Source organism: Trifolium pratense, linkage group LG7 (genome assembly GCF_020283565.1).
Source record: "Trifolium pratense cultivar HEN17-A07 linkage group LG7, ARS_RC_1.1, whole genome shotgun sequence".
Classification (NCBI taxonomy): Eukaryota; Viridiplantae; Streptophyta; class Magnoliopsida; order Fabales; family Fabaceae; genus Trifolium; species Trifolium pratense.
This window is the reverse complement of record NC_060065.1, coordinates 45,096,841-45,385,198: the sequence shown is the minus strand read 5'-3', so window position 1 is coordinate 45,385,198 and position 288,358 is coordinate 45,096,841. Positions and strand designations below refer to the sequence as shown.

Genomic DNA, 288,358 nt, shown 5'->3' with positions numbered 1-288,358 from the left:
ATTATAAAAATGCTTGTGTTTTTTACTGAAGAAAATTTATGCCGTTTCATTCATAACAATAGTAGCAATACAATGAGAGATTATATTAAAAATATTGTGAGAAGCATGAGATAAAGCTGCTCGTGCGAGTGCATGAGCGCTACCGTTTGTTTGACTCCTATTAAAAAAGTGTGCTTGTTATTAATAGATATTTTGTATTATTAAGCGTTTAATGAAACCAGAGTGCATATTAGAATATATAAAAGTATTTGATTTCTTTTTTATGTAATTTGAACAGTTAAATTATTAAGCGCTACCAACACCAAATAATAGTTTTTTAAAGAGGTTAAATTAGTCCACCAACACCAAATAATAGTAATATGAAAAATACTAAACAGTGTTCCGTGTCAAATAATTAAGCATATTCAACAAAAAAAAAAATTGTCCCAAAATTTATACATTTAATATCTTAAAAGTGTAAAAACATATCGTTTAGCATATGCTTTCCTACTTAATAACAAGAGAGCAAGTCTCACATACAAATGTGTATCTATTATATAATTAGATAGTTGACTCATATAACAAATATTCTATTATATCATGTTTATTTTTAGAGAAAAGAATTGGTTATTTCTGATACGATGTAAGATAATGGAATGCTTAGGTTTGAGAAATTATTATAACAAATATTTTATTCTATCATTTGTCTAATATAAAAGAGTGGTGCGTACATAAGTGGTGCACAATATACTAATCATGAATAATATTATAACGAATACAAATCTATTGAGAATATAAGCTTTTAGAGGATCACTTCATGTTGGGGTTGATTACCAGCGACACCTAACTTGTGAAATGGATGCATAAGAATATTATGCTCAACCTGAAATACAATCATAAAGTTGAAAGTATCGGAGATTCCTAGAGGCATACCATCTGAAAAGCTTCCCTGACCAGTTGGGTTCCACATTGTTAATGAAGGAAGAAAGATCAAAAAAATTATATTAGAGAAGTTTCACATTGTTTAGAGAAGTGAATGGCGGGGGAGCTCAATGATACACACACACACACACACAATTAGCTAGTAAGCACTTTAAGCTTATATATGACCGTTTTGTTTTTCTTTTGTACTATTTTATATTAGAGTGTTATGAGATGTAGTTAGATATTTACTTTGGAGAGTGCGAGTGTACTGAGGCCCGTGGAAAGGTTGAGGGTAGTATATATGTTGTAACAATTTTCACATAGTGATATTCTTTAGTTGTCGGTTTTGACAACGGCCGTGATTTTTTCTCCAATTTTAAAATTTCCACATTATATTTGTGTGTTATGATTGTGTTTTTTTATTTTTTTTCTATACCTATTATTTTCCCAACACTTGATTCAAAGGATTGTTCTTGTCTTATTTTGAACTTTTAATTTCTCTAATTATATGTTGCAAACTTGAGCAAGGACGGACTTGGACGGGGGCAAGCAGTGGCCAAGGCCCCCCCCCCCCCCCCCCCCCCCCTCCCTCTTAATTACATACATACATATACATAATATATCATATTCAATTAGTATATTATAATTTGTAATTATATCTATTATTTATCATTTAGATTATATAAATAAGAATTTAATTGATATGTATTTATGGTGTAAAAATATTTTTATTGTCGAACAATTATAGGTGTTAAATTATTAAAAATATAGCATTTTAATTATAAAAAAAAATAGTTGTTTCAATTGGTAAGAGTTTTGGGTCTCTTAAATAAGTTATCAAAAGATTGATATTTGGCTCTTGCACATGAACGAAATTAGATTGAGAGGGAATAACTCATTTTTTGTGCCACACATATTTCCCGGAGACGTTTAGTCACCAATCACTATTAAACAAGAACTTCGTAAAAATAATACTATAACATAAAAAAAAAATTACATAGACAGTGTAACAAAAAACCTACATTAATTTTGATTATTTTACTATCGATCCCCGATGTACTAAGCTTCTAGATCCGTCCCTGCACTTGAGTACGTAATTATTAGACAAAATGTTACGATTTTGCTTTGATATTGCAATTTTATCATCATAACATTCGCTGAGAGGTATTATGATTGAACTCATTTGGTCCATACAAAGTTTACGTATTATTTGTGGAAATAAATAGCTGAAGAAGGTAAAAGATTTGCGGTCGGAAGCGGGAAGGATAAGCAAACGATAATTTTATAACAAGAACACAGGTTTGTAAGCAACAAACCTGTATGATAAAGTTTTGAAATCCACAATTTGGAATCCACCAAACCCTATCCATTAGAAAGAGAAAATCTCTATAATTTTATTCAATGAAAAAAATATCACTCAAGGCTACAATAATTTAGCTTAAATAATTTTAAAAAAAATAACAAATCTAGCTAAAATGTAAAAATAACAAATCAAGCTAAACGATAATAAAAAAAATAACAAATCTAGTTAAAATATAGTAAAGTCCACGCGATTAGCCTGTCACATTGATTAGGCCATTCTACTAGCATTTTCCTATAAACACCAAAGGTGTACACACAATCAATCAAGCTATATATTTACACAATTTTATCGCTTTATTTACCATTATTTTTATGCATTTCTTTGGTAGGTAGTACGAGAAATATTATCTCACACCAAAAAAATCACTAAAAAGAAGTTTCAGTGTTTTTTTATTCTATCTTTGTTAAAAAAACACTAAAAAAAATCCAATTCAAAGTGACTAGGTCCATTAATGTTTTAGCAAAATAGATAAAGCGAACAAAATAATTATGAGAATTATGCTCTCTAAATATTTTGCATTTTTTATTATGCGGTCCATTTTTAATAGTTGGGGTCAGACCTCCAAATAGTCGAGATTGAGCCTGACACCATACTTAACGATCTTTGAAAGTAGTTAAAGCACCCGCAAGTGAGGAACATAATTCCTCCCAACTTAATCGCTTGAAGAAAATTCAATCAATATCGAGAGCTTATGAGAGCTATTAGTGGATTCCACAACTAAATTTTTAAGTTCAACAATAATTGATAAAAAGACACTAATTTTGAAACTGAAAGGGTAAAGTTTAGAATGATTTTTTCTTTCGGAGCCAAGGTCAAGCAAGTCAAGGCAGTTGTTCGAGCTCTGGCCAAAATTTTTAGAATTTTTAAGGGTTGAATTGGTTTAGGAATTTTTAAGGGTTATAATTTTTTGTTAGACCGCTTTTATATTATGTCACGTATAAAATTTTGCTCATACTCTATAATTTTTCTGGCTCCGCCACTGAAACATTATGTGAAAGTCTATCGTACTTATGTGTATATATACACGCTCTCTCTTATATCTTCTTCCAAAAGGACAGTCCCTAAGCCACCATTAATCCCTCACAAATGGATCTCCATGAACCACCATTTTTAGAGGGCTACAAAACCCTTTTACAAGGCACAAATCTTAATGACATAAGTAACTACAAATCCTCTATGGTTGACAAGTGTGAGATACCATTAATTGATCTTAGCCGTTTAAACTTTGGCCACCTTGAGAGAAAGGAATGCATGAAAGAAATCATTGAAGCATCAAGAAAATGGGGGTTTTTCCAAGTTGTGAATCATGGAGTTTCAGAAGAGGTGTTAAAGAGCATGAAGTTTGAACAAATGAAAGTGTTTCGTATGCCTTTTGGAATTAAATCACAAGAGAATTTCTTGAACTTGCCTTCTAGAAGTTATAGGTGGGGTAATCCTTCTGCCACAAATCCTAAGCAACTCATGTGGTCAGAAGCTTTACACATGTTTCTTCCTGATATAGCAAAGATGGACCAACACAAAAGTTTGAGGTATTATCTTAATATAATGCATTGTTATCATCATGTGTGATTTTATGATCAAAATATGCAGCTAAATTTGCAAAACATGTAAGCACTTATTAGTAAAATAGGATTTAGTTTGGAGTTTTGAAGCCTTTTATTTCATCAATTATTCTAGCTCAAAGTGAAAACATGATTAGCTAGGAGTTTTGTTTGTTTTGGTTTCCACAACATTTCTCTACATTCCTCTACAAAATCTCACTCATAATAATCATCTCTTCATTTTCCCTCATATTCTATCTCCTTTCAATCTCATCTTGAGGTACATGAGTCTCTTACCACTCATACCAACCTCACATTGGTATTCAACTAGCCATTTGACTGACACTTAGAGTATGATTGGTGGTCATAATATGAGGCATAATATATGAGGCATAATAGAATAATTGTAACAAATTAAATATGATTTTCTTGTAAATATATTTTTATTATTTATATATAATATTTATCAATATTAGTATATATATATATATATCTTTATTTAAGCATTATTTGAAAATAAAATGTAAATTATTTACTTATTTAGTATTGTCAATGAATTTTCTTAAAAAATTATATAAAATAATTTAATTACGTATTTGGGTTTTAGTATTCTTTGCTAATTTATAAAACTTAAAACTATTAAAAATTAATTTCAAAAAGATATATGTAATTATTTCACAAAGGTAATCTCTTTATTCAATATGACACTTATTATTCATAGTTAAAAACAAAAATATTACATATTTAAAATTTAAATAATAGAAAGAAAAAAACGAAAATCATTTTATTATGTTTCATATCATATGTATACCAAACACATGATAGGAAAACTCATATCACTATCCTATCATATTCTTATTCAGCTTTTTATTATATCATATTTTATCTTATTTTGTGCATTAAACGAACCATAATTGATTATTATAATTTAGAATTGAATTCAAAGTATGAGAGGAATGAATACACAATGATTGCATGTATAGCATCTATTTTTTAATTTCTAATAATTTTAAATTTAGGTCAAGTGTTGAAGACTTTGTAAAAGCAGTTACCCCTCTAGCAGAGAGCTTGGTGCAAATTCTAGCTGAAGAAGTGAACATCAAATTCAGTTATTTCCAACATAATTGTTCAGCAAATACTTGTTATCTTAGGTTGAATAGATATCCAACATGTCCATTCCCTTCAAAGGTGGTTGGTCTTTTACCTCATGAAGATTCTAGTTTCCTTACTATACTTCATCAAGATAATATTGGGGGATTGCAATTGATGAAAGATGGAAATTGGATTAGTGTTAAACCTAATTCTCAAGCTCTCATTGTTAATATTGGTGATTTATTCCGGGTAATGATCTCACCAATTTTGCACTTTTGATATTTTTTCAAAATATGCATGATTTTAAGGTAGACATTTAATATTTTTAGTAAAAAATAAATATTATGATAAGAAAACATGAAAAACAATCTTCCGTACATTTTTAAGTGTTGTTTTAGAAGAATTTTTATGTTTTTATTTGAGTGTCGTTTTGATAGTTTAAGGTACAGTTTGTCAATTATACCCTTACTTCATTAACTCCAATTCACATTTTCCATAAAATTTAATGGAGAGGGGAATAATGAATATGTTAAATTTATTTGGAAAGAGAAAGTAAAAGGTAGATTTAATGAAGGTACGTAGAATTGGAAAAAGAATACAATAATCTATTACGCTGGTTGAAGAGAATAACATATATAGAAAAATGTTAAATAGTGTACTGTGACACTAGTTATCATAAAACAATATCTTAAAGTTTGTGGAATACTTTAAAAATATAAAGAGTCATTTTTTCAACATTAATTTTGTATTTATCCGAAAATGCCATTTAATATGACCCTAATATATTATTAAAATTTACTGAAAATAGGAAAAAGGTCCACCTTTAAACCGAGTTCATATTACTTAGACACTGCTTGTTCTTTGGACAATGAAATGCATTTTTTCAAAACTGATTCGAATTGAAGTTGTCTTCATCGTATTAACACTGAATGAAAGTCAAAGAAATGAGGTCTTAATGTCACCCCTGTTCCAGCAAATCAATCATTCCCCGAAAGGATTCTCTCTTTATTATGTTATTTTTCGCATTACTTATTTTTTTTCTTTTTCTTTTTATTCTAGATTGGTGATTGGAATGAACTATTTCTAAATTTAGATGATAAATTACGACTAAAGTTAGATTATGACGCCTCAAGATGACTAATTAGCAATAAGCAATTATGTTCATAGAATTAATTTACGACTAATGATGGTAATTAATTATTAGAGCTTGGAAGTTAACAACATTTTCCAATAAGGAAAATTCTTGAATATCTTAGAGTTTGGTTGGATACATCGATCACAAAATTTTATTTAAAATTTAAATTTATTTTAAACTAAATTAATATAAAAATACAAGAGTTTTTTTTTTTTTACGAAAAAAATAAAGGAGTTGTCATCATTGAATAATAACATTTTTTAGATAAGTGATTAATTGGCTACCAATTTACATGGGCGGATCTATAGTTCGGCCATTCCAAGCATTTGCTTAGGTTCTAGTGAAAATTTTGGCATTTTAATGATTAGTTTAGGACGAAACTGATTTTTTTTTTGTTTAAAATTGAATTTTTCAATATAAAACTAAATTTTTTGTTTATAGCTGATATTTTATCCAGACTTTATAAATTTTCTATTTTCGTCACGGCCAATTTATGCCGCAGGCACTAAGCAATGGAGTGTACACAAGTGTCAAACATCGAGTGGTTGCTGCTGAGAAAGTAGAAAGATTTTCTGTGGCATTTTTCTATGGTCCTTCCATTGATGCAGTGATAGAGAGCAATGCCACGCCACCACTTTACAGAAAATTTACCTTTGGAGAGTACCAAGAGCAAACTTTGAAAGATCTTAAGGAAGGTGGTGATAAAGTGGGGCTTTCTAGGTTTCTCTTATAGAAATAGAAACAAACATTGATTGGTAGATGTAAGAAAAAAATGGAGCCATTGTAATAAATGAAAGTGACATTTGATTATAAGTACTACTAGATTCACAATTAAGGGCCACATTAAGTTGGTATCTTCCAATCACATTTCGACAAGTATTTTTCCTCATCTTAAGGTTCAATGTAAGTTTAAAGTTGTTCTTGTTTAATGTTAGGTCAAGTTAAGGTTTCTGCGTGATTAGTGAGTGTTTGATTTGATTATGTATACTATTTGAGTTTATTATAATATAAAATATGTACTTTATATGTTTGTTCCAATAAATATATTACTTATTTATTTTTTGTTCCATAATATTTTACTTTTTGCTTTTAATCTTTATAAAAATTTGTTTGTTTTTAGACATTACAAATATAAAAATTATTTTATTTTTATGAAACAAATATAACACTTTTTTTTACTAATGTAACACTTATTACTTTTTTTTTTACACTTAATAATTAGTTGTGGGATTTGTTTTTCGTTTTAATCAGTAATTAACATGGGTATGAAGTGTGTAAACCAAAAAAAAACAAGGGTAAGAAGTGTAACTTTATTCTATCTAGAAGCTTAGAAATAAATGTATTTTCTTAAGAATTTAATTGAGTTGTACCGAATGTGTAAACTAACTTTACATGATTACTTATTAAAAAATCGTTAATTTGTCATGTCATATCAAGAAAATTGAGTTATGTGGCGGAAAACATGTTTGCTATTGGTTAACCATGCAAAATCATTTTACACTATTAGTGCATATTCCATTTTCGCTTTTCTAAGATAAATCTCTAGATGGTCTATTGATTACATATGAGGCAAATTTAAGTTAAGTCTTGGAAGTGGTTTTTCAACATGAATATAAGCAAGATTGTAATAATCGAATTTTTACTTTGATTTGTTTTGTCTAGAAAAAATCAAAACGTAAAATCGTTTATTTTACCTCATATTAAAATAACATTAAATTTATATACACTATATAATATATGAGGAGGGTTATATTGACTCCAAGAGTAACTTTAAAAAGTTACTCCACATCCCCACCCTTGATTTTGTTTAGATCTAATAGACTAAATTTAATTCTCCATAATAATCATAGACCTCATCTTCCCTAATTATTCTTCACAACATTATGATTCCCTCTTTTCAAAATTAATATTTTCCTTTTCTTTTATTCTATCAATTAAGGAACAACATAGGTCCCTAGATCAAAATCGTCAGGAAGAAGAAGATAAAGGTTCTTGACATATTCTTCTTTAGGGTTAGGTTTAACATATATAAGATTACAATTAATCTTAAGGAATGACACTCTAGCCTTCATGTTGGAAGCAAAACCCTAAAAATCACATTTTTCTCCCCTCTTTCCGCTGTTGTAAAAACAGATATACAATTATATAGCAGGATGAACAATGTCACGCCCCCAACGTGAACAGTGTCACGCCCCACGTGGTCACCAGCAGAAAATCAATTTCCTGCTGCTACAACAATCACACCCCGCGTGATCCAACCCACGCCCTGCGTGGTACTCTGTTCCTGCATCAATTTTCTATTCAATTTGAAGGCAAATCTCAACACATAGAGTGCAGTTTAGTTTGCTCAAGGTGTAAAGGTAATTTTTTTTTTGTTTTCTTTTTGTTGTATTTAACTTGTATCTCTTGTGCTTTCTTTTCTAATACAATCCTCCTTAGTTTTGCTCAAAACAAATAGAAAAATAAATAAATAAATTATAAAATAAATAAAATTAAATAAGATTAAATTGTACTTTGGTCTCTAAATTTTATAATCTAACAATTTTGGTTTTTTAAGTTTGAAAATAGCATTTTTGAACTTTTAACTTCATCCTCAATTGTAAAAAAGATGGCCCTTGATTTTAACTGAATCACCGCTTATGTGGGCATGTCTTTTTAAACATAAGATACAAGCTTTTTTTTTATAAGCAAAAAATTGGATTATAATTAAGGAGTATAAGGGTACTCATCCCTTACGATTCAAAGAAAATCACCTTAGATGCATTGGAAGCAAACTAAAGGATTGTTACGCCAGTCAGAAAATGCTAAATTAGCATTACTCTCTAATCGGCCTAAAAATCAAAACCAAAAAATGTAAATAATTTGGTTCACTAAAGAAGATACATTAACACAATCTCCTCTAAGATACAAGCTATGATTTTTACCTTGCGAAAACCCTAGCAGCAAGTGAGTAATTAATATTTACAAGGACAAAAATCGTCAAATTTTCAAACTAGGAGGGCATAAATTGTTTTGAAACATGGGGCAAAATTGTAATTTAACCTTGAAATAATTGATTTATTTGTACAACTCATAGTTATTGTACATCTTGCCACTTTTCAACTTTAACTTGTGGTGTTCAAGATAATGTAGGGTGGGGGTGTGTGTATATATATATATATTTATATTACTTCTCTTATCCAGAGAGATGAATCCAAAACTGTAGGAGCATTTGAAAGAATTGGTAATGTAATCAAACTCCGAGACTGAAACTTAGTACAATTCCAACCTCTAATTGTCTCTTAGATATCTATTTTTCTACCTATAAGGAGACATATTCTATCTTGTACGATAATGTGGGATCCTTCAATTGACAAACTAAGGACTAATTTCAGCAATTTGTTAACGTTTTAGTATTGGACTCATTTACATTTTCAAAAGACAAAAAGGTATTGGAATTTGGATGGATTCATTTATCTTGTGCTTCTACCTAACCAAAACCTTGCAAAACTTATTCTCATCACATAAGAAAATTGCTTTTTAGGTCCCGTAGTGCTCCCAAGCTATGATTATTATGTAAAAATTTGAAAAATGTCACTTAGGAATGTACGTTCTAAAATTAATTAATTTCGGATCCTATAATTTAAAATTAGTTAATTTCGAATTATAACTTCTGAAATATTAAAAGAAATTGAAAATAAATTACTTCAGAACGTATGTTCCAAAATTAGGGATATTTTGGTCAGAAGAATAGAGGGGGGCAGAAGAACAATTTTCATCACATAATTGCATGGCAATGGAATCTTTTTTATAACTATTGGAATGGATAGAATACAAACCACATGGAAACATAGACTTCATGATAGGATGAATCTTTTCTTATGTATTGTTTGCTTGAGTAAATTGTGTGTATTATTGTCCTTGCAGTTTTAGTTGTTGTCAATTCAAACCACTGTTATGAATGCAACAAAATAAAGTGGAACAAATAAGGGGTTCGAATAGGAAAATATAGTGTACCCTTCTGCTAGTAGAAAAATCATTGAACATGGAGGATTTATTAAAAATCATTCTAGAAATGTATATTTTGGCAAAATATACATTTCTAGAATATGTAGCTATAAAATATACCATATGTATTGAGAATTGTATTTGAATTGGATGTTGAAAAGCAAGAAAAACAGGTTTTGGGGTTGGCTAGGGCGCATCCCCCTCTGCGCAGGGCGCAATGAACGGCTGATATGGTGCCTCTGCACCTGAAGCCTGCGCTAGGCGCAGCCAGGTTGGCGCTGGGTGCAGCCTTGCTGGTATAAATATGTTGTTGCTGCGTTTTCAGATCTGGGGGAGACGAAAGTGAAAGAAAAGGAAGGGTTTTGCAAAGAGTTTTGTACCAACATCAAGCTAAGGTCTAGGAGAGTTTATCTTGGGTATTCCTTAGGGTTGGTAACTCATTTCTTTCATCTTATAATGTTTATTAATTGAATCTCTTGGTCACGAGGAGAGATTCGGGAAAATGGTAGAAATAGGAAAAAATCTATTTCTTGCAACTCTTTTGTATTGATTCTTTTGTAATCAAGTTTTCTATTGATAGTGGAACGGAGAATGGCTCCTCCCCCAGAGTAGGTTGGTTTTAACCGAACTGGGTAAACAAATTTATCGTGTTCTTTATCGCTTTCATAGTTTTAGCTTTTGTGTTTAATTGCTTATTCATTCATTTTGTTTTAGTTGCTTATTCGTTTGCTCCACACACTAAAGGATTATTTGTTGATTAATTATTTAATTAATCAATTATGGATTAACAATAATCAATTATTAGAAATTATTATTAATATAAACTATGATTCATTATATTAAGCACTTAATTATTGATGAATTATTTGATTGGGCTCTTGTTTCTGAATGGACCGTGATGGGTTGGACCATTCAGCCTGTTGGGGAAACCAGACTAAATAGTCTCTTTAAAATGCGGAATTAACTCTCCCAACCACCTGTGCAATTAAATGGACAACCAGAAAATTCCAATAGCAGAGCAAAATAATAACGACGATAAAATAAATATCAGACACCAGAATTTTACGTGGAAAATCCTCTCAATGTGAGAGAATAAAAACCACGGGCCTAGCCAGATAAATCTTCCACTATAAATCAATAATGGGTACACAATAGTCTTCTAGTAAATACTAGGAATACCAATAATCATCACCTAAAGGTGGAATCAAACAACAACTCAACTTCCACACAAGTGGGTAAACTAACACAACCTAGAGAGAGATTTAAACAACCAATAAAAATTATCTAAGTGATAGAAAACACATACTCAAATTGTTACTTAAACCAAGCAACACTTTATCACTTGAATCACAAATCTCTTCTTCTCCAAGTCTGCCGTAGCACGCTGTGTTGCTGTTGTTGTTCTTCACTTCTTTTTTCTACCGTGTTGTATACCACACATACATATATATGGTTCTCAAATTAGGGATTAAAGAATCCTTTTTTCTTCTCACGTGACAATGTCACATGGCACACCATGGGCCAAGCCCATTAGCTTTTAACACCTCCCCTTTTATTCTTTCTTTTCTTTTTATTTAGTTTTCTTATAATTGGTGTGGGCCCCACTTGGGGAGTGAACCCACCCAACAAAGCCAAGCTCAATTAGAGGTCTCTGCCCTCAGCCGTTCAGTTATATAAACGTTATCCCTCTCCGCAATCCTAAAGGTACGCCTGCGTTATTCCCAACTCACAATATGTTATAATCTTGTATCTATTGATCTATGACTGTTCATTTAAAATCCTTCATTATTGGTATCAGGGACGGACTCAAGGGGGGGCAAGCAGAGGCTCCAACCCCCCCTCCCCCATGCATATATGTTTAATATGTATAACTTTTAATGTATATGAGTTGTTAATGACACATCTTAATTTTCCCACTCTTATTTTAGGTGCTTCTAAATAAATTATTGTGATTTTATCTTATAATTTTGAGTTAAATATATTTTTTGTCTTTATAAAATTAAGAGTTTTTAAGTTTTGTCCTTCAAAAAATTTACTTTTAGTCCATATTTGTATTTTATAGCAATTATTTTGAGGACTAAAAGTATCAATTTTTTGTAAAGATATTTGAAAATAGGGACTATTCTTACCAAACTACAAGATTTTAGAGGATATTTTCACTTAAAATTTAATAAGACTAAACATAAAAACTCGTTATTTTATAAGGACAAAAAATATATTTAACTCTATTATTTATTATTATAAAAAGAAATTTGGCCCCCCGTGTGATTGATTTCTGGATCCGTCCCTGATTGATATGGTTATCTTCGGATTCACAACAATATGTATGAAAAATTAAACAAATTAAATAAAATTGGGTAGCAAAGGCTATCCCAAAGCTCAACTGAGCTTCACCTCTGTACATAAATATGATATAAATATGATATGATGTTATAGAGATCAATTGATAATAGTGTTTGAAACTCAAAATCAGTTCTTTAAAAAATGACTATTGGTGATGTTGTATCTTGTAGATGATTTCTAATTTCTAATTGAAAATGAATAAAGAGCCCCTTCTGAATCTATAGAACAATAATAGTTGAATATATATATATATATATATATATATATATATATATATATATATATATATATATATATATATATATCAAAATTACATAAATATTTATAAATATCTGTTATTTGTCAACAAAAAAAAAATCATTTGTCTTTTGTTAGTTAATTAACCTCCAATTGTTATTTCATTAGTTAGTTTGATATATGAAATTACTAACAAAAAATACTGTATTTATAATTTCGATACATGTCTAACTTGATTTTTCGATTTTCTTTTCTAAGTCAACTAAGGATTTGATTTGATGGGCTTAGGTAATTAAAGGCCCAAATGTCAGTAAATTTGGTGAGATGGGCTCTCTATGTATTATGAGATATTTTCTCTTTAGGCCCCATGGTTCTTTTTCACCCTCTGGATTTTACTTTTTTGCCCTTCAATAAAAACTTCGGTTTCTACGAATCGAATTTTTTTTGCCTTGAAAACAAAATTCGGTTTCTGTTAACCGAAATTTTCCTGAATTTGAACTAGAAAAAACTTCGGTTTCTACGAACCGAAGTTTTTATCAATGGCAAAATTGGAATATTGGGGTATAAAAGATACATGGGGCCCGGAGAGAAAATATCGTATTATGAACAGAAAATTGGGCCCAAATTTCAAACGCTTGAGACTCGTTCTCTTGGGGCCAAGAACACAACTGAATACATATTTGATGTTGATAGATAATAGATGTAAGATGGGGACCACACGCCATATGTACTCGTATGTATGTTTGCATAACTTAACTCTGATTTGACAGCACAAATAAATATCTAGACAAAGATTCTAGTATTCATCAAAGAATTTTCTTTTTGTGATAAGCAAGCCAAAAGAAAAGAAAAACAAAAGAAAAAACTATTATTCATGAAGATAGGTTTCCGTTGCATCGTTTTTAAGAAAATCACGAGCATATTTTGGTGGAGAAACATGAGTTAAGAAGTCAGCATCTGGAGGCTCTAAGTTTAATGATAAAATCCGCACATTGATTTTTTTCTATAGATGTGTGAAGAGAAACATTAATTGTATTATAGGCACCTTGATTCCCTTTTTTGAAGAGTACTCCTTCCATGCTAAAATAAGTGTTGATTTAAAGTTGTTTCACATAGATTAAAATTAAGGCAAATGCTAAATTATTTCTAATATGTACCAATTTTACAAGACCCTCTATATTATTAACTGTCTTGAAAACATAGTAAGATTTAATTGACTAAAAGTAAAATTAGAATACATTATTACTAATATTACATTTTTTTTAAGAAGAATTATTAATATTATATTGAAAAGATCCCGATAAACATAACTCAGTTGATAATGACATGAACATTCAAACTTCTTCATTTTTTTTAGTCAAATGGTTTAATGGCTACAAGTTCTACCGTTAACGTAGAGAGTAAGTGAGATGACCTTCCGATCCCTCCATATATAATAATACAATTGTATTTATCGATTGAGTTAAGCTCACGAGAAGTCTACTTATTTAGTTCATACATTTCTTTTGAGACATAATATAATCCTATAATAGTATAATGTACTTCATGAACATTGAACCCACTTATGAAGTGGTCGGTGGTATTATAAAATGAAAAAAAAATAAAATGCAATTTCATGTAAATAACCAATAAAATACATGGAAACTTCTTAGTAGTTCACATCACAGAAAATCATAAATAAAAACCAACCAACCAACCATTTATATCACTTCAATAATAGAAACTGAACCAAACAAAACAAACACAAAAAACCCACTTACACTTTCTCAATTTCCCAATCTCCGACCACCATAAATGGCGGCGAAACCCAACGGTTGTTGTTCATGTTGTTCAGGTTTTATATTAACCATGGGATTAACATCCTTATTCATATGGTTAAGCATAAAAGTAGACGAACCACATCTCTTCATAGATCGAATTTACATTCCTACCCTCAACAAAACCCTTAATTCCAAATCAAACACTTCTTTAATCTTCACCTTAAAACTCGTTAATCCAAACAAAGACAAAGGACTTCAATACGACGCCGTTCATCTTAATTTCAGCGTTTTCACCAATCAAAACACGACACGTGGAATTGGTAATGGTACAGTTGAGAGATTTTATCAAGGTCATGACAAAAAAGCGAAGAAGATTGTAACGGTAAACGGTGTTGGGAATTTAACGGAGAGAGTTAACGGGAAGGTTTATTTGAGAGTGGATTATGTAACGGCGGTTAAGTATAAGATTTTGGTTTGGTATAGTAAAAGGGATCATTTGTGGGGAGGGGCAAATGTGGAAATTGATGATAATTTGGGTTTGAAAGTTGGGAAGAAAGGTGTTAGGCTTGGTGGAAATGAACCGGTGAAGATTGTTTCCGGTGGTGTTAAACTGTGTGGAGGCTATCGTGCGCTTGTTGTGTTTTTTGTTGTGTTTGTTGCTCTTGGGTTTACTTGACTTTGACTCAGTTTATTTATCAAGTAGTTTAGCGGTTAGATTCAGTGTGAAAAATTTAAAGTTCAAATTTCGGTCTCTTTAATAATTTTTGGAGCTATCAATTGAGCTATTTTTGCGGGACTGATGGATTTTATTTTTGTGTTTATTATTTAATTTGATTTGATGTGGGTGTTGTGTTTTCCTTTGTTTTTTGTTTGAAGTATTCATGTTGTTGTATATATATATGTTGTATTAACATCTAAATATGATTTATGATTAGTGTATTGGTTGGTTCCATTTAAATATGGGTTGGAGAAGAAAGGAAAAAGGAAAATCAATAATCTAGGAAAGAAAGGAAAGGGGACTTGTTGATAAGAAATGAATGGTGTCAAGCCATTTGTCAAATATGTTCGGGTCAACTTTGAGAGTGACTATTAAATATTGGTTACAATTTAGCTTTTATTATAAGGCAGATTAATAAAGTCGCTCATAATCTAGCTAAAGTATCTATATTCAATCTAACCTCAATATCTTTTATTATATCCTTCTCGTTATATTGATGATGATATGATATAATAAAATAAATTGATTTACCTTTACCCAGAAAATATATGACACATTTTTTTTTTACAAAATGTATGACACATTTGACAGACCAAGACATAAAAAAGGTAGTAAAAAAGACTAGACATTGGAGAGCAATAATAATTGGACTATATATTTTAAGAGCAATAATAATTTGAAAAGAAAAAAGCTATCCAATGTTTCCATCATTGGTTGAATAATGAAGACTATATCCAAACTTGAATCTCCAATAGGAAGGAGAACATCAATCTAATTGAAGTCTAAACAAATTAAGAAAACAATTTGTACCCTATAAGTCAAATAAATTAGAATCTTTTTAGACATTGAAATTAGTAACAAATAAATAAAAATGTCAAAAAGATAAAGCAACATACATCCCACAAGCAAAGAAATCGGGGAGCAAAAGCGGCAAGATATTCATGGACGACAGCGAGATAAATGAGAGCAGCTTTGCTCCTTTTCCTAAGACTCTTTTTTCTCCTTTTCTTTTCATAGATTGAAGACATGTGGCAATAATAAATCTGATGGTTGGAAATTAAAGACTACATTAAATAATTAAAAATTAAAAACAACACAAATTAAAGAAGGAAAGCGCGCAATCAATGTGTCTGTCCATCTTCTTCATTCATCATCCCGCTAACCTCCGCTGCAGCCACCGCCGGCAACGCCCCTTTCCGGCCGTCACAAGGCGGCGGTTTTCCTCACTTTTCATCTTCCCGATAATTCAACAATAGCAACAAAAATGGTAAAACAATAATTAACCCAGAAAATCAACCTTCATCCTCATCGTTTAACACCTTTAATATTAATCTCATAGGTAGAATAATTGTTCATCAAGCCCAGAAAACTAACGAAACATAAAGAGAGGATGTGAAGGAATTGAAGGAAGAACTATACAAACCATATCTAGAAATCTAACAACTCAAATTCTAACAACATATATCTAGAAAATAAAACAGTGGGGATAAGTTTGAGGAAAGAGATTGATTTTGGAATCGAAGAAAGCTTATTTTTTTGAGGAAATCAAACATCTCATGAGTTGATTCTGGAATTGAAGGTGAAGGTGAATATGTTGGTGGTGTATTGATGGGGTGGAAGGGAGATGGGTGGAGTTTGAAATTTGTGTGATTTTTTTGTTTGATTCGTGAAAGGCTCTAGAAGCTTCTCAACAGGATAGTCGCCGCCTGTTTGCCGGAAAGGGGAATCGCCGGCGGTGGCTGATGCGGAGGTTAGCAGGATAATGAATGAAGAAGATGGAGAGACAATACAGTGAGATTGCAGCTTTCATTCTTTAATTTGTGTTTTTAATTTTCAACCATCAGATTTATTATTGCCACATGTCTTCAATCTAAGAAAAGAAAAGGAAAAAAAGGAGCCTTAGGAAAAGGAGCAAAGCTGCTCTCGAGATAAATGGGGAGGACCGGTGCCACACATACAATCATATGATATAATAGGTATACTTACTTCATCAAGATGAAATTCAACATAATAAGTTTGATACTTGATCCGACAATAATTAACGTATTTCTCCAAGTCAGTTATTGGATTTGGATCCAATAGTGCTATGTGTTTAATAACAACAAAAAAATCATTAATAAATATAAAACAGGGCGAGAATGATTAGTTAGAACATATAAAAGAGAGATGAAAGCAATAAAAAAACATTTTAAACAACGTAGCGCAAGTTGAATTTCCCTATTTTGATAATCCATATTGACAATGAAAACATAAAACAAGTGAAACTTTATCTATATATTGATGTGTTTTTAATCAATGTTTTATTTTAAAAAATATGAATATGTATAAAACGGAAAAATAATTAAATAGTTTCACGATCCCGACCAGCTACTTGTTGGGAGTAGGGGCATCCAAGCTTGCCCAACCTAGACATTGTAACTGAAAGTCCTGTCTACTTGTAGGCTTAGGGTAGTCCTCGAAAACCTTCTTCTTTTACTGGCTTGGGAAAGACCCGTAGGCTATGGATCCCACTGATGGAATGGGACTATAACCATACTATAACACCGTACCATCTAAGTAGTTTCGCCGTAGGAGTCAACCTCGCTTGAGTTGAGTTGAGAGCAATTTCTTTCTAGTTTTGAAAATTTAATTTTTTATTTTACTGATTGCTCACAAAAACAAAACAGAAGGCTCATAATCTATCTTTCCACGACTCATTGATAGCTTAAACTAATTGCAGTGATTCTCATAATCACAATCATAATTTACTATATATTCAAATTCAAATTCAAATGCGTTACTTCTACATTATTAGAAATCTATGCACTGCCTTACGTTCACATTCATCCACCAAATTCAACCCTCATTCTTCTTCTTTTTCATCTTCTTCTTCGACTCATTCCAAATTCGATGTTGATTCTATCCTCTCAACTCTCAAACTTCTACGAAACTCTGATTCAGGTACGTAATTACGTTAATGGGAATTTTTTGTTTTGGGGAAACAAATTATGGGGGAGTATAAAAATCTCATTTTTATTTTTCTGTTGTTGCAGATGAATTGCCTAATGCGCTTTTTCAGCAGATTTCGTCTATTTTCTACTGTAAGTGTTTGTTAAAATTACTGTGAGAATATATGTTGTCTATATTTTGTTTAGGATATGGACGAAAACTCAAACAAGGTCTTAGTTCTGTGGTTTAACTCATAATTTCAACTTTTTATAGATTATGTTTAGTTGTTTATCTTGTTTTATCCTTGTTTAAATTTAAAATGTATTTTTTTAATCGCGAGTTTTAGCTGTTAGTTTGTGTTAGGTTAGTAGTTAGGGATTGAATTGAACTTTAGACCTGCTTCCCTAACTACTTAAAGTGACTCGGACAATGTTGTCAAATAGCGACTATAGCGGCATTATAACATGGCTGAATTTGAACAAACCGCTTTTGTTCTGTGATACGCTATTTAGTACAAAGTGTTGTCACATGGTGGCTATGGCGACGTTATAGCAATGCAGCGTAGCGAAATTTGAACATACTGCTATTTTCCGTGATTGCTGGACCCAGCTTAACTACTTGAGATACTACTGGTGTATTGTTACTTATTTCAGGTGGTGAGTCAGTCAAGAAACCTGCTTTCAAGGAAATTGATGCTGCAACTGAGTTTGAAAGAATACTGAATATATCGCAGTTGCCAAACATACCTCAAAGCAATATATCACTGCAAAGGAAACAGGCTTCTCGCGAAAAGAAAAGAAAATGCACGTTCAACATTACTCAAGAACACCGTTTCGGCCACTTGATTGAAAGCTGTGGAAAGATACTAGGAGCTGAGGCTACCCTTGAGCTGTTTGATAAAGTGGGACGAAAACCAGGCGTGAAAGGATACAATTCATTGGTAGAACTATGCATAGGTAAAGCCAGGGTAGCTGAGAATAAAGACATTGCAATTGAAGAAATGGGGAAGGTTTTTCACCTTTTTGAATTAATGAGGAAACAAGGTTTAGAGCTTGAAGAGCAGACATATCGCCCACTTCTTATGTATACAATTGACATGAGTATGGTTGAAGAGTTTCATTGTTTCTGTCACGCTATCAAAGAAGAGGTTCCCAGTTCAACTGCAAGATTGGGTTACTATGAAATGATGTTGTGGTTAAAAGTTAATGACGAAGAAAAGATTCGGGGTCTTTGTAATTTTATTGCAGAGAATGATGGCGAGGATACTTCAGATTTACGAGGTAGGTGAATTTATTTTTTTCACAAGTATTTTTTTGGTCATACTTTGTTTCTCTGAAGCTATTTTCAAACTTCTATCTTTGGATTTTGACGGTAAAATATGTTGAGAAGTTCATCTGTCTTTTTCACATTACAGACATAATTGACGTCTTTTAATTTTTTGATCATTTGATCTGTTTGGTCCATGTTTTATGTGGCTAATTGCCTTCGATTATTCTGATATATGCATGTTTATGCCATTATATTTGTATGGAAATTAACATATCTATATGAATGCATATATGTGCTCAATCTAAAACATGTTGAGACAACATAAATTAAACTAAATTGTATTCAACTACATTTCTGTTATTCAGCTCATTACTAAAAGTGTTCATGCCAAACATGCATGTGTCAAAATCAAAACCAGTGCATCCACCATTTGGTGAAGAGACAGCTATTAACATGATGCTTTTTTTCTCCACATTTTTGTCCTACTATAACAGATATTTTGTTTCATATAGTGATTTAGAAATTTACTTTATTCGACTTATGTTGCAGAAAACTATTTATTGGCTCTGTGTGAGAGTGAACGGAAGGAGAATATTTTGGAGGTGCTGGAAATCATGGACATAAAAAAGCTTTCATCTGTTGATTCTGTAGCAAAGATATTTCAGACCTTGGGAAGACTACTATCGGAACCTGTTGCAGAGAAGATCCTTTTGGACTTCAGAGCAAGTGGTATGATGGTGATTTTTATCTTTTAATCACCTTTTTGGATAATGTCAGACATGGCACTTAGTTTGGTTTGGAAAAGAAGAATACATTTACCCTTGTAGATATTTTACTGAGATTTTCTTACATTTTGCAGATCATGAAGAAGATAATCTTACAAACTTCATTTCTAGTTTTGTAGTCAGCATTCCAGATTTGTCGGTAAGAACATTCTCATCTGTGGTATATTTTCCATAAGGGTATGATTCTATTTAGTACTTTGCTTTACGCAGTTTGCTTCATCCTATAGAACTATATCACCAGTTTCACTTTTAGTGTTATTTCGGACTTAGTCATGATAAACCCAGTTTGCTACTTTCTATCAACATACATTAGTGATAATTTATAGATAACTGATTTTGTAATCTAAATAAAGGTTGAACAAAACAGAGGCATTTTTTGTAGGTTATCATGTATGGTGTACTGAGATAAATTTTCAGGGACTGTGTGGTTCAGATCGATCTTAAAATAATGTTTGAATGTCACATTTCTGTAGTGGTAAGAAGACATAATATTTAATAAATCAGTAATTGTTGCTCATAAGTCATCATGTGCTGCTTTTGTTGCTAACCCTTGTGATTCCCCATAATCTTGCTTAGATCCTTTGGACCTGCTATAATACTAATCCCCGAGTCTGCAGCAGAACATTTGATTTTTTACACACCAGATTAGGCTGCCTTCCTAATGGGTGACTTGAGCTGAACTCAGGTTCTTCTGAGGGAGAGTCATGCTACCAACTCTTCCAACACCATGTTGGTAGTCATCATTTGTTAGAGACTTGGGTATTATGGGGTGACAAGTCCTGTATCAAGTAGTATGATGTGCACGGTGGAGTATTTAAGTGGCTTGATTCTTCCCTCTTAATAGCTAGCTTTTAAGGGAGAGTTTCCTAAGTGCTATGATACTTATCAACTGGTACCAGAGTCTAGTTTGCAGTGCCTCAGAAAGGGCTACCTACAGAGAGATGACTGTAAGGCTGAGTAAAGTGCTGTGGACTGTAGTCACTGGGATGTCGGCTCTCAAGGGGTGGTGCTATGATAGAAACATAGATATTATGAGGTGCTTAAGTCTCACACGTGAATAATTTTAAGTGGTTTGGTTCGTCTCCCTTGATAGCTAGATTTTAAGGGACGGTTCCCTAATTGCTTGGATACTTATCATCATTGTCTTTGATAGACACAATTCTTCGTTCTTGTTATTCTTTTGATTTTGTTCTAAGTAACCTAGAGCAGATTTGGTGGATAGCTTAAGGTTATTTAAAATGGCTTATGTTGTAGATTTATGCAGGAAGCATTCAAAGATGAATAGTTTTTGCTGATTTATTTTGATCAGAAACTACATAATACTTAACTGCATTAAGGTATTACTACATTGGGGTTGCACGCTAAAAAGTGCATAGTTCCACGTGAACATTTGTCCACATGCTCACAATCATGATCTGTTGATAGGTTTTTTGATTCATACATGTTCTTAGGCATAATAGCTGTCTGCAGTACTTGTGTGTTTGGACAAAATATTGTGCTTAATTTATTATATGTGTTCTTGAAGGTTGAGGAAAGCATAAAAAAATTCAAGGATTTTCACGAAAGAGTAGATGTTTTACCTTCCTCCTCATCATATGAGAAGCTCATTTTACACAGCTGTGCACTGCTCAAGGTACAATATTTTTTGTTTTTTTTGTTTTCATGATTACTAAGTTACTTCCAGAACCTTGTCTATAAGAAGAAAGGAAATCTAGTACCCGGAGGAAAATGAAAAATAAGAAAACTGTTCCGTCCCGAAACATGAGTATGACGATACATAGAAACTGCACCTATCACTGCTCTGTTTACTCAATTATTTACAAATCTGAATCTGAATACTTTCATCTCCCCTTGCATAGGAGCACACTTGTTCCAATGGAGAGTTGGATCAATTGCATCTGCTACTCGAGGAACTAAATGATACATCATATTGGAATGATGCTTGCTGCAGAATCATCTTGTGCTGTATTTGGAATAAGTGTTTAAGGTTTGTTTTTATTATTTTTTCACTTTCATCGATTTATTAGCCGAAACAGTCTATTCTTATTAAGTTACTTATGTTCATTTTGTTTTCGGTCAGTTCTGCTATTGACTTGTGTAAGCTCCTCAAGGATAAGTTGCAAATTGATGAACTGGTTATGAAAGTTCTCTTTGATAAGGTTAGCTGTCTTCTCCTTTTTTATGCAAATTGTATAAACTTGCAATTCAACATTGATAACAAGCATGGCTATTGTTGAGATCATACATCAATAGTAAATATGACCAAAGTAGTTTTCTTAAGGCTTAGAAAGTCCCCGCCTCTTGATCTACCGGGTTTGAGTTAGTCTCTGACCCAAATTCCAAGAGTTATGTTTATTATTGTAGTTTTTGTGCAAATCTAAAACTCTTTCAAATGGGCGGCTATAGCGGTGCTATAGCACTATAACATAGCAGAATTTGTGTTGTTCAAAGATACAACACTGTTTAGTACAAAGTGTTGTCAAATAGCAGTTATAACGGAGCTAGCATAGCTGAATTTAAACAAATTGCTCTTTTTTCGTGTTCCTCAATTGACAACACCGGATCATAAAATATTGTTAAATTGTTAAATGAGTCATCAGAAAACATTCAGAGGTTTCCATCTTCATTGTGATGTTTGTTCCATTAGCCTATACAAGTTGACTTATTTTGACGACAAATTTTATCCTGCATGATTATAGGTATTTTCTCAAATTGAAGTCTCAGAGTCCAATCATTTGCAAACCTGCATGGAGTTGCTTTCAGAAATGAAGGATAAGCTTGGCCTTTTGCCTTCACAAAAATGTTATGATTCTCTATTGGCTGCTGCATGTGCAGACACCAATGATAATTCACAAAATGCTGAATGAGGCTGCTTAGTAAGAGGGGTGTATATGTAATAGTGCCCTTCATAACTTTGCTATTAACAACAATAGGTGCTTATATGTACATACAAATTGGTTCCACAATCAAATTTCTATAAATTCTGCTATATAAAATTCACTTCACACAAATAAATAAGAAAATAATATTGCATACAAAAATTGAAGTTGTAATAAGCACAAAGTTGATCATGAGAAAATTAAACTATGTATATTAAAATGATACTCTACATGTACCAAGTGACTTAAAATCATCAATAATTGATTTTGAACTAATACTTGCACAAAGTTAAAAATTATTTATGTTTACTACTTTACGTGAAAATGAGTTAAACAATAAAATTTAACGGTAAGAATCGTGTTTAGAGTTAAAATTTACAAATTCTAACTTCAAGTTAGAATAATTCTATAGACAAACTCAATTATAAAACGAGAACCTCCAAACATACTAAAAGTAATTTGAAGTCTTCATAATCATTTTTAGTTCTCTCAAAAGTGAATGAGAAACATACATTTGTTTGGAATCACAATGAGTTTGACAAAATCACACTGTCATCATAATTATTTTTTTAAGCGCTATAATGTACTTTTTGTCAAAAATTACATTGACACTGATTCTGCAAATCTCACCGTCAATCCGAACATGCTTGTATTAAAACATTATATTTTGAATGTCAAATTACATTCCCATGAAGAATTCTAAATTCAAAAGGAATAAGCAACAAGTATAGCTTGCCTGCACCTAGCCTTAGCTTGATCAAGCCTCTCATTCAAAGTATCTTCCTTAACAGCAGCTTTCACCATAGCCAAATCCATTTCCATCAACTTCAAAACTCTAAAAAGTTCAACAACCATTCTCTCCTCAACTTTTCCTTCATCTCTCAAAATCTCAGCCTCTTCTCTTGCTCTTTCAGCAACAATTTCACCAACTTTTGCCAACAGTTCTGTTGAACCAAATTCCTTCTTCATAAGTTCTTCTAACTTCTCCAAAAAATCAGCTACCACAAACCCAATTGGTTTCTCATTGTTAATCTCTTTTGTCCTTTTCCAACCGATTTCGAAGTTTGGTGGCTCGGCGTTTATGAGGTCGGTTTTCGGCCTTCTTTGTCTTATTATTTCTGATCTTCTTCTTTTCTCTATTGGAAATGTTTCTGGACTATTCATTGTAGTGTTTGTAGGGTCTGGTGTAGGAAATTCTGGCTCATTAGGAGTTGAGTTTAATGAAGTTGTGCATTTTATGGAGAAGTGCTTATTGGTTTTATTGTTGATGTTGTGAGTTGAAAGTTTTGAAGATGTTTTGGTTTGAAAGAGATTTTGTAGATGATGAGGAGATGAATATGAGAGGAATGTTGAAGCCATGACGCTTGTTTGGAAGCATTTAGCAAAGTGAAAGAAGGATAAGGCTCTTGCATTTTATGGTTGATTTTTGGTATATGCAAAGTTCTCTCACTTTTTAGATAATTCAGTTTAATAACAGTCCAAATTCAATAAGCAAATACTCCCTTGGTCCCAATGATAAGAAAAACAAAAAAGCATTAAAACCAATAAAATTATTTATCATTATAAGTTTTTACTTCCAATACATCTTGTAAAAAATTGTGAAATATTAAATATTATTATTATTAAAAAACTTCAAAAAAAAAAAAAAAACTTATAAAGTTCAACTTTTTCTAATATAGATGTGAGTCATTTTTTTAGGACGGCTTTTACTTTGTTGATAAAAGAAACTTAGATTGGGGGAGACACACTCTCATGTAAGGTGAGGAAGAATCGTCACTCATTAATTTTAAATTAGAAATCAAGTCACAACAAGTGTGAGCGGAAAATTTAACCATTTGTGCCAACAACAATTGGTGATAGGTGTAAGTCTTTTGATACATATTTGCAATTTAAATTTATATAAACTATTATATGTACAATGATATTTTATTGAGTAAATTGCATTTTTCACCATAAGATACTTAAATTATACTACCCTTCTCTCTTATGCAAAATATATATTATAAAAGTTCACATCCTCCTCTCCTAAAAGATGGTTGAATTACATTTATCTCTCTAGTTGAACACTTTATTCCATTTTAATATAAACAAACTTCTAATGCATATTGGTTAAAAAAAAAAAAATCTAATGCATTTTTTTTCTCTATTTTTTATTCACAATATTGTTATCCCTACAATATAAACTATGAATCATTGCAAGATAAACTAAAAGCTTTTCTACAAAATATTAAAGCTGATGAAAAAGGTTAACTAAAATTAAATTTTATATTCTAAAATCATAAAAAATAATAAGAAAATCTGCAAACTTAATTATCACTGACATTTGAAGTTATATAGAAAATAAAATTGATTTCTTAAATAGTGGCTTGAAGTTTTTTACAGAAAATGATGGCTTTGGATTTAGAATTTAATTAGTTTATGATAAAAATATTTATTTATGTTAAAATTAATTAAAGTGTAATACATACTAACAAGGTGTAACTCAAACATTTCATATGAATGATGACTGTAATTCAAACATTTCATATGGAGAGTATAACTTTTCTATATTCACTTCTCTAATTTAATACAAGAGAGGAGAGTGTATATTTTAATATACGAGAGAATGAGAGAAATTTTTTTCAAACTTCTCTTGGGGGGAATGGAGTGTAAAAAGATACATTATGTTAATTTGAAAATTTTCATTTAAATTTACTTTTTATAGTTTCATGTTAACTAATTATTCGATATATTATATAACAGCGTATATTTCATCATTTTTTGTTTAATAACAATGAATGAATCAATCTATTATAAAAAAAAAAATGAATGAATCGATCTTTCTACCAGTACCTTTTTCATAAGGAAACAAAATTTTCTGTTACAATGAGGAGCCACGGCGTCTGCCGTGTCGGTAAAACAAAACACTGAACGAGGACTTGTATCCTATATACACAATATTTGTATATAACCTATGTGATTGAAAATCAATTGATATATATTTATACAACAAAAATGGCAGAAGAACCTTAAAGTTGATTCCGCAATTGCATCAATAAGCCCTGCATACTTTCGATCTTTTGACTCAGTTTGACGATGGTAAGGTGTTGAGAGGAAGAAGACTCTGAAGTACCAACATCACTGATTAAATCATTGATTTTAGCCTGTGAATCCATAACTGCTTCCTCAAGCAAAGTTAATGTCTGTTCAGGAGTTTTGCTTGGTTCTTCGCTTATCAGGTTTGGTAATGGAGAAAGTCCTCGACTACCAATACTACCATCTCTACTAAACTTTTCACCAGAGAATATCTTGTCAATGCCTTCGCTTCCTGCAAGTCGTCGTGCCATTATTAGATGATGATGACAGTTGACAAAAGGAATAAACAAGAGTAAATCAGCATGCAAACTCCTATATACAATAATAGTCTATCTATGTATTGGTATTTACCTATACTTTTTTTGAAAAGGCGGTATTTACCTATACTACTGCAAGGTGCTTGTCTATCTATGAATTGAAAATTAGTAGAGTTAGAGTGAATTCAGCATTTAACCAAACTTGAGTTCAAGTGCCACAATTGATATAAATTTAGAGTTAGTTCTCTTTAAGACTTTTCGTTTTTATCCATTTGCTCATTACCATTAGTTCTCATCTTTCAGGGTTTATGCTGCTTATTTGAAGTATTATTAAATGGCATCCAGCTGGGTTAGTTATCAATTTAGCAGCCACTTGAATCCTATGCCCCTTGTTTTAAAGCATTTTCCATTTCCTGATTTCCCTATAAATTGTTATTGAAAAGAGGAAAAAGCACTAATAAAATCTTTGCGGCTAGTTATTAGTCTTGTTCACTGCCTCTCTTTCATCTATATGCTACCACCAGTCAAGAATGCCAAGACCTCTCAAGTATAAAATCCCTCTTGAACCCTGTGATCTAAAGATAAAAAAGTCCCATCACTTCCTAACTTTAAGGTAAGGCTAAAGGTTCTACCGATTTTATGAGTAAGAAATAATTCGATGAATAAGAAACTTTGGAAACATACCTAGGTTGCCTAGTTGATCTATTACAGACTGACCAACAGAGCTTTCTAACTTTAGCAACCGTATAATTCCAGCAGTTATCCGGCCAATTGAATCAATTTCAGATTTGCACAAAAAAGTAAGGTGCTGAAGCTCATCCTTCGTTACAACTGCCTCAACCTGCATGGAAAAATCAACATTACACACAACCATCTAATGAAAGAGGGACAATGACTCATAATTTAATCTATAATTCTCATTACCGGCTGTTTTACAGAGAATTTTAGATTTTCCACTTCCCAATTAGCTGTTTCATCATCAACATTCTCCTCGCTTAATATCAATCGAACTTCAAGACCAACTCCTCCAACTGTGTCAATAAATTCCTTAACCCCATTGCCAATTACCACTGATGAAGGAATGTTTTTTTGGATATGAGGCTTCAGGATTTGCAGCCCTTGAACTCCAACCTGGAATGTTCAGGGTCAGTATGTAAGATTGTATGATAGATTGATAGGTGTGGGACATATAATATAAAAGACAGACAACAGATATAAATCAGATATAACCCATAATATATGACATTCAGCATTTCCAGAGTAAGTATATGTCAAATGTATTTTGATCTTTATGCACAAAGTCGTTATAGCATAATCATCATAATTCATTAAAAATGCGACTATAAAAGTGGTATCAACATACTTGAGAGTTGGGGCTGAATATATTAGTCGAATAACATAATGATTAACTCGAGTTGAACAACATAATGATTTACTAAACTTGTATGTAGTTGAATAACATAATGATTAGCTTGTATTTAGTTTCCCAACTAACCTTCTGTATCTGCCTGCAGAAGATGTTATTCCACTAAATACAAGTTAATCACTGTGTTATTCAACTATATTGTACAAATACACACACGCGCGCACACACACACACACACGAGTCGCATAATCAATCCTAAGAATTAGGGAAAAAGACAACTAAGAAAGGAGAGCTAAATAATTATGATAAAGGCAATAATACAATATCCTAACAGATACTAATCATATCTACAATATCTCAACATACTTCAAGCATGAGATGTAAGCTTTAAATGGTATTCTAGTAAATCTAAGAGACTGTATATGCTTAAGCAGAAGTCGGTTATTTTTTCAGTTTTCCATTTTCATAAATGAATTGTTTCTCTATAAAAAACCATTAGTTAGTGGTCAACAGAAGAATAGCAGGTTAAAATCACACGATCCACTTAGGCTTCCCCGTCCCTCAAAAAATAAACGGATATTTTTCAGCCTAATTCTAGTAGTATGTATGGTTTTCATGCAAATGATGGAGAAATAACATCATGTATGCGGAATTATGAATTTGGCATTTTGTATTTTGCTATTCCTGCCGATACGATGCCTGATGTCGGGCTTTTTCTTCTGGAAGAGTTAATCATGTTTTCGCTCTATTATCTATAGTGTCAAATAACATAACTTCAATCTTGAAAACAGACAATAAATCTTTGATTCTGCAGTAGTTTGGAACATAAATTTATAAACCAAACATTAAATCTTGAAAAATCAGAAAGAAGCATTAATTTACCGTAACAAGTTCTACTGGATGATGCTGTATTTTATGTATTTTTCCTTTTCCACCGGAAACATTCTTCGGGCTACTTTTTGCATTTAGTTGTAAACTATGGAAAGATGTGTGCCAACACCTCTCTTCTCTTCCTTCATCTTCGTGACTGGAGAACCACCACTTTTCAGCCATATCCTCTGCACCTTCGAGAGCAAATAACCAGTCTCTCAATTCTATAGTTACATCCACATCGTCTGGCTTCTTCAAGTGGGGAAAACCTGTTTCTTTCCCTTCCCCCGTGTTTTCAACTGGTAAAAAGTTATTAACTAAGAAAACTAAATTTAAACTAAACATATGAACATTAAGGAATATGAGCTTAGAAAAAATATATTATGTATTAATCAAATTAACCAACTAGAGAAAATCAGATAACATTTTTCATACCATCTTTTGAATTATCAACGATCAGAGGATTTGAATTAAAAAGTTTTGACAATGGTCCCTTTTGTAAGTTTTCCAAACCTTTACATAGACCCTTCCCAGGAGCTCCGTCAGGCTCAAGTATTCCAAATCTATGTAGTACGGCTTCAGTATAGTTCATTCCCCCACCAAGACGAACACCGGATACAAAAGCCGATACATTTAAACTATGAGACTCCAAGTCTTGTTCGTGTAATGGTATGACATGAACTGTTCTTATGTCCAGAAAAGGGAAAGAACGAGCATTTCCATCCATTAAATGTCTCTCGTTCTTATGCACCCAGAATACAGCTCTTAGTTGTGGATATCCATTATCACTCGGTGAAGGAGCATTTATGCTAGAACTCAAGGATTCACATGCCAATTTCCCCTCAGCATCCACACAACTTATCTCAACACTCTCCCAACGTAGAGAAGATGAAACAACAATAGCCCCACCAAGGGTTCTATGAGTAGCACTTGTAAACAGATTATCCCCAACAAATTGCACTAATGGCAGTCCCTCCACATTCATTGATGAAGACTCTAAGAATCGAAGTTGGAGATCTTTCACTGTGAAACTCGCAGCAGTGTCGCTAGGAACCTTGTCCAAAAGCTTTCCGCTGAAAGATTTGTCCCCAACGTCCTCCAGTTGTTTGCTTTTTCCAGCTGTTGCCATCATTTCACTAACTTTTACAAAATAACCGTAAAGATCTAGGACGAAAAATAATTGCTCAACAGAAGTGTTGGACAAATACTGTTCGCAAGCAACTCCAACCCTGACGATACCCCCTGGAGGAGGAATGTTTAACAACGGGCTTCCATCAACTGTTGCCATGGCTACTTCAATGCAAGCCTCTGTCAGATCAACACATCTCCACAATCCTGCAGTCTGGCGTCCATTTGTACCCGTGCATGCTTCCAGAGACAAAGTAAGCTGGGATGCTTTGGCTGTCCACTTCTTCTGGGTAGCATCAATTGGTTGACCTTCCCAAAGACAAAAGCAAGCAGGATCCTTCTCAAGGTTCAGCATTCTTAGTATCAATGAAGGTGAATCTAAAAATAAAAGGCTTTCAATATGAAGCCTTGCTCCAGTAAAGGAGGTATGGATTGTACTGTCCATGTCACTTCTAGAAATATCCAATTTGTCCTTGTCAAAAGGAACTGTAAGATCCAATCCCTTGAGAGTAAAAATAAAAGATTTCACTGAGAAATCTGGTAAAATGTCACCAGGACTGACAACAATACCATCAGCTATAAAAGAGGATATCCTCAAGCATGATTCTTCTTGGAGATGAATCTGAAAGAAGAAAAAAAACTTCAAATAATATGATTTGACAACAATAAATAAATAAATAAAAACGGTGCTTTATAAGTCCATAAAAGAGCATATATTGTAAAAACCTGCACATACCATAAGTGGCTGACAGTCAATAACAGTTTGAGAAGCAAAGGATGGTGGAAGTGGAGAAGGTATGATCTGGAGAGCATGGAGGCATATTAGAGGGGTACCCTCGGCACACTGCCATTGTTGTTCTCCTAGAGGATATATCGGAGGGCAAAAGCTTCTAGCTGACAAAAGCATTGAAACAAAATATTAGCAAACGGTACATCTGGTAAAAAAAACAATACATTAAAATTGCTCAAGTGCGTTAGTAACTTAATACCAAATTCAGGCACATGAAAAGCATCTCCCGTGACAGCTAGCATTGATGGTTGCACTAAAGTACATGGAGGACTAGAAAAGGTGTCCCTGCATTCCAATAAACACAAACTATAATTTAGTTTCATTGAAGTGCTGGATGAGGAAGAAGAATGTGTCATTTCAATTATCAAGAGCCACCCAAAGGATTACTCATGCAAGGATATTGCTACTCCTTAAGAATATAAGCAAATCATGTTCTTTTCCTTTTCCCCTTTTCAATTGCATTAGTTTCCCCCATTCCAGTCCAGAATATGTAACCAAATAAACAACAGTGGCCCATAACCTATTACCAATATATTCAGATTAGTTGGCTCCTGGTTTCCATTCAAATCCTATGAGCACGGAGTACATAGACATAAACTTGGCTACTGGTTTCCATATATAATAACAAACATCCGCAACCATGCATACACACACAGCTCACTTAATTGTTTTGATAGTTGTTCAAACAGAGCTGAAAGACACAAACCTCAAAAATAATCCACCAATTGTAATCTTGGTCAAGTTCTTGTCGTTATCTACTTCAGAAAGACTCGCCTACAAGGATAGTCAATCAAACAGTATGAGTCTACTGCCACTAAAAGCCTGATTATTAAAAGAAGAAAACTTATCATGCCAAAATCGCATATATCGCATAAATGTAATGTTTATATTTTTATTCACTTTTTTTTTCCTGAATCATTCATATTGATTATACGCTAGCAACGTGTGCACAATGGTATGAGAGTTGGCTTAAAATAAACTCGGTTCTATAAGGCTAAGGTAGTGTCACCAACGACAGTATTGAGATTAGTATGGACAAGTACCCAAGAAAGAGTGAGTAGAAGAATTTATGATGTCGGCAAAGAAAATATCAAAAAACTTACCCTAGAGAAGAAGAGGGACTGCATCAAAAACTCCAGCCGGAATTCTGCAAGTTAATACCAATTGTTGGATCATTTTGCAGTTGACATTATACATAGATCAACATAAAAAGAATTATGCACAGGCCAGAGACAAACCAGCATCTTTAATGCAAAGAAATATATGATCTACAACAATTGATACAAGAGAACACCCAGCTGCTTCAGTGGATCGCTGTCACAATTCAATTACAGATAGACTCAGAGAAATCCATAATGAAAAAAGATTTTATGCAAAAAAGAAAGAAACTACTGAGACTTGGTGTGCTCAATGGAAATAAAAAGTTAAGACAGTAAGAAACCTGTTGAGCCTTCAAATCAACATCACCCCTGTTTAGACAGACATATACTCCTGTCATGAAGCGAAGAAGTGCACGCAGTCCTGCTCACATATGCTATATTAACCTCATGCTATATCCATTGTATTCAATTCAATATCGATGGATACAATAAAAACAAAGTGAGCCCTTTTACTTACCTGGTTCACTTAACGCAGGGCAAACAGCTTCATTGATGTGCAATTGAACCTCAAGTCCAAGAGGACTGTTCAATTCAGTTCTCTTAATTGTGATCTGGTAATCATACACCCAACCTATATTTCATGACTCATGACATTCTACAATAAAACAGAATATTTATAAAATAGCTTGGAGGTACTGCAATTATTACATATGCTTCTCCTGATATTCCTTCTATAAAACGCTCTCCTCCAAAGAAAACTCTTTTTGCGCCATCATCATCCCTCAAGTTTGATCCCTCTTCAACATCTAAGAACATGTCTGGATGCGGCAAAAGATCAATAGACAAAGATTGCCATTCCAGTTTCTGGGCAGGACAAAAAAGTGAGAATTAATAGGTGGTAATGCACAAAGAAGCAACATTATCTTCATCACAGAGAACAGAAAATAATTATTTATTAAAGAAACTTATAAGAAAAGGAGAGTAGTAATGCGGAAGAGCAATTTAGACACACATATTAAAACTAGTGAAGGTGGATATATTACTTTGAAGACATATATGAACTTTTTTTTACTGGAGAACTCCCGAGCTTCCTTAAGATTTACAACCTGATAAAAGAATCTTCAATAAAATGCTACACTGGAAAAGATTCAGAAATTATAGAACCCCGAGTTTCAAAGTAATTGCCTGCCAGTTTTCATTTGTGGTATACATCATAAGGTTGCGTATGGTCATAGATGCCATAGGTGGTGCCCTGCAGCCAGAGACAATGAATGGAGATGCTTATATATAAGGTTTGAGATAAAACTTGTAGCATATCTTTGAGCTAAAACCAAAGTAAAATGCATCACTCCTCACATTTATGATTAAAGTCACCCCACAGAATTACCTACTACTCCCTCCGGCCTTATTTATAAGCAAAAGTTACTTTTTAGATTCATTGAACAACTGATGTATCTAGCTTAGATTTAGGCTAAATACATTAGTTATCCAATGAATCTAAAAAGTAACTTTTGCTCATAAATAAGGCCGGAGGGAGTATATTTTAACTCCATTGCGAGTTGCAGTTAGATCTCAAGCAGAGAACAATGTACTAAAATCAGTTTCAATATGTGGAGGTTTATAATACTTGGCAGTGTTAGTAGAGCATTAAAAGAATTTGAAGAAATCAATTTAGTGCACCGGTGATAGATGTAGAAAAATTGCGAGAATTGCATAAAATCCGTAATTCTGTAATTCATTTTATTTATAGGCTTAAATATTTTTTAGTCCCTCGAATAGGGTAGTTATTGTTTTTGGTCCCTTTAAAAAAAATGTCACCTTTGGGTCTCTCTTTTCTGAAAATGATCACAATTTATCCCTTTCGGCCAAAAAAGAGGGACCAAAAGCTGACCAACAGAGTACGGAGAAGAGGAACCAATTGTAATCATTTCCAGAAAAGAGTTGCCAAAAGCTGGCATTTTAGGGGACAAAAGCAATAATTTATTTTATTTTGGGGGACTAAAAGCATATTTAAATCGTCATAATAAACAATAGAATAGTACAGAATTTATAGAATACAGAGAAGAGGAACAGTTATCATCTACTTACAAACAGCTCTAACAGAATGCATACAGCTGTCACAACTATCTAGTTAGTTGTGCTATCACAACTAACTAGAAAACTAATCCTGTGCTATTGCAGATACATTATACAAAAAACCATACAAAGTGCTCTATCAGCTGGTAACATGAACTTACCATGTTGCTCCCTCTTGGCGACCAGAACTTCCGCGAGTTTCAAGTAATAAATTAACTGTGTGAATTTGTATAGTCATGCCATCTGCAATCTAATAATTGCCCACAATCAGTATGATCAAATAATATCCAAATAAGATATTTGTGTCTGTGGACAAGTGATTGGCATTTGCTAGGAACAACCAAATCTAAATGAAATGAATGAGTTAGGCTAAAACTGAAAGGCATCAAAACAAACCATCTTTCCAATAGGAATGAAATAACCGTTACCCTGTTTGCCCCTTTCCCTTATTAAATATATCAGCATTCTCTATCTTAATCATTGATTTGAGTGAGGTTTTATCTTTTAATTGGAAGGACAAGAAAAGAGGCGTGCAAAGGAGACATGTGATTTGTTTTCCCTATTGAGATTTGTAAAAACAACTGATTAACTGAATGATTTGATATACAAAAGTGTATATTACATCCTATATACAAAGCAGCATAGGATAGAAACTTAACTACATGTAACAATGTTTATAACAGGGTGTTCGTCAGTTTAACTAACTGACCAATTTACCAACTAACAGAGGTTATTATGAACTATCATACAATTCCAGTTTACTAAATCCTTATCATCCTGCTCCATCGATGTTTGCCAAAGATCCAATAAACTCTCCATATAGTTAACAAAACTATCTTTGCCTACATCATTATCTATGTCACTTAGAATACAACCGTTCAAATTTAAATCCCCGAGCCATGTCCCCATTTCCCATAATGTTTAACAAACTACGAAAACAGTCAAGGTACGGTGTTGGTAGAATATCACACTTCATCATCATTCAACATGCACATAAACTCTGCCTTAGAAAATATCAGATTAAAACTCAAACCTTATCAGCAAAACCATAACCGCTACCCTTGGCAGGCGGAGCTGAAGGCGCAGAACTGCCCATAAACATACAAAATAACCAAGAAAAAGAAAAAAAAATTAATAAACCAACAGCAAAAGAAAAATAATTTACTTGTTTGAGCTGACTTATTTGAGCTTATATACTAGCATAAGCACTTATGAGACTGTTTAAGACAGCTTTCAAAAACAAGTCATGACATGTTCATAAGCTGCTTTCAGAATACTTTTATAAGCTCTCCAAGATAGCTTATGAAAACAGCTTATGTGAAAATAGTTTGGCCTTATTTTATCTTTTGTCATAGCAATAGCTTATACATAAGTGACATTTTTGCAAAATAACTGATCTTTACAATTTTCAATACAACATTACTTACTTTTTTCCAATTCTAACCTTTAATTAAAACTACTTACATCAATTCAACATCTATACTTTTGCATTTATGGTAATTGTAAATATATCAATACTTATTAAAGTTACTTTAGTAAAAATATTACTTTCTCTTCTTTTTTCGGTAATTAGCCTAGAATTTCATCTTTTAAGGTGAATAAGTGAATGCAATGTCATGCAATGTCTCTACCAACTAAACTAAGATCACAGGACGGAGTAAATATATAATAAGCGATTATACTATAAGCACTTAATTAAATGTTAAGCAAGCCTAAATGTCATTTCAAGAAAAGTTTCATTTCATGTTTACCTATTTGGTTTTGAAGATGCATCAAACTCAGAATTCTCCTCAAGAACAAGATCAAGTTTATCAATTTGAATCACAATTGGTTCCGTTTGCACATTACTCACCGACGGAAGCTACACAAAAACAAAAATCACAATCAATCAACAACAACACATGAATCAAAAATCACAATCAATCAATTAACAACAAGTAACTCGAATTCAACCGTTATTTCAAGTTTCCCAACTTTAGCAGATGCAACATTCAACGCCGCGGGTAATCCAACACTAGAATGCAAAGCATCACCGTCGATATCTGAAATCAAGATTCACATCAATTTGAAGCTGAATTTCGATATGAACTTGAATTTCGAATTGGATTTGGAATTAAAGAAATACCTAAATTGGAAAGACGAACAGTGTGGCCTTGCAATTTGAATTGATCTCTGGTGAATGATTTGAGCCAATACTTGAGAGTGTATTCGAGAGCCCGACCGAGTATGGATTCCATTGGCTGAGATTTGGTTTGGATCGATGAATTCGGGTCGGGTTTTGCGGTGAAGTGAGAAAAGTGTGTGCTGAACGGAAACGGAAGCTTTATTGCTTTCTTTCTTTTTCTTTGTTGTGTCTGTCAGTGATGATGGATGAGTGAGAGAGGGAAATGGAATCTCGATTGCGGCGAGGGAACTTTTGGCACGTGCGAGGGAAACAGCATCGGGATGGGTCTATCTGTCATTTTCTTAGATGTAGTAGGATTTTCCCTTGGTTTAAATTACGCCGCTGAAGTCACAAAATCATAACTCAATTTGTAAAAATATCGAAATTGATAATTAACGTTATGAATCTTATGATTGGGATTCGAATTTGGTCCCTCTATTTTGTCTGGTTGAGTTTTCAATAACTTTATCATTTCGTCTATTTATCAACAAAGAAAAAATTTACACTATTGAAAATGTCGATTTTTTATTTGTCAAATAGTTTACCGAGGAATTTAGGATTTGAACTCTAATCTAACCGGAGCGAGTGAGCTAACACCCCAGCCCTGATGGGTTCCTAAATGTGTTATATTTAGGGGCATGACAAGGGTCTTATCGAAAGAAGAGGTATAGTGAAGAACAACCGAGAGGTCTCCGACTATTAGAGATCCCATTTTTTGACTTTTCGTACTAACTCAAGGTATGTTTATTGGACTTTACTTATTAACTTCCACCAATAATGTCTCATATAGCTAGCTACCATTTGAGTTATACTTTCAGGTGAAAAATCGATATTTATTGTTGTCGTAAAACTCACAATAATATTTTAATTTTTTATTTGTTTTATAATTAAATTTTGTTTTCTATCAGTTTAATTGAAAATATAAATTTAACATTATGGAATCCAAAGGGATAAGAAATAAGACTCCACAAAATGAAAAACTGAAATGAAAAATATTTTGAATGGCGGAGAAAGGAGTGAGATCCGAAATCTTGTTTCCTCTCCAAAGGGGTGTGTTTCTTTTTAATTGATGTTTGAAGGTTATTTAGTCCATGAGATCTTTCAAATACTCTCAAATAAAATTATATATTATTTATTAGTGTCACTTTAATTAATTATAAGTTTTTATTCCTTTTTATAAAAAATTTAAAGTTACTTAAGCTCACTAAGAAAAAAAAGTAAATTTTGTTATTTTAATAGAATTGTTTACTTTTTTTTAATAACATGTTTAGTTCTTTATTATCTTATTACATATATATTTTTCTTTCGTAATAAATAATTAAACATATTATTAAAGAAAATTACAAATAAATAGGAATCAAAGTTATATTAAAGTGACACTAAAATATTCAAATTTTGAACTCATATTCGTGCCGTAGACTTGAGATCTTAGAATGTGTTTTTTTATAGGTTTAGATTCAAATACTTAGAGTGCTAATTTCTATGATGGATTTGTTAATATAAAATTTTGTAAAAATTGCTCTTCAGTCTTCAGGTTTTCCAAAAAATAAAAAAATATCCATAATTTTGGACCCCGTTTGGTTGAGATTGTACAATACTAGTATGAAATTGGACATCCGTCCCGAGGGTAATTTTGGAACTTCAAGGGGCTTGAGAGCAATTAAGTGAGTCAGAAAAGCAATTTTCAAACTTTGTTCTCCTTCAATTGGACATCTCGCAAATAGTGATTAGTGAGATTGGTCCCATATATTAGTCGTGATTGAGACCGAGTTTAAAAATAAAGTAAAATAAAGATTTGGGTTTTAAGTTTTGGAAAATTACTATGTTAGCCCGGCTTCTATAACAGAAATTCATTAGGACTCGCTCATAGTCATACCCAACCAGATTTCGCGCCTTGTTTCTTTTTTCTCTATCTCTCCCATTCCCGTCACCGGAGCACTTCCTCCAGGGGATTTCCACCGCCGTTCCGCCTGATGGTTACTTTTGGACCCTCGCTAGTGCAACCTTTAGTATTGCATCATCGATAATTTTAACGATTTGTAAGTTTTTCTTTTTTCATGGAATAAATAATCAAAAGTCGATTAATTTTTATAGATTATTTGATTTTGTTTGTTTGTAAGTGATTATGAATCAATTTGTTTACGTAATAATAGTGTGAGACTTTGAATTATAAATTATAGAATGAATGGATTAGGTACATTAATTGGTTTCTTTATTTGGTTATGCAATTTGGGAAGATTTGCATTAGTTTTTGTGATGTTCTAATTGTTAAGACAATACAGAGATTTATTCTCTGTTGTGTGGTATTAGTGCTAGTATTAATTTGTTTTGTGAATTTTTCTGAATCTTTTTTATTAAGTGTGAGTCAATTTTTTGTTGTTTTCAGGAAAATAAAATTTACACTGTTTAGTTGCTCTGAGTATGGCTCATAGTCACAGAAGGTGGGCAAGGGGCGGTGGGGGAGCCGAGCGTAGTGAGTGAGTTGACCTTCGTTAAGCCCAACTGTTTTACTGTGGGGGGCGATAACCCGTTTGGTATGGTTCAGGAGTATTCTTGTAATCTGAACCGTAGTTTTATACATATGGTTTGTAATACTGAAAATCCTAATTCATTCAAGTAATAATTTCGAACTGAAGCCACTATGTAGTCGTTGACATAGGCACACTTTGCAGAACTGCGGAACCAAATGATTGTGTTCATTGTTTGCGATTTGTGTTTCCTATTTCTCTTCTGTTACTAGTAGATGTTCTAACAAGTTGGATTTAAATGATATGCACTGTTAGTCGATCCACTATTTTGCCACACCGCTCCACTTTTGTAAGGGTATTTTGATTTGAAATTAGTAGTATAACGAGGAAAAATGGTGATCTCTCATTGGATGACAGTGTGAAATTGTTTTACACCGGCAATGTATGTCCATTAAACTCTTTAATTTTTATTATATATTGGTTCATGCGTTTCAAACTGTGGCACACCGGGGCAATAAGTTACTCATTGGGTTGATCGGTGACGATATATTGACCGAGTTGATGATTAATTTGAGTCTGATGAAGTTGGTTTTGATTTTGTTTCAGTTTCTGCCTCCTTTCGCTACCACCTCAAAATGACCTTCAAGTTCTGTGCTTTACTCTCATCACCATCATTCTTCATCAGTTGGTGGCTGTAGTTTACCATCACTCAATCTACTGTTGTTGGACAGTCCGTGATGCAATCATAAAGATCGACAGCCCCTGCTCCTCAAAACCCGAATTGATAAAAACTCAATTACTTTGTTTTACATTTCAGTAGAAATTGTTACGAAAAAACACGATTTTTAGACTTTGTAGATATGATACTACTTCATCTTCTGAGCAGTGCAAACATTCAAAGTTTTTCTCTTGCATTGTCAAGGGCATGTGATTATTCTCATATTAACAAGTGGATATTTGTGGTTTTAACTTTTAGAATATAAAAGCTTTGTGTCAATTTGAAAAAGAACACACAATTTTCTCTAATGCCTTTTTCCAATGCAAGTCCTTAGAGGAATTGGTGCTAAATAGGTGTGCCATCACATTTTCTACCTTTGTTTCGCTATCATCCCTGACAGTCCTGAAGTTGTGTAGCCTCACAATTACTTGTGACTCTTCTAATGAATCCGAAACGTTGGCACTTAATTTCCAGGCTCTTAGAAAGTATGAGACATGTAATTGCATTTGGTCAGGTGTGAAGATTGTCACTTCACTTTACAAGCGCCTCTACTTGAAGTGGTTTCGATAAAGTACACTCCTAGATCTCCTGATCAGTCTCATGATAGAAGTTTTATGCTTCGCGCCTGACAAAATTTTATTATCGTGGTTTTATATCTATATCGGATATCAGATAACATTTTGTTAGATGCACAAAGTTTAGCATATGCTGACATTACTCTGGATAATAACTATAATAATAAAGAGAAGATTTGGCAAGAAGTTGAGATTTTTGTTTGTAAACTTCTCAGTATTAATCCAAAAAGTCCAAAGCTGTGTGTTTGCATTAGGCAGGTATGTTTTCTACTCTTGCTGCAATTTTTATTTTTTCTATTAATATTGATATTAGGGTCCAGAACACACATTACAGTAGAAAGATGGAGAGAAAAGATGTGAGACTCTTGAAGCAAACCATTATGATGGAGAGAAGATGACATGCTAGTTAAAGATCTAAAACAGCTTATGCAAATAAATAAGTTATTATGTATCATTATAATTTTGTCAAGGTAGTTTATGAATAAATAACTTATAAAATATAGTTTTTGTTAGTGCAAACTTATAAATTAACATAAAAACTTATTTATTTGCATAAGCTCAAAAATAAGCTATTCCAAACGGACCCTAAGGGTGTGTTTGATTTGTTAAAGGGTAAGTACTGGACAGAACAGTACAAGACAGAACAGCACAACACATGACAGAACAGCACAAAACAAACTTTTGGGATATTGAACATTTTTTTGTCTTATACGATATTTTGTTAATAAAATGGTATTTTGGCATTTTAGACAACTTGTACTGCGGACAAAAAGTTGTGTTGTGGTTTAGTGAGGTACAAAAAATTCTGTTTTTGTCCTGTCCATTGCTTCCCAGTTTGTCTAGTTCCTGAAACAGTTTTACAATCAAACACGGTACAACTACAGTTGTCATGTCCAGTCCCTTATTTTTAACGAATCAAACGGACCCTAAGTCTTATTTGAACATTGTCAAACAATAAAAAAAAAACTTTTCTTTTTCTGATCTCCAGGTAATATATTATGATGGAATGTTGTTGAATTCTGCATCTGTGCCTCATTGTTTGCTAACTATTCTTAAAGTGGTGAAGTTTGCAAAATTTGTTGGTCATGATCATGGATTAAGTATTGCCAAATTTATTATAGAAAATGGTCACGAATCGGAGAGGATTAGTTTTTCCATATGTGCATTGAAATTTCAAAAGAAGATACTTTCATTTAAGAAAAACTGAGCTGTAAAAAACATTTTTCATCTGAGGAAGGTTTTTTAAGATTGTAAAAAAGAGGAATGCAATCTTATGCAATGTTTATTTTTTGACAACAAAATAAAGTAAAACAAGTGCTATAATTTTTATTTTTTTGTATGCTTAATAAGTGCTATGAAAACACACTTTAGCATGACGCTATTTTATTTTGACCAGCTTAAGATTCAAAAGAAAGTAAAACACACAAGTGACTAGCACATTAATGGTGTCGACTTGTAATGCTCCACAACTATTCTTTGATTGATTAAATTAAATTTATTTAAAAGACCAACTGAAAGTCTTTCTTTTTTTACTCATTTTCAGATGAGGCATAAGTTACTTCTTGAAAAATTATAGATAATTTATTAAAAGTCTTTCTTTTCTTTTTTTTACTCAAACAACTGAAAGTCAATGAAGTACAACACAATCCTTTTTCTAAATTATTATTAGACCACCCACAATGGGTGTTGAATGGGTGTGTTGAATGAAGAATTCAACTGTTGAAACCATTGGGAGGGTGTGTTTAATGTGATGTGGATGAGAGAGGTGATGAATGAATTAAACACAGTTGAATGCTGCCATCGGGGATACGTGGCACGTTTTGTTTGGTTGCAAGCTGGCGCGTGCAATACACGCGCGTATTGGGCGAGTGGGAGAAGGGAAACGCGGAGAGAGAAGAAGCTGAGGGACACATGTAGGCCTGTGATTGGCTGTCCGGATTTTTATCCCATTTTATCTTTAAACTCAATTATTTCACTGCAAATTATTTTTTTATTTTTTTATTTTTATACCAAAATTCACGATTTTTTTTCTCTATAAATAGAGACTTGGTTTATTTGATTTGGACACAGAAAAAAACCAAGTTTTTCACTCCATTAATCTTATTATTATCTTTCAATTAGTGTTTATTTTGAAATTTTAGTTTTTTTAGTGAAATGAATCTTAATAATCATTTCAACAACACCCAAAATTGTTCGTACTATACGTTATTTGTGTGATATATTGCATTTTAAATTAAGAAAATAAAAAATTATTTAAATAAATTTTGTTAAGTGTTAATTATTTTAATTTAATTTTAATCGATAATTATAATTTTATTTAATCATAAAAACAAAAATTTAAATTTAAATAAGAATATGAAATAAAAAGTGGTGTGGTAGAGAAGGTGGTGGGGTAGAGTGTTGAATGAAAAAACTATTGGAGAGGGTAAAAGTTGAATGTGTGTTGAATGATTAGGTGGAAGAAAGAGAAAATGATGTGGAGTGAAAAAGTGGGTGTTGAAGGTGTTTTGGTGTTGAAACCATTGTAACTAGTCTTAGGTGGGGCATACATTATTTCTTGAATAATTTTTTTTACAAGATATCTTGAATATTAGGAGTAATTTATTCAATACTAATGAGAATTAGTCATATGAATACGGGAGCAGGTTCTCTCAGTGTAATGTGTCCTTCAGTTAAATCTCAACCACATGATTTTTTTTTTTTGTAAAGTGGCTATGCTATCAAAAAAGTATTGAAGGGTCTGGATGAAAAACCACACGGGAGAGGATCTGTTTCATATGAATACATTTATAAGTGGTACTGACAAATTAACTTCTACTACACTTGTAAATTAAGTGGAGTGTTCGAGGTTCAAATTCTAGCTCCTGCATAATATATGTGATGTCTCTGCTAACTGAGTTAAACTCACATGACTCTTGTAAATTTTATTTATGTGACTAATTTGTATTGATTTTGGATAAACTATTCACATTTTTTGTTGGTACATAAACAAAATGTCAAACCATTGGAAACTCATACACACAAAGTGGAGGGACGGTTGTTCGAACTCCGATCATGACGTCTGACCTAACAATTTTTATATTTATGCTAGTTGAACTAGAAAAAAAAAAGAAAAAAAGAGAAGTGTACAAAGTTTACAAACTTACCAAAATTTGTGGAATGATTTGTGGCTGAGAAGAGTAAGAGTACAGTCAACATTTTTGTTTGCGTCTCATTCATAACTATTGTGAATCTTGGGGAAATTAAAAAACAATGACAAAATTGCCAACTATTCCTTTCTTGTACTCCAAGCCAGCATCATCCCTCTTCATCCCATCTTTCCTTTGTCTTGAATAAAGATGAGAATTAATGTTTGACATATTGAACAAGTGTACACAAAAGCACTTTGATTCTTAATATAGATTACTCAAAATGTGGCATTGTGGTATAATTTGATTGGATCAATATGTAAAAGAAAATTACATTGTTATGGTTGGTTAGTGTATAGAAATTAATTTATTTTTTCAACAATTAATCAGTCAAACATAACTCAAAATTAACAGTTAAATAAATCTATATCTCACATAAAAATATCAGAGATTGAATTAAATTAAATTTTTAAATAAGAGATTGAATTGAGCTGCAAACAATTATAAGGTGAAAATTATTCTAATAGTTTTTTATTACCCCTTTATGAAGGGAGGTTTAGGCTATGTTTGGCAAAAATAGTTTTTGGCTGATAAGTTAGCTGATAACTTATCGCTGATGACTGATGGTTGATGGTTAATAGCTTCTAGCTGATAAGCTGATTGAAGTGTTTGGTAAAATTAGCGGTTCAACTGACTGATAAATGTAAAATGACATAAAAGGACATCTTTAATTCAATAAGTTTTTTTTATTATATTAGAATTTAATATTTTAAGTTTATTTTATTCTTTTGGTACAATATTTTAAGTTTATTAATTCAATAAATATATCTTTCAAATATTATTATTAAGCTAATTTTTATATGCTGAATCTTTTTAAAAAATATTATTTTCATTTCAGTTGATATGCTTTATGAAAAAATAACAACAAAATATATTCACAATATAGTATAATGGTAATTATAGTAAGGTACGTTGTTTCGAAAAAATTATAGTAATGTAAGTACCTATGAATTGATAAAATAAATAATATGCTTTAGCCTTCATATTTGATAATAGATAATAAGGCAACATTAAAACATACTATATACATGTGATTTTAAAAGAAGCAACGTTAAAACATATATTTACTTATTTTATTTTAAATTCTAATGATAACAAATTATAAAGGGTAAATGTGAATTTTAGTTAAAATAACAAGGGTAAAAGAGGAAAAAAATGAAAAGCTTGAAGCTATAAGCTCAGAAGTTACTTGAAATAACTTCTGAAAAAGAAGCTAAAAGTCAATAAAATAAGCTAAAAGTCATTTCTGAAAAAACTGTTACCAAACAAGTCTTTTATCTTATAAGTCATAAGACAAAAGCTAAAAGCTAATTTTTTTTACTTGCCAGACAGACTTTTATACCTATTTTGTTAGTTTATAAAAAATACGGCAAACTGTTGCCAAGAAAGCTGGACTCTTAAATGTATTGGTCCATTTTGGACTCATCAATTTTTACCCTTGATTTTGTAGGATATACAGATTTTGTAGTGCATCCACACACAATCACTCTCTCTTCTTCCATTTCACTCTCATCTCTATGCTATCTCTCCATTAAAAAAATAACTTTTTTCTTGCTCCATGAAACCCATTTCATAGTCATATTCCACACACTTCATATGGGAAAACCAAACCTCTTTCACAAATTTATGTTAACGTAAATTGGAGATTTTCTTCTTAAATTACAACTAAATCGACACTTCATTTTGTCTATGAACACTTCATTTCTCACAAAATTGATATTAGGAGGGACAGTGGGTGAGTGGAGGAGTGGATTTCGGTCTTCCATGTTTTTGTCCAGGCTAAATGTCACCCTCAAGAATATACTCTCTTCGTACCACTATGTCGTTTTGACACTTTTACGCATATTAAGAAATGTAATGATTGTTTTATGAAAAAGATAAATTATGAGTTAGTTTACAAAATTACCCTTCATTAATTGTATGAGAACGATAAATTGAAGAATTGAAAGAAGAGAGAGTAATAAATAATTAAGGGTATAAGAGGAAAAATAACATTAAATGTTTCATTGGTAATGTAAAGTGACATATATTGTGGTACAAATTTTTTCTCCAAAGTGACATATATTGTGGTACGGAGGGAGTACCTTTCAAGTTGTTTGAACCTTTTAAGGCCCACAATTTTATATAGAGTATATTTATTTAAGATTAAATTTAACTAAATACCATATTTTCAACCAACAATGAATTGGTTCAAGTGGTATAAGAGTTTTGGTCCTCTTAATCATATAGTCAAGGGTTCGATTCCTAGTTCATACATACCGAGAAAATTTGGTTGGGAGGAGAGAACTCAACTTGTATGCCCAACAGGTTCGCCGACATATGTCCATATTTTCAATATCATGGTAACCCAAAATTTTTTCCATATTTTCATACTATGTAATATTTACTCTCTTCGTCCCAAAATATCATCTATAAATTTTTTCAAATTATAAAAGAAAAAATAAATATTTTTTTACTTATTCTTATGAAATTAAATGCAAACTACATAAATTTGGCCTAATAAAAAAATTACATCTTCTCATGCAACTTATTTCAAGAGAAGAAAAATACTTCAAATTATTATGTTTTTGATTTTTTTCTTTATAATTTGGAGCATACTTTAACATGATTAATGTATTATTTTTTTAGAAATTTTGAGAGGTCATGTTTTTGTTTAGAGCTCTGCATTTGCATCACATACACAAGGGTAGATTTCTCCAATAATTTACGTGTTATGTCCTATTCCCCTAATTGGGTGGCCTAAATTATTTGGTCCCCCACCTTTCTTGTGTAGGAGGTAAATGAAACTTCTAACAATTAATTACGCAAGGAATTACATATTTATTAAGAAATAATAACTAGGTTTAGATAATCCATTTTGAGAAAAACATGCTTTATAATGCTGCTTTATTTTATTTTTTGCTTTCACCACCAGTTGAATCTGGTTTTGGGGTCAGTTCTGGCATAAAGTAGTTTCAGCCCCATCCCAATCGCAGTTGCAAGGGATCAAACCGCGGTCCTCCCTACCAAGTTCAGCGTCAATCACCACTGAACCAACTAACGATTGGTTATAATGCTGCTTTATTAATAATAAAAAAAACACATATTGGAGATATTTTACTCTACTATTTTTGGTAATAATAACTTAATTCCTTTCTCATCCATTCATATCCATAGTCCATAGCTTAATATAGGAAGAAATTAAAAGGGCATAAAGAAGAACCTCGGGTATTGAAAATTTGTTGCTTTGTAAATTAGCTATGCAAAGTCATACACAACTAATATATGGTTGATCCGTGTCACACAAATCACGAATTTCATTTAATTTTAATGACTTTTTTTTTTTTTAGTTTCTTAATTTTAATGACTTTATAATGACAACCAAGCATGTTTGCCTAATTTCAACTATTGCGTCCATTTCTTATATTTTTTAAGGCAATATCCATTGGGTCAAATGTTTTTTGTTTTTCATTTAATTATAGGATCAAGCCAAAGTAAACAAACTTGATTAATCAATATCTTCAAACTTTTTATATTTATTTCAAGGTTTTGCTAACTAATCTAAGAAGTTCCATTAGAGAAATTAAGGGTAGCATTACATTGCTACCATAGCAAAATGAGTTGCATATATCATATTAAATTAGTCTAGTTAGGACAAGCTAGGCCGGATCGCACAAGTCTAAGTAATTCTTTTTAGGCCTTAAAAAAGGAAAAGGTTAATGAAAATAAATTAAAAATACATATAATTAACTTATTAAAATATATATGTATAATTAAATGAAATTTTTCGAGGTTTCTTATTTGGTAAAAAAATTTAAGTTAAAAGTTCTTGTTATGGTTACTTGACTTGTGGGTGGGTCGACTCCAAACTAAGATATGTGATCTTACCTGATCAAAGAAGACGACCGTGTCTGGCATTGCTCCGCTCCGAACCCCGGTGGAATGAGAGAGGTTGTGTACCTGCAGTTGCTCCGACGCTCAAGTCAGTGATTTGGGTGAAGCAATGGTTTTCATAGTGAGAATAATGTACCTGACAAATGCATGAAGAGGTTGTTTATATAGCCCCCAGCGCTAGGCCAAGACCCTTGATGACATTAATGGCCATCAAGTGGCTGCCGAAAAACGGCTAGAAAAGTCATGTTGAGCAGTTATTGCTCATCATTCCGGTGACCGATCGTCACAACGCGTCGAGCGTTGTGACCGTTTGATTCGTAGGGATTGCTTCTTGGACTGCTCTCCGTTGGGCCTTGCTCGACGGCCCATTTCACAATTCCTCGGCAACTGTGCTTCTAGGCCCAGTCCAGAACAATATGGTAAATGAGTGTTTGTTTTATCGGTGAAAATAAAGTAGACACGCGCATTGCAATGAAGCTACAAATAGTAGCTTCTCCATTTACACCGTAAAACACTATCAAATATACTGTGGCCGTGGAAAAATGCAAAACCAAACATACCATAAGTAGTAGTAATAATAATAATAATAAAGTTGGATAAGTATAGATTTTTTATACCTCCGAATAAAAAGTTTTCTCCTGATGTAGTTAAAAATAACAAGTTATTGAAATAAAAATAAATCCAATTTTTATGATTATTTTTTGGTAGATAGATGAAATGACATGTTATTGAAAATTCACACACACAAAATAAAATGATTGAAATAATTATAATATTTGACTCCGTAAATTTTGGTTGAGCTATAATTTGTAAACCAATTTTTACATTATTGTTTTTTTTAGATTTTTTTTTTATGATTGTTGAATAAAGTACATAAAGGTTAAAGTGATTCTCATATGTCATCATTATTGTACCATAACTAGTTAGTTCGCAAGTTGTGAACCACGATGGTAACTGGGACCAGTAAACCCCTCATTTTATCAAACAACATCAAATACACATTCATTTATTCACATTAATTATTCATACTAATAATTTACAGTATTTATTTATTGTACAACGTGCTATTAGCATTTATAAAGTAACAAAAAATGGACCAATCAACAAAAAAATAAATAAAAAAAAGTAACAAAAAATGACCAACATTGAGTTGATCAAAGTGGTAACGGTCATTTTAAACATGTTAGCAGATGTTCGATTCCTAGCTTATGAGTAAAGTAACAAAAAATGCTAACATTAAATTGATCCAAGTCATAATAATTCTCTTAAGCATGTGATGTGATCAGAGTTCGATTTGTGACTTATATGTATAAAGAGATTTTGGTTGGGTGGGAAAAATCCACCTTACAAGTTTTCCGACGAGATTAATCATCGCTAATGCGATGGAAACTTCTTACCGATAATATAGTAAAAAAATTAATTAAAAAAAAAGAAAAATAAACTGTTTGACATTGTACAAAACGTGTCATACTGTCATATGTCAGAGAAAAACAGAACAGGTTAGTTTTTTAGATTGAGTTGAACAGAAAAGAAAGATAAAAACATCTTCAAATTTTATTCCAACACAAACACCCAACAACACGATAACACCAACACAACATAACAAGTTAACAACATAATCTCAAACCAAAAAAACCTAAAAACATAAACTAAAAGTCTAAAACAAAAAAAACATTAATTTTTCCAAAATATTAAAAAACAGATTTTTATTTTCTAGAGAGAGAAAGAATAGTAGAGACGTAAACAAAGACTCTTTTAATTTTCTCAAATTCATTTTCATTTCTTCTTTATCCATTTACCAATTCTAATCTCTTTTTTCTTTCTCTCTCTAACTTATTTTCTCTCTCCTCAGATCTTCTTCACCCGTTACTCCGGCGATTCCTCTGCAAATTTTGGGTTCAACCCACTTCCCTAATCGTCTTTCTTGTTCCATATCTTCATCGTACATAACATGTTTAACGTTTTCATATCATAAAGTTTCATTCTTTTGTTTTTTTAAGGTTTTTGATTTTTTGTGATTAGTTTAATCATTGTTATTTAATTTGTGATTATTAGTAGTATCAATATCAAAATCATTGTTTATATTTTAGAGAAAACGAGAAGAAAAAAAAAGGGTTGTTGATTGATTGAAGAAAAAGAAAATTGTGAAAACAAAATTCCCCTTTTTTTGTCGTTTGGTGGTTTTTTGTTTTTTAGTGCCTCCAAACAAAAAATTGGGAAAAAAAATGAACAAATTTGATCTGGGGTTGTTGTGAATTTTGTGGCTGTGATTGAAATTTGGAAACTTTAGGCTTTGAAAAAGAAAAGTTTGAAACTTTAGGGTGTGGAGAAAGAATTGAAGATACACGTGTGAACGTGGTTGTTGTCGTTGTTGTTGGTGGTGGATTGAAAGGGAAGAGAATTTGGGGGTGTTATGATTGAAGGTGAATTTGAAGAATCATTGATAATTGGGTTGTGGATTAGTGGTAATTTGGTTTCTTTGATTTATGGGGATGAGGAATGATGGACACAAACAACAGCTTCTTCATCACCCAGGTGGTGTTGGAGTTGGAGTTGGTGGTGGTGGTGGAAGAACCAATGGTTTCATACCTAGCTCGTTTCGCGCTATTTCAAGCTACTTGAGGATTGTTTCCTCGGGTGCTTCCACGGTTGCACGCTCTGCTGCATCGGTTGCTTCATCGATTGTTGATAGGGAAGATGTTGCTGATCATGATCAGGTGTGTGTGAGAGTAATTTTTATATAATTTAAGGAGATAATAGCTTTGCTTGGTTATCATGGTAAATTTGTGGTGTGTAAATGTTTAGGTTTTGATGTTTTTTAATTTTCTACATTTATAGGATGTTTATTTTTGGTTAAATATAATTAAATGTTTGCTTATATGGTAGAGATAAAATCTGATTACATATTTCATTGCTCAGATTAGGTTTCTTTTAATTGTAGAGGATAGGTGGCACAAGGCAAAATATATATGAGGCATGGTTAATGTTTTTGGTTTTCAGTTCTTATAGTAATTAGTAATCTTATTGTAATTTCTTTGCTTGAATTTTTTGCTTGCAAGTTTTAAATTAAAAAAAAAGAAGTGTGGTGCATTTCCTTTTAGTGAAGTCAGGTATATTATGTGCAATTTCTTTCGGGCGAGATTAGGCTTATGGAATGCACTTGCTGGTGTAGTCTATAGCGACTTCAAATCAGAAAATTTGGTGGTTGTGTTACATTTTTGGTTTCTAATATGTAATTTTACTAATATCTTTGCCGCTTGTCGATTAAGATTGTTGTTCATATTGGATAGATACGTCAGCATGTATATGTTTGAGCATCTTTTGTTTTGAGGAAAAAGAAATGTTTGTTCAATTCAAGTAGGGAAATATCACACGGCCTAATGTTATGGGTTAAATATTATCGTGGTTTTTGTCCCTTGAGCCATTTGCAACGGTAATGATGTACTAAGCTCTATATGTTTCGTTGCATATATATATTCGTGTGTTTTTAAGTATTTGAAACAAATGCTTTTCCATGTTTTGGCGACAAACATCTCATGTGTTGAATAATATTCATGTACATAAACTTATTAGAATCCATATGAACATTGAGGCATAAAGGAAATTGCATGTGTGATTTTGATTTTCACATTTTAGGGATGATTCATTTCAATACTAAACTTGTATAGGTTATTTGGGCTGGTTTTGATAAGTTGGAGGGTGAGGGCGATACCGTTCAACAAGTACTTCTTCTAGGCTATCGGTCTGGCTTCCAAGTTTGGCATGTTGATGAATCAAATAATGTCCGGGACATGGTTTCCAAACACGACGGTCCCGTTTCTTTTATGCAAATGGTTCCAAATCCAATTGCATCAAAAAAATCAGAAGACAAATTTGCAAGCAGCCGCCCGTTGTTGGTCGTTTGTGCTGCCGATGGACTCTTCGGAGGAGGAAGCAATACTAAGGATGGATTGACTGGTCCTCTCAATGGAACTTCAAACTCTCATGATCAAATGAATGGCAACTATATGCCAACTAGTGTTCAGTTTTATTCTATGAAATCCCATTCATATGTTCATGTAATGAAGTTTAGATCCGTTGTTTATTCCGTAAGGTGCAGTTCTCGAATAGTTGCCGTTTCTCAATCCACTCAGGTATATTGTCTAATATCTTCGCCCGTCATTTTAAGTAGGGATAAACTTCCTTTTTCGAAATTTTAAATGGAGTTGTTATTTTGCAGATACATTGTTTCAATGCTACCACATTAGAAAGGGAATATACTTTACTTACTAATCCAATAGTGATGACTTGTCCTGGTTCCGGAGGCATAGGATACGGACCGCTTGCGGTGGGTCCAAGATGGCTGGCTTATAGTGGAAGTCCAGTTGCAATCTCCACTTCCAGCCATGTCAGCCCGCAGCACTTGACACCTTCTGCAAGCTTTCCTGGTTTTTCTTCAAATGGAAGCATGATTGCGCACTATGCCAAAGAATCAAGCAAGCATCTTGCTACTGGGATTGTTACCCTTGGAGATATGGGATATAAAAAACTTTCTAGATACTGTTCTGAAAACAATGGTTCACTACAATCTGTAAATTCTGGATCAAAGGTCAATGGAAACATTAACGGCCATTCGGCTGATTTAGATAACATTGGAATGGTAACTACTATTCTTTTTTTATTTTATTTTGTGTAATTTACAAATGGAATTTTATATATATCATTTGAATATTATTTTGGCGCTAGAAATACATAGGATAACCTTGCTATTGTTATATTTCAGGTCATTGTTAAAGATATTGTCACTAAAAACGTTGTTGCCCAATTCCGAGCACAGAAAAGTCCAATTTCAGCTTTATGCTTTGATCCTAGTGGCACCTTATTAGTGACCGCTTCTGTTCAGGGTCATAACATAAATGTTTTTAAGATAATGCCTATGCGTGAGAATTCGTTAGCATCTGATGCCGGTCCTTCCCACGTTCATTTATACAGGCTGCAACGCGGTTTTACAAATGCGGTGAGTCAAATTCATTCTCACTTGTCCTTTGAATTAATGCATAATGGTTTTCTTTTCGCAATGTATCCACTAGTAGCTGAGACCTTTATCAATCTTTATTCAACTTTCTCAGGTTATACAAGATATTAGTTTTAGTGCTGACAGCAAGTGGATTATGATTAGTTCCTCGAGGGGCACTAGTCATCTATTTGCAATAAATCCTCAAGGAGGATATGTAAATATTCAGTCGAATGATGATACAAAAAATAGTGGATTAAGCACTACGACTAATCAAGTAGTTCGCCGGGATCCTATGGCAGCTGTACAAATGCCTAAACAGCAGAGCCTGTATGTAGCCGGCCCTCCAATTACACTTTCTGTAGTAAGCAGAATTAGGAATGGAACTAACGGTTGGAGAGGTACGGTAAGTGGTGCTGCTGCAGCTGCAGCCGGTAGGAAGAGTTCCCTTTCTGGGGCTATTGCTTCGTCTTTCCGTAATTGTAAAGGAAATGGATTGCTATATCGTGAAGGGAACAATTCCAAGGCAAATCATCACTTGTTAGTCTTTTCACCTAGTGGATCGATGATTCAATACGCTCTTCGGACAATAAATGGTCAAGATTCGGCTGTTGTTTCTGGATTATCTCCTGCTTATGAATCCAATCCACAGGCCGATGCAAGATTAGTAGTTGAGGCCATGCATAAATGGAATATATGTCATAGTCATAGTCGCAGAGAGCGAGAAGATAATGTTGACATATATGGCGAAAATGGAATTTCAGACAGCAGCAAAATATATCCGGAGGAAGTAGAGGAGAACATCATTAATCCTAAAATAAACAATGGTGTAATAAAAGCGAATCCCTCTCTCAAGGAACAGCATCATTTGTATATTTCAGAAGCTGAACTACAAATGCATCAAACTCAGATTCCATTGTGGGCAAAGCCAGAGGTATATTCTCTTAGAATTGAAAATTGTGCTTTTAGTTCTCAAACTTGTAAAAGTCGTTCCATTTAGTCCCTCAAATTTATGAAATAGCTTAGTCCCTTAAATTAAAGAACGCCAGTCAATTTAGTCTTTTTATTTTTTTTTTAATCAAAATATCTCTTTGGTAAACATGATGCATCAAGACCGACATACAACCTTTAAACTCGTAGTGCTAAATTACTATTATGTAAATTTGAGGTACTAAATCGACCAACTTATACAATTTGAAGGACTTAAATAAAAGGCCGATTTAAGTCATGCCCTTTAGTTTGACATTCAAATACATAATTCAATTTCCAAACAGATATATTTTAATTCAATGTTGAAAGAGTCGACCATAATGGATGAAGAAGATGCTTCAGGAGAATTTGAGATTGAAAGAATTCCCACTAGCATGATTGAAGCTAGACCAAAAGACTTGGTTCCAATTTTCAATTATATGCAGACTCCAAAATTTCAACAAACAAGGTGGGATGATATTGCTTTCTCACACACACACATACATATATACGTACATATGTGCACACATGCGTGTGCATTGATATTGCTTGCTTATTATATATGCAACTAAAAACCATCGCTGTTTTACAGGGCTCCTGCTATGGATAAAAAGATAAATGGACAAGTGTTGCACCACGGTTCTGAGCCGTATGGAAATGGAAGGATATCACCTAGGAGTATTTCGGGATCTCTCGAGGGCATGAATAATTCTGATGGTGAAGTTAATGAACATAAAAGTCAAATAGAAGGAACTGAATGGGATAATCATGTGATGCCATCAGAAACTATTGGCTTTGTAAATAACAATGACACCCTTAAACCAAATACTCAGCAGCATGAGATTGTAAATAATAGAAGAGAGCACTTAAGCATGGGGGCTCGTCTCATGCATGTAAATAGCGACAAAAGGCCTGAAGATGAGCATCATTTTGAAGAAGAAAATGAAGATGAATCTGATTGAAGGTAATCTATCCATTAACATTTTGAAGAAAATGAAGATGTATCTGATTGAAGGTAATCTATCCATTTCTGATTTACAAATTGTCATGAGTTGGGATCTGTTGACATCAAGTAAAATACTTGAGTCTGAAGTTAACCTATTTAGGCCTTGTTTGGATAAAGAATTTAACAAAGCATTTATGAAGTTAAATACTTAAGTATGAAGTTAACCTATTTAGTCCTTGTTTGGTTAAAGAATTTAAAGTGCTTTTATGAAGTAAAATACTTGACTTTATTTAGGACCTGTTAGGTTAACTTCTTTATCCAAACAAGGCCTAAAGTCAAACTGCTTTTTCATAAGCTACTAGAGAGAGCTTACCTCACGTCATAAGTTGTTTTCATAAGCTATTTCAAACGGTCTCATGAGTGTTTATGCCAATACAATAGATAAGCTCAATAGACAAGTCCTAAATTGTTGAACAATTTTTTCTTCATTAAGTAGATCAAATGAACAAAATTTCATACAATTCAAAAACTATTTAATAATTAACCGCACCACTTTATTTTCATGTATAAAATATGTTATCTAAAATATAAGTAAACATATACTATTATATCATACACATGATCATCAAGATAACATAATATGATTCAACTTGTTGGATTGGTTAGATTCTGATTCTATATGTACACGAGTTTGACACCTGCTGTCAACGGATTGGATCAATATTCTTGTTGCTTGGAGATTTTTAGTTACTAGTGTTTTTTTTTTTTTTTTTTTTTTTTTAACGGCAAATATATTATTATTAATAATCAGATTTCTGCACAAGACAAACAAAGACCGGTAAAAGAGGATTTAGTTACTTGTGTTTGATTTTTTGGGGTCCTTTTTGATTCAGGCATGGAAATATTCTTTGATTTGGCATTGGAGGCTTAATTAACAATGTTTATATAATGGTGGAAGAGGTAGAGAAGCTTGAGGAGTAGTGGATATTGACTACTATGGAAAGTTGTGGATACTGCTTTCAGTTTCTTTTTCTGTGTGACATTGTAAATGACAGACAGAATTTGTATATCAATAATTAGTTTTCAATTTGTAAATAATAGAATCATTACTTTGTCTCTTTTTTTCTTTTTTTATTTCTTTCTTTCTTTTATTAATTAATTAAATTGATTTCCATATCATTATCATTGGGTTGATTTATAGGAACACAAAAAAGATGTATTAAAAGAATTAAGTCATGTGATTTGTAAACTTAATAACAAACTCATCTCAAATGTATAATGCATGCAACTTGTGCAAAATTAGTACGTGTTTACGAGTAGAGTCTGCATAGATGTTGCGCGTTCAGAGCATGTGCAAGTATATATAGTAAAACTATGGATCCGGATCCTCTCCTAATCTATTTGTCTCCTTCTCCAAATTTTTACCACTAGATCAATCTTATGGTAAAAAAATTTAAAATAGAATAAAAGTTAAAAAACAATTATATTTAAATTTTTTTGACCGAATCTGAAATATGAATCGTTGCAGAGCCCCAGCGGCTGGAGATGCAGAGGTGCGGCGGATGATGAAGCAGAAACGACATGACACAGTCACACAGTGCTCGGCATCAAGATGACAGGTGATGCGGTTGTTGGCAACCCAGAGAAAATCTAACTTCACGTGAATGATGAAAACAACTTGAATTGAATGTAATCTTTTAATATTTTTGGTTTATAATCTCAATTCTGGATGGACCAATCTGTTTGTTGATTTCAGTTATATGACAGTTGTTTGTTCTTTTTGCTTGCTTAGTTAGTTATTTACAGTACATGGTATTTTTAGAACTTCTTATTGTAGTAGTTATACAAAAAAGTTATGAAACACGACTCTGACACGGACACTGACATGTCGACACTGTTAAATGTTAATCTTAAAGCATAAGACACCAACTTATTATTATAGTAGCTATACAAAAGAGCAAAGATTTGCCTAAATCACATTAAAGAAGACTGCAGTGGCTCCCAATTGTTACAAGTAGAAACCTTAGAGATACAATATATTAAACAAAATTAAAAGTCTAGTTTTTACAGTATCACGATAGCTCAATGATAACATCGAGATTTTGTTCAAACTTAAAACTGTGGTATTTACCACATCACAATCTCAATTGCAAGTGTTTTTGTCAAAGAAAATTTGCAAGTGGACTTACCAAACAGTGTCTATGTTCTCAACTGTCGGATTTAAATCAATAACTGAAATCGTTTAATTGTGATTTCAAATTCACAATCATAATTAATTACAGCGTAAAACTACATGTATTTTGTACATAAGCAAATCACGGTCGATGTAAAGCCACTAGGTTTGGTCTAGTGGTGAGGGGTTTGAGTAGTATGCTATAGGTTCTGGGTTCGATCCCCAGCTCATTGTAAACCAAAAAAAAAAAAAAAAAAAATCACGGTCGATGTATGTGCAGGAGCTAGGGTTCGAACTCTGGACACTCCACTTATTCACCTTTAAGGTGGATTTTCTAGCCACTAGACTACTTAAAAAAAAAAATTCAGGTCGGTGTATATGACCGACTTCCTTCCAAATATAAAGACAAATAAAATTTTGTCATAAGTATATTCCTATGGTGAAAATTCCCAAGTTCCAACTATCATAAAATATAAATTGTAAATTCCAATTTTTGTTAGCTAGTGACTTTGAGATTGAATAAATTATTATCTCAAGAACCTAGAACTTGATTCCCAATATGGTATTGCTAAGTTATGGAATAGCAATCATTTTTCTCTAGAAAGCATACCATGCATGCCCAATTGATGATCATTCCACAAAATTTTCCATGGTGACGAAATTTCAAATTCCTCCTTTCTCATTACTCTTGTGTTATTATAGTATCTTTTATAAACTTGAGTAAGGAAAATGATTTTGACAACAACATATGAATTGCAACATGTATACCTCAATTTAGTTTTTTGAATTGGACAGGAAAGGACTTTAAAGAAATAGCAACTATGTTTCACTTCTAAGAAAGTGATGATATCTTCATAGAACAGGTAACATTTTTAGACCATCTATCTTCATCCATTTACCAATTATATTATATGTTCATATGTATTAGTGAAATTATTATTATTATTTTTTCTTTCAATTTTTTGTTATGTCACAACAGTAATTCTAGAATGGTCAAATTACATGAAGCTTTCTTTTAATGTAAGAAATATAGTACTCATTCTTAATATATTTGTAACAGAGTCTACATGCCTAAACATTTTGAAAGAATTGAGTTTTAATTATTATTGCTTATAATAAAAAAATTGAGAAGGAACCGCAATGGCTGCAACCGCAATGGTGCGCGCGGCAATGATGAAGGAACAATAGGAAGAAGAACCGTCAAAAAAAAAAAAAAATAGGAAGAAGAAAAGAAATAGAGAAGGTGAGATGTAGAGGTAACAGAGAGACGTTATTTGGAGATGGAGATAGAAGAAGAATGAGGTTATCGTCCATGAGAAGAAGATGAAACTTTAATTTTTCCTTTTCTAATATTAACTGTTGATTATTTGTATTTACACACGTGTCACTCATCTGTTAAAGGCACTGGAAAACCGAAGCCTAAGTAGACTGGAGCAGATCTCAACTCGCAAATGTAGATAGAAATTGAATTTGCCACAGTAAAAGTGTCACAAAGTTAATGTTCACAACCGTCGGATTTAAATTAATATCTGAGATCGTTTAATTGCGATTCCAAATTCACAATCATAATTAATTACAACATAAAATTACGTGTATTTCTTACATCGGCAAATTTAGGTCGATGTAGATGACCACTTCCTTTCACTTGTTAAGCATACTAAAAAGGCAAATCAAAGACAAAATTAATCTTAGAGAAGATATTTTAGAGATATTATGAACATAAGCTAAAAGAAGTCTAGCATGTGAATGGTATTTTTCAAATTTCTGTCACTTTACACAACAACATCCTAAGTAGTGAGGGGATAAATTTAGAAGGCAAGGGAATGCATAAGAGTCACGGAGGACACGAAAAGAAGTCTTATTTTTAAAGTTTTTGAGTTTTTATATTAGAGGCCCATAAGTAGGGCTCTATAAAATTGGATGTTTTCTCTTCCGACCCCCCGTGATTTTTTTATATTCTCAAATATTTCAATTTTGTTCTTGTAAAAAAATTCGGTTCACAGAAATTGAATTTTTTCTAGTGCAAATTCAGAGTAAATTTCGGTTTTTAGAAACCGATTTTTTTTTAAGGCAAAAAAAAAAAATTGGTTTTTAGAAACCGAAATTTTTTGTAAGGACAAAATTGGAAACTTAGGAAATATAAAAGAAACACGGGAGGTCGGAAGAGAAAACAGGGGAAAGCCTTGAACAAATCCATATCTCTATATGTAGATGACCCTATGGTGATTTTAAAGACAAATAAATTTCTATGGTGAAAATTCCCAAGTTCCAACCATAAATTTCCAACTATTTTGTAACCAAAAAAAAAAATAAAATCCAACTATTTGAGAAAATATATTTCATTTGAACCAAGAATAAATATTTATTCATTAAGTTTTATTAGCACATTAAGTATATACTTGAGAAACTAAACATGTCGTAGTATATAGATAAAAATACTCGCTTTTAGAGGAACTATCACTATGATTCATGTGTTTGTTTCTTATATGATGACTCAATTTAGACCAACAATTAAATCCTATAGACCAAATGGGAGAATGTAAAAGACATAACGGTTTTTGCATTATTATTAGTAAAAACCCACAATTAAGTGGTCCATATATAGGTTTTAGGAGTTATGATTATTTTTAATGGTCATTATTTCGGTGGTAATGACTCATGATTTCTTGATGGTAGAATCAAACATATAAAATAGTTTTCGGTCCATACGTTTGCTCTCATTTTCACTGTTCAGAAAATATACATCATCTATATAGTAGAGAGTGAGTAAGAGCTTGGAAGACTAAAAGAGCAATTCACTCACAATACTGTAACAATGGCTGGACGCTAGAGGTAATTACATAATCTCTTTTTTCCGCACAAAATATAAATATGTAAATTCCAGTTTTTGTTAGCTAGTGACTTTAAGATGCAATAAATTATTATCTCAAGAACCTAGAACATGAATCCCAATATGATATTGCTAAGTTATAGAATAGCAATCATTTTTCTCTAGAAAGCATACCATGCATGCCCAATTGATGATCATTCCACAAAATTTTCCATGGTGACGAAATTTCAAATTCCTCCTTTCTGATTACTCTTGTGTTATTATAGTATCTTTTATAAACTTGAGTAAGGAAAATGATTTTGACAACAACATATGAATTGCAACAAGTATACCTCAATTTAGTTTTTTGAATTGGACAGGAAAGGACTTTAAAGAAACAGCAACTATGTTTCACTTCTAAGAAAGTGATGATATCTTCATAGAACAGGTACCATTTAGACCATCTATACTCATCCATTTAATTACCAATAATATTATATGTTCATATGTATTAGTGAAATTATTATTATTTTTCTTTCAATATTTTGTTATATCACATTAGTAATACTAAAAGGGTCAAATTACATGAAGTTTTCTGATAATGTAAGAAATAATATGCACATATGTTTTTTTGGTTTACAATTGAGTTGATGATCGAACTCAAGACCTATAGCATACTACATAAATCTCTCACTATTAGATTAAACTTAGTGGCTTATAGTACTCACATTCTTAATATATATTTTTATTTTCCTAATATTAAGCCAAATTTTGTAAAGAGTCTACATGCCTAAACATTTAAGAGTTTTAAAATTTATAACTTTACTAGAATTTACAATAAAATTTACACAAAACGTATCAATCGAAGAATTTTGGACTTGAATCCAAGTTATAGTCTGTGTGACAAGAAGTTCCGACCATCTATGTGAAAAATTGTGGTTTCAAACTTGTGCGACAATATATCAAATGTTCCTACAATCTTTTACTATTTGAGTTGTAGAGACAAGAAAAAAATTCTTTTATGAGTTATAAATGTGTATAAACTTTATTATATAATCACATATAAATAATAATTTTGATTTGATTGTAATGCAGGTTAAAAGCTAATGTGCACTTGTTCACATTAAAAAAAAAAAATCCATTTATGATATCCATGGCAGTATTGCATTTAGGATGGGTGCAAACCGAAACAAGGTTTGGAATGAAATTAATAAAATTCATCTAGATGTAACTTAGACTTATTTATCCTGTCAAAAAAAACTTAGACTTATATTTATTTATATGACTTATTTATGCTTTATAAAATACTTCAGGAATTTATTAGAGGATAATTTATAAAAGAAATTCTGGCTAATTCTTAGGGACATGTTTGCAACAGTTTTGTGTAGTATCCCCTAGACAGAATTGATGACAATAAACTTTGATAATGATAAGACAGAACTTCTTCCACCTAACACCATTTATTAATGGGAGCTTCTATGGTACAATAAGAGAATCTTGATGTATTGGTACATTGATCCAATAAAAAAGTGACACATGTCTTTTTTGAAAATTCAAATACCATGTCATCTTTTGTTGTTCTTTTAAATTGGTTCTTGACAAAACTGTTTTTAAAAGATTTTCTTTTAAATCGGTTCTTGACCAAACTGTTTTTAAAAAGATTTTTCTTTTTATTTTTAAACCTTGGATGGATGTTACGCTCTGATACCAGAGTTTTCGGCAGAGGTAGCTGCATTTGCGGAAGGTAATCTTTCGAGGGTCTTTTGAATCCTTGAGAGATTTAAGTCTCTTTGGAGACATTTTTGAAAACTTCTAACGTCGTCTTCATCATATGTTTGGGTTTGTGATGCCCATTCTATAGTGCCTTCAAGGCGCTCTATATTATACTTAACCACATCATAGAATCCGTAGATATGTGTGGGGTCTCTTTCTAGAATCATTTTTAGAGTTTTTTGGTATTCTCCTAACTCTAATTCTAAAAGGTATGTCCAAGTTGCTCCAGGCATCTCTTAGATTTTTCTATCTAAATTTTGGACTTGTAAGGATAGTCCTTCTATTGAACTATGTAGCTTACTTAGCTCTTTTTGTTCTGAGATATAAAAATCTTTTTTGGGTGGTGTTATTCTAAGGCTTTGGCTTCTAAATAACGATTTGTCTTCTGTTTCCTCAAACAGATCTTTGTCAGCTTCTATCAAAGAACAACTATTCCTTGCTAGGCTTCTGAATATAGGTGACTTTAGAGTCACTATAGGTGCAAACAATTCGTCAATATGAATTGTGTCTTTTCCTTTGAATTCTATACTGTGATGTGAATTACTCAAAGCATAGTTAATTCTATAGTAAATGGTAAAGGGGTGATTACCTTTTTTCATAAAATTTTTGTTTTTCATTTTATAATGAAAAACTATAGATCTATCAAGATCTTTATCTTTTAGGGATAAACCAATTTGTAAATTTATATCAAATTTGATTTTACCATATTTTAGATTGCAATTTCCTTTTGCAATTGTTGCTTGATCTGTGTCTAGAATTCTAGAGTCTTTTAAAGCTATCTCTAGAGGTGAATTAATACCTTTCATAAAAGTACTTTTAATTAAAATCTGAATGGTCGATATATGAATATAACCAATTTTAGATCTTTCATTTTCTGGAAAGGTTTTAATTCTTTCTTTAACTTGAGTTGTATCTATAGTAGATATAACTATATTTCCATGAGTAGAATCAATGGGAATTGCTTCTTCTCCTGTCATTATTCCAAATTTCAGAATATTTTTTCTTGAGAAAATATTTTTGAATATGTTATATTTTCTTTTGAAATTTTCTTCTGCAGTTAAAGATAATTCTGCACTTTCTATTTTATTATCACAGATAGCATCTGTGTGATAACTAGATGTTTCTTCGAAATATGATACTTCAGTCATATTGATCTTTGAAATATTTTAACATGTATTTGAACATTATTTAAACAGAACTTTAATATTCTATAGTATTGAAAGATGTTAAATAAATTTAACATAAACATGTTTATACCTGATTTGATATTCTTGAATTTGATTTTGAATTGATGACTTTTGTCTTTGTTATCAGTCCACTACGACCGTCTATGATTCTTTCGAATTTTGATTTGTGAACGCTCCAGAGTATTACCTCAACGTTCTGATAGCTCCAGAGTATTACCTCAACTATCAACACTAAAATCCTAAGATTTTAGGAGAAATGAAAAACTTCATTCAAACTTAATTTCCTTCTGATTACAAACGAGCATCAAGGCTCTTATTTATAGCGGAGTAGGACTCACAAGTGGTTCACATGTCCCTATCCGTGACAGCTATTAAAGCAAAAGAAAAACGCACTAAAGAAAACGGACAAACAATAATTTACATAAAGTAGATGCCTTAGTGATAAGGCAGTCTTATCCGACCCTACATAGTAGGTGGCTGCTTTTCTTTGTCTGCCACTACATTGTGACGTGTTGTTTTCCACTGAGTGCTTCTTTGTCGTTTTGTGCCGACGATTTTGGCGGACAGATTTCACACACGTGTCCTTTGTAACTTTGTGTAAAATTTCTACACAGTTCTTCTCTAATTACCATGGGTAATTTTGTGTAGTCTTCCTTTAGCTGGTCAACTCTTTCTTCAAGATTTTTAACGGCCTGTAAATCTTTCTCCTTGGCTGGCTTTCTAGAATCGCTGTAAACGACTGTTAATGGATCGTCGTAAACAACCCTGTAGTTTGTTTGCTGGGTTAACCTGGTAACCTTTTGTCTGAAGTGTTTCATCTGTGCAATGTAACTGGCTGGGTGCCATTCATTTTTCTCTTTCGACATAGTTGGATATGTCTTGTTTGATATCCCTATTTTGATGAGATATTGTGGTTTTATAGTTAAATCCAGAGTAATTTCATCGTACCATGGGTATGTTGAATCAATTTGAAGGAATATTTCTTTTCCTTTGGCAAAGAGATTGTTGAATTTTTGTACTAGGTTTTGAAGTTCTTTTGGAAGGTATTTGAGTTCTCCAAAACTTCTTTGTTCTTTTTCTTCGAGATAGATTGTGCTGATCAATCCATTTTGAAAGAATGATAGACAAAGCTGATTGTCTATTCCTGGGAGTAGGACTGTTTTTGAACATCCATACCTGTTTGTTGGGTAGAAGCAATCTGTAGAGAATTCTTCTATATAGTTATTTATCCATTTCCATCTAAGACTAAACTCTGTGAAAGTTGGGTCTGCTAAGTGGAATGTTTTTTGATGTTCTAGCTGGCGAATTTTATCAATTGACAGCTTCTTTTTTGACTCCATTGTTGAAGATCTTTGGATATCTTTTGCTGCTGTAATTTCCTTGTAAGGACCGTAAAGAGCTTGTTCTGCTTCTTTAATGGTTTTGTAGCCTTTGTGGCGTACATTTTTTCCGATGATGTGCTGTTTTGCTATTGCCCATTTTCTGTAGATCCCTTTCATTGGACCATCGAAAATGACATAAGCTTCGAACTTTCCCATTTCATTGTCTACGGGATCGTTTGTTTGGATGGTTGTTGACAAACCATTTTTTCCTGCTTCATCTTCTTCTTCTACTTCATCAGCCCATGATTTCTTGCTGTCTAAAGTTGTTTCTGAAGATTCTTGTTCTTTTTTCAAATCACTTGGTGCTATTGCTTCAATTGGGATCTTCGAGCTTTCTGGAGCTGAATACTTTACATAGTAATTGTATTTTCCAGAATCTTGTCCAAGCAAGTCCCAATTTTCTTTGGTGTTGCTGCTGCTTTTTTCTTCAGTTGGTTCACTGATGTTTGTATTTGCTGTATATTGTTGCAAATTTTGTAATGTTGTAATTATCTCCCCCCTCTCAGAAGAGAGTTTTGTAAAGCGCTGTTGAGTAGCTTCAATCTGCTCGTCTTTTTGTTTCAGATTATGTTGCAAGATCTTTATTGCTTGCTCCATTCCCGTGTAAGAGTATCTGCAAAACTGTTGTTTTCAGATTTTATATACTGAATGTATGGTTGAAATTGTTGTAATTTCATCTGCCAACGAATTAATCGTCCGCTTTTATAATCTGCTTTTATATTATATCTCCAGAATCCTGTTAGATATTTTGAATCTGTTCGCAAAAGAAACCTAGAGGGTAGAAGTTCTACTCTCCATTTTTCTAATACTCGAACACATGCAAGTGTTTCTAACTCAGCTATCGGATATCTTGTTTCTGTATCAGAAAAAGTTCCTGATATGTATTTACAGAGTAATAACTCTTTTTCTTTTATATTAAATTTAGCAGAGTAATCTACCAAATTTTGTTTTTTATCTGTCTTTCTTTCTTTCGAAATTAGATCAGATTGTCTTTTGAGTCCAGAGGACTTATCTGTCTTGTCTTGAAGACTTAGATCAGACTGTATATCTGAGGTTACGCTCAGATTTTCACCAAACTCATTGAGTTTTAGTGTTGCTTTTCCGTTAGGGAAAGCTCTCATACATCCTGCCCATGTATCTTTGGATGCATCAATTTCGACAACTAGAAAGTCATTTTTTGTGGGATTGTAAAGCTTTGGTAGGACTTGAATTTTACTCTTAATTGTTTTCACAATCTTAGTATCTTCGTCTGTCCATGACCAAGGAATTTTTTCAGAAATTTTCTTTTGTAAAATTTTTCTTTCTTTCGCCAAGTCTTTAAAAAATCCTTCATTGGCAATATAATTCAAACATCCTAAGAATCTTTGAATTTGTTTTCTATCCACTAATACATCAGGGAAAGCGGAAATCTTTTCCTGGGTATGTGGCGCTAAATTGAGTTCTCCATTATCTTTTATGATTACTCCGAGATACTCAATTTCAGTTTTACAAAGTTGTGATTTCTTTTTTGAAATAACAATTCCTTTTTCTTTAATTCTTAAAAGAACTATTTCAACATCCTTGATATGTTGTTCTTTTGTTCCTTTTGTAAAAATAAGTATATCGTCAATATATGCAAGGCATATATGGTCTAATCCCTGTAAAGAATTATCCATAAATCTTTGATATATTGAAGGTGCTTGTTTTAACCCAAAGGGTAAAACATTCCATTCAAAATGTTTTTGTGGCGGACATGAAAATGCTGTTAAAGGTTTTGTTTCATCAGAAAGTCTTAGCTGATAATATCCTGATTTTGCATCAAGGGATGAAAAATAGTTACAACCTTTAATTTTTTCAAAAATAAAGTCTTTTCTAGGTAATCCATAAGAATCTCCAATGGTTGCAAGATTGAGTTTCTTATAGTTAATTACCATTCTCCTTTTCCCTCTTTTTATCTCGTTATGATTTTCGACATAAAAAGCTGGAGCTGAATGTGGGCTTGAAGAAGGTCTTATTAATCCTTTTTCAAGTAAATCTTTACACTCAGTTTTGAATTCTTCAACATCCTTAATAGTATATGGAATTCTATTAGGAACGTTGACTTCTTCATTCGAGTTTTTAAGTCGAATTACTATTAATTCATGATTAGTGTTTTTCTGATTATCTAATGGATCATCAGAACAAACTTCATCGAGTCTTTCTTCTAAAGTTGAAAAGAATTTATACTCTTCCCAAATAGAACTAAGATTTTTCAAATTGCCAGAAATCATTTTTAAAATTTCATTTCTAGTAATTATTTTTGTAGTAATCATTTTCTTTTCGTCTGGATTTCCAAGATTTTTCCATCGAAGAGAAATTGTATTACTCCTTTGAATAAAGGGTTCATATAATTTTAGAAAATTGTTTCCAATGATTAGATCAAGACCTGAATCATGTAAATAAATTGTAGGGATAAAAAACTTATATCCTTCAATTTCTATAGATACATCCTTAAGGCTAAACCATATTTGATGTTTTGACTTGTCTGCAACAACTATTTCTTTTGGCTTTTCTAATCTATCCCAGTTCCTAGAGATCGATTTTCTTCCAAAACAAAGGGTTGCACCTGTATCTATATAGGCTAAAAGGTTTTTATTTTCTAGCACTATTTTTATAAATGTTGCACTTGGATTTCCTTTACCAAGTACTTTCCTCGACATCTAAGTCTATCTCTGAATCTGTCTCTGTGCAGTATTCATAAATTTCCTCATCAGATTCTACATCTGATTCTATAGGTTCATATCCTATTGCGTATATGGCTTGTAAGACATTTTTCTTAGGGTTATCCCTTTTAGGGCACTCATTGGCATAGTGTCCTTCTTCATGACATAACCAACATGTGCATGATTTCTTATCTTGTGGACATGTTTTTCTTTTAGGATAAGGTGGTTTTTTCCTAAAGAATTTCTTATCTCCTTTTCTAAATTTCTTAAAAGGGATTTTTCTGAATTTCTTTTTCTTATAAGACCTTATATTTCTTCTAGATTTCTTTTTAGGATTTCTAGAGTTACACCCATAGTTTCCTACTTTGTTTTGTAACTTATCACAGCAAAGTGATACTTTAGCTTCTCTTTTAGCTATCTTTTCGCTACATTTATCTGTGAGCCACTGTTTTAAAACAGTTATTCTTCCTCCTAGAGTATCATCTACCTTTCCTTCTGATGATATTGAGGTAAAGTATAGTTTGACTTGAGTTGACACTCCTCCTGGAAGCTTATCATAGAGGAGATCTAACAATCCTCTTGATAGTCTTGTTTCATTGTCTATGTTATAATAATAACTCTGAAATTCACAAATAAAGTTATCAATGTAACACATATTGCAAATTTTTAAATTAGTTATTTTCCAAAGATTTTGATTGGAAAATGCTGCTTTTGATTGGTCGGTATCCTTCCATCCTTTGAATTCTTTGACTAGTAAACTATATACCCAGTCTGTAACTAAGGATCCTATTAAAGGCATAGTTCCCATAACTTGTGGTGGTAGATTTGAAATGTATTTGAATGCATTTCCTCTAGTTTTATATTGTAGGTAGTTGAAAGTATCAACTGATCCTAAATTTCTTAGATCTTCATTCAGATGGATTAATACATTATTTGTATTGTACCAATCTCTAAGATCCTTTGCAGTGTCTAAACTACAATCTATGTCTAAAACACCTTGTCCTTGAAAAGGGTTTTGTGAAGGCTCATAGTAATGAGGTACTTTTTGGAATTTTTGTTTGGTAAATTCCTTTTCAAAATCTGCAGGTCTTTTGGTACCTGAAGTTTCTCCATGTTCTTCTATTTTTACGAAATGAGGATTCTCATTTTCGTTTTCACTAGCTTCTTCTGAGCTAAAATCATAAATGATCTGATTGTTATCTTCAGATTTGTTATCAGGGATCTCCTGATTTTTTCCACTTATATCTAAAGAGACCATAAGTCTTTCTAGGTTTTCTAGTTGCCTATTAAGGGCTTCTTCTGTATCTTCCATTAAAAGTAAGTAGAAGGTGGTCTAATACTTAATTGTTTGGATTCAGAAGTTTTTTCTTTAGGTTGGGTTTGAATTTCTGGTTCCGGGATAACTATTGCTTTTCCCCTATCTTCCCCCCTCTTAAGAATTTGAGTTAACTCATCCTGAGTTAGATATCTTTTTTCTAAGAGTTCTAAAAGGTCTTCTATCCTTTCCTGACTCTTTCTTTGTTCTTCTAGAATCATATCTACCCTTTGATACCATTCTAGCTTAACAGGTTGAATTTCTTCAACAAGTTTCTCTTGACAAAGGTTTTTTATCATGTAAGTTATCATACATGCTATGTTGTTGAGCTGTGGATTTCTTGTATGAAAAAGGTGAGGGTATTTATGACTTTCATCTTCTTCATAGCAGGTGAAACCTTCGTTACTAAAACTCCATGTGTCATGGGGTTTATCTTCTTTAAATTGTCTTTCTAAATAGGATGTTTGTTTTTCTACCCTACTCTGAAGGTCAGAAAAGCTATCTAGAATTTTCTGCAATCTAAGTGTTACACTATCTCCACTCATCTTGCCATAAATTTGAGGTTTTTCTGGAATAGTTTAACCATTTGTCTATATTCTTTAGACAGTTGTTCATCTATATTTTTATAGAAATTTTCTACATCTCTAAACCATCTAATCTGCATCTTGTGAAGATTAAGTTTGGCTAGGTTTGGAAAAAAGCTAATCGGGCTACGAATTAACTTTCTATTTGGACTTATTATCCAATTCATATTCTTTATCTTCTAAGCCAGTTGCTAAAAAATACTGATTTAATAGGTACTAATGTACCGGTGCTTTTAGATTTTTCTGTTGTACCGTAGCCTTGGCCTTTATTAATAGAGACAAATCATCAATAATATAGAATCAAGTCAAAGAAACTTTTCATAATTACTAATTAACCCTTTATGGTGTCTTTTTTTTTCTTTCTAAAACAACCCTTTAACAAGTGCTTCAACAATCTTATATTTGAATTTTTAATCATTGCAAATGTATCACTTTTTGCATTTGGTACTTGTTTTGTTGTAATCCCTGTAAAATTGCATATTCGAGATAGACCATGTAATATATAGAATATTTGATTTTAGTCCCTTTAAAATAAAGATTAAAACTAATAGGTTCGAAATTTTCACCGCAGTTAGTGTAGGGATGACAGGAAAACCCAAACCCGATAGACCCACCCGAACCCAAACTCAAGTCAACGGGGGAAACCCGAATTAACTGGATTTGGGTTTGGGTGGCACCCGAGTATATGGGTGTGGGTTTGGATAGTATCAAACCTACACCCGAAACTCATTCACTCACCCGTTTATATATTAAATTACCTATTTACTCCAATGTATTTTTCTCCATTTTAAGTTTTTGAATGTTGTACTAGTGCATGATGTAGTGATGATAACATTTGATGAATTGTTTAGTAAAAAAAAACTATTTTGAAATTTACAAACTATATTACCAAATTATGCTACATTTTGCATTTTATCAAATATAGTTCGGGTCAGGTTTGAGCAGATAATCAATTATGCGTGTTCTTGTTACGAGTTTCGAGTTTGGGTGAAAAAACTCGAACCCAACGGGTGCGGGTGTGAGTTTCATTTTCCCACCCGAACAACATTTGGGTTTGGGTGGCACCCGAATATATGGGCGTGAGTTTGGGTAGTATGAAACCCGCACTCATGGGGACCCATTGCCATCCCTACGTTAGTGATGATTAATGTCAATCGAAAAATTTGTGGGATACACAAGGTGAGTTCTCCCCTTCCAACCAAAATTTGTTTATACGCAAAAGCCGAAAATCGAAACCCTGACCACCTGCCTAAGGGGCCTAAGAGTCTTGTCACTTGGACCAATTCATTGTTGGTCGGACTTTAGAACCCGTTTGGATGACTTATTTTTTGAGCTTATTTATTTGCAAAAGTTATTTTCATAAGCTTTTATGATAAACTAAACTCTGCTTAAAAAAAAAAAAACTAAACTCAAACGGACCCTTAATCCTAATTAAACCTTCAATATATTATTTTGGTCAAAAACAAAACCCTTCAAATATATTTACCAAGTAATATTTTTGGTAAAAAATAAAAACACCCTTCAAATATATTACCAAGAGAGGGAAAAAAAAAGATTCCTGTATTATCACTCCAAGTACCACGTCCTCAACCACAACCTACAGACAGAAAGAGTGTCATTTTCCATATACAAGTTAATTTTATGTCACATTCAAAACTATATACTAAAAAGCTTCATGTTGAGGCAAAGCCAAGCATAATAGATACAACACCAAACAAATCTTAAGTTAAATATCTAATTTCTATTCATTTTTCCCTCCTTCAAAACAAAGCCAATTAATATATACACAAAACTTGAAACAAACAACATCTCCTTCTTCTTAGTCCAATGTCTCTTTCTCTTTAACAACCAAATAAATAAAAAATATATATTAAATTACCTCAATCACCATTTTGACATGCCTGACTCAAATGCTAAGCAAGGTTAGGTGAAAGATAGCAACCTTGTTCACAATAACATATATCAAAACCTTCCTTTTACAGCATCATAAGGAAGAAGAGAAACTCAAGAACCTGTTCTTCATTTGATTTTTTTGTGTTTTTGTTCTGTCTCATTGTGTTTTTTTGGATTTGATAACACAAAAATGCAGCTGCATATATCACCAAGTTTGAGGCATGTTACTGTGCTACCAGGGAAAGGGCTTAAAGAGTTTATCAAAGTGAAAGCTGTGTCGAAGCGCCTTTCTTATAGGATGATGTTCTATTCACTTTTGTTCTTCACTTTTCTTTTGAGGTTTGTGTTTGTTTTAACAGCTGTTGATGGCATTGATGGAGAAAACAAGTGCTCTACTATAGGTACTCTCTCTACCATGTCTTTCTCGCATACATACACCGATTACACGCTTAGTTAGGTTGTCTGCAGTCACAATATCACGCATTCATCACAGTTAGAAAGTTAAGATAGTTGATCGAATATAGGATTATTCGTAAACAGTTCAGAATATGAGCCGTTCGATCTTCAATCGATGGTTATGATAAAATACATTAGTTTGTTGTTTTTTAAATTTTAGCTGATACTAAGTTTGCTTATTTGATCAGAAGAATATGTATTATTCATTTTTTAATTATATCTCACCCTATCCACTGCAAGATCCAAGTGAAAACTATGAATCTGTAACAAAAGACACATCAAACAAGAATAAAATATCTAACAAGAGTTTATTTATATTATCACTTTTGTCAGAACTGTACTTCATTAATCTTGTTCAAATCAGATAGTTACTATTTTTTTTAATGGAATCAAATAGTTACTATTGAGTTAATCTTTATCATGTACACTTAATTTTTCCATTATAAAATAGATTAGGTATTATACCAGTATGTATTAACATCAAATTATATTTGCAGGTTGTCTAGGAAAAAAGTTAGGACCAAGGATTTTGGGTAGACGACCTGAATCATCGGTAATCTCTCGACGCTTCTGATAGGCTGAAAATTATCACCATTTGATTCAATTTTTCAATTATTTGGTGGCTGAAAATGACATTGGTTTTTGATAGGTCCCAGAAGTGATATTCCAAACTTTAGATGAACCTCTTGGCAATGATGAACTAAAGGGAAGGTTTGATATTCCACAAACTTTAGAAGAATTCATGATTAAAATGAAGGAAGGTGGATATGATGCAAAGACATTTGCAGTGAAACTTAGAGAAATGGTATTAATCTCCTCTTATTATTTAAATTAGGTGAAATAATTCTAGTGAGTTTGTTACATTTTTTTCAAGTTGAAGTATTGAATAATGAAAATGAACATTTATTAGGTAACCCTTATGGAACAAAGGACTAGGTTGGCCAAAATCCAAGAATATCTATATCGACATGTAGCGTCGAGCAGCATACCGAAACAACTTCATTGCCTTGACTTGAGGTTGGCACATGAGCATACGAATAATGCGGCAGCACGTCTTCAGCTACCGTCTGCAGAACTAGTTCCTGCTCTTGTCGACAATTCCTATTACCATTTTGTCGTAGCCTCAGATAACGTGCTCGCCGCTTCGGTGGTTGCAACGTCACTCGTTCGTAACTGTTTACGACCTAGGAATGTTGTTATACACATAATTACAGACCGAAAGACTTATTATCCCATGCAGGCTTGGTTCTCATTGCATCCTCTAGCGCCTGCTGTGATTGAGGTCAAGGCATTGCACCATTTCGATTGGTTTTCAAAGGGAAAGGTTCCTGTTTTAGAAGCAATGGAGAAAGATCAGAAGGTTCGGTCGCAGTTTAGAGGAGGTTCATCAGCTATAGTAGCAAATACATCTGAGAAGCCAAATGTTATTGCATCAAAACTACAAGCACTTAGTCCCAAATATAATTCAGTGATGAACCACATTCGGATACATCTACCAGAGGTAAAAGGAATATCATAGCCACTAAACTTTTTTATAGCTTATAACTATGTAATTATTTTAATAACTTAACATTTTTTTTCATGACAGTTGTTTCCAAGTCTTAACAAGTTGGTCTTCCTCGACGATGATATTGTGGTACAAACTGATCTTACGCCTCTGTGGGACATTGACATGAATGGAAAAGTAAATGGAGCAGTGGAAACATGTCATGGAGAAGATAAGTTTGTGATGTCAAAGAGGTTGAAAAGCTATTTGAACTTTTCTCACCCTCTAATATCAAAACATTTCAATCCTAATGAATGTGCTTGGGCCTATGGCATGAACATTTTTGATTTGGAGGCTTGGAGGAAGACCAATATAAGCAATACATATCATTATTGGGTTGGGCAGGTATGTATATCTTTCATTATAGAAATTACTTATACATAAGCACTTATATGATAAGCACTTCATTAAGTTGTTTATCCAAACAAAGCTCTATTGTGGATTTATTTATGCAGCATTACCTTGTGTTTGCATTTTAAAAAAGCTTGATAACACGACTCAAGCCTGTGACCTCCAGTCACATGGCAGCAACTTCAATCATTGCGCCGAGGCTCTCCTTCTACCATTATACAATAACGACAAAGGAACAATAAAACAGTCGAATACATTTTATATAATATGTCACTATAACTGATATCATTATTTTGCTTTATGCAGAACATTAAATCAGACCTGAGTTTGTGGCAGCTAGGGACATTACCTCCTGGATTGATAGCATTTCATGGTCATGTCCACATTATAGATCCTTTCTGGCATATGCTTGGATTAGGATATCAGGAAAATACAAATTTTGCTGATATTGAGAATGCTGGTGTTATCCATTTCAATGGAAGGGCAAAGCCATGGCTAGACATAGCTTTTCCACAACTAAGGTCATTGTGGACAAAATATGTTGACTTCTCAGATAAGTTCATTAAAAGCTGTCACATTAGAAAATGATATGGAAAATGCCATGACTTCTCAATGATGAGTTGAAGAAATGGAGTTTGTAATCCAAGGGCAATAGAAAATGAGAGAGTTCTTCTTCCACTCATTAGGTCTTCCATGACAATAGAGACAACAATGATGCTCCTTTTCTTGCTTTAAAAGTTTACTTTTAACTCGTTTTCTTCTGTTGAAATCCTCAGATTCTTTTTCTCTTAAATCCATGTTGTAAGTATTGAGTATTTGTAGATCATATATGTATATTAATAATAATACAGCACAGCTTTTTTGGCAAAAAACCTGATGCCTCGAGGTTTATCAACTAGCTTTTATAAGATGCAGAAATAAAAGAGAGACCAAAGGACCATTTTATGGAATTTCATTTCTATTTACATAAACTATATCAAGCTAACAAGATAGCTTTTTATCATGTATTTCATTCATATTTAGGCAGTAATATCATGCAATTACATGAGATCAATCGTAACCAAGTGATGAAACTCGAGTGGTAAATGAGCTTCAGTTAAAGAATCCAAGTTCGAATCCTAGCTAGAAAATCCTTAGGAAAAAGAGGGTTAAGACATGAAAAACATGACATCAAGTGTTATATATATAATTACATATGTTTAAATATGTTTATCACTATATGTAGAATATCAAGAACTTAAGGCTTATAATCCTTGAAAGTAATTTGATTTCTCATTCAAAATTGGTGAGAGAACAACTTCATACAATGGTCAAAGACCCATAGCATTGGCTGCGTTGCCCTACATTCATTGTGACATATTCAAAACATGTTAAATCCACAACTCATGTGAAACAAATACCTTGAAGATCAATTCTTCAGTTAGTTCCATTCCATTTACTTTTTCCCTGTCACATTAGATACCAATCCCTTGAAGAACTTTGCAGACTTCGTTATCGGCGAATTAATAGCCATCAGATTATACAAAACAGTCTCAACTTCACCAATACTTGGCCTAACCTTGAATGAAGAAACCACCTTCATTTCCTCACCTTCTTCTACAAGAACATTCCATCTCTCTCCACTACCAACCCCATCTCTCACATACTTAAAAATCACACCTTTTCTTTTGCTCAATAACCCTCTTACCTCTAATCCCATAAAAGAATAAACAACTTCAAAAGAACTCACAAAACCACTTAGATTACCAAAGTTACTCTCTTCCTCAAATGCCCATTTTGGATTCAACAAAACCACTGGCTTTGGACTAAAAGCATCACTCACCATTTTCACCACTGACAATTGCGAACTCTCCGGCACCAAAAATATTGTCACATCAGCAGAATTCAAGATTCTGGGATCAGTTTTTGCAACTGAAACAATGTCAATGTGTTCAACTATGTTGTTGATTGAATGAGACTGAAATGCAACAATGGCAGCTTCTTTTAAGCTAGGATTAGGCCAAAGGATTAAAATCTTAATGGCAGAACCTTTTCTTTTGATGGACATGTCTCCAAAAATATCAAGAGCAAGTTTGGAAAGCGAATCCGGCGAGTCATCGATGACCGGAATTTCAACCCGGAATTTGGGCTGTTTCAGTTTCTTGAATTTGCCTATTAGTTTAGGGTTGTTGAGGGGCTTCTCTAAGACTGTTGAAAGGGATGTTTTGGCTTGAAGTATGGCATCTTCCTTTGAGATTGGTGGATTAGGGGAAGAGAGTGAGGAGTGAATGAGTGTGGAAGTAGCTTTGGGGGGAATGGTAGGACTTAGGGGGATGCATGATATATGGTAGTGTTTGCATAGATGATGAGTATGAAATGGGATTGATGTAAATTTGGTATTGAAATATGCAGTTATGCATGGTGATGGCTTGAAAGTTTTGGTAGATTGTGAATGAGTTGTGTGAAGATAGGATGATGATGATAATGATGATGCCATTTAAGGTTTTAAACAGAGGAGCAAGGTGTGATGATTTTGATATGAAACAGGTATCCTAAAGTTCTATCAGGATAAGATATGAAGATGTACCGTTTGCTCACAGCCTCACAATAGTTCAACCAGTGGTGGAGGATAATAGCTGTAACTTTCACTGCAAAAGTAGAGTCAACAAATATATATATTTATTTTAAAAAAATGTAAGAAATGAACTGCAAAATAAATACATATTACTACTAAATTCTTCAGCAAGTCACATATCTTTATTCACTGTGAAAGACAAAATAAGTGATATCAATCCTTTATAAATAATTTTTTTTGCTAGCTTTAATATACTTTTTCTAGCTTAAATAAAACAATAATTAATGAAGAATTAATGATTGAAATTATTCATCAAGTATCAACAGTTGATATAAAGCAAGGTTAACTGTAACAAATAAATTAATGATTGAAATTACTTATTTTACTCTCGACTCTCGAGTAAATTGTTCACTTTAGATAAACCATTCGATCTCGTCAAAATATCTATCGTTATGAAGAAACTTACATTAGGCTGATTTTAGTTTAAAAAAATTCTCCTGCTGAAAAAAAAACTACAAACTTAGAAACAATAGTAGTTTTGCAAGTTTTAGTTATTCCCTTTTTGTGGACTAATTAATCCAAAGTAACATGTTGCTGTGCTTGGTTATGGATATATGAAAACCAGCAATAAACATTAAAGCCTAGAGAAGACAGCTAGACAAGCTTATTAACAATTTTACATACAAATACCAGCATTACTTCACAACAGTATCAGACTTCATAATAGAAAATATCAGTTAGAATACATAGTAAATAACTAAAAGGCAAGAGTGTATACGGAAGGAATACAACTTTTAGGCCATAATGGAATCCTAAAAAATTGTACAGCGCCAATTTAGGCGACTGGTGGACGGAGTACATGATCCTGTGAGGTATCCACGGAGGCTGGTGGCATGAATTGCCACATGGCAACTCCTGGATAACTCATGAAAGGCATTAACTTGTTTCCAGGGACTTGGCCTTGTGGAGCAAATGCAGCAGGGATTGGAGGAGGGTGTGTCAAGAAACTGGGTTGGGCATTCATTGATTTCATTAGCTGCTCCAACTTCTCTTTCTCAGCCTTAAGCCTCTGCTTTTCATCACGGAGTTCATTTTTCTCAACCTGCATAGTAGATTGAATTCAATATTTATAGCATTGTATAAGGTCAATCTGATATTTTAGCCACTGATACGACAAAGTACTATAGTTCAAGCATAAAAAAAAAGGGAAATGAAATAATCTAGAATATGGATCTTCCATTTCATGTAGAAAATTGCAGTACATAAATTGAGGTCTCACCTTCAACTCTTTAATCTTCTCTTGAATATTTGAATTTGAGTCTTTCAACTTCTGGGCTTCACCCCGCAACTGTTTCACCATGCGGGCAGCATCGATCAGAATTGCTGCCTTGTCAGTTTTGGGAGGCCTTCCAGGCTCCAAGAAGGAGCCTAATTCAACAAACCTATCCATGTCAATCATATTAGATACATGCCCCAAATGCACATCTACCGAGAAACCCACCAGATAAAGAGGAATAAAAAGAGGAACGGTGGTGGAGATAAAAAAATTTACTTGTCATTCAGCTTATCCCTCCGCAGCTTCTCTCGACATGCCTTAGAGCTGGAAGGAGCACATGAATCCGATCTACCCCTGCAATAGGGAAAAAAGAAATATGAGATATCTTTTTTCTAATAATAAGCATCTGGATTGGATCCACTCAACTTTAAGAGCAATCAAGACTTTAAGCAGGGATAGAAGATTAGGGTACTACGGAAAGTAGTTCAGGAAAACAGGGTAAAATAAAGAAATGTGATACTTAGGCGAGATAGATAACATACATGCAATAGGATTTGTCAGGAAAATTATTTTTCAATTGATGCAGCTGAACGGATGTTGCCATCGGTTATTATCTTCACTTTAGAAATCATACTAAATTGCCAATTTGATTCAATTATATTACCTCAAACATGTAAGGTTAGTTGAAGCTAAGTGACTACACTACACATATAGATTATATGTTGTTTTTATTAATATTAACTGATTAACTAACATGGTTAATGAGAAATGAAAGGTAAATCAAAATAGTGTACCTCTTCTTCGAACCAGGTTCTTTGATACCATCAGAATCCCCCAAAGAGCCATCCATTTCAACACTAGGAGTGGATAGTAACACATAAACAGAAACACAACTTAGTAAATATATACTACAGCATGAGAGATATGTATATATGGCATAATTATTTCTCACTCTCAAACCAAAACATAAAAAGATTTAATTTATATACAGTGTCAGTATCAGTGTAAATGTGTAATATTGTTTTACACTACCCATCATAACTACTTTTAAAAGTCACACGTATGATTGGTTGTGGTTTGCTGACAGTGTATCAAAATTAAACTCTATCTAAAATCCAAGGTAAACTAATAGCTATCATAATTGTCTACGACTACATCACAACCGTAATTAGTTACGGTTGCATCAATCGGATTCGTTAGAAAAATTTCCATGACACAAAGGATGCAGATAATCAATTTGCAACCACAGCTTAGGGAACAATCAACAACTCTTGAAACAAGGCTGCAGACACAATCAAATGCACCAAAAGTTGCAGTTGTAACACAACCTAGCTCAAGTTCTACTAAAAATTCACAATAACCCCAATTACACAAAACATCACAAATAATTTGAAAGAATTAAACCTAAAACCACACTTCACCATCAAAAATCAAGAAATTTTTCAAACAAACACTAAAAAATTCAAAATTTACAAAACCAAAACATCAACCAAATGAAGTGAAACAAAAACCCTAATTCAAAAAAGGGGCAAAATCAGAGAATTTGAATGCATAATGAAAAAACCAATTGGGGGAAAATAGAATTACCCACCCAACATTGGAAGGATGTGGTGGGGGCCACGTGAAGGCGAAGGAGCCATCGACGGGAATTTCGTCAATCAAAGTGTAATCGAAAAGCCAATTGGTGTTTTCCGGGGAAACCATAGTGCAGTGAAATTTTCCCGGAAAATTGTGAATTTTCCCGGCAGTGAAGAAATGAGAGTTTCTTTTTTCTTTTTGTTTTATTTTCTTTATGTTATTACTATTTTTAAATGAAGGACTTTGGTTGAAAAATGAAAAAACCACGTTTGAGGGTTGAGAAAAAAAGAGTGGTATTTGGGTTTTATTTTTTAATAATAAAAATTTCTTTTTCTGCTAATAAAATGGGAATCTAATGCTTATGCATGTGAGAGTGAGTGATGTGACGAGATACGAAGAAAATGGAAATTTTTGTCACATAAACAAAGTGCAAGTGCTCTTTAGATTCTTTTTCAAGTAAACTACCATGACTCGGATTAATGATCTGACGGTTATGATTGATTAATAATATATAAATTATTTATGTTGATGTAGTGTAAATAAGTTAAATTTAAGTTTGAAAGTTTAATGATAAATGAATACATGAGATGATCTATCTATTTATAGAGTTAATAGAGAATCGACAAATTAGTTGTCAACACACACAATAGACGAATAGAACAACCTGCATGGAGAGCAACTCTTCGATCTATAAATAAAGTTGTCATTGGAGAGATGCCTAAAAAGGACTAGACTTCCCTAAAACCCTATATTTTCACTTGGTTCGCTCATGATGAGACAAGAGGTTGTGGTTGCACGTGTGACTAAAGGACAAAGTTGTTCATCGAAAGGCCGACAAATAAAAATTTTAGTCATTGTAGGTTGTTGGCAGCTGGATAATAAATCACTCATAACATGAACACACTGTATCTTTTTTAAAAAAAGAATATATTTAACAATTCGATAAAGCCTCTCTCTCAAGTATGGATACTCCTAAAATTATCCACAATTAAGATAATAAACTCTAACTAACTTTTCTCCCATGGATTTGGGGTAAAATATTCTTATCATTAAATATGGATTATAAGGTCCAAACAAAACCAAATGAAGACATATAATTTATAAAAACCAAATGAAACAAGACTAACAAACAAAACATGAGATCTGTCAAAAAAAAAAACATGAGTTGTAACTTCTAACAAGCCTTAAGTTTAAGTCTATATAGCAAAATGAGTGTTGTGGATGTAACGAGGAGGAGATGGTGCTTGGAATCAACATTTAAAAAAGAAACAATGGCAAAAAGAGATGAGATGATTTTACCAAAAAAATACAATTTGAAGTTTTTTATTTTAGGTTTAATTACAATTTTAGTCCCTTATTTATTTACTCATTTATAAAATTTGTCCTTTTATTTTAAAATCACTTAGTTTTAATCCCTTCTTGTTCACACTCGATTCCTCTTGATTGCAATAATCTTTTTTCAATTCAAAATCATAAAAATCATGTCATCACTGATATTATATTGGAAATCATAAATATCTAAAATATTAAAATTCAAATCAAATGATTGACGCCAAGTTGTTTATGAACTCTCTTTAGGACGAATCATTCGAAAGACAATTTGTGTTTAACTTCTAGGATAAACATTTTTTGACCATGTTTTACTTACTTTGCTGCCGAATTTCAAAATACCAGAGTCGTCTTCTCATGAGAACCAAATGGTTAATACAAAAATAATGTTAAGATCCATACTCTATCCGTCCCAAAACTTCAGTCCTTTTGAAGTTTTGCACGGAGATGAAGAAATGATAAGTTAAGTCATTTTTATCCTTACTTTATTAAGAAAGAGAAAATATATTTAATTAATGTTTTAGCTTTAGTAAAAGTACAAATGGTAAAATATCATTAATTGTGCATTGGTTTTTTAAAAAGACTAAATATTTGTGACAAAACTAAAGATTTGGTAAATAAGTTTGAAAACTTTAGAGAGAAATCCCATTTATTTTTAATGTTAATTGATGAAAGATATATTGTAGTAATTAAGTAGACGATGTTTACACTATCCCATGATAATCTAAAGTTATTTACCAAACAGCTAATACAAAAAAACCATGTAAATAAATTTACATGTGGTATCCATTGAGTCACTTAATCACTTAGATCTAATGCATGTGGTTGATACGCGTAATGTGTGAGTGCAAGTTGTTTTCAAATTTTTTTTGGGAGATATATTTGTACACACAAAAATATATAATCATTAAAAATTTCACATTACTTTAATCATTTAGAAATATGTGTAAACTTTTGTGTCACAATCATTTGTTGTGAGTACTATTTTTTGCTTTTAATTTTTTTTTATTTCTTTATGTTTTGTGCGACCAACCCACAAAACATAAAGAAATTTATAAATTAATTACTATAGTTACTGTTAGCAAATTTGGCAAGGGATAAAACGTGCAACTGCAGAACATATTGGTTTTTGAAATGTCATTTTCTTTGCACTATAGTGGCTAAAATGTCACCAACTAACTCCACTATCTAGGTGTTGTTTTGGTTGGTCAAAATAAAACCAAGCTTGTTGCACATGTTCCATAATATATAATTCCCACAGTCAATGTTTTTGTGCAAAATTAAAAGAACACGTTCAACAATCAAACAACATAAACAAAAAAGCTTATTTTGGACAAGTAGACGTGTTTCAATCATACCCATATATATGTTATTCCACTTTGTGAGATCGACTACAAATGCATTCACTCACAGAAGGTAAGTGGTTATCATAAATTATTACTTGGTTCAATGGTTAATTATTCTTTTTTATTTTCACGGACAATTTCACAAACATTGGATTTAGCTTATCAAAAAAAAAAAAAAAAACAAACATTGGAATTATATAAAATAAAATAATTGTTATGAATAATATGTAATGAATGTCCATTATTGTGTAGGTTTTCTTGTCCCCTAAATGTATCCTATAAATAGGACCCCTTTGTTACAATGTAATGCACACCTTGAAGAGAATATACAAACTCTAATCTTTCTCTCTTCTCTCCTTCATCTCTATTCTTCTATATTCTTAGTTATGTTTAGATTAGTTTCATAACACGTTATCAGCACGATAGTCTCTCCTCTTTCAAGAAAGATATAACAACAATGGGAAGTGACAATTTTATTTTATATATGAATTTTTTTTATTCTATTTTTTCAGATCATTTTGTTCTTCTCGTTTTTTTTATATTGATTCACAAACCTACGATCCAGAAGTATCGTGGTGAAATTTTTGAAATATGAATCCTGAAGATTCATAGTGTGATAAAATTTTAAAATATGAATCCTGAAGATTCATATTATGATGAAATTTTAAAATATGAATCCTGAAGATTCATGGTGTGATAAATTTTAAAATATGAATCCTGAAGATTCATAGTATGATGAAATTTTAAAATATGAATCCTGAAGATTCATTTTATTTTTTTTTGACATAGAATCCTGAAGATTCATAGATATAAGTAAAATGAACATCAATCCCTGAAGGATTGGATAAATAACTGATTTGATCTGTTATATAGTTCTCGAACAATTTAAAAACCAATTATACTCCACGAATTCTTGAAGAATTCATTATGGATACATTTATGAAGGATTGTACAATTAGATATATTATAATATAACGAAGAATATGGATTATTCTTATGAGGATTGCATGAAGGATTATTCTTACATTATAACGATATTATATAGTTCCTGAAGAACTTAAAAGACAAATCAAATTATTTCTTAAGAATTCCAGAAGAATTCAATATACATATGCATCCCTAAAGGATAGTTTTACCAATTTTTATAAAATTTTGGCAATTTACAATTTTCAATGGATTTATTTATTTCTATATTGTACAAAAACATAAAAAATGTATATCATATGCCAATTTTGTTACCAATACGTTATATGCCAATTTATTTTTATTTTTTTATTTTTTCAATAAGTTACTAATTAATCTTATTCATAACATAGGTTACATTATAATTATTATTAAGTTACTATTTAATTTGCATTATAAATTTTCAGTACGTTACATTACATTAGTATTAATAAAAAATAATTGGAATTAATTTTTTTTATTTGACTATGTTTATTATGCTTATCTAAGTATTTGCTTAATTTTATTATTTGATGATAGTATATATCAATGATAAATGAATGAAAAATCATTCCTAGAAGTGAATGAAGTCCAACCCATTGATGTTACTCCATTCCCGGAAGTGAATGTAGCAACACACGATTACCATGGACAAAATTGTGGCCATCGTTGAGGTAATAGTAATGGCCGTGTTAATTTTAAAAGCTCGGCTTCTTGCTAGAATTGAAAGAAAAAAAAAAGGAAAAGTGGACAAATTAGCAAAACTAATGAAAATATATGTGATATTAGCTAGTTCCCGAAGAACTAATTAAAGAAGAAAAAGGGAAAACCTTAATATTGAAGCATCTTTGAATGATTGCTCAAAGAATGAAATTTTCTTGAAGAAATTATGAAGATCATTGTGATCATTATTTGAAGGTCACTTGTGATATAGTTCTTGAAGAACTAAAGCTTTAATATTGGCGCATCTTAGATGAATTACTCAAAGAATATGGATTTCCTTAGCTATTGTTAATGAAAAAAAATTATTTGTATAGTTCTTGAAGAACATAAAATCCAATATTAAAGCATTCTTGTAGTATCGCTCAATGAAATGAAGGATTGTAAAATTGTGAATTTCTCCGGCCATTCTAAAAAGAGATTTGTTGAAGAACTTATAAAATTTTACAACATGATTACAATCTATATGATATATTTGATCTTAGTATAAGATGGACCAAAATTAAAGGAAATCAATTGAAGAATTATTTATGTATTGAAGTAGCAACTTTGAAAAAAAATAAGTTCAAAAATATTTTGTATATCCATTGTTGTACATACATTGGATGAATGTTATTGATATATTAAACTCATGATTTGCATGGTTCATACGTTTTTTTCCTCTCATAATAATGATTAAACTCAAATTATTCTTTGCAAACATAAACTGATTTTAGTTATTCGGTTACATATTTAAATCAATTGATTGATTTTAATTTTAAAATCTTTTAATTGTTACTATCTTCTAATTTATTTATTTTATTTTGGCTACAATCTTCTAATTTCCAATTCTACCGAAATCTACGTAAACATTATTCTGTTATACTTTATTTTTTACTCTTTTAATTCTCATACAAATAAATTATTACTATTTTTTTTATTGTGTTCCACCGAAAAGATTTTTTTTGTAGAAACATATTTGTTTAGCTTGAAAATATTCATAAATACTACTATTCATGAAAAATTAAATTTTATATTTGGTAGTACGAAAATTATTTAAGGCTCCATAAGAGTCAATGCATTGTTATATCGAGAAACAAAGTTGCAATTTGCTAATGTATTTTATATTTTAAGTTTTAAAGAAATTTGTTACCAAAGGATATTCACATAAATGAATATCATATTGAAACAAGAAACGACGGAGATATTTTATCTCTATATTACGAGACATATTATCAACTTTTGTCTCTAGTTTGTGGTGTACTTATGATATTAGTGCAACTTAAGCACATGTTTAAGTAAACCAGAAGTTTACAATTTAAATCATATTAAGTTTGTAATTGGCAAGATCGGATGGGTCATCCCGAATCTATTATGATGTGAAATATAAAATAATTTTATATGAATTGAAGGGCCTGAAGTTTCTTTAATCTAATAATTTTATGTGTTACTAATTCCCGAAGGAAGTTGATAAATTAAGTAAATGAGCATCTTTTATTTTTTAGAATATATATAAGGTGATATTTGTAAATCAATACACCGATCATGTGGACCGATTAGATTTCTAAAATTTGAATTGATGCATCAACCAAATGGTCACATGTATGTTTGTTATAAACTCACAACCAGAAGTTTGTGAGATTATTTTTAAGAGATCATTTTATATATATTATTCTAGAAAGTATTTGATAAATATCATATGTTAATTGAAATTTATACCAAACATCTTATGAAATATGTTCATACAAAAAAAAAATTAATGGACCTGAAGATCCATTCTAAGTTATAGTTTGGAACATTCAAACATGTATGTTGAGATATTGAATAGCATCATGCCAACAAATTATTATATACATAAGCTCTCCCCTAATTTATTTGAATTTTAGTTTATAAACATATTTTCCCATATAAACATTTTTGGATGTGTTGGGTACGTTTCAATTGCTCCAATATAATGCATTTAAATGGGTAGTAAAAGAATATTGGGAAAATAATTTTTATATGAATCTCCAAAGTGAGCCAATAATTGGAGATTTTTTTTACAGCTTTATGGGCTGATTATCAATTGGTGAATTAGTTTTCCCAATATTAGGGGGAGATAATAAGCAGCTAAAAATATGAACTAGAAGTTCAATTGAAATGTTTTGAAATAAATTAATAATTGTTATTTTGATCCTCTTAGAAATCAATATGAACCAGAAGTTCAAAAGATAACTCATTTGCAAAGTTTATGAAATCAATCAACAGCTGCTAATGCTCCAATAAAAATGAATGTCCCTGTTGGACAATCTAATATTGCAAATGATTCCTAACCACGCGTGAAGCATGGTAAGCAAATCGGTTCCAAAGATAAAAATCCTCAAATAAGAAAAGGAGTTAAAAACAAAGATGACCCGAGTGAGGATATGAAAATAGTATTTGACATAATTAATTTTCCAGTTCCAGAAGAACTTATCAGGTACCTGTAATTTACGAAAATATAGAGATCTCGACAAACTATGTCATGAATGGAATACGATGGAACCGAGATGAAGTCAACGTTGACAATATTTTTGCACATAATAAAGCGCTATATATGTGATAAATGACAATGAGGATCATAAATCAAAGTCTATTAAGGATTATAGACAATAAAATGATTGACTAAATAAGATAGACGCAATTGATACAAAATTAAACTAGCTTTGCAAAGCGAAATGTTTTTGGACCAGTAGTCCATTTCATCTGCAGATGGAGATAAATCGATATGAATAAGTTTTCAAGAGAAAAATAATAAAAACAAAATGTTTAGAGTTTGAATTGTTTATCAAGTATATTGATAAATGTCAATCATTGATTTTCAAGAAGCATATTCACCTGAAGTGAATTCAAAAAATTAATTAAGTTGAGTAGCATCTGAAATACTCAATTCATGTGAAATATGTGTTTTAACGTATTTTACTGGCTCACTTGATAATGATGATCCCCGAAGGATTTAGTTATATTTGACAATAAATTATTTATATCCGAGGCTTATATTAATGATAAAATATCATCTAGACTCCCGAAGAGCTTATGAGATATTCTCATTTAAATTTATAATTTAAATAAGATTATATAGCAAAAGTATTAAAACAGTTTGACATTGACAAATCTAATTTGTTGTATACTAAAAATGGTTGCAATGTCATTTGATGTGTCATGCCTCAAGAAAATGATGAACAATTTGAATTGGTCCTGAAGTACCATATCTTAATTCAATTAAGCTCACTAATATATTTGCTATAATTTCGTAGTATTTTATTTTTGCCTATTCATTCAACCCAAATATTGAAGTAAAGCAAAACATAGAATTATTTATACTTTAAAGAAACAACAATATCATCCAATCATGTGAAGATTTTAGCACTACATCAAGCAAGCTGAGAAGATGTTTTTGTTGAGGATTGTAATTCAACACATACAAGAAATTCGTTGTTTTATTACAAAATGATGGTTCCTGCAACAACTCAACATGAAGATAATATCAGACGCAGTGCTAATTTAGAGAAGAGTATAATAAAGAAGATATGACAGAATTTTCTACAGAGTCAACTTTTAGTAAAACTTTGGAGCAGCTAGTACAGAAGATTATTTGATTTTTCATCTCATGTATAATAATTGTCTTTATGAGGGGGAGATATAAATATGTTCTGCACTCTTTTTCCCTTCACCGTGGTTTTGTCCCACTGGGTTTTCCTGGTAAGGTTTTTAATGAGGCAGTTTACACACAAATGATGATGTACTATTTTTCCTTCACTAGAGTTTTTTTTTTAGAGAAAGAATATCCTTCATGGACATTCAAGGGGGAGTGTTATGAATAATATGTAATGAATGTCCATTATTGTGTAGGTTTTCTTGTCCCCTAAATGTATCCTATAAATAGGACCCCTTTGTTACAATGTAATGCACACCTTGAAGAGAATATACAAACTCTAATCTTTCTCTCTTCTCTCCTTCATCTCTATTCTTCTATATTCTTAGTTATGTTTAGATTAGTTTCATAACAATAATTACATATGGTTAATTATTCTTGATTATTATCCACAAGGTCAGTGTTCAAGTCCTGTTTCTTAATTAGTGTTCATTTTTTACGAATACATATTTTATAAAATTCACTATTTAATTGAAAGTTTATATAATATAAATTATCCATAAGTTTATATCATTTACAATAAAAATATATTTCTCTCAAAAATATTATCACTTTTAGATTCCAATTCAACATTAATTTCTTTTTTTTTCCAATTGTTTCCTCAATTTCAATTTATTATTATTATTATATTATTATTATTATTATTATTATTATTATTATTATTATTATTATTATTATTATTATTATTATTATTATCCATTTTGCATCCATGACAATGAAAATACTCCAATAGTTAAAATGGATAATTGGCTAAAAACCATCGTTCTCTATCATTTTTCTAATTTGTATAAAATGATCAAATATGATAAAAAAAAAATTGTAGATAATTATTGTAGAACAAAAGTTGTAAGGTGAGACATACTGCACTCATTCATAATTTGAGGGTATTTATCCATCAATCAACGAAAACAAACCACATAAGTGGATTTGCATGTGGTACCCATAACTAACTTATAACAAACTTTTGAATTTGCATATGACTTGTTTTTATTGGTTGATGAATACCCTCAATTTATCAAAGGGTAGATTAGAAAAAACCAAGTTGCAATAGTTATAACTCACCAAATAAAGACATGATAGATTGATAGTTATAAATGATAGGGAGTATATATATTAAATGAAAAACACTTGATGACAAAGAAATTAAAATAAATACACACTAAAATGTTTGCACCAAAAAAATAAAAAATTACACACTATAATACTTATTCTCAAACATACACGCAAGCAACATAGTTTCTGCTTTAGTAAACTCCTAGTTCATTTCACTATATATTTTCATAATAGATATATATATCTTATGAAGGAGTTGATTGAATAAAATGATCAACCCTTTTCCTTATTTCATCAGAATTTGCACCCACAATTTTGTCCACAGGAATTCCTCCACTCAACAATAGAAAGGTAGGTATGGCTTTAATTTCCATCTTGGAGGCAATTTCCTGATCAATATAGAAACCACATGCATATATATTAATTAATGTACACAATAATAGAAAAAGTGGTTCAAACATACATTTTTAAATTCTTCTTTCAATTAGAAATTATATTGATATCTTACAATATCATATATGCAAAATTGTTTTTGCAGTCCTCTAAATTATTTTAAAGTAAATAAGTGAGTATCCGAAGTTTGAACATCAGTCCCTACCTATATAATGCGATGTCCTTATTAACTGAGTTAATGTCACAGAGACACATATAGTTATTAATTTTAATTACAAATAAAATGTGAGTTTGTGTGAATAAAATTACCTCAACCTCATCCACATCCAATGTTAGAAAAAGAACATCTTGATAGTTGGAGGCCAATTCTTTAAAAAAAGAATTCATAAGTATAGATGGCACACACCAAAAAGCAGAGAAATGAACCACAACCTAATAAAAAAAAACATGGTTTAGAACAAACATGATTCTTAACGATCTCTTAATTTGGTTCCTTAAAAAAAAAAAATGGTAACAATTAAAAGAACAAGTGATTTAAGTTAAATGAATTCCCATAAACAAATTAAACTCACAAGGTAATTTTGATTGGTAGCATAAGAGATGTAATGTTCCCATGATTTTTTCGAGTCTATTTTGATAACCTTAGACTTTTTGAGATGTTCTTGGCCCTCCATTTATTTCTTGTGCTGTTGTTGCTTCTTCAAAAGGGTGTTTATGCATATAATATATAAATAAAAAGTCTAGGAGGAAATATGATTAGATGTATGAACAAATTTGCACAAGAAAAATGTTCATTTTTTTCTTATTATTTTATTGAATGCGATATTTTTGTATGTGGATTGATGTATACATGATTAATATATGATAGGATACAGCAATTCAATGGTCGTAATAACGTGATCCATGCATTGAATAAAAAAATAATTTAAATCTAATCATTATTATTGTTTTACTAAAATTTATTTATACGAGTTAAATAGATTGAGGATGACGACCAACATCCAAGACGTTAGAATCTTGATCCTCTTATGTATGTGGTCTGAAAGTCGAGGATGAATTAAATTATTCTAGTCGAGAGTAACTATGAGCTAAGTTACTCCATTATATACGATATTATAAAATATTAAATTTTATCAATTGTTAACTTAAAAGTTCTTTTTAAACAAAAGAAAAAAAAGACTGCCTTCATCACAAATTTTATAAGAAAAAAACACAAATGTCACTTTTTTATTTGACAAACAAATGTCACTTATTAAAAAATCAAAATATGTTAATTTAGAGTTCTTTTATTTTTTTTGTGTTTATTACATTAAAAAAAATTTGTTTTTTTTTTCACCTCCAGTTTAATCTAGTTCGAGGGTCAGTTCTGACATCAAGTGGTTTCAGCCTTCTCCCGGTCGCAGTTGTGGGGATCGAATCGTGATCCTCCCTACCAATTAATACTACTTTAACAGTTCCGTATGTTATATATATATACCTATATACTTAAATATAGTACTTGCTGACGTACTAAACTATGGAATTTTAAAAAGTTGCTAGTACATAATAATAAAATTTGTTTTTAGACAATTTTGATTCTGTTGGACGTAGTAATTTGAAATTAGAAATTAAAATTTTAGACAAATCAAATGTTTCGATTTTGATTGTGTTGCAATTTTTGTTCATTTTAATGCAGGTTAGACAATTGAAAACAAATAAGAAATTGATTTGTGCATTAGAAGGAGAGTCACTTTTAGCTATGGAGGAGTTGCGTTCGGCTCAAGAGAGCCACATTTGCTTAGGGAGTTATTATTTTGACTTATGAGGTTTTTCTCTAGGATTAGTAAATTCTTTATTTATTTTTTTGACAGAAAGGACTAGTAAATTCTTAGTTATAGTAAATAGTATATTTTTGTTTTGAGAATTTGGTTGAAAACTATAATTTCAAGAACTATGTTAATACTAATTATGTTTGTTTTGTATTTTTGTGATTTATGGTTTCAATTAGAAAAAATTATTTGTATTAAATTTGTGAGGAAATTGAAGTAGAGAAAATTGAAGTAATTTCAAATCTGTCACAAATATTATTGAGGGAATTTTAAATCTGTTACAATTATTTGTGAGAGAATTTCAAATCTGTCATAAATTAGTGATGGAAATAATATTCGTCACTAATTAGCGACGGAATTCCAAACTTTTTTTTACGGTAACCGAATTCCAAATATAAATGTTGTAGGATGGGAATTCATCACTTTAGCGACGGATTTTGACCCTCTCTAAATTTAATTTTTCTAGTAGTGCAATTTTAGTGTCAATTACGACTGAACCAACTAACGATTGATATTGGTTATTGCTTATTATGAAAAGTGGAGAGGGAGAGAGAGAGAAAAAAAAATTAAATGTAATTTGTATTTAATTTCATGAGAATGCATAAAAATAATTCTTGAAAAAAATGAAATGTTAGGTTTTTTTTTCTCTTATAACTTGGGACAAAGAAATGGCGATTTTATCTCCGTGAGCTTAACTCAGTTGGTGGGGATATCGCACTATATGTGCATGAGTCTGAGTTCGAATCTGGGACACTCCACTTATTCACCTTTAAGGTAGATTTTCTAGCCACTAGGCTACTTGACCAAAAAAAGAAATTGTGATTTTTCCCTTATAATTTAGAACGGAATGAGTATATTAATAAAAATCGGTACAAGAAATGCCGAAATATTACTCCACCTGTTCCTTTTTAAGTGTTCGTTTAGAATAGTAACACCAAATTAAGAAAGTGTATTTTTGCATCTTATCTTCCTATTATACCCTAATTTTAATCTACAAATAAATTCTTATTTTCTTGTACACATTTTCTCTTTCCAATAAATTTAACATATTATGTAAAAATAAAAAAAAAACACAAAATTTAAATATGTTATGTACCAAAAAAAAAAAAAAAATTTATTTTCCAAATATATAACAGTAATTACTTTTATTAAAAAAGATAAGAATAATTGACAAATGGTACAATCGATAAATAAAAAGTTTTTTTTTGCTAAAAAGTAATTGGTAATTTTATGCATATAAACATGTGGAATTGATCTATCAAGATGTTCTAATGAAAGAGATCTTATACAATAGTGTTGAGATGAAAGAGATCATAGTGTTTTTTATTTGAAAGAGATCTTATATACACCATAGTTTAGTCTTAAATGATTTGAGAGATCATACTATAAGTACTATTTTATTTGGTCAAAATAGATAGATAATGTGTACACGACATGGCGTATAGTTACTTACTTTTAATTTTGTATGAATGGGACGTTACAAGCAGCTTTCATCAAATATTATTTATCGTTGATTAAATTAACTTATTTTTAAGTTTATGGAAATAGTTTATTCAATTTTTATATATTATTATAAGTTTTGTTCTTGTTCAAAAATTATAAGTTTGTCAATGTCGTTTATGATAAAATAGCTTATAAAAATACAACTTTCACTAGTGTGAACTTATAAAATAGCATAAAACCTAATTTATATTGCATAAGTTTTTTGCATAAGCTAAAAAATAATCTAATCCAAACGGGCCCTTAATGGTATCAAATATTTGTAATAAAAAAAAAATTACATAAATTCAATTTTACTTGAAAAAAAATTATCATAAATGAAAAAAAAAATTTAAACATATCTCTAATTTACAATAAAGCACATTACCTTATTTGAAAAAAAAATTAAATATTAATTAAACATATATTTTTTATGTAATCTTATATTTATAAACTAGTTAATCGTTAATTTTATCATACACTATATAAATTCGATCGGTTAACTTATCAACTATATATAAACTATATTTTAACTGTAAAAAACAACTTGTTCAAAAAAAAAAAAACTGTAAAAAGATATTCATAGTTCTTTGGTTTGTCTCTCCCTTCCTCCATTAGAGATTTTATCATTTTGAAACATTTTAATGTAAACATTCATCCTCCTAAAACTCCTATCATCAAAGAAATTATTTGGCAACCTCCTTTGTTCAATTGAGTTAAATGTAATATTGATGATGCTTCAAAAGGCAATCCTGGCTTAGTTAGGTGTGGAGGTATTTTTAGGAATCATAATGCAGATTTGTTGTATTGCTTTGCTGAGCGATTGGGCATTGCTTCCTCCTATAAAGCCGAACTTTGTGCAACAATGTCAGCAATAGAAGTTACTCACAGACTGAAATGGCATAGCATCTGGATTGAAATTGATTCAGCATTTGTGGTCCTAGCGTTCCAATATCTCTGATTTTTTGGATCCATGATGGTTTGGAAGGTACAATCCGAAAACGCCTAATTTTGAAACGTAGGTTACAAAATTAATTAATTTCGGATCGTAACTTCCGAAATATAAAAAATTGAAATAAAATGATAATTTCGGAACGTAAGTTTCGAAATTAGTTAATTTCGGATCCTAGAATCCAAAATTAGTTAATTTTGAAATATAATTTCCAAAATTAGTTAATTTCGGATTGTAACTTCCAAAATATATAAAAAATTGAAGAAAAATATCACCCCAACAAGTTCAATATATATTATTCATATACGGACAAGGACAAGTTATCACTGATAAATATTATATTTATTTGTACACTAATATACCAAAGGTTAAATAAGTTTCTAATCCCTACTATTAAATCAACTCACCTGTATCATTCGAGAGAGATATATATATGATTTTTTATATTTTTGGAGCTTATAAATTTTGAATTTTTTCTTCTAAAAAATACGATATTTGACCCAGGACCACGCTATGTGTGAGAGTGGGTGTTGAATATGATATTGTATTGTTGGGGTTATTTGAAGTCTCACATTGCTTAGTTCCCGGGATGTGAAGTGTATAAATATGTGATGACAACCTCACCCTTTGAGCTAACTTTTGAGATGAGATCCGACTTCCGAACATATTTAACAATAAAAACAAATTCATATTATTTCATTTATCAAAATAGGAACAATACAAGATAGACTTAAATCAAATGTTTGGTGACGAGCATGAAATTTTGATGCTCTAGCAAATGTGTGAGCAACAAAATTGGCTTTGTCTCCTAATGAAACTTATCTTAAAGTTTGAGAAATTAGCTAACATCATTTTACAATCATCTAAAATAACTCCAACTTCGATAAAGTCGTATAAGTAATGGCTTGTACCACTAGCATGCTGTCTAGTTCTATATCCACTCTCGATAGTCCAAGCTCTCCGAGCCAAATGAGGGCTTCTTTCAATGCATAAGTTTCAGCTTCCCTGCCATAAAAAACCATGGTCTTAGCTTTCATGAAGATGCCTTGTGTTCCTCTAATACACATGCCAATGCCAATACCAAAGCAGCGTCGATATTACATTTAACTACTCCAAACTTCACATGAATATTTTTTAAAGAATTCTAGTTTTTATATGTAAATTTTATTGTTTGGATGGTAAATTTGAAGAATTTTTTTTGAGGGATTTTTAAAACAATAGAAATTTTGTAGTATTAGTAAAAACTAGAAATTTTTTCTTTACTCTATACAAGTGAGTGTCAATTAGTTCTTATAATTCTTTAAAAGTTTGCAAGTTGATCCTCATATTTTTCAAAAAATTTAACTTTGGCTGTAACAAATTTCAAAAAATTGCAAATTGCTCCTCAAAGTTCTCAAAATTTAATCAAGGTCAAATAACATTTTGTATCAATGAAAGATTAAAGAAATTACATTTTGATTGTAATATTTTCAGCTTCATCGATAGTAGATGGATAAATAAAGGTCAAATACTAACGTATCTTGTTTTAAATTTTTTTTTTAATGAAATAACTTGTTCAACTTTGATGTTTTGATTCTCAATTTGAATTTTTTATAAATATGTAGCGGTGTCGGTGTCGTATGCTTCGTAACTTCCAAAATGTATAAAAAAATTGAAAAAAAATCATTTCGGAACGTTCCAAAATTAGTTATTTTCGGATTGTAACTTCCGAAATATCATATTTTTTTTTGAAAAAAAAGTCGTTTCGGAACGTGAGTTCCAAGACTAACTAAGAATAATTTGATCAGAACGGGGACCTTTAAACAACATAGGGGGCCGGAAGAGCAATTTTCCCATTTTCGTGTAATAATAGGCCCAAAAGAGATATCATATGGCCACTATATAAAATTAAGCCCATAAACATAAAAAACAAAATTACAAAACCATCCCTCATAATGATATCCTTTCTAATGCCACTCAGTGGACACCATAGCACTAGCATTTCCCAAATGGATGACACAAATTTTATTTCCAAAACTATAATAAATTATATCTATCTTCACTTCTCAAAATCTCACTCATTTGAGTAATTTCTTCACCATTATGGCTCCTCTAACAAACTTGCATGGAGTATCCAAAACTTTAATTCCAATTACATGTCTTCTTCCAAATGCACAAAGAACCTTTAGGAAAGAACAAGTAGTTGTTGGATTTCTTGGAAGCAAAACAAAGAAATCATCAGAATGTGAATCAGTTGTTAACACTACAAGAAGAACAGCTGCAATAAGTCTTGTTTCTATAGTACTTACATGGCAATTCAATGAGAAGATTTCATTAGCTAAGGATAATGGATTTTGGATTGATGGACCTATTCAAGAACCAATTGTTACTAATAGTGAGCTTAATTTCTTGTTTAGCTAGCTAATTTATTTACATAGGACAAAATTAATTATATATAGTTCTTGTTTGCATACATGCATTTCATTGCTCTTATGTTTGATTGATGTTTATGTTTCAATTGTCATTTGGACAATTATGATTGGTTTTTTGTTCTTTCTTTTACTATGTTTTGATGTGTGTTGGATTTGGCTCATAGTTTACTGATAAGTAGGCAAGTCGTTCTGGATGACGGGACTATACAAAGTGTCTGAGGGGTAATCTTGGATAGTAGCATTAAGACTTAAATTGTAATATGTAATCTTAAGCTTGAATAATAGAACATCACCGTAGTCACTCTGTAGTCAGAGACGTAGGCATAGTTGGCCAAACTTCGCAATAAAATTCGTGTGTTTTCTGTTTGTGTTTTTCGCAAACTTTTGAATCGGGGTTTCTATTCTAACAATGTGAACGGTGATTATTTGGTTAGATATTGCGAATGAGAAAACGGGGACACGTTCTTTTATTAAGAAGAAACTCTACATGGCAAATATTGGAGCAAAAGGAAGTGTTTTTAGGATCAAGAAATATTCATTTGATCTTCTTGCAATGGCTGATTTAATTGCACAAGACACACTCAACTATGTTAGGAGATACCTAAGACTCAAGTCAACTTTCATCTACTTTGATTTTGACAAGGTTATCTCTGCTGCTCCAGTTGAAGATAAGCAAGAATTAACTAATGTGGCTAACAAATTGTTTGATAATTTCGAAAGGGTATGTTCTTTTTAACCTCCATAAGATCGAATATGCTATGAATATCGATTGCTTTAAATTGTGGTTATGTACGGTCTACATTATGTTTCTTGATATTACGGACAAATGTGGCTGATGTAGCTGCAATTGCGGTTGCAGTCACATTGTAGTCTTTGATATTGTAGAAAATGGAATTGCGGCCACAATTGTGTTGTGGTCTTGCTTGTGTAAAACGGATATTCTCAGCGTTTAACTGCAGAGATTGATCTCTTGAGCAGGACCACAATTTAATGTTGCTGCATTCACATGACTGAATTTGAACCCAACATGACTTGTGGTTACATAATGTTGCATACAATTGACGACATAGTTGTTGGATTAACGAGTTGAATTTTTTATGCAATGACAGCTTGAAGAAGCTTCAAGGAACAAAAATCTAGCTGAAACACAAGCATGCTATAAGGAAACTGAAGTTATGCTTAAAGATGTCATGGATAGGATGACTATAATGTATAAAACAATTTGACATTATTCAATCAAGCTATGTTATTATTACTCTTATCAAAATCATATTTGTCCATTTTCTTTTTCTTCAAAGTTTGGTGTCAACTACAAACGTTGCCGGTTCGATCTCTAAATATAATAATTATTAATTAAATTTTATTTATTGTCCGGTCGAACTCTAGATTAATCGGGATTTCTTTTTCAGAAGAATTAGAGGATGAAGATTTTAAATTGGTACAACAATTTTGTTTGAAAAAAATGTTTCATCCAAATCCTCTAAGTCGGCTCTGATTGGCAAAAAAAAGAAAAATAACAGATAGTTAATAAACTAGATTATAACGGATGAACTTGTGTCTTATAGTTTATGAGCTAACTTATGACTTATAGCAGATAAGCTAGCTTTATTAAATTTGTATCGTTCGGTAAAATTAACGGTTTAACTTATAAATATGAAATGACATAAAAAATATATGTTTGAGTAATATTTCATTTTTTTAAGTTGACAAATGTAGAATTGAAAGAAAAAATAATAAGCTTTAAGCTAATTAAATTAGCTTATCAAAATAAGCTATAAGCTCGCGAGAAAATTTGTTACCAAATAGGTCTTTTTTCCATTATGAGCTTATAAGCGGTAAACTCAAATTTTTGACATTTGCCAAACAAAGCCAAGAAACAAAATTAGATTTGCTCACATTAGCACATGTATTGGATTTTGGGAAGTTAGGTAGTCCCATAAATTTGACTTGAATAATACTATTACAGTTTTTTAATATATATCATGAATTGACACTCTACCACAAGGTAAGACTTAATTAATTCACAAATTAAATACTTTATTAGTTCTACTTTGGAAGTACTCAAGCTTAGATTGAGACTTATCACCATCAAGTTTAGACCGAGACTTATCACCATCAAGATAACATATTTAACAGAACTTCGAGACTGAGAAATGTATAGTTGTTTACCGATAAATATAATGTAAGGTAAGTGGAATGAAATTATGATTATACAACATTAAGCAGAATTGAAAATAGTACCATTAAAACATGACAATGTTTTTAACTAAATGCATACTTAGTAACCTCACTTTACAAGCTATATATGTATGATGATGTTAGAAATTTAGAATTAAAGCTATTTTTGGTTTGGCAAATTGACTCCTCCAAACCGGTTAAACAATATATATTCATGATTTCGTCTGTGTTAAGATTAGAAATAGCTCAAGCGAGATTCAGTAGGACGACCGTTGGTAGTGGTGCGGCGAGGTGTCCCGATTTCACAAGCATTTACTCGTGACGCGAACCGGAGTGAGCATAGTGACTCTCCAGCTGAAGCATTGTCAGGGGCGACGTTTACAAACATTAATGTCTTTGAATCTCCGCCAAGACAAGGCTGTTCAACATAGTAGTCAATAAATTAGATCATCTCAATAAATTTACACCTAAAAATTACTACTCCCAAAAATCTACTTTTCAGATTCATTGAATAAATGATGTATCACGTCTACAATATAGACCAGATAGATCAGTTATTCAATGAATCCAAAATCGCAAGTGTTCAATTGACGGTTAAAGAGTTGCGACAGCTCAAAGAAGATTGCAGCATGGTTATGGAATATAATATGTTTAAGACTAATGTGAAAGAAAAATCACCTGAAGTAGATATGTAAGTTTTGAGTTCCTGAATGGAATATGATCCTCCTTCTTGGCCAATGCAAATATAACATCACTTAATGATGACAAACTTTTATTTATCGCCTAATTACAAATGAAATAAAGTTTAGATTATAAGAAATCAAAGAAGCAGAACTATATGCAATATAAAATATCATGGCTATACACACTTGAGTTTCTTTCAATCGGTCCCCAGTTGAGCCACTTCTTGAAAGACGCTCGCTCCCAGCAAGATCAATGAGATTTAGAACACCTTGTACTTGTTGGTCCGTGCTCTAGCAGAACAAAGAGATAAGTTGTGATTTGGTGCATGTTAGATCCGTTTGGATAAACAACTTAATTAAGTGTTTATAGTAAAAGCGCTTACAATATAAGTGTGTATACGTATAAACTATTTCAATGACAAAAGATAAAATAAAGTGAATCTGTTTTCATATGCTATTTTGAAGAGTTTATGGAAATAAGTTGAAAACAGCTTATGGACATGTCATAAGTTGTTTCCATAAGCTCTTCCAAACAGTCTAACAAGTGTTAATCTCAGTAAACAAGCTCAAATAAGCCAATACAAACAAACCCTAGGGTAGAAGTTAAGGCTGGAAATAGAAGCATGGTTTCGATTTCCACTACTAATAGAGGAGAGACATCCATACCTCGTTTACACCGTATATTCGAAGAGTGAATACGAAATGACTTCTTGAAGATTGTTCATTCATCTGTGTTTTTCCCACAGATCTAAAAAGAATTAACAGAAAAACAAATTTAGTCAAATTTGCCATCCAAAACCAAAGTTTGTTAACTTGTAGGAGAAAAATAAATCAAAAAATTTCAATGCACTAAACACATTGAAAAATATATCAAATGATAATTAAAACACTAGAAGCTTATGAATCTAATATGAAGTAATAACCTGCTGTTTGCCGCTTGATTTAAAAGAAACGCGACCTCTTTTACACTCTGAACATCCACCACAGTAAGATCAGAAACATGTGTATTTCCATTCGCATCATGTTTGATTGTATATTGCTTCCCAGGAGTACCATTGTCTACACGAGTCGCATCTGATGAGGACTTATTCGTAGACAACAAATCACGGATCGTTTCATTGTATATTTCCAACATTGACACCTATAAAAAGAATTGAAGGAAAAACCTTGTTATATCTCAACAAATCACGGATCATTTTATTGTATATTTCCAACATTGTAATGATGGATGAACTAAGCAAAAAAATGTAAACTCGTTATCACCTGCATTTCATATTTCCATCCTTGGGGTTGCTGAGACTGTCTTGTTTGAAATATTTGTTCTAGCGAACGAGGTATTAAGCCCTTTTCTCCTGGATGTCCAGGTCTGCCCATCATCGTATAGGTTTTCCCCGAACCTGTCTGACCGTATGCAAAAATGCACACCTGGAAAAGAAAATGTCTCAGATTTCGAGAATCCTTGGTGGTAAATATGTATGCATACAAATTGATACACATGCATATCTGTTTGGATAAACAACTTAAGCACTCTGTGGCATAAACACTATTCATATAAGTACTTATGCTTAAGTTGCTTATATAACAAAAGATAAAAGAAAGTCAAACTATTTTTATATATAAGCTATAATCTGTTTTCATAACCAATTTAGAGAGCTTATGGAAATAAGTTGAAAACATCTCATGAACACGTCAACATGTCATAAATTGTTTCTATAAACTCTCCTAACAGTCTCACGAGCATTATACCAATTGATAAGTTCAAATAAGCTAATTCAAAAGACCCTAAATCTGAATCCTTTTAACTCTATGACAGAGACTAGTGATTGAAAAATGACATGCATCTAAGCATATAATATAATTTGAAATGATATACAAGGAATAAAAGATAAGCTTAAAAATTACCTTATAACCATCAAGAGCACTTTGCACAAGTTGTGAAATTTCTGTAAAAACTTCTTGTTGTGACGCATCAGGTGCAAACACTCTATCAAATGTAAAAGAATGCTTTTGGCCTAAAAATATCAACATAATTAAACGAGTAAACCAAAATAAGCATACATCAATCAAAAGAAGAATTAAAACTACAACAACCGCCACATCATCATGAGATATACCATTTTGTGCCAATTCAATGCCTCGTCCAGCAGCTTCCATCGAAGAGGGATAAGATACAATCTTGCCTTCTGTACTGCAACTCTCATCAGGTAACAAAGGCCGTACTCTACAGAACACACGAATGTTCCCTTTCAGTTCCTGTCAAAATGAAGAATAGTACTTAGTATTAGTAATGAGTTGATTTTACTTAACGTTCTAGTTTATAAACAAATTTTGGCTAAGGGAGTTACCAAAATGGTATTATGTAATTCTTTCCTCAGCTTCTCTCCTTCTATAAGTTTGTATTCGGCGTCTGCCAATCGTTTTTCTAAATCATTTACGAGTTTTTGTTGCCCTTCAAATTCTGTTTTTGTCTCAATTGCAGATATATCACAAACCTGGATGAAGAACAAAAGCATTATATAATAAGTTCAATGAAACAACCTTTTCTTCTAAATTTATCCCACATTACCTCCAATTTGTTCTCTGCAATCGTTAGCTTCTCTTGTAATTCCTTTATATGATTATCTTGTAATGTACATTTTGTCTGCACACGAAAATCATAGTCTCAAAATCAATTCTACCTAAAAGGTAATATTTCTAGCTTCTGCGATAGAATAGAATAAATTCTCAAATATACTGACATATATACACACAAATATACATACAAAAGCAATTCTAATCCAAACGTTAATTGATAAAAATCACTTTTATAAACCAACCTCCAATTCATGTGTTTTCATGGTCAAGTTGTTCAGTTCGGAACCGGACTTTTCTGAAGAATCTTTAAACTTCACTATTTCAGTACTTAAGTTTTGCACTTGAGATATTTGGCGGTCTCGATCATCTCTCACTTGTTGCAACTCACCTCGAAGGGATGTAACTTCACTGGCAAAAGCATCTTTCTGTTTTATAGCCTCTTCTTGAGAAGCCTTTATGAAAACAACCAATGATACATTGTAAGACATCCAAGTTGCATACTAATCGGAACAATTTTCTCAAAAATCACAAAGTATACTCACAGTAGACAAAGCAAGTTGGCCTTTTAACAATGTAAGGTTTTCCACTACGGTTGCTTTCTCTTTCTCGACACGTTTGAGTTCGCCTTCAACTGTTGAAAGCTCAGAATGAAGTTTTCCATTGTACTGCTGTAAGCTTGTTATATACTCTTGTAACCGCTTATACATCTCATTGAGCGAAGTTATCTGCAGAAATTCATCGATGTATTATACATTTGTATCAGATAATAAGTACATAGAAGAACTTATTGAATTATGATAATGCTTATTTATTCTACCTTCTGATTCGCAGTTTCAAGCTCTCGTTGAGCTCTACCGAGATCTTCTGATAATGTAGTCTGTGACCGTTCAAAGTCAAGCCTAGCTTCTCGCTCTTTAACAAGAGATTCCATCGCAGCCTTGTGTTTCCAAAGATAATAAAAAGGATAAATTCATAATCAACTTTTCCATGGCATTTTGTATTAAAAAAAAAAAATCACTCTTCGAAATCCAATGACATGAAAATCTTACTCACCGATTTATCTGTTTCTTCCTTCACTAACTTCTCTTGCAAAGAAGCGCAATTCCTTCTCATTTCTGTAATAATTGAATTCAATTCTTCTTCCTTGATTTTGAGCAACAACTCTGCAATTTAAACGAATTAAACCACATTAGTACACAAAACATAATGAGGATTTTCCAAAAACAAAAAATGCAAAAAAATAACAATAATAATAATCTTTACCTATTTCCATGCATTTTTGTTGGGATAATTCCAATGAACTCTTTAACTTCTCTTGCTCTAATGAGTAGCTCAACTCAAGGTCTTGAAACCATCTAATGCAAACCTTAAGCCTTTTTATATAATCAATCATATTTTCACATCTTTCCTAAAATCACAAAGCATAATAATATTAACATATGGTAATGAATTAATGATAGAACACTAAATCCCTTTGGTCTCAAACCACAAATAACCAATCAAGAATTATATACCAAACAAACTCAATAAAACTAAAGCCACATCAATAATTATTAATTAATGTGTCACTAACGACCATTTTACAATTGTCTCTGACTCGATTTGAACTACGTTCTTCGAGATTACAAAATCAAACTCTTACCACTGACCTGACACATCGCGAAGAACTAAAGACACAACAAAATCTTAACTAACCTTGTAATTAAATCTGTCTTTCCTTTTAGATTTCTCATTAAGCAAAGCCTCAACATCTTCTCTTGTGAAATCTATGAAGCTTCCATAATCAGAACCAGCATTGCTTGGTGGAGTACTACTTGGACCAAGATCATGTCCACCATTTCCAAATCCATAAGAGAGTCTTCTTCCATTCATTGGAGTTCCAACCATTATTAATATTTTTTTACCTCTTTCTTGTCACTCTATGAGAATTTCATCACAAACACAACCTTAGAAAACCACACATCAAAAAAATTACTTTTTTAACCTTGAAGCTGAAACTTCACTTCCACTAAACAAAATTAAAAACAAACAACAACCCATTTCTCAAAATGGAAAACAAATCATGGGAAAAGAGAAAAGTTTGTACCTTTGAACACTTTGAAGAGGTTGAAGGTGTGAATGTGAATGATTTTATGAGGTAAAGTTGTAGTTTTTGAAGCTCAACAAGACTTCAGTGCAGAGTGAGTGAGGAGAGAGAAAGTGATAGAGAGAGATTAGTATTGTGGGGCCATGGATTGTCTTCAAAGCTAACAAGCTATCAAAGTGAATTGCTTTAGGAAGAAGAGAAGAGATTGGTGGTGGTGATGATCCACACAAACACAGAAAATTTTCAAGAGGAAAGAAAGATGTGAAAGAGAAAGGGTTACTTAAAAAGTAGAAAAGATGTGAAATTTTTTCAAAAAGGTTATTACTTATTTTATTTTAATATTTTACGATTATAAACAAAAATATTGAATAATTAATATATCCGATCTATATATACTATGAATTTCTATGTAAGAAAATGGTGCAATCATATGGTTGGTCGGTACGAATTTAACATTAGTAAATACTACGGACCGGCCAGGTTTGAGTGTAGTCGGTCCTTCCTAATTCCACTACATTTGGTCACATATAAATCGTTTAATATAGCATTGAACAATTAATAAAAGTATAAATCTTAAATCTCAATCGTCTGATAATAATCTAATATTTAATATGAACTGACCACATGCATTTCAACTACACTAAATCTATTTTTTATTCAATTTCCTTATATACATCAATTATTCAATCATCTGACTGTCATTTGTTATGTTTATAAAATTAACCTAGGGTATAGTCCATTAATTATGATTATCTTGTTATTATGTTGGTAAATGGAGTTCCAATAGATTGTAGATCTGATTGTGTTGTGTTTGGTACTGTTTGTCAGTGAGGACTTAGTTTAGATTTTTACTGCCTTTCATTTTTTGAACTTCTAAAATTAGCTCTTGACCATCACGTGTAAGATTCGTTCTTCCATGCACTTCATTAATTATTGCTACTATACATCCCAACAAATAGCAACACTTACTAATATTAAATATTACTAATTGGTAAGTTTTATCTAAAAATAATGTCTATTTGTATAAAATTATAATTTATTTAATTATTAAATTAGAGACGGCAAACTATATGATAACTATATTTACCAAGATAGTATGACACAAGTAGTAGATATTTGGGTTCCTTAATCATTTGGTCTTGGGTTCAATCTCTGACTGGTGCATATGGAAAAATTGAGAGAGGTCAACCCCTTAAATGATTTTAGTTACCTCGACGGACTTATTATTAAAAATTATGAAAAATTGATATTTTGATAGTACTCATCGAGACAAATCTAACAAGATCTCGTATACTAATATTTATTTTTATACATTAGTAAAAATATATGGTCAAAGTAGCTTATATAAATAATGCACACGGTCAAATTGTGACAATTATTTTGGGACGAAAAGTATATTTTACCATAAGAAATAAGAAATGCAATTTGTCAAAAGGATATTAATCTAGTTAATAAGAAGTAGGCTCGTATGATGTAGATAGTATTGTGATTTATTTTTTTTGACTAAAAATTATTTTCGTTGTTGAACCCGTAGAATCTGGATACAAGAAATATAAGAAAAAAAGTATATGGATAGTAAAAAAAAAATAAAAAAGCAAAAAGTATATGGATCTATATTGAGAAAATAAAAATTTAGTCTCATATTAATTAGATATGCGGTCTAAAAATAGTTAATCAAAAACTGTAAATCATTATTTTATAAGTCAATTTTGTGATGATAAGTTAAACATAACATTAAAAATCACATGGTTCAAGTGAAAAAAACAAAACACATGTCTCATGTTTTTTTTATCGTAAAAAAAAAGTGAGCATGAATTTTTTTTTTCTTTCATTTGAACCATGTGATGCACATAACATTTGAAATGAGGTATAATCCAAAAAGAATTTATAAAAAATAACATTTTTTATTTTAAAAGTCGATTTTGTAGTATGAATTAAATCAAATATAAAAATTTAAGGCAAATGCTAAAACTTAACAATTCAAATTTAAAACATAAAAATAGTCCCCTTAAAAATTTAAATTTTAGGTTTTTCAATGTTTAATATTGCTTTTATTTTCTTCTTTAGTTCTTTAATAAGTGCTTCAAAGACACTTGTTAGTGAGATCCAAAACTTAACATATATACCATTTTCTAGACTACATTGTGTCCCTTTTTTTTTGTAACCCCTTTAATCTTTTTTTATACTAAAGTATTCACCGCGCGTAACTGCAGAGACTAATCATTTCGAGGTAACTGAGATCCAATTTAAGAGGTTGACATCTCCCAACAAATGTTGCTCCATACGCACCGGCCGGGGATCGAACCCAGGACCAAATGATTAAGGGGTCCAAGTATCTACCACTTGTGTCACACTAGGTTGGTTAACCCCTTTAAATATTTACTTACAATAATCTTGATCAGTTTGAATTTTTTTTCTTAAATCTAATAGGCATTAAAATTCTTGGAGAAGATTAATTAGAGCGATGATTAATGACTAAATTAAATACTTATACCAATCTAGTTACATTTATATGTACTATAGTATGATTTTGGGTGAACAACCATTTTCTTTGGAAAATGGTAAAACAAGTTGGACCCCTAAATTATATTTTCATTCCAAATCTGAAGGAATCTGTGACACAAATAAAAGAAGATAAGTTCATTCTTGTTTAGCTTACAAATAGGAATAAATTAATTACAATTATTCCCCTCACAACTGTACCAGGATCCAACATACTTCTTCCATAATCCAAATCCAAAGTTTGCCAACCTGCTTAATAATAATAAAGAATTATTTTTTCAGTTGCTTAAGATGAGAGTAAAGAATTGTTCCCTCATTTCCCAAAAAAGTTAGTAAAATCAAAATGGCAACACTGAAAGCAAGTACCATACAATTCCAAATGATACATCAATTAGTTAGTGTTTCTATTCACTTCTAGGTACTAAGCTGCATTCCTTGTCCTTTTTATATGACCCCCTTTTATTAGGCTTCTTCTTCAACTATGCTTATGAAAATTGATTTATGGTCCTCTTAATTTGTACCTATAAGAAAAAAGTTTAGTCCCATGGATGTGTATTACTAGGATGTGGATTGATTGCAGTCTCATGTAGTCGTGCAGTTAGTAATTTGGGACCATTCGATTGAAATCAAACGATCCAGATTTTAACATCAGAATTTTTTATTTAATTAGGATAAAAAGTTATCTAAATCTCTGAACCATTCAATTTTGATCAGACGGCTCTTAGATACTGATTGCACTTCAACTGCAACCATTCTGACTACATCTAATCCAATTCCATATTACTAAACTATAATGAATTCAAATTGTCTACGTTTCACAATCCCCGCATTCATTCAATCGATATATTTGATATTAGATATTTTGATATTATGTTTAATATTTTTGTCTAAAAAATAATTAAAATCTAAATCGTCTGATCTTAAACTATAATGTGTCAACTATATAAATGCCAAATTATCAAATTCATGGGATCCAAATTCCACTAGTAGTGAATGCCAAATTATCAAATTCATGGGATCCAAATTCCACTAGTAGTGGACATCATTATCCATGTTAAAGTGGAATAAAGGTTAAAATTCTTTGTGTCATAATCTTACTCTAGAAGTTCGGATCTTGCCCTTAAGCACAAATGGACTGTCGGCAAAAGTTTCAAGCACCAACACCAATCATACACCATTTAATTAGGCTTTGCTAATTGACACTATATAATAGTATAGTACTATATACTATTGGAGGTTACTCACTATAGTCTATAGATATCTTAATTTCAGTTATAATGTGTGAAAATGGGTGGGGTTGATTTTTGCTACAATTGTTAATAATTAGAAAAAAGCAGCCTATGTAATTTCTTTTGCTAGATTATTAAGCAATTCAGTGCATAATGCATGCTTAAGCCTGTATAAAAAATCAAGTGTTCCATTCAAATGCAAAAACTTATATAGATCAATTAGGGTTAATAATTTTTTTTATCAAGTAGTCTAGTGGCTTAAAATACCACCTTTAAAGATGGATAAGTGGAGTGTCCGGGATTCGAACCCCGACTCTTGCATATAAAATGTTACCGATGTCCCTACCATTTGAGCTTAATTTTGTGGTAATTCTAGAGCCTAAATTTTATTTTTATCAAAATCACATTAATATTGTGATTTTGTCAAAAAAAAAAAATTATAGTCGATTTTGTCAAATTAATCGTGATACGCATTAAAGAAAATATTACAGAAAAAACTAATGCTTAATATACATTAAAACTTTAGTGTGGCCCTAATTAATATGACTCTAATGAGTTGCTGATCTACCAAATTACACAAAATTGATGACATTGTAATTATCATTTGGGGTGAGTTAAACAAAGCTATTTTGACAATAAATAAGTGCTTGGTTACATGATTAAGGATAGTACCTTTCATTTCAATTTGTTGGTTAGTGAATGATGGAAGCATGGAGCATTATTGTTTGTTTGATGTGGCCTGTATGCACTCCCACCGTTATTATAGTTTAATTAACGAATCCAATGTAGTACTATAAGACAAAAATGAGTAGAACAATTAATTAAACATGGTCAAGCACAATTATTCAAACATGTGCACGGTAGTGGTTTCTACACGTGTCATGTCATGAATGAACAATTTTTATGCAATAATCAATTATAACCGTTGATTTGAGATCAGATAATTCAAATTTAAAATATAATTTTATAAAGTAAAACGATCTCGACCGTCGATCAGAGATTAGACGGTGCAGATCAGTTAAAGCACTCTGTTTCAACTGCTGGAAATTTGTTTCCATAGTAATGTTAAAGTTGGTTGAACAAATTGAGTCTAGCACAGTTTAGTACTAGCACCTGAATGTTTTGGCCTGCTTGGTTTTGGGAATGATATAGAAAAACTGATGATAAATTGATAATGATACCATTAGTCCATTATTATGCAATTCTATGTTTGTAATTGTTTTGACTTGAAATGATTGTCTATTTGTTGTACATAGTACATGACATTCATTTTTTAGTTTAATCTTGCACAAGTACAAATTTTACATCTCCTATGAGCTAAGGTGTGCTAGTACCAATGTCAGACATGGTTTTTGGTAAAAAATATCGGATAGCTGAAAAGTTAGTTTATAGCGGATGAACTTATATTGGATAGAGCTTATAAGTTAACTTTTAGCTTATAGCGAATAAGCTAGCTGATTAAATTTGTAGTATTTGGTAAAATTAGCGGTTGAACTAGCGTATATGTATGAAATGACATAAAAAGATATGTTTAATTAATATTTAATTTTTTTTTCAAGTAAGATGTTAGGAGTAAAATTGGAAGAAAAGATAATAAGTTATAAGCTATAAGCTCATAAGCTACTTGAAATAGCATTTGAAAAAAATTGCGTGTTAACTTTCACAAAAGCCTGCTGGTTGGGGTTAATATCTCTGATTCTTGGTTAGGTGAGGCGGCGTCAGCTCTGTGTTGTAAAGTGGGAAAAATTCCTTTCCTTTATTTAGGCCTTCCTATTGGGGGTGATCCGAGGTGCTTAGGTTTTTGGGAACCGGTTTTGGATCGTTTAAAGAATCGTTTAGCGGGATGGAGGAGTCGTTTTCTCTCTTTTGGTGGTCGTCTAGTTCTGCTTAAATCTGTGTTGACCTCTCTGCCTGTCTATGCTCTTTCCTTCTTTAAGGCTCCCTCAGGTACTATCTCTTCTATCGAATCTATTTTGAATAAATTTTTTTGGGGGGGAAGTGAGGACTTTAGGAAAATATCTTGGATTAGCTGGAAAACTATATGCTTACGTAAGGAGTATGGGGGTTTGGGGGTGAGGCAGCCGAGAGAGTTTAATCTTGCCCTGTTATGCAAATGGTGTTGGAGGATGCTAGTGGATCGAGAGGGTTTGTGGTTTCGAGTGTTGGCAGGCCGTTACGGGGTTGAGCGAGGCAGGCTGTGTGAGGGTGGAGCGCGTGGGTCTACATGGTGGAAGGAGATGGCGCGTATTCGGGATGGCGGAGGAGAGCTAGGGGGAGGGTGGTTCAGAGAGCATGTTTCGAGAAAGGTGGGGGATGGGTCCGACACTTTTTTCTGGACCGATCCCTGGGTGGATGGAACCTCGTTGTAGGAGCGGTTTGGGCGGTTGTTTGACTTGGCAGAAAACAAATCGGCTTTAGTGGCTGAGATGTTTATGCAGGGTTGGGGGGTTGGAGGAGCGGCGTGGGTGTGGCGGCGTTAGTTGAGGGCGTGGGAGGAGGAGTTGCTGGGGGAGTGTCAGTCTTTACTTCTTACCCTCTTTTTGCAGGACCATGTTCCAGATATGTGGGAGTGACAGTCTGACCTGGATGACGTTTATACTGTTCGGGGTGCATATCAGCTGTTGACAACACAGGATGTTGTTACTTTGGATGATGCGTCAGGTCTTATTTGGCACCGTCAGGTTCCTTTGAAGGTTTCCATCTGCGCCTGGCGACTCTTGCGGGACAGGTTACCTACCAAAGCAAACCTGGTTACTCGAGGGGTTTTATCTGAGGCGGCCCATCATTGTGTTTCTGGATGCGGAGAGGTTGAGACGGCTCAGCACCTGTTCCTTTCTTGCAGTACCTTTGGTGTTCTTTGGTCTCTTGTTAGCTCTTGGATTGGCTCTTCTTTGGTGACAGCTCAGACTATTCCCGATCATTTTGTTCAGTTTACATACTCAGCAGGTGGTCTTCGAGCACGACGTTCTTTCATGCAGCTTATATGGCTGGCTTGTGTGTGGGTAGGCATGGCAACAGAACCCGTACCCGCGGGTACCCGCCCGAACCCACCCCGAGTTTGACGGGGAAAAACCGATTTGACTGGGTTTGGGTTCGGGTTTGGGTTTTCCCCGATTTCAAAACATGGGGATGGGGCGGGTAACGGAGATATTGATACCCACCCCGAACCCGTCCCCGAACCTGCCCGTTTATATAAAATTACTATATTTTGGAATATTGGTTTGTACCGGTACTATTTTATGGTTTTGATAATTTTGGTTTGATATTTTGGAATATCATTTCATTTGTATGTTTAATGCATTGAAATTTTGGTTTGTACTTTATTATTTGAAATTTTTTGTATTGTATGTATGTCAGCGTTTAGGAAAATTTAGCGTTTAGAAAATTTTTGGGTTCGGGTAAGGTTCAGCAGGGCAGGGCAAGGTTCGGGGATACCCGAACCCATTTGGGTATACCCGAACCCATTTGGGACGGGGATTGGGTTCAATTTTTCATCCCCGTCGGGTAATGGGCGGGGAACGGGTATTTATCAATGATTCGGGTATGGGGAACGGGGAAGGTAAAAACCGTACCCGCGGGTACCCATTGCCATGCCTATGTGTGGGTTATGTGGACCGAAAGAAATTCCTGTTTATTCAGAGGCTCAGCAAACACAGTGCATCATATGTTGGACAAGATCAAGACTTTTCTTTTAGGTGGTTGAAAGCGACGAGTAGTACTTTAGCTTTGAACTGCCATAGTTGGTGGTCTAGTCCTATGTTTTGTTTGGGTTTTGTATAGTTTCTTTTGGTCCTTGTATTTTGACTTTTTTGTAACGTTACTTAGTCTTCCTTGGTACGTCTTGTGCTGAGTAGACTTTTGTTTATATAAATATCTCATTTTGGCTTGTTCAAAAAAAAAAAAGCTATAAACTAGTAAAATAAGCTATAAGCTCTTTTTAAAAAAATGTTACCAAACTGAACTTTTAGCTTAAAAGCTATAAGCTAGCATATCCGTTTGGCCCAACTTTTTTTAAGCTTATTCAAACAGCTTATGCAATATAAATTAAGTTTTATGCTATTTTATAAGTTCACACTAGTGAAAATTGTAATTTTATAAGCTATTTTATCGTAAACTACCTTGACAAACTTATAATAATATATAAAAATTGCATAAGTTGACGGATCCAGAAATTTTAGTAAGTGAGGTCAAAATTATAACGTAAAAAAATATAAATTGTTATTTATATAATTTTAACATTTTCTTATACAAAATTACTTATTTTGGTTTATTAGTCAATACTCTTAAGATACTCATTAGTATTATAAATTAGTCTTATTAATTTTATATTTGTCTAAGAATATCTTAGGATTTATATGCGGTACATTTGAGTAACTTTCTCAAGATTTAATAGGTCTTTCTCCAATGTGGCTCCAAATTAAAAACTCAAGTCATCCCCTGCATATATAACCTATATAAGGCTCTAAATTGAAAATCCGCACATAACACATAAAATCTCAAAAATTACTCTAGATGACACAATTGATAAAAATTCAACTCAAATCCCATGAGGACTCGGGTTAGAGTCCCCCTACCAATATTAAAACTTTGTTGATGAGAATATATAACTACGTTACGTTATGCATTATGAGTCTTTCGATTTTTCTTAGCTTCGATGAAAACATGATAACTAACTCATTTAAATGTTTTTTCATACCAAATAAAAAAACATGTTAAGAATCATGATATAAAAAAAAAAGGGAGAAACAACTTGTACATATTGAAAATAATAGAAATGGTACAAATGAAAGAATGAATGTTCAAATGAGTTCAACTTATATCTTATATACTAACTAACCAGCTTAATTATCAATATTTCAACAATAATGCACTGTTACTATATTTTTTTTTATAATGGAATAAATGATCGAACTCAAGATCTCAAACATACTACCCAAATCCTTCACCACTAAGGGTCCGATTGGTTCGAGGTAGATGGAGGGGAGAGGAGGGGAAGTGAGAGGACAATCTTGATAAAAAAAAATTCTTTTTATTAATTTTTTTTTATAAAAAAAAGATGTTTTTTTATTCTTGAAAAAAAATTAAAAAACAAAAACAAAAAATCTCAATTATTAGATAGATTTGATTGGTTAAAAAAAACGTTTTGAATTGGTAAAAGGAATATTTTAAATTGTGTGGGAACATTTTAAAAAAAATTGTTTTTTTTCAAGAATAAAAAACGTTTTTTTAAAAAAAAATGATTTAATAAAAACAAATCATTTTTTTGTCAAGATTATCCTCATCACCTCCCCTCCCCTCCGTTTACCTCGAACCAATCGGGTCCTAAAAGAAATAATGAACTATTATAATTAACAATTTAAGTAGTAATTTCTTTTAAAAAATAAACAATTTAAGTAGTAATTTAATACTCCCTCCGGTCCTTTTTATAAGGAACACTTAGGGCAAAAAATTTGGTCCTTTTTATAAGAAACTTTGACCAATTTTCAAATGTTTTAAATGTTCAATTTCACTTATGCCATTATTTATTATGAGAGAGAATTTAAAAATAAGTAAGTTAGTTGAATAAAGAGTAATTAAATAAGGGTATACATGGAATAAATTAAAATTTATAAGAGTATTAAATGAAAATAACTATGTTAAATGTGTTTCATTGGTCTGTGTGATTTTTTCAAAGTACTCCTTATAATAAGGACCGGAGGGAGTATTAATTAATGACATTTGATAAGAACACACCTTAACGTTTGGTGAAATGTACGTATTATACAATATAAGTACAAGTATATACGCTGGCAAGATAATAACAGGTTGGGGATGTAGCTCAGATGGTAGAGCGCTCGCTTAGCATGCGAGAGGTACGGGGATCGATACCCCGCATCTCCATAGTTTCGCTTTTTTACTTTCTTTTTTTCTTCTAAATATCAGTTTTACACGAATGACGAAACAGTTGAATTGTCGCTATCTCTGAAATTAAGAAGCCAAAGTTCTTGTTGCACGAAAGTGACGAAACATATCATTAAAAGCTTTGTTCCATTTCTGATTTCTTCAACAAGTGTGTCTATATAAAAGACCAACTTTTATTCTCCTTTTGGCTTTTAGGTGGGAACTAGCTAGAAATGCAGTATTCTTCATATAAACCATAGAATTTGTCAAGTAATAAACCACCAATGGAAAAATTGAATCGAAATCAGGAGGACATATTACATACTAATCTAAATCCCTCATCACTAGATCAATCCTAGTGGCTTATTACTAATCTAATTTAATTGTGGTTGAACCGATTAAATCATGACGTCAATTTTCATTGATTCCATCTTTAAACCGGTTATGAGAACATTAGTTCTAGTATATTTTTTTCCATAAGTGTTTCTTGACAAAATATTGAGGGTCAAAACTACGACTATCGAACCAATTGTTAGTTGATTCAGTGGTGATTGACGTTGAACTTGGTAGGGAGGACCACAGTTCGATCCACCACAACTGTGATTGGGAGGGGGGCTGAAACCACTTGATGCCAGAACTAACTCTCGAACCAGATTAAACTGGTGGTGAAAAACAAAAAAAACTACGACTATCGTTTAACGACAACTAGAAAATAATAACGCTATATATATATATATATATATATATATATATATATATATATATATATATATATATATATATATATATATATATTGTTACATCACGGCTCTTCTCTTAAACACCATAGTACACTCACTCTCTAAAATAAATATTTAACTACATTTCACAACACTCTAAAACAAAAGTATAAAAAATAATAAAAAATCAAATACAAACTTAAATTGTTTCAATTTAATACATTTTTTAAGAAAAAATTAACACTCTTATTTTACAATGTGTGATTTTTACAATGTGTATCATTTCACCTGATACCAACAAACTTACCTAAGTAGAATTAGGTGAAGAGGAGACATGAGTTGCAGGGATGGATTACATTGTTCCATGCCAATAGTGATCAATACAATATGTATCATTTTAATATGCTTAATGCTTCCACCAATAAAATAGCTGTATAAGTATAATAATATTTCCTTTAAATGTCATGAGATTCACATTTAGCAAACAATAAATATTTACAACCACTTATAAACCCAAAAATGAATGTTATCTAAAAAATGTATACACAATTCAGTATTCTTGGCTAATATGTTAATGAAGCACTCCATCTTTTTTATCTTCTTTTCAGTATGTGATCAAATGTTCACGTAACATCCATTGCAACATTAAATTTTTTGTGCACTTATGGGATATGGGACCAACCTATATTTATGTGTCCAAAACTTACCAGAAGTTACAGTCTTATTAATTAAATGTAACTTTTTTGTAGATGACATCATGACACTATTCAAAAATTCAGTTTCTAGATGAAGAAAACAAGACCACTTTTCTAGTTAATTTGTAGAAATAGGTTTTAAATTGTAGTTGCAATCATTGTCACGATCTTTCGATATTGTAAGAAAATCACACTAAAATGTTGTTGAAGTACCCTTTATCACAATCACATTGCAGTCGCAGAGACATTAAAAACTTTGATGTCGTGGTCTAGATTGCGGCATTGAATTTTTTAGTATTTGACATGTTCAACTTCTTTTCTATATTTATGCTTTGTTGGAAGAGGATAGAGATCGGGATTTTAGTGCATTTTGAATTTGCAGCAGTATTGTCAGAATCATGACGAGGTGCTGTGATATTGACAAAAGTTGTAGTCTACACTTTAGAGCTTCAACAAAATCAAAGTGTCTAACTCACGATCAATCCAAACATACACTTAGTTATGATAAACAAGTTTCATTTTTCAGTGCAGCCTACACTTTAGAGCTTCAACAAAATTACGGCGTTAAAAAAATTTCCTTTGCTAGTGTAGTCTACAATAGTCCCTTGCTTTGTTCTTTGATGATCACTGCAATAAAAACAAAAATTTATAAACATTTAAAAAAAAATTTGTTAGAACAAAATTGCATTGAGTTTTATACACAATAATTTTGTTTTTATTCCCTTCTTTTTGCATCTATATTATATATTACAACATCACAAAGCATGCTCATATACTTACTAATATTAAATTTTAAATTGATTGATACTTAAAAATTATAAATTTCTTAAATATTTGGTATCAATTTGCATAGATGGTTACAAACTCACTTTTCAATTTTACATTGTTTCTTCTGCAAGCATGATTGAATCTCAAGCAACACCTTTTCCTTGAGCATGATCAAAACCCTTTTGGAATTTTGGTATTTGAATTTCTAAAAATATATCATTATATATGAATGCTTGTATATTCTTCCAATCAGCATCCTCTGGCATTTCAAGCCTTCTTACATATCCATTTTCCCACCAATGACCACACTTCCAATCATTTGCCTTTAAGTCTCTTTGTTGCTTCCATGGTCCACTAATTTCCACCACCTTCCCTTTGTCAACATGAACTTGAATGTTATTTTTCCCATTTCCTGTTTGACAAATCACTCATGTCACAAATGTTTTCACTAATTAAGCAATTTATTTAAGTATTTGAATCTGTGGAAATTTTGACCACCACTTTAAGGTGTGTCCCGACATATGCCAGTGTTAGACACCGATACAAGTAAAATAACACATCACAGGTATTTACATTCAATTGACCACTTCTATTTTTCTACATTATTATTCGTGTCTAACATGTCAATATCGTGTTCGGTGTTAGTAATTATATCAGTGCTTCAGGGTATGTTTGGGTCAATGATTTTGGAGCTAAGAGTTTAAAAGAGCTAAATCTATATTTTAATAATATTTGAGATTTTAAAATAATTTAAAAGAATAACATGATAGAGGGCCTAAAACATTTCAATCACAATTAATTTGATTTTAGAAAATTTTATAGTTTCCTTAATTTATAAAAAATAAAATAAAATAGACCTCCCTTCCTTCCAAAATTCTCCAACCTAAAAATCCAATAGATTTTGTCTCATCCATTCCTACAATCCTAACTACTCAATCCATATAAGAAGTTACATGTTATATAATTTCTACCCTTGTTTCAAATAATGGTATGCCTGCAAGTTAAATGAATAATTTCTCAAGTTTTAATATACTTTTTACTTACTTATTTTTTCATGTCTTAAAAAAATGATGATGTAGTTTCATATTTTCATATTTGTTTAGCAAAGATTTATTTTAATTACAAAGATTATGGAAATGAGAAATGAAAATGCAAAGATAAGCACAAATTTACTTTACGAAAACATTTTCAGTTTTTAGATAGCTCTCATCTGTGTGATGATTAATACCACGCAAATCATCACACAGATGATTGACATCACATTTTTTGTTTAAATTGAAGTGAAAATGAAAACAGAATACATAAAAAGTAAACGCGTTTTAATTTTTCTTACCAGGTGTTTCTGCTTTTAATATATAACCTTCATCTGTGTGATGCCAATCCACAGTGCTTTTGTTAGAGTTTCTTAGATGAGATAACAAAACATCTGACTCAAACTCCCATAGAGGAAATGCATCAGAAGGATCAAAGAATTTTCCAAACAACATTGGACTAAAAAGTGATCCATCACCAAAAACCTTATGAACTATTGGATTAGCCATACTAATGAATCTTTTGTAAGTTTCTTCTCCTAATGAAACACACCATTTATTTGGAGTTTGATCATCTAAAATCACCTCAATCTTCTTGTTAGAACTAGCCATATTTCTTCTCACAAAGACTCAACAAAATTATGAGGCTTTTGGTAAGAGAGTTTTGTGGTATTTTTCTCTTATAGTGAAAGAGAAGCTATTTTTCATAATCAAACATATAGAATAAATTCCTTTGGAATTTTTTAAGGCTGTAAAGATATAATGGAATATTTTCTTTTCTTCTTTTCAAAGAGAATATAAAACATGTCATGCCTATTACGTATGGTTAACACAAAGATATGGAAAAATTGGAAAGTGATACTAATCAAAGTTAAAGCTTTGTGATAAGTAATGGATGCTCTAGCATAATCAAAGAATTATTTTAGGAGTATATGCTATATTGTAATTAATTATGTGTATATAATAAACAATAATTATACAATTATATCAATGCTCACACACACAACTCTAGGTTTCCGGGTTGAAGCCGAATGAGGCCCTTCAATTTAACAATATCGGTATTGGCAGTTGATCTTATGGTTTTAAATTGCGGTCCGCATCCATAATTGCGTCCATAATATTGTTGATGCGGCAGCCTCCACAACCGCATCGATCCGCAATCGCGGTGTGATTTTTATTCACGTGTACGACCGTAACGTAATCGCATCAGATGATTTCAATCATGTTCGTTCAAATCTTTTCACCAAAAAAATAAAATTTATGAACCTCGAATCCTAATTTGTTCCAAATCTAAAGAAAAATTACATTTAACAATCTTTCAACTGTATGTTTCAAGCACCTTTGAATCTGTACTTATTAAATAAACTGGGACTCTACCATGGAGGGTAAAAAGTGTAATGCATAGTGGTGTCATTTTAAATAATTTGTGAAAATACAAAATGATTTTACGCCGCAATAGCTGCATTGCGCATTGCAGCAACCACAATCATCACAATCTCAATGACTGCTGCCCTATAACCACAATTTAAATTATAATTCTTAAATATGATGAGTGAGTCCGTAATATTTTAGTCAAAATATTAAAGTATGTCAATATTTTCAATTCGAAATGAATTTATAAATCTTGCCATCGAATCTCAAATCAACGACTGAGATTGTTGCACCCTAAATAATTAGATTACTGCTTTGAATGGCCAATCACTAGATTAGATTAAACAAGTGGGACATGTTTTGTTCTATTCAATGAATGTTCAGTAAAACTTTAGTTAAGGATTACTGTTTTCACAGATTTAGCACCTATCTCTCAAGATGCTTTTTTAGCTGTTTGTCACGTGTAAGGCATGAGAATAATTGATACTTATAATTGCCTCTTATAAGATTGTTTGTACATGATAAATGAATATAATTAAGGACTTTGACATGGTGATTACTTTTAACAAGATCATCAAATTGTGAACTATTAGAGATTAATTATATTGTGTTACTAATAGTTAGTACTTTCCAATAACTTATAGTGATTTTACATTTGTGATATTTAGCACCAATTGCTTCCATTAACTGTCAGATTCTTCATGATGTGCCTCTCCACAAAGCAAAGCTGTGTGAAAAGAATCATGCATGCCTTGGAAGGAATATGGATGACTTTTGTCATAATTAATGCCAATTCATAATATATATATATATATATATATATATTGTGGTAAGGACAAAGAGTCTTTAATTTATGGCAATGAGCTTAATAGGCATTGTTAATTTTTCAGTATGGAGCATCTTAAGAGACTAGCTTTTTTGTTTGGGCAAAAACAAGCTTTGGTATCTACTTGATGGACATTAGAATTTCTACACCATCATATATAAAAAAATATTATAAAAAAGAAATCTACACCATCGAATATATTATTATACAGTATTAATAACACTTTGAATGGTGAGCCCTTTACCAATAGTGTCTTCATATATTTTTATTTTTTTTATAAATAAATAAAATTTTGTACATCATTAGAGTTTTGGTCTGGCAATGAATCAAGATTTGAACGATTCAAACAAGAATTTTGAACTTTAAAATATTGGGCCAAAAAATTTCAATTTTTTTTTCATTTGGTTATAAATATAATAGAATAATTAAATTTGAAGTATTTCTTTAGTTCAATTAGTAAAGTTAAAGGACCTAAATTCTTCTACAGAAAAGTTCAATCGTTGACATAGTAATGTTTAGATTTTTTATTTATTTTTCATAAAATTATATATAATTTTTTTATTTTATAAGACCTCACAATAAAATTTGTTTTGGTCCTTTAACTATATTGACCGCCCTAAGACATATGTATAATTAGTATTTGGAGAAATACTTACACACACATGAGCAAAAAAGATTAAAGAAAAAATAACTAAATAATGTGATAATATTATTTTTGCTTTAATTTGTTTTATAAGTGTGTGTTTAAATATTTTTCTCTTAACTTTGTGTCCAATTGGGTTGGTTTGGTGGTGGTATTGGCTTAGGACCTGAGAGAGTGCTCCTCTTTAAGCTCTCAGGTTCGATTCTCTTTGGTGTCAATTTGGGTTGGCTAATTTAGTTTCTTAAAAAAATATTTATGGTTACTGGCCTAGATGCAATCTTAATGGGTCCACTCCATTCTGATTCGTCGAATACAAGAGCTTAATTATAAGCATGGATTGAGTCGAGCACATGTGGCTGGAAGGCAATAGAAGCGCAAATTGATTAGTTAATCATAATCTTATGCAAAAAAACTTTTATCATTGTGACTCTGGAGATGCCTCCTACAGATCTTCAGAATATCTTCTTTGACTAGTTAATCATTATCTTGTTGTTCGTCTACCCTTTGTTCATGTGTAATTAGAAGAATAAGAAGAAGAACTATCCAATCAATTATCATTTTTCCTACAAAGAAATTTTCACAAATAGAGAATATGATTATGATTCCATCTTCATTGTAAAATAAATAAATAAATAAATTCATATGAGAGATAAAAAGGTTATCAATTTTTTAAAAAAAAAATACATTATGGTACAAAATACATTATGGTACAAAATATTGTGTTATATTCAATTGCTACATAGTGATTTAATGAATAATGCCTTCATTATTATTTTTATTTTTTTTCTTTTTTTTTGGTACAATATTATTATTATTATTATTATTTTTATTATTATTATTATTATTATTATTATTATTATTATTATTATTATTATTATTATTATTATTATTATTATTATTATTATTATTATTATGTTTTGAATGATACATCCAAAGATAGAATTATAGTAAATAAAAATGAATCTTTTTAGTCAAAAAAAGTAATAAAAATGAATCTCTAATCTTTACAATGCTACGGTTCATAATTTTTCAATTAAAAATTAGAAAATTTTAAGGAAGAAAAAAAAATGATTTGCAGGAAAAGAAAATGAGAGAAAAAGAGAAAAGCATAAAAGGAAAAATCTGTGTTCCTTCCTGAGTAGGCGCCAACGTCCTAATAAAACCAGAACAATTCATAGGACGGCCCTTTGCGTGAAGGGTTCTCGCGCCAAGAATTTTCTCATCATCATCATCACAATCCTTTACACAGAAAAAAAAAATAATAATTAAAAATCCATTCACCAACTTCATCATCATCACTAAATTGTTACAACCTTAAAAAAACAAAATCATTGTGTTACATTTTCCAACATTATCTCATAATCAACAACATTGTCACATTGTCTTTTGTTTCATTGATCCATCATTGTCTGTGGAAACCGGATATCCTGTGCACGCAACAGCAGGTGTGTTTTATGTTCCTTGGATTGCATTGGATTGGATCTTTGTCACATGCCAAAAATATATATACACAAAAAAAAAGGACCCCTTTTGTGAATCTTTGCATTCACATTTGAAATTTCAGGTTGGTTTTGATTTATTGTTGTAACAATTATTAGTTTTTATCTATTTTGATGATAAATTTGCAATTTTAGAAAATGGGTAAGTGATTTTATGCTTTTGGTTTTGTACGTGATGCTAGAATTTTGATTCTTGTTCCTAAATCCTTGGTGGGGATTATTGAATTTGTGCCTTCAAGAAAGTGATCATAGCTATAATGAAAAATGGTACCTTTTTTGTTGATGAGGGCAATGTAGACATTTTAAGGGCTTTGGAAGCATATGAAGGACAATGTTAATCATTCAACAATAAATGGATGTTATAAAGTCTACATTTTGCCTTGTTTTGGTTCTTAATATTGTAGCAGTTATCAGCATTGAAGAAAAGAAGGAAACAAATGAAGAATTCATTAGCAGATTATTTGATCCTGAATCTGGATTATTGGATGAGGATACGGTGAGACTCACTTCACTAGTTATTTGCATTAGGCAGCTTTTTTAAGTTCAAATACTTTCATTATTTGCAATTATTGTGGAAAATTAAAGTGAACATGAGAGAGTAACATGCCTGTGATACTAAACTTGCATCACACCCTATTGTTTGTTACTCTCTTGTAGAATTTAGGTCGAGTCTAACTCATCCTTACAAAATCAACTTGTAAGGTGAGGGGAATCTATGATATCTAATCATACACACCCCCAAGTGTGGTATGATAACGGGTAGCCTATTGGATTTTAGATAGTTCTCATATTATCTTGAAATTTGGGTTGAACTTAATTCAACCCTACAGAGCCAGCTTGCAACGTGAGGGACGTCTCCTATATTTCATCACACACCCCCTCACGTTCAGGACTAGATATATGGAGTGTGATTTGATATTGAGTGGCCCAATATATCTGGGATAGGTTGTGATACCATCTTAAAATTTGAGTTGGATGTAACTCAACTCTGCAAAATCGGTTTGTAGGGTGAAATATGTCTCCGATATAATGTGACACTTTCAACACTTTATATGGTCAGGGTTTGTGTTCTATTCCATTAGTTGCAAAATCTAGTCTTCCAAGTGTCTTGAGGATTGGCAGATGTTATATAATGGCAATGTTTCATTGTATAACATGATTGATCATGTCATGTTTTCATATGAATATGAATGATTTCATAAGATTTCGTTAGGTATGTAAACTTTTTATTATGTTCTGTGTCAAATTAGGCACTAAATGGATCAAAAAAGATTTTGTGATTTAAGAATATATCAATGCTTCTACTTAAACCAGATTACTGTGAATGAGCATGCACTAAGCTTGAAAATTTCCTAATGTAATTATTGTTAAAGTCACTTGCCACTAAGTTAGAGTGTATGTTTGGTATCAAGGTGAGTATGCCAGAATCACGGTGACCCACCGTGATTTTCCAAAAGCTACAGAGTATATTTTCCGCAAAATCACAGTGAATCACCGTGATTCTGCTACATCCAACTTGATACCAAACATAGGCAAAATGCTTTCATTATCTGATAACGATTTCAATGGACTCTAAAACTGGTTATAGTTTCATGGCTGCAGGCAGAGATACTATGGATAATTTGTATGGAAGATTTGATTCATGTAAGGAAAGATATTGGAGATTTTGGCTTATGCCTACCAAAGGAATCACTTAGTAGTAACAATGAAATTAGCACCGAAATTGGTTCAATATCAAGAGAAAACATACAAAAAATTATCAGTACTTGCAATCCACAGTTGAAGGAAAACTTTCTTAACTGTTTGAGAAAAAACATTGTTCTATTCCAAGATGATGACTCCAAGAATTGGAAAGATGGTTATGAGGGATCAGGTTTATCCAGAAGATATCTACGTCGAGTTTCGCCTCGACTGTTGGGAGAAAAGAAAGATAATGATAATGGTGACAGTGATTCTGATTCTGATTCAGATAGTGATTCTGGTAAAAAGTCGAAGAAGACGTCTGATTCTGAACACGAGCAAGCAATTATTCATGCCATGATTGTAACTGCAGTGGTGACATTTATATTTGCAGCATGTGTCTTTTTATGTATTTGTATGTATTGTGGAGGTGGTATAGATAGACAGACCGATGAAAGGCCGCTTCTCAGCATGAGCATGAATGATTATTCTGTTGGTACATAGCAAAAAAACATTCCTTCTCTCACAAGTCACACCTTGTTACTATGATATATGGATATATGCAGTTTTATTCCATTTGTTTTTTCTCATTCACAATTTTGGTCCCCTATTTCGAAATCCGTGATTTTAGTCCCTTGATATTTTGATGATGTGACACCGTCTAGGTGGATTCTGCAAATATGCCACATAAGTACATCTCTTACCAAATCATCAAAAATCAACCGTAACTATAGGTGGGAAAATGTCACATATTTTGAAAAGCGGGGGGACTAAAATATGGAGGGACCAAAATTGTAGAATGCGACTAAATAGGGGGATTGAAACTGCAATTAAGCCTACGATGATATACTAGTCTTGACATGATGTACTTGAATCTTAATTGCAGGTTCTTCTTCAAATAATAACCACGCAAACATTTCACTAACCGAGGAGCAACTTGGAGTTCAATCAATTAGTAATGCTTTTCTTGATGACAAATTGAACTCAATGAAAGAAGATGCCGCAAGACCATCATTTGACCTTAAACCTCCACCTGGTTCTGCAAGACCATCACTTGACCTTAGTGCTGCAAGACCATCACTTGACCTTAAACCTCCACCTGGTAGACCATCACTTGACCTTAGTGCTGCAAGACCATCACTTGACCTTAAACCTCCACCTGGTAGACCATCACTTGACCTTAAACCTCCACCTGGTAGGGTAGGATCTAATATTCCACCTTTGAAGCCTCCTCCTGGAAAACCTGATCCTCTTCCACCGGAAATAGCACCGGATCAGACTTCCGATAATGCCAATAATCGCCCGCCTCCTCCTCCTCCTCCTGGACTATCAATGCCTAGCAGTAGTGGCCCTCCTCCACCTCCTCCTCCAGGACCACCGAAGCCTGGTGGTGGTGGCCCTCCTCCACCTCCACCGCCGAACGCTGGAAATGGTGGTCCTAGGCCTCCACCACCGCCACCATCTCGTGGGAAACCGGGAGGTCCTGGTCCACCACCGCCTCCTATGGGTGGTGTAGGAGGTCCTCCAAGACCTCCACCATTTGGCAAAAAGAGTGCTAAACCTTTACCTGGAAAAGGTGGGAAGGCTGAAGATGAAGGTTATGGTGGTGCTCCTAAAGCTAAGTTAAAGCCTTTTTTTTGGGATAAGGTTCAAGCAAACGCAGATCAAACCATGGTTTGGAATCAACTCAAAGCAGGATCATTCCAGTGAGTGATCAATCTCATCCTTCTTTTTTAATTTAAGTAGTACTAATAACTCCGAGGAGATTTAAACTTTGTCCTATAAGATTATAAGATCAAACTTTACCGTTGATCAGACACTTCATGGACTCGTCCTTCTTTTAATGTAGATACAAAATAATATACCATTGACTCGGGTGTTACATTGCTAATATTATTGTTAATTATGAATATTTGACAGGTTTAATGAAGAAATGATGGAAACACTTTTTGGATATACTAATCCAACGATGGAAAAAGGCAAAGGTGGACTAAAGAAAGAGTCTGCCCGTGCTTCTTCCCCTCAGTTTGTCCAAGTAATTGACTCAAAGAAAGCACAAAATTTATCAATTCTGTTGAAAGCGTTAAATGTGACATTAGAAGAAGTTCGTGATGCGCTACTTGAAGGTTTTTTTTTTCCTGTTCCTTCAATTTTCCGACACTACCACGACACCGACATGTGTAGTTACATTCAATTATTCATTTTCTCAAAAAATTATTACCAGTGTCGACTTGTCAGTACCGTGTCTAGTATCTATGTATGTGCTCCAACTGTATGATAGCTTTGAATGTATTTGATTGAACAGGAAATGAGCTCCCAACAGAATTCCTTCAAACACTGCTGAAGATGGCTCCAACCCAAGAGGAAGAGCTTAAACTTAGACTTTTCAGTGGTAGTCTTTCCCAACTTGGCCCTGCTGACCGGTTCCTGAAATCCCTGGTTGAGATTCCTTTTGCCTATAAACGAATGGAAGCATTGCTTTACATGAGTTCTCTTCGAGAGGATCTCAAAGCTACCCGAGATTCTTTTGCTATTTTAGAGGTATGTTCTCTAAATATCATCACACATTAGCATTGCTTATATACTCTATAGCCGTTATCTTGCATTATGATCATGACTGCTAAGACTGAAACATGTTTGTTGTCCAACATATGTTTGTTGTCTGACACGAACACGACACATGTGTTGCTAAGCATTTATTCATTTTCTTAAATTATTATCAGTGTTTGTGTCAATGTTAGTGTTCGTGTGTGATGTATTTGTGTTCGTGGTTCATTCTTTTTGTTTATCAAAATGAAAACCAATTTGATTCATTCATTCATCTCATGCCAGGTTGCTTGTAAGGAACTAAGAAGCAGTAGACTGTTCCTCAAGCTTCTAGAAGCAGTTCTAAAAACAGGAAACCGAATGAATGACGGAACATTCCGTGGAGGCGCACTTGCATTCAAACTTGATACACTACTAAAATTGTCTGATGTAAAAGGAGTAGATGGAAAAATCACACTCTTACACTTTGTTGTTCAAGAAATAATCCGAACCGAAGGAATAAGAGCAGCTCGAAATATGAGAGAGAGTGCTAGTTTCTCAAGTATAAAAACTGATGACCTTCTCGAAGACATTAATCAAGAATCAGAAGAACACTACCGCGAAATGGGTCTTCAAGTTGTTTCGCGTTTAAGCACTGATCTTGAGAACGTGAAGAAAGCAGCAGCATTAGATGCTGATGCTTTAACAGGAACAACAGCTAAATTAGGCCATGGTCTACTAAAAACAAGAGATTTCGTAAAGAAAGAGATGGCGGAAAATATAGAGAATGACAAAGGGTTTTATGAAACAGTTAAGAGTTTTGTGGAGAAAGCCGAGGGTGATGTCACGGGTTTGTTAGAAGAAGAGAAGAAAATCATGGCTCTTGTGAAGAGTACTGGTGATTACTTTCATGGGAGTACAGGGAGAGATGAAGGGTTGAGATTGTTTGGAATAGTACGCGATTTCTTAATAATGTTGGATAGAGTTTGCAAAGAGATTCAAAAGGCACCGGCAACAAAGCCAGCACCAAAGAATGCGAAACAAGAAGCGGAAACAAAGAATGTGAAACAAGAAACAAAGAATGTGAAACAAGAAAGTGAAAAAAAGAATGTGAAACAAGAAAGTGAAACAAAGAATGTGAAACAAGATACTGCTGGATCTAGAGGACCACCACCACCACCAACCACGAAAACTCGTCCTCCACCGCCTGATATTCGGCAAAAATTGTTTCCGGCAGTGGTAGATAGGAGAGTGGATGATTTTAGTTCAGATGAAGACAGTCCATAGGTTCAATTCAAAGTTGGAAATTGTTGTATTGTATACTATTTTTCCTTTTTTTGGTCATGTCAGTACTTAATATTAGCATTGTTAGAGAGACATGACTAATTGATGGCTTGTGTAATTTTTTGAAAGGGGTGATTGTGTTGTTGATTATTGATAACTTGAATGTATGTAGAGACATGGTTTTGTTGAATTTCTTTTTGTAGAAAAATGGTTAGATTGTGTTTCTTCAATTCTTCTATAATGGTTCAAGTTGCATAGCATTGATATTTAATGTTCTTCAAACTAAAATATTCAAATGTGTAGTTTTCAAAAAAATAGTCAAAAAAAATAACAAAAGCTTTTATACATGTAAAATAAGAAAAATCAAGTTTTGTTGAGTGCAAGATTTGAAACCCAACTAAAGAAGAATATGAGGCTCTTGTCTTGACCGGCAAAGCAAACATCTATAAAAAAAATTTGTGAGAATCAAATATTATTTGCACGTAATTATAGAGATTAGTATCTCGATTAGTATCTCGAGTTGGGTAAGACTGCAAAGGGTGACAAAACTTTCACTCATGAAAATTTAACATTGCTGCATTCTCAGGGCTAAATTCGAACTCAAGACCTCTGATTAAACTGGAAGAGATGGCTTACTATCTCATCCAAATGCTTTTGGGTCAAACATTTATAATTAATTTGTTATATATTACAACAAATTATTTTACGCTATTGTTTATTTGATTTTCCTAACTGAATGACATGTACTGCTTCATTTATATACAATGAATATGGAATCTTTTTGTTTTCTTAACTCTTTTTTTTTTTTTTTTTGTAACAGTTTTCTTAACTCTTTTACTTTTATAAGTATGATCTAAATTTCATATAGTAAAAATACCACACAATTATTTGTCGTAGTCATTAATATAATATAGGCGACTCCACTTATACAATTGGTAAATTTTCTAAACAATCTCGACCATCAGTAAAGATCAAATAATTAAAAGGCTTAAATGCAGTTTTGCCCCCCTGTTTTGATTAAATCGGAATTTTTCCTCCCTTATGTGTGCATTTTATATGCTTGTATGTGTCTGAGAATTTATTTTTCTCAAGACTTTAGGAATTTATTTTTTCCTATTAATGTGAGACTAAATTTGCTGCTGCAAAAGTCTATGATGTACTAACACATCTCTTCATATTCAAATGGCGGACTCCAAAGATTATTTTAGCCAAAATTTGCCAAATGGTGAGATTGTTGGGTTTTTAGAGTGTGGCTTCATATGCTAAAATAAGCCTAAGAACATGGTGTGAATTCTTGAAATTCTGGCACGTAGTAATGGAATGTTCTATGCAATGTTCTAAGCAATGTTCCAACACTAAGAATGTTGAATGGGATGTTGGAACATTCACAGATACACTAACAGCGTAACAAATAAAAACAGACAGGAAATAAAAGACACATGATATTTGTTAACCCAGTTCGGAGCACAACAGCTACCTACTCTGGGGGATATCAATTCAAGAGTGAAATCCACTATAATAGCCCTAGTCCTAAGCTCTCAGCAAACCTCCAGTTTACACTTATGACCTAGCAACTACCCGTGTTCTTTCAACCTAGGAACTCCTAAGTCTGAGATCTCATCTCACCTCCTACCTAACCACTCAGCCTAGTGATTACAGTTTTAGCAAAGTATAAATGTTTGAGAACACTCTCTAAAACAAAACTACCTCCGTACTTCAAAGCTTAGGAGTAGTTCACAAGAATACAACCCAACCTATGTCCTAGACTTGCACAAAGATCACGCAAGGTAGGCTCACAAAAGTTCTAACACAAAACCCTTACGCAGCACACTTGCAGCAATACAATAATAACACACACGTACAAAATTAGGGTTTACAGAGAAGCTTATATACTTAGGTCTATATTGGCTTCTTCAAGTCTTGGGCTTCAAATCTTCTAGAACATTTCCAGCTCTCGTCCATGCAATAGAATAATAAGTTTCCAAAAGCTACTCAGATACGTTCTGAAAATATACACGTGAGAATATTCTGATCATGCATACGTGATTAGAGCCAGGAATAAAGGCGTGGATTCCATATATAGAAGATAGCGCAATAATGAGACGCGCGAACAAAGATCCTGGATGCGTATCCGGATGTTGAAGCATTGCATCCAACATTGTCACACAATATTGTTTTACCAAAATAAGTCAATCAACAAAACATTAACAATCTCCCCCTTTAGCGAAATTTTTGGCTAAAACAACTTAGGACCTCATGGACAAACAACCATAATACAGCAGGCGTGAAATTTTTAGATCAACACAAACACACAAATCGTAAAACAAGTCACACAGCATACTGTCATATATTGTTTTATATATGACAGTTATTAAGAAATTATACTTTCATTATTGAACTTCCAGTTGAAATAAATCAGCCAATGCAGCACTTGACATGAAATCTTAAGCATTTGTATCCTAGAATCGTAAATGACAGTATTTTTTTTTTCTTTTTTCGAAATGCAGGTTCTTAATACGCTCAACTTTAAAATGCAAGTTTTGAAATATTTTTTTATATATGACAGCTATCAGAAAAATGTACTTTCATTATTGAACTTTCGGTTGATATGAAATCAGTCATTGTTGAACTTTCGGTTGATATTGGTCATTTAAATGCAAAACCAAACAATCATCAAGTAAATCAATGTCCACTCCTTTCAACAAAAAAAAAAAAAAAAAAAAGTAAATCAATGTTCACCGCAAAAAGCTACTAGAAGTTGTGAAATGGGTGGCAGACACACAAATCACAAATATGAAATGGTTAACATTCTGGCAAAAAAGGCTAGTCCAATTTCAGACAAGCAACAATTTGAACCTCTAATGGAACAAGAATTCACATTCAATTAATAGAGGAAATCACATTTGTCGTCAAACTATATCACGGACAAAATTGACTCTTACGATAATACACGTAAAGAAAGCTAAAAGTGTAAACAATTAAGTTCTATATTTATGTTTATGGCTTTGCATATATGCAATGCACATGTGGAAAATAACTGTGTAATAGGACCAATGAGTTTAGGATATAAAGCTGGCAATTGAGGGCTTCAATCTGATCCTCATGACAAGAACTCGTAAAAGTTAAAAAGCAAACAGACACATAGAAATAACAAGTCAAAGAACTATTTCCTCTTGTATCATCCCAAAATTCACCTATATCCTCAAAGTGAAGAAGATGTTTAGAAAGTATAGAATATGATCAGTAAAGTTATTCAATAGAAGCAACATAGGACGAAACAAACACAACTAGCAGCAATCTTCCATGACAAGGAAGAACAAAAACAAGAATACCAAGCGGTCTATGGATGGAAAAAATCAAATCACCATTGGAAACTATAACTTTATAAATTATTTTTGTAAGGTTTTCCAATATATACGGGGCCACATATATATGGCGCCTTGTATTTCTATGTTGGTTTTCCATGTTCGTCTTGTGCAGGGAGCATTTATTGTATATAAAATGTTGTTTCAAAAAAAAAATCCAGCCATTCTATATATATATAAACAATAAAGTAACAACAAGTGCCATTTCAATAATACTTACTACTTAGTTTTGAAAACTAAAACAAGCACAAGGAGTGTTGTGATTTCGAGAAACCCACAGATAACAAACATGCATTAAGAGTACATTTTTTATTACATACATGTGAAGTGCACTGAAGTTGTTTGTAGATCAACAGACACGAGGCATTGTATCTTAAAAGTCTTATAAACAGGACATATAGACGGATGAAGGAAAGAAATGTGTTATTATACTACTGTGGGTGAAGTGACTGTCCTGTATTTTTGATCTCAGCCTGCAGCAATTGCTTCTCCTGTGAAGACTTACGAGCTTCAATTAGGGAAGCAAGCAACTCCTCTTTCCTGGCGGCGCTGATATCCTGTCGGTTTAGAGATTGATATTAAAGAATTCAAATATGCACAAAGAAACTAAATTTATGAAACTTGAATCAAGAGCATAGTTGAAGGCTACATAAACTTTCATAAAATCTTACCATTTCACCGTTAAGTATCATCTGGTGCATAAGGAACGTGTCAGCAGCCATGCCCACTGGTATTTCATCCTTTGGACGGTGCACTTCCTCCAAAAATTCTGAAAGTTAAAAAAGAAAAAGGACAGGCACAACATCAAAATGCATACATCAAACAACCACAAAATAAATAGAAGACAAAACAGCAAAAAAGACTTATTTGATGGAATAGTCTTCATTGTTAAAATTGAAAGGAGGTGATTTGAGTTACCCATTAGGTCATGGTCAAAAGGTTCTTCCTCGTCAGTATCAGGCTTTGTTAAGACTTTTCTGTGATGCATCAGCCTCTCATAGGCTGAAAGTTAAAAAAGAAAAGAGAAAAGAAGACAAGGCATATACATCAAACAGACACAACAGCAAAAAAAAGAAGACTTATTTGACAGAGTGAGAGGTGTAACAGAAACTAGGAGTAGTCTTTTCATTGAAGAAATTGAAAAGAGGTGATTTGAGTTACCACGTAGCGCTTTGGGATTCGGCTTGGTAGGATTCGGCTTCTCGGAACGTTCCATTAAATTCCAAAAGAGCACAACTAATATGAAAGAACAAAATTCTTAAAACGGCAAACCAATAGAAAGACAAATTTAATTTAATGACGATGATAAAATGAGGCATATGTATATACTATATAGATGCGATAAGTTACAAATCTAATAACAGTTTGGTTATTGATGTTAAAAATGTGAAAGTTATTAGTATTTAGTTAGCAAGGAAATGGAATTAACAGAGATGAATTGGTACTCGAAGTGTGAGGGTGCACATACACGGTTAATTTGAAACTCTTTATAGGCGCTGCAACTAAAATCACAATACAAACTAAATAATCAAATTTCACATTAATGTAAAAAACTCAACTGAAGCAAATACGGAAGCGACAACTGCATAATCAAAGTTAAGAAAACGGTGGTAAATCGGTTTATGAAAAAGGAAACAATCGGAATTAATTGTTTGAATGAGTAACTAGTAACCCTAGGGTGCTAATCTATATTCGATTGCAGTGATTAATTTACCTAGGGATTAGTCGGATTGGATAGGGAAAGATAAACACTAAACACGAATTCACAGAAAAGATTCAGCAATTCAAAGTTTTTCAACACTAAGCACGAATTCACAGAATGAATGATAAATTGAAAAGGAATGAAAATACCTTGAGCAAATGTAGCACGCGTGAAAATAGTAGAGGAACCTGAAAATAAAAAATGCAAATCGAGATTAAACAGCGGTGAAATTAACGGGGAGAGAGATCCTCCGTCAACCCTAAATGTCAGGACAATATATAAATAAATAAATGAATAAATAGAAAATTATTAGACTAAATTGATATTTTAGTCATTCAATTCTATTTTTTAAATATTCATATCACTCATCCAAAATTTTTAAATAGGTCTCATTAAACCCATTATATATGTACTCCAACCCATTATAAGACTTTTTTTTTTACTAATACTAAATAATGAATATTGTGTAATTTTTTATTTATTACTTTTTTCAATTCTTTTTATAAGAAATAAAAATGGTACTTTCTTGGTCATTTTAATAAGCAATTTTGACCAATTTTTTTAATATATTAAATGTTTAGTTTCATTTGTGTTCTTAATTATTAGGAGAGAGAGAATATTATTTTATATATTATTTAAATATAGAAAATAAATAAATTATCACTTTGACCAAAAGTGATAATTTTTTTGCCTTTTTCTTATAAGAAACATTGAACAATTTGTAAATGTATTAGAATTTTAGCTATCACTTTTATAAGAATCTTCTACCAAAAGTGATAAAAAAATTTGTCATTTTAATAAAAAATTTTGACCAATTTTTAAATGTATTATATGTTTAATTTTATTGGGGCTCTTATATTATAAAAATATAGGAAAAGAATAAATTATCACTTTGACCAAAAGTGATAATTCTTTTGGTATTTTTTATAGGTCAGATCAAATGACACCAAAGTGTTAAACTTTTTATATGACACCTCTGATAATTTTTTATCGGAAAATCGTATTACAAAATTGACCGTTGGAGTGAAAGATGCTATAACATAGATCATATATATATATATATATATATATATATATATATATATATATATATATATATATATATATATATATATATATATATATATATATATATATATATATATATATATATATATATATATATATATATATATATATATATATATATATAAAACATTAATCGAAAATCATTTGATACATCAATTAATTTTGATATATCTATCAAATGATTTCCGATTAACCATTAGGGAAAGGATTAAACTCAAAGGGTTTTTTTTGTAATGGTTAGAAACAGGGTTGCTTCTAGGGTGAGGTATCAAGTAAGTCCCTCACCGTGAACCATGTTTAACAACCATTAGATTAAATAAACTATTATGCACCACATCACACTGGATCCTTTTTTCTTTCTTCTCTCTTCTCCTTCCCTAGTTCAAGTGCCCTCCTCCTCCCTCTTTCCTTTATCCAATCCATCCCCTGTTGAAGGAATACCACCATTTTCCTATTTTACTATTTTCTTAATTTCACTATGTTGAAGTAGGTTATATAATTAAATCATTTAATTGAACTTTTGATTTTCATTTAATAAGTTAACAAATAAACAAAAGCACAATTTTTTTTTCTCCATGTAATCGTTCATTTTCTAACCCATTCCAGATATTTTTTATATGGACCAATCTAATAGTTGTTTAGTGGAAAGTGCAACAATTTGTGTGTTTCTCTGTTCATTTCATTTCTGTTTGGTATGGGGATAGTGGTGGTTGTTGTTGTGATGGAGAAGAGGAAGTGAAAGAAGAATGGGAGAAAAAAAGTTACAGAGCTTGTTGGCGTGTTCTGCTAAAGGAGAGGGAAAATATGATCCAGTGTGATAATGACAAAAAAAAAAATCATGTAGACTTTCTTAATCTAATGGTCAATTTGAGTGGTACACCGGTGAGGGACTTAACAGAACCCTCACCTTAGAATTCACCTAGAAACAGAGAACACTGAGAGAAGTGAATAAATAAGGGAATATGGAAAATAGTGGGTATTTAACGTGAAAGAGAATGAATCTGGTAAGTTCCAACAATTATGGCTTTGCATTGGCAACTTGCACAAAAGAGGGGGGAAAACTGAACCGTTTCATATGCTCACAAGGTTAAAAAAACGTGTTTTTTAGGGTTTCTAGAACCGAGTTGTCCTATCAGAATCGTGGGTCATAGACCCAACCCGGAAAGCCCAAACTTCTGAGTGAATGAACAGACACGCACAGAAGCGGCGTTTCCACCGTTCTTACGCGTATTCGTGACGATCCTGCTCAATCCCACCAAAAACCGATTTTGCTCAGTTCGTAGTTCGTAGCACGTTCAGGGGTTGCAAGATCGTGAAATCGTACGATCCTACGTGCTAGATCGCGATCTTGACTACCTTGGTTATCCTAGTTAGTTATCCTAGTTAGTTGGGTTTGTTTGTTAGTTGTCTGTCAGTTATTTTTCTGTTTTAGAGGCAAATACAACACAATTGCAGGAAGCCATAGAAGAATTAAGAGCTGGGTTCAAAGAATTGATGCAAGATTTCAAGAAGTTAGCAACACCAAAGAGTTAGACAAATAGGAAGTATAAACAAACAGCATGACTAATGAGATGTAGTATATTATTAGTTGGCTTTTAGCATTCATTGTGACAGATTGTGACAATGAATTAGAGTTAATTTGTAATTCCTTATGTCAAGGTCTAGAATGATCTACTTCCTAAAAATAGAATCCTTACTTATCTCTTTGTATAGCTATATAGTGATTGTAAATGTATACAGAAAATTCAATTCAATAGAAACATTTTCTTTACAAAGTTTCTGTCATTTCATTATGGCATCGGAGCAAGTTTCTGATTCAGATAGTGAAAGTAACAGCAACGTGAACAGTGCGGCGGAGAAGAATGATACCTCCAGCACTACAAAATCAACTTCCGCTGTCACAAACACATCACCATATTATCTTGGTCCCTCTGATAATCCAGGAACGCCACTCGTAGCTACAACGCTCAAAGGCGAGAATCACCGCAATTGGGCACGCTCCATGAGGACGGCATTACGTGCAAAAAGCAAGATGGGTTTCATTGACGGATCAATCAAGAAACCTGCAAAAACCAATCCAGACTTCTACAATTGGGAGAAGGCTGATTCAATGGTCATGGCATGGATCATCAATGCTGTAGATCCAGTTCTGCACGGCAACATCTCACATGCATCAACTGCAAGAGATATTTGGGAAGATCTGGAGGAGCGCTTTGCTCAAACAAATGCTCCTAGGATCCATCAGTTGTGGCGCATGTTATGTCTGATGGAGCATGAATCTGACATGACTGTGACAGAATACTATACCAAATTTAAGAGCCTCCTTGATGAACTAGGAGAGCTGCAACCACTTCCAGAATGCACATGTGGTGCATCTAAAGAAATTCTGCAGAGAGAAGGAGATCAACAAGTGCATTTGTTCCTCGGGAGTCTTAACAATGAACGATTTGAACATGTTAAGGCAGCAGTGCTGAACACCGAGCCTTTGCCTTCACTTCGACGTGTTTTCAACCACGTCCTCAGAGAAGAAGCTCGAATCATGGGTGAAAAAGAAAGGATGGCTACAACTAAAAGAGAATCTGGAGGATCTGCCTTTTATGCTTCTAATCAAAATAGACAGAGGAGAAAAGATGGGTCAAACTCAAAATGTGATTATTGTGGCAAGACTGGCCACATTAAAGCAGGATGTTTTGAGATTATAGGGTACCCAGAGAATTGGCACACACGAAGGACACAACGCCGCTCAAGAGATGATGGAGGACAACCTAGTGCTCATCATACACATGCGACTGAAGAAACAGTGCAGGGGCGTGCACTCCATGGTTCTCGTGTGATGAAGCATGATTTATGTGAATCCGGTAAAAATACATCTTGTAAAGATCTAGAATGGGTCTTGGACAGTGGTGCATCACACCACATATTGAGAAACCTTTCTATGTGACTGTCCCTACAGGAAACACAGTGTTGGTAGAAATGATGCGAACCATTGATCTTAGCAAAGATATTACTTTACAAAATGTTTTACTTGTTCCTAAGTTTGACTGCAATTTAATTTCAATCTGTCAATTGACTCGTGATTTAAATTGCTTTGTGACTTATCATCCTAGTTATTGTATGATACAGGACTTTGCCACGAAGAAGAAGATTGGCTTAGGTGATGTACATGGTGGGGTTTATGTGTTGAAGCAACAAGTCCAAGGGTCTGCTTTCGCGGCATATCATGAAGATAACACCGCGCTTTGGCATGCACGCATGGGACATCCATCTCCTCAAGTCATGCAACGCATATCTCAGCTAGTGAATTTTAATTTCTGTTCAAATAAACTTCGTTGTTGTGACATATGTCATAGATCAAAACAATGTAGACTTCCCTTTCATATTAGTTATAATAAAGCTGAGAATCCTTTTGATCTTATACATTGTGATTTATGGGGAAAATATCGTACTAGCTCTCATAGTGGCTGTCATTATTTTCTTACGATTGTTGATGATTATTCACGTGGAACATGGGTTTACTTGTTAAAAGAAAAAACAGAAGTTCTAAGAATTTTAACAAATTTTATCAACATGGTAAACACACAATTTAATGTAAAGATCAAGAGGTTGCGGAGTGACAATGGGACAGAATTTACTAACCATGCATTTCAAGGAATCCTACAACGAGAGGGAATCCTACATGAGACTTCATGTGTGGGAACACCTCAACAAAATGCAAGGGTAGAGAGAAAGCATAGACATATACTCAATGTGGCACGAGCCTTGAGATTCCAAGCTAACTTACCCATCTCATTTTGGGGGGAATGTGTCTTGACAGCCACATACCTCATTAATAGAACCCCTTCCATGATTAATGATGGGTTGACTCCATATGAGAAGTTATTGGGAAATCCTTCGTCATATGAGCACATTAAGACTTTTGGATGCTTATGTTATGTTAAAAATTCAAACAAGCAGCAAGATAAATTTGATTCAAGAGCAGAAAAATGTGTATTTGTGGGATATCCTAAAGGCCAAAAAGGTTGGACAGTGTACAACCTAAAGATGCAAGAGATCTATGTATCAAGAGATGTGGTGTTCTATGAAGATATTTTTCCGTATGCATCACAAGAAAAGGACAGCAATGGAGAAAATCATTCATCAACATTTAGTCTTGATTTTTGTTCTGTGGGAGAAGAAATTGTGCCTAGCAATGATGGGCAACAAAACCAAATCATAATTTCCAATGAACAAAGAGAAGAACAAGTCGTTGAAACAAATTCTGATGTGATCACTGAAGTAGAAGAACCTCAAAATAAGGGGGAGAGTGAAACCATGATAAACATAGACATGGGGCCGAGGAACAGACGTCCACCCAAGAGACTTGATGATTATTATTGCTACTCGGCTGAGATAACCCACACATGTACATCGCCAAAGACGTCAACTTCTTCAGGTATAATTTATCCTATATCAAACTATGTAAATTATGATGAGTTTTCACAAAAATATCAAGCTTATCTTGCAGCGGTTGAAAGTATTGAAGAGCCTCAATCATTCAAGCAAGCCATTCATAAACAAGAATGGAGAGAAGCCATGTCACAAGAACTTAAAGCCTTGGAAGAAAATAAAACATGGGAAATGTCAAGGCTCCCTAAAGGAAAGAAGGCAGTGGGTTGTAGATGGGTATACAAGGTAAAATACAAATCAACCGGTGAAGTTGAGAAATACAAAGCTCGGCTCGTGGCGAAAGGATACACACAAGTTGAAGGGGATGACTTCAATGAAACCTTCGCACCAGATGCCAAAATGACAACTGTGAGGTGTTTGCTTACTGTTGCAGTGGCCAAAGGATGGGAACTTCACCAAATGGATGTGAGTAATGCTTTCCTACACGGGGAATTAGATGAGGAAGTATATATGGAGGTTCCGCCAGGTTACAGAGTTCCCGATAAAGAGATGGTGTGTCGCTTAAGAAAATCACTATATGGTCTTAGGCAAGCCTCACGTAATTGGTACTCAAAATTGTCCCAAGCATTGGTAAAGTATGGCTTCCATGAATGTGAGGCTGATCATAGTTTGTTTACATATTCACATGGTTCGATTTTCATAGCTGTATTAATTTATGTTGATGACCTTGTTGTGACTGGGAATGATGCAAAGTCTTGTGAAAAATTCAAGCAATACCTCAACAAGTGTTTTCACATGAAGGATTTGGGAGAGTTGAAATATTTTCTTGGTCTGGAGTTAGCTCGCGGCTCTTCTGGATTATTCATATGTCAAAGAAAGTATGCCTTGGACATTCTAAATGAATGTGGGATGCTAGCTTGCAAGCCTTCATCTATCCCACTTGAACCAAACCATAAATTAGCATTGGATTCAAGTCCTTTATATGAAAATCCTTCGCAGTACCGTAGGTTGGTGGGACGACTCATTTATCTCACAATCACTAGACCAGAATTAACATATTCTGTCCATATTCTAAGTCAATTTATGCAGGAACCTCACCAGGGGCATTGGGATGCGGCTATGCATGTTTTGCGGTACTTGAAGTCTTCACCGGGGCAAGGAATTATCATACCAAGAGATAATGACCTTAGATTAGTTGCATATTGTGATTCAGATTATGCATCATGCCCACTAACAAGAAGATCAATATCAGGTTATGTAATGAAGTTAGGAACAGCTCCCATTTCATGGAAAACCAAGAAGCAAACTACCGTATCAAGGTCCTCGAGTGAAGCAGAATATAGAGCAATGGCTCATGCCACAAGTGAAGTCATATGGTTGCGACGCTTACTTACACACTTACAAGTAAGATGTGACTCTCCTACAGTTTTACATTGCGACAATCGTGCTGCTATTCATTTAGCTTCAAATCCGGTTTTTCACGAAAGAACGAAACACATTGAAGTAGATTGTCACTTCATTCGAGAATTTCTTGTCAAGGGAATTATATCTACTGTTCACATACCAACTAAATCACAACAAGCAGACATTTTTACAAAGTCTTTAGGAACAAAACAATTTCGGGAACTATCAGACAGGTTGGGATCTCATCATCCTCAATCTCCAACTTGAGGGGGAGTAATGAGCTGTAGTATATTATTAGTTGGCTTTTAGCATTCATTGTGACAGATTGTGCCAATGAATTAGAGTTAATTTGTAATTCCTTATGTCAAGGTCTAGAATGATCTACTTCCTAAAAATAGAATCCTTACTTATCTCTTTGTATAGCTATATAGTGATTGTAAATGTATACAGAAAATTCAATTCAATAGAAACATTTTCTTTACAAAGTTTCTGTCATTTCATTAATGACTAACACAAGAAGTACGCAGAATAATAAAAATATTTTCCTTTCTTTGATGTGTGTAATGGAGTGAAGTAATAGTTATACTAGATACCATAGTCATCCTTTCAAAATTAGAAAAATACCTTAAAAGCTCTAAACCATAAGTCTGTTGTGTCAGTGTCTATCTTTTTCCAATCTCATTAGCTGCAGCATACAAAGGCAAAAATCTACAAAAAATACATATTAAGAGTTAACAAATTTATATAGTATATGAAAAGAACTGAAAATATATATATATATATATATATATATATATATATAGGTAAATAGGGTTTTACCCCCTGCAAAATAAGCCAATTTTGCATTACCCCCTGCAAAAAAAAAACTTGGGATTACCCCCTGCAATATTAAGATTCTCTCTTTTTACCCCCTGCTTGACAATTTGGCATAGAATCTTTATTTTTTATGAGGTGGCATGCATATGTGGCATTTAATTTTTTTAAATTTTTTTTTAATTTGCACATGTCATTTTTATTATTAAATAAACTAAAAATTAAAAAAATAATAATAAATTCTTTTCTAATTTCCTCTTCATCCCTACCACGATAACTTTCATCATTCAACAAGAACAACAACATCAACACCACCAAGAACAACAACAACATCAATAAAATCATCAACACCACCAAGAACAACAATCCAAAAAGAACCCAATTTTTTTTTCTCCAAAAATCAATCTCGGTAAACCCAGAAACATAATCATAAATTTCTTTTGTTCTTCTATTCTTCATCCCTTTGCAACAACCCAAATTCTTCCTAACCCAAAAACATAATTCTTCTTCCCAATTCTTCATCCCATCAATTCAATCCCTAACCCATAAATTCAAAAACTCAGTTTCTGCCTTTATAGGAAATTCGGTTCCTAGTTCCTGCCTTTGTTCTTCATCAATCATTTGTTTCGACGAATTCGGCGGATTTCTAGGTTTTATTTTAGAGAAAAAGGATTCTGGGATTCTGAGTTTGTGTTGGAGAAAAAATAATTTTGGGTTTTGAGAAGAAGAATGAGAAGGAGAAAATATTTGTGTTATGTTACAGGAAAAGATTGTGAATTTTTTTTTTTTTTTGGTTAGAAACAATGGATTAACATATCTTTTTGAATTAACATATTTTATTTTTAATAATTTTTTTTGACACAATATTTTTTATTTTTTTAAAAACTAATTAAGTGGAATTTTTTAAATATTTGTCACCAATTTATTTAATAATAAAAATGACATGTGCAAATTAAAAAAATAAAAATGAAATAAATGCCACATATGCATGCCACCTCATAAAAAAATAAAGATTTTATGCCATGTTGTCAAGCAGGGGGTAAAAAGAGAGAATCTTCATATTGCAGGGGTAATCCCAAGTTTTTTTTTTTGCAGGGAGGTAATGCAAAATTGGCTTATTTTGCAAGAGGGTAAAACCTTATTTACCCTATATATATACCCTTGTAACCCAAGTATTAAAGTTTGCTTTCCGCTACTACGTTGTGTCTCAGAATCACATGGTTGTGAATTAAATGGAGGTATGACATTAGATGTCCTAGCAGCAGATTCCCTTATATGAGGTGCAGTATTAGTATGTGTGCCATTAGATGTCCTAGTAGTTGATGGCATAGTATGAGGAGTTGCATCATGAGATGATATTTGTGTCTCAGAATCACATGGTTGTGAATTAAATGGAGGTATGTCATTAGATGTCCTAGTAGCACATGCAGCATGAAGAACATGATGATGTGAAACATTTGATGTCCTAACAGTAGATGCAACTTTAGGAGGTGGGATATTAGATGTCCTAGCAGCAGATTCAGAATTTTTTTTCAAAGTATACCTGTCATTAGAGTAATACACCAAAACATCCTACATGAGGAAAATTTAACCGAAATGCCCTAGTACTTTCCTGTGAGGGGGACGCGCCATCCCCAGCTTAGTGTTATAATGAAGAACGCACCAACGGGGGGTCAGCGACCTTGTGAAGGACGCGCCATCCCCAAGGCGGCGTCTTGAGTTGGTTTTTTTTTTTTTCATTTTCGTTTTTGAAGGTAAGGGGTAGGGTTTTGGAAGGGTTAGAAGGGTTAGGAGGGTTAAGGGTTAGATGGGGTTTTGAGGGTTAGGGTTTAGGGTTTTTTTTTTTAAAGAAATTATTGAAAAAAATTATACAAAAATTATATTAATTAATATAAACACACTACAACAATTTTTTTTTTTTGACATTTTGTATTTTTAGGGATTTTAAGGGTTTTAGGTTTTTTTTTTATTATATATATTATGTTTCTATTTTACTTGTTTATCAACAAAACAAAAATTAGAAGTAAGTAGAAAACAAAAGATTTTGAAGAAAAATCGTGCAATAATAATATATAATATTATTTTTTACAATACAATACAAAAAAATTGCAAATTAATTGGAATTTGGATAATTCCTACGATCATGGCCCGGCACCCTACATAACGCACACTTATTCAAAGTTTCGATCTCGTCGTCTATTTCCGTCCTAATGCGCGTACTTTGCGGACGACCTCTCTTACATCTTTTCATTGCTGGGTCGGGGCAAAGTCGACGGCCATAATATTGGGGCCAATATGATTGGTCTTGAATTCCCGGGAAGGTGTTATTGTATACACAAAATACAGTTGCAGCTTTGTACACGTCATGTATATGAACTTGGTAAGCTTGTGCAGCATGGGAGCATGCAGCAATAACATGCGAACAAGGCAAATGTAAAGCTTGAAATTCTCCACAATCACACCAGCTTTCACCCAACTTGAGCAGAAATCGACCCATTGGTCGACCCTCGTTGTGATTGACAGTTTCCATTACCCTGAAAGTTTGATTGAGTCGATCAAAAGCAATGACTTGATGTGAGTTTGCTTTATGCATTGCTTCTTCAATCCGTTTCTGACAAGCTTCTGAATATTGTTGTCCAGATTGCAACACAGCTGCTGATTCAGTGGCTCTTCTTTGAAACAGTACGACACACTTATAGAATGTTGATTGGACCAAAGCTGTGATGGGTTCATTGCGAATACCCTTAAACACGTTGTTCATCGACTCAGCAAGGTTGGTTGTCATATGACCCCACCGACGACCTTCATCGAATGCTTGCGTCCACTTCGCTATGGGGATATTATCAAGCCACCCTATTGCATTAGTGTTCTGCGCAGCAATTTTGTTGCGGTAGTATCTGTGCAAAGGTTGATTTACTGCAAATCCTATATAAGAAGAGCAATTAGTAAAACAGCATAAAAAAAATGTATCGTTGAAATTATAGAAAAGTTGTAGTGACTTGCAGATAGTTACCCGTGTTAACAACCAACTTGCGAAGCTTTTTATCTTTGAACTGTCGCATGAAGTTTTGGGCAATGTGTCTGATGCAGTACACATGTATGCAGGTAGGATCATTCCAACCATTTTCAGGATTATCATAAGCACTTTTAATGGATGGATGCCTATCTGAAATCACACAAAGATGTTGTTGTGGAGTGACATATGTTCTCAAATTTTTTAAAAAGAAGTTCCAAGCTTCCTTTGTTTCACCTTCCACAATTGCAAAAGCGATTGGAAATATATGGTCATTTCCGTCTTGTGCAACAGCTAGCAACAATGTCCCTTTATACTTCCCATATAACCATGTTCCATCAACCTGCACAATTGGTTTACAATATGCAAAACCTTTAATAAGTGGTGCAAAAGACCAAAACAAACGATGGAAGGTCACATCATCAGGAGTGTCTGCCGGTAGGGTCTCTAGTATTGTGACGACATTTGGAAGATAATGTTGCATTGTCATCAACCACTGCGGAAGAGCATGATATGAGTCCACCCAGCTCCCAAACATGTTTTCGATGGCCTTATTTTTTGCTATCCATGCCTTTCGGTACGTGACAGTGTAATTGAACTTATCCCTTATGTGTGCAATTATAGTTTTCACTTTAATTGATAGGTCTTTGTGCAAGAGTGAGGCAATGCTTTCACTTATCATAGTAGAATTAAGTTTGTGGTGATCTTGTGTCAAACCCAAAGATATGCATGTGTGCTCATTTTTTATAACACCAATTACCCAACGACCATTTGTTCTCTCAGATGCTCTCAAACTGAATTTACATGTAGGTTGTTTACATTGAATGACATACCTTTCTTTGTCGGACTGTTTTACCTTATAATCCCGAGATTGTTTAATATGGTACGTTCTTATTGCACGCACACAATCTGCTTTGGTATGAAATTGCATTCCCACCTCAATCTCTTCATCTACTGAAAGTCTCTGATTCATTGATCGCAAAACTTCGGTACGTTCATCAATGCTTGCATCCAAGGTAAGCATGTGGGGTGGTGGATTATACATGGGGTGGTCGTCAACGTCTTCATCTTCAACGTCACTGAATGCTTGTGCAACATATTCTTCTTCATTCTCGCTTTCCTCACCGACATTTACTCCATTTACGATGTCATCTTCGTCTTCCTCTTCTCCTTCTTGGTGATATGAGGATGATAGTTGTGAGTAAAATTGTGAGGCTTCATGTTGATGAGACTGGTGGTATGAGGATGATGGTTGTGTGTTCAAATCTGGGAGGTATGAGGATGATGGTTGTGAGTCACAATCTTGTGAAAGCATCGAATAATATTGTGTATAATCAAATGGTGGTGCTTCGATCTGATGTTGATCAGTTGGAGGTAGAGCTGTCAAAAAGGGCCGGGCTATCGGGCCGGCCCATTAGCCCTATCCTTTTACACGGGCCGGACTTCATAAAAAGGGGGCCGGGCCTTATCGGGCCGGACCATATCGGGTCAGGCTTTTTCATGGGCCGTCATGGGCCGACCCACAGGCTTTTGGGCCGGCCCCTTAAAGAATTAAAAAATTATTTAAAAAAATTGTATAATCTTTTTATTGTTATATTTTGGTCCTATTTTTATGCATAAATTCATATATAATTTTTTTAATTATTTTTGTTGTTTTATTGGTTTTTGTACAATTACAACGAAGGATATAAAACTTGGAATATGGTTATTTTAAGCCAATCATCTTTTTATTGTATTTATTTTATATTCTTTTATATTTTTGTTTTTTTTTTTTACTTAAATTACAATGGATGAATGAAAGATATAAAACTTGGAATTTGTTTTTTGTAGTAATAATAATAATAATATGACAAAAAACTTATTGGATTAGAATGAAATTATTTGTTAGAGATTTGTTTGTTTGTTTGATGAGGATAAAGAGGAAGATATTGTTATTTGGGAGATTATGTGAGAAAATATAGGGATAAGAATTACCTTCTTGAAGATTTAGTTGAAAAATATAACATAAATTTAGTAGAATATGTTTTTTTTTCAAAAAAAAATATTATGAAAATTAGTGGGCCGGCCCATCGAGCCATGTAGGTTTTTGCTTATCGGGCCAGGCTAAGCGGGCTGGGCCATGAAGTTAACGGGTCGGGCTGGGCCGGCCCCTTTATTTGACCGGGGCCCTCCAGGCCGGACCGGGCCGGCCCATTTGACAGCTCTAGTTGGAGGTACATCTTCCAATGTAACATATAACTCGATACTGACTAGAGCTTCAAATTGGCAATGAGTCGCAAACATATATTCAACATCATCGTTGTCTACAACTTTGTATGATTCAAATCGTTCATTTGAGTTTCCAAAAACCACCGGTTGCCTCCAATAAATTTCATATATAATCTTATTGTTTCCTAAATTCAACTTTTCTGATATTCTCTCCTTTAAATGAGCAAAGTTGCTTCTGGTATTGATCCTAAAACCTCTTGTTGTATTGCTTTGGAAAAAAACACTATTGTTATTTCTAAAACATTGTCCATTGTAATAGACAAGAACATTTTTTTGTTGTGCTGGAGCCATTGTAAATGGTGAAATTTTTAAGAGTAGTTTTTTTTTGTTAGTATGGTAAATTCGTCTGGTAGAAGAAAAAATATGATGTTGTGTGTAGTTTTGGATGATGAATAATGTTTGGTACGCAAAGGTGTAAATAACGACGAAAAAAATCTGAACGCTAGGTTGCAGATGGCGCGTTCTTTACTGGAACACCAGCCTTCAGATGGCGCGTTCAATGTTACTAAGTTTAAAAATAAATGGCGAGGCCGTTATCGGAAGCACCTCAAATAACATACTTCAGGAATACGGTCACTTAATTGGAATTCAAGATGAAAATGACGTTCCTCGAGATGGGAATAGTATCAATCTCACATGGTTAAAAGGGAAGATTCATGATATGCCATTTGAAACAACGGGTGAAGAACGACTCCAATATTTTAGGATTTATCTCCTGATGTTCATTGGATGTTTTTTAATGCCTGATTCAACTGGTAGTCGTGTCAGTGTTAAGTACTTACCACTATTAAGTGATCTGAATACTGTTAGCAAGTATAGTTGGGGATCGGCATGCTTGGCAACATTATACAGAGGATTATGTGTCGCGGCGGACACAAGTACCAAGGCGAAGAAGACGAACTCAATATCTGGGTGCGGCTTCCTACTTCAAGCATGGGCACGATTTCGAATTAAGTGTTTCTCACGTATAAGAATACTTGAAGTAGGTGATGGTCCTTATGCACTCGAGTAAGTATAAACTATATTATTTTCGAATATTTAAACATGACTGCTTAAATTATATCTTACTAATCATGTTAACAAAATCTTTTCAGAGTACTATCTCGTGGCACAAAATATGGCGGAAATCCAGCACACGATGTAGTTTCAATGAGGAGTAGGCTCGATGAAATGACTAAAGACGACGTAACAATTCATTTTTTTATCCATCATACTTGCAGTTTATTTATACTTTCATAATGCACTTTCAAATATCTTAATCATTTTTTATACTTGCAGTTTAATTGGAGGCCTTATCAAGACATAGCACTTAATGCTATAGAGGAGGACACTCATTGTTGGTCTGCAACCACGTACCTAATATGTTTTGAAATTTTGGAGTACCACCAAACCGACCGAGTTAAACTCCAGTTTGGAATCAAACAAACTAGATTGCGCCCAGCAGAAAACATGTCAAAATATCACAAGCAAACTAGGTGTGGAGGAGTAAAAGATAGATGGGATGTTGAATATGAAAGTTTCATCGACGATTGGAATAATCGTCACACTAAAGTGATAACTGGCGCACATGCAGATAAACTTCCAAATTCTTATTTTGATTGGTATTATAAAACCTTCAATCCGTTCTTCTTCAAACCCCCACCCACACTAAACAATCCATCTACCTCAACCCGTGAATTTACCCCTGACCCTGACCCTGACCAAACACCCATGCAAACCACAACACAAAATCAATCGGCCCCATACCTAGATTATACCCCTCCCCAATTCCCAATCTATGACCATCAAACCTACTTCTCACCACCAACAACAAATTTCTACGACCAACAAAACTTCTACCCATCTAATGACCCAAATTTCCACACACCAGCCCAACAAAATTTCCACACACCGGCCTAACAAAATTTCCACAACAACCTATACATTTCACCCCAACACAATATCTGCGACACTCAAAACTCTGTGGGTTCGTCATGGATTAATGAGTTGCTTACTCCTGATGATCCTAATAATCCTAATATTTTTGACAACCTTTCTGGTGTGCCATTTACCTCCTTGTTCAACGACACATCTACATCAAACTTTTTCAATGCCTCAATTTCGAGTAATCCTACTGCATCTTTTCAATATCAACAAGACGATGCAGAACAACATCAAGGAGAACTTCGAAGAGGTGATCGTGTTCGTCATGCTCCTACATGCGGTACTGGAGGTCATTTAGGTGACGATGACGTTGGTGGTGGTGGTGGTCGTGGTTGTGCTCGTGGTCGTGATAATTAGTCCAAATTCCAATTAATTTGCAATTTTTTTGTATTGTATTGTAAAAAATAATATTAAATATTATTATTGCACGATTTTTCTTCAAAAACCCTAAAAAAAATTGTTGTAGTGTGTTTATATTAATTAATATAATTTTTGTATAATTTTTTTCAATAATTTCTTTAAAAAAAAAAAAACCTAAACCCTTAACCCTTAACCCTCAAAACCCCATCTAACCCTTAACCCTCAAAACCCTCCTAACCCTTAACCCTCAAAACCCTTCTAACCCTTCCAAAACCCTACCCCCTTACCTTCAAAAACGAAAATGAAAAAAAAAAAAAAAAACCAACTCAGGACGCCGCCTTGGGGATGGCGTGTCCTTCACAAGGTCGCTGACCTCCCGTTGGCGCGTCCTTCATTATAACACTAAGCTGGGGATGGCGCATCCCCCTCACAGGAAAGTACTAGGGCATTTCGGTTAAATTTTCCTCATGTAGGATGTTTTGGTGTATTACTCTAATGACAGGTGCACTTTGAAAAAAAATTCTACATCATCATCATCGTACATAGGTTGAAATCTAAGTAAATCCTCTTCACACAAATGACCACAGAACATATGCACACAATCTAATGAAGTACAAAAACTACAACCCCAAATGTACACCAAATCTATGAAACTATTACTCCACAATTGGAGTAAATCCAATTACCACAATTGCATTCAAATTCCAAGTACATCTCCAAAATCTACCAACAGCAAAATTCAACCTTAAATATAAATTTAAGACTTATTTTTCTTTGTTTTGGAAAAACTTAACATGTGCACATATTTTTACAATGCCAATGATATCAACAATAATGACATTAATGAATACCAACATTCAGAAGTAATATATGTAAAGGAATAAACTGGAAAACTGAGAATGAACCAAATTTATAAACTTCTAATAATCTCAGTCAAAAGGAACAAGCATTAGATAAATATATCCACATCATAATTAACTAAAACCCTAACTAGAACTACAAAGATCAAAACCAGTTTTTTCGAAAAACCAGATACAATTAATCAACTTAATTAGACAACGATTCCTCAAAACCTAAACTTCATCTAAGAATCATCTTCAGCAGCAGCACCCTTTGAAGAAGCACCAGTCTTCTTTGGAAGCAACAAGTTGTGAATATTAGGCATAACACCACCATTAGCAATTGTAACATCACCAAGAAGCTTGCTCAATTCTTCGTCATTCCTTACAGCCAATTGAATATGTCTTGGCACAATTCTTGTTTTCTTGTTGTCCCTTGCAGCATTCCCAGCCAACTCCAAAACCTAATCACAAATACAAAATTCACACAAATTTAGTCCAAAATCCATATCAACTCAAATCCTACTCGAAAAACACAACACCAGACACAGATACTGACACGTCAACACCGATAATAATTTCAAAAAATAACATAATTCAACGTAATTACAAGTCAATATTCAATACTCAATGTAATTATAAGTCAATATTCAATACACCAGAACGTCTAATCCGAATAATTGGAAGAGTATTTTAACTTCATAGTTCAAATCAAACTAAAATTCTATAAATATTGGATAAATTGATACATACAACACCAGACACAGATACTAACACCGATAATAATTTCAAAAAATAACCTAATTCAATACTCAATGTAACTATAAGTCAATATTCAATACACCGACGCATCTCCAACACCATAACACGTCTAATCCGAATAATTGGAAGAGTATTTTAACTTCATAGTTCAAATCAAACTAAAATTCTATAAATATTTGATAAAATGATTCATAAATTATGAAAAATTACTAAAATTGGAGAAAAACCTAATTTAATTACGAAACCCTAGATCTAGTAAAATTGATATGAAATTGAACGTGAAAGAAGTGGCGAAGGGAAATTACCTCAGCAGCAAGATATTCAAGGACGGCAGCGAGGTAAACCGGAGCACCGGCACCAACACGTTCAGCGTATTTTCCGGCCTTAAGGAACCGAGCGATACGGCCAACGGGAAATTGAAGGCCAGCTTTGCTACTCCTTGAAGTGGCTTTCTTAGCGGCACCAGATCCTATGGTTTTGCCTCTACCAGCCATTGATTTTGATGGAAGAAACTTGAGAGATTTGAAAAACGGAGAAAAAGTTTGAACTGAGAGAAGAAGTGTTGTATATTTGAAGTATTTGGAATCGGTGATGACGGTAATGGGGTTTATATATTGTGAGATTGGAATGGATTTAACCAATGGGGTTCAATCACGCGGATCGATTGTAGTTGCCGTTGGATTTTTGGGCTTATCAACGGTTTAGATTTGTGTGTCGGGATTGTGGGTTGTTTTAAAGGGCTTGAGCTAACGGAATTTTTATATACTTACGTGTCTAAAATAAAAATTTAATTTAGTATTTTTTGGATTTTTTTTTGAACAAGATTTAATAATTAATTAAGTTTGGTAAAATTTTATGAGCAAATCCAAAGTAAGACATTTGTAAAAAAAATTCCCGATGGAAATATGGATTTTCAAATTAAATTATTTTTTTATGATACAAATTTTAAATATTTTGACTTTACCATATATATAGAATTTAAAATATTTGTTAAATAAATCAATGAAAATATTTTTAAAGCTTCAATCAAGCTGGTACTGTTTTGGCGGGCAAACTCGGAGTACGTTGTATGGTTTGAAGCTTACTTGAAATAGAGGATTTTGAAACATGTTATTTCTTTAATTTTCTTTCATCCAAGATGATGTGTTCCCTTGTAGAAAGAGAGGATTTATGTTGGTGAAATTGTGTTAAATGGTCCCAAATTTACAGAGAAGCAAGTGGTTGATGAGTTAGCATGTATGAGTTTGAATTTAAATTTTAAACGTTTTTTATTTTCTCTTTCTTTCATATTTTTTTTTGGGTAAATATATTTGTTTTCTTTCTATATATATTGCTTTGTTAGTAGATACCTTGTACAGTTAACAGCTGCACTAATTTTTCTAGAGATTTTCAGCTTTCTTAGGGCTTATCAGCTTAGGGTCCGTTTGGATTACCTTATTTTTGAGTTTATGCAAATGATTTATGCAATTTTTTTGTATTATTATAAAAATATAATTTTCACTAGTGTGAACTTATAAAATAGCATAAAATCTAATTTATATAGCATAAGTTGTTTGCATAAACTCAAAAATAAGCTAGTCCAAACGGACTGTTAGTCTTTTTCTTTACCAAAAAAAAGTTTTCATCATCAACACGACAATTTTTTCATACCAAAAAAATTATCAACATGTTGTCATATATAGTCACTATGGTTTTTGCATTTCATAGGTACGAAATTTTAAATATTTTAGTTTTTCTTTTGACGAAATATATTTTAGTTTTTTGTATAAGGTTTTAATTATCAGTACATCAGATGACAGTCAATTATATGCTATTTTTAGTATCATTTTAGGGTAGTTTTAGAGCAATTGAAGACCAAAAGCAAGCTAAAACCTGGAAAAATGAAGTTACTTGGCCAAAAAGCAAGAAAAGTGAATAAAACATCAAAAAAGGGCAAAAACATCAAAAAATAGCACACGACCCATCGTACCCACGATGAGATCCAGCGTGACACGATGAAGGCGGTTGAAGAAAAATAGAAAATCTTGAGTAAATTTTCATCATACCACGATATAACTTATCGTGACCATGATGGATACGATGGAGCGCAGTAAAAAGTCAAAATTCAGCTGAAAAACTATAAATAGAGTCCTCTTCCTTCACAATTATTCATTCCAAAATATTGAGAGCTATTCAATATTCAAGCAAGAGTTAAGAAAACTCTAAGGAGGAGGCAAGGAGGGCCAAGGTGCTCCTGAGGCATAGGGGTAATCTTTATACTATCTTTTCCTTGTTGTTTTGTTATGGTATTTAATAGTTAAATTCCTCAGGGTTAGGTCAAGTAGATGAACTCCCCTAGGACTGCTTGAAACATGTAATTTTGTTCGAAAAAAACTATTTACAACTGCTATCCATTTATTGTCTGTTATTATCTCTATTTATTTATACACTTTCATATACGAATGCGCACATATTTTGATAGTACTTAGGATCGAAGTGGATCTCGTGACACATCTAAGACTCCGAAACAAAGAGATAATTTAACCAACCTATATGAGACCATTAAATTCAGTATTTACGGTTAGGTTTGTGATTAAGAATTACACTTAGTTAAATTCCGCATGCTTAGGTTAATCAAACAAGATAGGCCAAGAACACGTGACAACTTGTTAAACATTAAACTAGCTGAGGGTAAGGACGTCTTTAGTTAGGCTGAACCATCAAAGATGAGGATATTATAAAAACATGGGTGAAACTTATCAAGCAGGTGACTTAACTCTTTTCAAAGTGCAATAGAAATAAGGGATGGTAACTTTAAACTTATTTTAATAAAAAATTAATCACCAGATGATATTTCGGTAGTAAGTAGATATAACACCAGTTACTAAGCAGAAATAGGAGAGGGATTCGAAAAGTACTTAACCATTGTTCTCATCTAAACTCAAAACCATTACTTTCAACCTAATCTTTACTTTAATTTCTATTTATTTTCAACTTGCAAAAACTTTCTCAAACAAACAAAACGAATGCAAAGTCTTTTATTTTTATTTACTTTTGTTGCATAAATTCCTAATCAAAATTGATAGTTTTGGCACAATACATGTGGACACGATAACTTTATCACTTTATTACTTGGTAGCGATTCTGTGCACTTGCAGAGTCACCCTCAACATAGTCTTTTTTTTTTGTTATGAAGTTTGCACTGTCATTTAGTGGTGATTAATATTCGTTAACATACATGTAGGACACACAAAAAAGATTATTCATTTTCAATCAATTTTTGTCAATCGTATGACTTTTTTTTTGAACCAAACAAACTTAATTCATATCATTAACTAATAAATGTCAATCATATGACTTAGAAATCGAATTCTTAACATTCTATTTTTTTTACAACGCTCTTAACATTCTATTTAAAAAGTCAAAATTGTTGATCCCATGGACCGACACGTCACAATCACTATGTATTAATTACCATATAAAAAAAAGTTTCAATCACATTCTATTTATAAAAAATAGTTAAATATATTTTCAGTCCTTATAAATATTTCAAATTTCGTTTTTAGTTCTTATAAAAAAATTTCAGCATGTTTTGGTCTCTCAAATTCCTGTCATGATTTTTAGTCCTTATAATATGTATATCTTTCAAAAAAAACATTTGCGATCATGTTTATTACATTATAGGAATCTCTCTTGCAAAAATTTAAATTTGTTTAATAATCAATTAAATATGAATTTTTTAGTTTTTTGCGCTTAAAAATTCATAAATAATTCATCCTCTAAATTTTTGTGGGAGAAATTTTTATCATATTATAAAGATTAATACAAAACATCAATAAAAAATGTGAAAGTACACAAGAGTTTATTTAACAGTAAGGACAAAAAAGTGGGACATAAAATATTTGAGAGACTAGTTGCTAAAATATTTTATAGGGACTAAAAACAAAACTCAACATATTTATAGGGACCATAAATTTTTTTTCGAAGGAAATAGGGACCATAAATTTATTTAACTAAAAAAATATATGATAATTGTTGTTATACATTTATTATTATTTAAGTATTTTGGATAAAATTTGTTAAAATTTTATGAGCGAATTTGAATAAATTAGTATTGACTTCATCATGTCTTGTATGTGTCTTTCTTTTAATCATTATTTAAATGATCATATTTTTCGTTCATTGTTCATGTTACTTCGCCTCTTCCTTTGGATTTTGTTGGTTGATTTTTCATGTGTATGTGTATTGTGTTATAAATTTTGGGAGTTTGTTATGTGACTTTTTTTTGTTGATTTTCCTTAGGGATCGTTGAAGTGTATTATGAGTTTGCGCCATTGTTTCTAAGTCTTAGAATTGAGAGTTGAGTCTAACTCAACCCTACAAAACCGGCTTGTAAGATGATGATTGCATCTACTTTATAAATACATATTCAGGTCATCTCACAACTGATGTAAGACTTCTTAATAACCCCATCGCACCCATCTCGCCGGTGAGGACCAAACATATCAGTAGCAGGTTCTAAAATTGATAAATGTTCAATCGATCAAAGACTATGTCGACCAACTCGAGGGAGAATCATTTGACCCGATCCAAGAATTCTCTAATGAAGGGAGTGATTGGGTGCACAACTTAGGTCGCAAAGCTAATTCATTATTTATGTCGTTAATGTTTATAGACAATTTCTATGAGTACCAAGAGGATGAATTTGTGTCCCTTTGAACCTGTTAGGAATCTGTGTGTGGGACTCGCCTTCGGGAATTCCCGACCAACCTTAATTTTGTATGTATGAGGATGTGCTGAAAAAGGTGGGTGTAAATTCCCTTTACTTTTTTGAGTGTCGTATTCTTTGACTCATCACGACCACTTCTTTATAACTACACTCATGGTCACTGTATCGGCGGCCGGCGCTCCGCGTTCTATCTAGGTTCCGCTCCGAAGGCCTTTTAAAAAAAAACATAAATGAGGGTTGTCGTGCGCATCTTTGTGTGATTACCTAGGATTTTGGGCGTCTCCTTTGGTGTTCACCAAACAACCAGACCAATAAAGGTCTTCTTGCTGCTATGTCGCAATCAGTCAAAAGATTTAAGTTGCAATTTTTTTGCGTTGACCCATAATTTCGATTATGACCACGTTGATAATGATTTCTCCATAATTGACGTATCTATTGGTCCTGATCGCAGTTTGACAACATTATTTAAACGAATAACACATGTTCATCATCGCAAAACTCAACCAGACTTTAGTCATGAGACTAATAAAATTAATTTTGTCTTATTTTATATTTTGGATAACATGTAATTTGTTGCTCATTGTTTCTCTCTTATACTCTCATTGTATTCTTACTATCTCTTCTTTCTTTCTTTTTATTGTTTTTGTCCAAAAATGACAGAAAAAAAATATTATCCCAAAAGTTATCTTATAATTGGTGGTTCATATATCTACTCTTCACAAAAAGTAATTTGGTTTATATACTTTGATTCCTTATTACTCACCCATTATGGATGTTCTTAGGGGTGTTTAGGTGTTACATTAAATGACATTGCGTGACTTATCAACATTGATAACAAGTCTTATGAAATACTCCGTATTTTGACATTTTATGCACAGAGCAATTTGTCATTAAATATGAAATTTTAAAGAACATTTTGTCTACTTAATGATAAATTGCACAACCATTTTAAATCAAGTAACACTTTGCCCAAAATTTTTAAACTTCGAGAGGGACAAGTCATAAATTTAGAGACCCACAAACATTTTGACTCTACAATTTAAATTATGGAGCATTTTGCCCAAGTATGAGTCGTAAATTAGAGGATCCACAAGCCACACCTTCTCCAAAGTGGAGAATCAACAACACCTTTTAGAGGATAAATATCATCTCCGATAAGAGCTTCATTGCCTTTTCATAGACTAGAGGCAACTAGTTTTGAGAGAATATCATTATTGCCAAACCAGATGCAACCATTACATTTGCAAGTAAAAGAGTAATTAAACAAACACAGTTTAGGTCAAAAAGATAAAGAAAGTGCCATACAATACATAATCCAAAAGATTAATCACGAAAATTTTTCAATGATAAAAATCACTGATAAGAATAAAAGTTGGTTCCAACCCAAGAGCTCAAGAAGAACTATTGCTCAACAAGAATGGATTCTCTTGTTTTCAAATCTCTGTCCTTACAATGTGTTTGTTTTGAAGATGAAGATAGTAGTAATCTCTGTACTTGTACATTATGCAAAATTTATCTCATTTATGCATCATATTAAAGCATACTTTACAATGTTGATATGTTTATTATTGTGCTTAAGGTCACACATTCATAGTTAGACAGTGAGATAAAAGAACCTATCAGAAATTTTCAACTTGTAAAATGTAATCAAAGTTGAATTATTTATACCAGCATTATAAATTCCATATCAATCTTATATGAAAACAGATTCATTCACACAATCAAGACTCATGAAGAATAAAAGGGGTCAATTTTATAAATTTTCACCAATCTCATCGAAACCAACAATATGAAAATCAATGTATTCACATAACTAACAGAATCACTAACATAGCTAAAAATCTTAATCATCAACCTCTTAAACTAAACCCGGATACAAAAAACGAAACTAAATTTGTTAACCCCATCTGCAAAATCAGTTTCATCTAAGATTTCAGTCATTCATTCATCCTCAGCAGCAGCCTTAGAGGAAGAACCAGCTTTCTTTGGAAGCAACAGGTTGTGAATATTGGGCATAACACCACCATTAGCAATGGTAACATCACCAAGAAGCTTGCTCAATTCTTCATCATTCCGTACAGCCAATTGAATATGCCTTGGCACAATTCTTGTTTTCTTGTTGTCCCTAGCAGCATTTCCAGCCAACTCCAAAACCTAATCCCAAAATCAAAATCACACAAATTCAATTCAAAACCCTAATCAACTCAAATTAAACCAAATTCAAAAATCAAATCCAAATTCAAACGAAATCACATGTCAATCAATTCGAATTGATTCAAGAACGATGTGTCTGATCTAAATTTGGGGGAAAACGAAAACTAATTGAAATTACGATTACGAAACCCTAGATCTTGATACAACATGTATATGAAATTGAAGAGAATAAGAGGAATTGAACGGAAATTACCTCAGCAGCGAGATATTCAAGAACAGCGGCGAGGTAAACAGGAGCACCGGCACCGACACGTTCGGCGTATTTTCCGGCCTTGAGGAAACGAGCGATACGGCCAACGGGGAACTGGAGACCGGCTTTGTTGCTCCTTGATGTGGCTTTCTTTGGAGCGCTGGAACCGATGTTTTTGCCTCTACCAGCCATTGTTGATGAAAATTTCGAGAGATTTGAAGGAAATTTTCAGAGATCGATTTTGGAGAGAGAAGTGATTGTTGAGGAAAGATGAAAGTATTCAAGTGATGAAAGAATTGGCGGTTGTGAGGCTTTTATATTGTGAGATGGGAATGGAATTAGCCAATGAAATTTAATGACGCGGATCGAGAGTGGTTGCCGTTAGATTGTGGAACATGGATGGTTGAGATTAGTTTGTGGTGTTTGCACGTGTTGTTCAGGGATTGACGTAACTAGCGAATTTTTATATTGAGGTTTTTTTTTGAGCTTTACTTATCTCCCAATTTTTTCAAAATAATTTAGAGAAGCGCCAAAAATAATTTTTTGAGTACTTTTATAACATTTTAATTTAATACATTACTGTATTTTTTATTAGTGATTAATATTTGTATGGATATTACTTTTTCATAATCAACCGCAACCCCATGCTCTTGCTTATAGCTTTTCCCAACCAACCTTGCTTTAAACTTTTCAATCTTTCCCTTTTCATTCAATTTTGTCTTATAAATCCACTTCACACCAATGGATTTTTGCCCTTTAGGAAGATCAATTAACTCTTAAGTCTTATTCTTTTCTATGGCTTCAATTTCTGCATCCATAGTTTTTTTCCATTTTTCTTCTTTCACCGCTTCTGCAAATAATATAGGATCTGAGCATGTAAACAAAGGAAAATGTGCAATTGTATCTTCATCGGATAATTTGCCTCCACTCTCATAATCATTCATCCAAAATGGTCTTCTCCTTGGCCGTTGCTCTTCTGAAATAGATGACTGGTCTTGATGTGGAGTTGACACACTTGTCGAAGGATTTGGCAAAATTTCTCCAAGAGACTGAGTAGGAGAATGCAATTGTGGTTCGGATTTTTGACTTTCCTCGCCAACTTCCTCAACATCCTTTAAAGTTTTGTTGTTGTTCGTTGCTGCTCCAATCCCATGTATTTTCTTCATCAAAGAGAACATCTCGACTAATGATTATTTTCTTGGTAACAGGATTATATAACTTGTACGCCTTTGACTCCTCACTAACCCCAATAAAGACACACTTTACGCTCTTATCGTCAAGCTTTGTTCTCTTTTCATTTGGAACATGTGCATATGATATACATCCAAAGATTCTTAAGTGATCAACTGATGGTCTGACTTTGCTCCAAGCTTCTTGTGGTGTTATGTTTTTCACAGCAAGGGTGGGACTTCGATTGAGTATGTGAATGCTCCAATTGACTGCTTCTGCCCAAAATGTCTTCTGCATACCCCTTTTCACTAACATGCTTCACACCATGTTCATAATCGTCTGATTCTTTCTTTAGGTTACATCATTTTGTTGCGGTGTATATGCAGCAGTAAGTTGCCTTCTTATTCCATGTGTTTCACAAAAACTTGCAAATTCATGTGAGTTAAATTCACCGTCACGATCTGTCCGAAGGGTCTGAATGTGCTTGCCAGATTCTCGTTCAACTCGAGCCTTAAAGCTTTTAAAAACAATAAAAGCTTCAGATTTCTCTTGCAAGAAATAAACCCATGTTTTTCGACTATAATCATCTATGAAGGTGATAAAGTACCTTTTGTTTCCATTAGATGTCGGATTGATTGGTCCACAAATGTCTGAGTGCACCAACTGTAGAATTTGCTAAGCTCTCCATGCTTTTCCGTACGGGAAAGAGTAACGATGTTGTTTACCAACAATACAATCTTCAACATTTCCATAGGAATATTGATATTGGGCAGTCCTTCCACCATATTATTCTCACATAGGATTTTCAAGCCTTTAAAATTTAAATGGCCATAACGAAAATGCCATAACCATGTTGGATCTTGTATTCTTGTGGAGAAACAATTATGGACATCATGCTGAATGTGCAGAGGGAACATACGATTTGCTGTCATTTCAGCTTCAGCTATTAAGCCCTTCTTTGGATGATGAATTTGACACCTACTTTGTTGAATGATGATGGTATAACCCTAAGTTGGCTCATACTAATGAGATTACTTTTCAAATTTGGGATATAAAACACACTAGAAATTGTATGCACAATGTTGTTTTTTATGTCAAATTTAATATCCCCTTTTTCCCATGACAGTCATGCAAGAGTTGTTTCCCAAGACCTTGGATCGCAGGAAATTTTCCATCAGCATACTCCAATGATCATAGTGACCATCGAAGCATGGAATAGCAGGTTGTACAAAGTTGCTATTTTCAGAAGTCATTGAAACAAAAATCTTGTTGCGGCAAGAATGAAAGCTGCTGCTTTTTCAACTCAGGCCCCAGTAGGGAGCTCTGGTACCAAATGTTACAAACTTAAGAAAAATGTTTGCTGCAAAGATGATTACTTATTCATTGATTTGAAACTAATTAAATACAAAACTAAGTAACTGAAAGACTAGAAAAATAGGGAGCACTAATCCCACATTTTACAACTAAGAAAAAGTAAAGACAACAGACTTTCCTAACATATAGGAATTTATTAAGGAAACTAACAATTAAAAACTTAACAAAAACCTCAATTTCTTCCTCTTTTTTCTATATACAAAAGTGTGGTTGTCATGCTCCATCATTCCCCATTTCTTCCTTTTTTTCTATCTATTTTAAGTTCTTAGATTTTCCTTTCTTTTGTTTCTGTGTTTTAATTTCAAAGAGTAGTTATATTTTGTTTTTGAAATGATATAACCGACATTTATGGGGAATTGAGGCGGTCATAATCCTTAAGGACACGTTTCAAGACTCATATAATATTTCACGGGTTAATATTTGACAGAACATCCGTCGTTTATGATTTTCTGACGGTCTACTTCACAACTGTCGACATCAAATTACCACAATCTTAATAATCATGATTTTTGTTGAGTTTTATTCTCGTTGTTTTTTTGTACATGTTCTCGTTAATATTTATTTGTTATTTATCTTTAATTGTGGTTTATTCATTGAGATAATTCTATGTCAAATTTAATGACAATACCAGGAATGCAATCATGAGGAATGTTAATTACTTGGAATAAAAAAGTTTATCCCACTAATTCTCATGGCAAAATGTCATTGGTAATCTGATTTTCAGTCGAAAGATATAAAAAAAACATACAAAATATTGTTCAAATTAGATATCAAATACTCGTAATCGATAATTTAATTTTGAACCTAATTTGAAGTTGATAAGTTTACTTTTAATTTAGATATTTAAGTGTTATTAATATTAATCGAAGAAAATCTATAAAAAAAAGTAATTAATATATTATTATCTTAAAATGTGAATGGTGGTGCATTAACAAATAATCTAGTGAAATCGGGATTTAGGGGTTTGGTGAAAATTATTAGGGAAACTCCCGCTTTGGATTTTATGGAAGCGTTGGTTGGTCAAACGTGATACATGAAGAGATTCAAACTCTTTTAATTGGCATCAAGTTGGTTTAGCAAGCGGGATTCAAAAAGATTATTGTTACTCAGACTCCGTTCACGTGGTTCAACTAGTGACTATGGGAACACATACATATCACCATTATGCGAAGGGAATGCTTGTACTGGTATTCTTGCAAGGGTTGAAGCCATCTGTTTAGACCCCTTGACTATAGTTAATGAGTCTCTTCCTACTATGTCTTTGACACTTCTAGCGAATGCTCAAGGAGTGTTATTTACGAGGATCTAGTTTTTATTTTTTCTTACGTAACAAAAAAATAATAATTATCTTTAAATTTCTCATTTTCATGAATTAAATATGACTAGGATCACAAACTTCAATCACAACAATATTACCAACTATATACCAACTACTATACATTGTAAGGATTGCATATTTCTCTTAATTTTCATGTATTACATACGACTCTTAGAGACATGTATGTCATGTGTGAACAAATATTATATATGATTAAAATACAAGCGATTGTAAATTTTATTCTTTTTTTTTTTTTAACGAAACTCATAGTATCTATTATCTATCAAATAACTTATTATATTTAAATAACCACGTGAAATTTTGTAATGTTCTATTATTTTCTCAAAAATTAATTAATTAGTAATATATTGTGTCCTCCTTTTCTAATTAAATGCAAAAGTGAATAAAAAATTGATATATTTGGTCAATGTTTTAAACCAAATACATATTTTTTTGTTTAACAAATTTTTACTTATAATTAGAAACAAATGATCAACGAAACAGATGAAGTACATGTATTTTTCGAAGAAAAATAAATACTCCCAGTTAAACTATTCAAAAGATATAAAAATTATGACATAAATTAATTTTTTTTATAATCAAATGGTTAAATTATCAATCAAGGTAGATAAACCCGAAAGAGAAAAAAATATTGTAGCTAGTCATCATTTTTTACATTAAAGAAAAAAAAATAGGTATGCCAATGTAGCCAATTAATCTAGCCAACCAATAAATATAAGAAGCTTTTGTCAAAAAATAAATATATAAGAAGCTAGCATGCCTTTTAATTTGATAAGATACACAATTTCATTTAATGAAATTGGCGACAAGAGTTGTGGCGAAGAGGTAGGGTTGTGTTGGTGAAAGTGAAACCAACTTCTAGAAAAGTGAAAACAAAGTGAGAGGAGAAAAAATGAAAATAAAAGAGAAAATTATTTGGAGAAGAAAAAGTGGAAATAAATGAGAGAAAATTATTTGGAGAAATAAAAATGCGCACTTTGAAATTTCTACAGTAACAATCAAAATTATTTAGGAAGCAGTTGTAAGACCATGTGTGTGGATCGAGTTATACTCGTTGAATTGTAATTTTTAATTTAATTGAACAAACAATTTTGATTTGATTATGAGATAATAATTTTATATTGTCCTCTAAACGTATTCATAAATTCAACTTTCATATCACAATTTGAACGATCAATTTAAAGCTAAAGTATTAAGCACAAACATAAAAAAATAATTCAATAAATTTCTTCAATAATCATAAATTAAATCATATAATAAACATTATCATCTAAATTTAGACTGAGAAATTAACTACTATGGATTACACAAAATCATGTGAATCGCACGTAAATTTGGTGAAATTTATTTGAATTTTAAATGAGTGTGTTTGAAATATAAATAGTTCATAGATTGGAGTGTTTGACTGCGACTACTAGCTCAATGTTAGTTAAAAATAGTCCAACGAATGATTATGTTATGGGATATACTACAACCTTTATACTTAATTATAAGGCTCTATTTGACCATTGCATGTACGTCAATGCACAATTTTGATCACTGATATTTTTAATTGTCTATTAGTAAAAATTATAAAAACTTAATATTTTGAAAATACTCATCAAAATAAATTGAACAAAATCTTATATGCTAATATTTACATTTATATATTATTAAAAAAATACGGTCAAAACAAGGTAATTAAATAATACATTTTTGTCAAACATGATCTTATAATTATGGACGGAGGTAGTAGTTTTTACGAATTGTCAATCCACGAAACAGAAGAAATATATGTCCAAGCCTAGTTTTATGTTTTTTTTTGTTATATTAAAAAAATTTGTGATAACCACTTTTGTGAGATCGTGTGTTTCGTCTTGCTTCTTTCCCGTAATAATAATATATAGCATTTCTGTTCCTTTATAGATTGTGGCCTCATATAAGGAACTGTTTTTCGTTATTCTTTCTTATGTTTGTTAGTTGTGTAAGGTCACAATTCAATGTTGTGTGTTTCAAAGCATAGAAATGTTATGGACAAACTCTCAAAGACACTCTTTTGAACACACACTCTCCTATTGGGCCACATCACTGCTTTTCTATTTTCTAATTAAATCCTTAATTTGCTAATTAACCGCTAACCGAGACTCTTGGTTCAGCAACACACGAATATTTTCAAACAGTGTCAATCACCATGTCATCTCTAACATTAAAATCCTTTATCCCATGTGATAAAAAAAACGCACACCTAACGAATGGATAAAAACGGTGTAATGACAATATTCAGTTTCAAGGTGCAGAAGCTTCATTAAAGTTGTGCGAAAGGATGAAGGCATAGTCACAAAATACCAAAATCTTCTGCTTTGTTTGGTCGGTTGAGTTGGGGTAGTTGTTGGTGAGACTAAAGAACATTTTTTTATCGTCAAACAAAAGAACCCATTTGAGAAAGCCAAAGAAGAATCTATTTGGTATAAAGACACTGAGTCTATGATGCCGCAATTATGCAGTGTGCTAGTTCAAATATTGATGAATAACTTAATCCATGATTTTGTCAAAAATCCATGATAAACGAGTGTACATGTCTTATTTAAACGTTTTTTTGATACTATGATCTGTGCTTATCTAATGTGGATATACTCCAAGACACTAGAAACGGTGAAGCATGCTAGTGCTTCTAGATTCTTGGTGCCAAAGCTGGGATGGCATGCTAGTGCTGGTGGAGAAGCACTTGCTCAAAACAAACCATTTTTTGGGTAAAAAATGTGGGTTAGGACCAAAGTTGCAGTGGTGTCCTAAACTCGGGACCAAAAACCCAAAATTAAAAATGAGCGACATAAATCCGTTTCGGGTAAAATAGATAATCAAAAGTGCGTTTAAGCCTTTACTGTATTATTTATCTTATATCTCCCATATCTCATATTTTTTACCTCTAAAATCTCATATATCTCATTATCAACTCTTCATCACTTTAAACAGGAAACTGTTAATATTGCAAAAGATTGTCAAAAAAACTCACAGATGATACTTGATTTATTTTAATCGGTTTCCTTGTATGGTTATGTGGTAACGACATTTTCAATCTATCCCACTCTGTATAGTTATGTGGTTTACGGCTTTATTACTAGTTTGCAATGTTTCATGACAAAATCATTCGCTAGAAATAGCACTGCTCTTTAAAATATCCCTAACTAGGTCTGTTGTAGCCTGATGCGGCCGACAAGCCTACTATGTTGCGGCTATTGTGGCATTAAACAATGCGGTTTTTTACTGTGATTTACAATCACACAACAATTGCAGTCTTATGTGGTTGCAACTCGGGGGCGACAGTGCACAATTTTAAACCATGATTAGGGGATATCAACATTGGATAGCCATGTTTTCACACAATGCAAGAAGAACAAACAGGACCATAATGTCAATATACAGAAATCATAGGATAAAAAACAACTTCCTTATATATAATAAGCTCAGAATTTTCAACAAAACGAAACCAGTACTTATAAAATTAAAATTCAAACATTAATATAAAATCAGCAACTACTAATACAAACATTGTTTTCCATTACCCTATAATAACTCAAAGCTTAATAAAACTAATTACTATTACCTAACGTCGTTGATTTTTTCCTTTAGAGCGTTTTCCAGAATAAAGATGCTTTGGTTTGAGATTAACTATGACTCTATCAGCTTCACCGCGACGAGCAGCTTTATTTCTTTTCTTGACAGCATTCTTTGCAAGTTTCATTGCTTTGATTTTTTGAGCAGAATCTCTTAAACCTTCACCAGGTACAACAATATGTAGTGGACGAACTGATCTTGAAGAAAAACGTGATAGTGATCTGCTTAACCGCTGTTTCTTCATCTTGTTGGTGTTGTTATCTGTTTCATCAATGTTCATCTCATTTTCCGGTGATCTTTCTCTTTTTCGACCTTGTCTTGATTGCTCTTGTGATTGTTCTGGTGTCAGTTCTGTTTTGACTATGGCATTATCATCAGCTTTGATTTGTTCATGCAGTGTTGATTCAGCTTCGACCCTTTGCTGAAGAAATGTTGTTTCCACCATTGTTGTTTCGTATCAGAATAACAAAGAAAGAAACGATTTTTTAGGGTTTTATGTAAAAGGGGGTGAATTTTTGAGGTTTGGGTCAAATTATGTACCTCACATATGGGGGCCCAAAGAGCCAAAACCGACAAGGAATAAAAAAAAAAATTTGATGTAAATGTTTTTACTTAATTTTACCAAAAAAAAATAAAATGTTATTACTTAATTGTTAGGCTACTAAGTACTAACAATGAATTTATCCTTAAGACAAAAAAAAAACAATGAGTTTATCTTAGTGCGGAACATTGTTGTCCTGTCTTAGTGCGGAGTATTGTTGTCCCGTCTTGGTGCAGTGTTCATTTTTGTTTTTATTTTATTGTATCGATGTACTATTCTTAATTTGAATGTAAGATACAATGAATTATCTAAATAGTAAGATACATAATCCCTTAAGTAATTAGACATGAGTCAATCCACGACTTAGGACATGGAAAAAATTGAAAAGAATTCTCTTTATCAGGTCCACAAATTCTTTGACGGATATTAAAAATAATTCCAAGTAATTTCTATCAGCAAGAATGGTATTTTATACGTCATTTCTCGACTTTTCTTTCTTTGCTATAAAGGGGTTAAGTCTAACATTCTCGTGGAAATACAACGATCAACTATGATTTTCCCCCATCACCTACATTTATTTGTGGGCAAATCACTATTTTGATCCCTGAATATATAACTCGCTGTCATATTCGTCCCTGAATGTATCAAAATTTCAAATATATCCCCAATAGCTCATTTGATACTAATATTATAGACTAAACTGACCAACAAAAAACATATTTGAGTAATAAATTGACTACTTAAATTGTACCAAAAAAAATAAAAAATTGACTACTTAAAAATATATTCAAGGACTAAAATGGCTAATAAACGAGGCATTTTGAGGATTTCTTTGCATTTTTGATAAATTCAGGGACTAATGTAACACCGAATTACACATTCAAGAACTAAAATGGTGTTTTGCCCATTTATTTGTATATTATATATACTTTTTAAAATTTTCTAAATTAAACAAAATGGGTGAGACATTTTTTAGTGTGTACGAGGTGCTTCAATCAAGGAGGACGACAACTTTTTCAGGAAGTTGTCTGGTGTGCGAGGCGCTCTTATGCGAATCTTGTATATAAGTTGGTTTTTTATAATAGATTTTTTAGAACAATCTTGTGAAATCTAAAGAGGGAATTCTTATGAAAACTTGGGGATTAAGGGGCAGTGCCTTTTGGTTGAAATTTTAGGGTTGAAATTTACATTGCAAACATTTTGGGTAATTTGGAATCATTGGAGGAATGATCTAAGCTTTTTCTAGTAAGATAGTGAGAGGCTGAGAAACTAGGGATTACTTTTGGTAAAAAATTAGGAATAATTTCTTGGCCATTTAACTCTCTTCGAAGAGGAAAAGTTAGAAAATAAGGTTGACTTTTGTCGAGCTTATGAAGCTATCTTCTTGTAACCCTTTTAAGTTGTAAAGGATCATTGATAATGGATTAGAGAAATGATTTCTCTTATAGACGTAAGTCAGTTTCAATCGAACTTCTCTTTATATCTTTGTACTTTGAATTAACCGTGTGATTTTCCTTTACAAATATGATCTAAATTTATTTACTTGAACTATTTAATTTATTTGTCATTGTTATTAGCTTCACTATTTATTCTTGTGGGTGTTGTACCAGTGTTCAAAAACTATTTAGTGTTTGTAGATCATACCAAAATTTATTGAAAACAAAACATAGAATAAGATGAAAATCAATATATTTATTTTCCACTTATACCAACAATTTAATTATCCATCGCAACAACACATCCCATTAGTTGGATTACAACTGCCACCTTTAGGAAACTTCTGACTTAAACATAAATCATTACATTGTTGATTGTTATCTGGACATGGTGATCTGCTAATGCAATACTTCCAAGTACGTGGTGGATCACTTGCTCCTCCTACAATCAATTTAATATTGTCACAAACTATATATCAACAACAAACATCAAATTTTCATAAATACTTCTTAAAAATTTTAAAATTAGTATACATTATCACAAACAACGAAGAAGAAAGAATAAGTAAATTTATTACCTAGAGTTAAAACAGAAGCAATGCATAGAATTGCAATGAAAAAATAAACGCGGTTGATGATGGATGCCATGTTCTCTTGAAAGATGAATCAAACATTGCCTACAAGAAGCTATTTATTGAGTTTTCTAGAGAAATTACCATAATTATTTTTTATTGTAATAAATGTTTTTTGAACCAAATAAATTAAAAATAGTGGATATGTTAAAACTTTTACTTGCTTAGCTAAAAGAAAAAAGGTATGAAAATCGTGAAATTAAAATATAAAAGGAAAAGTATAAAAATGGTTAAATTAAAATATAAAAGGATATGTCAAAAAGGAAAATATATTTTTTAAAAAAGAAAGATATTTAACCCTTTTTAAAAATCATGATTGTAGTTACCAAATATATAAATAGCGTCTTTTTTTGGTGAGAATATATAAATAGTGTCTAATTATTTATGAAGCACAAACTCCGACACGGACACAGCGACACGACACGAACACTGCGACACCGTTAATGTAAAAAATATAGGACACCGACACCGCTACATATTTATGGAAGATATAAATTGAGAATCAAAATATATAGATGTAAATCTAAGTTGAGCAAATTATTTCTTAAAAAAGTTTTAAAACAAAATATTATAGTATTTTATCTTTATTTATCTATCTACTATCGGGAAAAACTAAAAAAATTGTAATCAAAATGTAATGTTTTCAATCATTCATTGATCAATATTGTTATTTCAACACATCTTGAACTCTTGTAAATATGTTTGATGTGTGCCTAAGGAGAGTATAAGCAAAGAAAAACCAATTTTTTGAGGGACACTTGTCCGATACTTGTCGTACGAGTGTCTTACAAGTGTCGGACACTGATCAAAGGAGTGTCAAAGTAAGGAAAAAATTGAGTTTTTTTGGACACCGATCTGAGCTATCCGACACGTGTCGCACGAGTATCACACGAGTATCGGACACCGACACGTGTCGGACACCGCGACACGACTAATCTTAGAGGTATTCATGCTTCATAAATTTTGACTAAATAGTAGTTACCAAATACTACCTCCGTCCCTAATTATAAGATAATGTTTGACAAAAATGTACTATTCATTTATCTTGTTTTGATCATATTTTTTTAATAATATATAAATGTAAATATTAGCATATAAAATCCTGTTCAATTTGTTTTGATGAGGATTTTCAAAATATTAAATTTTTTTAATTTTTACTAATAGACAATTAAAAATATTAGTGATCAAAATTGTGCATTGGCGTACGTATAATGGTCAAACTGAATCTTATAATTAGAGACGAAGGTAGTATATTGTACCAATTCTGTCAAAAGAAAAACAATTGTACCAAAAAAAAAAGTAGTTACCAAATATATAAAGAGTCTGTTTTTTTGTTTTGTTTTGTTTGACCAAATATGTAGAGTGTGTTAAAAAGAAAGATTTTTATCAATTTTCAAAAGAAAAATCAGCTACTCACTATGTTTATTTTAGTGGTGAGCGATTTGGATAATGTTACATATTTTAGGTTAAATTTTTAGTTACATAAAGGTAGGTAGCTCAGTTAGTAGCCACCAAACAACGTTTAGTAGCTTCAATTAGTAGAATACTTCCCTAAAGGTAGTACAATTAGTAGCTTCAACCTAGGGGTGGCAAAGCGGGCAAGCCCGCCCAGTTTAGGCTCGGCTCGCTTAAGCCCGCCTAAAAGCGGGACGAGACGAGTCAAACCAATTTAGGTGGCCAAGTCTAAAATCACAGTCCGTCCCATTTAATGGCGTACAAACGAGTTGGCGGGCTGACCCGTCAAACAAAAAGTTTTTTTTTTGTTTTTTTATTTTGACATTTGTGTTGTTACAAACAAATTTTTGAGAAAAACTCGCTTATGAGACAAAATCATCAAGGAAGTATACTGTCCATTAATTATATACTTATATACACGTATGTAGTCACCCTAGGGTACAAGAAAAGTTGCACATACCCACGGCTTTTTTACCCAGGGCTTTTTTCCGTGGGTAATACCCACGGCTTGGCCATGGATAAGGTAAAAATAAGAAAACTATTCTTTCCCTCTCACTTTTTTACACGAAAATGTTGCTCCCACCCAAAATAAGGTTGACGCGAAGTAGTTGGCTATGTGTTTAATGAATCGGGAAAAAATGTGAATCACACCATATGTGATGTTTGTATTGGTATTCACGTGGTTCAACTAGTGACTATGGGAACACATACATATCACCATTATTCGAAGGGAATGTTTGTATTGGTATTCTTGCAAGGGTTGAAGCCATCTGTTTAGACCCCTTGACTATAGTTAATGAGTCTCTTCCTACTATGTCTTTGGCACTTCTAGCGAATGCTCAAGGAGTGTTATTTATGAGGATCTAGTTTTTATTTTTTCTTACGTAACAAAAAAATAATTATTATCTTTAAATTTCTCATTTTCATGAATTAAATATGACTAGGATCACAAACTTCAATCACAACAATATTACCAACTATATACCAACTACTATACATTGTAAGGATTGCATATTTCCCTTAATTTTCATGTATTACATACGACTCTTAGAGACATGTATGTCATGTGTGAATAAATATTATATATGATTAAAATACAAGCGATTGTAAATTTTATTCTTTTTTTTTTAACGAAACTCATAGTATCTATTATCTATCAAATAACTTATTATATTTAAAGGGTCATGCCAACTTTTTGTACTTTTGAGGCATTGAATGTACGCATTTCGAGACAAAAATTTCTATTTTAACATGCTTAACCAATGCCCCGGGGGCACTGTTTAGCATTTTCCATATTTAAATAACCACGTGAAATTTTGTAATGTTCTATTATTTTCTCAAAAATTAATTAATTAGTAATATATTGTGTCCTCCTTTTCTAATTAAATGCAAAAGTGAATAAAACATTGATATATTTGGTCAATATTTTAAACCAAATACATATTTTTTTGTTTAACAAATTTTTACTTATAATTAGAAACAAATGATCAACGAAACAGATGAAGTACATGTATTTTTCGAAGAAAAATAAATACTCCCAATTAAACTATTCAAAAGATATAAAAATTATGACATAAATTAATTTTTTTTATAATCAAATGGTTAAATTATCAATCAAGGTAGATAAACCCGAAAGAGAAAAAAATATTGTAGCTAGTCATCATTTTTTACATTAAAGAAAAAAAAATAGGTTTGCCAATGTAGCCAATTAATCTAGCCAACCAATAAATATAAGAAGCTTTTGTCAAAAAATAAATATAAGAAGCTAGCATGCCTTTTAATTTGATAAGATACACAATTTCATTAAATGAAATTGGCGACAAGAGTTGTGGCGAAGAGGTAGGGTTGTGTTGGTGAAAGTGAAACCAACTTCTAGAAAAGTGAAAACAAAGTGAGAGGAGAAAAAATGAAAATAAAAGAGAAAATTATTTGGAGAAGAAAAAGTGGAAATAAATGAGAGAAAATTATTTGGAGAAATAAAAATGCGCACTTTGAAATTTCTACGGTAACAATCAAAATAATTTAGGAAGCAGTTGTAAGACCATGTGTGTGGATCGAGTTATACTCGTTGAATTGTAATTTTTAATTTAATTGAACAAACAATTTTGATTTGATTATGAAATAATAATTTTATATTGTCCTCTAAACGTATTCATAAATTCAACTTTCATATCACAATCTAAGTATTAAGCACAAACATAAAAAAATAATTCAATAAATTTCTTCAATAATCATAAATTAAATCATATAATAAACATTATCATCTAAATTTAGACTGAGAAATTAACTACTATGGATTACACAAAATCATGTGAATCGCACGTAAATTTGGTGAAATTTATTTGAATTTTAAATGAGTGTGTTTGAAATATAAATAATTCATAGATTGGAGTGTTTGACTGTGACTACTAGCTCAATGTTAGTTAAAAATAGTCCAACGAATGATTATGTTATGGGATATACTACAACCTTCATACTTAATTATAAGGCTCTGTTTGACCATTACATGTACGTCAATACACAATTTTGATCACTGATATTTTTAATTGTCTATTAGTAAAAATTATAAAAACTTAATATTTTGAAATTACTCATCAAAATAAATTGAACAAAATCTTATATGCTAATATTTACATTTATATATTATTAAAAAAATACGGTCAAAACAAGGTAATTAAATAATACATTTTTGTCAAACATGATCTTATAATTATGGACGGAGGTAGTAGTTTTTACGAATTGTCAATCCACGAAACAGAAGAAATATATGTCCAAGCCTAGTTTTATGTTTTTTTTTGTTATATTAAAAAAATTTGTGATAACCACTTTTGTGAGATCGTGTGTTTCGTCTTGCTTCTTTCCCGTAATAATAATATATAGCATTTCTGTTCCTTTATAGATTGTGGCCTCATATAAGGAACTGTTTTTCGTTATTCTTTCTTATGTTTGTTAGTTGTGTAAGGTCACAATTCAATGTTGTGTGTTTCAAAGCATAGAAATGTTATGGACAAACTCTCAAAGACACTCTTTTGAACACACACTCTCCTATTGGGCCACATCACTGCTTTTCTATTTTCTAATTAAATCCTTAATTTGCTAATTAACCGCTAACCGAGACTCTTGGTTCAGCAACACACGAATATTTTCAAACAGTGTCAATCACCATGTCATCTCTAACATTAAAATCCTTTATCCCATGTGATAAAAAAAACGCACACCTAACGAATGGATAAAAACGGTGTAATGACAATATTCAGTTTCAAGGTGCAGAAGCTTCATTAAAGTTGTGCGAAAGGATGAAGGCATAGTCACAAAATACCAAAATCTTCTGCTTTGTTTGGTCGGTTGAGTTGGGGTAGTTGTTGGTGAGACTAAAGAACATTTTTTTTATCGTCAAACAAAAGAACCCATTTGTTCAGATCTAGTGTTGCGTTTGAGAAAGCCAAAGAAGAATCTATTTGGTATAAAGACACTATGAGTCTATGATGCCGCAATTATGCAGTGTGCTAGTTCAAATATTGATGAATAACTTAATCCATGATTTTGTCAAAAATCCATGATAAACGAGTGTACATGTCTTATTTAAACGTTTTTTTGATACTATGATCTGTGCTTATCTAATGTGGATATACTCCAAGACACTAGAAACGGTGAAGCATGCTAGTGCTTCTAGATTCTTGGTGCCAAAGCTGGGATGGCATATGGATTGCGTTTCAACGTTTTGCCATTCTTAAACTCGAAGTAGGCATCTCAGATATGCATGATAAAGCTCCGTTGTTGGGTTGTATTGACTTTCCAACACATGGATTTAATTAAGGAAATTGCTCAAGTAACATATTTCCAACAAATACTTATCCTATCAGTTCAGTGGCATCCTTGGTGGCTCAGAGAATTCATCTCAAATGTATCAATGCCATTGCTATTGTGGAGTCACACAAATTTGAATGTAATACTTATCTTAGTTTATTTGAGACACAAATTTCTATTGCTTTGTACTGGTTGGCAATTAACTATAGCATGACTTTTGTAAATATAGTTTTTCTTAATAACAAAAGCAAAGAAGTTATTTGATTAGTATATACTTGGGATTCTCAAGCACAAGTGTGGAAAGAGATCAAAACAACAGATTAAAAAGCATCAAAGTTTTCACCAATTACACTAAACTAAGACTCAACACAAAGTCACCTAACACAAGCACATCAGAATAAACTAAACCAGAATTTGGAACAACTGATATTTTTTCAATACTTTTTTTGCAGCATCCTGTGCTACAATACATGCAGTAGCACCATATCAGCGCACATTGCAGCAACCATAAAATATAAAATTGCGACAATGTGACCTGCCTTTCAAAAGAATCATGCTTGAATCCAAACCTCCCTTAGAGTATTATATTTAGTATAAATATATCTCCAAATAGATTGCTTATAGTATATTATATTTAGGATAATATATCGAAACCCTTAGAAAAGTGGAACCGTAAACTAATCACATTATCCAGAGTTGGAAACCTTTTTCATTACATTTCTGTTAATGACATCAACTTCTCACTTTTGCTTTTCAACTTTAGAAGTTGGTTTTAAGTGAAAGACCTCATCAACCAGTAAAACATTCCAACAACAATACATCAAAAACCAAAACGTACCCACAGGCCGCAATTAGTTTAACATGTAAAAGGCAAAAACCTTATATCTGCTATCACTAAACTAAAGATAATAATAACTATCTAGTGGTGTTGGCTTGGGTCCTTGGAGTATGCTCCTCTCAAGGTCTCAGGTTTGATTCCCCCTGGTGCCAATTTCGGTGGGCTAAGTCCATACAGAGCAACAAAAAACAAAAACTCTGGCTTTAAATGGGCCCCCCGCAAGTGGGCGGTGGGATTGGTCCCCTTGGATTAGTCGGTCCTAGGGCTGGATACCAAGTTTTCAAAAAAAAAAAAAAGATAATAATAACTGTGAAAACAATAGTTGGCCTACGATACCTACTCTGGCTCTGAAAACAAATTGGGTAGCAGTTATTGGAGGCTCCCCACGGTGAAGGAATCAAGGTCGGTCAAAATCGGATTCAGATAGGGTGAAAGACCATCACTTGGCAGTGGAGAAGCACTTGCTCAAAACAAACCATTTTTTGGGTAAAAAATGTGGGTTAGGACCAAAGTTGCAGTGGTGTCCTAAACTCGGGACCAAAAACCCAAAATTAAAAATGAGCGACATAAATCCGTTTCGGGTAAAATAGATAATCAAAAGTGCGTTTAAGCCTTTACTGTATTATTTATCTTATATCTCCCATATCTCATATTTTTTACCTCTAAAATCTCATATATCTCATTATCAACTCTTCATCACTTTAAACAGGAAACTGTTAATATTGCAAAAGATTGTCAAAAAAACTCACAGATGATACTTGATTTATTTTAATCGGTTTCCTTGTATGGTTATGTGGTAACGACATTTTCAATCTATCCCACTCTGTATAGTTATGTGGTTTACGGCTTTATTACTAGTTTGCAATGTTTCATGACAAAATCATTCGCTAGAAATAGCACTGCTCTTTAAAATATCCCTAACTAGGTCTGTTGTAGCCTGATGCGGCCGACAAGCCTACTATGTTGCGGCTATTGTGGCATTAAACAATGCGGTTTTTTACTGTGATTTACAATCACACAACAATTGCAGTCTTATGTGGTTGCAACTCGGGGGCGACAGTGCACAATTTTAAACCATGATTAGGGGATATCAACATTGGATAGCCATGTTTTCACACAATGCAAGAAGAACAAACAGGACCATAATGTCAATATACAGAAATCATAGGATAAAAAACAACTTCCTTATATATAATAAGCTCAGAATTTTCAACAAAACGAAACCAGTACTTATAAAATTAAAATTCAAACATTAATATAAAATCAGCAACTACTAATACAAACATTGTTTTCCATTACCCTATAATAACTCAAAGCTTAATAAAACTAATTACTATTACCTAACGTCGTTGATTTTTTCCTTTAGAGCGTTTTCCAGAATAAAGATGCTTTGGTTTGAGATTAACTATGACTCTATCAGCTTCACCGCGACGAGCAGCTTTATTTCTTTTCTTGACAGCATTCTTTGCAAGTTTCATTGCTTTGATTTTTTGAGCAGAATCTCTTAAACCTTCACCAGGTACAACAATATGTAGTGGACGAACTGATCTTGAAGAAAAACGTGATAGTGATCTGCTTAACCGCTGTTTCTTCATCTTGTTGGTGTTGTTATCTGTTTCATCAATGTTCATCTCATTTTCCGGTGATCTTTCTCTTTTTCGACCTTGTCTTGATTGCTCTTGTGATTGTTCTGGTGTCAGTTCTGTTTTGACTATGGCATTATCATCAGCTTTGATTTGTTCATGCAGTGTTGATTCAGCTTCGACCCTTTGCTGAAGAAATGTTGTTTCCACCATTGTTGTTTCGTATCAGAATAACAAAGAAAGAAACGATTTTTTAGGGTTTTATGTAAAAGGGGGTGAATTTTTGAGGTTTGGGTCAAATTATGTACCTCACATATGGGGGCCCAAAGAGCCAAAACCGACAAGGAATAAAAAAAAAAATTTGATGTAAATGTTTTTACTTAATTTTACCAAAAAAAAATAAAATGTTATTACTTAATTGTTAGGCTACTAAGTACTAACAATGAATTTATCCTTAAGACAAAAAAAAAACAATGAGTTTATCTTAGTGCGGAACATTGTTGTCCTGTCTTAGTGCGGAGTATTGTTGTCCCGTCTTGGTGCAGTGTTCATTTTTGTTTTTATTTTATTGTATCGATGTACTATTCTTAATTTGAATGTAAGATACAATGAATTATCTAAATAGTAAGATACATAATCCCTTAAGTAATTAGACATGAGTCAATCCACGACTTAGGACATGGAAAAAATTGAAAAGAATTCTCTTTATCAGGTCCACAAATTCTTTGACGGATATTAAAAATAATTCCAAGTAATTTCTATCAGCAAGAATGGTATTTTATACGTCATTTCTCGACTTTTCTTTCTTTGCTATAAAGGGGTTAAGTCTAACATTCTCGTGGAAATACAACGATCAACTATGATTTTCCCCCATCACCTACATTTATTTGTGGGCAAATCACTATTTTGATCCCTGAATATATAACTCGCTGTCATATTCGTCCCTGAATGTATCAAAATTTCAAATATATCCCCAATAGCTCATTTGATACTAATATTATAGACTAAACTGACCAACAAAAAACATATTTGAGTAATAAATTGACTACTTAAATTGTACCAAAAAAAATAAAAAATTGACTACTTAAAAATATATTCAAGGACTAAAATGGCTAATAAACGAGGCATTTTGAGGATTTCTTTGCATTTTTGATAAATTCAGGGACTAATGTAACACCGAATTACACATTCAAGAACTAAAATGGTGTTTTGCCCATTTATTTGTATATTATATATACTTTTTAAAATTTTCTAAATTAAACAAAATGGGTGAGACATTTTTTAGTGTGTACGAGGTGCTTCAATCAAGGAGGACGACAACTTTTTCAGGAAGTTGTCTGGTGTGCGAGGCGCTCTTATGCGAATCTTGTATATAAGTTGGTTTTTTATAATAGATTTTTTAGAACAATCTTGTGAAATCTAAAGAGGGAATTCTTATGAAAACTTGGGGATTAAGGGGCAGTGCCTTTTGGTTGAAATTTTAGGGTTGAAATTTACATTGCAAACATTTTGGGTAATTTGGAATCATTGGAGGAATGATCTAAGCTTTTTCTAGTAAGATAGTGAGAGGCTGAGAAACTAGGGATTACTTTTGGTAAAAAATTAGGAATAATTTCTTGGCCATTTAACTCTCTTCGAAGAGGAAAAGTTAGAAAATAAGGTTGACTTTTGTCGAGCTTATGAAGCTATCTTCTTGTAACCCTTTTAAGTTGTAAAGGATCATTGATAATGGATTAGAGAAATGATTTCTCTTATAGACGTAAGTCAGTTTCAATCGAACTTCTCTTTATATCTTTGTACTTTGAATTAACCGTGTGATTTTCCTTTACAAATATGATCTAAATTTATTTACTTGAACTATTTAATTTATTTGTCATTGTTATTAGCTTCACTATTTATTCTTGTGGGTGTTGTACCAGTGTTCAAAAACTATTTAGTGTTTGTAGATCATACCAAAATTTATTGAAAACAAAACATAGAATAAGATGAAAATCAATATATTTATTTTCCACTTATACCAACAATTTAATTATCCATCGCAACAACACATCCCATTAGTTGGATTACAACTGCCACCTTTAGGAAACTTCTGACTTAAACATAAATCATTACATTGTTGATTGTTATCTGGACATGGTGATCTGCTAATGCAATACTTCCAAGTACGTGGTGGATCACTTGCTCCTCCTACAATCAATTTAATATTGTCACAAACTATATATCAACAACATCAAATTTTCATAAATACTTCTTAAAAATTTTAAAATTAGTATACATTATCACAATTCACAACGAAGAAGAAAGAATAAGTAAATTTATTACCTAGAGTTAAAACAGAAGCAATGCATAGAATTGCAATGAAAAAATACACGCGGTTGATGATGGATGCCATGTTCTCTTGAAAGATATGAATCAAACATTGCCTACAAGAAGCTATTTATTGAGTTTTCTAGAGAAATTACCATAATTTTTTTTACTGTAATAAATTTTTTTTGAACTAAATAAATTAAAAATAGTGGATATGTTAAAGCTTTTACTTACTTAGCTAAAAGAAAAAAAGGTATGAAAATCGTGAAATTAAAATATAAAAGGAAAAGTATAAAAATGGTTAAATTAAAATATAAAAGGATATGTCAAAAAGGAAAATATATTTTTTTAAAAAGAAAGATATTTAACCCTTTTTAAAATTCATGATTGTAGTTACCAAATATATAAATAGTATTTTTTTTTGTGAGAATATATAAATAGTGTCTGATTATTCATGAAGCACAAACTCCGACACGGACACAACGACACGACATGAACATGAACACTGCGACACCGTTAATGTAAAAAATATAGGACACTGACACCGCTACATATTTATGGAAGATATAAATTGAGAATCAAAATATATAGATGTAAATCTTAGTTGAGCAAGTTATTTCTTAAAAAAGTTTTAAAACAAAATATTATAGTATTTTATCTTTATTTATCTATCTACTTGTCATACCCTAATTTTGTCCTGTTTTTTTTTTAAATTATTTTTCATCCTATTATTTTGTTTTTCACTTATTTTCTATTATTATTATTATTATTATTATTATTATTGTTGTTGTTGTTATTATTATCAAAAAAATCAAAAGAATAAAAGAAAAAGAAAAGGGCTTCACGTGAAACAACACAACATTAAAAGCACGTTAAAGCAAACAAACAATCTACTTCTAAAAGGTTCCCGTTGAGTACAACGGATGTGAGGGGTACTAATATCTTCCCCTCGCATAACCAACTCCCGAATCCATTTCTCTCACCCCTCAAGGTTTTCTCGATATTTTCCTTTCACTTCTTTGGGATAAATAAAATTCGGTGGCAAGTCCGTTATTTATCGAGTGTTCACACTCGAGGATACTTTTCGCGCCGCGAAAGCTGGCGACTTCACTGGGGACGTAAAACCTTTTGAGAGTTAAGCCTAATTTAGAGGGTTTTCGGTTGTTTGCTTTAATGTATGTTATTTACATTTTTGTTTTATTGCTTTCAGTATTATATTGCATATTTGCTTGGATATTATCTGCTATATCTGTTTCTTCTGCTTCATCTCCTTTCTTTTTCCTTTTGCCCATTTGGGCCGGTTACTTGGTTACTGAGTGAAAAGTCTTATACCCGGACTAGAGGAAAACTTAAGACACATCGGGGGTTGATTGCTAGCTCGCCTGGCGTATGACTCGAGAGTTGGCATGATACTCCCACTTGGGGTAGATTTGTCTTAGGGATATCGGTTAACCTGACGTATGACTCGAGGACCGAAACGTTCCCTAGATGGATCCGTAACCTTGGGTACCCTTTTAAAAAACCTATGACCTTGAACCTCTATTTAGGAACCGAGTCGATGGTTGCGTTATGTTGACCTTCCCGGTCGATGTACCAACCTCACCTAGAGGAGGTTTATTTTTGGAGATGTTTCTTATGAGTCGTTGCAACACGAACATCGTCTTCTAAAGATTCATCTATGAATTTAGGAACCGTGTCAAACCTAGAACAAACATGTGAGATTAGGATGGTTGCAGGTAACTCTGAGCCGTTGACCTTCAAAATTTACACCTGATATGCTCTGGTTCTCCTGATCTGCTGCATGACATACTATTTTCATCCATGCATTCATAACATTAATCATACATGTACATTTTGGTCTTCAAGGAACTAAATAGACACTAGTTACATAAGCATAAGGTTTTTAAATCATGGGAAGTAAAAGTTTGAATTTTTCTTATATCCCGAAACGCTTATGATAACCATGTGTCTATGGTTCCCTTAAACCAAAATGACTAAAACGATTCACAGATTTTCGCATGCATTTTCATTCATATGTCTCATTCCATTCTGTTCCTATTAACAGTCACACCTCTGACACCGGTATTGGACAAGAAACGTCTCCAAACAAGTCATGGAGAATTGGCAGGATCAGCATGATGCCTTGAAGGGCGAAGTTGCTCAGTTAACTGGAAAATTGGGCAAAGCTTTGGAGCTTTTGGCCAATATGAGTTAACCAGCACAACCAACAATTTTGGAATCTACGGAACCTGCTACTTTGACATCCCAACAGGGATCATCTGCCCAGAATGTTATATGGCCGCTCCTTGGTTTTCCCGTTGGACATACTCCCCCAGGGTATATACCTACTCAACAGGTTCCTCGGAATACTCAGACTCCACAGAATCGGGCTGAAGATTCAAATACTCATGCTACTAGGGTCCCTCTGATCAAACCAGTTTTTGTCTCACAACAAGAGAATCTGGATGATCCCAGAAATGCCTATCAGGGTCCTGATTTATTTGATGATGTGCCAAAGGTTAATTCTAATGTTATTCAGCTAGAAGAAGTTCATCAGAAATTCAAGGCTATTGAAGACCGTTTGAGCATGATGGAAGGAGGAGGTGATCCCCAAGACCCTGCTAATATGTGCCTAGTGCCAGACTTGGTGCTCCCGCCAAAATTTAAGGTCCCTGACTTTGAGAAGTATAAAGGCCTCAGCTGTCCAAAGAATCATTTGATTATGTATAGTCGAAAGATGGCTTCCTAGGCTAAAGACGACAAGCTCATGATGCATTGCTTCCAAGACAGCCTTATTGGGGCATCACTCAATTGGTACATGCAATTGGAGGGGAGTCGTATCCAGTCATGGAGAGATTTGGCAAATGCTTTCATTAAGAAATACCAGTATAATATAGACATGGCTCCATATCGTACTTAGCTACAGAACATGTCCTAGAAGAAAGGCGAGTCGTTCAGGGTTTATGCTCAACGTTGGAGAGAGTTGGTTGCACAAGTACGTTCTCCACTCTTAGAAGCTGAATTAGTTGACATATTCACTAACACTCTACAAGGGGCATATTTTGAAAGAATGGTTGGCAGTGTTTCGTATAGCTTTTATGATCTGGTAAAGATAGGAGAAATGATTGAAAATGGAATTAATAGTGGTAAGATCCAAGCCACTGTGAGCAGTCAATGTACCTCGAAGGAGCTTGCAAACAGTTTCGCCAAGAAAAAAGAGGAGGAAACCAATGCTGTTACTTTCAATAAATCTCAAATTTCGTACTTCCCTCAACAGCCATTGGTGATACCTCGGCAGAATCATCAACAACAAGGTAGGTACCATCAAATGAATCAAACCGGACCCGAGATTGCCCGTAAAAGGAGGAACCTACATTATGACCACATACCTATGCCATATGGTCAAATCTTGCCGTACTTGCTCCGAAAAGGAATGGTTGAGCTAAAACCACTTCCCCCCGTGGAACCAGCATACCCACCAACGTTTGATGAGAATGCTAGATGTGATTATCACGCTGGAGCACCAGGACATAACATCGAAAACTGTAAGGGCTTCAAGCATAAGGTCCAGGAACTCATCAACCAAAAGTTGTTATCTTTCAAGGAGGAATCCCATTCTTGAATGGTCATTCCTTACGTTGACAAGTACAAGGACATTAAGAAGCATACCTCAAGATGACGGTGGATCAACAAAGTATATTATACTTTTTAAAATTTTCTAAATTAAACAAAATGTGTGAGAGACATTTTTGAGTGTATCCGAGGTGCTTCAATCAAGGACGGACGACAACTTTTTCAGGAAGTTGTCTAGTGTGCGAGGCGCTCTTATGTGAATCTTGTATACAAGTTGGTTTTTTATAATAGATTTTTTAGAACAATCTGTGAAATCTAAAGAGGGAATTCTTAGGAAAACTTGGGGATTAAGGGGTAGTGCCTTTTGGTTGAAACTAGACGCCGACCCGTGCGATGCACGGGTTTGGCAAGAACCTCATGTATATATCAATCATGGTTGTTGCCAATCATGGATGCTATGAGCCAAAAAGAAATTAGTCATAAGCATATGAAAATTAATCAAATTGGTTCATTCGGCAAAACGTCAAGTGAGTTAAGCATAATATATCATTGCAAATATAGGATGTTTAAAATTAAAGGCATCATATAATTTAATCTCAATTAAGTGGGTTAAACATAATTGATCATTGCAAACATAAATGCAGACCATATGCAGACTTCAAGTAAATCATCACACCGAATTTTATAATGGAACTTTCATGACCCATGACATTTATAGAAAGAAGATTACTACTATTTGAGAATAGATAGGAGTGTTATGGGACATAGGAGTGCTATTCAAAATATAGGTAGGAGAAGCAATTGTATATTATGATGATAAAAGAATTTTGTGAAGGACATGATAGCAAGTTTCAAAATAGAATTCCTCCAATTCGTGTATTCTTCAACATATGAGAATTATTTCTACCTTCCTTTCCTCTCATCAACCTTCAATGTATAAGACTTTTCTAGGTGAATCTCATTATATCATATGAAGCCAAATTCAATTTACAAAAACAACCACAAATTATCATTATCACGACAATATGAAGAAAAAAAAGTTTCAATGCACAATAAGAATGCAAGAGTACATTAGGATATAGTTTAAAGAAAAACATCAATACATAGACTCAATCTATTTCTCTCTTCCTCTAAACAATAATTCAAAAATAATCACAGATATATATACCAATCATGGTCGTTGCCAATCATGGATGTTATGAGTCAAAAAGAAGTTAGTCATAAGCATATAGAGATTAATCAAATTGATTCATTTAGTGGAATGCCAAGTGAGGCATGGCAAGGGTTTGGAAGAAGGACACATATATAATAATCATGGTTGTTGGGAATCATGGATGCTATGTACCAAAAATAGTTAGTGATAGCAATTTAAGTGCAAAATCATTCATTGCTCATGATATAAGAAGAGCAAGCATTGGAGCAAGTACTTTGAAAAGTAGGTAAATCAAGTCTAGTGGAGATACTACAACATGGTCAAGTAGAAAGAGCAAGCAAGCATGAAAATAAAAGCAAGACAGTTCTAAGAGTGATAAGAACATGGAAATCAATCATAAAAGAGCAAGCATTGGGGCAAGCACTATGAAAAGCAGGGAAATAAAGTCTTGTAGAAATATTACAACACAAGTTCGAAATGGCCAAGCTCTTAAGCATGAAAATCAACATAGTTCTAAAGCAAAATAGAGCAAGCACAGCACAAGCTCAAAATGGCCAAGCCTAAAAGCATGAAAATCAAGTTTGGCAGAGATATTACAACATAGGTTCAGAAATAAATAAAAGCAAGATAGTTCTAAAGCAAGATAGTAGGGATCCTAGAGCATATAGAAATGCTGAGTCTCATAAAATTTCTTCCGCTTGCTGGATGTTGAAGGAGCAATGAGAGTAGTTCGTATGCCAATGTAAGGGGATAGCTTGAAGTATATGATCCTGTTGTTGGATGCTTGAGTGACACCAAAGCTCACAGTTACACCCTCAGCCAAATGGTGGACTTTGCAAATATCACGCCACTGGCCAGAAAAACCGTATCACCTATGTATTGACCAGCCATCAGTAAAATAAATTTTTGAAGAACTCTTTTTGTGCACACCAACTTGAATCTGATTCTTGTTAACATCCTCCAAAAAAACCGTATCACATGTATTGACCAATGGAACGTGCATAGATTTCTGGAAGCTTTCCTCGGGGCTACATAAGGAAGGCAATATTAAGAATAGAAAATATGCAGTACAGAAATAATATTAGAAAGAATCTGTGGACACTTACCTTCATGGGATCATACTCCATATATCCTGTCCTGGTCATCATTGCGTAAGGACGAACATCAGGATGCAATTTGTAACGATGGTTCATATCTATACAATATAGAAGATTTGTGCAAGGAATAGTTGAGTGAACTATTAAAATATTAATGTAAAACTATAGGTTGTAAATGCAAGAATTTCTAATGTAAACTAAGTGGCATATTAACTTGATGTATCTATTATAAAAGCTAGGTTGTGAAATGTTGATGTACATGAAATTTATCAAGTTCAAGGTTTATAATCCATTTAACATCAACAAATAGCCATTCCCATCAATCAACAACCCTGATCAACCTATTTAGTTTGTTAATGAAGAAAACATCATTTCCATCATTGAAGCTGGCTACATGAAGCTGGCTAGTAAGTTGGCTAGTGAAATTTCATGTTTTGTCAATAATATACATGTTTTTTGCCAATAATATTTTCATGCAAAAATTGAAATTATAAGAAATATAATAATGTTGGAATTAAAAGAAGTGTTGAAGTAATTTTGTTGATGGGAGTAAACAATGAATAAGAAGACAAAAAGAGATATCATTGCAAAGAAAGAGTCTAATGGAAGAAAATGTACACATGCATCAAAATATTCAAATAGAGAGGAGAGGAAGGAGTGAAGGACCACTATAGAGTGTGGAGTGTATTAGTTTTATTTGGAATTTAGTAGAGATCAGACCAGAGAGCATGATTTGATTGAGTATTAATCACTTAATTACAAATTTTATGTTTGGAAAATATGAAGGACTACTAATGGGTTCAAAGCCATCCAATCTAATGTTTATAATCAAATTAACAAATTGCAGATCCATTTCAAAGGCTACCACATGGAGGTTGAACATGAATTTATAATCACCTATGTTTACATTTTTAGATTCTTACTATTTAACACATGTAGGTTGAAAATGAATTTAGAATCATCTATGCTTACATTGTTTGATATTATGTTATTGGAATGATGAAACACTGATACTTTCAAAAGGTTAACCAAAGAGAAAACAGGAAAAAATTGAATTGGAATATGAGCAATACAAAATTGAAAAACTTGAATGAAAAATGATGCAATGTGCCATTGGAATGGGAAAACACTAATGGCTTGAACTTATTCGAAGAGCAAACATGAAAATTCGAATTGAAATATAAGTACTATGAAAGCAAATTGAATGCATTTCAGTAATAAAAAAGTAAACTGGCAAATTTGAATGTAAATTGCTGCAACTGTGTTGCTGACATGATAAAACACAGTAAACTGAATACTCAAATTCAAACTGCTACATCTGTGCTACTGATATGATAAAACAAACAAAAGGGTGGAATCTATCTAATCTAGAATATGTGGTTATTTGTTCACGAACATTTGCAAAAAGTTAACCCTAATGTTGGATTAGTTAGACATATGATGATAATCACCCCAATCAACCATGTTTACCAACAATATTATAAACCAGTGGCTGATACTACTATTAATCCTACATTATCTTACTCAAACCAACATGAATACTAATGTAGTGAACATGCCTGCAAGTAGGAATGGATCATGCAGAATATGCGTAATTTCAGTACTTACAAACTTTATGATATTGGATGGAAGTCTAACCTTTGCAATTGTTCTTCTAACTCCTTGCACTTCGCCAAAGCTGCTTCATGAGATCTCTTTTCATCTTGGGAGTATTAACATCAAAGAAATACCACAAATCAAGCCTACAAAAAAAAAAAAAACTACAAAATTAGAAAGGCTGAAAACAATAAGTTAAAATTCCAAAAATTGTCAATCCAACAAACCAAATCCCTAACTATTATCTAAATTTGGTTTAGCTATCAACCAAAAGAAAATGTTTTTCATATTTCCACTTTGTCCAGTTCAATGATATTAATTCCCTCAACAAACTTTCTACAACTTGAATATGCCATTCTTTACCTTCTCTTCTTCAATAGATTGTTGATGATCATCCGAATGAAGGATCGAACCGGAGGAAAGAAGGAGAAAAAGGCTTCATCACCTCCATCGCCAAGCACCGCAACTCTCTCGGTCGGAACTCTCTCTTATAACAGATGATCAAAACCTTCAAGCTAGATCAAAATCCACCCTTTATCTGCAAAATGCACAATCTTAGAAAATGTTAGAAAATAAATCATCAAATAATCTAGAAATTTCAAATCTTACAATCTATATCCACCCTTTTCATTCGACAAACCTAAAAGAGAGATTTTTAAAAGCTGAAATTTAAAATGAACCTTTTCCTAAGTAATTTCAACAGAAACCCAGTTAAACAAAAGCTTCAAAGATTTGAAGAAAAACTGCATCAGATAATTTGAATGAAAAATAAAAATAAAAAAATAAAGTTTGGATTTTGAAGACAAACCTAAGCAAAATGGATAGATCTAGCTAAAGTAGAACCAGAAATATTCTATGGAGCTGAGATGAGATACACAAACCTGCAACAAAGAAGAAAGATTGAAGCTTTAGGTCAGACAATGCTAACATCCTCAGTTTCTTATTGATAAAAATTAGAATTTCATGAATCATAATGAAAATTAAAATTAAAATCAGAACCCAATTATTCTTAGAATTAACCAAAACCCTATGAAATTTTGGCGCCAACTGAAGATACGGCCTCGGTTCCTTGGAACTAAATTCATAGAAAACTCCAATAACAACAGTAACAACCTGTAGATCAGATCTTTCTAACCGATAGTTGATAAACGATGAAGCGCAAATGAAACTAATTAATGATAAATGAAATTGATGCGGCATGGTAACCGATTTATGAACTCATTCTAAATCTGTAGAATATAAAAATATTAGTTTTGCAGAGATTGAAGTTTTTATGTCACACATCATCTGAGTAGAAGCAAGAAGAATAATCACAAACAAATTGAGGACCAAAATAGAATGGATCTGAAATCCTTACCTCTACATCGGAGGCTGCTACCGTTGTTGTGTGTGCTCCATGCCATTCATTCCCGTTGCCAGGTATGCCAAAAGAAAGCGAGAAAGATAACAAATTTTGATAGTGCACAATAGCCATCTTCACATTCACCAAAAACTGTTCTATTCAAATCCAGATACTTCTTTTTTCTTAAAAAAAAGTACCCAGGCAAATTAGGTGATGAGTATACTTAATAGAAAAGGTTAAGGTAGCAAATTTGAGAAGTTATTACCTCTTTCTCACTAAAAGAACTCAAATTGCTTTCCAGAATCTTTACTTTTTGCTCTAAACCCTCCTGTGTAATAAATGTATAGCAGACTTTTAGTATTTAAACTACAATGCCATTAACAAAAGAACATAAATAAAAATAAAATATTCATGTATGAGCAGCTAAGGCCTAAGAGGGATGAAATCAACCAAAGTTAATTCAATCAATCAATCAAAGAAACAAATCAAAATTTTCCAAAAACCTAAAACCTAGAAAAATTATAGATTTAGAATAATTGTACCTGTCTGTAGCATAGAGAAAGCTTTTGTGGTGGTGGCGCGACTGGCTTTTCCGGTGATTTTGATCTGAAACTGAATAACCACCAAAAACCAACTTCCCTGCAACAATCAATTGACAACTTAAAGACTTCCCTAGTGTTATATATAGTGAGTGATATTACATGGTATATGCTTATTGTTCAACAGAGAACTTCTACAATTTAATAACAAATACAACACAAGTTAAATGACTAATTCTCAACCTATGAAAAAAGATAACACAAGTTGAAGAAACTATTTCACCTCTGAAGCAATTCTTTATTATCTGATCCCCATGTTCGTGAAATTCATGGCTGAAGGATGTGTTTGAAGAAAGGACAGATGCTTTGTCCGGCACTGTACTCAAACCATCTGATACAAATGCAATTACAATGACAAATAGAATGCTAAAGGTAATCTGCAAAAGCATGTGAGTGAAAATTGTGAGCAAGCAACACAAATTTTAAGAGCAGAAGACACAAGCCAATAAATCAAGTTCAGATTGATTTGATTCCAAGAATTCAGATAACAGTCACAGACTCACAGAAAGATGAATATTGACAAATTGAGAAAGATGAAATCTAGAAGATGAATTTGGAGATACATCACCATCTACCATAACCACCACACATCACCATCACCTCCGATCTTCAACCATCCTCATCAACAAAAAAAACAACGAAAAAAAATAAAAAATAAATAGAGCATAGAAATTAAGATCGAACCAGAGGAAAGAAGGAGCAAGAAGCTTCGTCGCCGCCGTTGCCGAGCGCCGCCGTGTCACCACAAACGGCCACAAGAACTCTCTCGGCCGGAACTCCTCCTCACCAGAACTTCTCTCCCGCCGGTAAATCTTCTCTCACTCGGCCACTCCCTCACTCTCATGACGATTGATTGATTCGTAGATGGTGGTGGAGGTTGTGGTGTGGATGTTATGGTGAAGGATGAGATGGGGATTGAGAGAGATGAAACTGTGGGATGATGAGAAAGAGGGAGAGCGTACGAGAGAGAGAGAGAGAGGGGGGGAAGAGAGAGAAAACAATTTCATAAATGAAAAAAAATTTGGGAAAGTAATCATAAAACCACAATTGTTTCCATAAACCACTTCTGTCAATGGTTTGCATAAACCATCAATCACAAAACCAGCAATTATAAGAGGGTCCACATGAGTCATGCAAAGAATTATAATAAGCCATGTGTAAGATGAAGCATAGGAATAACATGCCATGTGCAAGAAGTGTAGATGTGAACATTGAACCCTAAATTGAACCCTAAAATGAAATGAAACCCTAAATGGCATGGCAAGATGTGGTTGGTCAGAAGAAACAAATGTAGAAGATTGATTGGACAAGGATTTAGGGTTTGCATTTGGTGCTTGAAAAACCACTCATCCTTTAGTATATAGAGAATATAGAGATTTTAGGGTTGAAATTTTAGGGTTGAAATTTACATTGCAAACATTTTGGGTAATTTGGAATCATTGGAGGAATGATATAAGCTTTTTCTAGTAAGATAGTGAGAGGCTACAAGAGGAAAGAAGAGAAATTAGAGATTGCTTTTGGTAAAAAATTAGGAATAATTTTTTGGCCATTTAACTCTCTTCGAAGAGGAAAAGTTAGAAAATAAGGTTGACTTTTGTCGAGCTTATGAAACTATCTTCTTGTAACCCTTTTAAGTTGTAAAGGATCATTGATAATGGATTAGAGAAATGATTTCTCTTATAGACGTAAGTCAGTTTCAATCGAACTTCTCTTTATATCTTTGTACTTTGAATTAACCGTGTGATTTTCCTTTACAAATATGATCTAAATTTATTTACTTGAACTATTTAATTTATTTGTCATTGTTATTAGCTTCACTATTTATTCTTGTGGGTGTTGTACCAGTGTTCAAAAACTATTTAGTGTTTGTAGATCATACCAAAATTTATTGAAAACAAAACATAGAATAAGATGAAAATCAATATATTTATTTTCCACTTATACCAACAATTTAATTATCCATCGCAACAACACATCCCATTAGTTGGATTACAACTGCCACCTTTAGGAAACTTCTGACTTAAACATAAATCATTACATTGTTGATTGTTATCTGGACATGGTGATCTGCTAATGCAATACTTCCAAGTACGTGGTGGATCACTTGCTCCTCCTACAATCAATTTAATATTGTCACAAACTATATATCAACAACATCAAATTTTCATAAATACTTCTTAAAAATTTTAAAATTAGTATACATTATCACAATTCACAACGAAGAAGAAAGAATAAGTAAATTTATTACCTAGAGTTAAAACAGAAGCAATGCATAGAATTGCAATGAAAAAATACACGCGGTTGATGATGGATGCCATGTTCTCTTGAAAGATATGAATCAAACATTGCCTACAAGAAGCTATTTATTGAGTTTTCTAGAGAAATTACCATAATTTTTTTTACTGTAATAAATTTTTTTTGAACTAAATAAATTAAAAATAGTGGATATGTTAAAGCTTTTACTTACTTAGCTAAAAGAAAAAAAGGTATGAAAATCGTGAAATTAAAATATAAAAGGAAAAGTATAAAAATGGTTAAATTAAAATATAAAAGGATATGTCAAAAAGGAAAATATATTTTTTTAAAAAGAAAGATATTTAACCCTTTTTAAAATTCATGATTGTAGTTACCAAATATATAAATAGTGTCTTTTTTTGGTGAGAATATATAAATAGTGTCTGATTATTTATGAAACACAGACTCCGACACGGACACAGTGACACCGCTAATGTAATAAATATAGGACACCGACACTGCTACATAGTTATGAAAGATATAAATTGAGAATCAGAATATATAGATGTAATGTTATAGTATTTTATCTTTATTTATCAAAGTTATTATATTTGTCATTATATATTTGTTGACATATTTATGTATTTTTAATATATTCTTTTTGTATTTCTTATTATATTTAGTTATTAAAATGTATACATATTTATTAAAATAAATAAATATTTTTGTTTAGACAAAGTTAATATAATAAATATAGAAGTATGAGTGGAGTAAGTCAGCCATTGTAACTCCTATACTATGGCATACTTTTCCAATGTGCAAGAACCATAGTTCAGTTACTGATGGCAAGGGAAAGCGCATGCAGTACTGTACTACATAAGCAAACAATATTCTTTTTTTGGATTTTTCTATGCATTCGTTTGTTTTCTTTGTCGGATGTGATTCAATTAATTTTCGTTAGTTTTGGTTGTTTTGGTGATGAATGAAAGAGAAAGAATGTATATTTTAATTTAAGAATTGAATCCTTGTACAAGTATCTTTTCTTAGAAATAAAAATTAAGCACTGCCATGTATACTCCCTCGAGTGGCAACAAAATGTAAGGATCGGTTACTTAGCCTAAGAATTTAGCTAAGTATCTTACGATAAAGTTGCTCTAACAATTTCGATTTACCTCTTGAAATAAATGTCTATATCTGTCTTAGAATACAAGGTAGAAAAAACATCAGAGGAAACAGGTAAGCCTCTAAAATACACATCAAATAAAGCTTTGTAGATTACTCGTCGTGGTTGCAGAAATGAACAGGTTTTGTTGGTTTTCTGGTAAGCACTGAAAGATAAATTTGAATCCCTCTTGAATTCTAACATCCAAGACTCGTTCTGCTTCATCAAGCACACAGCATAATCATAATAACGTTTAATCTTTTTATAGTGTTTCAAGACAAAGCAATGCTCGAAAGATTCTTTAACCAAACTTTATTTATCTCATGGTGGAACTCAAATTACCAGTCTCTTCCTCTGAAACCGGAGGGTTAAAAACTAACAAAAGGGTTAGTATTGTTTTTATTTAATTGTAGTTGAAAAAAAAAAGCAATCCTATTTGGATTGAGCAGTGACTTAAAGAAAACAGCCACACTGTTAGCATTTGTCTTAAGAGCACTAGTTAAGGAACTAAAAAAGAAAAGAAAAAATATGCATTGAAAATACCAAAATTTATACTTATGTATTGTGTTGACGGCACAAGTTCCAAGATAATTTTACTATATTTGGTTACCTTAACTAGTGCCCTAGCATTTGCCTTAAAAATAAAAGGAACAAAACCAAAAGAGAAAAAACAAATTCAATTACTCAAGTTAGATCAACAAAGGTAACCAAAGTAATAACATGCATAATATACACTTAAAATTAAAATTGGGAAAAAATTACAAGAGTGCATAGAATTACATAACAGCTGAATACATGAATTAATACAGTAAAACTAAGCAGTAGTAGCAACTTCAGTCTGCTTAGAAGCTTCCTTCAGTTTCTTCCAATTCTCATCACTATCAATTATCTCTCCAGTTTTTAGTAGGTACCGAACTTTTTTACCATTCTCAATGACTTTATGACCTACACGACTTGCTACATTATTTTCTTTCGAGTAGAGCATCACATTTGAACTGTGGATAGGAGCTTCAATCTGGAAATCAAGGCAATGGTTTTTCAAAATATTAGAGTGCATGAGAACAAATGCACTAACAAAAAAACACATGTTACTAAACCTTTTTTTGTCTGTTCCCAGGGAAAATGGACCCTGGTAATCCAGAGTCCATCTGGGAGGTAAGTAAAATCGGACCAAAGATTGTTCCAATTAGGATTCTCCCGAACGAAGGAGAATGTTATATAATAGATATTATCGAACTCTTAAGGGGAAGAATTCATAATAATGTTTTTTCTAGCAAGGGAAATGATAATCACCTGCAATATTTGCCCTAGTTCTCCCTCTTCTCTACTCTTCGCATGCTTTGTTTTCAAGTTTACGTCCTGGACAATAACAGTGCTGTTGTGCTTGAAGATCTTAGTAATCTCTCCAATTTGACCCTTGTCGCGTCCAGATATGACTTTCACTGTATCTCCAACTTTAACATGCATTTTGTGTAACACGGGAAGGCTGTTTGGTTTACATTCAATTCGCTCCCATCGTTTATACTACCAGAGAAGAAACAGGAAATATATTACACAAGACAATTTTAAATTTTAAGACTAGCTAGAGAAAATATAGTTAAGTAGATTTATGACGAGTAAACCATGTCTTTTTATGTTGTTTTACAATATTAAATTTAAGGGTTGTTTTGTTTTTCATTTTCATAAGAATATGAAAGCTTTAGGTTTGACTGGAAAGGCGATTTTGAATGGATTCTTTGTCAGGTATTGTTTTTGGTAGGAACTCGCTGTAATTAGAGATTTTGGCAACCGAGTGGATCCACAGTATTCACACAAATTTAGATCCTTTTGAATTAGTAATATGAGACTAATCTACGCTCAGATGCTTAGTCATAATTAAGGTACTGTGCACCTCTCCAAGAATGCGCTATGCAAAAATCTAACCTAGGTCAACCTCACAAGCTTGGTCTACGCAACCAGCTGCGCCACACCCTTTAGGTGATTCTTTGTCAGGTCATAGTATTTAGGCAAAATTACAGCGCAGGTCCTTTATCTTATTTTTTTGTGGATTGAACTTATATTCTAAGCATTCACCGGATTTATGTCTCGGCTAATCACTAAGGATCTTTTTCTAAGTGCTACAAAGCAGCAACAAACTACAAACTGCAAATGACCGCAAAAGCACAAACTCTGCTCCATTTAGATTTTAATTTAACAAAATCTTAAAAAGAATAACCATATTATTCGGCACGGATGAGGCAAGAATTTGTAACTGACCTTCATTACAGTAACACATTTCTTCTCTGTTGGTTTACACTGCATACCACAAATATAAAATTCATATAAAGTTAGTATAGTAAACTTTTGAGAATTTCATATGTAAGAATTAAAACAAGATAGATTTATTTTATCCTAATTAACCAGTCAAATGTCAGTCCGACAAAAATGTATTAGTTACTTTTAATGAAACATTAAGCATTATTGCATTGTGCCAGTGTTATCCATAGTGGATTACAGAAGATGGTGGAACACAAAAAATTCATTATGGGAAATAGCAGATAGCATTGTGGAATGCGGGCAAATAGCTGAAGCTACATAGCGGTTGAAATAAGTCAATTATAAACAACATTGCACGCGCTATGTTATATTACAGCGCTACCGCTATCACCACTATTTGACAACATTGCATATTGAATGACAAATTAAGTATATAAAAACAACTCATCAAATTAGTCCCAGAATTTGTAGGATACTCTCAAATCGGTCCCTGACTGTCAAGTTGGTCTCTATATTTAACCACATACTATCAATTAAGTCCCTATATTTTACAGCTTACTATCAATCTGGTCCATAAATTTATCCACTTATTTTCAATTTAGTCCCTAACATATTCTTGGAAGGACTAATGTGAGTAAAATTTAACATAGTCGGGGACCTTTTTTTGGTCCATAAATTTATCCAGTTATTTTCAATTTAGTCCCCAACATATTCTTTGAATGACTAATATGAGTAAAATTTACCATAGTCAGGGACCTTTTTGAAATATTGATAAAGTCAGAGACCTATTTGAAAGTATCTTACAAAGTCGGGGACTTATTTGGTGGTTTACTCGAATACATTCTTATAAGAGTCTTTCATGTCAATCCTATGAAATTTTGTGATTATCTATAGAACACTATGTCATGCTACAAAATGTAAGACTCAATCTAAATAATACTATATTTTTTGTGGTAAAAAAGGCATGACATAAAAATTGCAATTATGAATATATGATTATGAATTAAACATTCAAAACTTGAAATGCTAATAACACCACCCAACTTTAAAGTTTGTTTAAATTTGAACAGTTAAAACAAAACCCAATTGAATAAAAGAAGAAAGGAAGTACATGGAATAATCAAAATTGAAACTTGAATTGGAAAAAGAAGAATATTTGTGAAATGAATGGCGTACCGGAAGAAGAGGGGAGAGAGTGATAGGCTGACCGAAGAAGAAAGATTTAGAGGAAAGGGAGAGGGAGGTCATGGAACTCTGAAGAGCAACCATAGCCATAGCTACCATTGTTGCTTTGGTGCTGTATGTAACCTCTTCTTATTTCTTTTCTGTTTCTGATAATGATTTTGGATAATAATACAAAATCTTAGAATAAATGAAGTAAAGAATTTGGTTTGAAAATGGATCATGGGCTTCAAGTGGGTTTTACTTTTCTAAGCCCAAACTCTAACTCCATCTGATTGGCCCAATTCTCTATTTGTTTTCTCGTACTTTTTTTTAGGTTTTTTGGTGCTAACCCTCTCAATTTTCGGGGAAGCCCTGAGAGAGATTAAGACAGACTTAAGCAGTATCAGACGTCCACTGAAAGAAAGAAAGCGACTCTTCCACCAGATAATCTATTCTTTATACGAGCAAGCATCGGTTCCCAGAAAGCCAAGCGCGTCGGATCACCACAAATAGGAAGACCCAGATAAAGGAAAGACACTCTTCCCACTTTACAACAAAGAGCAGACGCGACCTCATGTAACCAAGAGTCAGGGATATTCACCCCAACCAACAAACTTTTTGAAAAATTAACCTTCAACCCTGACATGGATTCAAACAGTACCAGAACAGCCCGCAAAGCACGAACATTCGCCTAGCTTTTGAACCCATTGATAGGGAGAAACACGGTTTGATCCCCACAACTATGATTGGAAGAGACTTGAAATCACTTGATGCTAAAATTAACTTCCGAACCAAATTAGACGATCTAATGAACCAAAAATGGCTAAAAGAAGAAAAAAAAATTATGCAAGGAATGCTTATGCATAATCTTTAATTATAGATTTTAACGGTACACATCATCATCATCATCATCCATTTTACAAGTTTTTCTTTTTTGTATATAAGCAAATATCAGTGGAGGTTAATAATTAGGGAAGTGGAAATACTTTGGACCTCCTTCATAATACGAACATTAGACTACACCGTGGTGACATCCATGTTATAAATTATCAATGCAAGACACTTCAGTTTTTAATTTTTAAGTATTACCTTTCATTTGATTCATGAAAGTAATTTAATATACAAATTTTGTGTATCTGTTCTGCGAGACAACAGAACTGAGGCAAGAAAAGGAAACAACAAATGAAAGAAAAAATGTTACACAAAACTACAGAAAATGATGTGAGGCATCATTAAATCACTCAAATCCTAGTGTCTAGTAAGATCATATCATATGCAAAGCCAAAAAATAAATGAAAAATAAAACAAAAGAAAAAAAACTACATGTAATACAATTTTGTTACAAATCATACATGTCATTTGCACTATCTATAGATTCATCTCTTCTATGGTCAGTAACATGATCCTTATTTTCTGGTTCATCAACATCTATTGCAACATCATCGGTTGTCGCTGAAAGGGATTTATTGTGATGATTTCTTTGGTGTCTTGCTTTAAGGATCCGAGTTAATACTTGAACTATGTCTCTCATTGAAGGACGCTTCCGTGGGGCGCGGTTGATGCATTTGTAAGCAAGTGCTGCTACTTCATTAAGTTCTTGAAAATCACATTTTCCTTCAAGTTTTGAATCAACAATCTCCTCCCAACCAACTTTCCCCTCGGTGTTCATTGCTGCCTATTCAACCATTAATAGCATTCATAAGAACAAAAAATGAATTAGGTATCAATGTGTGTGTTATAACAACCAAGTACTTTGATAGAGTAATGTCATAAAATAGAGTCATCAACCAACCAACTAATTAGCAATGATTTCAGCCAGCTTTACGGTACAGTACAGCCAGCTGTATATCGTTAGATTAAGAGGGATAAAATCCGCTCTCTTAATCTAACGGCCAACAAACAACTGCATCGTAAAGTCGGTTGCATAGGATCCATATACCATTTTTCCTCCACATAGATTTCGATTTTTTTTTGTCAAGTAGCTTAGTGGTTAGAAATTCCACCCATAAAGTGGATAAGTGGGATGACAAGGGTTCGAACCCCGCCCCCCCTGCATATATAATGCAATGTCCTACCAACTGAGCTAAGCTCACGGGACCAAAGATTTCGATTTTTAAAAATATTATATATATTAACTGCACAACATATACGATATACTGATTATTTACTACTAGGTATTTCACTAGGATTTACGAGTATTGCCTCCGCAACATAAAATTCTAGATTTGATAATACTTGTTTTGATATATAAGACCCTGCTGAGGGTAGAGATCTTACAAGTTCAACATATTCCATAAGACCCTGCTGAGGATTTCGGCCAGCTATAAGTTCAAAGAGTAACACTCCAAAACTGTATACATCACTTTTCTTTGTGAATGTTCCTGAAGATATATACTCAGGATCGAGATAACCAAAGGTACCACGAACAGCGGCATGTTTATCCACCATCTCTTCTCTTGAAAGTCCAAAATCAGCAACCTATTTGATTCAGAATAAACAAACAAGAGCATAATAAGCATTTTGATCAACATTAAATGATTAGAGGAAATATTTAGTCGTTCAACACTATTTTAGATCATGCAGACTGAATACAAGATCATACTTCGGTGCTGTTTGGATAAACAATTTAATTAAGTGCGTATAGCATAAATGCTTATCATATAACTGTTTACGTATAAACTATTTCTATAACAAATGATTAGATAAAGTCAAACTATTTTTTTATACAATTTAAAAGCTGTTTTCATATAAGTTACAAGCTTTTTTCATAAACTATCCTTGACAGATTATAGAAATAAGTTGAAAACAACTTATACACATGTCATAAATTGTTTTCCTAAGTTCTTTCAATCAGTCTCACAAGTATTTATGCCAATAGGTAAGCTCAAATAAGTCGATCCAAACAGACTCTTAAACAGAAAAAAAGTTGGTGATTAACAAGGACATACCCGGGCTCGCATGGACTGATCCAAGAGAATATTGTTAGATTTGATGTCGCGATGGATGACAGGAGGAACCGCCTAGAGTGACAACAACAAATACAATTGTAACTAAAGTATACTCAACATGATTATCTGAGTTCAGGTCATATTGTAACTTACCCCATCATGAAGATACTCCAAGCCTCTTGCTACATCTAAAGCTATATGAACCCTCAAATCCCAGCCCAGATTCCCATTCTCTTCACCTAAATATAGAAGCAAGTTTATACTTTACATGCTTCATTTATTATTGCATATGCAAGTTCAATTTGAAACAAATCACCAAAAATGAAACAGAAAAAAACAAAGCATCAAATTGAAAGGCACATAATATCAAAGTCCTATCTCAGGTCATGCTTGCATGACTTCATAAGGACTTAAAAGTTCTTTCCTTAAGGTTAGATTTTTTATACAACAAATAGAATATGTTCAATGCATATAGATTAGAGATCGCTTAATAATTCAACTTATACATTGTGTTAAGATGTCCCACATCGGTTGCGAGATTGCTTGAATATATATTTATAAAGTACAGCCAATTCTCACCTCACACGCCAGTTTTGTAGGGTTGAGTTAGGCCCAACTCTCAAATTTAAGACTTTGCATTTCACAGTCATTACCTTTGTTATCTTTATGAGCATAAATTAAACATTTTTCTTGACGCTAATTCAATCAAGCACATTCAGATTTTTGTAAGGTTCTAAGTCAGGTATCGGGTCACTCCTATCATTACTACTCTATCCTCATAAACTTTTTTTTTTTGTAATACTCTTCCTCCATGTAAGCCAATTATTTTATTCGTCAAATTTCGTTTAAAAAACCTTCAAACGAAATAGCAAAAACGATAGATAGTTTTTTTGACAAAAAAAAAACCATAGATAGTTAACTTACTGTACAAGTGGGAAGCTAAGTTGCCTTTACTCATGTAGACATAAACAAGCATATGTTGACCCTTTTCTGCACAATATCCAACCAAATTGACCAAATTTCTATGGTGTAACCTTCCCAACAACATAACCTAACAAAAGTTAAAATAACAAAAGGTTAAAATTAATCAAACTACTCTAATCTAGAAGAATCATCATACAGAAAAATTAACTACTATTCCATCAATGCTTATACTATCTTATTCCATTTTCATGGTTGTCAAAATAAAAAACACGATCCCGAACCAGATTAGGCGGTCCAGTTGGCCGGATACTGGTGGTGAAAACTAAGAAAAATAAATCAAAAACACAATCTATCTATTTTAAGAAAAAGTATTATGCTACTAAATGATTATTGGTAAACATCTTCACCTCAGTGTGAAATTCTTTCTCTCCTTGTTTAGAATTGGTTGCAAGAACTTTAACTGCAACAATCTCACCAGTAGACATTTGAGCTTTATATACAGGACCAAATGCACCTTGTCCTATTAGTGTTGTGAAATTATATGTTGCCTTTTGCAAGTCCCTAAAATGTTAATATGATATTTAAACCAGAATGAGAAGAAATAGATAAATGACATGAAAAAAAACAGTCATTATTAATTACATTAAGTTCAAACAATTGTAAACTTTACTCCACTCTTAATGACAATTAGTTGTCGCCATATTTTGCAAATCATCATAAGTATATAGTTTTAGGTTTAATATGGAGGAATAATATACATGAGTCAAAAGTTTAGAGACAATCAAGTACTTGTTTTAACTAGATTAATCAAGGCCATAATGATTATGTTTCTACAGCCGAGATTGTCAATTGCGTGAAAGTAGTACATAAGACAATCTCGGTCCATTATGGTGGACAATTTCATAAAGGATGGCGTAATGCACGAAGCTCCGATCGAGAGGAGAGATGTTAGCAGCCATACCCTCATAAGGGGAAGGCAGTTTTCCAGGTTTGAACTCGCGACTTCCAAGTCACATGGAGACGCTCGCCCTCATAAAGGACAATTTCATATTCCAAATAAAAACAAGGATTTAATTCATATACACAGTTAGTGTACAACTTTTTTTACACTGTCAATCATAACCGTCAGATCATTAAAAATATTTGACTTAGTTACTTCTAAAGTCACAAAAGCATTGGTTATGATTTGTTGATAGTGTAAAACATTTTACACTTACAGTGCATCAAAATTAAATTCTAAAAATAAATAGATGGTTAATTATAATTCAATCCCAAGGCATGTACTCCCTCCGGTCATATATAAGCAAAGATTCATGTTTCAGGTTCATTGAATAACTGATGTATCTGATTCATAGTATGAACCAAATACATCAGTTATTCAATGAATATACGAGACTAGAGGGAGTATTTGTAGAAGAATTTAAAGCAACTTAAAACTTGAATGAATATACATCAGTTATTCAGTTATTCAATGAATACATGAAAGAAACCATACTTGTATGAATATTCAAGTATTCCAGATGCAGAAACCATGTTACTTTTCTTGAAACCATCAATCCAGAAGTTCATGCCATTTCTACCAGACCTTACAGGTGATTCAGGACCTAAAGTTGAATCTGATAAAATAGTACAAGAATCAGCACCGTTTGCGCGAATCGGTATTGTAGCCGCTCTCCGAGAACTACTATTCCCTATCTGTGATCTCTTCCTATGATATCTAAAACAGATCAATGCAGAAATTGCTAAAACAACTCCAATTACAACACCAATAGAAATTCCAATAATTAATCCTGTAGATTCCTCTTTCATCTCTCTTTCTTTTTCTCTTCTTCTATTCCTTATTAATCATCCAATAATCCATTTACACACCTGCAAAATATGAAACAAATTGACAATTCAAAGTTTAAGACAAAAAAATTGAACAAGTCAATTTCAAAGTCATCACACACAAACAAAACAAAAAAATGTCAAAGAGTTAACAATAACAAAACTTGAGGTTGAAAAAATCAAACTTGTACAATGACATCACTGTGATGAAAATTGAAATAAACAAAACAACAAAAAACATGTTGGATTAGAATAATTTACCATCATCAAAATTCACAACCCAGAAGTCAAATTCACCAAAATAACTCCAATTTCAATGACCCAATAAAGGAATGATAGTAGAAAATCTAAATCCAAAGATGAAAATGTATAAAGCTTGAAACTTGATTTGTTTTGAGCAAGATCAAAGAATGATGCAAAAAAAAAAATAAAGTTCAACCCATTAATGAAAATTCAATTGAGAATAAAAAAAACATTTTTTTTTCCACTTTTCTTTCATTCTACTCAGCTTTTATTCTCAGCAACCAAAAAGGGTATAAGAAAATTTAATTATTTTTCTATAAAAAAAAAAGAATTTTTGTGCAGATACAGAGACAAAACAGAGTTTGAAGCAACATAAGAAGACAGATCAAAACATTGACAGCAAAAATGGTTGACTAAAAAGGAAACACGTTCTGAGAAAACTAGGTAACGTGCGTGCACGAGATAGTAATTGAGAACAGAAAGAAACTTACCAATTTCATAAAAACATGGGAAAAGAAAAAGTGTTGGGAAAACTGTTACTATGTGTTTTGTGAATGCGTTGCTAAAAACATGGAATGAAATTTGAAACAGAGAAGTGAAGTACCAGTGTCTGATGCAGAGGAATAAAAATGGGAAAATGGTTTTTTTTTTTGTCTTTAAAAAATAGGGAAAGTATTTTGGATGAAAATTCCAAGTAAGAACAAAGATGAGAGATAATAATATGAGAGAGAGAAAAAATAAAGTTTCATAACAACAAAAAAACAAAAGTGCTTCATGTATTTGACTGTGCAGACAAGAGAATAAAAAACATGGTTTCTTTTTTTTTTTTTTTTCCTATGGCTGAGCTGTTAACTGTATCGAGTTTTGTTTTTACAAAACCAACGAAGTTAGTAATTAGTTATTAGTATTTTTTTTATTTGCATTAAGACTTAAATATAAATAGCGTGGATTTTTAATTTCTTAATTTATTTTTAACTCTTAATTTAAACTAGTAAAACTATTCATCTTATCCATTTAACTATATTGAGTTGATTGCATAATCTAAAATGTTTGCTTTTAACTGCATGTTGAAGTAACGGTAGTGTAGTAGTAGTTTTTGGTCACTATTTCTATCCTCCTTGCATTTCATAAAATTTTGGTATTTTTAGTGTGTTTATTTAAATAATTATGTATTTTTGAATTCCAACGAATATTTCAGATTTTCAGCATTTACATTTTTGATATATTTATGCTGGTTTGTTTTTATTGTTTTTAGTAGTATTAATAGGATTTATATGGGAAAGAAATTTGAAAATTGTGTACAATTGTCTTCATCTATTTACGAAAACATTAAACTACCAAATATGGAATGGGGGAAGTGATATGATTCACATAGAGTGATATAGAGAAAAAGTAAAAATATTATCTTGTGAGTATAACTAAGTTAGTAGAAATATTACTCCCTCCGTCCCAAAATATAAGAGCTACTTTGATTAAAAGACATTATACATTTATCTTTTTTTGACCATATTTTTTTAATAATACATAGATATAAAAATTAGCGTATAAGATTTTGTTTGATTTGTTTTTATGAGTATTTTTAAAATATCAAGTTTTTATAATTTTTACTAATAGTGAATTAAAGATATTAATGATCAAAATTGTGTGTTGATATACGTGCACTAGTCAAACTAACTCTTATATTTTGGGACGGAGGAAATATATGAAATATACAAAAGTTGAAGTTTAAACCTTAATACTCTCACTTAGACAAAAATTAAAATACTCTTATGGAATAAATGGGGCCGAAGTCCAAAAAGAGAGAAATACAAAGTTATAATCCCAGAATGAGTTATCACAACTAGATCGACAAAAAAATGACTAATTGAGCAGGAGATCGATCATGAGCAATCAACTTCAAAAAAATGACCAAGACATATCCGTACAAGAACTAACTTTACGATAAGTGTGACACGCCTTGACTTTTCACTTTACTTCTATTAGTCTTCTTTGTTGTTCATTGCATGCACCACTGCTTTAGCCTTCTCGAATCCACGACTCCACGCCATAGACAAACTCTTCATACCCCATAATTGCGCACCCATTTGCTCATAATGTGATTAATGAGTAGCCGCACATGAGCCACCTTCCAAATAAATGTCTTAATTCTATAAGGTCGTTGCAGTTCCACAAGGTCTACCAATCTCCTTCAATGGGATGAGATCTAATGTTTTGAGAATCATAGGCATTTTTAACTTTGAAGTCAATTGGTTGGTTCCTCTCGAACCGATATTGCATTGTCCGTCTATGCCTTAGGCGCCGAAATCATAGGCACTTTTAATATTTATCATCTTTTATTAATGGAAAATGTTAAATAGTTTCCCGAGACAATTGTTAAAGAAACAAAAATCGAAATATAATTTTGAATACATGTTTATACATGTTTGAGAATTTTATTTTTATTTTTTGTTCAAGTTATTTAGTTGTTCAAAAAGTTTATAATATTTTGACTAACTAAATTATGTATTTTTTTATCATATAGTTTAATGGCTAAAAATTTCACCTTAAAGTAAATAAGTGTGGTATTCAACTCACTTGTAGGTGAGATGACCTATAAATCTAATGCTTAAAGATTTTGAATTAAGATGCGGTATCCAACTCACTTGTACGATTGCTCTATGCCCAATGTGGATGATCTTCCGACTGCCCCCTTGTGACCCAACGGTGGTATCAGAACTGATGGTTTGAAAAAAGGTTCGACCGACTCCTTGTATCGAAAGTCTTCTTGAAAAAGGTGGTCGGTGGCGTGTCCCTTTGAGTGCAGCGGCAAACTTAAGAGAGAGATTGTTGTGGCAAATGTGAGGTGAGTCAATTCGCACACTGCTTAAAAAAGTTGAGGTTGAATATTTTTATAAGTGAGATGATTTATAAACCTAATACCTAATGTTTTTGGTAAACATGTGGTATCTAACACATTTGTATAATTGTTTTGAGTCCAATGTAAATAATCTCTAACTATCTCGCTCGTGACACAACATATAATATAATATTTCTATGAACTGAACTAAGATCGTAACCAGAATTAAAGTATACTCCTAATAGGAGTACTATGCTTTTGAATTTTTAAAATGTGGTTGGAGGGATCAAATACGAACCGGACCTAGCTAAATTAATTAAGCTGGAAAACGTGGTCCCGTGATGACCGTACAGTCATACTTTATGAGTTTTAAATGTGCACTTGATCTTGACCAAAAATAAAGTTTCAAATAAAAAGTAGCTTCAAATTGAATACAGATATTTGTTTTCTTATTAATATTAATATATATAAACGGTGGCATAAATTTAATATCTATAATTTGCAAAAAAATTAATAATTTTGAGGCAATCTATAATTTTGTAAATGCCAATGGTAAGCCCAAAATTTGTTTTGCATATAATATTTTATTTTGAAAACAAATCCTTTCGTGTGTGTTTTTGGTTGATTATCATTTTATACCGCCAAAGTTTTTATTGTTAGACACATAAAAGTGTATTATTTCCTCCTAGTTGAATTTTTTATATACCCAAAAATCGAAGGTTGATCTCATGACCGTTCTTCAAAGGAGATCAACTTTTTTACCATTTAAACTAATTCATTACGGGTTATCATGTGATTTTTTGTTTGGTTTGTTAGAGAATGGTAAATCTCATAAAAAAAATAGACATACAATGGTAAAATGGGTCGAGCTTGTTAGACCGACCTGTTTAACTCACTATTTTAAACTTGTTGAATTGAGATTTGAAACTCAGTATTTTAAATTGGTATGTCTCATCCAACTCACCGAAAAAATGAGACAACTACGTGATAAACGAATTGCAAATTAAATTATTATTTTTTATTTATTTTAAAAATAGTCGTTATATTGTTTTTGGGGGTAAATAATAGGATATATAATTATGGGGTGTCTAGGGGTGGCAAAGTGGGCATGCCCGCCCCGTTTAGGCCCGCCCCGTTTAGGCCCGCTTAAAAGCGGGGCAGGGCGGGACGGGGCAACTTAGGCGTCCGGGTTCAACAACTCAAGCCCGCCCGTTTATTGGCGAGTTGACGGGTTGGCGGGCCGGCCCGCCAAATACTTTTTTTTTTAATAGTTTGAATTATAACTTCACAATTCTTACCTCCTAGTTGATGTTAAAAAAAATAATAGCAAATTGTATTGAGAGAAGATTGTGAAATTAAGCAGGTTGAATTATAACTTCACAATTCCTTAAAATTCTTACCTCCTATTTTTAAACTAACAGAAAATAGGGATAATTAAGATTTGCGAGAAGATTACAGCAGAGAATAAAAATAATTAAACTAACAGAAACATTAATTAAGTTAATAAGTAATTCCTTACAATTACCCTTAATTAAACTAACACTTACAATTACCCTTAATTAAACTAACAGAAACATCAACTAAGTTAATAAGTAATTCATTACAATATAAGATAAAAGGATAAATACTAGCATAAAGGGAGCACGACGGCGGATGAAATGAATGAATGAAACAAACAACCCTAATTTTGGCAGGAAAAAGAAACGTGAAGTTTTATATGAGAGAAAAATATTACTGGATTGAAATTTGGGCTCCTCATTCTAAGCCCAATTTTCAGTAAAAGTAAAAAAATATAAAAATTTAAAAGTCGCGGGCTAACCCGCCCCGCCCCACCCGCCCCGTTTTTTAGGCGGATTAGGCGGGGGCGGGCCACCTTAAGGTAGCGAGCCGAAAACCTCAGCCCGGCCCGCCAAAAATGGTGGGTTAAACGGGTCGGCCTGGCGGGCCCGACCCGTTTTGCCACCCCTAGGGGTGTCCCTTAAACTTGGTTTAGATGCAACTCTATGAAACTTTCTTGTTTTGGTGAGTGAGCTCATTATATTGAGTTAACAATTTGAGTAAGTAGTTTTCAAACGGTATCCCAAAAATAAAGAAAACAAATGCAATATTAAAGAGAAGTTGGTTGATTTTTGGATGATAAATAGGTAGGGGAAAACGAGAACAGAAGACCTAACACACCTAAATGACCTAATGTGACATGAATAAAGGAAATTGATGAATCCAAGCAAGATTGCAAATTTGGGATGAAAACGATTTGAAGCACACGTTTGAACTTTATGAAAACGACTTTTAATTACTCTCGGTGAAGCCTAATAATATTAATAATATAATATTTGGTAAGCTTAATCTACCTTCATCCCTAATTATAAGACATTGTTTGACAAAATGGTATTATTCATTTACCTTGTTTTGACCGTATTTTTTTAATAATATATAAATATAAATATTAGCATATAAGATCTTGTTCAATTTGTTTTGATGTGTATTTTTAAAATATTAAATTTTTATAGTTTTTACTAATACACAACTAAAGATATTAGTGATCAAAATTGTGCATTGGCGTATGTGCGATAGTCAAACAGAGTTTTATAATTAGAGACAGAGGGAGTAATAATAATGATTGAATTTTGTCATTAAAAGATCATTTGCTTCGAGTTTTTTTAATAAAAAACAACTCATTTTTTAGATTAATTACATATTTGATGTATCCAATATATATTATAGACTGATTATATTAATTATTCGATTAATCTAAAAAATCAACAGCTTTTTATAAAATAAATCAGAGGTAGTATACAAAATTATATTTTTGTCAAGTAGCCTAGTGACTAGAATTTCATCTTTATAAGGTGAATAAGTGGGAGTAACGGAGTTCGAATCCCGATTCTTACAACATGCAATGTCTCTGCCAACAAAGTTATATTTACCCGGTAGTACAAAAGTTAACTCTTCGATCCAGTACATCATGGATAATTCCTTATTATTAATTTAGACGATTTTAATATTTAGAAATCGTTTTCTTTTTTATAGTATTTAGTATCTTAGGGACGGATCCACAAGGAATGAATGTAATATGCAATGATTTGTATACATGTGAAGACATACATGTGTTTTGTTCCCTGGGTCCAGAACTCCAATTCCATATCCCATCTATCTTGTTGAATTGGTGTATTAGAAGGCAAAATCAATATTGTTTCAAATTTACCAAATATTTACTATTGTATATTTACTAAAATCACGTTTAATAATTCAATTACTGTATATACTATGGTGTTATTGGAATGATAGTGGATAAATATGGCGGGAAAAGGAATTTTATGGAATTGAGTAACTTGAAGTAGGTTATCATGGGCCTACTTTAGATCCAGCAGAGCAACCATTTTATCATTCATGGGCCTGTTCTAGATCCAATATATGAGTTTAGTTTTTCGCGCCCACTATTTTTCATCCGCTCTGTCAAATGACCAAATATCCTCCTCACTACTTAGGTAGTAAACTAAGTTTGCTGGTTACATAGCGAGTGTTGTAAGAATGTGATCGTTTAGTCACCTTCACCCTTTCCCTCACCGACATGAAAGATTTTGAAAAAAAATCGTTCGTTGGTTTACATGGAATTTTTCCTCTCGTATTCGCATGTTAGGTAGCGAACACTACCTATATATATATATATATATATATATATATATATATATATATATATATATATATATATATATATATATATAGGTTGATGCAAAGTAAATCAAAGAACAACCTAAGATTGAAGCGAACCTGGTCAAAGAACAACCGAATGTTGACATTCATAAAGTTGATTTCCACGTCTAGTTCACGATTGAGAGGAATTTCGGTGCACGTGCTAAGATTTGTTGTTGGCATTGCAAAATCTGTTAATGGGGGAACGGAAGAAAAGTGTTGGTTACACTAAGATGTCAAAGAGGCGGTGAATATATGAAGTACATCAATAAGGAAAAACAAAAGAGGTATTCTTGACTGCATTCTGATATGGGTACAGTTCGCTGGTTACGTAGCAAACTAGTTTTGGGGGTTTCGCTGGCTAACCAACAAACCATTTTGTTACATGAAAAACCAAACAAAATAATAGGTAGAATTTCATTGCAACTTGAATTTGAATAGGAATATTTTTATTGAACGTAAAATAAACTAACATATTAAATTAGACATAATATGTATTAAAAAAATAGGCCCAAAAAACATTTTCCTATTGGTGTAAAAGTAATTTAGGACGGTTTGCCTTTCGGTTAGTCATGATTCCAATAGCCCCAAAAAACCTATGAATGAGATCGTTATGACTAACTGGCGATGAATTATACTGTTGTTTGTGCCCAAATGATATTTTACAACAAAAAATTTTTTTTTAACATACTCACTAGTTAAGTAGAGGAAGTGTGTCTTTTCCTAGAGTCCCTGTTTATGTCGAAATTGAGGATGATTTCTTACAAATCTCCACTCGGTCTAAGCAAGAAATGGAACGAGAAGATAAAGAGGAAGGAGAAACAATTTAGGAATTAGTTTAAAAAAACAAATCGTAAAAAAAGGATTATTTTTAGTTTTTATTAATTAGTTTGTGTTTAAAAAACAAGAATCCAAGTAAGGGTTTTACTTCCTGGTTTTTACCATCAGTATTCGGCTCGCTGGATCGTTTAATCTAGTTCGCAGGTCAGTTCTGATATCAAGTGATTTCAATCCCCTCCCGATCATAGTTATGAAAATTGAACTGTGATTCTTCTACCAAGTCTAGCGCAACGAAAACAACTAACGATCAATCGCATAAGGGTTTTGTTAGCCACGAAAACAATTTAAATGGAATTAATTCAAAATTAACGAAAAAAGGGACCAACTTAAAATATTTTAAAGGAAGGGAATTAAATTGAAACTTAAAAAAAACCATGTAATATTATAAAAAGTTAAAAACATGGGTTCCTTACACAATTTCTTAGATAACTCTTTATACTTTAATATTTAACGTATGCCTTTAAAATATTGGTTTGTTAAAGTTTGTAATATAGTAACACCTATAATTGATGTGAATTTCAATAATATTTAAGGGGTCGTTAATTTACAACCAACTAAAAACATGTTGGTATAAATTAGCAATGCGCATATTTTTACTTTGGACAAAAATATCCTCCCTTTATTATTTTAAATAGTTTAAGATGTTGGACAATTAAGTAATTGTTTATTTTATGCGCACCTTTTTCAACAGCCATGTCTAATTTTTCTTCACAATGTATCAAATGATGATTTTTATTTGTTGTGAGCCCGTGAATTATTATGCTTAAGTGGCTCTTTTTTTTGTAATTCAGTGGCTTTAATTACTCAGTTGCTTTTAATATATGCATGAGTCATTACAATATTGAGAATATTCTAGAAATTAGAAATTGGTAATGCACTTGACAAAAAAAAAAAAACAAAAGAAATTGGTGTAATGTAGAGAGTTTGTCTTTTTTTTTTATGTCTCGTGTTTGAATCGTTTGATTTCCTAGGTTGTTTATTTAGGTTGCATATATTTATAATTATGTGGGTATAAATTAGCAAATGAGTGTACAACATTTAATAAAAGTTATCTAACTATTAACTAACCCTCAAATTTATAGTATAAAATAACTAAATATCAAGGATTTTTTTGTCCAAAGTAAAAAGATGCATATTGCTAATTTACAACTTAATGATTTTAGTTGGTTGTAAATTAACAACCTCATATCTAAAATAATTGTTACTATTATTTACTTGAAGAATATGTTTGATTTGAGAAAAGAAACATAAATAAAAATACAAAAATTAATGATTTTATTTGGATTAAAGTTAGTTCAAATTCATTATTTTTTATATTTTTCTTTCTCCTATTTTTTCCCCTCAAACCAAACACATAAAAAAAATACTTGAAGTCAAAAGTGAAAACATGCCTATACCATACCGACAGAAAGAAAGTGAAAACAAATATATTTATTTCTAAAATATAAATTCAACAGATAATTCTTAAAATAAAACCTCAACATGATGAGATGAGATCGATGTTTATTCTCTAACTTTTATGTGGGCCAAAATTTGATGAATACGGTACACTGGCCCATCTAATGATAACTATTAAATAAAGCTAAGCTTTATTCACCATTGATTTTCAAATTTATTTTGATTTTCACTATTTATCTGGATAAGTATAGAAATGCCTCTTTTTAATACCACAAGAATGATTTCAATTTGTTTTTATCTTCTTGTAAAATCACTATCAAATCAAATTCGATCAAATATATTTTGGAATGCTTTGGATTCTTATGTATCGTGATATCATATCTCCTTTCATCACTTCAATTGATTCGATTGCAAAATTGATGACCCGGTTGACTATTTTTTTTGTAAGAGGAGGGGCATTGTACTAAACTATAATGAGCACGATTAAAATAAACACCAACAACATCTTGTTATAAGAGGGTAACTTAATGATATGATATCGGTCTTAAGAGCAACCATTTAGTTTAATTTGTCTACAAATAAATATAAGATAGTAATTTGTTATTTCTTCGTTATAAGATGATTGATGAGATTGACAGTGAAAACACAATAATAAAATTTAAGATAATTTTTTGAAATCAACGCTATAAAATCTATTTCAAGAGCTATGCATCGATAACTTTTATTCCAAGCAAGCTAGAGAAATGTTAAAATACCTAAAATACAAGTAAGCTCCTTATCCATGAGCTTAACTGAGTTGTCACAGAAAACACCGCCACACGCTCTTGTGAATCACTATATTGAACAATGGCTGAAGGCACCCATACATCAGTCCACTTGCAAACTTTTTTTACATGAAAATATAGGTGCGGTTTTTTGTTTAATTTTCCATTTTGTTGTTTGTTTTGATTTTTTATTTTATTGTGATTTTTGTTTAATTAAGATTGATATATCAACTTCATTACTTTAATCAATGACTATGTCGTCAATGTTGTAGATCCACATTAAGTAATGTCAATATCAAAGACGATTATTTGCGATGGTTATTAATTTAATTAAAACAATAGGTTGGAGGGTTTTTTTTCCCATAAAATGAGAAGTTTCTTTTCATTCTTTTACGGGTACATGAAATTTATTTTTAATTTTTTAGTTTAAACTAATTAAATTACTATGATCTTTAATTTTTTTCAGTCCTTAATTCAAATTAGTTGAATTATCTGAGTCTCCAAAATAGAAAAATTTAATCATTGATCTTAGAGGCTGCTTATAAAAAAATTTCATTACCTCTGCGTGTATGCATTCATTATTATTGAATACAAAAATGTCTCATGTGAACACTCCATAAACATGGTTCATACTTGCATATAAAATCATTTTTTTGAGAAGAATTATTATAAAATCATATTAAGCATGTGTTAGTAAGACCAGGATAATTCCTTTGACCGTACATATGGAGTTTATTATCGACAATGACACATACTTAGGTTTTCTGGGGGACAAAACTATAGGATGACATCGGTGTGGTATTCAAAACTATGGACATTTAGATGATAGCATGAATTAACAAATCAAACGAGATTGTAATTCTATTTAAAAATAACGTTAATTGCACTTTTCGTCTTTGTTATGGATTAAGCTATAAACTATACATTAATACCTAAACCGACCTGTTACATTTAATGAGCATGCATTGCTAGCTCAAACTATACATGCGTTTTTTTCTATTTAATTTTTTTTTTTACTTTTGTGCTTGTCCCTAAAATATGTTCGCCTAAAATGCGTGTCTAAATATTTGTGCCTATACAAGATTTCCTCCTAATAGTACTAGTTAATATTAAAATGATTGGCATTAAGATCAAGATTCTTACCCTTGACCAAAAAAATTAAGATTCTCTTAACTGTTAATAGTGTTGTAATTTTTATGTCAATATACGATGAATCAAATAGACAATTTAAAACTTGGATTAGATCATTGAAAATAATTCTCTAAAATAGTTTGAGATTCTCTTGTTTATAAAAAAATGCGAAAAATGAATAACCGTCTTCGATTGTGCATGTATGTCATGTGTAGAACAATTGTCTTTCAAACTGTTCGCTCCAATCTTCATTTGTTGTTTGAATTTAAATTTTGGTAGGAGAATTCTTCTTTACCTCTTTTTCTTCTATCTTTCAAATCTCATTTGATCCATTTTGACCTCGCCTAGTGAACTTATTCGATCTTCAAAACACAACTAGTTTTCAAAATTATATAAAATTTTACATGTGTAACACAATCATAAATATTGAGACCGTCACAATTGATTGTCGTTCAGCAGCAAACCGAAACTATACCCCTTTCATGTTTAAGTATATATTCTCTCATTTTTAACCTTTTATTTCACGTTTATACATGACTTGAACGTCAGAGTATCTTACAAGTACACCACTATGTGGACGCAATGTTTCACGACCACAATTTCCATATCAGGAAAGATCAGCCTTCATTATGTGTTTTTGCAATTTTAATTTATTCTCAATACACATTTGAGGGCTAATGCTACGGTGACCACCTTCACAAGTGGTCCACCGTGGACAAGTGACCTACCGAATATGAATTTTACGAAATTCACTGTTGGAGTTGGATTGAAAGTTTATATCATATAGATCATCCATAAATTTTTTAAATTTTTTTGAAAATCATTTGATATGTTATTGAGACCCATCAAGATTTACGTTATTTAATAAACCGTTAATCTTGATGTGTCTCAATAACATATCAAATGATTTGCAATTTTTCTAAATTTTTCTATGGATGATCTATATGATATAAACTTTCAATCCAACGTTGGATTTTATAAAATTCGTATTCGTTATAATGTTATTTCACTTGATAAAGTGATCCATATAGGCATGGCAATAAAACCCATACCCGCGGGTATCCACCCAAACCATATCCGTTTTGACGGGGAAAATCTGAGTTGACTGGGTTCGGGTTTGGGTTTTCCCCGATTTCAAAAGATGGGTTTGGGGCGGGTAATGGGTACATTGATACCCACCCCGAACTCGTCCCCGAACCCACCCCGCTTATGCTAAAAATTAGATTTCACCTATTTTAAATAAGAAACGCTTAAACAATCTCTTAAATTACGTTCATATATTTATTTTTTATTTTAATTTGAGTATTAAACAAACCATTTTCTCTATTATTTTTTTCTTTATTTAAAAAAATATTGTTGAGAGAAAATAATTTTGGACATTTAATTTTTTTTTAATAAAAAAATACTAAAATATAATCTAAATTCATGTGAAAAGAGGCGTAATGGTGATACCCGAAACCCGATGGGGATACCCGATCCCCGTTGGGTATGAGTTTGAGGTTATCATTTTTATCCCCGCTCGAATTTGGAATGGATTTCGGAAAACCCAAACTTTATGGGTTTGAGTTTGTGGAGGGCAAAACCCGTCCCCGCCCCACCCCATTGCCATGCCTATCCATTTGAGCAATTTTAATCATTTGTATTTTTACCTTCTCCATATTTATTTATGGCTTAATTAGTAAAATGGTCCCTTAAAGACATTTTTGGTTTCAGATTGGTCCCTTAAAGAAAAAAAAGTTCAAATAGGTCCCTTAAAGAAAAAAAAGTCTGAATAGGTCCCTTAAAGACATCTCCGTTAATCAGTTTGGTCCCTAAAAAGAGGTCTAAATAGGACCAAACTGATTAACGGAGATGTCTTTAAGGGACTTATTCGGATTTTTTTTTCTTTAAGGGACTTATTTGGACCTTTTTTTCTTTAAGGGACCAATCTAAAACCAAAAATATCTTTAAGGGACCATTTTATTAATTAAGCCTTTATTTATTTCCCTACTCACGTGTGCTACCCATAGAGTTTTGAATTTTGATATTAATTTGGTCTTACGATCATAGAAAACCGTGGGATACAGCCTGTGAGTGTTTGCCACGTAAGGTCAAAGAGTCAAATAGGATCTTCTTGCAATGTACACGTGTATTACTAGAAGGAGAGATTAGTGTCATAGCTTTTCCTCTCACGCGCTCTTTCTACCGTTAGTTGTACTGTTACGGGTACTTGTCTTGCCCTATCATAGAAAGTGAAAATAACTCATTTTAGAAAGTTAGAAAGGAAAATGTTTGGTAAACTTTCCATATGGTAAATGTGACAAATAAATAAGTCGACAATGTAATGGAATAAAAATACTTTAGTAAAAAAAAATAAAAATTTAATGGAATAAAAATAATGTATAAAAATAAAATAAGATATTGAATGAATAATAGAAAATAATATGAAAAGTACCAAAAACAAATAAGTGTATAGATATTATTGTTGTTTTAATAAATAAGCAAATAGAGTCAATATTATTTATGAAAAATGCCATAATAATAGAGTTTAACACTAATAATATAAAGATACAAATTCTCTTTCTCTAGCCGGCCCTATTTTCTTTTTCTCTGAGTTTCTTCTTCCTCTACTAGTTAGGGGTGATTTTAGGTCATATTTGGCCTAAAATCACCCCTCTTCACATTTTTTCTTGTTGTTTTCAATTTAAATAAGTGATTTTTCACATAGATTAAGTTTTTTTAGTTGTTTTTCTTTTTTATTTGTGTGATATTGTCGTCTGAGTGCGGCGTTTGTGTTGATCGTCGTCTTGGTACGACGTTGTTGAATTCTCCGTCTTGTTAAGGTGTTCGTTTAGTTCATATTGAAAGATCATCTTCAATCAATTGCAGATTCAATCAATGATTTGGGCATCAACGTTGCAGATCCGGAAGCATGGATATTTCGGTGACTTTAGTTTTATCATATTATTATTTGTAGGCATTTTGCCGTTGTATGCTATTAACACGGATGCTGTGAGTTTGTTCGCAGATTCATCCTTTTTGTTTTTAGCGATGTTGAATGTGTATTTGGATCTGATGTACTATATCAATTATTGGAATGAATGAATATCGTTATCTTTTTAGTAAAAAAAAAAACACTAATAATATAATATATATACTGTAAAAAAAACACTAATAATATATATTTTTTGGAGGTGGTGAGTATACATCTCATGATTTTAGAAGTTTTTGCAAAAAGGAGGGTATCTCAGATGAAGTTACACCTCAGCATAATGGAGTATATGAAAGCAGGAACACAACTATTATGAAAATGACAAGGTGCATGTTGAAAGCGAAGAAGCTATCTAAGTCATTTTGAGGAGAAGTAGTGATAACTGCCAGTTATATGTTGAACAAATGTCCTACCAAATGCTTAGACAAAGTGCCAGAAGCAATATGGAGTGGTTCAACTCCATCTGTGAAATAGTTGAGAGTGTTTGGCTCATTATGCCATAGACACAACTCAGATAAAAGAACATAGAAATTGGATGACAAAAGTGAAACCCTCATATTTGTAGGATATCACATTACAGGGTCCTACACTGTACAATCCAATCACTAAGAAGACCACATTCAGCAGAAATGTGATAATTAGTGAAAAAGAGCAATGGAATTGGGGGGATGCAAGCACAAGGTCAGAACATGCCTTACTACCTGCTAAGAAGAAGCAAATAGCAGTAGAATGAGTGCATAAAGTGATGCACTTACTTGATGGCTCAATTGCAAAGACAAGACCCGTGGCCAAAGGACACAAAAGTCTGACATTGATTCCAAGGAAATGTTCTGTCAATCAGGTGTAGTGACAAATGTTAAAGCAAGGTGTGGAGCATCTGCTCATAGTCTGCCAGAATTTCAATTGGAAAGCTTGGCACCAGTTGCAAGATTGGAAACAATATGACATGTGGTGGCAATAGAAAACCAAGTGAATTGGCAGAGTGTTCAACTAGATGTCAAGTCTGCATTGGTCAATGGCAAACTTGTGGAAGAAGTATATGTTGAACAACCACAATGTTTTAAAGTTAAAGGTGCAGTAAATAAAGTACCTAAGCAACAGGAAGAGCTTGAGTTGATGGTTGATACATTTACATGGCCACTGAAGATTGAAAGATTTAAAGACCCGAAGAAGATGCTGAAGGTCACAAGTTTGGAACATTTGAATAAAGGGGGTGTGTTGAAGTGTAATTCAAATGCCCTATCAGATGCTGAGAATAAGACAAGTTTGAATTGTCAGCTTTGACAATTTGATTTAAGGAGGAGTATTGGTTCAGGAAGAGTTTGAATTAAGGAGGAGTATTGGTTTTATAATTCAAACTCTGCTATTCCTGATGCTCTACCAGATGTTGGAGCATATGTTTTGTTCCTCTGTTTGACAGTTAGCAGTTAGTTAGCTGTTAGTTGTTAGTTGTTGAGTGTAGTTGCACTTGTGTTAGTTATTTGTTTGTACAATTATAATTCAATTAGTTTTGTTTGTCCTAGGTAGTTATACAGTTACTTGCAGTTGAAGTAACAAACTTGTATATAAACAACAATGTCCTTTGTGAAAGAATAAGATTTTACTTTTCCTTTATTCAATTTCTGCTCATTCAATAATCATCTTCTCTCAGATTATTCATTCTTCATTCCTCTTTATTTCTTTCTGTGTTATTTGTTTTGGGTTAAATCCCCAACAGTTTAAACCATAGTAATTTTAAAGTGTTTTATAAATACACCAACAAATATCATTCTAAAAGTTACACCTACAAAACGATTTCTAGCACCTACAGTTCAAAATCGTACATTATTATTTTTTTTAAAATTGTTCTCTATGTCCTTTCAAAAAGTACTATTTTGAAGTATTGTTACTTTAGCGTAGTAAAATTGTTCCCTTAAGAATATGCAAGGCCTTGATTAACCATCGAAGAAAATTATCCCTAACTGCCTTTTGAGAGCACATGCTTCATGTCGAGGAGGAGGTTCAGGTAAAGCGGATGCGGATATAAGAGCTCTGAAAGACATTTATGCTATGGAAAAATAAAGGAGGGCTCTCACCCGAGAGCGTGAAATGATGGTTTGTAGGTAAAGACTACGACTACAATATTTTATCACATGATTGGCCATGTTGATCAATTATACTCACTCCGATCTTATATATATAAGAAAAAACTTGGCCATCAAAAGTATTTATAATTTAACTCCAAAAATTTGGTCTATAGTAGGAAAAAGATAGGTTTTGAATCAGAGAAGTTTTGGATTTGAGCCATGTTACCTTTGGAGATTTGTAAATAATCTTTGAGTCCTAAGGTTTTTCCTGTCTTGAACTGGGCATTACTCCTCCACCTTAAATAATTTATCATTTTAAAAAAAGAAACAAAATGGTATTTACAATTTTTATTTCTTTTGGTAATTAATACTTACCATTTTAACAAATAAATTTGACCCTTCTATTTTATCATGCTATATGTCACCAACAAAACTACTAGTTAAGAATATCAAATTATTGTTCGATCGAAACAGATAAATGTTCGATTCGACAAATCAACACTCAACTTACACTTCAAAATGTTATTTACGCTATTATGAAATATGAGCCAACTCGTAACAAATCTTAGTTGACTTTTGTTTTTCCTTAAGTCAAGTCAACACTTGTGTTAGATATGTTTCACTACAAAATAAAGAAAAACTGGTCCTATAAGTATTTATTTTTTGGACTGAAGTGTAAATTGAGTGTTGATTTTCTCTTTTTTGATGATGGAAATTAAATTGTTGAATTTGCGATGTTGAAATAAGATTGCATAGATCAATCAATGAAATAATACGTCATGGATGAGTCAGGCTTAGTATAGTTCAACCCCAGCTGTGGCAAGGTGTGAAGTGTGAACTCAGGTTGCATTACTTTCCTCCAAACTCATGAATCACTTCTTAGATCTTACGTTCTTAATTAGACATTTAGACCAAGTCTTTGCTCATTTAATTCCAAAACTATTTTGTTCCGACTTATGATACACGTAATTAAATTTTAGTGGATAAAGAACTTTTTATTTTTTGATAGTCATGGTTTTTAATTATTTTTATTTTTGATGTTTTTTTCTAGTCATGGTTGATAAAGGAATGAACCAGCTGCAAATGTAATATTGTTTTTTTTTACGTGAAAATAAAAATAGGTATGTGTTTTGGAATGAAATATAAAACAAAAATATTGTAATAAAAATAAAATAAATTTTTTTTAATTATAAATAGTTATTTTTAAGGAATGATTATTGCTAGCTACTATATTATGAATAAAATATTCAAATTATAAGCTACTTTATATCAATTTCATACAAATTAAGATATGTATTTAATTTTGTATAAGAAAAAGAAATTATGAGTGTTACTTTAATTTGGCAATATTTATATCTCAAATTATTTATCCCTTTATAATATAATATGAATGCAACATTTACTAATTTATTTTTCTCACTCATATAATCTTTTTTGTTGTATTTTAATTCACCTAACTAATTCATCAAGTCTTTAGTGTTCCTTTCATTTCTCCAATACTATGATGAGTGCTAAGAAAACTTTATTTTCATCATTCTCTCTAATTGGGTGAAATTAATGGTCTCACCACATTATGATAGTTAACTAAAGTGATAGTAATACTCCCTCTTCATTGCAACTAGTGACCAATTTGTAAAAATAATTTATCCTAAGATGTATTATCCTTTCAATTTTTATTTTATAATAAGGAGGTTGTTAGGCCGAATTACAACTCGACGATTAAAATAAATATTGATAACATTCTGCCATAAGAGGTTAACACATCCCAGGGGAGGGTGAGTAAGAAAGATAGAACCCGTAAATATTGAGAGAGCGTAAGTTGTAATCCAGTTGCGACTTGGTTCGTTCGCCTGTATAACATGAAAATGTTGAACTTGTCAATCCCTCATCATAAAGCGATCAATGAGGGAGACTATATAGTAGCACATGGGCGAGATGGAGAACACTCTTTGCTGGTCAAGGACACTGCTATTGCCGAATCAGATTCCATATGGACAAGTCGAGCTCCCTTATGCCACGCCAATTGAAGAGTAGAATAAATGCCCCATAATTCCGCCATAAATTTGGACTGTGCAAGACCCCTAACTTAGGTTACAAGCAAGTGTTACCAAGGTGTCACTCCAAAGTTAATACTCCGTATCTTTAACTTTGTATTTATGGTACGTAATGGTGACTAACACAAATACTTGATTAAATTAATAAAAATACTATAATTATTTTTGTTTTATTTAAATTTATGTAAAATAATCAAATGCATCATTCTTCCAAAAATGAAGAGAGGATCATTTTATATTTGCACATGATAATTTAGTATTTTCTATTAAAATCTTCAAATTTAGACAACTTACTGTTGGCTGTTTGTTTTAGAATGTTTCCACCATAAACACTGAATTTTTATAATCCTAAGTACTTTTTGTTTCTTAAAAAAGGCATATTACTCTTTATCCCAAAGCTAATGCCTATAGGCTGATCCACAATTAGTCACTAAAGTACATTTGTACTTGTACCTAACTTATCCAAAACCAGAACACCATATTTCTAAACAACTCAAATTCAACTAACAAAATCCATTTTATATAAACTAACGGCAAAATAGGGTGTAATTTTTTTTTACATAAATATAATAAACCCACATAAATTTTTCCCCCCTTCATCATCAATTTTACATAAATATAATAAACCCACATAAAATTTACACACAATTAAGATATTTTAGATTTAAATTCAAAATATCACAAATATTTGATCTAACAATTTTAATATTTACCGTAAAAAAACTTCAGTATTTATCATTTAAGCTAGGACTTGCATATTTTTTTTTGAGCTCGATTTTCATGACAAACTCATCTGTAGAACATCAATCAAATGTTTGTTAGCAAGAAAAATTAAAAATTCAAATTTTACTTAATATATGACCTAACTCAAATGACCATTATAGAAACTGACATTGAAAAAATTTGAACATCAAACAAACCATATAAATTTTATTTTTAGGATCATATTAAATAAATCCTAAAGACACATGTTAAGATATTTAAAATTAAAAATTTAATTAAAATTTCAGTTTTTTTTTATAAATATTTAAAAAATATAATACTATAATATGCAAGTTCTAAAAAATATTACTACACATTTATATTTTAAACATGTGCTATTAAAGCATACTTAACATTTTTTTTGTTGTGACTAAACATTTTCCTTATTTTTATTATTACTCCAAACATGACCACATATTTTGACGGTCATCCCTCTAAAAAACACTAGTGGTTGACGATGTCAATTGACAGAAACCTCCACACGCACACAATCACGCGAGTGATTTCACCGCCCGCGTTGAGAAAAACCCACGAATCTTCAGCGCCAAATACCCAAACGTGTGGTCGGCTCCGTTAAATCGTAACACCACAAAATCAAAATATCTTACTCTCAACCACGTCACCGTTACCGTCACCGTTATCTTAGTCGGTCTATATATATAACCATACACATCATTGAAATTCAATGTTATAAAAACACCAAAACCGAACACACTTTCTTCCTAAAACAGAAAACAAAACAAAAAGTTCAAACCGCACAAAGATTTTCATAACCTTAGTTTCAACGAACACATTCAAGTTTCAATTTATTCGGCGCCGAATTTTGTTCTTCATTTTTTTTAAGGTAATTTCTTAACACATGTCTTATGTTATGTTTTCTCATTTTATTTCTTAAATTTTAGCTTAATGGATTAATTGTTTATTTTGTTTAATTTATTTATATCATTTTTTTTGGGTAGAAATATCATGTTTATATTTACTCATGTATACTTTTTTTAATTAAAAAACTAATCTTGGAGTTAAGTGATTTCTGGGTTTGGGTCAAAATTTCAGCTTTTCATAGATACGTTTCATTTTCAATAGTAGTATGAAATATTGAAATTCATTCGCCTACCAATTTGTTGGTCAAAAGCAATTGGAACCGACAGAGAATGTTAGTTGTGAACTTGTGTGAACATGGTTTCAAATTTCAACTACAACCTTTTTGAGTTTTTTAGAGTGAATGTTTTGGGGATGTGATTTAGAACTACTCCATTTTGTTATTATAATCCATTTCTTATTATAAGAAAAAAAAAAAACTTTTTAGGTTTTTAAGTTTATTGAATAACTGATGTATCTGGTTATTCAGTCTTTATGAACCAGAATTATTTAGAGTATATTAGTATTTAATGCTGGAGTGTTTTGTGTAATGTTTGCAAAAGCTGCTCTGCTGGGTGAGGATCAAATTCTCATCTCCTTATCTACTAAATGAGCACTTGTGACATTTTGTTTATGATAGCTTCTTAGCGTAAGCTGTTTTTAGCTTATTTTCATAAGATCTTTAGGATAACCGACCACATCTTATAGTTTATATGAAAACAATTTAATTTTGTCTTTTGTTATAGAAATAGTTTATATGGTAAGTGTAAAAGTTTGTTTTTTAAAAGGAATAAGTGTAAAAGTATAATTAAGTTATTTATCCAAACATGGTCCAAGTCAACTTTATAACCTCTTTCATGGATTCATGATAAAGTTGAATTTGATTTTGTAAACTTTATCAGCTTGAATTTTCTTATGTTTGTCTAGTTTCTTCATTTCTTGTGTGGATAGGATATGTATCTTACTTCCTTCATATTTATGCATAAGGCTAAAAGATTTCTAATATGAATTTTTCATTTGCTTTTATGAAAATATTTAGTCTTATTTATGTATGTCTTTATTGTCATTTCAGGTTTATATGCTTTTGTCGAAACTATCGAGGTAAATTTTCCGGATGCTGACGCTTGATTTCTGATTCTCTAGCTTGGCCGGTTTTTAGGATTTCCTCTCAATCAAGACATCAGATTCGTCATCATAGTATGGACTCACAACAACTTTATAGTTACAGCATGACTACAGGATTACCTTACATGCAATCTTTTCCAACTATTCCATCACTACAAAATGGTTTGTTTGGATCCTTGAAAGTTGGCGTCGGAAACTCACCTGATTCGCCATTTTCCTCTCATTTTGATTCTGATACTCTTTCTGCATTTAGTGACAGCCACGAGCATTACAACTCGGGCGAAATCCTATCTGGTATCAGCTCCTCTTATAACTCATCACTGGAAACCAACCATTATCTGCAAAGATCGGTTTCATCGGTCGACAGTCTCAAAGAAAGTTTGCAATTATATTCTGCTAGAAATTCTTCTCTACCAACTAACCATAAAATCAGACACGCCTTGTTGGAACTAGAAAATGCGCTGATGGCCCCTGATGATAACGAAGTTACGACATCTAATTCTTCATTGGGTGATAGCATCAGGGAGACGGCATCCGGCCCAAGATATAGATCATGGAGCCATGAGAACCAAGGGTCACAATATATTCAAAGTCAGCCATCACACGTTACCAACAACACTAGGCAATCAAATGAAGTTGTGCATGTTGAGAAACGACGAAAGTTGGAGGTGGAATCCTCTCTACAAGAGTTTCCATCGGGGGATTTAAAGCAATTACTGATTGCATGTGCCAAAGCTATGGCTGAGAACAACACCCAAGATTTTGACCTATTGATAGAAAGGGCTAGAAATGATGTGTCTATCAATGGAGAGCCAATCCAGAGGCTTGGTGCTTATATGGTAGAAGGGCTTGTTGCAAGGAAGGAAGCGTCAGGGAATAGCATCTATCATGCTCTTAAGTGCCGCGAGCCTGAAGGCGAAGAGTTACTCACATACATGCAACTGCTTTTCGAAATCTGTCCGTACTTAAAGTTCGGTTACATGGCTGCAAATGGAGCTATTGCCGAAGCTTGCAGGAATGAGGATCGCATACACATCATAGATTTTCAGATTGCTCAAGGAACTCAATGGATGACACTTCTTCAAGCTCTTGCTGCAAGACCTGGCGGAGCTCCCCACGTGCGGATCACAGGAATCGATGACCCCGTCTCTAAATATGCACGCGGTGATGGACTAGAAGTAGTCGGGAAAAGATTGGCCATGATGTCCAAGAAATTTAACATCCCGGTTGAGTTTCACGGTATTCCTGTTTTTGCTCCTGACGTTACAAGAGACATGCTTGATATCAGAGTCGGAGAAGCTTTGGCTGTGAATTTTCCGTTACAACTCCATCACACAGCTGATGAGAGTGTTGATGTGAACAATCCAAGAGATGGACTTTTAAGATTGGTGAAATCTCTTGCTCCAAAAGTGGTCACACTTGTGGAGCAAGAATCAAACACAAACACAACACCTTTCTTCAACAGGTTCATAGAAACTTTAGATTACTACTTGGCAATCTTCGAGTCTATCGACGTCACGCTCTCGCGAGACAGCAAAGAAAGGATTAACGTCGAGCAACATTGTTTGGCTCGTGATATCGTGAATGTCATTGCTTGTGAAGGTAAGGAAAGAGTCGAGCGACATGAACTGTTCGGTAAATGGAAGTCTAGGTTGACGATGGCGGGATTTCGTCAATGTCCTTTAAGTTCTTATGTGAATTCTGTTATAAGAAGTCTTCTGAGATGCTATTCAGAACACTATACATTAGTGGAGAAAGATGGGGCAATGCTTTTAGGGTGGAAGAACAGAAATTTGATATCTGCTTCAGCATGGCATTGATGAAAAAACATATTAAGATAAGAAATAGTATAGTAATTGTAGAAATAACATGATGATGGAAGCCAACAAGGTTTGTGTTGATTTCAAGTGCTATGTATCCATTGTCACTGTTTTATAGGTTTATGTTCCTTAAATTTGTCCATAAAGAGTATGATGTAGTAGTTATGTAGTAATAGTGATTCTTTTATTATATGTTTTAGGTATGTAATGTTCACTTTTGTTTTTTAGATGTTGATAAATGAAAAATGCTACTTTGCTTTCATTCCAGTGTATTTAAATAATGTGAATCACACCAATGGTTGCTAACCACTACTCCAACCATCACCGGTTGCCACTTTGACCACCACGCATCATCACACTCCAATCACTGTCAACCACCACTCTGGCCACACTCCAACCATGCAACCACCACTAATCTTCAATTTGACCACTAGTACTAACTACTATTATTACCCTGACCACCACATATCAACACTTCCCCCACCACTCTAGTCATCACTCTATCTAGCTCCGACGATCAACTAACCATCACAAACAATCACTCTAGCCACCCTCTGATCACAAAAAGTTACCACTCTAATCTGCACCGGTCACCACCACCACCACCAATATTAGTTTAAGTGTTGAATTTTTAAATTATAAACTTCAATTAAATATTGAAATTTTTACGAATTTAAGTTTTCATCTAATCATATCTATCTATGTTTTTGGAGTTGTTAAGATAATTTATGCCTAATGACCCTGTTACAAAACTCAAATGTCATCACCAAGATGGATTGATTCAAACTCCCATAATGAATTTGCTCAAAATAGATTCAACTTGACTCGTGTGCACACTAATCCTCATTAGAGATGACAATTTGATCCACTAATCCACCATCCATCCACTTATTTCTATCCAATTCATCTATTAAATATAAATTTAGATAGTGGATTGGATTGAATGCACCCGTTTAAAATACATGGAAGAATCCAATCCGTCCATCTTATTTTAAATCCAACGGCACCTCATATCATTACAAATCCATTGGATAAAATAAATATTCTTTTACAAAAATAATATTTTAAATAAAAATGAATATTTAAATGAATTTATATTTATAAATAAAAAACTGAAAAAATAAAAGTAAAACTGGAATTTTGGAAATAAAAATAATTGGGAAAAAAGAAACTAGAAACAGAAAACAGAAGAAAGAAAACATCTTTTGGACTAGTAAAGAAAATATGCATAGGCCCAATAACAAAAATTAATTCAGGGCCCAGTAATAAATAGAAATTTTAAGTTTTTTTTTTTTTTTTTTTTTTATAAAAAATAACAAATATTTTCAATTGGAAAATATTTTTCAATTGGAAAATATTTTGACAAATAATAAATTTGTCATATTTTGACAACACCATTATATTTTTAATTGGAAAATATTAAACGGTTTTTCTGGGACATTAGTTAAGCATATTAATAAAGAAATTTTATATTAAAGTTTATGTATTTAATATTTTAAAAATATAAAAAGTTATTTTTTAATAATATTAATTTATCCTTAATTTCCTTTTTAAGTATATTTAACAAATTCCTTATTTTTAAGTTAGCAGATCCTTTTTAATTTATGTATAAACACTTTAAACTACACTTATTTTAAAATGCAAAGGCGTGCAATTTCATTTTCATCGAAGTTGGCGCGTGGTTAGCACCTTATAACCGAGGGTTATAGTATATACTCTCTCCGGACACAAATATAAGAAAAAAGTGATTTATGCATTGAAAATTACATAAATTTTTGAAAAGTGAAATGGTTAAATAAGGGTATATTATGAATAGTAGTATTAATTAGTTTAAAAATAGTCGACTTTTACTTATATTTGTGTCCAAAATTTGTGTCCGAAAAGAGTATATTCATAACAAAGAATTGGTTTCTCCCACAAAACACTACTCGTTGGCTCTTACCATCATCATAATCAACAAGACATTAATTTCCGGTGTGGTTAAATTTTTTAGACATTATTTAAAAAAATTCATCGTTATCTTAATAATTCAGTTAAACAACGAACAACATATAAAATTATTATTAATACAACATGTGTATCTAGAAAAAGAACACCAACAATTCAGAAAATTTCTATTAAAATAAAATTAACAAACTAACATATTATATCCAGAAAAACACAAAATTACTATTCGAAAAAAAGAAACGACTATAAATTATTGAATATATGTGAAATCATACATATTACTATTGTTTGATACATCTCAAGATTCTACTTGGACCAAAATATATAGACCCAAATTAATTACAGTCATTTAAGCTAATATGTATCGAGAGACTTACAGTCATTAATAATAAACTTTAAATTAATATTTACATCAATATTTATACGAATATGTATACAAATTAATTTAAAATTATTTATAAAATTATTATTATTATTTTTAAAAAATATTTGGACTAAGCTGGTGTCGCTCACACAGGTCCGCCCCTGATTCAACCCAACATGCAGATGCTGACTTCAAGCGACCAATTGTTAATTTTAGTCCTAGCATTTGGGGGGATGTTTTCCATTGGTATGATTCTCAACCAATGGTAACGATTATATTTTATTAATTTCACACACACATATATATATATATATATATATATATATATATATATATATATATATATATATATATATATATATATATATATGGATTTGCTATAACACACCCACTCATTTTTATGAAGGTGTGCATTAGCAACGTACACCTTAGGGTGTATTTAATTATTTTTTAGTTATTACTTGCTAAAACACACATTCTAAAAAATTAGTGGGTGTATTCTAGCAAATGCTTAAGGGAGTTGCTAACGTACACCCACTTATTTTTTAGAATGCATCTCAAGGTGTATGTTACCACTTTTTAGTTATGACTTGCTAATACACACATTCTAAAAAACAAGTGAGTGTACGTTAGCAAAACCCATATATATATATATATATATATATATATATATATATATATATATATATATATATATATATATATATATATATATATATATATATATATATATATATATATATATATATGCAATGTTTTTTACATACATGCATACTACATATATAAGATTTGTTTCAATCTTGGATGCTTATAATCTATAGTTCAATTCCTATCCAATTTTTTATTTATTTATTTATTTTATTAAAATATATAAATTTACAATTCCTATCCAATTAAATAATCACTAACTAGAATCTTCAAAAATCAACCTTAGAAAGTTTATATGAGATGATACGAGTCTCTTATAACCTAATCAAAATTCTAGTTCGATTTTTGTCTTAGGAATGTAACAACGTTAAAACTCTTAGGAGATAGTTATCAGTGATATAATTTGACCCATATAATAGTTATTTTGAAATTTATATTGGTTATAACGTATCTCGTGTGAAATAATTTTTTGAAATTTTCATTGGTTAGAATTTGTCTTGTATATGATAGTTATTTTGAAATTTATATCAATTAAAACTTATCTCGTATAAGTTAATTTTTTTGAAATTTTTATTGGTTAGAGCTTGTCTCACGTATGATAATTATTTTAAAATTTTTACGCACCAATTAGAATTTATCACGTATATATAGTGAATTTGAAATTTATATCAGTTAGAACTTATCTCGTATATATAATAGTTATTTTGGGATTTTTATAAGTTAGAAATCGTCTCATGTATGATAATTACACGTTTCTCTTCCAAGTCAATAAGCCGCTCCTTTTCTCTATTTTTTTCAACAACTTTTCTTCTTCATTCAACATTTCATCATCAACTCACATCTTGTTCCATCATTTCTTCAGGGACTAAAAACAAAATTCTAAGAAACTATAGAGATCAAAAACATATTTAATAATAAAATTAAATCATTATTTTTTCACCGTTTTGATTTTAATTGAGCTGTCACCACTATCCCAAATACGTGAATGGGATCCCAATGACCCGAGGAATCCAATTTCCTTAAAAATGGCACATTTAGTTTAACATTTGGTGTCAAACTAGTTGGTGTCATTTGATCCTGGCTGTATATATCGACTCTTCCCTCATAAATATATTGAGTAAATTATACTTGATTTTTGTTTTTCCTTTGACTATGTAACTATATTCATATTATTGCAAGCTATAAGTTAGCAAAAATAAGCTAAAAGTTCACGAGCAAAAAACTTTACCAAACAAGTCTTTTCGTCATGTGAGGTTATAAGCTATAGGCTATAAGCTCAAAGAATTCGAATGTTGAATCCATCAAGGGCATCTCCACTCCACATTTCCGCTATGAACCTTCTAGAACTATAATGTTCCCTCCAATTCATTGTCCCAACTGACAAGAGCAAATAGAAGGCAAAGAATATCTGGTGCAAGATCGTTTTCGAGATTATAATTTATCTTTCTTGTTGAAACATTTCTCAACTATAAATATCTGATAGAGTGTTTGCAATTATCAATTTATCACCTACACTTCCTCGTGATGTGTAGTCCAACTTGCTCACCAACTTTATTAACTTCTTCTATTCACACCGAGAGTGGGTTGTGGGTTTGGCAAGAAATATTTAGAGGAATATTTCTTTTAGTGTAACTGAGTTGTGGGTTTGGTAAGAAAGTACTCCCTCCGTCTCATATTATAAGAAAAAAAAATCATTTTTTCATGTCCCAAATTATAAGAAAAAAAACTATCTTTTATCATTTTCAAGATAATTTTTTACTTAATTTACCCTCTCTCTTCTTTTCCCCATAATCAATAATTAATAAAAATTATTTTTACATCTTCTCATGAAACTTATTTCAACAAACACACAAAAAATCAACCTTGAAATCATCATATTTTACTTTTCTTAATAAGTGTGAAAATATTTTTTTTGCCTATATTATGAGACGGAGGGAGTAGATGTCATAAACACTTTATATTATTTCGTTATTATTAATTTTAGTATACTTCCACGTTATTTTGCTCTTTCATAAATCTGATAATATGGGGAAATTTTACGTAGTTTCCTAACAAGATCCAAAAGGTGGTTTTTGTTGGGTCATGTAGTGTGTGTGTTAGAGCAATGTCGAATTAGAATTTTCAACGGAACTTGTTTGTTTAAAGTTGAACTAAAAAAAAAAAAGTTTGAAGTTAAAACGTTGGGCGGGTGAAAGTTTGGGACATTGTTAATTTTTCTATGATATATTTTTTTAACACAAAAATATATAAGTCCCACCGAGAATTAAACTCGGGTTACTAGATTCAGAATTTTTCTATGATATTTGTAATCTTATATTGTTGAGTATTGTTATTTAGTAAGAAATATTTATTTACATAATAAAGAGAAGAATTTACAAAATTAGGGAATTTGGCCAATAAAAAATTGGCTAACCATACTGGAGAGAGACTGATTATAATTTGAAAGTATTAAATGTTGCCACATAAGATTGTTTTCTTTCTTGCCACATATAATAGTTTTTCCTTTTTATCCAATCATTTGACCATAGTGTTTTTGGGATTTGGATTCTCTACGTTTGATTTTCCTAAATTCACATACATTAAAGTAAAAATTAACTAAGGAAGAGTAAATATTATATATTTAAATGCATTTATGTGTGTTGTAATGACCAAAATACCCATAAATTTTGTTTAAATATAGGAAATGTAGAAAATTATAACTTTAGAGAATCCAAACCAGTCTTTTTGAGAGGTCAAATTAAAAATTTGTAAAACATGATATTTTGTGATGAGTAGTCTAGGGATATACAAGTTGTGCCATTTTTAAGGAAATTGGATTTCCTATGGATGATGGGATGGGATCACATTCACACATTTGGGATATTGGTGGCTGCTCAATTAAGATGAAACGATAAAAAAAATAATGATTTAATTTTATAATTTAAAATATCAAGCTTGAATCAAAATCATTTAATTTATAACTAATGTCAGTTGTATGGAAGACCGATTGAAGGGGATTCAAGTCTTTTTAAAATTTGTAACCATCGGTATACTATAGATAGTCTTTTATCAACATGATTGCTTAAAGAAATAAAATAGACATTGCTTTTGTAGCCAAACATAATGACAAATACATGGTTAAAATTAAAGATAAATTTTCTCATTCTCTCCAAATTTTCCGTTCTTCAATTTACACTTTTTCGGATCATGCCATGCTCAACTCTTGATTATACTATTCAAATGCAAACTCCTTCGTTTTCCACGTTTGAAACATTCTTTTTGAATTGCTACCTACACCTCCAAATACAACAACCTTAAAATACTTCCCACGTGCCATTACTACTCCACTCACAATTTCATCACCAGTCTTGGCACGTGCTAAACACCCTATTTATATCTCATCTCAACGATAAGCCACCCAAAGGAATATCAAACCATGACTCTTGCAGCTCCCAGTCCAACACATGCTGATATTACACGACCTTGTGTGAATTTTCCTCCTAGCATTTGGGGGGATGTTTTCCTTCAATATGATTCAGAATCACTGGTACTTTATTCGTATATGCAAAATATTTTACGTACATTTTTTTTAAGTAGTTTAATGGCTAGAAATGCATCATTGAAGTGAAGAAGTGAGAGATCTCGGATTTAAACCTCAACACTACATATAAAATACAATATCCTTAGCAATTGAGCTATACTTATAGGAACTCATGTGCAGGGGTGGATGCAAGTAATAGGTATTGGGGGCTCAAGCCCCCACAAAAAAATTTAGTTTTCCATTAATATATTAGTAATATATATTTTTTAAGCCCCCATGACTAAGCTATTATCTACTCACTAAAAATTTTCCTTCTTATTTTTCAACTTTTTACTACTTCAACTATTCAATTTCCATACAAATTCTATCAGGTTTGGATCCTCCTATGCTCTTTTGGTGCTACCTTCTCTCATTTTCCTCATCTAAGAATGATGATTCATAGAGAATGAAAAGATTTAGATTTCAATGTTACAATACCAATACCTCAAAAATTTGATACATATGATAAAGCATCAACAAAAACAAGCTTTTATCATTACAGTTATATAGTAATATCTAAATGCTGTATAAATATTTGACTCATTGTGACTACTAATTGCAGGAAATCAATATGAAGAAACAGATACAAATTGAAAAAGAGGAAGTGAGGAAGATTTTTCTATCTTCCAAGAATGACATTGCACAAAAACTAAACTTCATCGACTCATTGCAACGTTTGGGAATATCGTATCATTTTGAACGTGAAATGGATGAAACATTAGAACAAATCCACAATTCTTTCACAAACAATAAGGAAATAACTTCAACAGAAGGTGGCCTTCACTTTCTCGCCTTAGCATTTCGTTTGCTTAGGCAAAAAGGACATCACATTTCATCAGGTATGTAGAAGTAGAACTTTAATCGCCATATTTACTTAATAATCGTGAAAAATCTCATATAAGATATAGCTCATATCGTGTGTTTGAATTTTGATTTTGACAGATATATTTAAAAAGTTCAAGAACAATAAAGGGAACTTCAATGAAAAGGTTTCCAAAGATGTTCAAGGAATGTGGAGCTTGTATGAAGCGACTCATTTAAAGATTCGCGGAGAAGATATATTAGATGAAGCATTTGATTTCGCACACGCTCAACTTAATTCCAAAACTACTAATCAATTGAGTCCTTTTCTTTATGCACAGATAAGTCAATGCTTAAGGACTCCTCTATACAAGGGAGTTCCTAGGTTGGAGACAAGGTGTTACATTTCTTCCTACGAAGAAGATCCTTCCCATAGTAAAGTTCTTCTAAACTTCGCAAAATTAGATTTCAATATTCTACAGAAAATGCACCAAAAAGAACTTGCCGATATCACCAAGTAAGTATTGCGAAATGTACTAATTTTTCGAATAAAAAGGTGAATCATAATCGACCCTTCCCTTATAAATACTGTTCCTAGGAAATTATACTCGAATTTTGTTTCTGTTATATGTCTATATTCATATGAGTTGTATTTATATTATAGGTGGTGGAAAAAATCAGACTTTGCGACAAAGGTCCCTTACGCAAGGGATAGAGTGGTCGAAGCTTACTTTTGGCCTTTAGCCATGTCCTATGAACCTAAATATAGCTTTTCAAGAAAGATGGTGGGGAAATTAGTAACATGTATTTCTCTTCTAGATGATACTTACGATGCCTACGGCACAGTTGAAGAGCTCGAAATCTTCACACAAGCAATCGAAAGGTTGATTTGAATCCAAAAGGATTGACAAACACATTTTAGGTGGCCATAATTCATCTAATCCTGTGTTATGGCCATAATTCTCTTTTTGTTTGAATTTCAGGTGGGATTTTAGTCTCATTCAATCCCTTCCAGAATGCATGAAAGTGGTATTTAAGACAGTTGTGGAACTGTGGGATGAAATTGAGATGATGTTAATAGAGAATGGAAAGTCAAATTTGGTGCTGCAATATATTAAACAAGCTGTATGCTTCCAATTCCTATATACTCCATCAACCCTTATTATAAGAAAAAAATTTACTTTTTAGATTCATAGAATGTTTGATTATCTGGTTCATAATATGGACCAGAATCACCAGATACATCAAACATTATAGGAACTTAAAAAGTAAACTTTATCTTATAATAAGAATCAAAGGGAGTATATATTTCAAAACTGATCAATGCTGATTTTTATCATTGAGTACTTAATTGACCATAAATATTTTGATAAAATTACAGTTTTATAAATTGGCAAGATCTTACTTGGTTGAAACAAAATGGTGCAATGAAGGATTTATACCAACATATGATGAATACAAGGCTAATGGACTTATATCTTCTACAATCCCACTTTCAATAATATCTTTTAATGGACTTGGAGAATTTTCAAACAAAGAGTTGCTTGATTGGATTTTCAGTGATCCGACAATTGTCAATGCTGTATCGGCTATTGGCAGACTTGCGGATGACGTATCCTCACATAAGGTACAAAGTTATTTCTTTGTTATTTTGAAATCTGTGTTTGTTTTAACATATTTTATTAGTTTTATCATGACGCGAACTATCTTCGGCTAAATTTCACTACAGTTTGAGCAGCAAAGAGTGCATGTTGCTTCAGCAGTTGAATGCTGCATGAAGCAATATAACATTTCACAAGAAGAGGCCTATAAACTTATTAACAAGGACATTGAAGATTATTGGATGGATATAAATGAAGAGTGCCTCAAGTTAGACAGAATCCCGAGGACCGTGCTTGATTGTATTCTTAACGTGGCACGAGTAACTGAGTTCACTTACGAAAACTACGAGGATAAATACACAAATGCAGAACTGTTGAAAGATTATGTTGTTGCACTTCTCGTAGATCCAATAAGCATCGAGCAACACGAGTAGGAGAAGGAAAATAAAGCAAAAATATTAATTAAGTAGGCGTAGCTATTTTACAGAATTAATACATCACTGTCTTAACTTAAATGTTATTCATTACATTATAGCATTTATAACTTATAAGAACTTCATGTTACCATAACTTGAAATGTAAGTTACCTTCTCAGTTTGGACTATATGTCAAAATAAAGAATGAAGCTGGTTTGATTTTCTTACGGATACAAGTTGAACTGATTATTATTTGTTTCTATGTTGATGATTTGCTTATAACAATTAAATGACTAATCAGAAATTGAGATAAATCAGTATTGTGAAACAGTGGCTATGGCAGATTGCAGAGCCTAAATTTTTGCCAACAGCTCTGGCCAATTTGTGAAGAATAGTGGCTCCAACTCCAAATGTCATTTTATAGCGGCTTAAAATCGAAGAATTTTTGTCTTCCGCCATCTGCAATAAATAACACTTTCTGCAATGCCATGCCAGCTGACATGCAACAACTCATTGTAAAATTCAACTACAGAAGCAAATTTCACCGATATCTTGGTACGAACCAACGAAGCCGTAATCGAAACAAGAGGATATTGTAGGGAAATAAACGGCAAAAACAGATGAAAATTTAGATAAATAATACTTTATTGATAATAGAATGATAATAGTAATAGTAATAGTAGAGGGTTTCTCTAACTACTCACATAGCAAAGCTACAACATGTATCCTACTAAGACCCTAATAGAAAGTTATTCCATCATAGCCTGTCAAACCTTAAAACATATTAAAAATTGGACCTAATCACAATAATAATAATAATAATAATAATAATTGTTTAATATTAAAATAACTTAAAAATAAACTATTTAGTTAAAATATACAACAATCTCCCACAATTTATTTTAAAGTATAGAAGAATACTAAAAAAAAATATTTCCTAGATTAATATCATTGATGTAATGCATCAAACTGTTGTAGCAAGCTATATGAACCAACCCTAGACTGATAATACTTAACACACAATAATATTGGTGTAGCAAGCTATATGAACCAATGAAACTTAGTGTATGTTAGTGGTCTACCAATCACATTATACCCCACATTTCTTGCTGTTGATGCTGTGATGCGCGAATAGGCCGTGCGCGTGCCTGGATTCTTTCATGAGCGCTTTAGAGATTTCGCCAAGATCTCATACAAGCGGCCCCACTTGACACTCAAATAGGTGATTAACCTGATTGGAGGTGTGTTAATGGTGCGGAATGCGGTGGTCGGAGTGTGTGTGGGATGAAGGCGGCCGAGTGGCAGGATCGGAGGGAAAGTGGCCTCGACGATTTCTGAATGGAGTTTGATTTGTCGTGATAAATTTAAAGTTGGACTTGTTCAAGCTTTTTTCTTTGCTGGATGCATGATTGGTTAGTTAACTTTCTCTTTTTGTTGAAATAAACAATTTTTTTTTCTAAACCTATGAAGTGAAATGTTGCTTATAATTGAGTTGAGGTGGAGTATCATACTACTAATTACTCTCTTCGTATGAAATTATATTATAAGTCGTTTTATCCATTTTACATAAATTATGAAGTGTAATTAATTTTTTATTGGAAAAAAAATAATGAATAATTTTATAAAATTATCTTTATTAATGATATATAAAAGGTAAATTAAAGAATTGAAAGAAGAAAGAGTAATAAATAATTAAAAACATAAATTTTTTTTTTTTTAGTATTATAAAATAACTTATAATTTGAGACAAATTTTTTTTTAAAAATGATTTATAATTTGGGATGGAAACAGTACGTAGTATGCTAATTTAGTAGAGGGTGAGAAGAATCAAAGATATATAAACAGTAGTATATAGTTTGTTCAAAGAGATAAAATATTAAATATATATGACAAAAAATATTAGAGTAATCACAAGGCAATAAATACCGGATAAATTTAGATACGCCCATGTGGCATTTTCTTTTCTTTTTTTTGGTACATTTCTTTTCTTCTTATTTATTGTGATTTTTTTTTGTTTTGTTATTGACGAAGTGACAAACATCATCTAAATCTCACATAACATTGTACATAACTATGAGGTCTTGAGTTCAAATTCAAATGTCCAGCTTAATAACTCGGGTTATGATTAACATGACATATGAATTAACTCTTACACTTATTTGTTAATATAATTTAGATTGAAGATTCATTTTAGTCTGAAAACAAAAATTATATGACTTAATTTAGTCCATGAGAATAATTGGGTTCGATTTTGCATGACTGAGTGACTCCAAATAATTGTGTACAATTTAATGAATTTGGGAGTGAAAATTCAATGAGCGATCGGAAGATTAAGAACAATTGAGAGTGATTGAGAACAATCCTTCAAAAGAACGATAGAGAACAAAACTACCACAACTCCACCATTTTTTGTTGAGAAAAGTGATGAGTGGTTGTCCGTATATATTTCCAGTTCTAGAACATGGCTGTGGGTATAAGTCACTTTTCTTGTAGTGACAATATTTAATTGTATCATATTTTTAGTTTTATAATTTCTCTCTTTTGAGTAAAAAAAAGTAAAATATTTGGAAATACTGTGTTGAGAAATTTTTGACCATTATTATTTTGCTAAACATTTAATAATGTTTTTGTGATAATGGCTTGTGCATAATCAAAATATTATGTTGAAATGGATATTAAGTTTGAGATGTGCTATATAAACATCAAATTTTGGGTGATAATTTGACACATTGTCTCTCTTCATTCATATTATTGAACCCAAAACATACAAAATATATTGAAAAAAAGTAAAAAGTGTATATTTATTAGATAATTGTGTTTGAATAACATTTTTTTATAAGTTTACCAATTCCATGGGGTTCTTAATTTGGTTACAAAAATTCAATTAATTAAAGACCCAACAATGGACAACTTTTGGGCCAGTTCTATGGTGAAAAATTTCATCAAATCTTTCACGATGTACAAGTCATGAATATTATAACGAATATGGATTTTACAAAATTTACCGTTATATTCAAAGTTTATATGATATAGATCATCCATAATTTTTTTTTCTTCGAGAAATTAAAAATCATTTGATATGTTATTGAGATTCATCAATATTAATAGTATTCGATAAAAACCCATATAAAGGACATAATATTTTGTGGCGGCCCAAACCTCCAATAAGCGCTCCAACAATTTCAACATAAAGACAATTCGAATTCAAATTTCAATCTTCACCAAAACTTCATCATAGCATCACAGAAAAATTTCAATTTCGTATCCATCTGCTAGGAATTTTATAGGGGTTAATTTTAAAATATATGGGAGGAAAGAATTTCAAATTCCTAACTTTTAGGTATCATTTGAAATTTCTTAAATTTTTTTTTTGTTACAATGAGTTGGAAGACGAATCCAAGATCTCAAACATACTACTCAAATCCCTCATTACTAGATCAAACCCAGTGACTTGAAATTCCTTAAATTTAGTTTAGACCAAATACTCTACAAATTTTCTTCATTTTAAAAATTCACAAAAAACAAATCTCCAAATTAATTATCCAAGCAAACGAATTTACATAAATTTTTTTTAAATTCTTTCAAAAAATTACTTTATCTCAAAACATTTCACCATTCAAATACACTCTAAAACTGAGTGAAAATACATCAACAAATCCTGATCCTCTTGCTCTATTTCATGAACGACAACGACGACGACGACATGACAGAAACCATATGCATAGACGATATGCTTGAGAAATAATGTGGCGAATTCGGAAAGTGGCAGTTGAAACATTTTATCCTCACATGTCTTGCATGGGCACTTGAAGCTTTTCATACTATTAATGATGTAAAAAGTGATAAGCTTTTCATACTATTCGGAAAGCCGTTTTCCTTGTAAAAAAAAATTGATAAGCTGTTTTTTCCATTTCACACAAATTAAAAAGTGTAATTAATTTGATTTAAGAAAAAGAAATTATTGAATAATTTTACGAAATTATCTTTTATTAATGATATAGAAAAGGTAAATTAAATAATTGAAAGAAGAGGGAGTAATAAATAACTAAAGGTATAAAAAAGATTAATACATTTTTTTTTATTAAAGATTAATACATTTTATTAATATTTTATGTTTTGAGGTAATGTATAAAAAAAAATTGTTTTGAGGTAGTGGCACTTGTTCAAGCTCTTTTCTTCGCTGGGTGCATGATTGGTTAGTTATAACTTTCTCTTCTTCCTCTGGTATTGAATTACACTATAAATACTTTTTTTTTTTTTAAATTAATTGAATAATTATTGTATTTGATCGATATAACAAATATATTAGTTATTCAATAAATCTATGAAGTGAAATATTATTTATAATTGAGTTTAAAGGAAATACCATGATAATAATCATTCCCTCTATCTCAAATGATAAGCCGTTTTCATTTTCAAAAAAAAAAAATGACAAGCTGTTTTATCCATTTCACACAAATTAAAAAGTATAATTAATTTTGTTAAGAAAAACAAATTATTGAATAATTTTACGAAATTATCTTTTATTAATGATATAAAAAAGGTAAATTAAAGAATTGAAAAAAGAGGGAATAATAAATAATTAAAGATATAAAAAAGATTAATAATTTTTTTTTGGATTAAAGATTAATAGGTTTTATATACTATTTTTCAAAATTTTTCATGAGAGAGAGAGGTAGAGAGAGAGAGGCGCTGCTTCTAGGGCTTATCTAGAGTAGCCGTCACGGTCACCGCCTTCACCGGAAGTAAGGCAGAAATGGGGGGTGCTTCGGTAGACGATGGAGGATGGACCGAGATGAGACAACGACGTTGGAAAGGGTTCAGAGAGGACGATGAAGGGAGAGACAGACATAGCAAGACCAGACATTACCATCACTCACGATCGTTCTCAGCTCCTAAACATCAATGCTTTCACGATCGTTTCATTCCCGGCCACTGCGTGCGTTATCGTAGCCCATCTGTGAGACGCCAGTCTCGTTACAGCAGGGAACAACGACCCTTCGTGCGTGATCGTCATCAAGAATTCAACCAAAACGAGCGACTGTTTTTAGGAAATCAATGTTTCAGGCCGCGATCGTCCAACGCTTTAGGACAACGGCAGCAGGAGCGTCGTGATGCTCGACGGAGTCAGGACCTTTGGGAGGAGAGTAGCAGGCTTGCACATCACAGTAAGAATCGTGATTATCCTAGGAGGGAGAAGGATCATCCATGGCGTGGAGGAGGCAAGGAGAATGGCGGTGGTGGGATTTTGCACGAGAAGGACAAAACTGGTGAGGTTAGCAAACAAGGTGATGTCATTCTTGAGAAGGGTGATGTCAGCAAGAATGGTGATGTTATTATTAGGAATGGTGATGTCAGCAAGCATGACGCGAACAGGGTTTTGGGTACGGATCTTAAGCAGTATGTTTCTTTTTACTTTACTAATTTTCCAGCACAAATGTCGAATTTTTATCTTAGAAAGGGCTTTGAGGTTTGTGGTATGCTGGAGGATGTGTATGTTGCAAAAAAAAGAAATAATTATGGTCAACCTTATGGCTTCATCAAATTCTCAAATGTTAGAGATGTTACTAAAATGATGAGAGCCTTAAACAATGTCTGGTTTGGGCATTTTCGTGTGAGAGCTAGTGTGGCTATGTTTGATCGTAATGACCCCGGGGCGGGGAGGAGAATGGAGATAAAAAAGGTTGATCCGGAAAAAGAAAATGTCCCCTTGCTGAATGAAGGATGGGAAACATAATTCCAATCGACATTTTGTGCCCAAGGGTGGTGAGGAAATTATCAAATCATCGGGGAAACAGTTACAACACGATGGTGTCTTTGTTCAAAGAGCGGAGAAGGAAGGAAGTTTTCCTGCGGGTGGGGGACATAGTTGTCAAGCTAGGGGAGCGGAATGCAAAGTTAACTCAAAGGAAAGGCAAAAAGGAGGGGGAATTGACAACTTCTAAAGTGGTTGAGTAGTGTGTTGATACGGTTAAGGACAATACAACCTTAATGCAGAGCTATAGTTCAAAGCCAGCTGACGCGGATTGGGCTTACAATGGGTTAGTGGCTACAGTTTTAAATGGCGAGGCGTTTTCTGTGGTGCAGAATAGAATATTGGACGCCGGTTTTAACGATGTGGTTATCATTCCTATGGGAGCTAACAATGTCTTTGTACGTAGCTCGGAGGGGGTTGATGTAATGTCAACGGTTCATAACGCGAAGGAGTTCTTTCAACTAGTTTTCTCGAACTAGATGCGCTGGGAAAAGGATGTGGAGCCTTATCGGAGAGGTGCGTGGGTTCGATTGTACGGGATTCCACTTAAAGCTTGGAATGAACATTTTTTCAAGCTTTGTGTGTTCGAATGTGGACGTTACCTACGCATGGATGTTTGTTCTGTTGATAAGGATAGACTTGACTTCGTTCAAGTCCTGATTGCCACGACTGACCTAGATATCATCAATAGAGTTGAGTCTGTTCTGGTGGATGGTAATCGGGTAGAGGTTAAGATCGTCGAGGAGTGGGGGTACGCTATGGGAGAGGATATGTGTCTTGTTGAGGAAGAGATGGAATCGGAGGCGGCACAATCCGACTGTGGAGAGGGCCAAATTGATTCGGAAGCGCGTCGCAACGTTGATATGTTGGTCAATCATATTACAGATGGGTTGAGGGATGAGGGGTTTGACGATATTCAAGGTATGGAAGATGAAGAGCATTTAGATAAGCCGGCTGGTGTTCCCTCTTTGGAGGGTGAGACTGACGTGGAGGTGGAGCGGGGACCCGAGACCTCCTCTAACTTGAGACCGGGTCCTCGTGGAGTGTCTGGAGTTCAGGTAGCTCAGACAGATTTACCTCCCATTAAGATGGATGCCCAGGTTTGTCGTGCTATTCGGCCGTTTCGAAGTAAACGTACGAATTTTTGTCCTCCGGAGGTGCAACGCTCGGGTATATCTGGTGCCGCCACCTTTGAGATAGACAGGCGGTGGTAACTGAGGTTTTGGTCGGTAGTAAAGATAGTATGTTGTTCAGTAGTATATCATCTGGTAAACTACTGTGATCCTGTCTTCCCCCATTTCTTCTTCTTCTACTTCTGCTTTTCCTCCTTTCATCTTTCAACTCTTATTCTTCGCTTTTTATTTGTCACCACCAAATTCCAATTCGAGTGGGTATCTTTTCTTCCATATTTGAGTTATTTCTTCTAATTTGACACGAAAACACATTATTATATACATTTATTTTCATTTAATATTGTTATAAATTTAAATGTATTTCATGTATACTCTTATTTAATTACTCTCAATTCAATTAACTTATTTATTTTTAATATGTTTTCTCATAATAAATAAAAGATAAAAGTGAAAATAAATTTTTGGGGTTTAGGGTTTGGGGTTTGGGATTTGGGGTTTAGGGTTTAGGTTTTAGGGTTTGGGGTTTAGGGTTTGGGTTTAACGTTTGGGATTTGGGGTGTAGGGTTTGGGGTTTAGGGTTTTACGGTTTACGGTTTAGGGTTAGGGTTTGGGGTTTAGGCTTTAGGGTTTGGGGTTTAAGGGGGGTTTAGGGTTTGGGGTTTAGGGTTTGGGGTTTGGGTTTAAGGTTTAGGGTTTGGGGTTTGGGGTTTAGGGTTTGGGGTTTAGGGTTTTACGGTTTAGGGTTAAGGTTTGGGGTTTAGGGTTTGGGGTTTAGGGTTTGGAGTTTAGGTTATGGGGTTTAGGGTTTGGGGTTTAGGGTTTGGGGTTTGGTTTTAGGGTTTGGGGTTTGGGGTTTAGGGTTTGGGGTTTAGGGTTTGGGGTTTAAGGTTTAGGGTTTAGGGTTAAACCCTACACCCCAAACCCTAAACCCTAACCCTAAACCCCAAACCCTAAACCTTAAACCCAAACCCCAAACCCTAAACCCCAAACCCTAAACCCTAAACCCCAAACCCTAACCCTAAACCTTAAAGCCTAAACCGTAAAACCCTAAACCCCAAACCCCAAATCCTAAACCCTAAACCTTAAACCCAAACCCCAAACCCTAAACCCCTAACCCTAAACCCCAAACCCTAAAGCCAAACCCTAAACCCGCCCTAAACCCCAAACCTTAAACCCTAACCCCACACCCTAAACCCCAAACCCCAAATCCTAAACCCGAAACCCCAAACCTTAAACCCCAAACCCTAAACCCCAAACCCCAAAACCTAAAGCCTAAACCCCAAACCCCAAACCCCAAATCCCAAACCCTAAACCCTAAACCCTAACCCAAACCCCAAACCCTAAACAAGAATCCACCTGCTACACCTCTTGTTTACAAACCACTTATCTCATTCCTTCGAAGACTAATTAAATAAAAAACGGAAGGTCAATTTAAAAAATTTGTGGAAATTCTGAAGCAACTTAACATAACCATTAATCAAACATTTTTTTCTTGATTTCCATTGTTTTCCTTCAAAAAACGAGAAACAAATATATATATATATATTTTAATATGAAAGTAACTCCTACCCCTTCGGATACTGAGGTTTCTACACTTGAAAACAAAAACTGGGACGTATAAAATCCATTGATTTATCAAATCTTTTTTTATCAATAAAACAATATCGTCGTCATTTTAATTCGTATGGTAAGATTCTCTTTTTTTTAGTTTTGAATATTTTGATTCTTTAATTTCTATTATTTATTAGATTTTATTTATATAATAGATGTAAAGCGAGGGAAACTTACACTAGAAGTAGGTGAAGAGAAAATCGAATTTATCCTTTCTAAGTTCATGCAAACTCCTGCTGTCGAAGACACTTGTTATGCCATAGACATGAGTGTGTTAAAGAAATAGAGAAAGAATTACCTCAAGAGGTGAAGATCCTAAAACATCCTATAGATATATACGATAGTTTAAGATAAGATCCACTGCTAGCGCCTAATCTCACGCCTGAACCTAAACAACCCTCACTAGAGCTCAAACCGCTACCCAAGAACCTTAGGTATGAATATTTAGACGAAGATATGAGTCGTCCAATCATAGTAAATGTTGACCTGAATACCATAGAAACAGAAAAATTATTAGATGTTTTAAGAAAATATCCTGCTGTCTTAGGGTACAACATCTCAAACTTAAAAGGAATAAGCCCCTTTGTGTGCATGCACCGAATCTTATTAGAGGATGATGCAAAGGCTTCGAGAGAACACCAAAGGATAATAAACCCTATCTTAGGTGAAGTAGTTAGAAAAGAAGTGTTGAAACTCTTAGACGCATGTATCATATATCAATTATCTGATAGCAAATGGGTCAGCCCTATTCTTGTAGTACCTAAGAAAGGAGGACTTACAGTAGTTAAGAACGAGAAAGGAGAATCCGTACCTAAACGATGAACGCCTAATTTATTTTTCAGTTTCATTAGAAGTTTTTAGCAACGCTAAATCTAACACTTGAAGTCCGTTTGATCTGTAAAATATAAATACTGGACAGAACAGTACAAGACATCATAAGATAGAATAGCACAGGACAAACATTTAAGGTATTGAACAAACTTTGTGTTGCACGATGTTTGGTGGACAAAAGGTTGTTTTGGTATTTTAGACAACTTTTGTGCTGAGGACAAAAAGTTGTCCCATGGTTCTGTGGAGGATAAAAATTAATTTTTGTCCTGTCCCTTGGCTGCCAGTTTGTCCAGTACCAGGAACAATTTAAAATCAAACACAGTACAACAGAAGTAGTCCTATCCAGTCCCTTATTTTTTGGCAGATCAAACGCACTCTCGATCTTTTTTATTGTATGAAATTCGATGGAGGTCTTAACATATTTGGAGTGGAACCCACATGAATTACACTCAATAATTAAGAGGAAAAAAATGTTAATTAGCAAATGTTGCTAACACTTCTATAATTGTTAGTAGTTGAGGTAGTAGTGATAGTTTAGAAAATAGATATATAGTGTAGAATGCTTAGTTGATAGTTGAGTAGTAGTAGCAAGTAGTGTGAGTATCACTTAGAGCAAGAATATATTGTATTGCTCTCCACTTGGATACATTACAAATGAGCCATAGTTACATATTTATAGGTGTGGATGACATATTCTAGTTCCTTTATCCTAGATCATTCATGATATGTCCTAGTACTTACTTATTCTACTAACTACTAAAGTAATCTAGAAAGTTCTACAAGTTTACAACATCACTTAATAACTATTAATTATTCTACAACTTATTGATGAATTCTAGTAAATTCTAGAAATGTGCATCATATTCTAACAATAATGTACATTACAAGCTTTTTCAATATTTGCTAAACAATCATGACATAAAACAACCCTGATTTTGATGTTGTAATTTCAGGAGCAGGAGTTTTTGGTCATCTTTCAAACTCATTTTTAGGAAGAAAAGGTTCTCTCACGGTAGTTTGTGCCTTGAACACCATATTTGGTTGCTTAACAGCATTCTCTCCAAACTATTGGACCTACGTCCTCCTTCGCCTCCTCACTGGTTTCAGCAGCGGCGGTGTTGGCCTATGCGCCTTTGTCCTTGCAACATAACCTGTTGGCCCATCAAAACGAGGAGCGACAAGAATGTCCACTTTCTACTTCTTCTCTGGCGGTATTGCAATTCTTTCAGGTATCGCCTTCTTCCAAACATGGCGCACACTCTACATTGTAACCTCCATCCCCTCCCTTATGTACATAATGCTTGTCCTTCCCTTCATCTCTGAATCCCCAAGATGGTACCTTGTTCGAGGAAGAATACACGAAGCAACAAAAATCATGTCGGCCATTGCTTCTTCCAATGGAAAACACCTTCCAGATGGATTTTTCCTTGCATTAGATGAAGAAGTATCAAAATAAAAAATAGCAACAAATGATGACAATTACAACCTAATTAATTGCATAGAAAACAAGGATACACAAATTGGATCAATTGTCGATGTGATTCGCTACCCAATCACACGTATTAGGTTATTTCTAGAAGTAGCTATTAACTTCTTAACCTCAATGGTGTATTATGGTCTTAGCTTAAACGTTGCCAACCTCAAAACCAACCTCTACATGAATGTGCTTCTAAATGCAGTTGTAGAAATGCCTGCATTCACTATAACCGCAATGTTATTGGATAAATGATAAGTGCCCAATTTTAGTTAAAATGTATCATGAATTATGGGCACTTACCAATACATTTATGAAGAAATCTTGATTAAAACCCCTTTTGGTGTAAATATAACATTAAATCAAAGAGGAATTGATCCCAAGGCATTTTTGTTAGGAATGGCTAGAAAAGCAGATTTTGAAGCCTTCGCTCAGCGAAGCCATAGCGAGCTGCAGCGAACAAAACCAGTGGGTTAAGGGTCCATGGCGAGCTTCAGCGAGATTCAGCGAGCAGGACAACAAAATAAACATTCGCTCAGCGAAAGATAGCGAGAGATGGCGAGCACAACCCGGGAGGAATGGTCTGATAGCGAGACATAGCGAGCTTCGGCGAACAAAGTGATGAGTCAAGCTTTTTGCTACGTGTCAAGAAACCCCTTGCTTAAGTAACTAGTTCGCTCAGCGAACGTCATTTCGCTTAGCGAACTCCACTGTCCTGAAAATCTATAAATAGAGCTCAGAAGCCATTCTCTGAGATATATAGTTTTGTAATAGTTCAGAAACAGAAGTAACATTAGTTTTTAGAGTTCTTGAAGGTGGATTCATCATTGTACTTGAGAAATCAAGAGATGTTCTTCATCCCTTTTCATCATTGTTCTTGTAAGTTTACTTTTATCATGTCTAGCTAAATTCCTTTGTTGTTGGGATTAGATGTAGTTATTTTGTGAACATGTAGTCAATTCAATCTTAATATATATGTTTTCTTTATCAATCATTATAAGTGTTATCTTGTTTTAATCGTCTATTTCTAAAAGATTTGAACGACATAGACATATATTGTTTGAATCAAGAGTAAAAGATAATCACTTATTAAACTTCAATGTTTAGACATAGATGTCGAGTTTAATAATCACGTCAAATATCAGATCTTAATGCTATAATGTCGATTAATGATTCGAGACATCGAACGTTGATAGATATAATAGATTTCACGGCGTAATCCGGACACGGATACGTTCGATGTGTGATATGTGATAATAATGATTGGTAAATGAAATATATATAGTGAGGTTGATTGATACATGCTAACGAGATAATGAATCTAGTTCCGACAACTTTTTGTTATCCGAAAGTTTAAAAATCCTTTTAACCAATCGCACTTTTATGTTTTCAAAACAAATCTTACAAAAACCCGCACTTAAAATCATGGAAATTGCAAATCAACGTTTGATATCACACTAGTCCCTGTGGATACGATATAACGAAAATACTTGCTTTTGTACTTTCATCAATAAATTTGGGAGGAAACCATTGACAATAGGGACAATGTGGTTTAGTGGATTATTTTGTTTGATGGGAAGTTTGATGAGTAATATTGGGGTGTGGAAAGTAATTAAAATGGTGTGTGGTGTTCTAGGGATATTTGGAATGTCTGAAACTTTTAACTTGTTGTAAATATACACGGCAGAGTTATTTCCTACGGTGGTGAGGAATGCGGCATTAGGGTGTAAGATTCAGGCGACACTATTTGGAGGGATATTGGCCCCTTTTGTAGTCGTTTTGGGTGGTTGGTTACCATTTGGAGCATTTGCCGCATGCGGAATTATAGGTGTGATGTTTCCATTTTTTCTGCCGGAGACACTAAATATGCCTCTTTATGATACCTTTAATGGATTGGAGGCTGGACTTGCACGATGTTATTGCTAGTTTGTCGTTTTATTGTTACGGTTATTTTATATTATTATATTGTTTCTTGCGGTGATTGAAATGATGTAATGAATTAATGAAGAATGGTGGAAAATCTTACTATGTTAAATATTAAATTACAAATTATTTGATTTTAGTTTATTGACGGGCGCTACACCCACCAAAAGTAATATAACCGAACTAAGATTCTATTGTTGTGGTGGTGTTGGGGGGGAGGGGGGGTGCCGTTAGTTTAAAGATGAAATAGACTAGATATAAATAATTGAGAACAATCAACGTTTTTTTTACTAAAAAATAATCAATGCTTAATCACAAATAAACATTCATAAGTAATTAATTTCATAATGGGTTTGAATTACAGCAAGAGGCTCACCAAAATACACAATTTTAATACTAAGAAAGCTTGTAGAATGAAAATTAATCAAGGTGATTGAATTAAGCATATAACCAACCAACTTCTAAAAAAAGAAGGAAACATCCAACCAAAATTTAAGCATGCTAGATATTAAATCAAACACCTTCAATGCAACATCTAATTAGTTTTTCACTTGTTACAATTGAGTCAATGAAATCATTAACGCAATCATCCAAAAACAAGCAATTTTATTTAAGCAAACAAAATCATATTCAAGAATTCAAGACTAGAAGAACAAAATTTAGAAACATAATATTCACCACGAATAAACCATATAGAACAAGAGTTCATAAATCAAACAACAATAATGTGTACACCTAAGGACTGATTAAGGAAATTAGTCTTATATTAAAATGATAGAACTCGTGGAAAACAAGGTTACAAAAGAAAGAAATAGAAAATCTAAAATGAAGTTAGCAAGTGAGAAAAGCTCTCAGTCTTCTCATATTTCACCTCTTTTTTTTTGTCTGGATTTTGAACTCCTTTTACCTTGTTCAAAGTCAGACAAGCTTGTAATACCAAAGATGCCCCCATGTGTAAGCTCTTAGGGTTAATTGTCAAGTCTCACATCGCGCAATCTTTTAAATAAAGAAGGAGGTTAGAAAATTAATTAGCTATTGAAAAAGTCTCACATCGCTTAGAGTGGTGAAACAAGGGGAAGACAAAGACTATATATTGGACCTAGGTTCTTTGTTTTTAGATGCACCAATCAGTAGCACTTTAAGATTATATCTGACTTTTTGTTTTTCTTGCACTCTTTTATTAGAGTGTTGTGAGATGTAGTTAAGTATTCGCTTTCGAGAGTGTGAGTGTACTGGGGACCGTGGGTGGTTCAGTGTAGTCAATGTGTTGTAATAATTTTCACATAGTGATATTCTCTGGTTGTCGGTTTTGACAACGGCCGTGATTTTTTCTCCGATTTTGGAGTTTTCACGTTATATTCTTGCATTGTGATTACATTTTTTTTTAAATTTCTATATGCCTATTTTTCCCGACATAAACTTCAATGGTCACCAACCAATTTTGTTCAATTTGGACCGTTAATGAGCGATTATGGCCCATATTTAGTGACAAGATTTATTGGGCTCTTTACAACATTAAGACCATGTTGTTTGGGGAGAGCCCGTTTCACATTGATTTAAGGCAAATTTGATGAAATTTTTGTGACTTATAAAATTTGAGTAATTCCTCGATACTGCTTCCGTCCTAAAATATAAGGGAAAATTGGTCAAAGAAAGTGAATGTATTTAGTTAAGAATTTGGACTAAATACATCAACTTTCTTTAACTAATTTTCGCTTATATTTTGGAACAGAGATAGTACCAACCAACTACTATAAATATCGGAAAATTTGATGAAGTTTGTCAAACACAAAACTATAATAATTTATGAGTTTAATTGATATGCACCGACGGTGTAAAATAATTTTGCACAATCGTCCAATAAACAACCATTATTTTACCATGTCATATTAAGAAAGTAGGGTGGAGTAGGGTGATGTGGCGGAAAATATGGTTGGTATCGGTTGACAGTGTAAAATTATTTTATACCGTCGGTGCATATCAATTAAATCCATAATTTATTGGACAAGTGCAAAAATGAAAAAAAAAAATCAATAAATTCTTCTTATTCTATATTTTATTTTATTATTAGTCTATTTATGTGTAATAATATTTTCTCTTATTTCTTTATTTGATAATAATTCTATATCATATGTTTCCAATATTTCGTGCTACCAAAAAACACCTAACTAACAATTGGACATTTACAGACCCAAAAGAGACACATTTATCTAGCTGTAAACAATTCACTACTGCAGGGCTCAACAACAATAATCTTTGCCGCACAACACAACGTAAAAAAAAACAACAACAACCACATCAACTAATTAATCGCAGCAGGAAAAAACAACAACAATCTGTTGAGTAGATCCCTCCTTAAATGATAACTATTAAATATAAAAAAAGTAAATAAATAAATAAATAAATATATATATATATATATATATATATATATATATATATATATATATATATATATATATATATATATATATATATATATAAAGAGGTTAGTGTGTGTGCCGTAAATCCCCATAAATTGGAAAATTGCATTCTGTAATTAAGTGTTGTGTGCATGAGAAAATTGTGAGCCGCACAATAAAAGAAAAGAAAAGCCGAAAGGAACAAAAAGTGCGCAACAGAGGCACACCAATATTATAGTAACACAAGAGCCACGGTTGCGATAAAGAGAAGAAGAATTTAGGTACCGATTGACACAGTTTTTTAGATGTAGAAATTATTTTAACTATAATATTAGAAATAATAACATTAAAATTAAAGTAGTTTGGTAAATCTTACTTAAAAAAAAAGTTTTTATTTATGGGTTATGTTAACTTGTGCCCTTAGGGCACATGTTAAGCTACCTAAAAATAGAAATATAGCATTTAATGATACAAAGAATTTAATGTTTAGATAATTGAATACACCCCAATTTCAATAAATTTTTTCCACATTTAGCTTCTTAACATGTGCCCTTAAGGGCACAAGTTAACATTCTCCTTTATTTATTTATTACTAGCAGGCCAGGCATTGTGTTACACGCCTGTCTGTGTCTAACTTATGTAAAAAAAAAAATGTATTAAGTTATTGTGAGTTTGTTAATAAAAGATTTTTGTTGTTACTAAAACAATCAAGAGAATTGTTGATATTATTGTTAAGTGTTATTTCAAATGATAGTGAGGGGCAAAATGGACCAAACAAAAAGTCAGCCCAAACTCTCATATCCCTTTATATATTGTTATAGATAATAGGGTTAATTAAAAGATATATTTGACAATATATATTATAATTTTTATTAAAACTAGCGGGTTAGACAGGACAGACGCGTTCCGCGCCTACGTGTGTCTAACTTATGTCAAAAAAAAATAACAAGCTTTTGTTATGGTGATTTTGTTAATAAAAGACTGCTAAAAAAAGATGTGTCTTATGTTATGGTGAGTTTGTTAATAAAAAGATTTTTATTGCTAAAACAAAAAAAGTATTGTTGGTATTATGAAAAATCTACACCAATTTTTTTTGGTATACTCTTTATATATAGTAATAGATATAGAAGCTGTTTTTTTCTTACTAGAGCTTTTAAAAATTGTTGTTTGGCCTAGCTACTTACTTCCAAGGAAAAAGAAGGAAAAAAAAAACTAGGTCAAGCGGTACTTTAATACTAGTGATAAAAATGTGTTCGACAAACGTTTCTCATTTTGTCTGAAATTTTGAGTATATTAACGTTTTTCGTCTTGTCTGAAATTAGAGTATATTATTTTTGTCACCTTGTTAGTTATTTAAAAAATTTGTTTGAATAATTTTGTCTTTATACTTTGTGTCAATTTGGAATATCTGCTTGGCTGTGAGGTTGTTTGCTTTGTTGTTGTTAGTTTCACCATAGTTAATGATTATTTTATGTTTTGTTAGTTCCTAGAGAAAGTAGAAAGATATTAATGGTACTCTATTTGATTATAGTGGAGTTATTTATTTGCTCTATAACTCGTGATTTTTTGCCCTCACTTTCAGGATTTTCCACGTTAAAATAGACGTATTCTAATTTGAAACATTTTCTTTGTATTTTAAACAGTATATTATGCAACAGTTAAAGCAATAAACCAATTGACTTACTATCAAAAGTTAACCTGCAACAATTAAATGCAGCTGCAGAAAAAATAGTAAAAGGAGGGGAAACCGATTAAAAAATGATAAACGGAAACTATTAAAAGAAAGAGAAACATAAAAAATAAATAAATAAAATAGATCAATGTGGCCAATTCTTTAAGAATTTCAGGAATGAAAAACCAAACTCACCAAATTTGTAGATCTTGAGTGGAAAATGTGGCATTCTCTATTTCTCTTTTGTTAAGATAATACTGGACTAGATAAATACTAATATATATATATATCTGATCACATGTAATCCTGTATTAAAAAGGAAATAAATCTAACATGTAATCCTGTATCCTGTATTAAAAAGGAAATAATTTAGCTGAAGTCAAACACTTTGATCAGAACTTCCCTCCCACGTTGCCATTAATTTAATAGGGTACCCTACTATTTATAACTTGTCATCTTGACCATAAATATATCAAATCTTTCGTTTTGAATAATAAATATAGCAAACTCAAAATCATTAATTTCTCACCCCATTTGTAAATTACGAGTTTTTTATTTTTTATAATCATAAGAAGTACAAGAGATCCTCAACCTTTACAATTCAGATAAAATCATCTTAGATGCGATGACAGCAATCTAAAGAATTTTTACACCAATTAAAGAAAACTAAATTAACATTGCTCCATATTCGGCCTATAAACGAAAATCAAGAAAAATAAACAATTTGGTTCACTAAAGAGGTTACATTAACACAATCACCTCTAAAAATAATGTTGTTACGCATACGCTAAATACTCCACGTCGTCGCCAATCAAATTATATGACGAATTTGCTTGCTATGTTTGTATTTTGCTAATTCACCGAACTGAGAAAAATGATTTGATACGGCTTCAAAATGAATGAAATTAGTGCCCAGCCACCTAAATATTCTCTACGACACTTTTTTTTTTAACAGCAAATATATTATTAACCAGTCTCTGCACAAGACGAACAGAGACCTGTATAAAAGTAACAACATAACAGGGCGCCGTATATATGCGGAACGCCGAAAATAAACACCAAAACAAACACCACCTAAAAGAGGTCCACCTTCTAATCCCAAAATCAGAAAGGCACTCCTCAGATTTCAGGCCACCAGAAGATCCAACCCAGCCCAAAAAGTTTCCACTAGATCGATACTAACTCCCGATCTCGAATAAAAAATTATCGGCCCATCATAATCTAAAAAACAGCTCTTTCAGGCTAAAAGCTGATGAGACTGCGATAGAATGAGAACTTAGGCAGACAAGTCCAACTCAAAGACACCCTACAATCCAGACGATGTCGATAGAGCCAACACACGCGGCAGCAACCAGTGGACTAGTCTCAGCTAGCAGACCACCTCAAAACAGTGAACACCGACGCGGAAGAGGTCAACCAGAAACACAAGAAACCTGCAAATCTCAACAGATTTGGATACCAACAGAGACTCAAAAAGAATCATGCAAATCTTAACAGATTTGGAAAGCGGTCGGAGAATCAAATATCCTAGAAAATCACTGCTCACAGCATCAACCAAATATCGGCGACGCCAGCACCAAACGCCACCCATCACAACAATATGCGCCGACCCCACCACCACATCACCTCACCTCACCTCCACACGACATTAACCAACACCACTACGTCACCTCACCTCCACAACACCATCTCAACACCTCCACCCACCACCACCACCTCAAATCAACACCAAAACTCACCACCGCCACATGAAACCACCGGATCCCCATCGGGAAGGAAGGACACAGCCCGAAGAACACCAGCCAACAGAACCCACGAAATCTAAACTCGGAACCAAAACTGAGTCAGAAGCTCAACGCACCAGAACGAGTCCAGATCCGAACGAAACAAAGCCACACTTGAGTAGTTATGCAACATGTAAAAAAAATGTGATGTATGTCATCTACCTCTTTGAAGCAAAAAACGCAGCTTCTCTCATGATTATTCGTGATAATACCTTTGCGAAATAAAACCTCTCTCGTTGGTAGTTTTTCAGGTAACAACCGCCAACCAAAAACACTAATTTTTGACGGAACATTATTCTTCCATAGCCTTTTCAATGCCACCGTATGTGTGTCCATCACAGCCCCTTCACGCCTAACTTGCAAAGCCAAATACGCAGATCGGACTGAGAAAAAACCATCGGTATTTGATGATCATCTTCGCCTATCACTGTAACTTTTGTTGGGCTGAACCTGTACCCGTAGCTGATGCATTTCGATGGCTGATTTTATTTCCTCATCATCAAGCGCTATCCTCCAATCAAGTTTCTAGGACCACATGTTACTATCTCATATCCCCATATTTGAAATGTAAGCATTTTGCTGAGTTGTTTTATTGTAAAGAGATGGATACAATTCACATAAAGGTGTCATTTCCTAGCCATTTTTCTTTCCAAAAACTAATATTATTACCCTTGCCGAGAACGCTACTAATATTGTAACCAAACCAGCCCCCTCTTCTTCCGCGCCTCCCGTTTTCTAAATATCCCGCCACCAAATTGATGCATGATTGAGACCCTCCCTCCCTTCCCCATGCAAGAATTAGCGACAAAGGATCCATAACGGAAATTCAAGAGATTGTACCAAGGAGCAGACAAATCCTTACACAAGGGATATAGTGGTCGAGGCTTACTTTTGGCCGTTAGCCATGTCCTATGAACCAGCTAAATATATCTTTTCAAGAAAGATGGTGGGGAAATTAGTAGCATGTATTTCACTTCTAGATGATACTTATGATGCCTATGGCACAGTTGAATGTGGTATCCCCTTTCACATGTGATACATACCATTAATTATTGGGGTGAAAGATAAAAAAACGTAGAATACTAAGAATCGTGACAAAAAGAGGACTGTGTCAAATGGGTGAAAGATAAAAAACGCAGCACACAAATGCTTTGTCTGTGATGATGTATATTAATATTATACCAGGAACAAAAAAGATAAAGAAAGCAGTGGGGATGTCCTCGTGACGATGACTTTGCGGTGCGCATAAATCCTGTTGGGTTTTGCTTTGTAATAGGTTTAATCACATGCTTTAGTATTAATATGTAATAATATGGAATTAAAAAGTGGATGAATTCAATGGTCTGGATCAAGCAGCAGGCACCGCAGCAGAGGTGGTCGCAGCTGAGGATCCAATTCCCAATCCTACTTAGTTGAAACAAATACACAAATGCGAAACTGTTGAAAGATTATGTCGTTGCACTTCTCGTAAATCCAATAAGCATCGAGCAACACGAGTAAGAGAAGGACAATAAGCAAAAATATTAATTAAGTAGCTATTTTACAGAATTAATTAATAACTTATAAAGTACTCTATGTTACCTTAGCTTGAAATGGAAGTTACCTTCACAATTTGGATTGTATGTGAAAATACAAAATTAAGCTAGTCTGATTTTCTTTTGGATAGAAGTTGGACTAATTATAATTTGTTTCTATGTTGATAATTTGCTTAAAAACAAATTAGAAATTTAAAGGAACTATTTATTACTTAAAAAATATAAAGGACGCAACTGTTACACTACAAGAAAATTAGTGTTTTGCGACGGTTCTGGAGGTTATTAGCGGCGGTTACAAACCATCGCAATTCTATGTAGTGACGGTTGAGCGAAGGATGCAAATCCTGACGGCTGAGCGAAGGCTGCAAACCGTCGCTACATCTTTTTAAAAAAAAAAAACAAATTCTGGCCTTTTTTGCTACAATTAATTGTCTTTTTCCTACTTAATGACTAATATTGAAATGTAAAAATACTAACACATCCAAATTGAATTCTAACGAAAGTTCTTCATAACAAAAGTTTCATCCATTAATCGAAAGTCTCTTTAACATAGTAAAATATATAACAAACCAAGAGTTCTAACACATCCAAATCACAGTGCTTCAAATTACAAACATAACTATTTGGCCTAAAAATTAAAAGTATAATAATGCTAATTGTTTTTCACTTAGTTCTAAATTTGAATAATATTCAATGTGCTTGTGTATTTACATCCTCACACAGGAATCCTAAACCTTCTGTCCGGTCATAACCCGTTAACTTTTGGATGTAAAAAATTTTATGGCCTTTTTTTGTTGACTATAGCGTGTCAAAATTCCAAATCATTAATTAACATGACTTAAATTATTGCACTGCTATTAATTTTTTTTTTCTCCTCAAGTAGTTTAGTAAGGTGAATTAGTGGATTGTCCAGAATTCGAACCCGACTCCTACATATAAAGTATAATGTCTCAGTCAACTGAGTTAAACTCATAGGAACTCCTACTAATCTACCTTTTGTTGGTTCCAAATGGTATTCTCTAGTTTATTCATCACTCATCAAGTCCTTATATAGGAGTACAAGTCATATAGGTGTTTACAAGTAAGCACACACACACTACAAGTGCTAACTTGCTAACCAAACTAACTCAGGCCAAGCCAGGCCAAGCCAGGCCAAGCCTGCTCTGCCTTGCGCGCACAGGCCTCGCTCATTGGTGAAGCGGCTGAAAAAATGCGCGGGCGAAAGTCGGTCGCTTAGACAGTAAAGTCGCCACCGAACTTTATTTATTCCCGAAGGAAAAGGAAAATATCGATAAGACGGACTCGCACTTGAGCGATGGTACCCATTTCGAAAAAAATAATAATTAGAAGTGCGCGTACGAGCGCGAAAAGTGATTAAAGTTTGGTGAGTTGAAATTGGTTTTATTTGTGGAAGACGAATAACCAGTCGACAAAGCGTTTCGCTAAGCCTCTGGTCGCTCGAGAGACAAGCGGATGTACATTCGCCCATTCCCTTTTCAATCCATGGTTTTTTACTATTTTTATGGAATACGAACAACCAGTCGACAAAGCGTTTCGCTAAGCCTCCGATCATTCAAGAAACAAACGGATGTACATCCGCCCATTCCTTTTTTAATCCAAATAATGAATTAAGAACACATAAACAAACAAACCAAAGCCCAAATAAATAATAATAATAATAATAATAATAATAATAATAATAATAATCAACAAACCAAAAAGAATAGGAACAACAAAAATAAAGCATAAAACATGCGTGAGAGAGAAAGAGTAACCCGAGAGAGAGAAGGTGAAACCGTGAGAGAGAGGACCGTCCGGAGGTTGCGGTTTGCAGCAGTCACGGCAGCAACGTGATTCGGCGGTGCTTCGGACTCGACGGCGGCGGCGAGAGTTTCTTTCTTCTCTGCTTCGATCTTGCCGTGTTCTTTTCTTTTTGTTTATTTTCTTTTGGTTTGTGATGGTTTGTGGTTGTCTGCGATGGTGATGATTATAGTGGTTTGTGAGGGATGATGAAAATGGAGATGGTGTTGTTGTTGGAGAAAGTGATGATTGTGATGATGTTGAGGGAGGAGAAAAACGCAGCAATGTTGCTGCTGCTTTTTTGTGTGTTTCTTTTGGTTCTCTCCTCTGTTTTCTTCTCCTTCTTCTTTTTGTTCAACTCTGTTTCTTTTCTATTTGTTCTGCTGTTGTGTTTTTGTTATGGTTTATTGATGGTGGTTAGTGGTGGTGGCAGAGAGGTGGTTAATGGTGGTGGAATTTATGATCTTGAGAATGAATTGAAGAAGGTGATTTGAATATGGTAGTAGTGAGTTTATTGGTGATTGTTGTGTGAAGGGGTGGTGTTGGACATGGTAGTGGAGGTTTGATAGATGTTGAAGGAAAATGGAGTTTGTGGGATGGGAAAAGAGCAGCGCTGCTGCATTGTTTTTTTTTGTGATTTTGCTCTGTTTGGCTTTTTGTTTTTCCTCCCCTTTTTTGTGTTGAATGATTGCTATTTATAAGCAAATTGATTCTAGTTTACAATTATGACTCTGACCAATCACTCAAGGAATGAGATTATGACTCTTCAATTTGATTTTATGAGTGAATGAGAAATTTCCACTTTTGCTTGATTCAGTATCATCCCTTTTTAATGTGTTTCAATGTACATGAAGAATGGAAAAAAAAACTTTCTTTTCTTGTGTCCGGTGCTTAATGGTCTTTATGAGCAATATTGAGACTTCCCATTTTGCTACCGATACACACGTGCATCCAGCTTTCATTCTTATCCCTTCCTTTATGTTTTTCTTCTGCTCTACGTGATGTTCCTTTCTTTTCTTATATTTTTTGGATTTTCATGTTACTACTAATAACAATAACAATAATAATAAAAGAAAATAAATACTAAACATATTTTTTTATTTTTTTTTCAAGAAAGTTACTAAAAAAACTTTAAACAAAATAAAATATTTATAAAAACAACATTAGTGGAACTCGAACACGCAACATCGCGCTTGAAACTCTTTGAACACTCTTTTTACTACCAAATCGACTAATTCACATATTTGAAAATAAATGCGAAAAACAATCCATATGATAGTAAAAGACGGGCAAAATTTGGGGTATGACAATTGGCACGCCATGAGCCTAAGTACAACACTAACATACACTCCCCTAAACTGAAAATGTGTGATCAGTTTATACAAAAACAACATCAAGCAATCATCCTAAGCTATGAACATCACATACACCTAGTTTATCTCTGAGATTACAAAAAGTTTCAAGCTTCAATGGCTTGGTCATGATATCAGCAATTTGCTCCATTGTGCTGCAGTGGCTGAGCTCTACCACTCCTTCTCTAGTCAAATCCCTCAAGAAATGATACCTGACATCAATGTGCTTACACCTTCCATGCATCACAGGGTTCTTTGACAGCTTAATTGATGAGCTGTTATCACACTTTATTGTAGTACATTCCTGCAATTGACCAAGCTCTTCAAGAATTCTTCTTAACCAAATACCTTGGCAAGCACATGAAGCAGCTACTACAAACTCTGCTTCAGTGGTGGACAGAGTGACAATAGCTTGCTTCTTTGATGACCATGAAATTGCACTTGAACCAAGCATATACACATATCTAGATGTAGACTTTCTATCATCTAGATCACCTGCATAATCACTGTCAGACCATCCAGCCAATGTCAATTTCTCATTCCTTATGTACCAAATACCAAGCTATATTTGTTCCTTTGAGGTACCTCATTATTCTTTTAATTGCAGCCAAGTGAATCTCAGTAGGCCTCTCCATATATCTAGCCACCAAACACACAGAAAACGTCAAGTCAGACCTAGTTGCAAGCAAGTACATCAAGCAACCTGTCATTTGTCTGTAGTTAGTAGCATCCACCAGTTTTCCATTTTCATCTCTGATCAGTTTGTTCCCATGCACCATAGGGCTGCACACTTTGTTACATTGATCCATTTTGAACCTCAAGAGAAGTTCCTTTGCATACTTCTGTTGGCAGATGAAGATTCCATCATCAAACTGCTTTACTTCTACTCCAAGGAAGTACCTCATCTTGCCTAAGTCTGTCATTGAGAATTTTCTTTTCATAGAAGTCTTGAATTCTTCAAACATGACTTCATTACTACCAGTAAAAATCAAGTCATCCACATACAAGCTCACAATCAATACATTCTTGTTACCATCTTCCTTTATGAACAGTGTGTGCTCATGAGGACACTTCTGAAACTTTTCTTGAGCAAAGTAAGATTCTATCTTATTGTACCATGCTCTTGGAGCTTGCTTAAGTCCATATAAGGCTTTCTTCAGCTTATACACTTTTCCCTCTTGCTTATTGTAGTCTGCTGGTTGATCAACATATACATCTTCAGCTAAATCACCATGTAAGAATGCACTTTTCACATCTAGCTGATATACATTCCAACCATGTGAGACAGCCAATGCAAGAATGGTTCTAATTGTATCCCATCTGGCTACAGGAGCAAATACTTCATTAAAATCAATGCCATACTGCTGAGTGTATCCTTTAGCTACCAGTCTAGCCTTATATTTTTCAACCTTGCCTTGTTCATTATATTTGGTTTTGTAAACCCATTTCACACCAATCTTCTTCATACCTTGAGGAAGATCTGTCAATTCCCAAGTTCTATTCCTCTCAATGGACTCAATTTCTTGATCCATTGCTTCTCTCCATACAGCCAACTTCACTGCTTCTTCAAAGCAAGTTGGATCTTCACTATTGCTGAATACTGCTAGATTTTGCAACTGTTCCTCCTCTTGTAATTCAGAACCAGTGACATAATCTCTCATCCAGCCTGGGGGTTTTCTGGCTCTTTGCCCTACAGCATCCTCAGTGTTGTCATAATTTTCTTCACAAGTAGTATCCATGTCACTATCAATTTGAACAGCTGGTTCAGTGGTGACTGGATCTTCTGCAACATGTTCAACTTGTATTGAATCTTCACCATCATTGTCTATTATCTCGATTTCTTTCTTGTCACTTGTTTCATTCCATTTCCATCCTTGTTTTTCATCAAAAACAACATATCTGCTAATGATTATCTTATTTTGAATAGGGTCATAGAGCTTGTATGCCTTTGATTCTTCACTAACTCCCAAGTGAATGCACTTGATACTTTTGGGATCTAACTTCTTTCTATGAACATCAGGCACATGTGCATATGCTATGCAGCCAAACACCTTGAAATGAGCTACTGAAGGCTTCATTTCACTCCATGCTTCTTCTGGTGTTCTATCTTTCACAGACAATGTTGGACTTCTATTGATGACAAGGGTGGCCCAGACTACAACCTCTGGCCAAAACCTCTTTGGTATACTCATCCCTGACATCATACTTCTCACCATATTCATCAGAGTTCTATTATTTCTTTCTGAAACTCCATTCTGCTGAGGAGTATATGCTGCAGTTAACTGTCTTTTAATTCCATGTTCACTGCAAAAATCATTGAATTGGATTGAAGTGAACTCTCCACCTCTGTCAGTTCTAAGACATTTGATCTGATGATTTGATTCCTTCTCCATTAATGCTTTGAATTTTCTTAAAACTTCAAAATCACTGGACTTATCTTTCAATGGATAGGTCCAAGTCTTTCTACTGAAATCATCTGTGAAGGTTATGAAGTATCTGCAGCCTCCATTGGAAGATGGATTGATTGGTCCACATATATCAGAGTGAATCAATTCTAACTTGTTTGAAGCTCTCCATGATGCTGTCTTAGGGATGGAATCTCTGTGATGCTTGCTAATCACACAATCAGGACACAATTCTACTGAATCTTTCAACATAGGAAAGCCTTTCACCATTGTTCTCTTTGCAAGAGTCACCAAACCTTTGGAATTAAGATGGCCATACTTGTAGTGCCATATATGTTCTATATCCTCATGTTTTGCTACAAGACACTGAGGCATCATAACTGGTGCAAGCAAAACATACATTCTATTGGCTGTCATAGGAGTTGAAATGATCAACCCTTTTTCTTCATGGAATATTTTGCAGGTGTTCTTGCTAAACACTATAGTAAGATTCTTCTGTTGCAGCTGGCCAATACTAAGTAGATTGTTCTTAAGATTTGGAAGATAATACACATCACTAATCACACTTATCTTCCCTTCTAAATGCAGCTTTAGATTTCCCTTTACCGACATAATAGAGTTATCACCAAGTTTCAATGTTTCTCTAAAACTTGAATCAAAATCAAAGAGCCATTCTTTGTTACCTATCATGTGATTACTACAGCTAGAATCTAATAACCAAACCTGATCACGTGTTTGAACTGTTGCTTCTTGTGCCATCATCAAGAGTTCTTCATGTTCATTGAATTCTGCATAATTTGCACCTTCTTCCCATGATGGACACTCACTCTGATAGTGTCCTAGCTTGTGACATTTATAACATTCAACAAATTCTTTAGAAATTGGATTGGATCTACCTCTTCCACGCCCCCTAGAACCACGTCCTCTCCCTCTAGTGTTGCTTGAATTGCTGTTATCCCTACCAAGATTTGAAACTTTCAGAGCTTGTTCTTCATCTTTAGCTTTGTGTCTTTTCATTCTTCCTTCGTGCACAAGAAGACTGCTCTGTAATTCATCAATAGACATTACAGTAATGTCTCTTGATTCTTCAATTGAGCAGATAACATACTCAAACCTCTGAGTCATGGACCGTGTTATCTTTTCAACAATGGTGGCTTAGAGACATTGTTTCACCTTGTGCTGTCATCTTGGTAGCAATTGCAAGAGTTCTTCGAAAGTAATCATCTACTGATTCATCTTCTTGCATCAACAAAAGTTCAAATTCACGCCTCAAAGATTGCAATTGAGCATGTTTCACCCTTGTTGAACCTTGATACTTCTGTCTCATAGATTCCCAAATACTCTTTGATGTGCTTCGATCAAGAATTGTTTCAAGAATAACTCGATCAATGGATTGAAACAGATAATTCTTGACCTTGAGATCTTTCAATTTACTTTCCTCTGCAGCACGAATCTGTTCTTGCGTTGCATTTGCAGGAGCAACTGTAACACCATGCTCAATCAAACTCCAAAATTCTTTCGATCGCAGCAAGTTTTCCATGAGTTCAGCCCAATGATCATAGAATCCTTCGAATTTTGGAATAGATTGATGGAATGGTGTAGTGGAATCCGCCATTGATAAAGCTTGGTGAAGCTTTACTTGGAGGAGAAAAGAGAAGAGAAAGAAACGGTTACGCCGTTGTAACTAACTTTTTTCTGTTTTTGCAAAACTGGATCTTTAGGTCTCTTGATACCAATTGTTGGTTCCAAATGGTATTCTCTAGTTTATTCATCACTCATCAAGTCCTTATATAGGAGTACAAGTCATATAGGTGTTTACATGTAAGCACACACGCACTACAAGTGCTAACTTTCTAACCAAGCTAACTCAGGCCAAGCCAGGCAAAGCTAGGCCAAGCCTGCTCTGCCTTGCGCGCACAGGCCTCGCTCATTGGCACGCCATGAGCCTAAGTACAACACTAACACCTTTACCAATTGAGGATCAAATATGGAAATAGAAACATTATTTATAAAAGAAGAGTTAAAAGGATCACTTGATGGCAGAGATAGATAAATTAAGGAGGAAAATTTTAAGGAAGTCAGGAGTTTGATTTTCACAGTTTAAAAAAAAATAAAATTATGTACCAAAAAAAAATTATGAAAGAAATAACATTATTTAACCTGTTAATAATAACCATGTGCAATTTTTTGGGATTTTCTTACTGAAATTTGATAGCCCATCAGTTGAAGAAGGGGAAAAAGGCATTAGATGGATTTTTTATTTTATTAATAATTAACAAAAAAAAATGTGGTTCTTGATAATTTCTAATATAGACCATATTCAGAAATGGTCCAATATTGTGAATAGGTATTTAAATTAAAAACAACTTTTGTTAACATTGATAGAAAAAGACAAAAAGAGAAATGTCTAGTTTTTTCACGTCTAACACAAAGGAATAAAAAAATTAAAATGAAAAACAATAAATTGGTAACATGATTTGAAGGAAAGAGAGACAACATAAGATTTAAAGTTGGACTTGTTCAAGCTTTTTTCTTTGCTGGATGCATGATTGGTTAGTGGTCTACCAATCACATTATACCCCACATTTCTTGCTGTTGATGCTGTGATGCGCGAATAGGCCGTGCGCGTGCCTGGATTCTTTCATGAGCGCTTTAGAGATTTCGCCAAGATCTCATACAAGCGGCCCCACTTGACACTCAAATAGGTGATTAACCTGATTGGAGGTGTGTTAATGGTGCGGAATGCGGTGGTCGGAGTGTGTGTGGGATGAAGGCGGCCGAGTGGCAGGATCGGAGGGAAAGTGGCCTCGACGATTTCTGAATGGAGTTTGATTTGTCGTGATAAATTTAAAGTTGGACTTGTTCAAGCTTTTTTCTTTGCTGGATGCATGATTGGTTAGTTAACTTTCTCTTTTTGTTGAAATAAACAATTTTTTTTTAAACCTATGAAGTGAAATGTTGCTTATAATTGAGATGAGGTGGAGTATCATACTACTAATTACTCTCTTCAATTCGTATGAAATTATATTATAAGTCGTTTTACCCATTTTACATAAATTATGAAGTGCAATTAATTTTTTTTGAAAAAAATATAATGAATAATTTTATAAAATTATCTTTATTAATGATATATAAAAGGTAAATTAAAGAATTGAAAGAAGAAAGAGTAATAAATAATTAAAAGCATAAAGAAAAAAAAATTAGTATTATAAAATAACTTATAATTTGAGACAAATTTTTTTTAAAAAATGATTTATAATTTGGGATGGAAACAGTACGTAGTATGCTAATTTAGTAGAGGGTGAGAAGAATCAAAGATATATAAACAGTAGTATATGACAAAAATTATTAGAGTAATCACAAGCCAATAAATACCGGATAAATTTAGATACGCCCATGTGGCATTTTCTTTTTTTTTTTTGGTACATTTCTTTTCTTCTTATTTATTGTGATTTTATTTTGTTTTGTTATTGACGAAGTGACAAACATCATCTAAATCTCACATAACATTGTACATAACTATGAGGTCTTGAGTTCAAATTCAAATGTCCAGCTTAATAACTCGGGTTATGATTAACATGACATATGAATTAACTCTTACACTTATTTGTTAATATAATTTAGATTGAAGATTCATTTTAGTCTGAAAAAACAAATTATATGACTTAATTTAGTCCATGAGAATAATTGGGTTCGATTTTGCATGACTGAGTGACTCCAAATAATTGTGTACAATTTAATGAATTTGGGAGTGAAAATTCAATGAGCGATCGGAAGATTAAGAACAATTGAGAGTGATTGAGAACAATCCTTCAAAAGAACGATAGAGAACAAAACTACCACAACTCCACCATTTTTTGTTGAGAAAAGTGATGAGTGGTTGTCCGTATTCTTAAAATTTGAGTATTGGGCCTAACTCATCTTACAAAACCGGCTTGTAAGGTGAGGATTGCCTCTAGTATATAAACACTTAGTCAGACCATCTCTCAACCGATGTGGGACTTCTTAACACGTATATATTTCCAGTTCTAGAACATGGCTGTGGGTATAAGTCACTTTTCTTGTAGTGACAATATTTAATTGTATCATATTTTTAGTTGTATAATTTCTCTCTTTTGAGTAAAAAAAAGTAAAATATTTGGAAATACTGTGTTGAGAAATTTTTGACCATTATTATTTTGCTAAACATTTAATAATGTTTTTGTGATAATGGCTTGTGCATAATCAAAATATTATGTTGAAATGGTTAATGAGCTCTTTTAAGATAAATTGTTTAATTTTTGATAGAATCAATTTTCTATTAGACATTATTTACCTCGAGCCAAACTCTTAATTGCCGATATTCTCTTCCTCTAAAAATAAGAAGGTTAATGCAAAAAGAAAAAGGCATGTGCAACTTGAGGGAAGTAAATACCAAATGTCCTAAAGCGACACAAAAAGGACGGCATCGTACCTTTCTCTTTCTCTTTGTCGTCTTGCTAGTTTGATTATTTTCTACGTAACAATATATATAAGTTTGAGATGTGCTATATAAACATCAAATTTTGGGTGATAATTTGACACATTGTCTCTCTTCATTCATATTATTGAACCCAAAACATGCAAAATATATTGAAAAAAAGTAAAAGGTGTATGTTTATTAGATAATTATGTTTGAATAACATTTTTTTTATAAGTTTACCAATTCCACGGGGTTCTTAATTTAGTTACAAAAATTCAATTAAAGACCTAACAATGGACAACAACTTTTGGGCCAGTTCTATGGTGAAAGATTTCACCAAATCTTCCACAATGTACAAGTCATGAATATTATAACGAATATGGATTTTATAAAATTTACCGTTAGATTCAAAGTTTATATGATATAGATCATCCATAATTTTTTTTTTTAAGAAATTAAAAATCATTTGATATGTTATTGAGATCCATCAATATTAATAGTATTCAATAAAAACCCATATAAAGGACATAATATTTTGTGGCGGCCCAAACCTCCAATAAGCGCTCCAACAATTTCAACATAAAGACAATTCGAATTCAAATTTCAATCTTCACCAAAACTTCATCATAGCATCACAGAAAAATTTCAATTTCGTATCCATCTGCTGGGAATTTTATAGGGGTTAGTTTTAAAATATATGGGAGGAAAGAATTTCAAATTCCTACCTTTTAGGTATCATTTGAAATTCCTTAATTTTTTTTTTTTGTTACAATGAGCTGGGAGACAAATCAAAGATCTCAAGTATACTACCCAAATCCCTCACCACTAGACCAAACCTAGTGGCTTGAAATTCCTTAAATTTAGTTTAGACCAAATACTCAACAAATTTTCTTCATTTTAAAAATTCACAAAAAAACAAATCTCCAAATAATTATCCAAGCAAACGTATTTACATAAAAAAAATTTAAATTCTTTCAAAAAATTACTTTACCGCAAAACATTTCCCCATCCAAACATACTCTAAAACTGCGTGAAAATACATCAACAAATCCATTTTGGTGAATTCACAAACGACAACGACGACTACAAATATTGTGTAATCTCTAGACACAAACGAGTAGAGGATAAAAAGTCTTGCGTGTGGGAATAATCTGCTTATGACAAGTCCATTTTGGTGAATTCACAAATTCATAAACAAATTAAACAAGTCTCTATATAAATATAAGATTGAATTCACACAATATTCTTCCTATTCTAAACAACAACACAACACTACCGATGGCGGCTACATTCGCCTCCCTTTCCGACGATCTCCACTCGCCAATCTTATCGGCATCGTCGGAAAACATGACAGAAACCATATGCATAGACGATATGCTTGAGAAATACTGTGGCGAATTCGGAAAGTGGCAGTTGAAACATTTTATCCTCACATGTCTTGCATGGGCACTTGAAGCTTTTCATACTATGGTTATGATATTTGCTGATCGGGAACCTGATTGGAGGTGTGTTAATGGTGCAGAATGCGGCGGTCGGAGTGTTTGTGGGATGAAGGCGGCAGAGTGGGAGTGGATCGGAGGAAAAGCGGCGTCGACGGTTTCTGAATGGAGTTTGATTTGTGGTGATAAATTTAAAGTTGGACTTGTTCAAGCTCTTTTCTTCGCTGGGTGCATGATTGGTTAGTTATAACTTTCTCTTCTTCCTCTGGTATTGAATTACACAATATAAATAATTTTTTTTTAAAATTCATTGAATAATTATTGTATTTGATCGATATAATAAATATATTAGTTATTCAATAAATAAATCTATGAAGTGAAATATTATTTATAATTGAGTTCAGAGAAATCCCATGATAATAATCATTCCCTCTATCTCAAATGATAAGCCGTTTTCCTTATCAAAAAAAAAAAAATGATAAGCTGTTTTATCCATTTCACACAAATTAAAAAGTGTAATTAATTTGGTTTAAGAAAAAGAAATTATTGAATAATTTTACGAAATTATCTTTTATTAATGATATAGAAAAGGTAAATTAAATAATTGAAAGAAGAGGGAGTAATAAATAACTAAAGGTATAAAAAAGATTAATACATTTTTTTTTATTAAAGATTAATACATTTTATTAATATTATATGTTTTGAGGTAGTGTGTAAAAAGAAAATGTTTTGAGGTAGTGGCACTTTGCCACTCCTCTCTTTTTTTTTTTAAGGAAAAAAAAAAGGTATGCTAATTTATTTAGTAGAGGGTGAAAAGAATCCAAACTCTGGTCTGCCTATTACTATTTTCTAGCTTATTCACCTCACACTAAATCAGCTTTATATCCCTTCAATTTTCTCTTATCTTCACTTTTTTTTTACTATCGTTTTTAATTGTGATAATTATCAATAATTTTTTTTAAAAAATAAATGATAAAAATTACTGGAATACTCACAAGCCAATAAGATATACCAGTTTGATTTAGATAACCTCGTTGTATTTTCTTTTCTTTTCATTTATTTTGAATTATTTTTTGTTATTGACGAAGTGTAGAATATATATATCACCTATAAATCTCACATGTATATAATTGTGAGGTCTTGAGTTCAAATTTAAATGAAAATGTTCAGAATATAAATCTCACATAACATGTATATATATCACAACACAAGAATATAACATTTTCTTGATTTTTTTTTTCATTAGCAATGTGAGACTTACATTGCAATCAACCTCAACAATTATCTCTCAATCTTTCTGATGTAGTTTTGTCCTTACCTGAACTTTCTTGTTATGTACTGTTCTATCTGAAACTACTGTTTTGCAAATCAAACGTACCCTTAATGATGGGTATTATTTGTCGATATTTATTTCCTATTCTAGAACGTGGCTGTGGATATATATATATATATATATATATATATATAAGACATTTTTTTGTAGTGACAATATTTAATTGTATCATATTTTTAGTTTTATATTTATTTCTCCCTTTGAGTAAAAAAGTAAAACTTATATTTCTCATTCACTCTCAAATCTATTTTGGAAATACAGTAGAAATTTCTTTCCATTATTATTATTATAATTTTGCTACACAATTAATATGTTTTCGTGATAAAGGCATGTGTAACTTAACCAAGACATTAAATTCAAATAGTTAATGAATTTTTTAGGATGACTTGTTCCAAAAAATTTAATTAAATTTTTGGTAAAAACAATTATTTGCCAAACTTTTTTTTATACAAATTTTACTTAACTCGAAATTGAACTTTGAATTGTCGAAACCTCTTTGTTTTTAACTAGCGGGCCAGACAGGCGTGTATGCGCCTGCTTGTGTCTAACTTATGTCTAAACAAAAGACATGTCTTATGTTATGGTGAATTTGTTAATAAAAGATTTTTATTGCTAAAAAAAATAAGGGTATTGTTGGTATTATGAAAAGTCGACACCAAAAATATTTGTATCCTCTTTTTATATAGTATAGATGTAGTATTAAGTTGGTAACCGTTCATATATAGGCAACCCATTTGCCACTTATTCACATTTTTATGATTTCATTTTTTTAGAAGTACTTACTTCTCTCAAGTTGCGCACTTTTTTTTTTTATGGTTATCTATAATAATATATATAAAGGTTCTAAAAAAATGATTAGTTAATGGAAATTGTGAAACTAAGTTAAGGGTAAAATAGGAATATTAAAAAATTCATCCCAAACTCACTTATCCTTTATATATATTATTATTATTATAGATAACCATAAAAATAAAAAAAAAGTGCGCAACTTGAGAGAAGTAAGTACTAAATATCTAAAACGACACATTCTACCTTTCTCTTTCTCTTTGTCATCTTGCTAGTTTGATTATTTTCTACGTAACAATTTATAAGTTTACCAATTCGGTGGGGTTCTTAATTTGTTTTCAAAATTTCAAAGAACCAACAATAGAGTGATAGACAACAACTTTTGAGGCAATGATAAATTACACAAACCATACACTGCAGAGTTTTTTTATTAGTACACTTTAAAATAATAGTAATTAAAATAAGGATGATGTTAAACAGTACACCAAGTGCACTGTTTAACATTTTCCTTAAATTAATGATATGATACCTTAAATAAGATATTGTATCATCAATTTTGATACTCTCTATGTCACGTCATGGAACTCCAATAATAAAAAAAATTAAGATAAGGATTATTAACTTATGATACTCTCTATGATACTCTTATTAGAGATACTCTAAGTGATATGAATCTCATTCAGTGATTTAATGAGGACTGTTATATGCTGATCAATATTTATACAAGTGGATAACAACCGAAGTGACTAACTAACTATTCTAACAGCCACTAAACTAACTCAAGTCAAGTATACTTTCATTTACTTTTCAATGTAGAATTAGATATTTTACTTTTTTTAATTTACAATGGAGTAGATAATCGAATTCATGCAGGATTTCATGTATACTATCTAAATTCTTCACCCCTAAATCAAATTTAGTGGCTTATTATTAGATATTTTTATCGATTGATTGATAATTATGGGCAACCGGTTATTAATTTGTATACACTATATTAAAAAATATTGCATTAATACTTAATAAGATTATATTAATAATTTTAAATTGTTGTGACTAAACTATAAGAAATTTGACTTTTAGTGACAGTAAAATTTCATAGATAAAGACCACACTGCAACGATCGTAGGTATAACCTGAAAAACATATAGCAACAGCCATTATTTGTGGTACATCCGTACATGACCAGCTATACGCACACTTGTACAACCATGACACTGTCACTATAGGCTATAGTGTCAGTTTGCTGCTGTTGGTATATGCCATATGCCGAGAAAGGATTCTCTCCGGTCCAAATTTCACTAGATGTGGTCCAGTTTGATCTCCAGTTTTTAATTTTTTTTATTTGAGTGAACAGTACACAACAAAAAAGGATGGGATGGTTGAGATGTAACATGAGTTAAATTTAATGGGAGAGGATCTACTCTCGCCATATACCATAGAGATATCTCATAATTTACTATACATGCGTTAATGGCGGAGCTAGAAAACTTATAAATTCTAGTTAAAATCTCAGTTTTGCACAGAAACATCGTAGTTTTGAACAAAAAATATCAGTTTTGCCATAAATTAACCCTTAAAAATTTAGTTTTGCATTGAAAAATCTCCTAAAAAATTTTGCGATAAATGAACCCCTAAAAATCTCTATTTTGCCCTAAACTAACCTCTAAAATACTAATTTTTTACTAGAGTCTGAGCAAGTGTCCGAGCGGTGGATCTGCCACTGCATGCGGTTAAATTTTTATCACTGTAAATTTTAGTGACAAATATGCCCTCAATTAACTTGATTATAAGCTTAATACACACATTAAAATAAATATATTCAAGAAGCAAAATAAAATAAAATAAATCCATCATATTGAAAATTATCTTGCATAAAGTGTCTTACAATCATATCAAATTAACGATTAACAATAGGTAACAAGCATATAGTGTACATATAACGTCTTATAACAATCTCAAAACGGAATTGCTAAGGGAGACAGATGAACTAGAAGCAGCCCACTCCTATTTGTTCTATGAACGCCTAATTTATTTTTCAGTTTCATTAGAAGTTTTTAGCAACGCTAAATCTAACACCCGGGATCCGTTTGATCTGCAAAATATAAATACTGGATAGAACAGTACATGACAACACAAGATAGAACAGCACAGGACATACGTTTAAGGTATTGAACAAACATTGTGTTGCACGATGTTTGGTGGACAAAAGGTTGTTTTGGTATTTTAGACAACTTGTGCTGAGGACAAAAAGTTGTCCCATGGTTCTGTGGAGGACAAGAATTTCAATTTTTGTTCTGTCCCTTGGCTGTCAGTTTGTCCAGTACCAAGAACAATTTTAAAATCAAACACAGTACAGCAGAAGTTGTTCTATTCAGTCCCTTATTTTTTAGCAGATCAAACGCACTCTCGTTCTTTTTTATTGTATGAAATTCGATGGAGGTCTTATCATATTTGGAGTGGATCCCACATGAATTACACTCAATAATTAAGAGGAAAAAAATGTTAATTATCGAATGTTGCTAACACTTTGTCAAATAACCGATTATCCCAAAAGCTTAAGCTGTTAGGATAGGGCACATTAATGATTTTATATTATTTTTAATACGCCCCCTCACGCAAGAGCCCACTTGGACTTGAAGCTTGGATAATGCATAGGCCCACCTACCATATGCTTAAATTCCACATTTAGTTATAAAGTGAGGGGAGCGGGGATCGAACTCTAGACCACTTAGTCATAGAGGCTCTGATACCATGTCAAATAACCGATTATCCTCAAAGTTTAAGCTGTTAGGATAGGGTCACATTAATGGACGCACTTCTATAATGTACATTACAAGCTTTTTCAATATTTGCTAAACAATCATGACATAAAACAACCCTGATTTTGATGTTGTAATTTCAGGAGCAGGAGTTTTTGGTCATCTTTCAGACTCATTTTTAGGAAGAAAAGGTTCTCTCACGGTAGTTTGTGCCTTGAACACCATATTTGGATGCTTAACAGCATTCTCTCCAAACTATTGGACCTATGTCCTCCTCCGCCTCCTCACTGGTTTTCAGCAGCGGCGGTGTTGGCCTATGCGCCTTTGTCCTTGCAACAGAACCTGTTGGCCCATCAAAACGAGGAGCGGCAGGAATGTCCACTTTCTACTTCTTCTCTGGCGGTATTGCAATTCTTTCAGGTATCGCCTACATCTTCCAAACATGGCGCACACTCTACATTGTAACCTCCATCCCCTCCCTCATGTACATAATGCTTGTCCTTCCCTTCATCTCTGAATCCCCAAGATGGTACCTTGTTCGAGGAAGAATACACGAAGCAACAAAAATCATGTCGGTCATTGCTTCTTCCAATGGAAAACACCTTCCAGATGGAGTTTTCCTTGCATTAGATGAAGAAGTATCAAAATCAAAAATAGCAACAAATGATGACAAATACAACCTAATTAATTGCATAGAAAACAAGGATGCACAAATTGGATCAATTGTCGATGTGATTCGCTACCCAGTCACACGTATTAGGTTATTTCTAGCAGTAGCTATTAACTTCTTAACCTCAATGGTGTATTATGGTCTTAGCTTAAACGTTGCCAACCTCGAAACCAACCTCTACATGAATGTGCTTCTAAATGCAGCTGTAGAAATGCCTGCATTCATAATAACCGCAATGTTATTAGATAAATTTGGGAGGAAACCATTGACAATAGGGACAATGTGGTTTAGTGGATTATTTTGTTTGATGGGAAGTTTGATGAGTTATATTGGGGTGTGGAAAGTAATTAAAATGGTGTGTGGTGTTTTAGGGATATTTGGAATGTCTGGAACTTTTAACTTGTTGTATATATACACGGCAGAGTTATTTCCTACGGTGGTGAGGAATGCGGCATTAGGGTGTACGATTCAGGCAGCACGATTTGGAGGGATATTGGCCCCTTTTGTAGTCGTTTTGGGTGGTTGGTTACCATTTGGAGTATTTGCGGCATGCGGAATTATAGGTGGGATGTTTCCATTTTTTCTGCCAGAGACACTAAATATGCCTCTTTATGATACCTTTAATGGATTGGAGGCTGGACTTGCATGATGTTATTGCTAGTTTTTCGTTTTATTGTTACGGTTATTTTATATATTATATTGTTTCTTGTGGTGATTGAAATGATGTAATGAATTAATGAAGAATGGTGGAAAATCTTACTATGTTAAATATTAAATTGCAAATTATTTGATTTTAGTTTATTGACGGGCGTTACACCCACCAAAAGTAATATAACCGAGCTAAGATTCTATTGTAGGGGGGGGGGGGGGGGGGGGGGGGGGGGGGGGTGCCTTTAGTTTAAAGATGAAATAAATAGACTAGATATAAATAATTTAGAACAATCAACGTTTTTTTTAATCACAAATAAACATTAATAATCAATGCTTAATCACAAATAAACATTCATAAGTAATTAATTTCAAAATTAGTTTGAATTACAGCAAGAGGCTCACCAAAATACACGATTTTAATACTAAGAAAGCTTGTAGAATGAAAATTAATTAAGGTGATTGAATTAAGTAGGGGTGTACGTGGGTCGGATTGGGTTGAGTTTGACCAAAACCAAAACCCAAACCACATATGGTACTCCGGGTTGGGTTTAGTAAAATAACCACCCATTATAACTACTTGTATTTATATGCTACTTGTATTTTGATAGAAGTTTATAAATATTAGCGATTAATTTTTTAAAATAAAATTGAGAGACAAAAATATATGAATATTATATGTTAATATTTTTTTCCGTCTATAAAAGAACCTAAAAACATTTTATTTTTCAATGATAAGATTTTTCTTAGCTTTCTAGGAGCTCAATGATCATCAACATCTGATATTTGAAGCTCAAGATATGTCCAATTCAAGACATGGTACATTAAGTCTTTAAATGATTTTTGTTCTTATCATTTAAAAAATTATAATAACTTAATATTATTTATCAAATCGGTCAACAAAATAATTTTTTTTTCAAATTTTTATTACTTATAATAGAGGAAATTGATTATGTTTTACGAAAAAGTATAAAAAAAATTTATATAATACTTATAAACAATCAAATTACTTATGAAATGATTTTCTAAAATACAATTCAACAAATAATTTTTAAATCATAAAAATGATCTTTAATTTATTGAATTAAAAGTCAAATGTACCAGTACATTTTAATTTAACAATGTACGATGGAATCAGATCTTCTCCTTTAGAATTTGTCTTCTTCTCTCTCCTTCTCCAAATCTTAACAACCGGATCAATTTAACTATAGTAAATTTGAAATAGAACAAGGCATTAACTTCAAATTCCTAACTATGAAAAGATCCCAAATATTGGGCTGCATTCTCAACCCAGACACCAACACAGAGATACCGCCCATGACTGGATGATACTGGCGACAAAGAATACGACAGTAGCGACGGAAGAGTTGGGAAGCATGAGAGAACGTCGGCAACATAGACACAAGACGCCGATGATGAGGCAGACGACAGTAAACGACGTGAGAAGACAATGATTTTGCCTTACCCCATCCTCTTTCTTACACCATGTCTGGGAAATTAACACCATGTTTGAGAAACTGATTAAAAATTGATAAACGAAAACTATTAAATAAGAAAGAGAAACATAAAAAATAAATAAAGTAAATCAATGTGGCATTCTCTTTTTAACATACTCCCTCGTTCCCAAATTTTTTATCCTTTTAGCTTTCTAATTTTATCCTAAGTTTTTGGTCTTTTTAAGAAACCAATGCACATTTAATGATACTTTACCATTTGTACACTTACTAAAACATGATACTTTACCTCCTTCAAAAAAAAAGTGATACTTTACCATTTCACTACAAGAAAACATGCATTTACTGAGGGCCAAAGGCCCTCAGTAATGCACAAATTTCGTCTAAAATGCATGCATTACTGACGGCCTTGGGCCCTCTGTAATTAGCTCGCCAGTAATGGTTACTGACGGCCCAGGACCGTCAATAACGTTACTGACGGCCTGGAGCCGTCAATAATACACACCGGTCAAATAAAAAGGACACGCAATTGTGACGGCCTGGAGCCGTCAGTATCACATTGTCTTTTACACATTGTGACGGCCTGGAGCCGTCAGTAATGTACATCGATTCAAAAAAAAATTAATAATTTAATTATTTAAAAATCAGTATTTGATTTTTAAATAATTAAATTATTAATTATTTTTTTTAAAAAAAATTAATATTAATTTTTTAAAACAAAAAATATACTGCATAATAAATAATTAAAAAATATTATAATTAAAATTTAATAAAAAGCATAATAAAAATACTTAACATAAGCATAATTAAATATAATGATAATATTGTCATTACAAAAAGAAAACAATTAAACAAATAATAATCAACAACAGATTATTAAAATTACACATCAACGTTGGTCAGGCGGCTGATATAGTGGTCGCTTCCCCTTGCCAGTGTCTGTTGGCTGACGCGACCTTCCTCGGCCTCGGCCTCGGCCTCTACCTTCCTCGTGTATTATGACTCCGGGGAGTGACGTTCGCAAAGGAGGTCGTGCCACAGGCCTATGAACGAAGTTAATTGGGGCTTGATTTGGGAAGAAGTTGCCTTGGGGTTGATTTGGATGTGGGATTATGAAGTCTTGTTGTGGATTTAATGATCTCTGGTATTCGGTGAAAGCAGTTTGTTGATTATTTCTACCGCTTCCGTCACTACTGCTTCCACTTGTTTGCCCAGTAGGATCAAAAAATTGTAAATGAACTGGTTCATTAAGCATCTGACTCATATCCTCTATGCTCATACTCAGTACTGGATCACCCTCTCGGTACTCCGGCAGCTGATTCAAATTAACCATGCTACTCAAATCCGGTCGATATTCTTGTTCACCGGCATTTTGATTTTGTCGTGCCGAAGCCTGAGATGATGATCCAACCCCTCCCCCCGCCGGCGCCGGCGCCCTCTGCTGTGAAAAGAATTCCTGCAATATATGTTGGACCCGTACGTCCACCCGGTCATCAAATGATGCTTCGAACTCATCGCGGAATTCTTCTCTATACGTGGCCCTCATTCGCGCTTCATACTCATCATCGGTTTCCTCTCTTTGAGTTGGACGAGAGCGTCCTGTACTCGATGAAGATGAAGATGTGTAAGTGACATCTCTCAAACCAGTTGGGTCACTTGCATATAGAGAAGATGTACACCCAGCAGCGAATTTGCGACCTCGAGTCGCACCACCAGCATTCTTAACAAAAGCCAACGACATCTTGTTTCGACGAACATCCTCATTATCTCGCCTATGAGGTGGTAGTCGTAGTTGGCTTGCATTATATTCTTCAACCCAAATTTGCGTCAACCTCTACAATAAATTAAAAAAAAATTATAATTAATTAATTATAATGTTTAGATATAATTATATAATGTTTAAAAAATAATGTTATACGAAATAAATAATAAATAATATATATAATTAAATACTTACCGACACTTCTTGCGCCCTTGCCCCCGTCCACTCACCGGAATCTGCATACCGGTGCATCATGTCATTCATCTCCATAAAGGTGGGTGGACGACCAAATTGTTGGATGAACTCAAGACGAAGCGTTCCGGCAGATTTAGACCCTCCAGAGTGTACGCACGCACGATTGGCTTCATCAGTATTTCTGTTGGCTTTGTTCTTTATACACTTTGCAATATACTCTTCCTCTTCCCATCTGCGGCAGAGCATAGGGTATGAATTGCCAGCGAGCCAAAGTGGTGGTTTTGAAGGATCCTTTTTAATCTTTTTCCGCGCTTCAAAAAGTAAGGTCGACAGACGCTTGGTGGCTTTTTTGTTGAATATACGCTCAATAGCCGCTGTGTGGTGATTCAGCCAAGTTACTTGCGACTACGAAAAATAAAGAAAAATTGTTAATAAATTAGTAAATATATGTTTAGTAACAAAATTGATTGGATAGAAAAGTAATTATAAATAAAAACGTACCCTGAAGCCATTCCAAAATTGTTGATATCCACGCTCATCTGCCCTGACCTCCGTCCAGTTGAGATATGGAGCCTGGAATTTGGATTTCAATGCATTATTGATTGCCTTATTCGCCGGATTTTGGGGTTGCAAACTGCACAATATATATATATTAGTTAAGAATAATTATCATATATATCCAATTAATTTATTAAACACAAATTCTTAATAATAATTAACTTACTCTGTGGCGGTATATGGCATGATGATGGGTCTACCATGCCGGTCAATCAACAATTCATTTTGAGGAGCTAAAAGTGCAATATCGGCTATTTCCTCGTCCTCGCATCATCGTCGTCGTAGGAGTCGTACTCCTCTTCCACACCGTCTACGGTTCGAGACTTGGGCATACCCTCCAACCATCGATTCCGAACAACGCGGCGGGGTAAAGCACGTCTACGTGGAGCGCGTCCGCGTCCGCGTCCGACACCCGGTGCTGGTGGAATATCATCAATGTCATCATCGACATTGTCATCATCAAAATTTTCTTCATCTGGATTCATCTATAATAAAAAAATATATGATAAATATATTTATATAATTAAGAAATACATGACAAATATATATATAATTAAGAAATACATGACAAATATATATATAATTAAGAAATACATGACAAATATATATATAATTAATTAAGAAATACATGACATATATTGTTTTATAATTCATCATCATTAAACGATAAACAAATGCAACCAAAAACAAATATTCAAGTACAACGATTAATATTATTACAACGCGGATAACTATATTATAAAATTAATTGTCATCCCAATCTGATACATCTTCATCATCACTGCCTTCATCATCACCATTAGCTTCGACGTCCTCTTCATCAACATCACCATCAGAAGGTACTTCTTCGGCTTCTTCTTGTACACAAAGTTGATTAAAAGTTTCAACTGCAATGACATCATCAACATTGGACATCTCATCTTCCTGATATGGTTCATCTTCACGTTCATCTATCTCATTTTTTTCAATCAGACCCCTTGGTTTTGATGTTATTGCGGCACACCAACCTCGCTTATCCCTTGTAGTCGATGGATAAGGGACATAGTGAACTTGTCTGACGTTATGAGCCATAGCAAACGGATCATACAATGGATAATGTTTGTTCATTTTTATGTCCACGGTATTAGTCTTTGAATCATATCTGGTACCTCTATTTGAAGGATCAAACCATTTACAGTAAAACAACACGACTGTTTTCTTGTAATCAAGGTAATTGTATTCGATTTCAAATATGTTCTCAATGACACCGTAAAAATCTCCTTCACCATTTTCAGTCACACCTTTCATACACACTCCACTGTTTACTGTTGTTTTTCCTTCACTCCAACTGTGTGTCTCAAATCTGTAACCATTGACAAAGTAGGTGTGCCATTGTTTAACGGTTGACTTTGGGCCATCAGATAAGTTTCTCAAGTGTTGTATGACACGAGTTGCGGGTGTTTGTTGGTACATGTATTCTTTGAACCATGCTGGAAATTGCGAATTGATTTGAGCAGAAGTATGTTGTGTTAAAAACATCCTAAGTTATTAAATATCGTTAGTTATAAGCGAACTTAATTGGAATAAATAATTATTTATTAACTAATTAAAAATACTCACTGTAAATATGGCTCGACTTCATTGCAATTAATCAGCAAGTGAACATGCGCCGAATAGAGAACTTTGTCACCAGGATACAACACTTTCTCACCACCACCATTACGACCAGGCAAGCTGAATATTGACATGTTTAATGGGTGAATTCTCACAGGGCGAGATGTTTCAGTTTCATTGCGAATATGGCTTGATGACAACGTGTCTTTGAAGTAATGCGAACAAAAGTAAATTGTTTCGCGGTGTAAGTATGTTGCACAAATTGAGCCTTCGACCCTAGCTTTGTTTTTCACGGCACGTTTTGCATAACCCATGAACCTTTCGAACGGGTACATCCATCTATATTGAACCGGCCCACCAAGCCTAGCCTCGTATGCAAGATGCACCACAACATGCTCCATAGAATCAAACAAGGCAGGAGGAAATATTCTCTCCAACTTACACAAGATCAGTGGAATGTCATTTTCCATCTTGATGAGATCAGCCTCTCTTAGCGTTGTCGAACACAAATTCTTGAAAAATTGACTGATTTCAATAAGCGGATTCAATACATGTTGGGGTAAAGAACTAAATGCAATCGGAAGTAAAGTCTGGAAAAAAACATGACAATCATGACTTTTCATCCCACGCATCCTTCCATGGTCAACATCAGCGCATCTCGCCAAATTCGACGAATAACCGTCCGGCATCTTCACTTCTTTTACCCATCGACAAACAGATTTTGCTTCTTCAGGAGATAAAGTATAGTTTGCACGAGGTTTAAGAAGTTTGCCGTTAGATGTCTCCACCAACAACAGTTCGTTACGTTTGCAATACAACCCTATGTCTCTCCTCGCGTTGTCATTATCTTTCGTTTTTCCTTTGACATTCATGACAGTGTTAAAAATATTTTCAAACACATTTTTCTCAATATGCATAACATCAAGGTTGTGACGTAAAAGGTTGTCTTTCCAATACGGCAGATCCCAAAAGATACTTCTTTTTGTCCAGTTGTGTGTTTGTCCATAACCACGCGGTTTAGATGCAACACCACCTACAACCTCAACCTTTGGAATATCTTTCACTTTGTTCCAGACTTGTCGGGATGTCAAATAATCTGGTGGATCACGAGTCTCGGTGTCACCATGAACAAAAGCATTTTTATTTCTTCTAAACGGATGATCAGTAGGCAAGAACCGACGATGACAGTCAAACCAAGTAGCCTTCCCACCGTTTTCTAACCAAAACGCTTTGGTGTCCATCATGCAAATAGGACATCCTAGTTTACCATGTGTCCCCCATCCAGACAACATCCCATATGCAGGAAAATCATTAATGGTCCACATCAAAGCTCCTCTCATATTGAAATTTCGTTTTTGGTTGATATCATACGTCGCAACACCGTTCCACAATCTCTTCAAATCATCAATCAAAGGTTGTAAATAGATATCAATACCAACAGTTGGACTAGATGGGCCTGGTATTACAGCGGCTAAAAACATGTAAGGTTTTGACATGCACATATCAGGAGGAAGATTGTACGGGGTAACCAGAACAGGCCAACATGAATATGGAGTGGCTGATACTTGAGTATATGGTGTAAATCCATCTGAGCATAACCCAAGTCGGACATTCCGTGGCTCCGAAGCAAATTCAGGATAAACTTGATCAAAATGCTTCCAAGCCATTCCATCAGAAGGATGTCGCAACTCACCTGACATTTTTCTCCTTTCATAGTTTTCACGATGCCATGTCATTTTACTGGCTGTTTGCATCGATGCATACAACCTTTGCAACCTTGGTATTATGGGTAAATAGAACATCGCCTTTCTTGGGATTGGCTTCCTTCTGACTGACCGTGAATTTCTTGTTACACGATATCTTGGTTCTTGACAAAATTTACATTCAAGTAATGCACCGTCATCTACACCAAATTCGTTGCTATAGTACAACATACACCCGTTAACACAACAGTCAATTCTCTTCGCTCCGAGTCCTAACTTTGCAACCAATTGTCTTGCTTCGTAATAATTTTTTGGCAAATCAAGAGGACGGTCTATTGTTATATCCAACATCAGTTTTGTTATCAAGTCCATGGTGTATTCTGAAACAAGACATTCAGACTTGATACCCAAAAGTCTAATACACACCGTTAACTTTGAGTCTCGAGAGCCTTCACACAACGGTGTATTTGTCTCTTTCAAAAGATCAAAAAATCGCTGGGCTTCCTCATTTGGTCTCTCGACGTTAACATCAGCGTCATATTCATCATCAGCAGGGTCGTCGACATCATTTGGCACATAAATCGGCGTATTAAACCCAAGGGCATTAGTTATCATATTGTCCATCTCATTAAACGGATCATAATGCTGATGATAATATTGGGGAACAACAACGGGCTGAAAAACACTGCTTGAAGCACGATTTTGATTCACGGGAACAGTCGTGGAACATCCTTCGCCATGACTTGACCAAACCCAATAATTAGGTTGGAATCCCTTTTTATATAAATGAGACCTAATTTCATCTTCGCTCTGTATTCTTGTACATCGACAAAGTACACACGGACATCTAATTCCCCCTTCACGTATCACAATGTCATTATATTTTACTGTATTGATAAACATTTCGACCCCTATTTTAAATTCCTCTTTAACCCGGCCCCTCTTTCCAGGATTATGTCTATCGTACATCCAATTACGATTGCTAAAATCCATATCTGTGTAGTTTAATTAATATATAATTAGATCGATATATGTATTAAATTTATTACTTTATTTTTCAAAAGTATTTTGGACATATATATATGTCTACTCAACAATAACATATAAACTTTTAACATTTTATTTTTAAAGTTTATGGTTTATTAAATCTAAAAAATACTAAGTTTTTTAGTTGACAAAACTACCGACTTTTTAACATATATATTATAATTTTTTAAAATATAATTGTTTTTCTTTTTTTAAATACATAGTAATAATAAAATGCTAGTAACTATTTCTAAGTGTATGGTAAAAATAAAACTATCACTAAATATTATAAATTAAAATTACATATATTACTTACTTGGGTGCCGGGTAGAGTCTTACTTGGCGCGCGCTCCTAACCACAAACTCCGCTCCTAACCCACGACCTCCGATGACCACGAGAATTTGCTAATAAAAATTGTAAATAACAAATTATTAGAACATATACATTTAAATAACAAAGTAAAAATTTTAACTTTAAAAGTAAAACACAAACACTTACCACTGTTTAGATGGAGATATGAAAATTACATCACTTTTTTAAAAATACACAAACTGTTAAAAAATTTCTTTTATAAATTTTTTTTAAAAAAATTTCGTTTTTTTAAAAAATAATATAAATATACTGTTTTTTTGAAAAAAAAAATACTTATTTAAAAAAAATAATTCTGTTTTCGAAATAAACAAAATTAAATATATTTTTTTAATTTTTTTTACAAAAACAATAACTTTTATACATAGTGATAAGAAAATATTAGTAATAAATTACAAAGTATTAATTAATAACTATTACTAAGTATACGATAAAAAAAACTATCACTATATAAATTAAAATTACGTTACTTACTTGGGTGCCGAGTAGATTCTTACTTGGCGCGCACCTAGCCCACGAACTCCGCTCCTCACGAGAATAAGACTTGCTATTAAAAATGGTAAAACACAAATATTAGAACATATACATTTAAATAACAAAACAAAAATTTTAAATTCGTAAAAGTAAAACACAAACACTTACCACTTTTTGTATGGAGATTAAGTTGAAAGTATGAAATTTAAGAGAGAAGTTAGAGAAAATTTAGAGAGAGAATGAAAGGTAAAAATGAAGTGAAGGTGTAATAGATTTGTTGAAGAAGAATATATAAAGTAGTAATAAGCGAACCGTTGGAATTTAAATTTGAAATATGCATTACTGGCGGCCTGACACCGTCGTAAATGCATAACGTCTTTCTCATTACTGACGGCCTGGGACCGTCATAATTGACCACGCATTACTGACGGCCCAGGACCGTCATAATTGCTCATCTGCTTTAACTTTCCTGACGGCCTGGAACCGTCTTAATTGACCACGCATTACTGACGGCCTGACACCGTCACTAATGCTTAATGTTACCGTTTTAAAATTTTTCTTTCCCCCAAGACGCATTACTGACGGCTCCCAGCCTTCAATAACCCACAAATGCATTACTGAGGGCTAAAAGCCCTCAATAAGTTTGGTCAGTAATATTATGTTTTCTTGTAGTGTTTGTACCCTTATTAAAACTAAAACATTAATTAAATAAATTTTCTCTTTCTTAATAAAGTCAGGGTAAGAATGACTTAATTTATCAATTTTTATTATTTTTTAATTTGCATGCAAAACTTTAAAATGACTAAGATTTTGAGACGGAGTATTAAAAAGGAAATAAATCTCACATGCAATAATGTATCCTTTATTAAAAAGGAAATAATTTAGGTGAAGACAAACACTTTGATCTGAACTTCCCACGTTGCGAATAATTTAATATGGTACCCTACTATTTATAACTTGTCTTCACCTAATTATATGAAATCTTTTGATATGAATAATAAATATAGCAAATCTCAAGATCATTAATTAACTTCTCACCCATTTGTAAATCACGAGTGCTCGCTCTATATAAAATTAGGGTTATGTTAACGTGTACTTTAAGGACATATGATAAGGTATCATAATATAGAAACACTGCATTTAATAATATAAGAAATTTAATACATAAAAGTAAAAATGCACAAGTTCCCAGAAATAATTTCTATATTTGCTTCTTAACATGTGCCCTTAAGAGCACAAATTAACATTCTCCATAAAATTATAAGGGTCATGTTAATTTATATTTTTTTGGAAAAAGCAAAAAAGACATTTATTAAAAAATCAGCACACTTCAAAGTACAAGGTATACTTTGAAGGTCCAAATTACAACCAAGTCTGTAAATGATAATCACAACACCAAAAAAACTAACAAAAATGCCCTATCCTGCACAAGCCTCCTGCTAACTCTAGCACAGGAAAAATAACTGATAAAACAGTTTACAAAAAACAAAGACCACTCTACCAACAATTAGGAAATTCAAGATAAAAGAGAACACCCAAAGCTGAGGCAACACCCTTAAAAATCGAGAAACTTCGCAGATAACAATCAGCAAATGAGAACACCCTGCAACACTCTAACCCGAAGAGCAGACAAATATCAAGAATCTATACATCCCAAACAAGCTCTAGGATTCAAATACCATTGAGCGATACTGTAATCAATGGAGTTTGATTTAAGCTTCAACCAATTCCACGAGCACCTTTTTACCTCTTCCACCAGATTTTGCAAACAAATGTCCTTATTTTTAAACACTTTGTCATTTCTTGATTTCCATATGATCCAAGTGCAAGCAAACCAAATCACATTAACTTTCATCGAGTGGACCCTGCCGCCTCCGATCAGACCTTCAAAATGGATTAATTGATGCAAAGCTTCATGCTGGAATGCTGTTGAAATTCCCAGCCAGCTGCACACACCATTCCATAAACCTGCAAAAATCGAGCACTCAAAGAAAAGATGAGATACCGATTCTTCCTTGCCGCACTCACCTACGTAGAGAAGAGAACCTTGATTGATAATACCTCTCCTAAATAAATTATCTTTTGTAGCTAACCTATTTTGAAACATTCTCCACACTAAACACGAAACTTTTAACGGAACCGACTTATGTCACGCCCTAGCCCACAAAGGATTAGACAACCTAGTTTCCCCAGACATAATTGATTTGTACGCACTTTTCAATGAGAACCCATTTGACAGCTCCCTGTTATCCATCTTTATTTGACAAATATCATTCCACCAAACAGAACAACCTCTCCCTCCTGCCATATTCTCTACACTACTCACCCCATATCTAATGTCCAAGACCCTATACCACAGCCCTTGATGCTCAAAGTTAATTTTCCAAACCCATTTACTTAAGAGCGCCAAATTGAGCGCCCTTACATTTTTTAACCCTAAACCCCCCTCTTCGACAGGCCTACACACAATGTCCCATTTTACCCAATTTATTTTCCTCTCTCCCTCACTCCTACCCCATAAGAATTTTTTAAAAAGAGATTCGATCGAAGAAATGATACCTGGTGGAGCTTTGAAAAAAGAGAGAAAGTAGACTGGTATCACTGACAAGACTGATTTGAGAATAACCACTCGACCACCAATAGACAAATGCTTATGTTTCCAACTTGATAATCTGGATCTTATCGAATCGATCACCAGTTGCCATGTCGATTTTCTCCTCGGACTAGCACCGATCGGAAGTCCAAGATACTTAAAGGGAATGCTACCGATCTTACAATTTAGGATATTCGTCGCTTCTTCCAGCCATCTCTGAGATATGTTTATCCCCACCAAAAGACTCTTGTGAAAATGAACTTTCAACCCCGATATCAACTCAAACAACAAAAGATTTGCCTTAATGATCCGAATATTTCCCCACCCCTTCTTACCAATGATGAGAGTGTCATCGGCATATTGAAGGTGCGTAAACTGTTCATCACCCCTGTCAAATTTGAAGCCAACGAACCTCCCTAACTCCACTGCTTTTCTCATCAATAAGTTAAAGCCTTCAGCTGCCATTAAAAAGAGAAAAGGAGACAAAGGGTCACCTTGTCTCAAACCACGTCCCATGTTGAACTCCTTTGTTGGACTCCCATTTACCAACACTGAAATAGAGGCAGACGTAAGGCATTCTGATATCCACTTCCTCCATTTCTCCGGAAAGCCCATTTTTGACATAACAAAATCAAGAAATTTCCAATCGACTGAATCGTACGCCTTCTCAAAATCTACTTTGAACATCACCACTTCTTTTTTCTTCTTTTTAGCCTCATCCACAATTCATTAGCAATAAGGATTTCGTCTAGAATTTGTCTCCCAGCTACAAATGCAGACTGAGTTTCTGATATGACTCCACCAATTACCTTCTTCAGTCTATTAGATAGGATCTTGGAAATCACCTTATAAATACATCCTACCAAAGATATAGGTCTAAAATCTGACAAATTCACAAGATTTTTCTTCTTTGGGACAAGAGCGATAAAATAACAATTTGCTCCTTTGACCATCTTACCATTCGAATGAAACTCCGCCACAACCCTATAGAAATCATCCTTTACTTCATCCCAAAATTCTTTCACAAATTCAAAGCTCACTCCATCTGGCCCTGGGCTTTTGGAACTTTCACATTCCCAAACTGCCTTGCGCACTTCTTCTTCAGAAAATTCTCGAGTCAAGTTCTCTTGATCTGCATTGCTGATGGTTTTGAATTCCACATTGGCTGGAACTGGTCTGTTACCTCTAGACGCAAAATGTCTTTGAAAATGATCGACAATTGCATCTTTTATTTCATTCACCTCATACAACTTTCTGTCGTTCATCTCCAAAGTCAGAATTTCGTTATTTCTTCTTCTCTTGTTAATACAACCAAGGAAGTATTTAGTGTTTGCATCACCTTTAACTCTAGATTTTTGCCAATGAATGCTGCAATTTAAATTTGAAAGCTTGAACAACTTAGCTGAAATATCTCTCTTGGTATTGACTTCCTCAATTGATAAGTCAACTGTTTCTCCCTTGATTTCCAATTCATTTAGCTCTTTCTTTGCTTCTTTTATTCTACCTCCTAAGTTTTGGGTATGGTCTTTATGCCATATTTTCAATTAATCCTTGATCAGCTTTAGGTTTTCTTTTAACACATACATTCCCCACCCCTCCACCTGCAACTCCTTCCAGTGTTCTTTAACAAAGTTGTGATATCCCTCTATTTCCTTCTAGCATGTTAACATACGGAACGACTTTGGACCCCAATTCTGAGTTGATTCACATAACATGATCGGACAATGATCTGAAATTTCTTTGTCTAGGCACCACTGCTTACTTGATGGCCACTCCGTGGACCAAAATTCTGAAATGAGGAACCTGTCGATACTACTCATAGATGATCCTCCGACTCTACACCACGTGAATCTTCTGCCATGGAGCGGTAAATCTATAAACACATAAAGATGACATTAATACTAGACTAGAAAACCAAAAAAAATAAAAATATGACATTAATAAAAACATTATTTGTGCTTGTGAAAAAAGATAAATAAAAATAGAAATATTATATTATAGGGAGCTTCTACGGTACAAAACCAAAATCGCACAATTATCAAATTTAAAGGGTTAAAATCGCACAATTGACACTTGAGGAGCCAAAATCGCACAATTATAAAACTTGAGGTGTCAAAACTGCTTTTATGCCTTTAAAATATTCTGTCACCTCCCATCTCCTCCAAAACTTCCGAACCAAACAGACCTAAATGTACACAAAAATACGAGTAGTAGTTTTAGATTTTTTTTTATTCTTTTATTATTCAAGTGACTGAACTCACATATTTATTTATAAATATAAAGAACTATATGAAATTATGAACTTTAATTCTGATCACTACATGATGTAGGAGAGTTGGTTGCGCGTATCGAACAAGTTGTGCGTCGTCAGAAGAGGAAGAGATCTAATCAACTTAATAAGTGTATGTTTGGTTTCAATTCTGGAGCAGACAGAATTGATTCTAGACGTTTAGAATTGATTCTGTCTTGTTTGGTTTCTCAAAAGTAGAATTGATTCTATCTCCATAATTGATTTTACTTGAAGCTAGAAATTGTAGCTTCTGATTCTAGAATTGATTTTTACACTCAAATTCTTTGTTCAACTCACTTTTGTATGAATATATCCAAACATAAATCAATTGTATCAAACTCAATTCTATCAAAATCAATTCTGTCAAACTCAATTGTGTCAAAATCAATTCTGTCCACCGCAGAACCAAACACATACTAAGATTATTTTTAAATTTAAATGATAGTGAATATTCTTGCTCATTGTTTAACAAATAAAAAATACATAATATTGGTGCACCATTTAACAAATTATATAGGATTGCTAAAATTTAACAAATTATTTTTTGTCAAATTTTTTTTTTAACAAATTATAGGATTGCTAAAATAACAACAATTATTGTGTCAAAAAAAAAAAATTACTTTTCCACTTTACACATTTTTCACATCATTCACGTTAAAAGATTCAAATCCTAGTATTTCTATATCTACTAACTAAATTGTACTGTAGTTAGTTACAAAACTTATTGTGATAAAAAAAGATTATATTTAACAAAGAAAAAAGCCAATTTTTCCACAATGAAATAGTAATTAATTCGAGAATATTCTTATATATATATATATATATATATATATATATATATATATGACTAGTTCATTTTGGTTCACAAATTCATAAAACAAACTCTATATATAAAGATTGAACTGACACACTCTGTATAACCATTTTTTTTTCCAAACGCAAAAGAAAGCGACAAACACCGATGGCGGCCACATTCTCCTCACTTTCCGATGATCTCCACACACCGATCTTACCGCCGCCATCAAAATCCTCAACAGAATCAGAAAAGATTTGCATCGATGAGATGCTTGAGAAATACTGTGGCGAATTTGGAAAATGGCAGTTGAAACATTTTATACTTACTAGTCTTGCTTGGGCGCTTGAAGCTTTTCATACTATGGTTATGATTTTTGCTGATCGGGAACCTGATTGGAGTTGTGTTAATGGTGTTGATTGCGCCGGTGGTGGTGGCGGGAGTTTGTGTGGGATGAAGGCGGCTGAGTGGGAGTGGATCGGAGGGAAAGCGGCGTCGACGGTTTCGGAATGGAGTTTGATTTGTGGTGATAAGTTTAAAGTTGGACTTGTTCAAGCTCTTTTCTTCGCTGGCTGCATGATTGGTTAGTTCAATTTTCTCTTATCTTTTATTTTTTTTGCTTTAATTACAACCAAAATATATTAATTATCAGCGTCATGCAAAACAGTGCCCCGAACTTAACTTGTTAAGCATATCTTAAAAGAAAATTAAAGAGACGGTGTTTAACGATTTCCTAATTATTATTTTTTCACTGGTAGTATTAATCTCTTGATTTATGTGAGACTAAGCTAAGATTTTATTATTGTTTTTGAGTGAGATGAAAATTAATAATAGGAGAAGGCAATGTAACTTGTGATTATCTAAATGACTAAATCTAACCAGTTTTTATAGAAGAATCTAAATCCAACCTTGGCTTGCCATCACTCTTAAGATCATTGTTAAATGTTACTAAGTCTTAACTACATTTATGTGTTAACCTAATTTACTCTTTAAAATTTTACATAAATTGCATCACCTACTATCTCATATTCTCTCCAATAATTTTACATTAATTGTATCACCTACTATCTCATATTGTCTCCCTTCCTCCTTATAAATAAGGAAAATGACACCTAATGATTTAGTGTCCTTGAAACACTACCATTGCTGGAGTTATGGGCACATGCTTCTCAGAATTGATTCGTATGGAGTTAGCACGATTTTGTGATCAAATTCTTGGTGGGAATAAAGAAACAAAAATATCTTCAAATTGGAATAGTCAAACTCTTTAAAATATCGAAAATGTTTATAACACTTATTTAGTGTGTACCTATATATTAAAAATTTATAGCAGGATTGAAACCTATTATCACATTTAGGAGAACAGATCCCCTCCTGTCCAAAAATAACTGCAGGGAGTGCAGTTCATTTTTTTTTTGAATCAGCAATAATTTTATTAAAAACAGTCACCAAAACACAAGATGTGTTTGGGTAAACAAGGTAACAAACCATTATAAACGTGGTAACAAACCCAGCAAAAATAAAGGCTCCTACACTGCTTATCTCAGGAACAAAACAGAACCTCAAATGAACCTCAGAACATCAAGAAATTCACCCTTTGATTTAATTATTTTATTATATAATTACTGTTCACAAATGAATAGGATGGTCAGGATTCCACTGGAGGAAAATTTTACCGGAGAGGATCCCGGATCCCCTCTCCACATTCACCATGTTTATAAAATTTAATATTAATTTATAATATTTGATATATATATATATATATATATATATATATATATATATATATGAGTAACATTTTAATGAAAATTCATAAGATATATAGTTAATAAAAAAATATTTTTAAAACGTTAATTTATCTTTTATTGACATATTTAACAATAAATTTTGTCATACGAATATACGGTAAAAAATAATAACAATATATCTTATTTTATGTTTCACATCGTGTCAAACTAGAGATCTCTCAAGTTGATCTTAATTTTACGGTAGTAGGAGATGATATGTACAATGTACAGATAACTTATTTTTCTTTCAATCTCAATCTTATTGAAGAATGACAGATTAATATGATACGAAATGATTGAACTTCTTTAATTAGATGAATAAAAAAAATATTCAAGATGATAGAGTTGTGCAATTGGCGTGACTGAACATGTACAGATAAGCAAAACAATATTTAATCATATCATTTATCATATTTTTAGTTTTATAATCAATCTTTGTTCCCTACTCACATTCCATTTTTGGTGTGAGAAATTTTTTACTATTATTATTTTTGATAAACATTTAAAAAGTTTTTGTGATAAGGGTGTGTGGTACTTGAGGCAAGTACTAAAGTCTAAAAGTCTAAAAAGACTGAAAAAGAAAAGGACCATACCATACCTTTCTCTATCTCTTTATCGTCTTGTTAGTTCGATTATTATTTTCTAATAATTTATAAGTTTACCAATTTTGTGGGGTTCTTACTTTGGTTGCAAAATTTCAAAGATAGTGGACAACAACTTTTATATAATAATAATAAATACTAATAATAAAATAGTTGCGTAGGTAATCCATGGTGTATTTTCTATATACATAAAACTTGAGTGTGTCGATCTGTTGAGAACTAACAATGATCTTCAAAGCCTTTCTAAAAAAAATGATCTTCAAACTTAAAATACTATATGAATATAAGTTTTATAGGCAAGAAATTCATAGATAATAGGAGTAAAATGTTAAATATCATTTAAAAGAAAAAATTTGTTTTGAAAAAGAATGAATTTTGATTGAACACCTTTAACAAAATAGAGCCAAAATAACAAGAATAAAACAACAACACAAAAAAAACACCAGCAAAAAAAAAAAACAAAAAAACAAAATAAAATATAGACATAAAACAAGAGATTCGACCCTGACCAAAACACTCCTACCGACTTCCCACTCATAATTATTCTAAAAAAGATCAACTCATTTCTACGTATAAATTTTTCAAACACTACTCATTTTAAAACATCATAATTGATAAATTGCATTGGTATAATGGTATCTATCTGGAATATTATGTTCAAGTGGAGGAATATATTTGTTAGTGGAATGGAATCATGCCAAATTGTCGATGTCTCACTTTATCAGTTCAAACTAAATCTAAAGAATTCACTTTTCTAATATGGCTGCTATTCAAACCCACACATATTCATTAAAAATTAGCAAACTAACGTAAGCAATTTTGTACATGTTTGCAAAGAGATTTGTCTTTTGGTTATTAATGCTTTTGTTCCATGAAAGCTTCATTAAACATTATATATGATTGTTATAAAAAAACAAATATAATATATATACTAAGGAGTGCTAGCAATGCTCCCTCTAAGTTTAATACCTATCTATTTTAATTTTAACAATTTTTTTATTTGATAAAATTAATGTATGTTCCATCATTTTTAAAATGGATTCCACATAATTTTACTCAATAAGAGAGAAAATGTTAAAGCGGATGTTGCTAGCATTTTTATTATATTATTATTACAAGTTTTTTTTTCTTTTATATATATTTGCTAAATAACCAATGACATAAAACCAACCTGATTTTGATGTTGTAATTTCAGGAGCCGGAGTGTTTGGTCACCTTTCAGACTCATCTCTCGGAAGAAAAGGTTCGCTCTTGGTAGTGTGTGCATTAAATGCCATATTTGGCTTCTTGACAGCATTTTCCCCCAACTATTGGACCTATGTACTCCTTCGCGTCCTCACTGGTTTTAGCACAGGCGGTGTTGGCCTTTGCGCCTTTGTCCTTGCCACTGAACCCATTGGCCCATCAAAACGCGGTATGGCAGGAATGTCCACCTTCTACTTCTTCTCTTGTGGTATTGCAATTCTCTCAGGCATCGCATATGCCTTTCAAACATGGCGCACACTCTACATTGTATCCTCTATCCCTTCCCTCCTGTACATAATCCTTGTTCTTCCCTTCGTCTCCGAGTCCCCAAGATGGTACCTTGTTCGAGGAAGAATACACGAAGCAACTAAGCTCATGTCCACCATTGCTTCTTCCAATGGAAAACACCTTCCAGATGGAGCTTTCCTTGCATTAGATGAAGAAGTATCAAAATCAAAAATAGCAACAAATGATGACGAGTCCAACCTAATTAATTGCATCGAAAACAAGGATGCACAAATTGGATCCATTGTGGATGTGATTCAATACCCAGTTACACGTATTAGGTTATTCCTAGCGGTAGTTATTAACTTCTCAGCCTCGGTGGTCTATTATGGTCTAAGTTTAAACGTTGCCAACCTCGAAACCAACCTATACATGAATGTGCTTCTAAATGCAGTTGCCGAAATGCCAGCATTCACGATAACTGCAGTGTTATTGGATAGGTTTGGGAGGAAACCATTGACAATAGGAACAATGTGGTTTAGTGGATTCTTTTGTTTGATGGGGAGTTTGATGAGTAATATTGGGGTGTGGAAAATAATTAAAATGGTGTGTGGTGTTTTAGGGATATTTGGAATGGCCGGAACTTATAACTTGTTGTTTATTTACACGGCAGAGTTATTCCCCACGGTGGTAAGGAATGCAGCATTAGGGACTGCGACTCAGGCTGCCCAAATGGGGGCGATATTGGCTCCTTTTGTAGTAGTTTTGGGTGGTTGGTTGCCATTTGGAGTATTTGCGGCATGCGGAATTTTAGGTGGAATGTTTGCATTTTACCTACCTGAGACACTAAATATGCCACTTTATGATACATTCAATGGATTGGAGGCTGGACTTGCATGATACTATTCCTATGTTGTTTATTGTTACATATTTTATATAGATTATGTTCTTTCTGGTGATTGAAATGTTGGGATAAGTTATTAATTGAAGAATGGTAACAAATCTAGTGAGTTAAATATTAAATTGTAAATTATTAGATTTTTGGGTTATTGATGGGCGCCGAATACCACCAAAATTAATAAAATTGACAAATGTAAAAAAAAAAAAAAAAAAAAGTTATTGACGATTTTATTTATACTAAAATTTGACAACCAGAATCATTTTATGATTGACTGACTTAAAAATTTAACGAAAAGAAACAAAAGTAAAAGATTTGCGGGTTTTAGTTTGTAGATGAAATAAATATAAATGAAAACAATGATTTTAAAAATAAAAAATAAAAAGAATTATTTTAAAAAATCAAACCAAGGTTCAACAACTATAAAGGGTTTGATTTAATCCTCAACTACATATAAACAACAATAAGTTCACCATAATCCACTATTTTAATATTAGAAAAACTTCTAGAATGAAAGAATAATCAAGATAAAAATGAATCAAAGAAACATTATCCAAGTAAGATAAAACATTTTTCTTTTCTTACCAAAACTAAGATTAAACTTAAAATTGAAAAATAAACCAAATTAGATATAACATCAATCACCTTCAATGAAATATTTAGTTTATGATTTCTTTCATTGAAGGGACTGACACACTAATTAAAAAACTAATTTCATCAGGGCCAGCCCCGATGATTTGGAGGTCCGACTCAAATATTAAAAATGAACCCTTAGTAAAAAAATTCAAAAGAATAGTCTTCAATTTTTTTTTGTAAATAAAAAATATCCTTCGCGCGCAATTGCAGAGACTAATCCCCTCGAGATAACTGAGATCCATTTGAGAGGTTGACCCCTCCCAACAAATGATTCTCCATACGCACTGGCCATGAAATGAACTCAGGACCAAATAATTAAGGGACCCAAGTATCTACCACTTGTACCACACTATATTGGTATAATATTCTTCATTTAAATTGCAAATAAGATCAATAATATATAAAACATAGTCTTCATCGTAATGTTGTTACTGGGCATTTTTGAAATCCTAATTGTGTTCTTTCCTACTTATTAGCCTAATTTAGCCAATAGCCTTTTTATGTCACGTGATGATACTTATTGTGTGTTGATTTAATGTTGGGCCACTTTTATTATGCTTGAACATAGCCATACGTTTGTTACTTAATAGTGCAGCATAAATTTTTTTTTTATGATTTCTCTTCCGACCCCCTGCCTTTTTTCTATACCCCTAAAAATTTCATTTTCCCTTTGCAATTTAAAAAATTTTTGCCAACAAACTATGATTTTTACGAACCGAAGATTTTAAACATGAAAAAAAAATTCGGTTTATATAAACCGAAATTTATGTGAAAAAAAAATTACCCCCCAAAAAGGAGAAAGATTTATGTGAAAATTTGTGTACAACTACCTGTGGTAAATTTAGCATAGCTCTGAATATAAGTCGTATGCTAATAATTTTTAATCTAGTGTAAAGAAGACAAAATTTACTACAGGATTGACATCAGAATTGTTAAATTTCATTAAGTATAGTATGAGAAAATCTACCTACAAGTTTGAGAAAAGTTTCTGCAAAATGTTGTAGAGATACCTGTGGTAAATTTAGCATAGCTCTCTGAATATAAGTTGTATGCTAATGATTTTTAATCTAATGTAAATAAGACAAAATTTACTACAGGATTGACAACGGAATTATTAAATTTCATTAAGTATAGTATAAGAAAATCTACCTACAAGTTTGAGAAAAGTTTCTGTTCTATTTCTGTATCAGTACCCATTATTTGGTCAAACTGAACCAATTGGATGGTTAACCCTCAAAACAAAAATTATATTTGTATTCTTGACACCCTAAGCTTGCCAACGAGTGGTCGTTTACTCAAATCGGACATCGTTTAATATTTCAAATAAATTGTGGAAGTTGAGGGTCTCATGCAGAATTTATGCAGGAAATCTGGAAAAAAAATTTGGAACACAATATTTTGGTTTATATTAACCGAAATTTTTTAGCATGACAAAAAAATCTGGTTCGTATAAACCGCAGTACCCCCAAGGACAAAAACGGAAATTCAGGGGTAGAAAAGAAATGCGAGGAGTAAGGAGAGAAAACATCAAAAAAAATTTGAGGCCCCACTAGTTTGAAGGCCCATCGATGTTGCACATTGTGCACTGGGCCTTGGCCGGCCCTGAATTTCATTTAAACAAATAAAATCATATTGAATAATTCAAAAATAGAAGAACAAATAAATAAGAAATTCACTATATATGAATAAATTAAATAGAACAAGATTTTATAAATCAAAACCACTGAGTAAGAAAAATAGTTTTCCTTTTTGATGATATAGCTCGTGCAAAAGAAAGTTACAAAAGAAATAAATAGCAAACCTAAAGATAAAGTATGCAAGTGAGAAAAGCTCTTTTCTCCCTTTTTATCCTCTTCGAAAGTCAATAAAACTCATATTTGTTGTTTTTCCGAAGATGCCCCATTGTGTAAGCTTCAAATGGTTATCAATTTTGTTCAATTTGGATCACTAATGAGAGAGTTATGGTCCCACTTAGTGAGGGGATTGATGCACTCTTTATGGCAACCTTGTAGCTTGGAGAACCTGATTCACATTAATTTAAGTCGAAATTTGATGAAGCTTATCAAATACAAAACTATAATAACTTATCTTTGCTTTTTAGGTGCTTAAAGATCATCAACATCCGATATTTGTAGAGATGTCAATGGAGCGAGGAATGAGCGGGAAGTATTTTACCACACAATTTTCCACCATTTAAAATGATCTTCATTCCCCGCTTAGGAGAGTGTTCTTCCTCTTGGGAGAAACATTAATGTGCACGGGACTGTTTATTTCAATGGAAATTTATGGGAGGCAGCGACCTTCGGTTTCGCTTCAACTTGCACGGGACTGTTTATTTCAATGGAAACAAGTTCGATCTAGAGGAGGAATGCAACATAATACTATATTGATCAGGCACATTATGCTTTGCAGTTGATAGTTCGTGTTATACCGTTATAAAAACTCACGGATATAAAAATTTATTTGAAATGTGCGTAAATAATGCAATATGTTATCTAATTTTGTGGTAACTATACTGTAAGGGACAATATGGACAATTAACGTCTAACTAGTTTGGTTCCATGCAAAAATTAACAGCTAATTTAGTTTATATATTTGTAGTTTGCTTAGATTTGTGTAGCTTTCAGTGCTGCGGAGATAGTCCAATCACTACTTGTTAGGAAAAACATTCAGTAGGCAAAAGCCCTTTCCTATTTTTTTTTTTTTTTGGTTACAAAGCCCTTTCCTATTAATTAGAGGATAATAAAAAGTAATACTAAATATTTGTCTTAACTAATTAGCAGTTAAACAAAACTAATGCTTATAAGCACTAATTAATAGTATTTATTTTGGTGAGGATACCATATTCATGCTTCATGCTGGCACTTTAACATTGATCATAGTATTTTTGTCTAATGAAAAATGGCACAAACATATATGAAAATACTTCAAGTATATTGGTTGTTTTTCCAGTGCACCAAAAGTGACACTTTGCTTGATAATTAATATTAAGATTAATGGTAGTTTGTGAACACTTGAATTTTTCAATTGATCAAAACGTGTTTAACAAAGGATCAAATTGTCAAAACATACATAAGACTTAATTATAGCTTAGCTTTGAGTACGATTTATATGGTTGAGTTTTCTTCCTCTGGCTAAATTGCATGATTCCTCATAGACTTATTAAAAAAAAAATACACACATACTCTTATTACTAATTTATATTTTGAACCCTCCTCATTTTTTTTATTGCACCAATAATCCAATTAAATTCAAACCAAATTTTTTTTTTTTGCAATGAAATTCAAACCAATTTTAACTCACTCATTTTCAGCTTTCATTCTCTCTACCTTCTCTCTAACCCTAAACCAAAAAGTCATCATTCTCCTTCACTCAGCTGCTACGACCACACCCACCCCTCGCGGGCGTAAAAACTGCTACCACCACTACTCGTTGCTGACTGAACCACCTTGGGCCTTCGTCTGCCTTGTGCGCACAACCCCCTATTCGCCATTTTTCTCAGCAAATTCTGAAAAATGACCTAAAATATCAGCATATATCGTCCTAATAATCGAGAGATAAATAATATATTTATGAAGAGGATCACGCCAATTAACTCAACAAAGTTGTCTTGAAATTTGAACCGTCCGATCAATATGACAGTTGTGAGGTGCTGATTGCATCCAGCCTGAATGCACTTAATCAAATTCAATAAAGGTAGTGGGTGTGGTTGCACATCATGTGTTTAAGTACACAGCTTATTTATTTCAACAAAATAATTAGAAAATCAATGGAAAGAAAGGGTTACAAAATAGCAAGGCAACGGATTTCGGTAATGGGCCCAACAAAGCAAAGGAATTAAAATATGCTCGTGTGTGTGGGGGCCCAACAAAGGGTCATAATTCATTGACAATGAAAATAGGGATTTTCTTTTACTAATTTTCTCGGTCCTACGAAATTAAAAAAATACTCCTGTCTACTACTTTAGTAGCGGAACATCATACCAAATTTGTAAAGTAGTGGAATATCCTACCAAATTTGTTTTTTTTATAACGTCCGCTACTTAAGTAGTAGAAGAGTAAACTAAAAAAGCGTGAGTAACTAATAGGACAGCAAAAATAAATCTCAAAAAAATATACCTTAATCCCGGACAAATAAAGTGACACATGAAAATGTGGCTCCTTAGCCACCCAACAAACGTAGCCTTAATTCCTTTGCATTCCATGTGAATTTTGGACCAATGGT

The 288,358-nt window shown here is 32.8% G+C and overlaps 28 protein-coding genes, 2 long non-coding RNA genes, 1 other non-coding gene and 2 pseudogenes across 43 annotated transcripts; 14 read left to right on the top strand and 19 right to left on the bottom strand.

Annotated features, from left to right (window-relative positions):
- Positions 1-3,326: 3,326 nt before the first annotated feature.
- Positions 3,327-7,064, top strand: LOC123898148 (gibberellin 2-beta-dioxygenase 8-like). The gene is made up of 3 exons (XM_045949037.1): positions 3,327-3,795; positions 4,827-5,148; positions 6,537-7,064. The coding sequence occupies exons 1-3, from the start codon at positions 3,353-3,355 to the stop codon at positions 6,765-6,767; spliced, it is 996 nt and encodes a 331-aa protein (XP_045804993.1). The 5' UTR covers positions 3,327-3,352; the 3' UTR covers positions 6,768-7,064.
- A 7,201-nt stretch (positions 7,065-14,265) lies between these two features.
- On the top strand, positions 14,266-15,300 carry LOC123895723 (protein NDR1-like). The gene has a single exon (XM_045946210.1). It carries the CDS (start codon positions 14,396-14,398, stop codon positions 15,035-15,037), a length of 642 nt encoding a protein of 213 aa, XP_045802166.1. The 5' UTR covers positions 14,266-14,395; the 3' UTR covers positions 15,038-15,300.
- Positions 15,301-16,216: 916 nt separating this feature from the next.
- Positions 16,217-23,072, top strand: LOC123895721 (pentatricopeptide repeat-containing protein At4g04790, mitochondrial-like). Its single transcript, XM_045946208.1, has 9 exons — positions 16,217-18,019; positions 18,112-18,159; positions 18,661-19,287; positions 19,826-20,005; positions 20,136-20,200; positions 21,587-21,694; positions 21,921-22,048; positions 22,142-22,220; positions 22,761-23,072. Exons 1-9 carry the CDS (start codon positions 17,851-17,853, stop codon positions 22,926-22,928), a joined length of 1,572 nt encoding a protein of 523 aa, XP_045802164.1. The 5' UTR covers positions 16,217-17,850; the 3' UTR covers positions 22,929-23,072.
- A 494-nt stretch (positions 23,073-23,566) lies between these two features.
- LOC123895722 lies at positions 23,567-24,359 on the bottom strand. Its single transcript, XM_045946209.1, has one exon. It carries the CDS (start codon positions 24,297-24,299, stop codon positions 23,646-23,648), a length of 654 nt encoding a protein of 217 aa, XP_045802165.1. The 5' UTR covers positions 24,300-24,359; the 3' UTR covers positions 23,567-23,645.
- Positions 24,360-25,759: 1,400 nt separating this feature from the next.
- Positions 25,760-36,070, bottom strand: LOC123894321. 3 transcript variants are annotated; one of them, XM_045944287.1, is made up of 20 exons: positions 35,728-36,070; positions 35,556-35,644; positions 35,354-35,463; positions 34,636-34,690; positions 33,764-33,852; positions 32,712-32,778; positions 32,570-32,632; positions 32,235-32,390; positions 32,044-32,137; positions 31,868-31,947; positions 31,665-31,740; positions 31,530-31,573; positions 31,133-31,200; positions 30,626-30,711; positions 30,373-30,530; positions 28,944-30,258; positions 28,521-28,825; positions 27,197-27,403; positions 26,957-27,113; positions 25,760-26,247 (listed from the first exon to the last, which is right to left on the bottom strand). In XM_045944287.1, the coding sequence occupies exons 1-20, from the start codon at positions 35,837-35,839 to the stop codon at positions 25,949-25,951; spliced, it is 3,630 nt and encodes a 1,209-aa protein (XP_045800243.1). In that variant the 5' UTR covers positions 35,840-36,070; the 3' UTR covers positions 25,760-25,948. The 3 variants fall into 3 exon arrangements, with proteins under 3 accessions (XP_045800243.1, XP_045800244.1, XP_045800245.1); XM_045944288.1 differs by having other exon boundaries at positions 28,521-28,807; XM_045944289.1 differs by lacking the exons at positions 35,556-35,644; positions 35,728-36,070 and having other exon boundaries at positions 33,764-33,845; positions 35,354-35,412.
- An 11,993-nt stretch (positions 36,071-48,063) lies between these two features.
- LOC123893740 (autophagy-related protein 18f) lies at positions 48,064-54,614 on the top strand. Of its 4 annotated transcripts, none has more exons than XR_006803532.1 (8): positions 48,064-49,305; positions 50,257-50,721; positions 50,808-51,227; positions 51,351-51,584; positions 51,697-52,515; positions 52,856-53,019; positions 53,143-53,565; positions 54,390-54,614. XR_006803532.1 is itself a non-coding variant. In XM_045943542.1 (8 exons), the coding sequence occupies exons 1-7, from the start codon at positions 49,075-49,077 to the stop codon at positions 53,510-53,512; spliced, it is 2,703 nt and encodes a 900-aa protein (XP_045799498.1). In that variant the 5' UTR covers positions 48,098-49,074; the 3' UTR covers positions 53,513-53,514; positions 54,390-54,614. The 4 variants fall into 4 exon arrangements, 2 of the variants coding, with proteins under 2 accessions (XP_045799498.1, XP_045799497.1); XM_045943542.1 differs by having other exon boundaries at positions 48,098-49,305; positions 53,143-53,514; XR_006803533.1 differs by having other exon boundaries at positions 48,109-49,305; positions 54,308-54,614.
- Positions 54,615-58,489: 3,875 nt separating this feature from the next.
- Positions 58,490-59,592, top strand: LOC123898462. Its single transcript, XR_006805320.1, has 3 exons — positions 58,490-58,501; positions 58,859-58,926; positions 59,574-59,592. It is a non-coding gene; the product is annotated as an uncharacterized LOC123898462 (long non-coding RNA).
- A 796-nt stretch (positions 59,593-60,388) lies between these two features.
- Positions 60,389-61,527, bottom strand: LOC123898461. The gene has a single exon (XM_045949426.1). It carries the CDS (start codon positions 61,397-61,399, stop codon positions 60,488-60,490), a length of 912 nt encoding a protein of 303 aa, XP_045805382.1. The 5' UTR covers positions 61,400-61,527; the 3' UTR covers positions 60,389-60,487.
- Positions 61,528-64,925: 3,398 nt separating this feature from the next.
- On the bottom strand, positions 64,926-66,813 carry LOC123896503. Its single transcript, XM_045946880.1, has one exon. The coding sequence runs from the start codon at positions 66,811-66,813 to the stop codon at positions 65,476-65,478; it is 1,338 nt and encodes a 445-aa protein (XP_045802836.1). The 3' UTR covers positions 64,926-65,475.
- Positions 66,814-69,162: 2,349 nt separating this feature from the next.
- On the top strand, positions 69,163-72,691 carry LOC123895649 (probable galacturonosyltransferase 12). The gene is made up of 6 exons (XM_045946107.1): positions 69,163-69,694; positions 70,247-70,302; positions 70,399-70,554; positions 70,660-71,250; positions 71,338-71,640; positions 71,953-72,691. The coding sequence occupies exons 1-6, from the start codon at positions 69,484-69,486 to the stop codon at positions 72,232-72,234; spliced, it is 1,599 nt and encodes a 532-aa protein (XP_045802063.1). The 5' UTR covers positions 69,163-69,483; the 3' UTR covers positions 72,235-72,691.
- LOC123895650 lies at positions 72,606-74,229 on the bottom strand. Its single transcript, XM_045946108.1, has one exon. It carries the CDS (start codon positions 74,120-74,122, stop codon positions 73,082-73,084), a length of 1,041 nt encoding a protein of 346 aa, XP_045802064.1. The 5' UTR covers positions 74,123-74,229; the 3' UTR covers positions 72,606-73,081.
- A 666-nt stretch (positions 74,230-74,895) lies between these two features.
- On the bottom strand, positions 74,896-77,327 carry LOC123895648 (transcription factor ILR3-like). Its single transcript, XM_045946106.1, has 5 exons — positions 77,068-77,327; positions 76,271-76,333; positions 75,753-75,830; positions 75,480-75,642; positions 74,896-75,302 (listed from the first exon to the last, which is right to left on the bottom strand). Exons 1-5 carry the CDS (start codon positions 77,178-77,180, stop codon positions 75,036-75,038), a joined length of 684 nt encoding a protein of 227 aa, XP_045802062.1. The 5' UTR covers positions 77,181-77,327; the 3' UTR covers positions 74,896-75,035.
- Positions 77,328-86,186: 8,859 nt separating this feature from the next.
- Positions 86,187-87,261, bottom strand: LOC123898331 (thioredoxin-like protein CXXS1). Its single transcript, XM_045949259.1, has 3 exons — positions 87,062-87,261; positions 86,799-86,921; positions 86,187-86,485 (listed from the first exon to the last, which is right to left on the bottom strand). The coding sequence occupies exons 1-3, from the start codon at positions 87,161-87,163 to the stop codon at positions 86,342-86,344; spliced, it is 369 nt and encodes a 122-aa protein (XP_045805215.1). The 5' UTR covers positions 87,164-87,261; the 3' UTR covers positions 86,187-86,341.
- Positions 87,262-92,695: 5,434 nt separating this feature from the next.
- LOC123899969 (photosynthetic NDH subunit of lumenal location 3, chloroplastic) lies at positions 92,696-94,436 on the top strand. The gene is made up of 3 exons (XM_045951245.1): positions 92,696-93,102; positions 93,574-93,860; positions 94,249-94,436. The coding sequence occupies exons 1-3, from the start codon at positions 92,811-92,813 to the stop codon at positions 94,363-94,365; spliced, it is 696 nt and encodes a 231-aa protein (XP_045807201.1). The 5' UTR covers positions 92,696-92,810; the 3' UTR covers positions 94,366-94,436.
- Positions 94,437-95,286: 850 nt separating this feature from the next.
- LOC123900130 (kinesin-like protein KIN-14N) lies at positions 95,287-101,082 on the bottom strand. 3 transcript variants are annotated; one of them, XM_045951460.1, is made up of 17 exons: positions 100,661-101,082; positions 100,270-100,520; positions 99,838-99,982; positions 99,628-99,737; positions 99,392-99,511; positions 99,117-99,299; positions 98,817-99,026; positions 98,567-98,641; positions 98,346-98,492; positions 98,115-98,253; positions 97,903-98,012; positions 97,264-97,425; positions 96,924-97,141; positions 96,667-96,748; positions 96,187-96,291; positions 95,996-96,100; positions 95,287-95,735 (listed from the first exon to the last, which is right to left on the bottom strand). In XM_045951460.1, the coding sequence occupies exons 2-17, from the start codon at positions 100,459-100,461 to the stop codon at positions 95,553-95,555; spliced, it is 2,286 nt and encodes a 761-aa protein (XP_045807416.1). In that variant the 5' UTR covers positions 100,462-100,520; positions 100,661-101,082; the 3' UTR covers positions 95,287-95,552. The 3 variants fall into 3 exon arrangements, with proteins under 3 accessions (XP_045807416.1, XP_045807417.1, XP_045807415.1); XM_045951461.1 differs by having other exon boundaries at positions 100,270-100,493; positions 100,661-100,987; XM_045951459.1 differs by having other exon boundaries at positions 97,903-98,253; positions 100,661-100,927.
- Positions 101,083-110,198: 9,116 nt separating this feature from the next.
- On the top strand, positions 110,199-110,271 carry TRNAA-AGC. The gene has a single exon. It is a non-coding gene; the product is annotated as a tRNA-Ala (tRNA).
- Positions 110,272-112,133: 1,862 nt separating this feature from the next.
- Positions 112,134-114,264, bottom strand: LOC123899507 (21.7 kDa class VI heat shock protein). Its single transcript, XM_045950655.1, has 3 exons — positions 113,787-114,264; positions 112,555-112,865; positions 112,134-112,312 (listed from the first exon to the last, which is right to left on the bottom strand). Exons 1-2 carry the CDS (start codon positions 114,094-114,096, stop codon positions 112,597-112,599), a joined length of 579 nt encoding a protein of 192 aa, XP_045806611.1. The 5' UTR covers positions 114,097-114,264; the 3' UTR covers positions 112,134-112,312; positions 112,555-112,596.
- A 3,074-nt stretch (positions 114,265-117,338) lies between these two features.
- LOC123897317 (formin-like protein 5) lies at positions 117,339-123,480 on the top strand. The gene is made up of 7 exons (XM_045947908.1): positions 117,339-117,888; positions 118,006-118,319; positions 119,426-119,999; positions 120,390-121,209; positions 121,424-121,629; positions 121,809-122,044; positions 122,336-123,480. The coding sequence occupies exons 2-7, from the start codon at positions 118,176-118,178 to the stop codon at positions 123,314-123,316; spliced, it is 2,961 nt and encodes a 986-aa protein (XP_045803864.1). The 5' UTR covers positions 117,339-117,888; positions 118,006-118,175; the 3' UTR covers positions 123,317-123,480.
- Positions 123,481-126,941: 3,461 nt separating this feature from the next.
- On the bottom strand, positions 126,942-135,981 carry LOC123899979. 3 transcript variants are annotated; one of them, XM_045951255.1, is made up of 6 exons: positions 135,863-135,981; positions 128,530-128,568; positions 127,840-127,914; positions 127,597-127,680; positions 127,350-127,447; positions 126,942-127,235 (listed from the first exon to the last, which is right to left on the bottom strand). In XM_045951255.1, exons 3-6 carry the CDS (start codon positions 127,892-127,894, stop codon positions 127,110-127,112), a joined length of 363 nt encoding a protein of 120 aa, XP_045807211.1. In that variant the 5' UTR covers positions 127,895-127,914; positions 128,530-128,568; positions 135,863-135,981; the 3' UTR covers positions 126,942-127,109. The 3 variants fall into 3 exon arrangements, with proteins under 3 accessions (XP_045807211.1, XP_045807209.1, XP_045807212.1); XM_045951253.1 differs by lacking the exon at positions 135,863-135,981 and having other exon boundaries at positions 128,530-128,677; XM_045951256.1 differs by lacking the exons at positions 128,530-128,568; positions 135,863-135,981 and adding an exon at positions 128,393-128,507.
- On the bottom strand, positions 135,901-140,379 carry LOC123896502. Its single transcript, XM_045946879.1, has 4 exons — positions 139,065-140,379; positions 138,223-138,976; positions 137,211-137,594; positions 135,901-135,946 (listed from the first exon to the last, which is right to left on the bottom strand). Exons 1-4 carry the CDS (start codon positions 140,377-140,379, stop codon positions 135,901-135,903), a joined length of 2,499 nt encoding a protein of 832 aa, XP_045802835.1.
- A 4,136-nt stretch (positions 140,380-144,515) lies between these two features.
- Positions 144,516-145,807, bottom strand: LOC123899396 (probable histone H2A.3). The gene is made up of 2 exons (XM_045950505.1): positions 145,522-145,807; positions 144,516-144,918 (listed from the first exon to the last, which is right to left on the bottom strand). The coding sequence occupies exons 1-2, from the start codon at positions 145,708-145,710 to the stop codon at positions 144,700-144,702; spliced, it is 408 nt and encodes a 135-aa protein (XP_045806461.1). The 5' UTR covers positions 145,711-145,807; the 3' UTR covers positions 144,516-144,699.
- Positions 145,808-151,652: 5,845 nt separating this feature from the next.
- On the bottom strand, positions 151,653-152,618 carry LOC123899634 (probable histone H2A.3). Its single transcript, XM_045950810.1, has 2 exons — positions 152,332-152,618; positions 151,653-152,078 (listed from the first exon to the last, which is right to left on the bottom strand). Exons 1-2 carry the CDS (start codon positions 152,518-152,520, stop codon positions 151,866-151,868), a joined length of 402 nt encoding a protein of 133 aa, XP_045806766.1. The 5' UTR covers positions 152,521-152,618; the 3' UTR covers positions 151,653-151,865.
- Positions 152,619-177,520: 24,902 nt separating this feature from the next.
- Positions 177,521-182,840, bottom strand: LOC123897616. Of its 3 annotated transcripts, none has more exons than XR_006805096.1 (10): positions 182,449-182,840; positions 181,988-182,141; positions 181,708-181,804; positions 181,431-181,493; positions 181,181-181,347; positions 180,632-180,704; positions 180,187-180,361; positions 179,866-179,969; positions 178,237-178,325; positions 177,521-178,158 (listed from the first exon to the last, which is right to left on the bottom strand). It is a non-coding gene; the product is annotated as an uncharacterized LOC123897616 (long non-coding RNA). The 3 variants fall into 3 exon arrangements; XR_006805097.1 differs by having other exon boundaries at positions 182,268-182,770; XR_006805098.1 differs by having other exon boundaries at positions 180,632-181,052; positions 182,449-182,763.
- A 3,037-nt stretch (positions 182,841-185,877) lies between these two features.
- On the bottom strand, positions 185,878-188,764 carry LOC123899509 (50S ribosomal protein L24, chloroplastic). Its single transcript, XM_045950657.1, has 4 exons — positions 188,594-188,764; positions 187,418-187,456; positions 186,455-186,685; positions 185,878-186,176 (listed from the first exon to the last, which is right to left on the bottom strand). The coding sequence occupies exons 1-4, from the start codon at positions 188,699-188,701 to the stop codon at positions 185,976-185,978; spliced, it is 579 nt and encodes a 192-aa protein (XP_045806613.1). The 5' UTR covers positions 188,702-188,764; the 3' UTR covers positions 185,878-185,975.
- A 1,025-nt stretch (positions 188,765-189,789) lies between these two features.
- Positions 189,790-195,301, bottom strand: LOC123897536 (calcium/calmodulin-regulated receptor-like kinase 1). 2 transcript variants are annotated; one of them, XM_045948227.1, is made up of 8 exons: positions 194,542-195,301; positions 193,949-194,322; positions 192,861-193,014; positions 192,454-192,580; positions 191,683-191,768; positions 191,530-191,601; positions 190,859-191,059; positions 189,790-190,256 (listed from the first exon to the last, which is right to left on the bottom strand). In XM_045948227.1, the coding sequence occupies exons 2-8, from the start codon at positions 194,260-194,262 to the stop codon at positions 189,921-189,923; spliced, it is 1,290 nt and encodes a 429-aa protein (XP_045804183.1). In that variant the 5' UTR covers positions 194,263-194,322; positions 194,542-195,301; the 3' UTR covers positions 189,790-189,920. The 2 variants fall into 2 exon arrangements, with proteins under 2 accessions (XP_045804183.1, XP_045804182.1); XM_045948226.1 differs by having other exon boundaries at positions 195,015-195,299.
- An 18,161-nt stretch (positions 195,302-213,462) lies between these two features.
- LOC123893557 (chitin-inducible gibberellin-responsive protein 1-like) lies at positions 213,463-217,103 on the top strand. The gene is made up of 2 exons (XM_045943292.1): positions 213,463-213,882; positions 214,969-217,103. The coding sequence occupies exon 2, from the start codon at positions 215,096-215,098 to the stop codon at positions 216,839-216,841; it is 1,746 nt and encodes a 581-aa protein (XP_045799248.1). The 5' UTR covers positions 213,463-213,882; positions 214,969-215,095; the 3' UTR covers positions 216,842-217,103.
- A 5,959-nt stretch (positions 217,104-223,062) lies between these two features.
- LOC123898460 ((-)-germacrene D synthase-like) lies at positions 223,063-226,404 on the top strand. The gene is made up of 7 exons (XM_045949425.1): positions 223,063-223,326; positions 223,922-224,198; positions 224,302-224,677; positions 224,825-225,043; positions 225,144-225,285; positions 225,542-225,787; positions 225,890-226,404. Exons 1-7 carry the CDS (start codon positions 223,216-223,218, stop codon positions 226,193-226,195), a joined length of 1,677 nt encoding a protein of 558 aa, XP_045805381.1. The 5' UTR covers positions 223,063-223,215; the 3' UTR covers positions 226,196-226,404.
- A 1,003-nt stretch (positions 226,405-227,407) lies between these two features.
- LOC123896501 lies at positions 227,408-239,015 on the top strand (annotated as a pseudogene).
- An 18,504-nt stretch (positions 239,016-257,519) lies between these two features.
- Positions 257,520-264,083, top strand: LOC123893550 (annotated as a pseudogene).
- A 2,092-nt stretch (positions 264,084-266,175) lies between these two features.
- LOC123899553 lies at positions 266,176-272,591 on the bottom strand. The gene is made up of 5 exons (XM_045950718.1): positions 272,538-272,591; positions 268,066-268,384; positions 267,843-267,975; positions 267,342-267,746; positions 266,176-267,218 (listed from the first exon to the last, which is right to left on the bottom strand). The coding sequence occupies exons 2-5, from the start codon at positions 268,083-268,085 to the stop codon at positions 266,274-266,276; spliced, it is 1,503 nt and encodes a 500-aa protein (XP_045806674.1). The 5' UTR covers positions 268,086-268,384; positions 272,538-272,591; the 3' UTR covers positions 266,176-266,273.
- LOC123899554 lies at positions 268,587-269,640 on the bottom strand. Its single transcript, XM_045950719.1, has 2 exons — positions 269,499-269,640; positions 268,587-269,418 (listed from the first exon to the last, which is right to left on the bottom strand). The coding sequence occupies exons 1-2, from the start codon at positions 269,624-269,626 to the stop codon at positions 268,644-268,646; spliced, it is 903 nt and encodes a 300-aa protein (XP_045806675.1). The 5' UTR covers positions 269,627-269,640; the 3' UTR covers positions 268,587-268,643.
- Positions 269,667-271,819, bottom strand: LOC123896500. Its single transcript, XM_045946877.1, has 4 exons — positions 271,186-271,819; positions 270,469-271,080; positions 269,811-270,351; positions 269,667-269,697 (listed from the first exon to the last, which is right to left on the bottom strand). Exons 1-4 carry the CDS (start codon positions 271,817-271,819, stop codon positions 269,667-269,669), a joined length of 1,818 nt encoding a protein of 605 aa, XP_045802833.1.
- A 6,200-nt stretch (positions 272,592-278,791) lies between the features above and the next one.
- Positions 278,792-283,616, top strand: LOC123899090 (organic cation/carnitine transporter 4-like). Its single transcript, XM_045950148.1, has 2 exons — positions 278,792-279,324; positions 282,326-283,616. Exons 1-2 carry the CDS (start codon positions 278,910-278,912, stop codon positions 283,498-283,500), a joined length of 1,590 nt encoding a protein of 529 aa, XP_045806104.1. The 5' UTR covers positions 278,792-278,909; the 3' UTR covers positions 283,501-283,616.
- Positions 283,617-288,358: the final 4,742 nt, after the last annotated feature.

Coding starts and splice junctions, on each gene's coding strand:
- LOC123898148 (XM_045949037.1), top strand. CDS start 3,353: ATGGATCTCCATGAACCACCATTTTTAGAGGGCTACAAAACCCTTTTA. Junction 3,796..4,826: donor GACCAACACAAAAGTTTGAG/GTATTATCTTAA, acceptor TTTTAAATTTAG/GTCAAGTGTTGAAGACTTTG. Junction 5,149..6,536: donor ATATTGGTGATTTATTCCGG/GTAATGATCTCA, acceptor TTTATGCCGCAG/GCACTAAGCAATGGAGTGTA.
- LOC123895723 (XM_045946210.1), top strand. CDS start 14,396: ATGGCGGCGAAACCCAACGGTTGTTGTTCATGTTGTTCAGGTTTTATA.
- LOC123895721 (XM_045946208.1), top strand. CDS start 17,851: ATGCGTTACTTCTACATTATTAGAAATCTATGCACTGCCTTACGTTCA. Junction 19,288..19,825: donor GGATACTTCAGATTTACGAG/GTAGGTGAATTT, acceptor CTTATGTTGCAG/AAAACTATTTATTGGCTCTG. Junction 21,695..21,920: donor ACAGCTGTGCACTGCTCAAG/GTACAATATTTT, acceptor CCCCTTGCATAG/GAGCACACTTGTTCCAATGG.
- LOC123895722 (XM_045946209.1), bottom strand. CDS start 24,299: ATGGCTTCAACATTCCTCTCATATTCATCTCCTCATCATCTACAAAAT.
- LOC123894321 (XM_045944287.1), bottom strand. CDS start 35,839: ATGGAATCCATACTCGGTCGGGCTCTCGAATACACTCTCAAGTATTGG. Junction 33,853..34,635: donor GTTATGGTTTTGCTGATAAG/GTTTGAGTTTTA, acceptor GGCAATTATTAG/ATTGCAGATGGCATGACTAT. Junction 27,114..27,196: donor AATTCTCTGTAAAACAGCCG/GTAATGAGAATT, acceptor TTTTCCATGCAG/GTTGAGGCAGTTGTAACGAA.
- LOC123893740 (XM_045943542.1), top strand. CDS start 49,075: ATGGGGATGAGGAATGATGGACACAAACAACAGCTTCTTCATCACCCA. Junction 49,306..50,256: donor ATGTTGCTGATCATGATCAG/GTGTGTGTGAGA, acceptor AAACTTGTATAG/GTTATTTGGGCTGGTTTTGA. Junction 52,516..52,855: donor CATTGTGGGCAAAGCCAGAG/GTATATTCTCTT, acceptor ATTTCCAAACAG/ATATATTTTAATTCAATGTT.
- LOC123898461 (XM_045949426.1), bottom strand. CDS start 61,399: ATGACTGAAGTATCATATTTCGAAGAAACATCTAGTTATCACACAGAT.
- LOC123896503 (XM_045946880.1), bottom strand. CDS start 66,813: ATGGAAGATACAGAAGAAGCCCTTAATAGGCAACTAGAAAACCTAGAA.
- LOC123895649 (XM_045946107.1), top strand. CDS start 69,484: ATGCAGCTGCATATATCACCAAGTTTGAGGCATGTTACTGTGCTACCA. Junction 70,303..70,398: donor GTAGACGACCTGAATCATCG/GTAATCTCTCGA, acceptor GGTTTTTGATAG/GTCCCAGAAGTGATATTCCA. Junction 71,251..71,337: donor TTCGGATACATCTACCAGAG/GTAAAAGGAATA, acceptor TTTTCATGACAG/TTGTTTCCAAGTCTTAACAA.
- LOC123895650 (XM_045946108.1), bottom strand. CDS start 74,122: ATGGCATCATCATTATCATCATCATCCTATCTTCACACAACTCATTCA.
- LOC123895648 (XM_045946106.1), bottom strand. CDS start 77,180: ATGGTTTCCCCGGAAAACACCAATTGGCTTTTCGATTACACTTTGATT. Junction 75,643..75,752: donor AGGGATAAGCTGAATGACAA/GTAAATTTTTTT, acceptor TGACATGGATAG/GTTTGTTGAATTAGGCTCCT. Junction 75,303..75,479: donor AGAAGATTAAAGAGTTGAAG/GTGAGACCTCAA, acceptor TCTACTATGCAG/GTTGAGAAAAATGAACTCCG.
- LOC123898331 (XM_045949259.1), bottom strand. CDS start 87,163: ATGGAGGGCCAAGAACATCTCAAAAAGTCTAAGGTTATCAAAATAGAC. Junction 86,922..87,061: donor CTACCAATCAAAATTACCTT/GTGAGTTTAATT, acceptor TTTTTTTATTAG/GTTGTGGTTCATTTCTCTGC. Junction 86,486..86,798: donor TGGATGTGGATGAGGTTGAG/GTAATTTTATTC, acceptor TATATTGATCAG/GAAATTGCCTCCAAGATGGA.
- LOC123899969 (XM_045951245.1), top strand. CDS start 92,811: ATGGCTCCTCTAACAAACTTGCATGGAGTATCCAAAACTTTAATTCCA. Junction 93,103..93,573: donor AGAACCAATTGTTACTAATA/GTGAGCTTAATT, acceptor TTATTTGGTTAG/ATATTGCGAATGAGAAAACG. Junction 93,861..94,248: donor TGTTTGATAATTTCGAAAGG/GTATGTTCTTTT, acceptor ATGCAATGACAG/CTTGAAGAAGCTTCAAGGAA.
- LOC123900130 (XM_045951459.1), bottom strand. CDS start 100,461: ATGGTTGGAACTCCAATGAATGGAAGAAGACTCTCTTATGGATTTGGA. Junction 99,300..99,391: donor TTGAAACTGCGAATCAGAAG/GTAGAATAAATA, acceptor GAATTTCTGCAG/ATAACTTCGCTCAATGAGAT. Junction 95,736..95,995: donor AACTTACATATCTACTTCAG/GTGATTTTTCTT, acceptor TATGTTGAACAG/CCTTGTCTTGGCGGAGATTC.
- LOC123899507 (XM_045950655.1), bottom strand. CDS start 114,096: ATGGCTAGTTCTAACAAGAAGATTGAGGTGATTTTAGATGATCAAACT. Junction 112,866..113,786: donor ATTAAAAGCAGAAACACCTG/GTAAGAAAAATT, acceptor TTTGTCAAACAG/GAAATGGGAAAAATAACATT.
- LOC123897317 (XM_045947908.1), top strand. CDS start 118,176: ATGGATGTTATAAAGTCTACATTTTGCCTTGTTTTGGTTCTTAATATT. Junction 121,210..121,423: donor CTCAAAGCAGGATCATTCCA/GTGAGTGATCAA, acceptor AATATTTGACAG/GTTTAATGAAGAAATGATGG. Junction 121,630..121,808: donor TCGTGATGCGCTACTTGAAG/GTTTTTTTTTTC, acceptor TTGATTGAACAG/GAAATGAGCTCCCAACAGAA.
- LOC123899979 (XM_045951255.1), bottom strand. CDS start 127,894: ATGGAACGTTCCGAGAAGCCGAATCCTACCAAGCCGAATCCCAAAGCG. Junction 127,681..127,839: donor GAATCCCAAAGCGCTACGTG/GTAACTCAAATC, acceptor TTTAACTTTCAG/CCTATGAGAGGCTGATGCAT. Junction 127,236..127,349: donor TGATACTTAACGGTGAAATG/GTAAGATTTTAT, acceptor CTAAACCGACAG/GATATCAGCGCCGCCAGGAA.
- LOC123896502 (XM_045946879.1), bottom strand. CDS start 140,379: ATGCTTTCACAAGATTGTGACTCACAACCATCATCCTCATACCTCCCA. Junction 138,977..139,064: donor CAAGTTGGTTGTTAACACGG/GTAACTATCTGC, acceptor CTTCTTATATAG/GATTTGCAGTAAATCAACCT. Junction 137,595..138,222: donor GAGATCGAAACTTTGAATAA/GTGTGCGTTATG, acceptor CTCTAATGACAG/GTATACTTTGAAAAAAAATT.
- LOC123899396 (XM_045950505.1), bottom strand. CDS start 145,710: ATGGCTGGTAGAGGCAAAACCATAGGATCTGGTGCCGCTAAGAAAGCC. Junction 144,919..145,521: donor TTGAATATCTTGCTGCTGAG/GTAATTTCCCTT, acceptor ATTTGTGATTAG/GTTTTGGAGTTGGCTGGGAA.
- LOC123899634 (XM_045950810.1), bottom strand. CDS start 152,520: ATGGCTGGTAGAGGCAAAAACATCGGTTCCAGCGCTCCAAAGAAAGCC. Junction 152,079..152,331: donor TTGAATATCTCGCTGCTGAG/GTAATTTCCGTT, acceptor TTTTGGGATTAG/GTTTTGGAGTTGGCTGGAAA.
- LOC123899509 (XM_045950657.1), bottom strand. CDS start 188,701: ATGGTAGCTATGGCTATGGTTGCTCTTCAGAGTTCCATGACCTCCCTC. Junction 186,686..187,417: donor AATGTGTTACTGTAATGAAG/GTCAGTTACAAA, acceptor CTTCTCTGGTAG/TATAAACGATGGGAGCGAAT. Junction 186,177..186,454: donor AACTAGGGCAAATATTGCAG/GTGATTATCATT, acceptor CTTGATTTCCAG/ATTGAAGCTCCTATCCACAG.
- LOC123897536 (XM_045948227.1), bottom strand. CDS start 194,262: ATGAAAGAGGAATCTACAGGATTAATTATTGGAATTTCTATTGGTGTT. Junction 193,015..193,948: donor ATACTTGAATATTCATACAA/GTATGGTTTCTT, acceptor TTAACATTTTAG/GGACTTGCAAAAGGCAACAT. Junction 192,581..192,860: donor AGAAAGAATTTCACACTGAG/GTGAAGATGTTT, acceptor AACTTTTGTTAG/GTTATGTTGTTGGGAAGGTT.
- LOC123893557 (XM_045943292.1), top strand. CDS start 215,096: ATGGACTCACAACAACTTTATAGTTACAGCATGACTACAGGATTACCT.
- LOC123898460 (XM_045949425.1), top strand. CDS start 223,216: ATGACTCTTGCAGCTCCCAGTCCAACACATGCTGATATTACACGACCT. Junction 224,678..224,824: donor GAACTTGCCGATATCACCAA/GTAAGTATTGCG, acceptor TTTATATTATAG/GTGGTGGAAAAAATCAGACT. Junction 225,788..225,889: donor ATGACGTATCCTCACATAAG/GTACAAAGTTAT, acceptor ATTTCACTACAG/TTTGAGCAGCAAAGAGTGCA.
- LOC123899553 (XM_045950718.1), bottom strand. CDS start 268,085: ATGCCATATACCGCCACAGA. Junction 267,747..267,842: donor AATTTTGGAATGGCTTCAGG/GTACGTTTTTAT, acceptor TATTTTTCGTAG/TCGCAAGTAACTTGGCTGAA. Junction 267,219..267,341: donor CAAGGGCGCAAGAAGTGTCG/GTAAGTATTTAA, acceptor AATTTATTGTAG/AGGTTGACGCAAATTTGGGT.
- LOC123899554 (XM_045950719.1), bottom strand. CDS start 269,626: ATGTCAATATTCAGCTTGCCTGGTCGTAATGGTGGTGGTGAGAAAGTG. Junction 269,419..269,498: donor GAAGTCGAGCCATATTTACA/GTGAGTATTTTT, acceptor TTAATAACTTAG/GATGTTTTTAACACAACATA.
- LOC123896500 (XM_045946877.1), bottom strand. CDS start 271,819: ATGGACAATATGATAACTAATGCCCTTGGGTTTAATACGCCGATTTAT. Junction 271,081..271,185: donor TGAAAGGAGAAAAATGTCAG/GTGAGTTGCGAC, acceptor GGTTATGCTCAG/ATGGATTTACACCATATACT. Junction 269,698..269,810: donor TGGATGTACCCGTTCGAAAG/GTTCATGGGTTA, acceptor ATTACTTCAAAG/ACACGTTGTCATCAAGCCAT.
- LOC123899090 (XM_045950148.1), top strand. CDS start 278,910: ATGGCGGCCACATTCTCCTCACTTTCCGATGATCTCCACACACCGATC. Junction 279,325..282,325: donor CTTCGCTGGCTGCATGATTG/GTTAGTTCAATT, acceptor TTGTAATTTCAG/GAGCCGGAGTGTTTGGTCAC.